The following is a 258,326-nucleotide window of genomic DNA, read 5'->3' as shown; positions in this document are numbered from 1 at the left end:
CACAGGATTTTCAGTGCCCATCTTCCTGTGGGATTCCTGCAGGAATCCAGCTATACATGTCTCGAAATTATTGTATCTTCCTTCACAGATTCCTGCACATTGCTTTGAAAAAACCCACAGGAAACTGACACATAAAAATACCTGCTTATAATTCTACAGGATTTCAAATTTCCAAAGGTTTTCTTGAGTAGTTAATGTAAGAAAAAACAAGAATAAATGCTTCAAATATTTTTAACAACAGCACCCTGTTGGTGCTTCTTGACCTAAGCGCAGCCTTCGATACAATAGACCACAATATTCTCCTAAAAAGGTTAGAAAACATGGTTGGAATCACAGGGACAGCCCTATTATGGTTCAAATCTTACTTAACGGAACGTTATCAATTCGTAAAAGTAAACAATCTAAATTCAAATTATTCTAAAGTAAGATTTGGAATTCCACAAGGCTCTATTTTAGGACCATTGTTATTTACTTTATACATGTTACCGCTAGGCACCGTTATAAGAAACCATGACATTAACTTTCACTGTTACGCAGACGACACACAATTGTATATTTCAGCCAAGCCCGATGACAAACACAGATTAAAGAAAATAGAGGACTGTGTAAAAGACATGAAAGGCTGGATGTTGCATAACTTCCTCCTTCTAAACAGCAACAAAACAGAGGTCCTGCTTTTGGGTCCAAAAGTGGCAAGAAATAAATTATCAGACTTAATTTTAAATCTCACTGACTTTCCAGTTAAACCTGGTTCAGCAGCAAAAAATCTTGGTGTCATAATTGACCCGGATTTATCATTTGATCAACACATAGGCAGTAATCACTAGGACAGCTTTTGTACATCTTCGCAATATTGCTAAGATTAGAAATGTCTTATCCCTTCAGGATGCAGAAACATAAGTACATGCCTTTATTACTTCAAGGCTTGACTACTGTAACGCACTACTGTCAGGATGCACCAGCAACAATTTAAAAAAACTTCAACTAGTTCAAAATGCTGCAGCTAGGGTCCTCACTAAAACTAGAAAATTTGAACATATCAGTCCAGTTCTATCATCACTTCATTGGCTGCCTGTTAAATTCCGCATCGACTACAAAATTTTGTTATTAATATATAAAGCTCTACATGGGCTTGCTCCTGAATATCTTCAAGATACAATTTCCTATTATGAGCCTCCATGTTTACTAAGATCACAGAATACTGGATTTTTAATAGTTCCCAGAATTCAGAAGGCCTCACCTTCTTTGAAAGAGTCGGAGAGGGGGGCGAACTCAGAAGGTTTGGGCTGGAGTTCGAGGTGTCTTGGAGCTGTCACTTCAAAATTAGATGGTTGCCAATCATTCGTGGGCTGCAAGCAGATCATAGGCATGGGTACGGATGTATCTGTTGTAGGATTGCGAAGACCAGCGGCCGATGACTTGGATGGTGTGGTCGGGAATTCCTTGATGGGAGGCTGAGGAAGCTGCACCGATCCTAAAGGAGTGAGCAGAGAAGTAAGCATGATTGAAACCACTTCGAGAAAGGATGTTATGAAGTTGGTGGAAACATCTGAAGGTTAGCCAGCTGGTCCAATATGTAGAGAGGGTGTTGGGTGCTACGGCCTGGAGGATGAGTTCTTGCGAGATGATTGAATGATGGTGGAGCCGGGGTGAAATGGGAAGATGACTTCTGAAAATGGAGGCGTCTGCGTGGGATGAAGGTCCGATTGAGGGGCCAATGCTCTGAATCTCTGAAATTGAAAAAACGTGAGTCAGCTATTGGATCGGAATGGCCAGGGATGTGAGTGGCCCTTAACATGAATTGGTGCATGACTGAATGCCAAACAAGACAGCGGAGAAGGAGCATGAGTGGCAGTGACATTGAACGCCCTTTGTTAATCATGTTTACGACTAATGTGTTATCTGAATGAAGGGTAATGGCGCGACGGTCCCATTCGTGCTCACAAATAATGGCAGCAGCCAAAAAGGGGTACAACTCGTGCAATGCAACTGAGTCACCGGGTGAAAAATTGAGAAGGACGAGAGTTCTGAGGGAGCCACTGAGATGCGAACCAGTGACCATCAGAGTAGCCGCCAAAACCTATACAAGAGCAGCATCCATAGGAGCTGATGCTTATTGCAACTAGCTTGAGTAAGAAAGTCAGAGAGGAATTGGACGATGCGGCCTTATTTTTGTGTGGGAGGGATGCTTGGAACAGTACGGAATCCAGGAAGATGCCGAGGAACTCGAGTGAAGTAGTGGGACCAAGGGTTTTCTCTGTCTAGAGGGGAACACCCAGGTGCCGGAAGGCAGAGTTGAGTTGGGTTATGCAGTGTGCTGGCGGGGAGGAAGGGGTGTCGAGCAACAGGAAGTCATCAAGGAGGTGGATGATGTAGGGCAGGTGATAGACATTCAGCAATATCCAAGAAAGGGCCTCAGCAAAGGAGTCAAAAATCTTGGGGCTGCTCTTACAACTGAAGGTCAGCCGGACTGCAAAATAATATGAGCCTCACCAGTGCACGCTGAAAAGGTGCCAGAGATCAGGGTGAAGTGGGAGGATTTTAAAGGCGGAGACAATGTCTGCTTTGGCGGATGGCGAGATCGAAGATGATGGACAGGTAATCGTCAAGTTCCTGCCGACAGATGGGAAAGGCAGAGCAGAGAATGTCGCAGTAAATGGAGAAAGCCAGTGCAAATTCTGAATTCTGAAACCGTCATTGATGGCTGTGGTTCGGCAGCCTTGAGTGTAAAAGAAAGATGCCCTATGTCGATAGTGCGAGGGGCTACAGGGGCTGAAAAAGGGCGCACTAAGGCTGCAAGGTCAATGTCCGCACCTTGCAGGATCCTTTCTCTGAGACTGGGAGGCACGAGCCTTGGATTGAACTGCCAAGCATTGGGAGGAGGCGGAGCCGAGGGAGCTCAAGCTGAGGAGAGAGACATGTCCTGAGATCGATGCACGGGGGGCTGGGATGGGTCAGCAGCAGCACCTGTAGGCAGAGAGAGCGAGAGAAGGTGATGGGCCTGAGAAGGTGCACCCTGAAATTGTAATGGTTGGGATGACGAAATAGGGTTGGGGTGGGATGTATGGGGAGCAGGGGATGGATGAATAGGGACGAGGTGGTATGAAGGGGGAGGGGGTCGAGATGATGAGAAACAGGAAGGATGGAAGAGGAGGGCAACAGAAGAGGAAGAAAAGAGACAGAAGCAGGTAGAGTAGAAGGAGGGAGAAAGAGAGAATTAGAAACGAAGGTAGCAGGGAGGGGAGGAGAAAGTCGAGAAAACACGGAAACCTGGGAAGGGACGGGCCCAGGTAGGAGAGGCAGGGCTTGGGCCTGGGCCGTAGCTGGAGCTGAAGCCGGGAGGGTAGGGGCAGCGGGGGCTGCCGCCCAGCCCGAGGTGAAAGTAGCAGCAGGCAGGCTTGGACCTGAGGCGAAGATTGAAGGGCCTGATAGCATGACGGCATCTGCAGGATCCGAGGCTGGGATTGCTGAATCGGGTATGGTGGAAGCTCCGGGGGGCGGCCGGCGAGGGCGGCTTCTGCGGCGACAAGGCGGGACTGACCTGTCGTGCTCGAGAGCAGTGGGCTGGACTGTAGTCGGCCTGGAGCAGTGAAAATAGTGTTTTCTTGTTGGCTGAGCGGGAAAACGAGATTGCCGCGATCCCGTAAGGCCTTCTGGAGTCTGACCACTATCCAATCCGTGGCAGCGTGAGCAGTGGGAGGAGAAACGCGGGGCCTGCCGTGAGCGACGGAATTGGTGGGAGGAGTAGTCTGGCGACTGGAGTGAAGAGAGCGTCGAGGAGAGGCTGGAGAGGAGTGGCAGGAATGCCTAGCGCTGGAGTGCGGAGTTCGGAGGCGGCTGGATCGGGAGCCAGAGGTGGTTGAAGGAGGAGTGGCTGGAACCTCGACCACAGAGCGTAGCCTAGGGGTAGGTTGCGAACCGGTAGATGAGGGACCAGGGCTTGCAGAAAATAATTTGTCATCGGAGGTGACGAGTGCAATGTCCATGGTGGCAGAAAACGAGTGGGTGGGAGACAAAACGCAATGTGATGTTGTTCGACATGGGGATGGAGTGAGAGTGAAAGGGTATAAATGCAGCTGTGGAGAGGTAATTGGGGTGTGGTCTAGCTCCCAAAACTACGTCACATGGTGACTTCACTTATGCAATAAACATTTGTAAAATGTGTAGCTCTATAGCAATTATATTGACTTTTTAGTATTGAGTGTGTGACCAGTGGAGGAACGGTAATGAAGTATATGTAATTTGTTACTGATTTAATTAGTTTTTCATGTAGTTGTACTTTTCTGGAGTATTTACATTTTGAATGACTTTTTTACTTTAACTGCACTACATTTCAAAGTGAAACATTAGACGGACACAGCTGGAGCTCTAAAACAAGCAAAACTTGATGATTCTTCACCCTAAAACAAAGAACTAACCAAGACAACCTTGTTATACTATTGACTGTTGTGCGTTTTTAATGCTACAAAATAATCACGTGTTTCAGCTCTTAGAAACATTATGAATTATTAAAATGATTTGTATTGTTTAGTATTCAAGTTTATTACATTGAGCATTATTATATTATTTTAAGTGGCCATACTTCCCTCAACAGTCACTTTTATCACTGACTTTTACAAACCGGATTCCAAAAAAGTTGGGACACTAAACAAATTGTGAATAAAAACGGAATGCAATGATGTGCAGGTGCCAACATCTAATATTTCATTAAGAATAGAACACAAATCACAGATCAAAAGTTTAAACTGAGAGAATGTATCATTTTAAGGGAAAAATATGTTTCATGGCGTCAACAAATCCCCAAAAAAGTTGGGACAAGGCCATTTTTTACCACTGTGTGGCATTCTCCCTTCTTCTTACAACACTCAACACCAGTTTTTCAAGTTTAGAAATAGGATTGCTCTCCCATTCATGTCTAATACAGGCCTCTAACTGTTCAATCATCTTGGGCCTTCTTTGTCGCACCTTCCTCTTTATGATGCAGCAAATGTTCTCTACAGGTGAAAGATCTGGACTGCAGGCTGCCATTTCAGTACCCGGATCCTTCTCCTATGTAGCCATGATGTTGTGATTGCTGCAGAATGTGGTCTGGCATTATCTTGTTGAAAAATGCAGGGTCTTCCCTGAAAGAGATGACGTCTAGATTGGAGCATATGTTGTTCTAGAACCTGAACACAAATCGTGACTCATCTGACCACAAAACAGTCTTCCATTTTGCCACACTCCATTTTAAAAGACCCCTCGCCCAGTGCAAACATCTGAGCTTGTGGAGCTTGCTTAGAAATGGCTTCCTCTTTGCACTGTAGAGTTTCAGCTGGCAACGGTTGATGGCACGGTGGACTGTGTTCACTGAAAATGCTTTCTGGAAGTATTCCTGAGCCCATTCTGTTATTTCCTTCACAGTGGCATTCCTGTTTGAGGTGCAGTGACGTTTAAGGGCCCGGAGATCACGAGCATCCAGTGGAGTTTTACGGCCTTGACCCTTATGCACAGCAATTGTTCCAGATTCTCTGAATCTTTTGATGATGTTATGCACGGTCGATGATGATAACTTAAAAGTCTTTGCTATTTTACACTGGGTAACACCATTCTGGTATCGCTGCACTATCTTTCTGCGCAACAATGGTGGAATTGGTGATGCCTCCTACGCGGCCGTTGGCACGCCAGCTCCTCCATCACGGCGGCTCCCCGGGACGGCCATCTTCGCTCCAGCCCCGAGCTGAGAGCGTCAGCGTGGGCATGGGAAGCCGAGGTCTTCTCCCCCTCTACCGCAGCCAGTCTTTACCTCTACTAACCGGTTTGAGGCGCTCAGCTCCTGGCCCTCACCTGCACCGGAACCGGCACCGAGAGCTAAACAGGACGGTGTTCTTATTATCGGCGACTCTATAGTCAGAGATTTAAGAGTCTCAGGCACTAAGAGTAACGCTACTGTGTCCTGTCTTCCAGGTGCTCGTGTCCTGGATGTTGCCAGGCGACTTCGCTCGGCGCTGCGGCAGCGTGAGGACCTCAGCACCATCGTTCTCCACGTGGGGACGAACGACACTTCCGCCCGCCGCAGCGAGGTCCTGAAGGAGCACTACCGTTCGCTTCTAGATACCGCTTGGAAGAAGACGGACGCCAGGATCGTCGTCTGCGGCCCCCTACCCACCTACAGACGAGGATGTGAGGCATACAGCAGGCTGTTCGCATTCCACTCCTGGCTCCGGGTTTGGTGTGGCACTGTCGGCATGGACTACGTCGACCACTGGGAGTGTTTTCGGGAACGTCCTGCCCTCTACCGCCGGGATGGGCTTCACCCTAGTTATCTAGGTTCTGCAGTTCTCTCTGGGAACATCGAGGATGTTCTTCGCCAGGCTTGACTAATCCCTCCCACCATCACAAACCAGGCAAGTAGATTACACAGCAAACAGGTAAGTGATTTTAAGGATACACTTACAGATAATGGCCATTTGTTTGCCCATAGTAAGGGTGTATGTACAAAGCTTGCTCTAAGAAATATAAAAATTTGTTACAGTATCAAGACTGTCTGTCCCCCGAATCAAACTTAAACCCAGAAAATATCAAACAGCGTGCCCCAATAACCTAATCACTATTAAACCATCAGAAACAGAGGGTAGTAGCATCCCCTCAGAGCTAAAGTTTGGCCTACTCAGTATAAGAGCACTTAACTCTAAAGCAGTCATTATACATGAAATAATAATGGATCAGAAATTTGATGTTTTATGCCTTAGTGAAACTTGGGTCAGAAATGATGAATATTTAGCACTAAATCAAGCCACTCCTACAGGCTATAAATATATACACAGCCCCAGACTGACGGGCAAAGGGGGTGGATTATGTATAATTTACAAAAATAATTTAATTATTAACCAAAAACATGGTTACAACTGTACTTCCTTTGAAATTATGTACATTAACATGATTAACCCCGCCACAAATAAGAACACAATCTCCTTATTAAACATTTATAGACCACCAGGGCCCTATTCAGAATTTATAAAAGAATTTGGTGAACTAGCTGCTAATTTAGCAGTGTCCTGTGATAAGTTAATAATTGTAGGAGACTTTAACATTCATTTTGAGAAAAGTGATGATCCCCTAAAAAAGGCGTTCACATCAATCATAGATTCTGTTGGTTTCACACAAAATGTATCAGGTCCTACTCATTATTGTAATCACACACTAGACTTAGTTTTGACCCTGGGCACGAACATAAAAAACCTAAATACACTCCCTCAGTCTTCCACAGTCTCAGACCACTACCTAATTTCATATGAACTGAGTTTAGATACTAAAAAATTTACATGCCCACATTACTATCTAAAGTGCTCACTAACCCCATCTACAGCCCCTAAATTTACTGAAAACATCACTGATTTATTGACCTCAGTCAGTAGTCCAGCAGACCCACTGGAGCTGGACAGACTAACGGACTACTTAGATAACACACTTCGATCAACTTTAGATAGTGTAGCACCGCTTAAGCGTAAAAAGCTACAACAGAAAAAACTCGCTCCCTGGTATAATGAAGAAACACTCACCCTAAAACAAACCGTAAGGAAATTAGAGCGGAATCGGCGGTCGACTAAACTGGAAGTATTTCACTGTGCCTGGAAAGACAGCCTTATCCAATATAGAAGGGCACTCGTCAATGCACGCTCAGCACATCTGTCCTCACTGATTGAAAATAATAAACACAATCCTAGAGCACTCTTTAATGTAATCTCTAAACTTACAAACAATCGGGCAGCTACTGATCCACAGATCCCAGCCATTCACACCAGCAATGCTTTCATGGACTTTTTTAACAATACGATTGAAAATATTAGGCATTTAGCAGTTATTAAACCCCTGATCAAGAAACCGAATCTTGATCCTAGTGTACTATCCAATTACAGACCTATCTCTAACCTTCCCTTCATATCCAAGATATTAGAAAAAGTTGTGGCCCAACAACTTAGGTCATACTTGCATAAAAATAACATATATGAAAAATTTCAATCTGGTTTTAGGCCATACCATAGCACCGAAACGGCTTTAGTTAAGATAACAAACGACTTTCTTCTTGCCTCTGATCGAGGCTGCGAATCCATGCTAGTTCTACTCTACCTCAGTGCAGCTTTCGATACAATTGATCATACTATTCTGCTAGAAAGATTAAAAAACATGGTTGGAATAACAGGAACAGCCCTATCATGGTTTAAGTCTTACCTCACAGATCGCTATCAGTTTGTAAACGTAAATAATGTTTCTTCTATTTGTACAAAAATGAGATTTGGAGTTCCCCAAGGCTCCATTTTAGGACCTTTACTATTCATATTATACATGCTGCCACTGGGCAGAGTTATTAGCAGGCATGGCATTACCTTCCACAGTTACGCAGATGACACACGGCTATACATATCAGCCAAACCAGATGACAAACCTACACTAAAGAAAATGGAGGACTGTGTTAAAGCTCATCAGCTAAAAATCTGGGTGTTATAATTGATTCAGATCTATCATTTGATCAGCATATAGGTAACATTACAAAAACAGGTTTCCTACATCTTCAGAACCTCGCTAAGTTAAGAAACTCCTTATCCCTCCCAGATGCGGAAAAATTAGTTCACGCTTTTATTTAATCAAGATTAGATTATTGCAATGCACTTTTATCAGGATGCTCCAGCAGAAATTGAGTAAACTCAAGTTAAATCAAAATGCTGCAGCCAGAGTCCTCACTAAAACTAGAAAATTTGATCATATCAGCCCAGTCTTATCTGCCCTTCACTGGCTTCCAGTTAAATTCCGTATTGATTATAAAATTCTTCTACTCACGTATACATCCTTAAACGGTCTCGCCCCTGAATACCTGCGAGACCTCATCACACACTATTAACCACCAAGATTACTCAGATCTCAGGGCGCCGGCCTCTTACTAGTACCCAGAATTCATAAGACTTCAGTGGGGGGGGGGGGGGGAGCCTTCTCCTACAAAGCCCCTCAGCTCTGGAACAATCTTCCAACTAGTGTTCGGGACGCAGACACAGTCACTATGTTTAAGTCTAGGCTCAAAACACACTGGTTCAGTTTAGCCTTTGGCAACTAACCTCTGTCTAGTTTAAGGCTGTGGTTTCAGGAACTCATGGACATGGGGAATCATAGTAAACCTGGATGATGTGCTCACAATTTCTCTTGTTTGGAGCGGAAGGATGTCTTTGCCTGAGCTCCTTCTGGTTTCCCTCCTCCCAGTCTGTTACAGTCAGATCCGTCACTACACTAATGAAAATATTCACATGCTCTTTTTCTCTGCTGCACTCAACTAAACTAACTGCTTCCCTTTACTGTTTTACTGTTTTCTGAGAAAATGGAGGCCCACTGATGGAAGATTGTTTGCTGGATTCTCCTGCGGCCCAGACCAGCTGCTCACCTTATTATGTAGCATAATGACACTTCATTGGTGATCATTTAAAATTCAATCTATAGTTTGATCAGAGGAGGATGGGTCCCCTTTGTGAGTCTTGGTTCCTCCCAAGGTTTCTTCCTCCAGCCTCGAGGGAGTTTTTCCTTGCCACTGTCACCTTCGGCTTGCTTGCATTGGGCTTTGATTTAAATGTTCTGTTCTGAAACTGTGAAGCTGCTTTGTGACAACGTCAGTTGTAAAAGGCGCTATACAGATTTGATTTGATTACCATCTTGGCTTCAGACATACACTGACATTCTGAGAAGCTCTTTTTATAATCATGTTGTCAATTGACCTAATTAGTTTTAATTGGTCTTCCAGCTGTTCGTTATATGCTCTATTTCCTTTTTCCAGCCACTTATTGCTACTTTTCCCAACTTTTTTGGGATTTGTTGACACTGAAATTTTGAATGAACATATTTTTCCTTTAAAATGTTACATTTACTCAGATTAAACTTTTGATCTGTCATCTATGTTCTATTACGAATAAAATATTGACATTTGCCATCTCCACATCATTGCATTCAGTTTTTATTCACAATTTGTTTAGTGTCCCAACTTTTTGGGAATCCTGTTTGTATCTATTGGTAAAATATAGTAACAAACCTTTTAGAGCGTTTTTCTGTGTAGTGTCTTTTGCTTGTTCACAAAAATTTCTTTCATAGCCATGGGTGAAAATTATTTCCATTCAGTGTTTTGTGTTTATGATAAAGTTAACAGATATCAGTTTAAGACTAATGTGATATTCTATTGAAGGGTTGGTGAACCAAGAGTGACACTAGTCTTTTCACATGTACATCTCTTAAGAATGAGTCGTGTTATAAAAATGATAATTAAAAGGTAATTTGAGCCATAATAAATCATGGTAATATAGGAAATTACAGTACGGACCCAGAAAATTGACTGATTTACCATGCTACATAGCATTATGTCAAATGGTTCAAAAACAGTTTAAAAAAAGTGTAAAAAAGTAGATATTGAAAGGTAGAAGCCATCACACCTGGGACTGACTTGAATTATGAAGAAAGTTCAGAGTCTCAGGGTCTGGGGCATGTCTGGAACCTGGGGATGAATTTGAGGCTGTGGCTGGCTCAGTGCTGTTTGAGGCTGCTGTTGGCTCAGGTGCTGGAGAAAGGCAGTTTCAGACTGAGCCGAATGTCGTGGCTGGCTCAAAGGCTGGGGCATAGCTATTTGTGCCTGGCATGTGTGCTAAGGCAGCTTCAGGTGCTGGGGCAACTTGTCTAAGAGTTCTTATGGGGGAGAAAAAAAAAAAAAAAAAAAAAAATATATATATATATATATATATATATATATATATATATATATATATATATATATATATATATATATAAATAAAAGACATTTATATTTATACTCCAGGATGTGCTCCCACCTTGCACCCAGAGATTCAGGGTAGGCTCCAAACTCACCGCAAACCTGAACTGGAAAATTGGAAGTAAATAAAGTCAGTTAAAGTAAAATTCCACTTCAAATAAATGATTTGATGTCAAACCACTCAGAATGACTGCTTACATACAGAACTTATTAAATTAATAGATTTTGGAAATTTTGTGGAATTCCCCTTTAAGGATGACTACTTACAGTCGAGCTTCATAATGAGGGCCGGGGAGCTCTCATCTTCGTATTTTACATCAACTTTGTCTCCTTCCACGTATGTCTTTCGTAAAATGTCCTTAGTATTGATGATGTCCAAAGGACAACCCTCTTCACACCACTCAATAAGAGCTCACATGTCATCACCTAGTGTAACTGCAGATTATAAAATTAACTGCTTACTGTAGATAATACCCAAAACACACTGAAATGAAAAATATGTGAAGTGTATCTTTAGTCAGTGTCATGGAAATTATCAACTAATAAGAAATGAGACTGAAAGTGATCTTAGAGTAACCTCTATTGAGAGCAGCTAAAAGCATGCACTAACCCTCTACTCTGCTCTATCAAAAAGAAAAAGCTCGGCTTTATACCTACACACACACAAAAGCACTTCATCATCATACAAGAAGTTGTTTTGTAACTGAGCTACCTATAAGGGAAGAAAGAGATAACAGTTTTGTGCAGAAACTAAGTTCTAAGAATCAGCTACATCTCATGCTCGTTAGAATGAAAAACGTCCTTGATACCTTGGATTCAGGAGTGTAACTCTTTCAAGTTACAATTCCTTTTCTACAAAAGACTCAGTTAGTGAAACAGTCTGAAGACAGAATAATGCAACATACATTTCATAAAACAGCTCATCTTTATAAAAAAACAAAGACCTTTACTAATCATCAGTGATTTCTACTAATTACTACTAAATACTAGTGATTCAATGAGCACATGTTTGTAAAAGAAACATCCACATTTAAAATTTCCCTTCACATCAGTTAACGTAGCCAGTTAATAGTTATCGTTAACCGGTTAGCTATCGATAATGGTAGGCTACAGCTTCAAGGAAGGCAGTCACCTAACTACGGCGTGTGACGATTTTACTTAATTATTTTAACTATGTCAACAAATAAAGGACTAATAAATATATGTCCAAGGTATGACCTCTAAATAGCAAATTTTACCATTTAAATATAAGGTTTGCCAACATCTCAATGTTCTGAAGAGTACACATTTTAAAAAAGAAACTCACAACAGTATCCAGACGTAGATATTCATAGCTGTTTTTGTTTAGTTTGTTCAAAGAGATGGTATACAAAACATACCTACAGAAGAATACGCCTGTACCAGCAGTTACTAGAAGATGGGGTTGGAAACTTGGTGGTAAGCATCTCTGTTATCATTGTTTGCTAAAACCAATATAATGATCAGCTTGCTAGCTATATAAGAAGCTAACTAGTAGCTATATGCTTCTCACAGATCACAAAAAAAAAGGAAACCTTACAAGTTTTGGTTACGGACAGAGGCTCCTCAAGTAAGTCATATACAAATGATTAAAAAGCCTATGACTTTATATATAAAATGTACAAATACATATGCACATATTAATGTTTAAAAAAATAATACTTAATTATATATACATAGACACACACACACAATATATATATATCCATCCATCCATCCATTATCTGTAACCGCTTATCCAATTTAGGGTCGCGGGGGGTCCAGAGCCTACCTGGAATCATTGGGCGCAAGGCAGGAATACACCCTGGAGGGGACGCCAGTCCTTCACAGGGCAACACAGACACACACACATTCACTCACACCTACGGACACTTTCGAGTCGCCAATCCACCTACAACGTGTGTTTTTGGACTGTGGGAGGAAACCGGAGCACCCGGAGGAAACCCACGCGGACACGGGGAGAACACACCAACTCCTCACAGACAGTCACCCGGAGCGGGAATCGAACCCACAACCTCCAGGCCCCTGGAGCTGTGTGACTGCGACACTACCTGCTGCGCCACCGTGCCGCCCAATATATATATATATGTGTGTGTATTTGGCAAATTTTGATTACTTAAATTAGCTCTGTGTGTTTTAAGTGTTCACAAGACAATGAATTTAAAAGTGAGGGTGAGGATGGCAAAAAAAGTAGCCCTGAAACTACTACTCTTTCTGCTATGGTAATGTAGATACACATACATTCTTGTAATTATGAAAACGCACACTGTACTTGCAAAATGCACTTCCGTGTTTGATCTAATTCCAAACATATTGTATCCACTCTCTTGAAGGTAATGAATGTGGGAACCAATGAAGAGAAAGACAGTTGGAAAAAAAACCTCAGATAAAATGTACCCAAATGCCAAACTAAAATAAGATGAGTCCGTGTTGGCAATTCTGTGCTATGCACTGAGACAAACAACAACAAAATTTGCAATTGGTGATCTATTAGAATTGATAAATCTGCATTGTCCAGAAGGAGGTAATGGTGTGCCATCAAACCTTTATCAGTTTATGAAACCTCTGGGTGACAATTCTTTTTTGGAAACTGTATATATATCTATCCAAATTGTAAATACTTCTTTGGAGATAAAATTCCCACTGTCTGTGCTTCCTGTGACACTGCCCCAGGGGATATTAAAACCCTTATCAAATGTGGATCTGTATTTATCAAATTGTCCATCCAAAAACAAGTTGAAGAAAAATCCAGAGACTCTACATTTGTAGAATCATTAAATTACAAGTGGATAAGGCCCAAAAGCAGTGCAGATGCAATAAGTGACATATTATGGTACAATGTACAGAGCAATAGAGGATCTTAATGACCCAAGATCTATGAACCTTTCATTGTCATGGAATGTAGTTGGTGTCCCCGTTTTCAGATCATCCCCATATCACATATGGCCACTGCAGTTTACAATTAACGAATTGTCCCCAGATAGGAGAGGGAAACGTGCTTCTTGAAGGAATCTGATTTGGAGAAAAGAGGCCTGCAATGAATTCATTTAAGCAGCCTTTTGTTGATGAGTGTTCTCATCTTGAGAAAGAAGGCTTCTCTGTCCAATGCAGTGGAAAAGAGGCACATGCACATGTTTATAATTAGCTCTGTACGTGTGATTCTGTGGCTTGGTGTAATGTACAGAACACTACACAGTTCAATGGAGAGTATGGATGCAGCTGGTGTTATGCAAAAGGGGAAGTTGTTGAGAAGGGTAATGGGTTTACTCTTGTGTATACATTAACACAAGAGACAGAAAAACGAGATCATACCAAGCATTTTGAAGGTGAAGCACAAGCAGTATCATCAGGCATGTATGTAAGAGGTGTTAAAGGACCATCACCACTGATGTTTCTAACATTTTTTAACACAATTGCTTCGTTTGGTTATATGCATGCTACTCTACTAGGGGTAACATGACAACTTGTAACACTGTGGTTTGAGTCTAAATACCACCAAGACTTCTGGTGTTTGGGCAAGAGCTTGGAAAAGTTAATAAAAGCCTGCTGTCCATCGAAACTCCAATCAGTATAACAAGACACCCACGTTCCATTAGCATTCGAAAATACTAGAAAGCCTCAGAGTTCAGGCACTTTCTATTGTTTTTATAGTCTTCCATTTTTAAAAGTTATTTATCGCAACCACATCTCAAACATCTACTCCTTTTAGTTCAAGGCACATACTTGCTGCTGAATGCTGACCTTACACTGGACGATATCAACAATGCAGAGATGCTGCTGTTTACATTTGTTGACTGTTTTAAAAGATTATCTGGAAAGTGCAATGTATAATACAATGCCCATATACTGCTTCATGCTGCACCTTCTGTAAGAAAGTGGGGTCCATTTTGGTGCCAAAGTGCTTTTGTGTTTGAAGGTCACAATGGGACACTGCTGTTGTAGATCAGATAATAAATGTGTTCTTGCAAAACATTGTTGCATTAAGGAAAATGTGTTTTTCCTTGGTTACCCTCTAATTAGATTGCCAACACAAAGAGACCTTCCTTATCCAAAGTATGGGATTAACCTTAAAGCAGAAATGTGCATTTTATGCTCGTACAATTATCAGAGGACACAAAGTACACTCCAAAACAAGCAAAACACTGAGTAGAAGACCGTTGTTACAAAACAGGGGTTGGTAGCATTAATTAGATACTTTGTTGATTTAGAACAAGCTTTTAGAGTTGGCTATGTATTCGTTGATCCTGTAACTTGTGGTAGTGGTCACATCTGGTTTGGTTAAATAGATTGCTGTCTCTCACAATGTACAACTCATTAAGTGCTCAGACATCAAAACAACCTGTGTGTATTTGAAAAACATACCAGACATTGATGGCAATTACTTTTGTATTAAACCCAATCAATGGGAAGTTGATTAGAATATGATCAGTCTATTGGGTTTTATTTGACTTGATGTAAGTTTGTTTGTTTGTATTTCTTTAGTGTCTCTTTCTCTCTCTCTCATGGGAAATAATATTCCCAGACAGAAAAAGAATAACCATAATATTTGCATGATCCAAAACTACTGCTATATGTCATACATTCCAATAATGACATGGTTCCTGTTTTGTATCTTCTCATATTTTATGCTTTGTGTATATGTGACAGAACGGACAATACAAGACTACTAGATAAATATTTCTGTTCCCCTCTTATTCCTCATAGCCCTTTCTGTCCCTGTTTTATCTCCCAGTAGCCCACACCTACATTATTCTTTTTCAATTTTACATCCATATTGCTAGCTTGGTAAACAATCTCATTCTTTCAGTTAAAATATACTACTGAGTTGTAAAACAGATATTTCATACTTACATAGGACTTACTGCACATTCCTGTTCAAAAAAAGACCCAAACTGAGTTTTAGGTGTCCTTAAATAGTGCCTGAGCAAATTCAGACCTGCCTGTTGGAGGCAGGTTGGGTTGGTCCATTTGAGTGAGGGGGGGGGGTTGTATGATTGGAAATATTTTTCTTTTATTTTCATTTTAGATTTAACCTTGTTCATGATGTGTGTTTGTAGTTTGATTAGTATCAAGTAGTCACTTTTTGAACAAGGGTTTTGCAGAGTACAATTGCATGTTTGTTTGTTTGTTTTTTCTTTGATTGTAGCTGTCTCCCCCTGTAGAAGAGGAGGAGTGGTACATGCTGAATTAGTTAAGCCACTAGGAGTCTATATAAGGACTCATTTTGAGGACAGAAGGGGGGGAGTGAAGGTTGGAGAGTTGGCTGAATAGATGTGCCAGGAAAGTATTTTTATATTGGAAGAGAAAAGATTGTTCTCCCCTGTATGTAATTGGTAACTAGTTTATTTATTTTTTCTTTTTCACGTTTCACTAAATAAAGCACCCTTGCACTGAAGGCGCTATTGTGGTTTGCCATCATTTAATTAATTTATAGTTATTTATTTTCTTAACCCATAACCTTGTCGAGACACACTACCCTCACCAGTGAGCAATAAAATAAATAACCAAGGACTGGTTTTATCACACAACTGGTTTATTAAATGTAATATCAAATAATTAATGTGGATTATACACTCATATAATGAAATGGATTGCAGTTACATGAGTGAATTTCTCTATGATAATTACCCTAAATTCTAAAAAGCCTATAGTTTATCCCAGGAAAGCATTCAGCACCAATCTCCTGAGCTATGAAAGAATTTAACCAATGACCTTGCGCATCCCTGGAGACGAGTGGAGATGGCTTTCAGGACTTCACAGGCGAACTGGGCTTTCTTCTTGCAGACACTGGCCTTCTCCTTCGTCACAGATCCTGTGGCTCTTATCACAACTTTGAGGGTCTTGATGTTACTTTCATGTTCGGGGCATTGAGCTTTGCTGGATTTAAACTATAGCTTTCTAATATTACTACTAGAAATAAAGATAAATCTTCTGTTGGAATTTCTGGACACTCTTAGCTGAGCTTCCTGACTGGAAGCAGATTAACCCTTTTGTGAATCTAAACTCCTCCTTCATTTCATTCCTCTTCTTTCCTTCTCTGTTCTGGGTTTGTTCTGCCTGGGCTAAAATGTTGAAGAGCTGGAGAGTGAGAGCCAAGCCTAAGAGAGTATGAATTTCCAAAGCACTGGTTTTTAAACTAGGTTTTAGGAATCCCACCCTGAAGGCCTGATTGGTCCTAAGGGATTGAGGATTGGAGCATTTCTTGCCTCTGATTGGAGGTTCTTTTAGACTAGAATATCCCTTAGTAGTGACATCACATACAATTTATGACACTTCACAAGACACAGACTTAAGGAAGGTTCCTGTTGACGGAGTATCCAAGATTTCTGAATTATGCTTTTGCAATATACAAGATTAGATGATAAGACAATGTAATATCATTCAGACAAAACCATGTTTTATATCATTCTTAACCAAATAACACAGAGTATGTGACGACATTGGTTCCTACATAAGTTCATACAAAAATGCAATTGTAAAGCTGTTTTAAACCAATGGGAATTAAGGTTTGAGAAGATCTTGATTAAGTAGTTTTAACAGAGAGGCTAAGTTGAACCTTGCCGTGTCGCTGCCATCACAAAACAATTCCTCTGTCTCAGACCTTGAGACAAACTTCAGGGTCTTCTGGAAAACATAGGAAGCTCAATATCCATAAACAATACAATCTAATACAGTAATTAAATCAATCTTTGAAGATATTCCCTCACTCAGTGCTACCGCTTCTGTTCTGGATGAATGCAGTGATGTTTCTGGACAGACCTCTGACAAGTAAAACTCTTCCCACACTCTGAACAGTGATACGGTTTCTCTCCTGTGTGAATGCGCTGGTGTTTTTGGAGATTAACCTGTTGAGTAAAACTCTTCCCACACTCTGAACAGTGATACGGTTTCTCTCCTGTGTGAATGCGCTGGTGTATTTTGAGAATACCCTGTTGAGTAAAACACTTCCCACAGTTTGAACAGTGATACGGTTTCTCTCCTGTGTGAATGCGCTGGTGTATTTGGAGACTACTCTGGCGAGTAAAACTCTTCCCACACACTAAACAGTGATACGGTTTCTCTCCTGTGTGGATACGCTGGTGTATTTGGAAAGCACCATGTCGAGTAAAACTCTTCCCACACTCTGAACAGTGATACGGTTTCTCTCCTGTGTGAATGCGCTGGTGTATTTGGAGACTACTCTGGCGAGTAAAACCCTTCCCACACTCTAAACAGTGATACGGTTTCTCTCCTGTGTGAATGCGCTGGTGTATTTGGAAAGCACCATGTCGAGTAAAACGCTTCCCACACTCTGGACAGTGATACGGTTTCTCTCCTGTGTGAATGCGCTGGTGTGTTTGGAGATGACCCTGTTGAGTAAAACTCATCCCACACTCTGAACAGTGACACGGTTTCTCTCCTGTGTGAATGCGCTGGTGTACTTGGAGTTTATCCTGTCGAGTAAAACTCTTCCCACACTCTGGACAATCATAAGCTTTCTTTTTGTGTTTCCTTGTCTGAGATTTCCTGTCAGATGTTTGAGTGTGGGGAGTATCCAAGGATGTTTCCTGAAAACTGGAGCTTCTGTCTTCCATATCCTCACATGTAATCCCTCCTGATCTCAACTTCATGTTATATTCCTCTTGGAAAAGTTCCTTGAGGAATGTGTGGAAAATCTGTGGAACTGTCATGGACAACAGGACCCGTAGAAAATATCCAAAGACATGTTCTTCTGTCCAGGAAGACAAAAAAAAGAGATAAATTAGTTAAATTCACTCTCTACTGGTGACCATTATTCTCCCAGGTTGGTATTCAGTTCCACCTTAAATAATGTAACAAACAGCAAAAATAAGTCAGTGTTACCATCTCATGGTGCAGGAACAGAACATGCCTGTCTGTTTTCATATTTTTGAAAGTCTGTGGGTTATGAAGCTGACTTTCCATCATAAAATAAAAGACGTGTGTCACAGAATCACCTTCACACACACGAATAAGAGACTATGATTAGGGATTAAAGCTAGTCCTGGAATATATCCTGTTTCAATGGGAACAAATGACTGTGGGAGTTGTTTCCATCGCTGCAATTCGACAAGTGCCTGGCTGCCTTGCTGCTTTTTGCACTAGGACTGTGGACCAATGAGCCTGCTGCCACCGCCTGTGCTTGGTGTCTTGCTATGGCTTTTGCTGCTGTCACTGACGTGGGCCGAGGGAGTTTCTACTAACATGGGCACCGGCAGCTGTTGGTTCAGCTGAGAAGCTTGTTCCCATGCTTGTTTTCTGGGGCTACTCCTGGTGATGGCTGGGGGAAGCACGTACTCAATGTCCACCAACTGTGACCGGCAGGCTATGCTGTTGGTCCATTCTGCTACCAGCCACTAAAACTGCTATAGCCTACAATGACTGTCAATCTTGGGAACCCAATTTAACCCTGTGGCTCAGTGCTTTCTAGCCTCTATGTATCCTTTTGTTTTGTCTTACTTTTTGTGTGAGTTGTATTGTATTTTTTTGTTCTGTCCTGTGTCTGTTTGTCCTTTGATATTTTTCTCACTGTGTCTTAATACTGTTAGCTCTCTGGATCATTGAAAAGTGCTTTATAAATAAAATATATTATTATTATTTCAACACATTTCTGTCTGAACATCCAGTAAAACACTGTAATGCTGAGCAGAGCTCAGCTAAGTTCAGCATGAACTGTTTTAGAGCTTTAGTTATGGACACAAAGCGATGAGGGGAAGTGTCCCATTTCTACTCTGTCCCCTTCATCACTTAAACACTGCACTCTTTTTGTTTCACTGTCATTAAAGTGCTCACTTGAAAGAAGTAGTTCAGGAAAGAAGTAGGTTTCAGGAAAGCATTTGGGATGATGTGAGACTGCTCTGTGATTGGTGGCCTTGAGAAGAGGGTGCTGTGATTAATGCTAAGATCGATCTGTCAGTGGAAGTTTACTTTTTCCTGAGAAGCACACTGGGTGATCTGAATATTTCACCACCTAAAATTTTAAAGTTTATCAAATGACATAAAAATAATTCAGATGTAATATATTCAGTCAAATATAATTCAAATTTTAAAAGTTCATATATTCAAAATTCAGTAAAACAATTACAATGTTTAAAATTCAGATACAAATTGTCATTGATTAAGCTCCATATTTCTCTCGTTTGTTGCTGGTAAGGTCATGGCCATTAGGTCCAGTATTAAGCCTGTGATGTACATTTCAAATGTTAGTATGAATAAATTTTTCTTATTATATAGGTTGTTTTTTTATTTAAATAATTTAACAGTATGGCTCTTATTTACAGGGTGGGCCATTTATATGGATACACCTTAATAAAATGGGAATGGTTGGTGATATTAACTTCCTGTTTGTGGTACATTAGTATATTTTCAAGATGGGTGGTGACCATGGTGGCCATTTTGAAGTTGGCCATTTTGGATGCAACTTTTGTTTTTTCAATGGGAAGAGGGTCATGTGACACCATCAAACGTATTGGGAATTTCACAAGAAAAACAACTTTATTCAAGAAAAACAATGTAACTTTATTCTTTCATGAGTTATTTACAAGTTTCTCTTTGTTTACAGCCATTGACATGTCGCAGAGGTTAACATGTGAGGAGCAGATAGAAATTGTGTTGATGTCTGGTGAACGCAGTAACTAGGTCATTACAACAGATTGCAATGCAAGACACCCTACGAAACCACACATTTCCCATGCTACAGTTAGCAAACTGCTTGCCAAGTTTCGTAAAACTGGTTCAGTGTTGGATTTGGCAAAATGTGGACGCATGAAAACTGTCACTATTGAAGAAACATCAGTGTCTGTCCTAGCTTCATGCAGCAAGAGCCCACAGCGTAGCACTTGCCGCATGTCACTGGAAAGTGGCATCAGTCAAACATCTCTTTGGTGGATATTAGCTACTCACAAATGGCACCCTTACAAACTCCAGCTGCTGCAGCATCTCAACGAGGATGACCCAGACCAGCGCATTGAATTTGCAGAATGGGCAAAACAAAAATTGGAACAGAACCCCAGTTTACACAGATTTTGTTCAGTGATGAAGCAAACGTTTATGTGAATGGTGAAGTTAACAAACAAAAACACCGCTATTGGTCTGACACTAACCCACATTGGATAGATCCCTCCAAGACTGTTGGAACAAAAAAATTATGGTATGGTGTGGTATATGGGGTACAAATATAGTGGGGCCACTCTTCATCAGTGGAAACCTCAAGGCCACTGGATCTGTGAAATTACTACATGATGATGTGTTTTCCTCTTTATGCACTGAAGCTGGCACGTTCCCTGAGTTTTTCCAGCAAGATGGTGCACCACCACTTTATGGGTGTCAGGTCCGAGCATTCCTAGATGAATAGTTTCTTGGAAAGTGAATTGGTCATCGTGGGCCCCCAAGGTCTCCCGATCTGACCCCCTTAGACTTTAATCTTGGGGTCATCTGAAGACAATTGTCTATGCTGTGAAGATACGAGATGTGCAGCACCTGAAACTACGGATACTGGAAGCCTGTGCTAGCATTTGGTGTTGGTATTAGTGTGTGAAGAGTGGGAGAAGAGGGTTGCATTGACAATCCAACACAATGAGCAGCACTTTGAACACATTTTATAAGTGGTCAGAAACACCATAGTTTTTCTTGTGAAATTCCCAATAAGTTTGATGTGTAACATGACCCTCTTCCCACTGAAAAAATAAAAGTTGGATCCAAAATGGCCACCATGGTCACCAACCATCTTGAAAAGTTCTCCCCTTCCCATATACTAATGTGCCACAAACAGGAAACTAATATCACAAACAATTCCCATTTTATTAAGGTGTATCCATATAAATGGCCTACCCTATACATTATCTCTTGCTCTGAGATTGAGAGATTGAGAGAGAGAGAGAGATGCTTTCTGTCCTCTCAAGAAACAAACTTTCCTTTCTAAGGGACACAGACAAAGACCACATTGTTTTTTCAGACGTTCCAATGTGCTGTACACACTGCATGTATGGACAATACAATACAATTCAGAACAAAGACACAAACACAGACACAGACAATGGAAAGGTAATCAAAGAAATAAAAGAGCCAATGACAGGTTTGTCAACACATAGTGAAAAACACTCCTCTTAGGTTTCCATGAACTCTCTCTCCCAATTAAAATTGCTCTCTGCACATACCATCTCTCTCCATATCTCAACCGCACCTCTCACATTTTCACTTTTTCAGTGTCATGTTTGAAATTGTATTTTGCTGAGCACTGTTTATTGTGCTTTGTTTGGATGTTTCTGCTGTTTAATGTTGTCATCGTTACATTTACATCTTAAAAACAAATGGGATGCATTTCCCCCTTCTTTTGGACTGTATAACCTGCATTTTTTTAAACTGATGTCATCACCAACACATTAGGTCATTACCAGAACACCACTGTGACAGAGGCGATTGCTCTAAGACTGCAAGGGAAGCTCAGCTTCCCCTAAAATGTCAAAAAATAAGTGATCAAATATAGTCTGTTGTGTGTACATGTCATTGAATAAATATGCACTACAACACACTCAACTTTTGTTCAGAATCAGCTTCTTATCACTGGTAAAGACACGGCTTTCCTCTCAATCATTCCCGCAGCTTCACAGTGCTTTAAACAGTGAGGACGCTGAGCGTCCACAGAGTTCAACAGCGAAGCAGCGAAGTGCAGCGAAACGAGACGAGTCATTGGATAAATGCTGGGCTTTGTCCCGCCCATCGGACGCTCAGCGTCTCTGAGGGTCTATGGGGCAGTGGGCGGGCCTCGGCTGGCCCGGACGCTCGGCTTCTGCATGATGATTGGATGATCTGTCTGAGGCTGAATCCCTTTTTGATTGACAGCGAAATGAGCGAATCAGCGATCCTTTGGTGTAAAGATCCGTGGGAGCATTATATTTTCATTCTGTTCTGAGTTGAAGCAGATTTTCTTAAACCTCTTAGCAGCATTTTCTTTGTTAAAACCAACTAGTGACAAATCAAGCTTCTATTTCAGGTGGGTTTTTTGTGGCTGCTTGTGTTTGGAGACTGACTTCTATCACTCTTTCTGACTTCTATCACAGTTTCTGTCCAGCGGGTGCTGCTGAGCCCCTCCACCGTCACAAAGCACTCACAGGCGGACACACTTCACATGGGCCAAGGCCGTTTAAGCAGCCTAGCTCTGCTGGCCATTGAGAGGACACTAGTCAAGTCCCTGGAAAAGACGCCTTGTTGGTACGACAGGGTCACAGAGCATTTTCTTGAAAAGGAACGGAGGGTAGAATTTACGTATAAATAAACCAACACATTTTATGATGTAGGCCGCAAATTAGCTTCCCCTTCTTGAAAGACCAGCATCCGCCACTGATCTGTGATTGCCGTCATGACACTTAATTTATAGAAAAAGTAGTTTTATCTACAATTGTGTTTTTTACATGAAGAACCTAAAGAAAAATTAATTCAACCATCAAAATAAAATAAATGACATATATTATTAAACATTCATACATGAAAATAGTGTGCATAGTTATTTACTTTAAAGCATGAACACGTTGTGACATAAGTAAAACTAATTTATTACTAGTTTCACTTTTTACTAAAGATAAGGTGATAAAAAGAGGCCCCAATCGAAGAATCACCAATAACCTGTGTGTAAATGTCTGATGTTTATCTTCAGTAAAACACGGTACAAACGGGGTGTAACTACCTCAAACGCGTTTATCTTCAGTAAAACACGGTATAAACGGGGTGTAAATGTCTTAAATACATATTTACCTTCAGTAAAAACGGGTCTTCATTCCTCTCAGACACAGTTCTTCTGCTTCTCTCTCTCACACACTCCGCTCCACAACACCCGCCACCTCACACACGATTGGCTGTAAAATCATAACAGCTGGTCTCCTATTGGACAGTCCCCACAACCCCGCCATCTCATTACGTCAGACGCCACACACGGGTTCAGTCCTGTGTCTGGAACTGTGCCCTATTCCCTACATAGTGCACTATTTTTAAGGTAGTGTCCCAGAATCGTTCACTACACTCCAAACACCCCATGAGACGAGGACCTCAAGGGGAAGCAGAGGTTAACAGAAGAAGTACATCACCCCTTATGTGGGTGACTAAAAATAATGAGATTTTAAATCTCTATAATCAGAAACCCTTCGTTACACTGTCGTAGATATGTCCTACGTTAGAAACGCAGCTCAAAGTGCTTTACAGTTCAGGCTACGCCATCTACGCTGCGTGCAGGCTGAGTGGGACCGCTGAGGCCCTACACTAACTACGTTGAGTCCGAGCTGCACTGTGCTGCGTTGCATTGTGTTGCTAGCCAACTACGCTGGCTTTGTCAAGTTGCTAGGACGCTACGCCTTCTACGCCGCTGTCGGGCTGAGATGGTTTGCTGACCTGCTACACAAACTACGCTGCTGCCGGACTTCGTCACGGTGCTAGGACGCTACGCCATCTACGCTGCATGCAGGCTGAGTGGGACCGCTGAGGCCCTACGCTAACTACGTTGAGTACGAGCTGCATTGTGCTGCTAGGCCCCTACGCTGTTCTAATTATCATTATCACAGGAAAAAAAGCAACTGGTCAACATGCCACCAAAGAAAGTTAATGTATCAGAGGAGGAGATGGAGGAGATCAGAAAATCTCTAAGCTTCATATCAGAAGAATTAAGCAAAGTGGTAAAGCAGCAGAGTAAGCTGCTTGATTTAATTGAGGAAGATAAACAACTTAAGATCCTTGTGAAAGAAAAGAATAGAATAATTGATGGACTTGAAAAAAGAATTGGTGACCTTGAACAGTACAGTAGGACGTAATTAATTAATTAATTAAGACGTAATTATAAGTGGATTAGAGACTACACATAGAACATACGCCAGTACAGCGGAGCGCAAAGAAGGTGAGAATGTCTCAACAGAGAAACTAAAAACACTCGAATGGCAAGTCATAACATGTTTTGAAAACAAAAACATAAATATTAAAAGTAGCAACATCTCAGCTTGCCATTCCCTACCCCGAAAAGACAGCAAAACCAAGCCTGCCATCATAGTTCATTTTATGAATAGGAAACACAAACCTGAGCTACTCAGGCAGACGAAGAAGCTGAAGGGGACAGGAGTATACCTAAATGAGCATCTTACCCCAAAAAAATGCAGAAAAAGTACAGGCAACATGGACCAGGAACTGTAAAGTAATGATTAGACTGAATGGAACACCAGAAGAAGCCAAAGTAATTATGAGAAGAGAACTGAAAAACTTAAACCCATATAAATAAGTCATTATAAAACCCTGAATGCGTGTCATTATGCTGCAATATTTTTGGAGATGTTGATGATTGTAGAGTTGAGTAACACGGGTTGTATGTGTATTTTTCAGGAACTAGACTCAATCACATGGTAGATTCTAACGAGGATTATTCATTCCCGTTCAGTGACTTTGATGATGATGATTTCATAGATAATAATGAGATGTGTGTGTGTGTGTGTGATGAGTTATGTAGTACACAATATAGCAAGTATGAACATATGAAACTTAAAACATTTGACCAAACAGAATATAATAAATATGAGTTCAGAAAAGATATTGATCCTGAAACCCACTTCTACAATAACATCAACTATAACTGTGAGTATTACACAAAAGAACAGTTTAATAACAATGTGAATATGGGAGGTGCGTTATCAATAATACATTTTAATAGTAGAAGCCTCAATAGAAACTTCCCTAAAATCAAAGAGTATTTGAGTAAATTCAAAAAGTTTAATGTCATTGCGGTGTCTGAGACTTGGCTCGATCATGAGAAAGTCTCTCATGTAGAACTGGATGTATATGAGCTATTTAATATTAATAGGAACAATAAAATAAGTGGAGGAGTTGCTCTGTATGTTGATACATATTTAAGGTGCAGTACGGTTAAAAGTATGTCAAATGCTATAGAAGACCGTAGGTGTGAATGTGTCTGTGCCCTGTGAAGGACTGGCGCCCCCTCCAGGGTGTATTCCCGCCTTGCGCCCAATGATTCCAGGTAGACTCTGGATGTTCTTAATGTACAAAATGAATATAGGACATATATTTTTAAAGTGATAAGACACAGAACACCAGAGGCTATTGCTGCTACAATCTACGTCGTCTTAAGGTTGAAAATGAAAGTCGAAAAGACGTCCAAACATAGACGTTGAAAAGACGACTAACAGAGTCACAGAAAAGACGTCCTTTTAAAGCTGTTATTTCAACGTTGAAATCACCTAAAAGTCTTCAAACTTCCAAATACAGACTTTTAAAAGAGGACTAACAGTCACATTAAAAACATACTTTTAAAGGCATTTTAAGGCAGTTGATTCAACGGAATGCCATTTGATCAACAGTTAAGGTTGAAATTTAGACAACAGTCACACCAAAGACGTACATTTTAAGGCATTTTAAAGGAATGACATACATGTGCACTATTAAATTCAGACATTTGCATGGATGAAAATGAACGCTGATAACCACAAAAAATGTGTTTTCATGCAGTCAACATTAAAATCTCATACACAACTTTCATTGTTTAAGATAAAATGTAAACATATGTAGTATTAATTAAATGTTTTAAAAATGCACTGAAAATACAGTGTACTATGTTTATCACATGCTGTATTAACTGTCAATCATAGTAAATGGTTGCAGTATTACAGTAAAATAACGTTCAGAAATTTATATGAAAAAATTTCCAGATTTGCATAGTATAATTTATTATTATTTATATTTATTTATATTTAATTTATTTATTTAATATTTATAATATTATTATGTATCCTGAGCAGTGAAAATCACATTTTGTTTGTCAAGGATTATGTATTTATCATAACTACCATAAAAGGTATCATAAAAACTCATGGAACATTTTATCATTTTTTTTTAAAGAAGCTTAGAATTGTCAGTATTGCAAACAAATGTTCCAAAATTACTAGGAATATAATGGCTTTACATCGGTGTCTACACAAAGTTTTTTTTGACCTTTTCTTGAAAAGTTGGAATTTTGGATACAGGTTTTTTCATGACAGCAGCCACATGTGCATACTTGTAAAGTGTTACACATCAATTTCATTATTAACGCGAAGAAACAAATAAATAAGAACAATAAAATCCTTCCCATTTAAAAAAAATGTCAGTCCTTCTTTTTGTAACCACCCCTGCCCGCTCTCCCAGGGGCATGCTTCAGGTGATCAGCCATGGCAGCATCCATCTCATGAGTGGTAGCCTTGCTGTTCCACTTCTGCACTGCAGCTAAGAAAAAACACAGACAGAACTATGTCAATGAAAGCACATGAAATGCATTAATATCTCTTGACAACCTAATTGGAATCTAATTAATCACAATCCCACTAGTTCTTTGATGGTCTTCAGTTTACATTATAATTAAATGTTTCAAATCTGAGTTGTGTACCTGTGATGAGAAATATTCAATATTATTTTCCTGCCTAAAATGTATCCAATAGAGAGTAAAATTATACATTTTATAATTAATTTGTAATGTTTTTTTTCTGTGGGCACTTTTGTAAAGTGCTTTACATTTGTAAAAATAGTGCTGCGATGACAAAGTTGGACCTGGTTTGCAACTGACATTTAGAAGAATGAAAGACACATCTCACTAGGGTGCTATTAAATCAGAATAATCAGCTCTTATTCAACTAAGTATCAAAACTGACAAAATATTAATATATTAATCTGAAACAATAATGGTTTGTATTATTATTTTTTTTACTTTAAAACAACAATCTGTAAAGTATTTACTGTACCAAATCATAAGTTTACCAATATGTGTCATCAGAAATTAAGCAAACAAGGTAGAAGTTTTAAGTCAAATATGAAGTTGGCAAATACAGGGAAAAACAGAGGCGATTCGTTCACCTTTTTATCTTTTGATAGTGCAGGTATATGTTTTAGTGAAATGATGTATACTCTGTGTAAATAGGTTGTTTATGGCACATTCTTTTTAGCTAAGGTCCGAAGTGCTTGAACTAGTCTTGTAGGTTGTTTTTCTCAGGAGGACAGGGAGGGGGCAGAAAACTCTTCCCACTGTTTTGAATTTGAAGTGTAATGATCATTTCATATGCTGTCAGTATTACAGATTGGTCATTTAAATTATAAGCTCCAACCAATAAAAGGAGATTAAAACAACAGACCAGGGCTGAATTAAATTTTTATATTTAACATGTCTGAATTGTGTGACATGGAAGCTATTTACTTTGTGGGTCCACACTATAGTCATGCACTATTAAAGAGTTATAAGAAACTGGCAAGATGCATGCAGAGGTTTCCATCACACTGCAGTAGATGTGTATCCAGTGATACTATGCAATGTGTGTTACAAGATTCAGTTCAGCACCACCTTAAGGTAAAAAGGCAGAATCTTATAAAACTCACTGTAGGGTATCACTGGATACACATCCTCTGCAGTGTGATGGAAAACTCTGCATGCATCTTGTCAGTTTCACATGTCTTTAATAAATTTGTGCATGGTTCCAGCGCTGTCATGTTGTTATACTGATCAAGTACAACACACAACGTACTTCCAGGTCTCACAAATCTGAAAAGTTAAACATCAAAATTAAGTTTGTTATGTTCATAAAAAAATAAAGTTTGTAATTATAAAGGAATGAAAATTTGTTTTTTCATTTTCCAATACACTGGCGCTTCAGGTAGTGCAGGTAGACACAGCTACTGGGTCCTGGTGTTCTGGCTTCGAGTCTTAATCTAGGTGATTGTCTGTGACGAGTGTGGTGTGTTCTCACTGTGTCCATGTGGGTTTCCTACAGGTGCTCTGGTTTCCTCCCACAGTCAAAAAAAAAAAAAAGGGTGGGGGGTGGGGGAGATTGTGAATTTGAGAGTGTCTGGTGGCCTGTGATAGATTGGCACCCCATCCAGGGTGTGTTCCTGCCTTGTGCCCAGTGATTCCAGGTAGGCTGCAGACACACCGCGACACCGAACTGGATAAAGTGATTACAGAAAATTAATGTAAGAACGACCTTTTTTTAAGGGTTGTATTTCCCATCAGTGTTGTGGCATCTTTAATTTGTGAAACAAACTTGAACCATGATCCATCAAGTAATACACCCAATTTCTACCTTTTTAATGTGAAGGAAGTCACATATTTACAACAAAACCTATTAATGATTTTTAAATGTTTAAAATACCTTGCACAACAGAGTATAGGCTGGTGCTTTCAAATGCCCTTTTTGAGACACTCCCTCTTCCTTTCATGTTAAACTTGGTCATTAGACCATTTGTGAAGAGTCTGAGAATACAGAACATCAAAGTATTATATGTATCTACACAATAGCATGTATGGTCATCATGATAAACCAACAACGATCACAGCAGGAGCTGATTTTAAAAAAATAAATAAATAAAATTAAAAAATGTATCTGTCGAGGATTCTGTTGGTGCAATCTTTCGTGTTTTTACCACCAACTTTTGATAACCGAGCAATCTGAGGACTCAGAAAACCCTAATTAGGATAAACTAGCATCTTCTAAAAGCAAATTATGAGATTTGTTTTACTAGTGGAAAAGTAGTAATGCAATTACTGGAGTAAATTTAGTCCCATGCAAATAGACCATTCCTGTCTTTTTCCCAGACAGAGTATGAGCACCTGTTTCAGGAAAGATTATTAAAATTCTCAAGAATAGGGGTGCTAGAGGAGGCGTTTAGTAATGTAACTATGGCACAAATCAGATTATTATTTTTTTTAACTATGAGGTGAACCTCAGGATGCATCACTGGAAAGGGATTTTCTAAATACCTTCAACCTGGATAATTTTCAAAAAGGTCAGTTTAGAGTGACATAAAACATTGTATAGGCAAAATCTCCAACGCATGGAAAATAATAAAATTACTGAAAGTGTAAACAAACCCACCACACATAACTGCTGATCTTACCATAAGCTGGCGTGTCTCTAGAGTTTTAAGCTCTCTATCCAGGACATCAGACTCCTCTTCTGTCTCCATTCTCTGTATATGAAAAACAGAGTCCTCAGGTTCGTATGTCTTGCCCACACGCCTCACCTCCTCTAGTATCTCCACCAGTTTTCCAAGTACACATTTTTGGAATCCTTCAAAACAAAATAGACACTTGGGCTCTGCTCTCACATGGCCAGGTTTGATCTTGTAACAAGAGCATCTTGTCGTTATCATAATAAATGTTGGGCTAAATGTGGATGGGAAAGTACACTCATCAGGGAATAAACAAAATGTCAAATTTCGAAACCAAACATAGAGCGTAAAGTTGGATTATAAAGTTGATAAGCGCTGTCAGCTGTCTTGTCATTAGCATGACTGAAATGTGTCAGGTCAGTGAAAATGGATTAATCAACATACTTGCTGTAGACATTGGAAATGGCCCAGGGTTTGACGTCTCATCTGTCACAGTTCCTACAACATGTGTAGAATGGAAGTTAAGGTTGTGTACTTAATGCTATTAGTCAGAGGAAAAAAAACATGCGAATCAACTACACCTCACACCATGAACTGAAGACTGACTGGAGGCACATGTAATGTTTGAGGCTGATAATCTGCTCAGAATTCCCTCTGATCATGAAGAAAGGTGGTATTCTCTTTAGGAAACATGACAGTTGAAAAAAATAAAAAATAAAAACACATCACCACCAACCACAATTCAGGGCACATCATTCTCAGTTGTAATGTGCTTTTACTGTAAATATACCTGTATTCAAATGAGCAGATTCCCTTCTGTCTTGCTGCAGATAATCCTTAACACGTTTGTCTGGAGTCCTTTCTGAAATATAAGAAGTCATTTCATTATTATTCTCATGTTACAGGATATAAGACCAGCGTGACGATTGAATACTTACTCATGGCTGCTCTTGCCTTGCTGTAACTTGGTGCTAATTTCTCAGGTGGGACAGGAAGAACATGCGTTTTTAGGCCAGGGCCTACAAAAAGGTACAATTTAAGTCACAGGGCCACAATACATTATAAATACACAATATAGAATTGGGCAATATATCAGTTCATCACCCAGTTCACGGTTGTCATAACCGTTATAATGACATGCCACAAATAAGTGCAGATGATGCAAAGTACAGTGTAACTTCTTTAATCTTAATGAGTTATTGTGATGAGGTGAAGGCCAGCCTCATCACTAAATCTGTAACGCGTAGTAGACCATGTGTTAAAAATGTATATGTTTTAAAAGTGTGTAGCTGTTTCTGCTTGTCCCTCAGGTAGCGTGGTTAGAGGAGGAGAGGAGAGGTCCATACAACTTCCTTTTTCTTTAGAAGCCGAAGGGCCCTCGGTTGACTAGAAAAAGGGGGGTGGGTGATCTAATATGGTACCTGTAGAGGAAAGAAGGGAACGGTTGGAATGAGATTGAGTATACTTACCGGTAAGATGAAATATATGTCGTACGTATGTTTATTTTTAGGGATTAGATCTTAGGTATGAGGATAATGGAAATTAGTTTTAAAGAGGTAGTTTTCACTACCTGAATGTGGAGAAAGGGTTGGCTCAAGTTAATTAGGAGGCGGGGCCGAAACCTATAAAGGGGAGAGAAGGAGAGTCATTAACGAGAGTTGGAAAGAGCTGTCCTAGAGGCCTAGGCAAACCTTAATTTACTGATTGCTGTGAAGTCAGTGTGTGGTTCTCTAAGAAAATAGGCCTATTGTTTTCTTTTTGTACTATTTTTCTCTTGTTATTTATGTGTTTGGAGTAAATAAAATAAAGTTAAGTGCTTGGGGTGAAAATAATTTTGGAGTTTGGAGTGATCCTTGATTGGCGGACCCAGTTTCCTGTCCTTCCACTCAGTCCCGTGGGAACGGTTCTTTCACTACCTAACAGTTATGGATTTGTCATTCTATGTTTCAAATAAAACAAAGACTTAAAACACATTAATAAAGCAGCAGTTTGGATTACCACAAATATACATACGTATCTTAGTCACAACTGGATGAGGCTCATCATCTGAGAAAATGGGTTCTAAAATAGAGTAACCTGCTCTTACTAGGTGAAACTTCTGCATAGCTTGGAAAAACTAACGTGAGCTAGTGTTAGTGAGCTGTACCTTGAATAAAATCCACAAACATTTTTGCTTTCTTTTTTCTCTTTCTTAGAGGCTCCTCAGTTTCACTGTCTGACTGGCCAGTGGTGTAGTCATAATCATGGCATTCCTGCTCTACATCTACAAATCAATATCTTAAAACAAGTAACATCACAAATTCATAATGCATAGAAGATCATTAATATGTAATCAATATTTACCTGATGTCATCTTCCGTTTGACAAGTTCAAAGGTGAACCAATCTTTTTCTGGTTCTAACCTTTGATTATACGCAGACAACTGTCCCCTTCTAGGCCATTTAACTTCCTTCTTTTCACAGTCAATCCATCTATTAGGAAGAACGCCCTCCATATGTACACCATTTTCTATCCACACTGCCCTTGCGAAAGCCATTATCTGAAAAGTCCGTTTAACATTTCACTCATCACTGCCAAACACATACATCCGCTCAAAATATGCATGTATCATTAAAAAACTGACTACACAATTAGATTGCAATTGAAAAGAATTTGAAGCAAGATTGTAAAGGAAATCTTTCATTAATTTAAACGTATTTATTAGTGCCCCTTGTGCTATTCTGAGCCATGCAGGAGAGGGAAAATGGCATAGCCCTCACCACACTGGAGACAATCTGTAGATATCCTTGTGCTGGAGTAACAGCCTCTTTGCTCGTTCCATTGGTCTTCTTACAAAGACAATGTTCAATAGCTTAGAAGAACATGGCTTGGTGAAGAGGTCAACTCTCCTGTGATATGACTTCACAAATCAACTGTCCTTCGGGCCTTTCTTCTTTGATGAATGCATATCTGTCGTCTCTGAGCAAAAAGCAGCAGTCCTTCTCCTTAGTTGATATGTAATATGAACTTATTTTGGATTTTTTCTCAGAACCTCTGTTGAATTTTTCCGTTTCATGCATTCTCTTGGTTACTTGAGCAACGGGATTCTTTACAAGTTTGATGGTGTGGAGATGGTTTTCAAATGGAAAGCACGAGATTTCATTCAATGAGCTGTTAAAATTAGAAACATCTTCTGGTAAATTAATGAGACCATGCACATTATACACTGCAAATGTTTTACCATAAATCTTTGAGCTATTCTCAACAACGTGACGCAAGAGGTCTTTTGCATATTCAAGGTAAGCAGTGCGTCTTTTAGCATCAGACTCAAGCAGGATAGACAGTGAAACGGTTAGACAAAGAAAGTGAGTGTAAACATCCTGGGACACTGTATTTCTTAATACTGTGGGTCCTGTGTAAAGCATAAACTGTCTGAATTCGGTGGCTTTCCACCGATCAACTTCATGTAATGAACGAGGCTGTCTGGCAAAGTCAGTGGGCATAGCTCCACTCAACCTCACAAGATTCTCAGAAATTTCATTTCTCTGTCTAACAGACAAACGACAGTTATTGGGTCCTCTGCACAAAAAAACAAGCACACGTTTCACAACACCTAAACACACCAAATGCATGTAGTCTAATACAAAACTACTGACACAAGGTATTCCAGCTTTAATAAGTGGGCTTTTGTCAAACTGGTGGTTTTCATGTATTGCAAACTGACTGAACTCTTCATCTGTTCTTTGCTTAAAAGTCTGCTTTGCGTTTTAGTTATAAACAGGTGGGTCATGAGGTGGAAAAGATTGAGAACCCCCGTAATATAAGAAAATACTAACCCAAATCCACTTTTTCCATAAATTACAACACATTAATTAATGATGTGTTTGCAATACCACTTACTTTCTCAATGTGTCTATTATGTGAGTAGTGCCAGTAAGTTGTGGCACAGCAGTCTGTGACCAATCCAATCAGCTGCTGAAACAAATATTTATTAAAACATATAGTTAAGTACAGTTTATTCAGTACCTCCACTAGCACATTTCATTGTCTTTCATAAACCAACATTTTTATCCAATTGAGTTGAAGATGTTATACGCCAATTATTAATAAGACTGCCAAAATGTTCATCCTGCCTTCCAACATCTAAACAAACAGCTGTATAAAACTAGCTGAATAACTACCAAGTTAAACATGAGTGCTGTTTCCCCAAACAAGGATTCAGTATTTCCTATTAGAACCTGTCTGCCACCGCCTGATAGCATATGGCGTTATTTTTGTGCCACAATTCTGCACGCACGCGCATGGATATTTCGAGCGAGCAAGGTTTCTGTGCGCTCGATGTCTCTGACCTGCGCGCTTGCTCCACACTTACAGCCATTACAAAATGCCTCAGTTTCAGCCAATCAGAAACGTCAAATGACGAAGGTAATTTCTGATTGGATGGCTTGACCGCCAAGTGGGAAGGACATACAGGCCGGAGACCAGTAAATAGGTGGATACCGGTGAGGGGGAGGTTATGGTTAGGGGGAAATCTGACAATGTCCTCTGAATGGCAATAGACCAGTGCACCACAGCCAGTCATTTTATTTTATATTCATTGAATTGGCAACATAGTTTTTATCTGTTGTTTTTGGCCTTGTATTTACTTGATTAACTGAGTCAGCAACTAGCTGATATGTATATGGTGTAAATTAATGCTAGCAACGACGGTAAATGGTACTGCAACTACTGTAGAAACTACTTTATTAGTAACAGAAAGTACTGTAAATGCTATCTAGATCGGTAGTTATCAACACACAGGGCTAACTGATTGTGTAATGCTTAAATCTATATAACTTCCTAAAGGAAGCCTAATACTGCAATAAAGTTAGCTTGCGGTTAGCTATTTAGAACTCTGTAGGCTATAACTCTCTAATGTAGTAAGGTACACCTGAATATATTAGTGTGTATTTGATTTAAATATGCTTCACAATTTATGTATAGCACAAAAGTATTTCAGTTTTTTGCTGTAAATATTGGGAATGTATGTAGCCTTAATAACATGAAAGGAGGGTGAACTGAACCCACCTGCTCTGTGAAATCTTTCTGTAATTTAATATTTTTTTTGGTCTTTTTCTGATGAACTCAATAGAGCTTTCCAGAGTTAAAACCTATTTGTTCAGTGTTGTTGTTGTTTGTGTGTGTGTGTGTGTGTGTGTAAAACTCAGGAGGGTTGATTTAAACCTGCCTTCCTCTCTCTTCATGAAAAGTTTTTGAACTGCTGTATTAAGCTTCATTTAGAAAGTTGTACATTTTAGCACTTTTCAATTCACAGTCCAATGTACATTATTTTCCTTCTTTAGGTTCTTTTTGTTATTCTTTATAAATAAGATTAGTAAATAATTTTAATCAGCACAGTGTCAACATTTTTATCATTTAATCATTTTATATCAGTCTTATACTCATTATTATATCTCTCAGAGTTGTTGGTAATATTTATATTAGTGTGTTTTCCAGAGTAAAAGTCTCTGTGAATGTAGAATCTGTTTGAGGAGATTATAAATGAGTTATATCCTGTACAGGACAGTAATCTGAGTGGTCTGATGGTGCACCAGCAGTGGTCTACAGTCAGTGGTGTGCCAGCCTTTTTATACCAGTGGACCGATATATCTAGCGATATGTTCGTTGTCTGGGCCTTTCTGCTGCACATTTCACGAGACTTTGAAATGGCGGGTAAAATGTAAGTCTCAATTGCACTCATATTAAACCCACAGATACTTATAAAATGTTAAAGAAAATGCATATTAATAACAACAAAAAATTCAGAACCGAGTTGGCATCCATTATTCAACCCATTTACGATTGTAGTGGCTATAAAGGCTAGTAATCGAGCTTAAGGTAAGTTTACTAAGCGAATTAAAGTAGGATTCTCCAAAGAAAACACAAATGAAGTACTTAAACTCGTTTCACACATACAAGTACAGCGGAACCTCTACCTACGAACTTGACCCGGTTCGTAAGTGGAAAAGTTAGTTTCTCGAGTCAATTTTCCCCATTTAAAATAATGGAAAAACAATTAATGTGTTCCAGCCACCACCCCGAAAGTACCACGGTAAAGTTAGTTTTCTTTTCGATATTCGGTTTTCCGGCGTCAATAACTTTTCAAAATAAGGTTATATCTGACACAGGGTTACATATTCTGAATGGTACGGACACAGAGAACAATGCACACTGTTTTTATGGACGCTCCGGTGCATTTGATATATGCTCCTTTTCCTTTCAATAGCTAAAAAAACAGACCGTTTTTGACATCGCAACAAAGTGCATTCGTTTCTAGACTCTGTCTACAGCAATGCACACCATCGTCTTTCAGTCTAATTTGCTTAAATTCGATTAAATACGTACTTTCCTGTCGCCGCTAACAACAGGTGACAATCTTCAATAGCTTCGTTTTCACTGTGTTTATAAACATCAGATTGGCCGTGTTGGATACTTGGAGTGATGGGGAAGAATGCACACCAAATGTGTTTTCATACTGACCTCTCATTAACAGTTAAATTCAGAATTTAGGTCTCTCTCTCTCCCTCTCTCTCTCTCTCTCTCTCTCTCTCTCTCTGTCTCTCACTCACACACACACACACTCTAACTCACTCACTCAGTCTCTCACTCTCAGTCTGTCTCTCACTCTGTTTGTCTGTCTGATCTGATTCACCCAGGAGGGGTCAGGTAGTGAGGACTGTGGACACAGTGAAGAATACCAGAGACTGTAAGAAGTAGTGAAGCAGAAAGCTTTATTTAAAGAGAATGTTAAAGTTCTAACTGTAATTCTGTTTGAGGAATCTGTTCTTTTAAATGTTAAGCCTTTATTTTTTAATATAAAGTGTACGTTGTGTTTGAAATCATGCACATGATTTATTTTATCAATAAAATGATTGATGGATGGAAAAATCTTTTTTTAATGAATTTTTAAATTTATTTTTTAATAACTTTTCAACCAAGCTACATAAGACTTTAAATACAGCTGTGCATTGTAGACATTAATCACACTAACCATGCACACCCTTTGGTTTGTCTGTAAAATTAAATTCTTGATTTTTATTGAATTCTTTAAAATTGAATTTTCAATAACTTTTCCACCAAGTTATATAAAACTTTAAATTCAACTGTGCATTGTAGACATTAATCACACTAACCATGCACACCCTTTAGTTTGTCTATAAAGTTAAATTCTTGGTTTTTATTGAATTTTTTAAAATTAAATGTTCAATAACTTTTCAACCAAGTTACATAAGACTTTAAATTCAACTGTGCATTGTAGACATTAATCACACTAACCATGCACACCCTTTGGTTTGTCTATAAAATTAAATTCTTGGTTTTTATTGAATTTTTTAAAATTAAATTTTCAATAACTTTTCAACCAAGTTACTTACAAGTTTAAAATCAACTGTGCATTGTAGACATTAATCACACTAATCACGCACACCCTTTGGTTTGTCTGTAAAATTAAATTCTTGGTTTTTATTGAATTTTTTTAAATTGAATTTTCAATAACTTTTCCACCAAGTTATATAAGACTTTAAATTCAACTGTGCATTGTAGACATTAATCACACTAACCATGCACACCCTTTGGTTTGTCTATAAAATTAAATTCTTGATTTTTATTGAATTTTTTAAAATTGAATTTTCAATAACTTTTCAACCAAGTTACATAAGACTATAAATTCAACTGTGCATTGTAGGCATTAATCACACTAACCATGCACACTCTTTGGTTTGTCTGTAAAATTAAATTCTTGATTTTTACTGAATTTTTTAAAATTGAATTTTCAATAACTTTTCAACCAAGTTACATAAGACTATAAATTCAACTGTGCATTGTAGGCATTAATTTGCAAAAATTGTTATCATTCGAGAACATTAGTCTCAGAGTAGTAATTTTCACATTCTCTGCTTCATAACTTTATTTTTTTAAGATATTTGCATGAGTATTTCAATTATGTAAACATAAAGACAAATAATGAGAAATCTGCCTCAAGCAAATCATGTGCAATCCTTATTTAAAAATTATATATATCTTAAAGCACATATTTTAAGAAAATTAAAGAGTTATGAAGCAGAGAATGTGAAAATTACTAGTCTGAGACTAATGTTCTCGAATGATAACAATTTTTGTACATTTTTTTCATTTTTTAAGCGAATTGTTATAGCTCTATTGATTTTAAATTTTTAAAAAATGTAACAAAAATCAAAAATTTAATTTTATAGACAAACCAAAGGGTGTGCATGATTAGTGTGATTAATGTCTACACTGCACAGCTGATTTTAAACTTGTAAGTAACTTGGTTAAAAATTTATTGAAAATTCAATTTTAAAAAATTCAATAAAAACCAAAAATTTAATTTTACAGACAAACCAAAGTGTGTGCATGGTTAGTGTGATTAATGTCTACAATGCACAGTTGATTTTAAACTTGTATGTAACTTGGTTAAAAATTTATTGAAAATTCAATTTTAAAAAATTCAATAAAAACCAAAAATTTAATTTTATAGACAAACCAAAGGGTGTGCACGGTTAGTGTGATTAATGTCTACAATGCACAGTTGAATTTAAAGTTTTATATAACTTGGTGGAAAAGTTATTGAAAATTCAATTTTAAAAAATTCAATAAAAATCAAGAATTTAATTTTACAGACAAACCAAAGAGTGTGCATGGTTAGTGTGATTAATGTCTACAATGCACAGTTGATTTTATAGTCTTATGTAACTTGGTTGAAAAGTTATTGAAAATTCAATTTTAAAAAATTCAATAAAAACCAAGAATTTAATTTTACAGAAAAAGCAAAGGGTGTGCATGGTTAGTGTGATTAATGTCTACAATGCACAGTTGAATTTAAAGTCTTATATAACTTGGTTGAAAAGTTATTGAAAATTAAAAAATAAAAAATTCAATAAAAACCAAGAATTTAACTTTACAGACAAACCAAAGAGTGTGCATGATTAGTGTGATTAATGTCTACAATGCACAGTTGAATTTAAAGTCTTATATAACTTTGTTGAAAAGTTATTGAACATTTAATTTTAAAAAATTCAATAAAAACCAAGAATTTAATTTTACAGACAAACCAAAGAGTGTGCATGGTTAGTGTGATGAATGTCTACAATGCACAGTTGAATTTAAAGTCTTATATAACTTGGTTGAAAAGTTATTGAAAATTATAAAATAAAAAATTCAATAAAAACCAAGAATTTAACTTTACAGACAAACCAAAGAGTGTGCATGATTAGTGTGATTAATGTCTACAATGCACAGTTGAATTTAAAGTCTTATGTAACTTGGTTGAAAAGTTATTGAACATTTAATTTTAAAAAATTCAATAAAAACCAAGAATTTAACTTTATAGACAAACTAAAGGGTGTGCATGGTTAGTGTGATTAATGTCTACAATGCACAGTTGAATTTAAAGTCTTATGTAACTTGGTTGAAAAGTTATTAAAAAATAAATTTAAAAATTCATTAAAAAAAGATTTTTCCATCCATCAATCATTTTATTGATAAAATAAATCATGTGCATGATTTCAAACACAACGTACACTTTATATTAAAAAATAAAGGCTTAACATTTAAAAGAACAGATTCCTCAAACAGAATTACAGTTAGAACTTTAACATTCTCTTTAAATAAAGCTTTCTGCTTCACTACTTCTCACAGTCTCTGGTTTTCTTCACTGTGTCCACAGTCCTCACTACCTGACCCCTCCTGGGGGAATCAGATCAGACAGACAAACAGAGTGAGAGACAGACTGAGAGTGAGAGACTGAGTGAGTGAGTGAGTGAGTGATAGAGAGTGTGTGTGTGTGTGTGAGTGAGAGAGAGAGAGAGAGAGAGACCTAAACTCTGAATGTAACTGTTAATGAGAGGTCAGGATGAAAACACATTGCTGTGCATTCTTCCCCCTCACTCCTAGTGTCTAACACGGCCAATCTGATGTTTATAAACACAGTGAAAACGAAGCTATTGAAGATTGTCACCTGTTGTTAGCGGCGACAGGAAAGTACGTATTTAAGCAAATTAGACTGAAAGACGATGGTGTGCGGTGCTGTAGACAGAGTCTAGAAACGAATGCACTTTGCTGCGATGTCAAAAACGGTCTGTGTTTTCAGCTGTTGAAAGGAAAAGGAGCATTTATCAAATGCACCGGAGCGTCCATAAAAACAGTGTGCATTGTTCTCCGTGTCCGTACCATTCAGAATCTGTGACACTGTGGCAGATATGACCTTAGTTTGAAAAGTTATTGACGCCGGAAAACCGAACATCGAAAAGAAAACTAACTTTACCGTGGTCCCGAAAGTCACCCTTTTTGCACTGATATATGTTTACAACACTCTCAAATTAGTAAAAAAAATACATGTAGCGTTACTAAAAATAAAAAAGAAATACAGTGGAAACAGTAATAAAAAAGAAATAATAAAGTTGTAAGTGGTTACACATCGCTACCTTGAAGACGTGACGACTGGCTGGAGGAGTAACACAGGCACTGGCTGTATGACGGGGGGTGGGGGGTGGGGGGAATAACGGAGAGTAGGCGGTGAATGTGGGGAGACGAAGCGTAGATACAAAGCCCGCAATTGCCCTCTAGTGATTTAGTCGAGAATAGCTATTCAAAATAAATATCAAAACCTTAAGGTTAAATACGGATAAACTATTAAACTGTATTTTTATATTTTTATAAACTTGTTTAATCTAGATTTCCAAACTACTCACAGTTGATTTTAATTTTTTTCTGCGTGAAAGAGTGAAAATCTAAAAAAAAAAAAAAAAAAAAAACATATGCAAATTCAACTGTTGCCCATATATATATATATATATATATATATAAAGTATTAAATGTGAAGATACAGAATGAATTATAACTATAAATACACAATATAGTGTTTGTCAAAATCTAATTTTATATGGGACAACAAGAACTCATTTAGAAACTATTTCAACTCCTCTAAGCACATCCAATGTTTCCAGCAGCAGTGCTTAAAATAAGTTGTTTTAAATATTTGTTGTATCTCAATCATCATCAAATGTCAGTGGTGCTGTTAAGTGAAATGGATTTGACGTTCATTTGAAGTGACTTTTGTAAGACATTGGACAGCTACTGTTATATCATACTGGATAAGATGTAAAATATCCATGCCAATCCCTCTCTACCTGCAGCCACAAAAAAATCCTGTTATCATATCACAACATTATGGTTGCTGTGGCCGTTTATGATCCAATCAACAACCAGATATCTAGTATCCTACTAGGATGTTACCAAGTAACTGACTTATTTAAAACAGATTTTGGACATCTGCTGACACTATTATAGATCATTAAAAATTATTATTATTAGGTTACCAGTTAACTGACTTGTTTTCAATGCGTTTTGGACGTCCATTGACGTTTAAAATATGTCCTTGACTGACCGACTACTTTTAGACCTTTTTTGAGCGTCCAGGGACATTCCTTGTTTACTGGGTATTGTTTCAAATAATATAAATACTTTATTAAGAGGAATGATAATAAGTTGATAAACATAGCATACTCATCAAAATCAACGGAATCAACGCAGGTGAGACCGACTTTAATAACTGACTAGGCTATATAACTTGTGAATAATATGTGTTGATTTAATTAATATGTAAATTTATCAAGAAACTTCATTAGACATCAGTTTCTGAAAATGAGGAATTTAGGCTTGCTTACTCTTATCACATATCAACCAACCGATGGGTACAGTAGCATGTTGAGGTGACAGTAGAGAGGCCAGCCTGGCTGCTGCAGTTCTCTTCGTAGGAGCGTTGAGGCTGGGTTAGCTCAGGAGTCGTCACTTACGAGGCAGGCTGCTTCAGGCACCCTCAGAGCGGTGTGATGTCAGTTGAAGAATTTCCTCTGGCTCGCCGTCCTAATTGGAATTCACTTGCAGAAGGAAGAAGCGTCAAAATAAAAGCTCTCTGTTTCCTTAATTCACAGAAGCGATGTCCTCCGAAGTAAATGACTAATACTAATTTCAAATTTCCAACTAAATTCAGCGGTGGCTCTTATTCTGGCCAAAATAAGTTGCAATGATGTGGAGGTGCCAACATCTAATATTATATTCAGAATAGAACACAAATCACAGATCAAAAGTTTAAACTGAGAGAATGTATCATTTTAAGGGAAAAATATGTTGTTTCAAAATTTCATGGCGTCAACAAATCCCAAAAAGGTTGGGACATGGCCATTTTTTACCACTGTGTGGCATCTTCTTCACCCCCTTCTTCTTACAACACTCAGACGTCTGGGGACAGAGGAGACCAGTTTCTCAAGTTTAGAAATAGGAATGCTCTCCCATTCATGTCTAATACAGGCCTCTAACTGTTCAATCGTCTTGGGCCTTCTTTGTCACACCTTCCTCTTTATGATGCGCCAAATGTTCTCTACAGGTGAAAGATCTGGACTGCAGGCTGCCATTTCAGTCCCTGGATCCTCCTCCTATGTAGTCATGATGTTGTGATTGCTGCAGAATGTGGTCTGGCATTATCTTGTTGAAAAATGCAGGGTCTTCCCTGAAAGAGATGACGTCTAGATGGGAGCATATGTTGTTCTAGAACCTGAACATAGTTCTCTGCACTAATGGTGCCTTTCCAGACATGCAAGCTGCCCATGCCACAAGCACTCATGCAACCCCATACCATCAGTGATGCAGGCTTCTGAACGGAGCGTTGATAACAACTTGGGTTATCCTTGTCCTCTCTGGTCCGGATGACATGGCGTCCCAGTGTTCCATAAAGGACTTCAAATCGTGACTCATCTGACCACAGAACAGTCTTCCATTTTGCCACACTCCATTTTAAAAGACCCCTGGCCCAGTGCAAATGTCTGAGCTTGTGGAGCTTGTTCAGAAATGACTTCCTCTTTGCGCTGTACAGTTTCAGCTGGCAACGGCGGATGGCACGGTGGATTGTGTTCACTGACAATGCTTTCTGGAAAGTGACGTTTAAGGGCCCGGAGATCACGAGCATCCAGTAGAGTTTTACGGCCTTGACCCTTACGCACAGCAATTGTTCCAGATTCTCTGAATCTTTTGATGATGTTATGCACGGTTGATGATGATAACTTAAAAGTCTTTGCTATTTTACGCTGGGTAACACCATTCTGGTATCGCTGCACTATCTTTCTGTGCAACAATGGTGGAATTGGTGATCCTCTTACCATCTTGGCTTCAGAGAGACACTGACACTCTGAGAAGCTCTTTTTATACCCAATCATGTTGTCAATTGACCTAATTAGTGTTAATTGGTCTTCCAGCTGTTCGTTATATGCTCAATTTCCTTTTTACAGCCACTTATTACTACTTGTCCCAACTTTTTTGGGATTGGTTGACACTGAAATTTTGTTACATTTACTCAGATTAAACTTTTGATCTGTCATCTATGTTCTATTACGAATAAAATATTGACATTTGCCATCTCCACATCATTGCATTCAGTTTTTATTCACAATTTGTTTAGTGTCCCAACTTTTTTGGAATCTTCTTTTCTTTCCGTGGTAGTTTTGTATCATCTAAATACTGAAGTAAAAGGAATTTTAAGTACAAAGGGTAGGCACAATAAGCTAATGCTTCAGCCTATACCTTTTTGGTTTGAAATTGTTTTGTTTTGACTGTCATGTTTATTATTTTAATATTTGTTACCATTATTGTTGTTGTCTTCTTTTTAGGTAATTATTATTATTATTATATATATTTATTTGTATAAGGAGTTGGTGTGTTCTCCCTGTGTCTGCGTGGGTTTCCTCCGGGTGCTCCGGTTTCCTCCCACAGTCCAAAAACACACGTTGGTAGGTGGATTGGCGACTCAAAAGTGTCCGTAGGTGTGAGTGTGTGAGTGAATGTGTGTGTGTCTGTGTTGCCCTGTGAAGGACTGGCGCCCCCTCCAGGATGTGTTCCCACCTTACGCCCAATGATTCCAGGTAGGCTCTGGACCCACCGCGACCCTGAACTGGATAAGGGTTACAGACAATGAATGAATGATTTTTTTTGTATATACTCTATTCATTTTGAAAACCGAAATAAACATTAACTAAAAAATAAAAACAAAAAGAGAGTGGATGTGTAAAACCCAGCACTAAATACAACTCATTTAAAAATATGAAGAATTTAAAAGTACAGGATCAAAACATAATGAAAGACAAAGCAGATCACTACTGTGCCTGTGTTTCCTTGTCTTCTTGCACTATTTTATTTGTTTCAGGAGTCTAATGAGTGAAGTTCAGTCCTGTCTTGGAGTATTTGAAGGTAAACAGAGTCTGCTGTTCCCCTACAATCAGAGGGCTCTAGAACAGGATCGATTTTACACAGCAGGAAAACTGGTAGCTTGGTCCATTACACACAGAGACCCAGGCCTTAAAGCCCTTCATCCCACATTATACGTGATGACGTATGGACAGGACCTGGAACTGTGAGACTGTGCCGCCCTCACTGAAGATTAGAGCAGGGAAGTTGCCAAAATGTTCTTAGGTAAGCATTTACTTGTAATGTTCTGTATTTGGCTTTGTGCATAGATAAAATATATTCTACACAGTTACGTAGTTTAGTGATACGTGTTGTGAACGAACATCTGGATATAAAAATGCATGAACCATTAGTGCACATAGCATTATGCCCTGTTTTGTTTGTTTGTTTAATCCCAGTTCAAAGCTGGGATAAATTCTTGTTGGGAGAAACCACTCTCAAGAAGTGTGTTTAAAGATCTTATCATCATCAGCTGGAGTGAAGGAGGTACCCATAACAGAGAGTATGAAGAGGAAACCATCTTATTTCTATGGTCAGGAACCCCACAGCACCACCCCATTGCAAGTGCTATTTGGGTGATCAATCCAGAGGCACTGCTGTGTCTGATCCACTTGTACTGCAGCACTGAGAATCATCCACCGCCAGCACCATAAATGGACTACTGTCTGTAGTTGCGTATCTGTATAGCGCACCTATATGGAAAGTGGAGCTAATAAAATTGACAGTGAGTGCAGAAGCAACAAGGTGTTATTCAGGATATATGTATATACATGTATATAATACACCTTGCTTTGTTCCTTTTTAATACAGCTGCAGCTATTTTATATTCATTCATTCATTGTCTGTAAACCCTCGTCCAGTTCAGTTAAGTGCTGAACGAATCTTACACACAGCTGCACTGATGTATCAAAGTTATTTAGATGTGTATCTAGATGGCAAGTAGTCTACAACATACAAAAAATGCAGTAGTAAAGTGCTTGCTGGGTCTACAAAATGGAGTCTCTCCCTGATACGGTGTCTTTACACTCTGAAACTATTCCTGTGATGTTACTGTCACGTCCACTGCTCCTATCAATATGGCCTTGTCTAATGCTGCTCTTACAAGAAGGACTTGGTGCAGCAAATAAAGGTGTAAAGGACCTAAAAGCACACATAGGTTCAGCTAAGAACACAACGGCAGCGAGGGGCGAGAGCTCATCACCCCCGTGTGTGTGTGTGTGTGTGTGTGTGTGTTATAGAATATTATCCAGCAGATGGACTTGTGGAGTTGGTGTAATGACACGTATTGTCCAGGAGATGGAGAGCTAGATCTGGAGGAGTGTTTCCTAAAACAGGAATTCTTAATTTGGACAGATGTCTTAAACCCCAAACCCTTCTGCTGTAGCGATGGCCGAGGGGAACGGTGTAACAGTGTAATGGTGGTGTAGATAACGATGGGGTTTCTTCATTTTAACCGACTGTTGTAAAAGCAGTCTTCAGTGTTCAACAGCTAGCACCAGGGCCGAAAATAAACGGGTCTAGAGACGGGATTAAACATAACTTGCTTTAATTATCGTACAGTTTTAACATAGTTTACCACATTTTAGAGGTGTTACAGGTCGTGGTGAGGTATTATAACAAATTAAAATGTGTGGTGTCAGAGGAACTGAAGCACATTGGGTTTAAATGTGGATTGAGTCGAGGAAGATGCTAAATGTTACTTGACAACCGAACACTACATAGATGATTACTACTAATATTATTAATAACAACAATAATATTAGCGCACATTTACTATTATTATTCCTAGGGCCTGTGTCTTTATTTAACGCTTTACTTACATATTATGAAATATAAACGAGGCTTTATGTTAATGAAAATGTAATTTGCGAAAAAGACTTTTATTTTGCCAAATGAGGGTGGAGGGGGCTTTTACGCTGCTACTGTTTGTTGGAGCAGGAAGGTGCAGTGGAGGAGAGTGAAGGAGCGCAGGGATATAAACAGAGAGAGGAAAAGAAGGAGAGAAAGAGAGAGGGAGGAGGAGAAGGACAGGGAGAAAGAGGGAGGGAGACAAAAACAGATAGAGAGGAGGAGAGAGAAGAGAGAGTCATGTCAGCGGCGGAGGAGCAGCAGCCCGGGGAGAGAGACACTGACAGAGAACGGGAGAGAGACGGAGAGAGAGACAGGGCCGCCTTCGAGTGCAACATTTGTCTGGACACAGCCAGGGACGCGGTCATCAGCCTCTGTGGACATCTCTTCTGGTATTTACTCCGATACTCTACTGTTATAGCACACAACACACCCCTCTTCTGGTGTTTACTCCGATATTCTACTGTTATAGCACACAACACACCCCTCTTCTGGTGTTTACTCCGATATTCTACTGTTATAGCACACAACACACCCCTCTTCTGGTGTTTACTCCGATATTCTACTGTTATAGCACACAACACACACCTCTTCTGGTGTTTACTCCGATATTCTACTGTTATAGCACACAACACACCCCTCTTCTGGTGTTTACTCTGATATTCTACTGTTATAGCACACAACACACCCCTCTTCTGGTGTTTACTCCGATATTCTACTGTTATAGCACACAACACACCCCTCTTCTGGTGTTTACTCCGATATTCTACTGTTATAGCACACAACACACCCCTCTTCTGGTGTTTACTCCGATATTCTACTCTTATAGCACACAACACACCCCTCTTCTGGTGTTTACTCCGATACTCTACTGTTATAGCACACAACACACCCCTCTTCTGGTGTTTACTCCGATACTCTACTGTTATAGCACACAACACACCCCTCTTCTGGTGTTTACTCCGATACTCTACTGTTATAGCACACAACACACCCCTCTTCTGGTGTTTACGTCGATATACTACTGTTATAGTACACAACACACCCCTCTTCTGGTATTTACGACGATGTACTACGGTTATAGTACACAACACACACCTCTTCTGGTGTTTACATTGATATACTACTGTTATAGTACACAACACACACCTCTTCTGGTGTTTACATTGATATACTACTGTTATAGTACACAACACACACCTCTTCTGGTGTTTACATTGATATACTACTGTTATAGTACACAACACACCCCTCTTCTGGTGTTTACGACGATGTACTACGGTTATAGTACACAACACACACATTTTCTGGTGTTTACGTCGATATACTACTGTTATAGTACACAACACACCCCTCTTCTGGTGTTTACGCCGATGTACTACGGTTATAGTACACAACACACACCTTTTCTGGTGTTTACGCCGATGTACTACGGTTATAGTACACAACACACACCTTTTCTGGTGTTTACGTCGATATACTACGGTTATAGTACACAACACACACCTTTTCTGGTGTTTACGTCGATATACTACGGTTATAGTACACAACACACACCTCTTCTGGTGTTTACGATGATATACTACGGTTATAGTACACAACACACACCTCTTCTGGTGTTTATGTCGATATACTACTCTTATAGTACACAACACACACCTCTTCTGGTGTTTATGTCGATATACTACTCTTATAGTACACAACACACCCCTCTTCTGGTGTTTATGTCGATATACTACTCTTATAGTACACAGGGTGTAGTACAAAATACACACTAACACATAGTACACAGGACAAACTAATATAACGCCGCTGTATTACACAGTACACACAAATTTAACACATGTACTGCAGAGTATGCACCAATGTAGTGCCCCATAGTGTACAGTACACACTCATGTAATTTTCTGCTGTTTATGTAGCTTGTTTTAATATAAAAATACATGTTAGAATATTAGAATAGAATATGCATTGCTTTCTTCAAAAATGTAACAGGATTGGGTGTTAAATTAAAATTCCATTTTTGTGAAATACTACACATTTTAAATTTTGTAACATCATATACTCACAAATAAAGATCTGATTTGCAGGATAATTACTCACTGTTAAGTCTTTCTGTATAGTGATCTTTACAGCGGTTCACCTGTGAGTGTGGAGGATAAATAAAATACTGAATGTGTTGTAGACATGGGGATGCCTGCTTCCTTTTGTTGCTGCAACCATTTCACATGACAAAACAGCTCTGAATTACTTTGTTTACTTAATTATGCAGAAATATTGGAATGATGGAAAACTGGTGGAGGTCCCCTTTAAGTCTTGTAGTGTTGTGAAAGTTGTGTGGAAGTTAAGTTGAAGGCCAGGCTTTCTCAATTCTCTCAGTGGGACTCGTCTCTCTGGAGGCTCCGTGAACTCTGGCTGGGGTTAATGAGAGATTAGGAGCTGTAGTAGGATTAAGGTCATTGTAGTGGAAGAGTAAAAATAACACACATGTGTAACACTCTCTACCTCTTGCTCAAACTCGCACACTGTCCCTTACATAATTGCTTTCATCACATCTTATTTCAGACGGTTATAGTAGGCTCCTCATCTTTTAAGGTGGAGCGGGGTGTTTGAAGAGAAAGGTGACTGTTGTTTGTACGCGGCTGAAGTGTAACGTCTAAGTTTTTAATCACTGTTTAAAACAGAAGCTCATTTGTAACTCAAGCTGTTTAGTTTTGTAGCACATTCACTCTTTTTATGTCAATACACTTAGCCCTCCCACAAATTTAGAGTCAGTTCCATCTACAGCAAAAATAAGTCAGTGTTACCCCCCTATGGAGGATCCTCATCTCGGTTGGAGCTTTTTTTTAGCGTTTTTTAGCGTCTCTCCGTTGTCTAAAAACCTCCAGATGGCGTTTCTCTGCCGTGAGCAGAGAGAGAGAAAGCCTAGCACCGGACCCAGACACTTTGTTTTTTTACCCATTTACAGACACTGGGGCTTCGTAAACACATTAGAGCGGTTTCCAGAGCAGCACATGGAGAGGAGACATACACAGGGTTTTTAAATTAAAATCTAGGAGTGTGTGAGATTTTTCCATTATATTCTTTGTGCAAAAATATTTTTTTCTCTTCTTCACAGACGTTATCCATGTACAGTACAGTAAACTATAAACAAGTCTAAAGTACAATAACTAAGGACTCGGTCATTAAGTACTGTGATAAAGACTGTTTATTCTCTGAGAGTTAATGATAGATTTATAGTTAGTTAGTTGTAATAGGTTTATTCATGTAGGACCTTTTTTTTTTCCTGAAACCAAGTTATTCTGGCTGCTAAAGTGGTTATGTGTATCTCCTCAGACATGACAGTATTGGCTTGCACAACCTCTTCTATATTTGAGATCTCTGACTGAGAGTGTGAGGGTGCATTCAGTGACACCCTTTCTCACCTTTAATGAAAGCATTAATTATTATGATTATAAAATGAAGTCTAATTATTCCTGTTATTGCATAAAAGCTTAGGTAAGTTCAAGTTTAGTTATGACTAGTTTGTAAATGACATAAAATCCATTTTAATTTTAGAAACCGAAACATATAACTCCCCTAAACTTAATGTAAGTGTTCTCCCCGTGTTCAAAAACACACGTTGGCAGGTGGATTGGAGACTCAAATTTGTCCATAGGTGTGAGTGTGAGTGTGTGTCACCCTGTGAAGGACTGGCACCCCCTCCAGGGTGTGTTCACAGTTTTAGAGAGTTTAGAGCACCTACGTTTCAGTTAAAATATCGGTACTGAACGCCATGCATCAATAAGGTATTGCAAATGAAAAAGCTATATTGTATGTCACAGTATCGTTACTCTCCACAGAGCAGGTATGATGTGGGTGGTGGATCATTCTCAGTGCTGACGTGGTGGTTGTGTGTGGATCAGACACAGCAGTGCTGCTGGAGGTTTTAATTCCCTCAGTGTCACTGCTAGACTGAGAATAGTCCACCGACCAAAACCATTCAACCAATGGTGTCCTGTGGATAGTCAGCGTCCTGTGGGCAGTGTCCTAGGGCAGTGTCCTTTGGGCGGTGTCCTGTATCCACTAGAAGGCGACCGACACACACTGTGCAGCAGCAGACTCTGAATTTAAATCTACAAGGTGGACCAACGAGGGAGGAGTGTCTCACAGAGTGGACAGAGAGTGGACACAGGGTTTAAAAACTCCAGCAGCACTGCTGTGTCTGATCCACGTCCGTGTCACTGTAGCACTGAGAGTGATCTCTCATTGCTCCCGAACCCACACAGCGACTCCAGATTTTCATCCACGACTGTGTGACATTGAGTGGGAGACGCTGATGTGAACACAGACTCTTTCAGCTCTGGACAGGCTGTAGTTTTAGTAAACACTGTGCCGTGTTTTGCCTTGTTTGGCTCCTATAGCGTTGTGTGTCAGTTTCTCCTGTTTATACAGAAACAGGAGAGATATTTATAGTCTTTGTGTTGAAGAAGTGTGGACACTTAGTCTTGGGGACTATTCTGAAGATCCTGATCGGTCTAAGACTGTGTGTTTTGGCACCACATTCCAGCTCACCTCCGTCTGTGAACTACAGCTCATTTTAAAATAAAATCCAGTCTTTCCTCTTTATATAAGAAATTTAATAAGCAGAAGCACACGTTCTGTAATGTTCTACTGTGCTCCAAAGTGTTTGGACCATATGTAATCCATTATTTATTTGAAATAATATTTATAAATATACTGGAGGACCTTTAAATATAGTATTTGTATATTTATGGCGTTAGAGGTGAGAGAGTAGAGGTTCTAGGTGTAACATTTCATTTTTTTATTCTTAGCCTAGAACTAGAGCATTGTGTTTACTGTGTAACCTAACTCTCTCTCTCTCTCTCTCTCTCTCTCTCTCTCTCTCTCTCTCTCTCTCTCTCTCTCTCAGTTGGCCATGCCTCCATCAGGTAAGACGTAAACATTATAATACTGTGTTTTACTGCGTGATAATTTATGTCAAGTTATATTAGATACTGTAAGTCCTTAATTACACTGACCATGATGATATTAATCTGTGAGAGCTGTATTCACACTCTCAGAATGAAAGGTACAGTGCAGGTACATTACTGTCAGTACAGTGTAGTGTATCTTTAAAGGTACAGCAGTGGTGTTAAAGTCCAGTTGTGTTCCTTAAAGGTTCATTACATTCTCTTCTTCAGAAGGAGAGGGGGATCTCTGTAATCTTTCATTTACAACTGTGGAGAATAAAAGAACACAATAAAAGTCACTGTTAAGTCTAGATCTTAACAGTGCAGTATATATTTCTAACACACATCATTTCTATTTATTCATCTGTGTGAATCTGAACTCTAGTGCAGTCTGTGTGTGTACAGTGTAGATTAAGACTGATGTAGTTCACTGTAGAGGGAGAGAGGAGCTGTGTGTGTACAGTGTAGTTGGTGACTGATGTAGTTCACTGTAGAGGGAGTGAGGAGCTGTGTGTGTACAGTGAAGTTTGTGACTGATGTAGTTCACTGTAGAGGGAGTGAGGAGCTGTGTGTGTACAGTGTAGTTGGTGACTGATGTAGTTCACTGTAGAGGGAGTGAGGAGCTGTGTGTGTACAGTGTAGTTTGTGACTGACGTAGTTCGCTGTAAAGGGAGAGAGGAGCTGTGTGTGTACAGTGTAGTTTATGACTGATGTAGTTCACTGTAGAGGGAGAGAGGAGCTGTGTATGTACAGTGTAGTTGGTGACTGATGGAGTTCACTGTAGAGGGAGTGAGGAGCTGTGTGTGTACAGTGTAGTTTGTGACTGATGGAGTTCACTGTAGAGGGAGTGAGGAGCTGTGTGTGTACAGTGTAGTTTATGACTGATGTAGTTCACTGTAGAGGGAGCGAAGAGCTGTGTGTGTACAGTGTAGTTTGTGACTGATGTAGTACACTGTAGAGGGAGCGAGGAGCTGTGTGTGTACAGTGTAGTTTGTGACTGATGTAGTTCACTGTAGAGGGAGTGAGGAGCTGTGTGTGTACAGTGTAGTTTGTGACTGATGTAGTTCACTGTAGAGGGAGTGAGGAGCTGTGTGTGTACAGTGTAGTTTGTGACTGATGTAGTTCACTGTAGAGGGAGTGAGGAGCTGTGTGTGTACAGTGTAGTTTATGACTGATGTAGTTCACTGTAGAGGGAGTGAGTAGCTGTGTGTGTACAGTGTAGTTTGTGACTGATGTAGTTCACTGTAGAGGGAGTGAGGAGCTGTGTGTGTACAGTGTAGTTTGTGACTGATGTAGTACACTGTAGAGGGAGCGAGGAGCTGTGTGTGTACAGTGTAGTTTGTGACTGATGTAGTTCACTGTAGAGGGAGTGAGGAGCTGTGTGTGTACAGTGTAGTTTGTGACTGATGTAGTTCACTGTAGAGGGAGTGAGGAGCTGTGTGTGTACAGTGTAGTTTGTGACTGATGTAGTTCACTGTAGAGGGAGTGAGGAGCTGTGTGTGTACAGTGTAGTTTATGACTGATGTAGTTCACTGTAGAGGGAGTGAGTAGCTGTGTGTGTACAGTGTAGTTTGTGACTGATGTAGTTCACTGTAGAGGGAGTGAGGAGCTGTGTGTGTACAGTGTAGTTTATGACTGATGTAGTTCACTGTAGAGGGAGGGAGGAGCTGTGTGTGTACAGTGTAGTTTATGACTGATGTAGTTCACTGTAGAGGGAGCGAGGAGCTGTGTGTGTACAGTGTAGTTTGTGACTGATGTAGTTCACTGTAGAGGGAGCGAGGAGCTGTGTGTGTACAGTGTAGTTTATGTCTGATGTAGTTCACTGTAGAGGGAGCGAGGAGCTGTGTGTGTACAGTGTAGTTTATGTCTGATGTAGTTCACTGTAGAGGGAGCGAGGAGCTGTGTGTGTACAGTGTAGTTTATGTCTGATGTAGTTCACTGTAGAGGGAGCGAGGAGCTGTGTGTGTACAGTGTAGTTTATGACTGATGTAGTTCACTGTAGAGGGAGCGAGGAGCTGTGTGTGTACAGTGTAGTTTATGACTGATGTAGTTCACTGTAGAGGGAGCGAGGAGCTGTGTGTGTACAGTGTAGTTTATGTCTGATGTAGTTCACTGTAGAGGGAGCGAGGAGCTGTGTGTGTACAGTGTAGTTTATGACTGATGTAGTTCACTGTAGAGGGAATGATGTGCTGTGTGTGTACAGTGTAGTTTATGACTGATGTAGTTCACTGTAGAGGGAGTGAGGAGCTGTGTGTGTACAGTGTAGTTTATGACTGATGTAGTTCACTGTAGAGGGAGCGAGGAGCTGTGTGTGTACAGTGTAGTTTATGTCTGATGTAGTTCACTGTAGAGGGAGCGAGGAGCTGTGTGTGTACAGTGTAGTTTATGACTGATGTAGTTCACTGTAGAGGGAGCGAGGAGCTGTGTGTGTACAGTGTAGTTTGTGACTGATGTAGTTCACTGTAGAGGGAGAGAGGAGCTGTGTGTGTACAGTGTAGTTTATGACTGATGTAGTTCACTGTAGAGGGAGAGAGGAGCTGTGTGTGTACAGTGTAGTTTATGACTGATTTAGTTCACTGTAGAGGGAGCGAGGAGCTGTGTGTGTACAGTGTAGTTTATGACTGATGTAGTTCACTGTAGAGGGAGCGAGGAGCTGTGTGTGTACAGTGTAGTTTGTGACTGATGTAGTTCACTGTAGAGGGAGAGAGGAGCTGTGTGTGTACAGTGTAGTTTATGACTGATGTAGTTCACTGTAGAGGGAGAGAGGAGCTGTGTGTGTACAGTGTAGTTTATGACTGATTTAGTTCACTGTAGAGGGAGCGAGGAGCTGTGTGTGTACAGTGTAGTTTGTGACTGATGTAGTTCACTGTAGAGGGAGTGAGGAGCTGCGTGTGTACAGTGTAGTTGGTGACTGATGTAGTTCACTGTAGAGGGAGTGAGGAGCTGTGTGTGTACAGTGTAGTTTGTGACTGACGTAGTTCGCTGTAAAGGGAGAGAGGAGCTGTGTGTGTACAGTGTAGTTTATGACTGATGTAGTTCACTGTAGAGGGAGAGAGGAGCTGTGTATGTACAGTGTAGTTGGTGACTGATGGAGTTCACTGTAGAGGGAGTGAGGAGCTGTGTGTGTACAGTGTAGTTTGTGACTGATGGAGTTCACTGTAGAGGGAGTGAGGAGCTGTGTGTGTACAGTGTAGTTTATGACTGATGTAGTTCATTGTAGAGGGAGCGAAGAGCTGTGTGTGTACAGTGTAGTTTGTGACTGATGTAGTACACTGTAGAGGGAGCAAGGAGCTGTGTGTGTACAGTGTAGTTTGTGACTGATGGAGTTCACTGTAGAGGGAGCGAGGAGCTGTGTGTACAGTGTAGTTTGTGACTGATGGAGTTCACTGTAGAGGGAGCGCGGAGCTGTGTGTGTACAGTGTAGTTTGTGACTGATGGAGTTCACTGTAGAGGGAGTGAGGAGCTGTGTGTGTACAGTGTAGTTTATGACTGATGTAGTTCACTGTAGAGGGAGTGAGTAGCTGTGTGTGTACAGTGTAGTTTGTGACTGATGTAGTTCACTGTAGAGGGAGTGAGGAGCTGTGTGTGTACAGTGTAGTTTGTGACTGATGTAGTTCACTGTAGAGGGAGTGAGGAGCTGTGTGTGTACAGTGTAGTTCGTGACTGATGTAGTTCACTGTAGAGGGAGTGAGGAGCTGTGTGTGTACAGTGTAGTTCATGACTGATGTAGTTCACTGTAGAGGGAGCGAGGAGCTGTGTGTGTACAGTGTAGTTCATGACTGATGTAGTTCACTGTAGAGGGAGCGAGGAGCTGTGTGTGTACAGTGTAGTTTATGTCTGATGTAGTTCACTGTAGAGGGAGCGAGGAGCTGTGTGTGTACAGTGTAGTTTATGACTGATGTAGTTCACTGTAGAGGGAGCGAGGAGCTGTGTGTGTACAGTGTAGTTTATGACTGATGTAGTTCACTGTAGAGGGAGTGAGGAGCTGTGTGTGTACAGTGTAGTTTATGACTGATGTAGTTCACTGTAGAGGGAGCGAGGAGCTGTGTGTGTACAGTGTAGTTTATGTCTGATGTAGTTCACTGTAGAGGGAGCGAGGAGCTGTGTGTGTACAGTGTAGTTTATGACTGATGTAGTTCACTGTAGAGGGAGTGAGGAGCTGTGTGTGTACAGTGTAGTTTATGACTGATGTAGTTCACTGTAGAGGGAGCGAGGAGCTGTGTGTGTACAGTGTAGTTTATGACTGATGTAGTTCACTGTAGAGGGAGCGAGGAGCTGTGTGTGTACAGTGTAGTTTGTGACTGATGTAGTTCACTGTAGAGGGAGTGAGGAGCTGTGTGTGTACAGTGTAGTTTATGTCTGATGTAGTTCACTGTAGAGGGAGCGAGGAGCTGTGTGTGTACAGTGTAGTTTATGACTGATGTAGTTCACTGTAGAGGGAGCGAGGAGCTGTGTGTGTACAGTGTAGTTTATGACTGATGTAGTTCACTGTAGAGGGAGCGAGAAGCTGTGTGTGTACAGTGTAGTTTATGACTGATGTAGTTCACTGTAGAGGGAGTGAGGAGCTGTGTGTGTACAGTGTAGTTTATGTCTGATGTAGTTCACTGTAGAGGGAGCGAGGAGCTGTGTGTGTACAGTGTAGTTTATGACTGATGTAGTTCACTGTAGAGGGAGTGAGGAGCTGTGTGTGTACAGTGTAGTTTATGACTGATGTAGTTCACTGTAGAGGGAGTGAGGAGCTGTGTGTGTACAGTGTAGTTTATGTCTGATGTAGTTCACTGTAGAGGGAGCGAGGAGCTGTGTGTGTACAGTGTAGTTTATGACTGATGTAGTTCACTGTAGAGGGAGCGAGGAGCTGTGTGTGTACAGTGTAGTTTATGACTGATGTAGTTCACTGTAGAGGGAGCGAGAAGCTGTGTGTGTACAGTGTAGTTTATGTCTGATGTAGTTCACTGTAGAGGGAGCGAGGAGCTGTGTGTGTACAGTGTAGTTTATGACTGATGTAGTTCACTGTAGAGGGAGCGAGGAGCTGTGTGTGTACAGTGTAGTTTATGACTGATGTAGTTCACTGTAGAGGGAGTGAGGAGCTGTGTGTGTACAGTGTAGTTTGTGACTGATGTAGTTCACTGTAGAGGGAGCGAGGAGCTGTGTGTGTACAGTGTAGTTTATGTCTGATGTAGTTCACTGTAGAGGGAGCGAGGAGCTGTGTGTGTACAGTGTAGTTTATGACTGATGTAGTTCACTGTAGAGGGAGTGAGGAGCTGTGTGTGTACAGTGTAGTTTATGACTGATGTAGTTCACTGTAGAGGGAGTGAGGAGCTGTGTGTGTACAGTATAGTTTATGACTGATGTAGTTCACTGTAGAGGGAGCGAGGAGCTGTGTGTGTACAGTGTAGTTTATGACTGATGTAGTTCACTGTAGAGGGAGCGAGGAGCTGTGTGTGTACAGTGTAGTTTATGTCTGATGTAGTTCACTGTAGAGGGAGCGAGGAGCTGTGTGTGTACAGTGTAGTTTATGACTGATGTAGTTCACTGTAGAGGGAGCGAGGAGCTGTGTGTGTACAGTGTAGTTTATGTCTGATGTAGTTCACTGTAGAGGGAGTGAGGAGCTGTGTGTGTACAGTGTAGTTTATGACTGATGTAGTTCACTGTAGAGGGAGCGAGGAGCTGTGTGTGTACAGTGTAGTTTGTGACTGATGTAGTTCACTGTAGAGGGAGTGAGGAGCTGTGTGTGTACAGTGTAGTTTATGACTGATGTAGTTCACTGTAGAGGGAGAGAGGAGCTGTGTGTGTACAGTGTAGTTTATGACTGATGTAGTTCACTGTAGAGGGAGAGAGGAGCTGTGTGTGTACAGTGTAGTTTATGACTGATTTAGTTCACTGTAGAGGGAGCGAGGAGCTGTGTGTGTACAGTGTAGTTTGTGACTGATGTAGTTCACTGTAGAGGGAGAGAGGAGCTGTGTGTGTACAGTGTAGTTTGTGACTGATGTAGTTCACTGTAGAGGGAGAGAGGAGCTGTGTGTGTACAGTGTAGTTTATGTCTGATGTAGTTCACTGTAGAGGGAGAGAGGAGCTGTGTGTGTACAGTGTAGTTTATGTCTGATGTAGTTCACTGTAGAGGGAGTGGGGAGCTGTGTGTGTACAGTGTAGTTTGTGACTGATGTAGTTCACTGTAGAGGGAGAGAGGAGCTGTGTGTGTACAGTGTAGTTTATGTCTGATGTAGTTCACTGTAGAGGGAGTGGGGAGCTGTGTGTGTACAGTGTAGTTTGTGACTGATGTAGTTCACTGTAGAGGGAGCGAGGAGCTGTGTGTGTACAGTGTAGTTTATGTCTGATGTAGTTCACTGTAGAGGGAGAGAGGAGCTGTGTGTGTACAGTGTAGTTTGTGACTGATGTAGTTCACTGTAGAGGGAGCGAGGAGCTGTGTGTGTACAGTGTAGTTTATGTCTGATGTAGTTCACTGTAGAGGGAGAGAGGAGCTGTGTGTGTACAGTGTAGTTTATGTCTGATGTAGTTCACTGTAGAGGGAGTGGGGAGCTGTGTGTGTACAGTGTAGCGTTTAGATAAACCTCCTCTTTCAATGACCTACAACACTGTTTGTGTGGACTGCAGGAATAAACACAGACAAAGGCCTTCGGATCCGTGCGGACAAGGCCTTGCACTTTAGTGCTGTATTGTTTTCTCCTTTTTCTCTCTCTCTCTCTCCTTTTCTCTCTCTCTCTCTCTCTCTCTCTCTCTCTCTCTCTCTCTCTCTCTCTGTGTCTTAGTGGTTGGAGACAAGGCCGAGCAGACAGCAGTGTCCTGTGTGTAAAGCTGGAATCAGTCGAGACAAAGTTATTCCTCTATACGGACGAGGGAGCACGAGCCAGGAGGACCCCAGGTCTATCTCTCTCTCTCTCTGTGTCTCTCTCTCTGTCTGTCTGTCTGTCTGTCTCTCTCTCTCTCTCTCTCTCTCTCTCTCTCTCTCTCTCTCTCTCTCTCAAATGAACAAAAATGAACCTTGAATAGAAATGAGGGGGTGGGTCACAATTATTAATTCATTCATTCATTTATTCATTCATTCATCTGTAACACCATTATTGTAGTTTTCTGGTGGTTTATTTTCAAAGCCCATGTCTCACAGAGTTTCTAGACTGTGCTCTCGTAGGCGACAGTGAGCCCAGGTCGTCAGCATAGAGCAGACAATTAATTATTTAATTTGGGTGTCATCTAAAGTGAGACCGGGTGTGTGACTGGACTGGTTCAGTTTTCCAGCCAATTCATTAATATAGAAATGAAAGAGAGCGGGACTCACTCCTCATGACTGTGGAGAGTAATCAGTTCTGCGTGATCTGATTTTCACTGCGTATTTACTGTGGGAACACACTGATTTAATGACATCATACATGCCCTCCCCAAACCGAGTCAACAGCTGTGTGGAAACCCATGAAGCATGTGAAGATGGTTTTTATTTTGGTTTAAATATTTATCTATTAGTGTGTGGAGGGTGAAAATGTGGCCTGACGTTCTGTATTTTGGTAAAATTTCGACCTGAGAACCTGAGAACGTTGTGATGTATGAGGAAGTGTGTGAGCCTGGAGTTCAGGACGCTGCAGAACCCCTTGCCCAGGTCACTGCTCAAACACACTCCAGATTTATCTCCAGATTTAAATATGGCCGTTATGGGTCCTTCATCCCAGACTCTGGGGAGGTGGCCTACATTTAAAATGAAATTAAATCATATTAGAATAGACAGTCTGAACTTCTGATGTGTGTGTTTTAACATTTGGTCTAACTCCCCGGCAGTGCCACGGGTCTCTGAGTTTATTCTCGAGTTCTTTGGGACGTCCAGTGGGTTTTTGGTCATTTTTAATAGCTGATGTTTGTAGTTTTTTTTTTAGATGTTTCTGATTGTTGTATTCATCTCGATTGATGACAGTTAAATCATCCTGGTGTGTTCTGTTTAGTGATTTCTAATTGGTCCAGAATGAGTTGGAGTTAATAGACTTCTCAGAGTCCTCTATTTGACCTTGTACATGTTTGTACTCTTTAGTTTCCAGTGTGTGTTTATATTCTTTAAGTTTTATAGAGTGCCTGATTATGTGGGTCTCTCTGTTTCTGATTGGATACATTCAGAAGCCCCCCTCTCTCGTGTCTACAGTCCTGATCAAACCATTGGTTTTCTCGAGTCCTCTTTGGTTTTCTTTCACTGAGGCTCAGCTCTGATGATGTCTCGATGGTGTGGTCAAAGACACGGTTTAGACTTTCCACAGCCACGTCGACTCCCTCTGAGTTCTGAGGATATGAGAGCGTCAGGAAGAAGTCGAGGAGTGTCTGGATTCGTTGGCTGTTAATAGCCTGGAGGTATATTTCAGGACTGTCCTGAGTCCTCCTGGGAGTGTTTTTAAGTGAGTAGAGTCTGCAGGGTCCTGTTATGAATCAGTCGGTGTGTTGAAGTAAACCCCTGTGCTCAGAGAGGGGTGTGTGTGGTTTGACTGTGAAGGCTCTTAGGAAGGTCCAGGTCCAGGTCTGTTATGATGTGGTCCGCTGTGCTGCTGCCAAGAGCTGAGCTGTGTGTGAACTGACTGGAGGAGTCCCCTCTCATCCGTCCGTTCACGATGGACAGACCCAGGCTTCCACAGAGCTGCAGTACGTTTCTTCCATGTGAATTTACTCTGGGGGAGTACGTGGGGGAATGAACAACCCCTGTTATGAAGTGGTCTCTCTCTCTCTCTCTCTCTCTCTCTGGTCTCTCTGTCTCTCTCTGGTTTCTCTGTCTCTCTCTCTCTCTCTCTCTCTCTCTCTCTCTCTCTGTGGTATTGAAGATGTTTTGTTGTACTCTGTTTCAGATTGAAAACTCCACCCCGACCTCAAGGACAAAGAACAGAACCTGAGAGTAGAGGGGTGAGTCTTCACTCACGCACACATTCACTCACTTATTCACTCATTCATTCATTCACTCACTCATACGTTCCCTCACTTATTCACTCATTCATACATTCTCTTATTCACGCACACATTAACTCACTCATACATTCTCTCACTTATTCACTCATTCGTTCCCTCACATTCACTCACTCACACATTCTCTCACTTATTATATTATTCTCTCACTCATACGTTCCCTCACTTATTCACTCATTCATACATTCTCTCTTATTCACTCACTCACACATTCTCTCTTATTCACTCACACATTCACTCATTCATACATTCTCTCACTTATTCACTCATTCACTCACTTACATTCAGTCACTCACACATTCTCTTATTCACTGATTCACTCACTCATACATTCTCTCTTATTCACTCATTCTCTCCTTTACATTCACTCACTCACACATTCCCTCACTTATACACTCACTCACACATTCTCTCTTATTCACTCACACATTCACTCACTCATACATTCTCTCACTTATTCACTCATTCACTCACTTACATTCACACACTCATACATTCTCTCACTTATTCACTCACTCACACATTCACTCACTCATACATTCTCTCTTATTCACTCATTCACTCACTTACATTCACTCACTCACACATTCTCTCACTTATTCACTCACACATACGTTCCCTCACTTATACACTCACTCACACATTCTCTCTTATTCACTCACACATTCACTCATTCATACATTCTCTCACTTATTCACTCATTCACTCACTTACATTCACACACTCATACATTCTCTCTTATTCACTCACTCACACATTCTCTCTTATTCACTCACTCACACATTCTCTCTTATTCACTCACTCATTCACTTACTCACACATTCTCACTTATTCACTCACACATTCACTCACTCATTCGTTCCCTCACTTATTCACTCATTCACTCACTCATACATTCTTATTCACTCATTCACTCACTCATACGTTCCCTCACTTATTCACTCACTCATACGTTCCCTCACTTATTCACTCACTCACACATTCTCTCTTATTCACTCACTCATTCACTTACTCACACATTCTCACTTATTCACTCACACATTCACTCACTCATTCGTTCCCTCACTTATTCACTCATTCACTCACTCATACATTCTTATTCACTCATTCACTCACTCATACGTTCCCTCACTTATTCCCTCACTCATACGTTCCCTCACTTATTCACTCACTCACACATTCTCTTATTCACTCACACATTCACTCATTCACTCACTTACATTCACTCACTCACACATTCTTTCACTTATTCACTCATTTGTTCCCTCACTTATTCACTCATTCACACATTCTCTCACTTATTTACTCACTCACACATTCACTCACACATTCTCTCTTATTCACTCACTCACACATTCACTCACTCATACATTCTCTCACTTATTCCCTCATTCACTCACTCACATTCACTCATAAATTCTCTCACTTATTCACTCATTTACATTCACTCACTCATACATTCTCTCACTTATCACTCACACATTCACTCACTCATACATTCTCTCACTTATTCACTCATTCACTCACTTACATTCACTCATACATTCTCTCACTTATTTTTTCATTCACTCACTCACACATTCTCTCACTTATTCACTCACTCACACATTTCCATTCAAATGGCCACCCACAGAAAACCAGACCTTCACTCTTTCTCTCTGTAGTGTGTGACCTGTGTGTACGAGTGTGTGATTGTAGTTGTATGATAAAATGTAAACAGGCTCAGTCTGCTGTTGTGTTTGTTGATGAGGAGTGTCCCTCTCGTTCTCTGTGATGTTCTAGATACCAGCAGGTTCTCTGTCTTGTTCTAGATACTGATGTGTTCTCTCTGTCTGTGTCTTTAGCCGTTTCAGGGTTTTGGAGACACAGGTTTCCACATGTCGTTTGGAATCGGAGCTTTTCCGTTCGGTTTCTTCACCACAGTCTTCAACACCAACAACCCCTTCCACAGAGCAGGTCAGAGCCGGCCCCGTCGCTCACTAATGTAAACACAGACCGCTGGGGACCGGGGCACTGCCTTGCTTCTCATCGCTTACCCACTTTACACTGCACTTTCTCCAAAAACTACACCTTACACATCAAGACAATCATTGAAGTCCTCACACTTCCCTCTGTCCACTCAGTGCTCATATTGTTACTGACCCCCGGGGGCTATTTACACTCAGCAAACACCCAGCGCTGCAGTGACGCTGACCTGGTGGTGGTGGTGGTGTGTTAGAATGTGTGTTGTGCTGGTACGAGTGGATCAGACACAGCAGTTGCTGCTGGAGTGTGGGCTTCCTGACCAGAAAAAACAGGGTGTGGTCCACCTTTTATGATCTGTGTGTTTTAGTTTCTCAGAGAGCCTGCTGTAAGATTGCTATAACGTGACACCTCTGGTGAGTTTAATCTCCGTGGGAACGGTCTCACTGTAATTTTACCGTGTTATTTCATTATTTTTGGCCATTTTTATCCTTTTTTTACACAATGTTCATGTGAAAATTATGGAGCCCCTAAAGCAAGGGTCGGCAACCTTTACCACTCAAAGAGCCATTTGGACCCATTTCACACAGTAAAGAAAACACTGGGAGCCACAAAACCCTTTTGAAATTTTAAATGAAATAACACTAAAATAACAGGGTTATAACAGGTGTTACATTTGTGAAATTAATGAACGACTGCTGAGAAAATGAAATAACATTTCTGCATGCAACAAAACATTTTTAACTCCGAAAAAAAAGACGTCAGGCTGAAAGTAAAATACTCAATGTCTATTTGAGTCCTTGTAGTAATGAAAAAAAAGCCGAACTTAAATTATCCACTGGCAGTAAACAAAAATGCTGTCCTCTCTCTGCGTGCCATCATTATTTCACTGGCGCTGTGCAGTCAGCGGTCAAAAAGTTCAAGAAACCGCACACTGACGGGTGTCGCACACTGGAAGTTGTGACGTGTATCAAGAGCGACAAAAATATTTTAAATATTAATGTTACAAGATCGCCATAATCTTCATAGAATTACGTTTTGAAAATGAACGAACTGAAATAATATACATTTTAATTAAATATTCATTAGTTATTTTCAAAAGCTGAGCCGCATCAGAGGGATGAAAGAGCTGCATGCGGCTCTGGAGCCGCGGGTTGTCGACCCCTGCCCTAAAGTGACATGGTGGGTTTATTTAGCAAATCATGACCACGAAATAATATATTGAGGCCACAAAATAAAATTTTGAAACTTGAACCAAGGGACCTGCACACAGCAGCTGAACAACCACACAATTAACCTTTGAGATTAAGTCTAACACCGGACTGCAGTGGGTTAACGTTAATGCACACTGCCCTGAGGTTCATGGACGAGGAAAAGCAGCGCGGATTAGAGAACGTTCTCCAGGAGGGAGATGTGGAGGAGAATCAAACAGCAAAGATGGTGGAAGACAATGTAGGTTTGTACAAGTTTTGTCAGAGTGCGCAGTCATTTCATGGCCTCAATATATTATTCGTGGCCTCAAAATGCTCTATAGTGGCCACGCCACGACTATAAACCCACTCTGTCACCTTAGAAAATAGAGGATAATCGTTTAGAGAACTTTAACACAAGTAAAACCTCTCAGTCCTGCGAAATATTTTAAAATAACATGAACACACACGTGTAGAAATGGACTCCACAATGGGTTAATATCGTTATTTAGATTGTTGTATTGGGATTAATTTAGTTTTTCCTTGTCTCTGCAGACCCTCAGTACGCAGGAGACCATCAGGACAACGGCAACCAGAACAACGGCAACAACTGGCAGGACTCGCTCTTCCTCTTCCTCGCCATCTTCTTCTTCTTCTGGATGCTGAGTGTGTGAGAGAGAGAGAGAGAGAGAGAGAGACTGAATGAGAGAGAGACTGTGAATGAAAGGGAGACTGTGAATGAGAGAGAGAAAGGAGGGAAAGTAAACACACACACACACACACACACACACACACACATATATATATATATTACGGTACTGTTATTAGATCTGTGTTATGTCTTGGGATGTTTTTCTATTTTTGGTTTTTGGGAAAAAACAGATTCACACCCACTACACTCCTCTTTCTTTCCTCTATTACCATCTGTCTATCTCGTCAAGTGGGTACACACACACACACACACAGCCGTTACACAGTGTAAGCTGTTGATCCGGACGTTATTAAATTTACTCATTAATGATGATATCCTGAACAGACATGAACTCACTCCTCCAATCACTGTTGTCTCTGGTGTTGCCGCGGCAACAGCAAGGTTGACTGATTTGTCTGCGGGACGCTTGCCCTCCGCCTCCTCCTCTCGGACGGGGTTAGTTTTTTCGAACTGCGCGACCGAACCCCTCACTTTGGGAAGCAGCCCATTAGCACAGTTTATCTTTTTGCACTTGAACACTTTCTGCTCTCTGGGGTGTGTGTGTGTGTGTGTGTGTGTGTGTGTGATATATATACCACTATATTAAGACCTTCACCTACAGCGTATTAGGCGGGGTGTCCTTTTGCTCACTCCTAGATAGGTTTAAGATATAAACACGGTTTCCTGTTGTTTATCTGTGTTTGATTGTGATGGCCTTTACACAGAGATACAGTGTCCGGTGAAGAGGAGCAAACCACACGGTTTAGAGAGAGAGAAGGAGAGAGAGAAGAAAAAACAGAGCTAAACCCAGAATGGCTCCCCACTCTCTGTGTGTTCTGCTTCTACACGTGTTACCGTTGTTCCCTCCAGTTAAAATGGCCGTGGTTTGTTGATGTTGTAGAGTGACAGTAAGTGAACACAGACGGCACAGAGAACAGCATTTTTTAATGAAGCACAATGTTGCTATTTATTGCTGAATTTTAATATATTTAGAGAGAAAAATACAAACAGAATTGTGTTGTGCAATAGTTCTGCCGCAAACATTTAATAATAAAATCAGCAAATAAATTCTAATTATGCACTACATATTTATAAAACGTTTTCATATTTAAATGTATTCACTTATTTCCTCTTAGAAAATCAACAAAGCCATGTACGTTTGATCTGGGGTGTGCCTGAACTTTTGCAGTCGTTTATTATGAGACCTGTGTTGTGCACTATGTAGGGAACAGGGTGCGGTTTGAGACACAGCCGAAGAGTTTAACAGTGTTTAACGTGTTAAAATAAAAACATTATTAATGTGTAAAAGAAAGATTAGTATACAAACACACACTCACACTGACAGACACACACACACACACACATCTCTGCCACTCTGGAGGACGTCCCCTTCAGGGCGATTATAAACTGAAGCTCTTTTCTAACCTTTAACTGATCTAACCGTCATCTTTTTCTCAACTTCAGCAGTGGATTTCATACCAAAGAAAATATATAGTTATTCACTGAGCGTAAGTTTAGTGACAAACTGAGGGAAATCGCTTAAAATAAACGTCTAAATAAATAAAAGAATTAATAATGTCGCTGTAGGCACGAAATCCTCGTCTCTCCTGAAGAGGACTTCAGTAATTTAGAGGCCCTGCCGTACCGGTCGAGTCATTATGAAGATTCGACTCTGAGGTTGTGCACCTCTCTGTAATCAGGGTCCTGTCCATGTGAGGATTTCTGGGTCAAATCCCTGCTATCATATCCTGTGATTTTAAGAAGGAAAAAAAAAACAGTCCCAAACCAGATTAGTGTTGTTCTCTGTCATTGCTCTGAACCGTGAGGTCTTTAAGGAGCTGAGTATAAATTCTTACCCTCCTCCAGAATTTACAAATAGTGTTATTCCACCAATGAGGAACCGGAAATTTCTGTGAGTGAGTGGAGATAAAGAAGCTCCAGAAAGATCTCAGAGCCTCAAATAAGGTGTTATGTGTTAAGTGGAGCTGGGCGGGGCATTTACAGAGTGTTATAGATATTAATAAAAGGAAATAAAACAGGAAGCTGTTCCGTCTGGGAGTACAGCTCCAGGAGAACTCCAGGAGTGTTATAAACCCACAGCACCTCCTCAAATCTGAGACAAACCCGGACCAATCCTCTCAACTCCACACTGGAGTGAGTTTGATGTCGTCATATAATCAAACTAACAGTCTGGTTCCTGACTGGCCTCGCGATTCAGAGGAAAAAGAACTGCATCAAAACTGTATCTGATTTAGATCTGAGTCTCGTTTTTCTCACAGAGAAATCCAGCTGAGACCAGGAACTCCTTATATGGGCATGAGGCCTATCTCCAGGTGTCTACAGGGGGAGATATCTAGAGTTTTCTGTGTACGTGACTAAGAAAGAGACGTTAACGAGGGAGAGACGAGGGTTTTGAGCGACAGCAGGACGGAACCGTAGATGAATATGTGAAGTGTTAATGTCACTATAAAGTGGTTACAGCGGGGGGGCGGTCTGTGTTGTTATGGTCCCCGCCCCTGTCCCTGTCTCCAGTGTTTCGTCCCTGAGCCGGAGTCAGTGTTCAGAAAAGCTTAAATAAATCAGCTCTGTAAAAGTACTTAGAGGCCCAGGATCTTCAGGATCTGAACTGGAGAATCAGTTGATTACGCCATGACTCCAGTGGATCGTTTTACTCGAAAATAATTTTGCTACTAGATATAATTTCACTGAGATGTAGACTATAAAAATGATTGATGTTTATTGGGGGGTTATTTTCATTATTCCAGTGTATTTCTCCTACTCCATTGAAATCCAGACAGTATGATTATAATATTTAATAAATAAAACTCTGTGAACATGGAAATGAAATAAGTGTGGTGTACTGATTTGTTATTGTTTCACAGCTGTAGGATTAATTCACTTTGTAGAAATATTAATAATATATTAACAGTATGTTTAATATACAGCTTTCCCGTCACAGTTTCCCGTCATATTAAATCATTTTTAAAGGATCATAACGATGATGAGGTGCTCAGAGTTTCACACGCCTGCTGTTCTTGTGCAGAAATGTGGAATGAGTGCATTATATTAAAACTATTATTATTTTACACACTTTTTCTATAAAGGAGATGAAGAATCATGGTTCTCTCTCTCTCTCTATGTCTCTCTCTCTCTCTCTCTCTGCTACATCCAGGCCACTAGGTGTCAGTATAAAGACTAATAATATAAAGAAGACTCGATGGAGTAGATGACCGACTACTCCTTTAAGTCACTGTTTCCAGTTTCGATTTCAGAGTTAACGTGACAAATGTGTAAAGTTCGTAACGTCCTGTTTGTGTTAATAATTTATAATTAATTCCACCTACCAACTCGTGTTTTTGGAGCATGGGAGGAAACCCACGCAGACGCAGGGAGAACACACCACACTCCTCACAGACAGTCACCCGGAGGAAACCCACGCAGACACAGGGAGAACACACCACACTCCTCACAGACAGTCACCCGGAGGAAACCCACGCAGACGCAGGGAGAACACACCACACTCCTCACAGACAGTCACCCGGAGGAAACCCACGCAGACGCAGGGAGAACACACCACACTCCTCACAGACAGTCACCCGGAGGAAACCCACGCAGACGCAGGGAGAACACACCACACTCCTCACAGACAGTCACCCGGAGGAAACCCACGCAGACGCAGGGAGAACACACCACACTCCTCACAGACAGTCACCCGGAGGAAACCCACGCAGACACAGGGAGAACACACCACACTCCTCATAGACAGTCACCCGGAGGAAACCCACGCAGACACAGGGAGAACACACCACACTACTCACAGACAGTCACCCAGAGGAAACCCACGCAGACGCAGGAAGAACACACCACACTCCTCACAGACAGTCACCTGGAGGAAACCCACGCAGACACAGAGAGAACACACCACACTCCTCACAGACAGTCACCCGGAGGAAACCCACACAGACACGGAGAGAACACACCACACTCCTCACAGACAGTCACCCAGAGTGGGACTCGAACCCACAACCTCAAGGACCCCACCTACCTGCTGCACCACGTGCCGCCCCTAATTAAAAACATGTATCTCCAAAAATAATAATGTCACAGGAGAAGGAAAAAACCCTCCACTTCTAGCGATTAATTCAGAGAAATTTTGGAGTGTTTGTATCGGTCATTCATCGTTAGTTGTTCACACGGTGTGACGGACAGCTGCTGTGTTCAAATGATGTAGTTATTAACCTCCACAAACATGGAGATACATGTTTTTAATTGGATAGTGATGATATATAAAAAGTGGGCAAACATTTTTGTACCTTGGTCAGAAATGTTCTGATTGAAAATAATAATGAATGAGAAATAATAACAAAGTGGAACTAATCTACAGAGAACACTCTTCTGAACTCTTTAAAGCACCGCTACACGGACTGTGCTGAATTTAACACGTTAGAGAAAACACAGCATTGACAGTCAGTTTATAATTTGTTCACTAAAATATTCACAAATTATTATTTTCAAAGCTGAAGGCCTGAATATTGAACATATTTGACAACATTCTTTTGCAAACTTTCGTAAAATAAATGTTTTAATTGGAATAAGATTCTACAATTTATTTATTTAATGCCTGCAATTAAATGTGGCATGAATAAAAAATACAGTATATTATTTTTAATTAGAATTAGCATTATTTAACTAGTATATATACACACACACACACTTTTGTTTAAAGCTCTGGCACTTCTGATTGGCTGTAGATGTTGCCATGGCAATGAGCCAATAAGAAATGAGAAGACAGGCATGTGTTTTGGGGTCATCCCTGGTCAAATGACATGTTTTTCTAGGTTTAAAAAAAAGCCCATTTTAAAACAGAGTTGATTTTTAAAACCCGGGGGAGGATGTGGCCTTGATGTTTCAGTTTTTCTGATGCTACATTTTGCAGGAAAACTCCACTTCTCAGTTCTGCAGACGTGTCCAGGTGTGTGTGTGTGTTTCAGAGTGATTTATTTCTGTTCGGTCCATTTTACAAAGCTCAGTTTATTTTATTAATTAATTAATGGATAGATTCCTGAATCCTGGATTAAACTCCAGATCATTTTCTTTGAAACTGAAATATTCACAGCCTTTCACTGTATTATTATTATTATTATTATTAATGTACATACCGCCGTGTTTAGTGATGATAACTGATGGATCTATAGAGGAGCAGGTGTTTTTGTTTGTCAGTTTATCTGTTTAATTGATGGTGGTGTGACCTTCATTACACTGACACTTTAAAATCAACAGGGAAAAAAGCTTCGAACGTCTTTGATATAAACACTGAGGTATTGATTATTGCTTCACTCACAGCAGGGGTCTCAGGTGTGGTGGGTGTTATCAATATTTACAAATGATTGATATCCTTCATGGTTTTCTTTTCAGTGTAACTTCACTGACCCGGTTTATGACAGAACCTCTGACACATCCAGGCCACTAGGGGTCAGTGTAACAGCTCTCAGAAATGAAGAGACATATCAGTAGAGGAAATGACTGCCATTTTACATTTAGCTTGTTCTGTTTGTCTTTGGTCACAGTGAATGGAGAGATGAGAGAAGACTGCTGGGGACGGAAATAGAAAAGGCAAAAATGAGTGAAAGATGGAGAGAAAATATCCCTAAGAAAGAGATGGGAAGGGAACGAGATACCAGTGAGAATAATGAGAATGAAAGAGGAGAGGGAGAGGAGATAGAGAAACAGTAATATTTCATATAAAACTCCAGAGAAAAGAGTCATAAACAGTGGTTAATATTCAGCGTTTTTATTAAATAGACTTTACATCATTATTCTAAAGGCGGCTTAGACACAGAAATCACACACAGCGGCCCACTCCATCTGATCCCACTCATCCAACATAGTTCTCTTTACTTCAAAAATAAAACTTTGTTCTGGCACAAAAACAGTCTTAAAATCTGGTAAAAACATGGCTTTATTGAATCCTAGTAGTTTAGTTTTCTCTTGGAAAGGCACAGTAATCAACTCCACCTAAAAAACTAAAGATCTCATGTGTTCATCTAAATCATTTTAACACACGAAACAATCATCATCATCATCCAGCTCAAGCTCCTGAGGCTTTCACAGAAACTCTGTTCCAACCTGGAGTTTTTGGCCCAGCGCCGGAGACGAAGGAGGCGCTGGTGAGTCACATTCGAGGAAAATAAAACGGCACAAGATCTAAATGTTTGGTGATAGAAGACAACACCTTATTCAGGAGTAAATAAATAAGGAGCGCAGACTGAGATGAAGAGGTTTGGCCGATACCTCACAGAGATTCTGAACAGAACACGAACAAATAACACGAACAAATAGCTATATTTCTTCAAAAAAAAAATCCCAATAAAGAGTTACTCAAAGATAATGAATGTGATGCTTCGGAAATCATCGTTTTAACGTTAAGTTATTTACAGTGGTGAAGGACGGTGTGTAATGGATCCTGAGTAAACATGAGTTTAAGAGCTTCTAAAAGTCAACGAGTGTAAAATCCCTGATTCCTTTAAGTGTGAGCGTCTGTGTTAAGCTCTAACTGCAGTGACGTTTATAATAATAATAATATAATAAAACACCAGCGCACTGAGGTCTGGTGAAGAGAGACTGAGAGATTGTTTCTGTGGAAGAAAGTGACGGTGCTCTGTGGGAGTTTGTTGGGGGAGGTTTATCCTCCTCCTCCTCCTCCTCCTCATCGTCATTTCTTTGGCTGTTTGTTCTTCTTGTTGAGGATCTTCATCAGGTTTTTGGACATGTAGTAGGGCTTCTCCGCGCTGCCGTCGTTCCTCTCCAGATCCTCCACTGAGGACACAACACATTCATTAATGTTTACGGCCTTCCTTCTGATCCAGACTGATCTAGGACTGAATCCCCTCACTGACGCCACTGCTACACACGAGTCTCCTGCCCACAGACTCTTATTGTGAAGTGTGGTGTTCCTGCCCGAGCTGGGAACTGAACCCAGGTCTGTAAAGGTTTTATAAGGACAGGGTTTGCCTGGTACACAGCAGTTCAGATTAAAGATTTATGAATATATTAATAACATCGATTATAACATCATTCAGCGAAACATAATCACCACAGGTTTCAGTAATATTTCTGCATTGTGTTGGAAAGTTCAGTCCTGTCCCATTCTTCCACTGGATTGATGGATGGATGGATGATATAACTAATTAATTAATTAACAGAGGACATCTAATTAAGCACGTGATTAAATAAACATGTTGAAATATCTTTTAACATTTATAACATGGGAAATGAAGAACCGTATTACTGAGGTTAGGTTTAGCTTAGGGCTGGACGATGCGGCCTAAATTTATATCACGATATATTAATATCGGTCGATACGATATAGTTCCGATATCGATATAAACAATGTAAAAACTACAGAGAGACTGCCTCGAACAAACAAAAAAAAAACATGATATCACCCTCAAACAACCTACCGGCTTTGTCAAAGTTACTGTTTTTAAACAGATTTATAAATTGAGTGCTGAACTGACAACAGCACCCTTAAATGACCGTCAGTCAGTGACAGATGCTGTAAATAATGAAGATATGTTTAAAATCATATCATTTTTATCAAAACATTTACATTGTGATAAATATTGATATTGAATTATTGTCCAGCCCTAGTTTAGATAAAGTAATCATTTCTATGGAGGTCCTCAAATGTATAGCAGAACCAACATGTGAGTGTGTGTGTGTGTGTGTGTGCGCGTTACTCACAGAAGCAAAGGAAGAGTGTATCCACACACATATTGTACACGCTGAAGAATCCATGAGCGATCAGATATGATCCTACCACCACAGTCTGCAACAACACACCACACTCAGTTACATTAACACACACGCATACAAGGGTGAAAGCCAAGATTACTCAGGGTACAGGTGTGTATTTGTGCCTAGAGCTTGGTTGAAATGCACAGCCGTGAAGTCTTTAATGCTGAGGTGTTCACAAACATTTTGGGGAAAAATGTGCTGCCTTCTAGGTGACGTCTTTTTCAAGGATGACACTACTTGTTTCAGTCAGAGATAAGATCAGAAACACATGCCACACTGTGCATGTTACAGCAGCATGGCTTCATGGTCATAGTGCACAGGATCTAGACCAGCCTTCTCGCCGTCCAGATCTGTCTCCTACTGAACATGTGTGGCACGTCATGAAGGGCAATACACAACAGTGGAAACGCCGGCCTGACGTTGAAGAAGGAACACTTCAACATTCACAAATAAAACACTGTGTCCTCTGTTCTCAAACTGTTACTGAGCACCGTTAAAAAGGACAATCAAACAAATTTGAAATGTGCCTAAAGTAAGAATCATTCGCAGAAGGATTCAACTGAAAACAGGTCAAAACTTCAGCTGTCAGCTTTCCTTTACATTTTTTTAACTTAATTTTACTGAGTTTTTTTGAGCTGCAGTTTAAAAACCAAAGTAACATAAGAATAAACAATAATTAAGATTGACTCACAATGATGGGCATCCAGTAATAATTCAGAGCTGACGCCTTGAAGGTATTTCCTGGAATCTGTATCTTACCAGAGAAGAAGAAAAACGCCAACACACCTGAGAGACAGACAGACAGAGAGAGAGAGAGAGAGAGGGATTAGATTTAATAAAGTTATAGAGATGGAAAAATTACTTCTGCAAATGTAAAGTTTTTGTTGCTGAGGTAAATACTGCTCCCTAATGTGTGTGTGTGTGTGTGTGTGTGTGTGTGTGTGTGTTTCTTACCGACTCCTCCCACCACCAGCAGCTTCCCGAAGAACAGCAGCAGATCTGTTACTTTATCTAGAACCACCACCCTGAACACAGAACATTACGTAACTGTTAGAGTCAACTGATTAAAGCATTTAATCACATTAACCTCAATGACGTTCTGTGATTGATCATCATTAATCACAGGTTAAAAAGCCTGTATTTACTTTATTCATTCATTTATTTATTTATTTATTTTTTGGGGGAAGTACAAAGTAAATGTGTAGAGTGCGATGTACGACAAACTGGTTGATGTCCTTTTTATTTTATTACAGTTTTTCAGAGAAGACTTTATGGTATTTGAATTATTGATGTCAATGTTTGTGTGTAGTGTGTTAAATATTAAATATTTCAGAACTGATGTCCAGTCTGCTATTTTTGATTTGGTCTGTGTGCACAGGGAGGGCAATGCACCGTAACACTTACGATTACGATGGAATACAACCCAATATCTAAATAAAAGACTGTATCAGGAATCTACCACCTGGTGGCCACTGGTAGAACAGCCAGAGAACTGATTGATCCCGTTTCCTGGCCCTGAGGGAACCCCATGATCTGTGAAATACCTCAAAGGGCCAGTGTGCAGGATCTTAACTGTCTACTAGACACTAATAAATAATAATCTATCATTTTGGGGGTGTTGGGGAACTAGAGTCTTAGTTTGGTGTTAAGCTGAGATCTGAGTACTGTATAAAACACCTGCACTACACTGTAGTACTGTGTAATATCGTAATAGGAGGTCGCGTATCCACTGTACACAAGTCCATCCATCCATTATCTGTAACTGCTTATCCAATTCAGGGTCACGGGGGTCCAGAGCCTACCTGGAATCATCGGGCGCAAGGCGGGAATACACCCTGGAGGGGGCGCCAGTCCTTCACAGGGCAAGACACACACACATTCACTCACACACTCACACCTACGGACACTTTCGAGTCGCCAATTTTTTTTGGACTGTGGGAGGAAACCGGAGCACCCGGAGGAAACCCATGCGGACACGGGGAGAACACACCCACTCCTCACAGACAGTCACCCGGAGCGGGAACCGAACCCACAACCTCCAGGCCCCTGGAGCTGTGTGACTGTGACACTCCCTGCTGCGCCACCGTGCCGCCCACACTGTACACAAGTCCTGTCTTTTATATTGGAAGTGTTTCAAACCACAGCCCCTGGAGACCCCTAGTGGTGCCCAGGTAGTGGTTTTCCCGGGGTAATTACTGGGGTTTGTTCAGAAATATACACACACCTCCTCAACATTTTACCACTACTGTTATCATTATCATCAAGCACTAATCACAGCTCCGTCACCTCAGGATGTTCCTCATCAGCAGGAGGAAGGCGTTCTTGGCCGAGACGCAGAAGTTTTTCCCATAAATTGCGATCTACAGAAGACACAGGAATGAACAGCTTTAAAAAGACAGTAGTTGATTTTACACATTCCAATGTTTAAAGGTGCAGTAGGTGATTTTATTTAATTTCCTAATGAGCACAAATGAACTGTAAAAATATGAAGAACATATTTCTGAATACATTTTGAATAAAAATACGATCTTTCCACAACACAGCATCGGTACAAGTGAACTCTGCACCTGAGAAAACCTGTTTATAAACCTGCCCTCTGCATTAGAGCACTTGTCTGTGTTTACACTGGCCTCCCATCAGTCAGTTAGTGTAACGGACCCTCACCAGCGCTCCCTACTGGGCCCTGTCTCCCTGGACTCAGCTTAGAGAACATGGCACCAGCAGAATCTAGTGCAGTGGTTTAAACACACTCTGATCTACGGTGGCCAGCTGTGATCAATTAAAGGCTGTGTATTGTGTGCATGTACAGGTTGGAGAGTGGGAGGGAAATATCTCTGGTGTTTTTGTAGTTCACCTGTTTATCCACTAGAGGTCATGTATCTAACTCAAACAGGTGTCTCCAACAATAGTAACTTTACAGGAGAAGGACAACACTTTAACTCTTAGTGGAATTCAATGTAAAGATTTAATTCAGAGTAATTTTGGTCATTGGTCATTAGATTTACACACAGCGTGAAGGACCATCCACAAACACAGAGATACGTGTTTTTAATTGGGTAGTGATGATATGACACATTTCTAAAAATATATAAACAAAATAATAAAAGTAACTAACAGAATATTACACAGATACATTAATAACTGAGTTGATTACATTATTTTAGTCTTTACAGGTTCTTTAGGGATTCTCACTCAACTTATCCTCAGCCATGCCTCCAGAGTTCAGTCTCAGATGTACACACACACACACACACACACACACACATCTCACCATGATGTACGCATTTCTGTTGAGGAACTTGATGAACTTCTCCAGACACCAGAAACAGCATTTCAGACAGCACATCAGGAAACGAGCACAGCAGTTCTGAGCAGCTGAAAAACACACACACACACACACATATTAATAGATACACACATCAAATACACAGAAAGGAACATGCAGGAAGACAAAATATACATATACATACACAAACAAATGTGTAACATCCCTCCCAGACTTTACGTGGACGTTATCCCACTCATGCCCGGACACACAGTCCTGGTAAAGTCAGAGGTAGCACACATGTGAACAGAGCCGCTAATGTTCCAGAGTATCACACTGTTTCTCCTCCACAGGCTCTGCCCTACACCTACAGCATTAGCAGCACTTCCAGCTGCGAGATTTCATCTCTGCACTGTGTGTGTATATGTGTGTGTCCTGTGTAAGTAGTCACTGAGGTTTACCCCGACACTTGTGATCGATGTACTCCAGGAGGATCCGGATCACCTGGATCACAGTCAAGATCAGAGCTCCGAACGCTAGAGAACCCACATGATACCTGAGAAGAGAGAGGAGATTACAACTCATTATAACACACACAGATACACACACACACACACACACACACAAAAACAGTGAGGTTTTCCAATAAAGTTGCCAGTGAGCATCAGTAGAGGGGGGTGTTTCTGATAAAGTGGCCAGTGAGTGTCAGTAGAGGGGGGGTGTTTCTGATAAAGTGGCCAGTGAGTGTCAGTAGAAGGGGGGTGTTTCTGATAAAGTGGCCAGTGAGTGTCAGTAGAGGGGGGGTGTTTCTGATAAAGTGGCCAGGGAGTGTCAGTAGAAGGGGGGTGTTTCTGATAAAGTGGCCAGTGAGTGTCAGTAGAAGGGTGGGTGTTTCTGATAAAGTGGCCAGTGAGTGTCAGTAGAGGGGGGTGTTTCTGATAAAGTGGCCAGTGAGTGTCAGTAGAGGGGGGTGTTTCTGATAAAGTGGCCAGTGTGTGTCAGTAGAGGGGGGGATGTTTCTGATAAAGTGGCCAGTGAGTGTCAGTAGAAGGGGGGTGTTTCTGATAAAGTGGCCAGTGAGTGTCAGTAGAAGGGGGATGTTTCTGATAAAGTGGCCAGTGAGTGTCAGTAGAGGGGGGTGTTTCTGATAAAGTGGCCAGTGAGTGTCAGTAGAAGGGGGGTGTTTCTGATAAAGTGGCCAGTGAGTGTCAGTAGAAGGGTGGGTGTTTCTGATAAAGTGGCCAGTGAGTGTCAGTAGAGGGGGGAGTGTTTCTGATAAAGTGGCCAGTGTCGGTAGAGGGGGGGTGTGATGGCAGTGAAGAGGCACACACTCCTGATTGAGGTGGGACGTGGAGGGGTCTAAGGACTCACCGCAGTGCCCTCATGAAGGAGGACACCAGAGGGCATGCTGGGATGTCAGAGGGCTTGTGGAAGGCCCAGTAGTAGGAGGAGAATGCCCCGGCGAGGGTGCAGTGACCCAGGGCGATGACGAAGTTCACACACCACAGAAAGGCCACCACGTTGTAGATCTGCAGGTTAAAGATGTTCTTCTGGAACAGACCCTCGCTGTTATACTTTATAAACACACAGCGTGCAGATGGACAGGAGGGCGTGAGACTACTGTTAAAGGTCTGAGAGAGAGAGAGAGAGAGAGGTTAAACTCATACTTAGTTAATTTGTACAGAACAGAAGTGACCGAGGAGCTGAACCACTCTAGAGAGGCCTGGAGCAAACAGACGTCTCCGAGCAGAGTGTGGTCCCCTTTGTGTGGAGTGGGTCCATACGAGGAAAACGTGGAGCAGAACCTGAAGTGGTATGAAATCACACGAGCAAAGCACAGCCTCCAGACAGTCTGCAATGGGGAACGGACCCAGGTCCTGGTGTGGAGAGTTCTGGACTGGGATTAGCATCAAAGAGGTTTGGGTCTCCACAATGTAGACTGGTCATCTCATTGAGAGAGTGTAAACAGGTTTGGGTCCCCACAATGCAGACTGGTCATCTCATTGAGAGAGTGTAAACAGGTTTGGGTCCCCACAATGCAGACTGGTCATCTCATTGAGAGCATGTAAACAGGTTTGGGTCCCCACAATGTAGACTGGTCATCTCATTGAGTAAGTGTAAACAGGTTTGGGTCCCCACAATGCAGACTGGTCATCTCAGTGAGAGCATGTAAACAGGTTTGGGTCCCCACAATGTAGACTGGTCATCTCAGTGAGAGCATGTAAACAGGTTTGGGTCCCCACAATGTAGACTGGTCATCTCATTGAGTAAGTGTAAACAGGTTTGGGTCCCCACAATGTAGACTGGTCATCTCAGTGAGAGCATGTAAACAGGTTTGGGTCTCCACAATGTAGACTGGTCATCTCATTGAGAGAGTGTAAACAGGTTTGGGTCCCCACAATGCAGACTGGTCATCTCATTGAGAGAGTGTAAACAGGTTTGGGTCCCCACAATGCAGACTGGTCATCTCATTGAGAGCATGTAAACAGGTTTGGGTCCCCACAATGTAGACTGGTCATCTCATTGAGTAAGTGTAAACAGGTTTGGGTCCCCACAATGCAGACTGGTCATCTCAGTGAGAGCATGTAAACAGGTTTGGGTCCCCACAATGTAGACTGGTCATCTCAGTGAGAGCATGTAAACAGGTTTGGGTCCCCACAATGTAGACTGGTCATCTCATTGAGTAAGTGTAAACAGGTTTGGGTCCCCACAATGTAGACTGGTCATCTCAGTGAGAGCATGTAAACAGGTTTGGGTCCCCACAATGTAGACTGGTCATCTCAGTGAGAGCATGTAAACAGGTTTGGGTCTCCACATTGTAGACTGGTCATCTCAGTGAGAGCATGTAAACAGGTTTGGGTCCCCACAATGCAGACTGGTCATCTCAGTGAGAGCATGTAAACAGGTTTGGGTCCCCACAATGTAGACTGGTCATCTCAGTGAGAGCATGTAAACAGGTTTGGGTCCCCACAATGTAGACTGTTCATCTCAGTGAGAGTGTGTACACAGGTTTGGATCCCCACAATGTAGACTGTTCATCTCAGTGAGAGAGTGTACACAGGTTTGGGTCCCCAGAAAATAAAGTGTAAAGAAAAGGCTCAGGTTTTTACTAGTGCTCATAAGTCTGCCATCAAATCCTTACAGACAATGTTCTGCTCCCTGGAGTAAGGCCTTTTCCAGAAGAGTAGAACACACTACAGCAGAGGAACACACTCTTAACTCTCACCCTTCACTCCAGGAGAAACAGTGTGTGTGTGTGTGTGTGTGTGTGTGTGTGTGTGTGTGTGTGTATTCATCACTCACCAGGGGGTCGCAGGTCTCGTTGCCGGTGATGCTGCTGCAGCCGGGCAGAGATGAGTTCAGAGCCACTATGTTGAACACAGGAGCTCCAGATGTGGCCAGGTATCTACACACAAAGCGCTAAGGAGAGAAGATACGAAAGACAGGAGAAACACATGTCTACTCGACCCAACAAGGTCAGGGACTGGGCTCAGGTTTTTAGCAGAACCAGTCAGGCCCAACTGGGTCAGGTCCAAGTACCTCATCAGTCAGGTCCCAGTCGAGCACAGGATTGAGTTTCAAAGTCCCAAGGTGACTATTCAGACTCAGAACCAGTCAGACCTGCTCTGGTCAGGTCTCAGTCACTAATCGGGTTCAGGTTTCATATTCAGCAGCGCTGGCTGGTTCTGATTGGCTCAGCTGTCAAAATCAGATCATGTATCTGGTGTCGTCTCAAATCCCCGTCTCTAAGGAGAACAGCTGGTTTTAGACGCCACAACAACGGCGGCGGTAACGTTAAGCGGTGTTTACTCATGGTGTATTGGCGTGTTGTTGTTGTTTGGGACTGAACACAGCTCCGTCATCAGTTCAGACAGATCAGTAGAGTTTGTTCCTTCCTTGTTGCAGCGTCCAGCTCTCGCTGGATTCTTTCATCAGCCACCGATCCAAGGAGCGTTTGAACCTCTTCAAAAGACCACGGCGTCATTTTACGAGCTGCCGTTGTGAGTCGGATAAAAACAAACGTGATCTCTGCTGCAGCTGGAGATTTTACAGATGGAGAGTTGGTGCTGGTCGTCTGCGTTGCGTGGCGTAGAGTGACGACTCTCTCTGGACGATCAGCGCTCTGCAAGGTTTACACGCCACGGTTTAGTCCCTACTCGACTCGCTCTGAACCACGAGAGAACAGCCACTAAACAAGAACCCGCTTCCAGAACCAGGACCTGATTCACCTGGTGAAGGAGGGGAAAAGACGAGGCGAGTCCAGTAGAGTAGGGACCTGGAGAGCCAGGGTTCAATTCCCAGCTCAGATAAAAACACATTAGCCTTTACCAGTAAGAGTCCTAGGGCAAGACTCTCAATAGGGATCCAGATACGGATTTGGAACTTCAGAAATCTCAGTCAGCGCCCCGAGACAGAGAGAGAGCTCCGACACACACCCAGACCTTTCTCTGTTCACTGATCCACAGCAGGGAGGCTCTACCAGTCACTTATAGATCAGACACACACACACACACACACACACACACACAAATAGAAAGGATACAGAGCAGTGATTCCCCAGTAGGACACACACACCAGGAGCATCACGAAGGTGACCAGAGGGTAAATCAGCGTTGACATCATGTATCCCACTGCCCTAAACACACACACACACACACCATCATCATCATCAGTACATTTACCTAACCTTTACAATAACACAGTGTTTACCAAAGTCCCCCCCCAAGATAGTCACATTTCCCTGTTCCTCGGTCCCAGCTCGGGGCAGACACAGGGGGCGTCAGGACGGAGAGAGGGCACTGGCGCTAAAACTAATGTGAGGAGGCTGCGAGACTGTTTACAGGAAACACCCTGAGCTCCACTAGAACAGGTTCATTTTCACACACAGCAGTGGCTCTCAGAGCTACAGAGACTGGAACAGATAGAGAGGTGTGTTTACACAGACGTATAAAATCATCTGCCTTCGCCCCGAGTCCTTACAGTACAGGAGGGGAACCACGGGGTCCACGGGACTGGAAGGAAGAGGGTCAGACTCCAGGAAAAGAGATTAAACTGTACTTGATCAGATAACAGACCACAGCTTAGAAAGTAGACGACACCCTGAAACTAATAACAATGAGGAGTAAGGGTCTGCTGTGGTTGTGTAAAGGACAGTGTGATGATGAAAGGCACGGGAGAAGAGGAGCGTCCTGAGGTGTGATTTCAGTTTCTCTGAGATGATCCCCGTCTGTTTCCCCTCACTACTGGGGTGTGTTTCAGACAGAGGCCTGTGACAGTGTTGTGTAAAAGACGTGAAAGGCTGGATGTTGCGTAACTTCCTCCTTCTAAACAGCAACAAAACAGAGGTCCTGCTTTTGGGTCCAAAAGTGACAAGAAATAAATGATCAGATTTAATTTTAAATCTCGCTGACTTTCCAGTTAAACCTGGTTCAGCAGCAAAAAATCTTGGTGTCATAATTGACCCGGATTTATCATTTGATCAACACATAGGCAGTATCACTAGGACAGCTTTTTTACATCTTCGCAATATTGCTAAGATTAGAAATGCCTTGTCCCTGCAGGACGCAGAAACATTAGTACATGCCTTTATTACTTCAAGGCTTGACTACTGTAACGCACTACTGTCAGGATGCACCAGCAGCAATTTAAGAAAACTTCAACTAGTTCAAAATGCTGCAGCTAGGGTCCTCACTAAAACTAGAAAATTTGAACATATCAGCCCAGTTTTATCATCACTTCATTGGCTGCCTGTTAAATTCCGCATTGACTACAAAATTTTGTTATTAACATATAAAGCTCTACATGGGCTTGCTCCTGAATATCTTCAAGATACAATTTCCTATTATGAGCCTCCACGTTCACTCAGATCACAGAATACTGGATTTTTAATTGTTCCCAGAATTCAGAAGGCCTCAGCTGGGGGAAGAGCCTTTTCTTATAAAGCCCCCAGACTCTGGAATGATCTTCCAAAAAATGTTCGGGACTCAGACACAGTCGCAATCTTCAAATCTAGGCTAAAAACACATTTGTTTAGTTTATCTTTTGGTAGCTAATGCTCCCCCATAGATAAAGGCGGCAGATCCGGGGGGTCCATGGACACAGGGAATTATAGTAAACTGAGACGCTGGTGCTGTCGTCCCGCCGCTTCTCGCGATCACTCAGGTTTGTTGACGGTGGAGCGGAGGGATGCCAGTGTTTCAGGATGCTCCCGTGTCTGTATGTCCTCCTGGTTCTCTCCTTTTAGTTAAAGCTGTCATAGTCAGATCTGCCGGAGTCATTAGCCACACTCTGGAAATTTTCATATTTTCTACTTTACAAACACCAAACAGTTCAAAACTAATTCCATCCCTTTACATCTTTCCGAGTAAACAACTGCCCACCTGTCCGTCTGGACACTGATGGATGACTGTCGAGATCCTCCTCCACGCTTCAGACCAGCTGCCCACGCTCCAGCAACCACCAAGTGCCTTGAAGCTGCCCCTACACTGAAGTTCTCATGGACTACTAACTATCATCACCAGTAGATTGACCAGAGGAGGATGGGTCACCCCTTGTGAGCCTTGGTTCCTCCCAAGGTTTCTTCCTCAGCTGGGGGAGTTTTTCCTTGCCACTGTCGCCCCTGGCTTGCTCACTTGAGGGTTTTACATTTGTTTTTTACATTTCATGTCAAATCTTGTCTTACTGGAATTCTGTGAAGCTGCTTTTGTGACAACATCAGTTGTGAAACGCGCTATATAAATACATTTGATTTGATTTGATTTCAGAGTGCAGCCCTAAAGACACCCTCACACTCTGCGGGGGAGGGCCAGGCCCCGCGCTGTTTCCTCAAAAATAACCTTCTTCTGAAGAGACCTCTCAAATATAAACACTTTAAAATTACTACATGATGATCACCTGTTTTCACTTATGAACTTTGTGTGTGTGAGAGTGTGTGTGTGAGTGAGAGAGTGTGTGTGAGCGAGTGTGTGTGTGTGTGAGTGCACGTGTGAGTGTATGTGTGAGTGCACGTAAGTGTGTGAGAGTGTGTGTGTGCGCACGTGACTGTGTGTGAGAGTGTGTGTGCGCACGTGACTGTGTGTGAGAGTGTGTGTGTGTTCATGCATGTGTGTGTGTGAGTGAGAGAGTGTGTGTGAGTGAGAGTGTGTGTGTGAGTGAGAGTGTGTGTGTGTGTGTGTGTGAGTGCACGTGTGTGAGTGTGTGTGAGTATGAGTGTGTGTGTGTGTGTGTGTGTGTGTGTGTGTGTGTGTGTGTGTGTACATACTTGCTGGACTCCTTAATGAGGGCGATGGCTATGAGGATCCTGGTCCTCAGGAAAATCAGAGTCAACAGCAGAACGGCTTCAACCACACACAGAATAATCACTGAGAGAGAGAGAGAGAGAGAGAGAGAGAGAGAGAACAGAGAGAGAGAGAGAGAGAGTGAACAGAGAGAGAGAGAGAACAGAGTTATTAAAATGTAAAAATCAAGAGCAGTGTGTGATTGTTTAATAATAATTTTTTTTATAACACACTTTATATTTGAAACAAATCTCAAAGTACTACAAGGTAAAACACTTCATTTTTTATGAGAGGAAGAAAAGAAAAGAAAAGAAGTGTGTGATGGTGAAGAGCTCTGGAGTAGATGTGTATAAATGTTTATTAAAGCTTTATTCATTAATATTCAGGGCTGTGTGAAGGACACGGAGTCTCACAGAAGGCCAGCCAGGTGTCTCTGATCTGCAGGTACACGTCCACGTTGGTGGTGAAGCCCACGTTTTTGTAGGTCAGCGTGGAGTCGGCCAGTAGGGTGTACTCGTTATAACAGTACCAGATCCCTGAGGGAGACACGGGGAGACAGAGGGAGAACAAAGAGAGTGGGTCAACAGTGAAGTCACATCATTCACAGGGTTTACCCCCCATTACCCTAGCTCTAATCCAGGGAGGTCTACAAAGATGATTCAGCTGTCCCTTAAAAGAAGCCTATATATATATGTATATATTAGCATGGTGCTAACTGCATGTTCACACACACACACTCTGAATGGTGTGGTCTGTGATACTGAAATGAACAACAGAGGAAATCTCCTTAATGTCTCAGTAATTTCTCCATGACCACAGTAAGATCAGATGGAAACACAAATGAGGCTTTAGCACACGTCTCCTGAGACCTCACGTGTGTCTCCTCTGGAGTTTTATTGGAAAGTCTCAAACCATGCTCAGATAAATCTACATGTTCTCTCTTATATCTCCTTCGTGTCTCATGGTTTTCTAGGTCTCTACTGTTTCTCTTAAGGAGATTTATGAGAATCACCATCGTGTCTCCTGAGCCATTACTGAGAAACCTAGGAGCAATAAAACTCAACTCAGTGACACTGACACCTAGTGGCCTGGATGTGTCAGGGACCCTGTACTAAGCCTCCCCCAGCACACACCACCCACTCACCGAAGGCCCCCACCGCCAGCACCCCCAGAATCAGGACCCACACCAAGATGCCCGCCAGGAACCGCAACAGCAGGAGGAAGAGTAAACTGACGATCATCGCGATCACCAGCCCTCTGAGAGGAAGAGATAAAGATACAGACACGTCACAATACAACACACAACCACACAATACAGCACTGTACACTACAACGTCAGTATTACACACAACGACCAGCTTAACACAGAGTGACCCGACTCACCAACACACAGGAAAAGATACAGTACACTACAGAGTACTGCAGTATGTTTAAGAGTAGGACAGAGTACACTACACTGCTATGTAACATACTGTATTATGGTGCGGTATAGTGCACTACAATATACACACTGCTAGGACCTCCCACAATCCCACGGCCATGTTGAATCATCTACTATCTATAGTTTTATAGGAGGGTAATACGGCTGTTCAGTGTTCAGCAGAAATACATGAGCACATTCGCCACACGTCTGCACTCAACAGAAGATGACACCTCAGACAAGTTGTAATTAATTATTTTTAAATCCTTTTCTATCAAATATTAAAGGCTAAGCATCACTTAATGGACCTCCATGAATATTTACATTATTGTAGTTACTGCCCAGTAAACAATTAGCCGTTGATTCAACGTTGAAATAACGTAATAACTGCCGTCTAATCAACGTTCTCTCAAGGTTGAAAATGAAAGTTGAAAAGACGTCCAAACACAGACATTGAAAAGACGTATTTTGGACGTCCACTGACGTTATCGATTGGTCACCATTTAACTAACTTATTAAGATGGAATTTGGACGTCCATTGACGTTTAAAATATGTCCTTGACGGACAGACTACTTTTAGACCTATTTTGAACGTCCAGGGACGTTCCTTGTTTACTGGGTGACAGATATAAGTATGAATTAAAATGAAAATAGCAGCTTAATTTGCTTTAAAACTGACAATTTTATTAAATTGACGGAAAAACCCGAGCTCGCTACGGAAATTCTCGAACGCGACCGTGACGTCACTGGTGGACAACAGCTGAACAACGCCGCGGTAAAACACCGTTATGACTGACTGTTATGACAGTATCTAGCTAAATAACCAACATTATTCATGACAATAGCCTAGCAATAAGCTAAACTCAAATGTAGAGGTACCGTTATTCTTGTAAATGTGATCGAAGTCGAACTCGAATTCATCCGACACTATAAACCTCCGTAATGCAGCTACGTAGCCGAGTATAATCTGAGACACCGAGTTTAGCGAGTCAAGCTAACGTTAACTAACACCAACTAAAACAGGCGAAGTGAGTGTCCTTACCCTGTTTACCTCCATGTTACAGAGGCTCTTGAACACCTTTCGTTGGTGTCCTTACATGCCCATATTGTTGGAAAAGCGCCAGTGAAATGAGCTACAGATAACGGAGTGAGCGGAGGGTCCTTTCCAAAGTGTCCGTTTAAAGTGGACAAATTTAGTCCATTTTCTGGATATTTTGGGATCTTTGGGCCATTTGTTCACAGATGTCCCACTGTACATTGAATGATTGCAGCCAAAAACAACACTCCTTTTCCTCATTTTGCATTAAATTAAGTGCAGCTTCTAGAGTGTTGTCCACCATCTACGTCACAGGCAAGACGCCTATTAGAGTTTCCCAACACCGTTCTTTTAAACCTTATTCCTTCAATTAGTAAGAAATAACATGTTTTCTGACGATCAATAAACACAAGTTAGGAACTCAAACTCCACTGTGTTTATTTGTTTGACACTTTCATAGAGCTGGTGCTTGGCCTTTAAGAATTGTAATATTGAGGTGCACAGTGCCCTAGAAGAACCACCTTTGGTTCCATAAAGAACCATTTTGTCTGATAACCTTTAAAGAGGTAAAGGATATTACGATCGAGTGATGGGTTTTTAAAGGGTTAACTGCACTTACACAGCTCTAAAAAAACTAAACTGGCTCTTTATGGAACAAAAAGTGGCTCGTTGTCGTCGCTTGGAGAACCCTCTGCAGCTCCTTTGTATTTAAAAGTGTACACTGCCACAAGGGGGCGCTGTGTGCTGTACATTCATTCACAGAGACTCACAGAACAATCCACTGCCACGAGGAGGCGAAATCCGAAAAGATCCTCACTCCAACATCTCTGGCATTGAAGCCGTTCAACAGATCCCTGAGAGAGAGAGAGAGAGAGAGAGAGAGAGAGAGAGAGAGAGAGAGAGAGAGAGAGAGTTACAGATACAGATAGAGAGAGAGAGAGAGAGAGAGAGAGAGAGAGAGAGAGAGACAGAGAGAGAGAGAGTTACAGATAGAGAGAGAGAGACAGAGAGAGAGAGAGTTACAGATAGAGAGAGAGACAGAGAGAGAGAGAGTTACAGATAGAGAGAAAGAGACAGAGAGAGAGAGAGTTACAGATAGAGAGAGAGAGACAGAGAGAGAGAGAGTTACAGATAGAGAGAGAGAGACAGAGAGAGAGAGAGAGAGAGGGGAGAGAGAGGAGAGAGAGAGAGAGGGAGGGTGGGGGGAGAGAGAGAGAGGGAGGGTGGGGGGGAGAGAGAGAGGGAGGGTGGGGGAGAGAGAGAGAGGGAGGGTGGGGGAGAGAGAGAGAGAGGGTGGGGGGGGAGAGAGAGAGAGAGGGTGGGGGGGGAGAGAGAGAGAGAGAGAGAGAGGGTGGGGGGGGAGAGAGAGAGAGGGTGGGGGGGAGAGAGAGAGAGGGTGGGGGGGGGGGAGAGAGAGATATATCCCTCTTTACACCAGTGAGCACCAGAGAAAAAACTTTTTTCGCTACTAAGCAACTGTTGAAACACTAGCCCAGCTCAGGGCACTAGGGCTTAACACACACACACACACACACACACACACAGCATTGTTGTCTGAATCTACTGAAGCTAAAGCAGAGGCGTCAAACTTGAGGCTGAGTTTAGAAATCTGAAATTACTTTCATCACAGTAAAACCAGTCGATCACGATTTAGCAATCTGATATTAATCGCTCCATCACAGCTTAGTAACTGTTGCTAAGCAATACTCTTAGTTACCAATAATCCACAGCAAGCTACAGTCTTAAACAAGCTGTAGACACAGAGACTAATGCAGAGTTTAGAGTCTTGTCCAGGGACTTTTATTTGTGTGGGGCGTTTTTCCTACCGGAGCAGGGAATAGAACCCCATTCCCAACGTAGCTCTGCCTTAGCTGTGTCCTGACGTGGGCGTAAACCCTCGATCAGATCTGAGCCCCGCCCTCTGAATGTTTGAGGGGGTGGAGCAAAAGCACGTGGGGGCGGGGCTGTAAGAGCGATACAGGGGAGCGAAGGAGGGAGAAGGTTAATGTTCTCCATCAGAAGCTGTGACAACATGAGACCAGGGAGGTGTGGACCCCGCGTTCTGCTCCTCTCCCTCCAGTGGGAGGCGCTAGCGGTCTTCTCCATCACAGAGAGTCACCATGAGCCAATGCTGCAGGCCCAGAACGAGAGAGAGGGGTGTGGGCACGTCTGCTACAAAAACGGGTGTGAGGCTAACCACAACTTCTTTTCGAACTGCCGCTGGTGTTAGCTCAACACGCTTGGAGGAGAACACTAGATGCTGACATTGGCTGGAAATGTGATGACAGAGAGAGAGAGAGAGAGAGAGGGAGGGTCTTCCTCAACTCATCTACAAGTTTGACACCCCTCACCTGAAGAGCCTTGCTCAGAGAGAGAGAGAGAGTCTAAACAGCACGTCCTAAACACAAACACACTGGTCACTCACGCTGAGAACAGTCCTCCACTGCCAACAGAAGAGAAACAGGTGGTTACAGCACAGCAGGGAGCTTCACACACCACAACACAGCATCACACTACGCTTTAAAGGTGCACTCAGTGGTGTTCACCAGCACACACACAGCAAACCAAGCTGAGTGAGTATTTACGTAAAGACACGGTGAGCAGATTCCTGATGCAGGGAACCAGACGCCGGTCCGGTGCTGGCTCGTGTTCCTCACACAAAGATAATTCCTCAGGAGTTCGTTCAGTCGAAGCTGGTTGTTAAAAACACGAGCTCATTTATCAATGTCAGGGAACACTCTCTGAACCCGTTCATGTCAGTGTAGTGGGTCAGAGGTCCTCAGCCTTGTCTGCCTCACACCGTTTATAACTAGAGAAGATAACGGAGCGCGGTGTCGTATCTAAAATATATTTACAGACTCTGAAAACTGGAGAATGAGTGCGTGCAGTACCCGGTGGAGTTTTGGAGGACGTTCACGGTCTCATTGGGGCTGTATCCCGGCAGAGAGAAGGTAGGAGGGATGTTGTTGTAAGACGAGCCTCCCAAACTGGGCAAACACCTCCCCAACACTAGAGGGAGAGAGAGAGAGGGGGGCAAAGAGGATGAGTCCCAGGGAGGTGCTGTTCCCTTCATCAGGAAACACACCAGCGTTCACAGACTCTGAAGAGCAGCCTGCGCCCCTCGCTGAACTCCTCGGGGCTGAAGCCGTGGTCAGGTTTAAGAGTCCTGGCCTTTATCTGGGGGCGTGTCCACCCTCACCCTGATTACTGTGGTTACTGTAAACTGCTGTCCTCAAAAATACAAAATACAAAACTGTTTCATCAATAACTAAATAAATAAAAGTACCTGAGGTGGTGGGGGTGTAGAAATACGCACACAACTCTTTATTAATGATCTGAGTCGCCGTCTGTGAGAGAGAGAGAGAGAGAGAGAGAAAATAGTAAGATCAACAGAGAGACAGATACAGAGAGAGCAAGAAGTGTGTGTGTGTGTGTGTGTGTGTGTTCTTACGAGTGTGGTGGTGCTGAGGTCGAAGGAGGAAACACACAGCTCCTGTTTGAAGAACTGACTCAGGTTAGCTTTGGGAAAGTAGGCTGCAGGAGGTAAAGACCAGAAATCCGTAGGACAGGACTTCACACAGATCTGCAGAAGACACACACACAACTGGAGCAATGAAGCTGATATAATCAAATCCTCACAGCAATGTTCCAGCAAGAGAGAAGAGTCTGTTACTGATGAACACGTTCCAATCGGTACAGAAACTATAGCCTGGCTGTAGTTACAATATAGCCCCCCCCCCATGTAAAATACTTTACTCAGTCTTGATGGCAGCCAATCAGCACGCTGCACACTCACTGACCAATCAGGACGCTGCCCACTGAAGAGCCAATCAGGGAGCAAAAGATTCTAGCGCCTTCCATTTCTCTGAGCAAAAATGAGCCGTGGGTTCAGCACTGAATTTTTTATTTATAATGTTTTATATCAGGTTTGTTTACATTCAGAAGCTCCTCGTCTTTTAAGGTGGAGCGGTGTGTTTGAGAAAGAAGTGACTGTATCTTTTAAGGTGGAGCGGTGTGTTTGAGAAAGAAGTGACTGTATCTTTTAAGGTGGAGCGGTGTGTTTGAGAAAGAAGTGACTGTATCTTTTAAGGTGGAGCGGTGTGTTTGAGAAAGAAGTGACTGTATCTTTTAAGGTGGAGCGGTGTGTTTGAGAAAGAAGTGACTGTATCTTTTAAGGTGGAGCGGTGTGTTTGAGAAAGAAGTGACTGTATCTTTTAAGGTGGAGCGGTGTGTTTGAGAAAGAAGTGACTGTATCTTTTAAGGTGGAGCGGTGTGTTTGAGAAAGAAGTGACTGTATCTTTTAAGGTGGAGGGGTGTGTTTGAGAAAGAAGTGACTGTATCTTTTAAGGTGGAGCGGTGTGTTTGAGAAAGAAGTGACTGTATCTTTTAAGGTGGAGCGGTGTGTTTGAGAAAGAAGTGACTGTATCGTGTCGGTGTCTGAAGTGTAACTTGTCTGTAAGTTTTTATTCACTGTTTGAATTCCCACAGAAACTCGAGCTGTTTAGATTTGTAGCACTTTGGGTCTTTGTTTACTTTCACACAGTTAGCGCTGTCCTGAATTTAGAGTGGGTTCCTATGTAAATGATCTGAAAACGCAAAAATAGGTCAATATTACCCAGCATCCTCATCCCTTTTCATGCTTTTCAGGTCTCTTTGTTGTCTAAATACATCCAGATGTCCGTGAGTAAATGTCCTCATCATGTGATACATTGTGGTGCAGTTAAAATCATGAATATCACCTTTAAAGGAGACCTTCCTTTCCCTGAGGCGTTATGTCGGGAAACACCTCTGCTCTAGATTTCTGAATATTACTGAGCTGCTCCAATTCCTGTGCTTTTTTCCCCTAATTTTCCATTCCACCTTTAAAAAAAGTTAAACAGATACATTCCAGAGCCTGAACAATTTAAGGTGGACTGGACAATTTGAATAAAACCTCTCCTTTAGATCTCCCTTTATTTACATGAGACTTTTCTATTGATTCCCAGCTTCATGCTCAGATTTTCCCACTCCACCTCAAAGAGCGCAGAGATTATGTTCTGGCACACGCCCGGCCATGACCTGAAGTATAGAGTACATAAGTGTTTGTGCATTTTGTGTGTGTGTGTGTGTGTATTACCTGAGTTGTGGGACACTGAAGACCCTGCAGAGCTGCAGCCATCACATTAGTTGCCGTGGCACATTTCACAATATTAAAATAAAACACATTTGGCTTATCCCTGAGAGAGAGAGAGAGAGAGAGAGTGGATAATGGCAGACACATGCAAATAACAACAGCAATAATAACCATAGAGTATAGGCAAATACATAGACTAATGTGTGTGTGTGTGTGTGTGTTTGTACTCACTGGTTGGGTGCAATTCCACAGAAACTGCCCGTGGAGTTTCGAGGGTATAACACCTGGCGAGGGTCTCCATACACCCACGCTGAAACACACACACACACACACGTCACTTTCATTGTTCCCAAAGTCACAGGTGAGTTGTGTGTACAGAGACGTCTGTGGTAGGTTTGGTTCAGCTGTGTGTTGTTGTGTTGAATTGCGACACTCTCTGGGAGGAGGAGGAGGAGGAGGAGGAGGAGGAGAGCAGTAACGGTATTCTCTTTGTTATTCTAGGAGTTTAACTTTAATCCCTGAAGCAGCGAATCCCCCCGTCTGCAGCTGACTCTGTGGTTACGGTCTGGAGGAGGGAGTCCTCTGTGTCTCCAGTCGGACTCTCTGAATGAGACCATCACGTCTATCTACACCTCTGTCCCCCCCCTCATCTCCTTCATCACAGCGTCCAGCGGCCAGGACCCTTACATTCGCTCAGCTGTGTTTACACACACTCACTGTCGTTGAGGCACTCCACACTGTTTGCTCTGTGTGTGTGTGTGTGTGAGTGTGTGTGTGTGAGTGTGTGCTTTAGTCATGTTGTAAGAACCAACACCTGTTTACACACTCACTCATGTTGACAAACCTTGTGGGGACCTAGATCGACTCCACACAGCTGGGGTAAATGCGTCAGTAATTTGTCTTAAACCACTCTTTCAATCCTGATAGATTCCTCTTCTACACAGACCACAGTTCACTCGGACCGAACTGGACGATTGGACGGTTTGTCTGACCTCTCCTGCATCAGTCTACCCCTGTATTGCGCATGTGCTGCAGTGAGGTGTGGAGATTTGCACCTGGAGGCAGTGCGAGAGTGAGAATGGCTAGGAGAATGACGGCGGGCGAAGCAGAGTGAACGTGGCTGTAGCTGCTGGCCGTGTTCCTACTTGTGAGTGAGACACGAGGCAGGAGGATGGTGTTTGGAGGTGAGGTGTCGTTCTCCTCAGTTCTAGTTTAATCCAATAACAAACACAAGGAAGTCTCTATGGGTTTCTGGTTCCTGCTGGAACTTCTCACTTTGTCGTTTGGGTTTTTTCAAAGAAGACACTTTTTCACAAAACACTTATTTATAGTCTGATGTTTTTGGGATGAAGCCTAGCCCTGGACTACACAGTGAGGAAGGTCTTTCTCGAGAACTATACCGAGTCCAGGGCTGTGGAGAGTACATTCTTTTTCTTTTAGGGGAATTTATTTAGTGGATTTTAACTGTACTGTGTTTGTAGTCTCGCTACAAACTGTTAAACTTCCTTCTGGATCAATAAATAAAGCTGTCTAAGCTGAGGTTTAGTCCTAGGCTTGTAGAGGGTGAGGGGTTAGGGCTAAGTCACAACAAAACTAGCAGTCAACCTATGTCCCCACAAGTCACGAATACACGTGTGTGTGTGTGTTTGTGTGTGTGTGTGTGAGTGAGTGAAAGAGAGAGAGAGAGAGAGATTGTGTGAGTTAGTGTTTCTCCAAAATAATGAATTTATAGAAGAAGCAAACACTAAAAATGAAATCATTTATAGAAAGCATTATTTACAGAAGTATTCTGTTATTTCTGATCAGTTCACTGAGAAACACCTGACACAATGTAAATAAAGTAATGTGGGTCGTTATTTATATGAGGTTTGAAAAATAAAGTGTGTCAAGTTAACTTTTAATAAAAGATAAAAATGTGGGTTCAGGATTTTTTTTCCGACAACAACAACAACAACATATTAGACACCGTTCAGGGGAGTTGACCATTGGCCGAATCTGTAACGCACTCATTGGACCGTGACAGCTCTGGGTGTGTGTGTGTGTGTGTGTTGACCCTGTGATAAAGTAATAAGGAAGCATTTTTAAACCCTGAGTGTTCGACTGTAACAGGATACTCCTGCAGTTTTGTGTGAATTTGCCGTAAATGAAGTGTCTCACAGACTCTGGCCTCGTCAGCTTTAACTAAATCAGGTTCTCCATCCTCACACACACACACACACACACACACCCCTGAGAACTGGTTAAAGGCACATCGTGCTAAACATTTACCCAGCTTTCCACCCTTTTACTGCTAACACAACCGACCAGCTGAGACACGAATGGAGCCTGGAGTTTGGTCCTTTAGACTCACACTGGAGCTACGGCGCTAATGTAGCTAATGAGTAATGGAGCTTAATGGTATGGTGCTAACACAACAACAGTGCTGAGTCTTACTTTAAAAAAATATAATGCATCGAATTTTTACCAGAAATATATATTTTTTTGGTACAGAATAATTTTAGTCATCATTTGATTTAGTCATTAGCTCTGTTTCCAAAATTAACTTAGCTGTGGGACTGAAGTTCATCAGACTCAACACGCTCGGAGGAGAACACTAACCTCTGTTCATCAGACTCAACACGCTCAGAGGAGAACACTAACCTCTGTTCATCAGACTCAACACGCTCAGAGGAGAACACTAACCTCTGTTCATCAGACTCAACACGCTCAGAGGAGAACACTAACCTCTGTTCATCAGACTCAACACGCTCAGAGGAGAACACTAACCTCTGTTCATCAGACTCAACACGCTCAGAGGAGAACACTAACTTCTGTTCATCAGACTCAACACGCTCAGAGGAGAACACTAACATCTGTTCGTCAGACTCAACACGCTCAGAGGAGAACACTAACCTCTGTTCATCAGACTCAACACGCTCGGAGGAGAACACTAACCTCTGTTCATCAGACTCATCATGCTCAGAGGAGAACACTAACCTCTGTTCATCAGACTCAACACGCTCAGAGGAGAACACTAACCTCTGTTCATCAGACTCAACACGCTCAGAGGAGAACACTAACCTCTGTTCATCAGACTCAACACGCTCAGAGGAGAACACTAACCTCTGTTCATCAGACTCAACACGCTCGGAGGAGAACACTAACCTCTGTTCATCAGACTCAACACGCTCAGAGGAGAACACTAACCTCTGTTCATCAGACTCAACACGCTCAGAGGAGAACACTAACCTCTGTTCATCAGACTCAACACGCTCAGAGGAGAACACTAACCTCTGTTCATCAGACTCAACACGCTCGGAGGAGAACACTAACCTCTGTTCATCAGACTCAACACGCTCAGAGGAGAACACTAACCTCTGTTCATCAGACTCAACACGCTCAGAGGAGAACACTAACCTCTGTTCATCAGACTCAACACGCTCAGAGGAGAACACTAACCTCTGTTCATCAGACTCAACACGCTCAGAGGAGAACACTAACCTCTGTTCATCAGACTCAACACGCTCAGAGGAGAACACTAACCTCTGTTCATCAGACTCAACACGCTCAGAGGAGAACACTAACCTCTGTTCATCAGACTCAACACGCTCAGAGGAGAACACTAACCTCTGTTCATCAGACTCAACACGCTCGGAGGAGAACACTAACCTCTGTTCATCAGACTCAACACGCTCGGAGGAGAACACTAACCTCTGTTCATCAGACTCAACACGCTCGGAGGAGAACACTAACCTCTGTTCATCAGACTCAACACGCTCGGAGGAGAACACTAACCTCTGTTCATCAGACTCAACACGCTCGGAGGAGAACACTAACCTCTGTTCATCAGACTCAACACGCTCGGAGGAGAACACTAACCTCTGTTCATCAGACTCAACACGCTCGGAGGAGAACACTAACCTCTGTTCATCAGACTCAACACGCTCGGAGGAGAACACTAACCTCTGTTCATCAGACTCAACACGCTCGGAGGAGAACACTAACCTCTGTTCATCAGACTCAACACGCTCGGAGGAGAACACTAACCTCTGTTCATCAGACTCAACACGCTCGGAGGAGAACACTAACCTCTGTTCATCAGACTCAACACGCTCGGAGGAGAACACTAACCTCTGTTCATCAGACTCAACACGCTCAGAGGAGAACACTAACCTCTGTTCATCAGACTCAACACGCTCGGAGGAGAACACTAACCTCTGTTCATCAGACTCAACACGCTCGGAGGAGAACACTAACCTCTGTTCATCAGACTCAACACGCTCGGAGGAGAACACTAACCTCTGTTCATCAGACTCAACACGCTCAGAGGAGAACACTAACCTCTGTTCATCAGACTCAACACGCTCAGAGGAGAACACTAACCTCTGTTCATCAGACTCAACACGCTCAGAGGAGAACACTAACCTCTGTTCATCAGACTCAACACGCTCAGAGGAGAACACTAACCTCTGTTCATCAGACTCAACACGCTCAGAGGAGAACACTAACCTCTGTTCATCAGACTCAACACGCTCGGAGGAGAACACTAACCTCTGTTCATCAGACTCAACACGCTCAGAGGAGAACACTAACCTCTTTTCATCAGACTTAACACGCTCAGAGGAGAACACTAACCTCTTTTCATCAGACTTAACACGCTCAGAGGAGAACACTAACCTCTGTTCATCAGACTCATCACGCTCAGAGGAGAACACTAACCTCTGTTCATCAGACTCAACACGCTCAGAGGAGAACACTAACCTCTGTTCATCAGACTCAACACGCTCGGAGGAGAACACTAACCTCTGTTCATCAGACTTAACACGCTCAGAGGAGAACACTAACCTCTGTTCATCAGACTTAACACGCTCAGAGGAGAACACTAACCTCTGTTCATCAGACTCATCACGCTCAGAGGAGAACACTAACCTCTGTTCATCAGACTCAACACGCTCAGAGGAGAACACTAACCTCTGTTCATCAGACTCATCACGCTCAGAGGAGAACACTAACCTCTGTTCATCAGACTTAACACGCTCAGAGGAGAACACTAACCTCTGTTCATCAGACTTAACACGCTCAGAGGAGAACACTAACCTCTTTTCATCAGACTTAACACGCTCAGAGGAGAACACTAACCTCTGTTCATCAGACTCATCACGCTCAGAGGAGAACACTAACCTCTGTTCATCAGACTCAACACGCTCAGAGGAGAACACTAACCTCTGTTCATCAGACTCAACACGCTCGGAGGAGAACACTAACCTCTGTTCATCAGACTTAACACGCTCAGAGGAGAACACTAACCTCTGTTCATCAGACTTAACACGCTCAGAGGAGAACACTAACCTCTGTTCATCAGACTCAACACGCTCAGAGGAGAACACTAACCTCTGTTCATCAGACTCGTCACGCTCAGAGGAGAACACTAACCTCTGTTCATCAGACTCAACACGCTCAGAGGAGAACACTAACCTCTGTTCATCAGACTCAACACGCTCAGAGGAGAACACTAACCTCTGTTCATCAGACTCAACACGCTCAGAGGAGAACACTAACCTCTGTTCATCAGACTCAACACGCTCAGAGGAGAACACTAACCTCTGTTCATCAGACTCAACACGCTCGGAGAAGAACACTGACCTCTGTTCTGGCATTCTGACTCTGCTCTGCTTCTGACATTAAGTGCAGAGAATTTCTAATGGCCCCGCCCCCTTGTCAGAGTCTGTCCAATCACAACGTTGGACCCGTGTTTATGTGAGAGCACAAAGACAAGTTTAAATGCAGCAAAACAGACAGCGTGCACGGAGCACTGAGTAAAAATGAAGAAAACGAGAACGGAGAAGAAAGAGAACAGAGTGAAAACGGCTAAAAACCAGAGCTTCTGCTCCTCGCTCCTCACTGCTGTGCGCTCGGGGTCGGGGTGAACAGCGAGCGGCTCGTTATCATTTAAAGGAACAGGTGCTGAAAGCAGGCGTTCTGAACAGGGGCTGTTTACACAGGGGGAGAACACTGCTGTGGGGGTTTTCACAGATGTTTTATTGAGAGGATAAAGTACCAGAGGAAAGTCGCTGAGTACTTTTATCAATGAGTTTAAATGGTGTGTGTGTGTGTGTGTGTGTGTGTGTGTGTGTGTGCAGATATAGAACACCACATCGACCAAGCTGGGAGAGAGATAAACACTAACAGAGAGACAGACCCTGTGTCTGAAATGGCTCGCTATTCATTATTCACTATACAGTGCACTATTATAGAGAACTGAAGTCAGGAGGGTAGCTACCTCATGTTGTTTTTTTACCAAACAACGCCATGGATTATGGGTAATCAGATATCTGTAGATGTACACTACTCTTTGCAGTGCATTGTGGGATTGTTTGACTGCACTGAAAATGGTCCACTATGTTTTTGCACACCACTAGCACATGGTGGAACCCTACAATAGAGCACTATACAGGGGAAGAGTTTCGGACACAGCTAGAGAGAGAGAGACTGGAGGTCCTTACCCAGAATGCCCACCACCATGTAGCCGGCGATGACCAGCATGAAGAGCACACAGCAGATGATGTCAGTGCAGCTCCTGGACAACAACAACAACAACAACATCAGACCAATTTAAACACAGACCAAGACCCTCTCAGTGTGTCGTCACCTCGGTGCGCACCACTGTTAGCCTGCTTCATATTTAACCCCTTAACGGCCTCATAACTCAGAGCCTGGTCTGCTGTGGAACTGAGCCGTTCACTGACAGAACTAATGTCAAAGATCACACAAACATTCAAGTTCAGCCTGGTACCAACCTGTTGTGGATGGGTCCAGTAAAGGTGGGGTCATGCTGGGCTGGGTCCCCTGTAAACACAAAAACATTTATTATAATCTGAGCTATAATCACACACAGATCTGTTATCACACGGATCAGACGTGTGGGGTTTAATAGCTTAGACAAATATTACAATCTATTTCTCTCTCTCTCTCACTCACACACACACACACACACACACACAGAGGTGTAAGTTCGTACTGAAAATAAAACCAGTTAAAGAACTCAACACACACTTTTTTGTCCTGACATTTGACCACAACTGGACATCATCCTGGGAACGGAGTGGGCTTTCTGAAAACCCAGGTCCTGACGTGCCACGTAAACCAACACACACACACACACACAGTTGATACTACACACAGCATGAAATTGTAATTGTTCTTTATTATTATTATTAAATGTCACAGTTTATAAGTTTAATGACAGACAGCTCAGTGGTGTTCTGAAACCCAGTGAAATACTCTGACACACAGTGGACTGTATGATTAGCAAAGTGTGTGTGAGAGAGAGAGAGAGTCCTGAATCCTGCAGTGTGTAAATATCCTGCAGAGCTCCTCCCTTGGGAGAGTGTGCTGTGTGTGTGTGTGTGTGTTTACTCTTTCCTCAGTTAAACCAGTCGAGCAGGAGCTGGACCCCGTCAGAGCGGAGGTAATCAGGAGGAGGAACAGCCCCTCGCTGATTTCACTGAACCTGTCAGACAGGCCTAGATTACACACACACACACACACACCACAGCACCGCCGCTGGGAAGTGGGGTGGGGGGGCACCATCAGGATCATCACCCTCAACCCTTCACCGTCACTAATCACTCAGTGTTAGTGTTCACTGTGATTGAGTTCTGCTCTGTTTTTAACAGAAGCACACAGTTCCTCGCTGTGTGAAGGGGTCAGACACCACACTCTCATTCATCCTTCACTCACTCACTGTTCACTCGCTCATCCTTCATGACCTTTTGGGAAGGAGCACATAGCGAGAGAGAGAGAGGGTTCTTATCCCACCTCGGGGCAGCTGACGGTGGTCTCTCTGGAGTGTGTTCACACTCTTCAGGGCAAGGCCTCCCTGTTCCTCAAGGCTCCTCACCAGGGGCTCTCCCTTTTATAGTGACAGAGTTATAGGAGTTCCTGGGGGTCCAGGGGGGACGGGGGAGGGGTCTGTGGGAGTGTGAGCAGACCACGGTGGCCCCCCACGACACAGCTGGACTCCAGTGAACGGTTTGATTCACTGATAAATGCTGTAGACTCAGGGCTTTTATTTTGAATTTGGGGAAACACTCAGAGCGAGCCCCTGATCGTTTACTGTGGTCTCGGGACTGTTTCCTGTGTGTGTTTATGTAAACAACGGTGACCACAGTGGGCCGCGCTGAGACTATTTCATCACTCCCAGACCCCAGGAGCCCGTCTCCTAGCAACAACCAGGATGCTCTTAGTGGTGACACACAGAGCTAAAAAGAGAGAGAGCTTAAAAAAAGAGAGAGAGAGAGAGACTGAAAAGAGAGAAAAACCGAAAAGAGACTGAAAAAATGATAGAGAAAAAAAAATGAAAAAAGAGAGACAGACTGAAAGAGAGAGAGAGAGAGAGAAACTGAAGAGAGAGAGAGAGAGAGAGAGAGAGAGCGACAGAGAGGATGAATGTAATTATTTGAATGTAGTTTGCATTCAGAGCCTGTACAAACTAAAGACCGAGTTAAACACAAACACTTGACTCTAAACATTGCTGTGAAGGTCTGGTGTATCAATGAGGTCAGAGTGTGAAGATGAAGTGGGAGATAGTATCAGCTCTCCACAGAAATCCCCCACCAAATGTGGACCCTCAGCACTGCACACGGTGACCTCACAGACAGGTGCTGATCAGAACCAGAGAGAGAGAGAGAGAGAGACAGAGAGAGACAGAGAGACAGACAGACAGAGAGAGAGACAGAGAGAGAGAGACAGACAGAGAAGATGTGTGTAGATCTGGTGTATCAGTGAGGTCAGAGTGTGAAGATGAAGTGGGAGATAGTATCAGCTCTCCACAGAAATCCCCCACCAAATGTGGACCCTCAGCACTGCACACAGTGACCTCACAGACAGGTACTGATCAGAACCAGAGAGAGAGAGAGAGAGAGACTCTCCTCTCAGAACCAGTTCCTCTGCTTATTACAGTCACAGACACAGATCACATTACACTGAGTACACCCTGCATTCAGCTCCATCACCACAGCACATCACCAGTAAAACACACACACACACACACACACTTTGTCCAAAAGTCTGTAAACACTGTTACGGTGAGTTACACCCACTGTTACAGCTCCTTTAAGTCTCCCACGTCACAGACCCACGCTGCGTCCCAAACCGTGCCCTATTCACTCCACACTGCAGTATTTTGGGGTTCCACTATGTTGTAGTGGTGTCTGTAAACACAGGAGGCCATTTTCAGTTCATACAAAAAATCCCATAGTGCACTGCAAAAAGTAGTGTACAACTGTTCTGATAAACACCCCCCAATAGGCCTTCACCACCATCCTGAACACCGTTCCCTATAATAGTGCACTATGTAGTGAGTGATGTAGGGAATAGGGAACACACAGCTCTCCACACACACACACACACTGGGTATTTGCTCTCCTCCGGCGTCTCCTGTCCATCCTGCTCCGAATGAGGTGTGTGTGTGACCTCTGACCTGGGTGGAGGTGTATTTATAGATGACATTTTACACACACACACAATGAAAGAGAGAGAGAGAGAGAGAGAGAGAGAGAGAGAGAACCAGCAGAGAGACTGGAGAAAGGGCAGAGAGAGAGAGCAGAAGGAACAGAGAAAGACAGAAAAGGGGAGACACAGAACAGAAAGGAGAGAGAGAGAGAGAGAGAGAGAGAACTAATCCCCGCCATCTGCACCTGACCTCACGGACACCATCAAATCCTCACAGCAGTGTTCAGACATGTGGTGTAAAGGGGCACTTTCCAGGGTGTGATTAATATGTGAATGATTATCTGATAAGCTGTGTATTATTAGCACCTTTAATACCAAAGATAATATTAATGAATATTAATGATAACAGTAGTCCAGCTGTTGCTTTGCATACTTTATTGCCCACTTTCACCCTGTTCTTCAATGGTCAGGACCCTCACAGAGCAGGTGTGATGTGGGTGGTGGGTCATTCTCAGCGCTGCAGTGACACTGTGGTGGATCAGAGTTTCTAAACCACTTTCCACTTCCTCTCTTCCATCACTCAGCACAATATTATACAGCTATTAATCAGGCATTTCTGTTACATATGACAGAACTAGGCAGTTAGTGTATTCTGAGCATGTTGAGCTGGATTTCACATCATTAGCAGTTAGCGGTGAAGCTGCAGTGACACTGTAAGAGATAATAGCTGTAAAATGCTGAATGCTAATTTGTTTTGAAAACGTGCTATATTCTTAACAGAGTAAGTTATACTAGTATGGGTTAAAAAAATAAATAAATGGAAAAAACAGGTTCTCTAAAAGCACTGGGAACCCTTCACCTAGGAGCTTTTATGATAATCCCACTCTAAATCCACAGGCATTAATGTGGAGATGGTTCCCTCTTTACAGCTCTAAAAGCAGGTTTTTAACTCTGCACTTCTTGAGTGAGCACATCGTCTGTGAATACACACACAGCTTTGTTTCCACCGTAACACCTCCTTTGTGGGAAGCTATTCGGAGGCTCCTCCAACTGGGAAGGAAGTTTTCAGGTTCACGAAACAACATTTGTTGGTAGAACTGTGCTGAACAATTCCAAATAAGGTTCCTAATTGGTGGGAAAAGCACTTTCTATGGGCCTCAGCACTAGGTCACCCCCATTGCTCTGTAAGTGTACATGGTCTGCCATTTTGTAGCCGAGTTGCTGCGGTTCCTAAAAGCTTCCACTCCTCAATAGCACCACTCACAATTGATTGGGGAATATCTAATGGGAAGAAATTTCATGAACAGATTTGTTACAATGGTGGCATCCAAGTTACAATATCACACTCAAATCCAGTGAGCACTTTAGAACGACCCATTCATTCAGAAATGATTGTTAAGGCAGACTGCATGAATAGGTGCTTGATTTTATTCACCTGTGGCAATGGGATTGAATGAAACACATGAAATCAGTGATGAGGTGGTCTGACCCAATACTTTTGCCCCTATAGTGTATATCTCAGAATAATTTAATCAGAATAAGAACTGGTGTTGTTAGAGTTTTCTATAAGGAAGAACAGTATGGTTGGTGTCTTAAACTTTGGACAGAGGACTGGCTGTCTGGGTTGAACTCTCGAACATAAAAAAGGTCAAAGACTACTCAGTCATTTATAGAATGGAACATTGTTTACTGTGGTTACCACCAATCAAACCCCACCCTTAACTACGTCAGGTTATAGCCCTGATTCAGCAGCTCATAAACACAAACCATGCACTAACACTGGCTCCAAGCTAACTCCACAATGGCTCAACGTGATCTCAGCATTGCTTCAACACGGTCTCAAAATTAGACCAACATTAGCTCAATGCTAGCTCTGACTAAACACAGGCTCAACATTCACACCAGGTTTAGCTCAACATTAACCTTACATCAAGTCAAATTTAGGTTATGCCGGTCACAATAGCCTTTTTTTAGTGGGTGATATATTGTCCTAGAAATAACTGCAATAAACTATATTATTTTTTAAAGAAATTTTAAGTCACTGGTATTATGTGATTATATTATCAGGATAATGCATTTACACCACTGTTAAAGAGCAAGGTACTTTTAGCAAAAACATAGGTATTAAGAATATTCAGACAGTAGAACTGGAATATTAAAATGTTTAAATAAATAAATGCACTGTTTTCAAACAAATCAACATAACAGTTCCAAAACATAGGTAAAAGCAGAGAATAGAACAGAGCCCATGGTTAAAATACTGGAGACATTCTTGCATAATCAGACATTCAGGTAAACACAACGTGTGATACTCAGGTCACCAGAACCAACGTAATACATTTCCATACACTGTATGATAGGTCGATAATGTAATTATTGTGATAGGTCTACTTTAGGTCAACATTAACACAACACTGGCACAACACTAGCTCAACGTTAACAAAAAGCTAGATCCGAACTGATGAAACATTCAACTTTTGCATCAGAGGGCTAGTTAAATTAAGCCAAAATTCCAAATGAACAGCCCTTATTTCAAAGCTAATATTAACTAGCTAACTGAGATATTCCTGCTGTGCAAAATACCACCCATGATTAGCTCAACATTATCTTTATATCAATACAACACTAGCTCAACACTAGCTGAAGCCTGACTCAAAAGTTAGCTCAACATTAACTCAACACTGAGCTCAGCACAAAGACATGAGCTCAACTGTGGCACAAAAGTAGCATTACGCTAGGTCAGCACTGACTTAACACTTGCATGACGTTAGCTCAAAACTAGCTCAACATTTATTCAATGTTAGCTCAAAATGAGCTCAACTCAAAAGGTACATTAGTTCAACAAAACTCAGCTCAGGTTTATTCATTCTTATTAATATTAATTCAAAATAAGCTCAATGTTCAGCTCAACATCTGCTCAAACCAAGCTCAACGTATAAAGACTGGCTCAACAGTTTGATCAACATTAACTCAAATATAACTCACGTTAGCTCAAAGTTAGCTCAGTATTATCTCAACATCAGTCCATCCATTCTCACGCTACACAGTGTGGCCTTGTTATTGCTTTTGATAAGTCATAAAACAAACACACACACGGAAAGGAAAGTTGAATGCCGATCCTTTCACTAAACTTCCCCCAGGAACATTTAACCCATTAAAATTCCACTTGGGAGAGTTTTAGCTCAAATTTGCCTACAGTCTCCACTGGGTCCAAAACACATCAGATAAGACTGGTCTACAGGGAAGTAAACAGCTGATACAGAGGCACTTCAATGGGTTTTATCCATGAAGAATATCAAAAACTGCATTTTTATTTTAAATAAATAAATGCAATTCTTAAAACTCATGTGGTTTAAAACATAGTGAAACAAATGTGGCTTGTGATTGTGTCACTTAAGTAATTATGTGTTTACAGGATGATAATTATGAACTGTTACTTTTCAGGACAAGCTCCAGCATGAAGACCCAACACAGACGACAGGCACATTTCTGGATCACGCCTTGCTTTTTATTATTTAAACCTCATCACAACTAGGGACCCTACATTCTCTGTTTATGTAAGATCTAGAATCTGTGTCTGGAGCCTCTATAGATCTCAGACACAGGGATCTAGAGCCTCCATAAACACCAGACACATGGATCTAGAGCCTCCATAAATGCCAGACACAGGGATCTAGAGCCTCCATAAATCCCAGACACATGGATCTGGAGCCTCCATAAATCCCAGACACATGGATATAGAGCCTCCATAAACACCAGACACATGGACCTGGAGCCTCCATAAATCCCAGACACAAGGATATAGAGCCTCCATAAATCCCAGACACAGGGATCTAGAGTCTCCATAAATCCCAGACACAGGGATCTAGAGCCTCCATAAATCCCAGACACAAGGATATAGAGCCTCCATAAACACCAGACACAGGGATCTAGAGCCTCCATAAATCCCAGACACAGGGATCTAGAGCCTCCATAAATCCCAGACACAGGGATCTAGAGCCTCCATAAATCCCAGACACAGGGATCTAGAGCCTCCATAAATCCCAGACACAAGGATATAGAGCCTCCATAAACACCAGACACAGGGATCTAGAGCCTCCATAAATCCCAGACACAGGGATCTAGAGCCTCCATAAACACCAGACACAGGGATCTAGAGCCTCCATAAACACCAGACACAGGGATCTAGAGCCTCCATAAACACCAGACACAGGGATCTAGAGCCTACATAAACACCAGACACAGGGATCTAGAGCCTACATAAACACCAGACACAGGGATCTAGAGCCTCCATAAACACCAGACACAGGGATCTAGAGCCCCCATATATCTAGAATCTCTAAACACAGGGTCCAGAGCCTCTTTAGATTCCAAACACATAGTCCAGAGCCAGTATAAATCCTTAAACACAGGGTTCAGAGCCTCTATAAATCCATAAACACAGGTCCCAGATCCTCTGTAAACCCCAAACACAGGGTACAGAGCCTCTAAACCTCCCAAATAGGGAGTCAAGAGCCTCTACACATAATAAAATGTGTTATAGAAGAAATCCTAGCCTCCAGCAGTATCTCAGACTCAACACGTCAAGTGACAGAAACATAGCAGTAAATAAATAACAGTCAACAATTTAAATGAAAGAATAATAAACCAGGACCATATTAAAATCAATCAAGGGGGAAGTGAGACCAACTACAGATCACTTCCTGTATCAGCTGGACACTTCTGAACTGTCTCTGTCTGAAAGAGTGTTTATAAGAGGGTATCCTTGTAATGCCTATATGCCTTTTTCCACAGAAACCAGTGAACATTTATGGGACATAGATCAGGAAATATCACTGCTCTCCACTCTCAGACTGACCGTGTACACTAGAACAGACTCTACAGCCGGTAGAACATCCCAACAACACAGTTCAGAACCTCTAAACACCCAAACTACAGAGTCTGGAGTCTGTGTTAATAAAATTAGAGGGGGCATTTCAGTGTATTTCCACTGTATGTAGCACAGGCTCCAGACTGGGAGAACGAGTGGAACCGAGACAGATTGGACTGACATTATAAACTAGAACTCTACATTCTCTAAAGGCCAGAGCTTCAGGAAGTAGGTGTACCTTTCTCTGTTATACCAGAGAAGAATGAGTCAGAGGAAACAATTCATTTATCATTAATCCCTCACACCCTCCCACAATGTGTAGTGTTCTAAATATAGATTATGTTCACATTAATCTGTGGACCTGGAGTCCACCAACCCACACACTGTGAAACAAGACCCCCCCCAGGCAGTGTTCTGTGATAAATAAAGTCACAGTGGATAAAAGGATAAAACGAGTCGTTCTGATTCTGCTTCTGACGTCAAGTGCTGAGACTTTATAATGGCCCCACCCCCTCGTCTGAGTCTGTCCAATCACAGCGCTGGATCCCTGTTTATGTGAGAGCGCAAAGACAAGGTTAAACTCAGCAAGACAGACACAACGAGCGCGGAGAAATAAGAGCACTGAGTAAAAACGGAGAAGAAAGAGAACAGAGTGAAAACGGCTAAAAACCAGAGCTTCTGCTCCTCGCTCCTCACTGCTGTGCGCTCGGGGTCGGGGTGAACAGCGAGCGGCTCATTATCATTTAAAGGAACAGGTGCTGAAAGCGGGCGTTCTGAACAGGGGCTGTTTACACAGGGGGAGAACACTGCTGTGGGGCTCGGACCTACGCAGGTCACTGATGTTTCTTTGAGAGGATAAAGTACCAGAGGAAAGTGCTGAGTAAATTAAAGACGCATCAGCACTGCCCTCGAGTCACAGGGCACACAGTGACTTTTTCAGACTCAGAGGTTATTAAAGCTTTGGAGCTGTTGATTTGTTTGTAAACAGTAAACAGCCTTGTGTGGCCTTTTCTTAATAAAAGACCTAGTAAAAATATAACACAAATATTAAGAGAAAAGGACAAACTAACAAATAAACTCAGAGCCATGGGCTTTTAAAGGCCCTGACCTACATTCCTCCCTCTGCCCCGTCAGCGCAGGACCCCAGCACACCGTATCTCCATTTTCTGACAGTTTTTTATTGTTTGATTGTGTGTTTTTGAAGCATTTGATGCATTTCAAACCTCTGCCTGCGTTTCAGAAAAAAACGAACCAACAGAAACGCTCCTAAAACGTGTAAAATAAACGTATTCAGCCAGGTTTAATTACAATGAAAGTTTAGAGTGTGTTTCTCCCCACTTCTCTTTTACTCTGTAGGTTTTTGGTCAGATGTTCTCACTCAGGTCCTCTTCCTCAGGGTTAATCCTAGCCCTAGTGAGGTTTCAGCTGAAGTAAAGAGACGTTTTCCTGAGGAACAGGTTTATGAAGCGCCACACGCTGCGGACGACCAGGAGGGAAACATGAGACTGATCCTGAGTCACCGCCTGAGGCTGGAGTTTCCTGATTGTTCACAGTCCACAACTACAGTTCAAACTACAGGGAACTGGTCTTACAGTAAACTACAGGAGAATAACACCACAGGGCCTTAACGTTAATGAGGAGTTTGACAAAGGGTTAACTCTAGTGTGGAGCAGATACTCTGCAGCAGACCCACTGTGGTTCAGTGAAGAGACGGTGGCAGTGACTCTCTACTCGTCTTTTAGTGACTGAACAGAACGTTTATAATAATACAGTTCAGTAAAGACACTGAAATGACTCATTATTAAGTTTAGAGTTAAACAAATCTGTGTTTCACTAAAGTCCTCTGGTGATTGGAGAGTACATTTGCCATAACACAGTCACATTTCTGTTGTAATTTTACTGAAGTGATGTGTTAATTCAGCAGTAAACAGTAACAATAAAAATTATTAATAACAATAATAATAAGTTACACTCAGATAACGCCTTTCACATACTTAATGATGCTTTATAATTGGGAAAATAAATCAATTCAAACATTCATTCACACATTCATTCATTATCTGTAACCCTTATCCACACTCCTCACAGACAGTCACCCGGAGGAAACCCACGCAGACACAGGTAGAACACACCACACTCCTCACAGACAGTCACCCAGAGGAAACCCACGCAGACACAGGGAGAACACACCACACTCCTCACAGACAGTCACCCGGAGGAAACCCACGCAGACACAGAGAGAACACACCACACTCCTCACAGACAGTCACCCGGAGGAAACCCACGCAGACACAGGGAGAACACACCACACTCCTCACAGACAGTCACCCGGAGGAAACCCACGCAGACACGGGGAGAACACACCACACTCCTCACAGACAGTCACCCGGAGGAAACCCACGCAGACACAGGGAGAACACACCACACTCCTCACAGACAGTCACCCGGAGGAAACCCACGCAGACACAGGGAGAACACACCACACTCCTCACAGACAGTCACCCGGAGCGGGAAATGAACCCACAACCTCCAGGCCCCTGGAGCTGTGTGACTGCGACACTAACCTGCTGCGCCACCGTGCCGCCTCTTTTCAGAGTTTCTTTTTGAAATTTTAAATTTGAGTTGCATTGGGGTGATTATTTTGTGTGTGTGTGTGTGTGTGTGTCTCTACATATTGTGATGAGGTGTGTGTTGGTCAGGAAGTTCACCATCAGCCTGTGCTCTGAGTGGTGGAGTGTGGTGCCCAGATACCACACAATCCTTTAATCCTTTCAGCAGTATCTCCTTTTAAGGGTTAAATGTGGTTATAGGGTGTAGGATGTGGTTTGGCTTAAATACGGCTGTATTTCCATTCTCTCATTCATCACACACTTCACATGTTCATTTTATGGCAAAACAATGTTTCTTTGATGTTTTTGTGTAAATACTATGGCTTTTTCCATGATGTATATCTGTTTTTTTAACAGAAAAGTACTGTAAACAAATCAGTTCTTAAATGTCAAATGTTTGATTGTTAAAAAACTCCTGACCGTATATTTTTAGGGTGAAACACAGATACCAGTTTTTATCAGACATTTTACTGATATTTTTATTTTTATTTTTACTGTGTGGCTGAGTCAGTTAGTCGTCTAGAAACCTGTCAATACACACACACACACACACACACGATACTCATGACACTGTTCTATACCTTTCATATGGGGTGTGTGTTCACAGGTAGTTGATAGACTTCTGTACAGTTTCATGTGACTCAGACTCCAGAGCATTAGGAGGCTGTACCTTCACTGGAAATCTTAAAGAGCACAATTCAAACTGCCCCTGTTTATACTGTTTGTGTTTGAGTAAACAACCCCTGTGAACACAACCAGGTGAGAGAGAGAGAGAGAGAGAACCTGTCCACCTCAACACTCACCGTACTCAGAGCTCTGCTCCTCCTTCTTCTTTCCCCCCATCTTCAGCTGAGTCCCCGCTCTGGAGCTCCTCACTGAACACAGTCGGAGGAGTATGAGAAACCACTCTCTCTCTCTCAGTTCCTCCTCAAATCTCTCCCTCCCTAGCGGATCACAGGGCCGTGACGTCACGTGCACCTGCCCCGAGATGCTGCTCACCTTGCGTTCAGGAGCCACGCCCACTGTCTCGCCTGCGCCCTCTGGTGTTACATTTTATTATTACATTTAACACTATATCAGAAACACTGGCCACTTTATCAGAAACACTGGCCACTTTATCAGAAACATCACCTCTTCTCAATATTCACTGGCCACTTTATCAGAAACATCACCTCTTCTCAATATTCACTGGCCACTTTATCAGAAGCAGTATTAAAGAGTGGTTGACTGGGTGAGTGTGTGAATTTTCCCATGGCTGTCAGTGTAAGTGACTTGATGAAAGTGTCCACAGCTGTGTAAGTGACTCCTGTGTGGGTGAGTGAGTGAGTGACAGGGTGAGGGTGCTGGATGTGTGCTGTCAATATAGAGACGTCTGGGTCCATTCCACCGCGACCCTGAAATGGAAAAGCGTAAAAGAAGATGTACGTATGGGTCCATTCCCCACCACTGGAAAGATGTAAGTCCACATGTCTCTACATTTAAACCGTGTCCGTCGCTGTGTTCATACCTCCAACAGTGGACGAGGGAGATGATCTGAAACAGGTGGTTTCCTACCCTCCTCCAGAAGTTACATAGTGCAGTTTCTGCAGTGCTGAGCAGGGAGCAGCTATGACAGAAGCTCGACTCTCCCTCTTACTGCCCAGTGGAGCTTTTCAGATGAATTTGAAGCTGTGATTTTTACGGTTAAAATACTACCTAGTGTTACTTTAAAGTTACTGATTAGCCATCAGATGGACACTGTCCTCTCCCTGTCCCTCACCTCTCTCCAGATGTGGTTCTGGGGGCTTACAGTGTCTCCTCTGGTGTTAGAGGTCACGTAAGTCCGTTAGAGTATACAAACACAAACACAGGAACAACATGCTCTCAGTTTAAAGGTGCAGTCCATGATTTTCACCAACAGAAAATATTCAACACTATTTAAGAAAATCAAGATTTATTATTTCTACCTTGTTTTCTGTAAAGTGTGAGTCCACAAATCTAACTACTTCGTCGTCCCTGAAGGAGCCAGTTCCTGCTCCACAGAGAGGGTCCCCCCCCAGGGTTAGTACAAAATCCCTGCCACAACTCGACAAGACCACTAGGGGGCAGTTTAATGTCTAACTGAGAAAATAACTCACGGCTCCTTTAAAACTCAGGAGTCGTATACAGTTTGTAAACACTCCCCGGTCCGTTTACAGATACTACACACTGATACAGAGTCAGGGTTTGTGATGTCACAGAAATCAGATGTTCTCCAGTTAAGAGATATTTAGCCCCGCCCATTCATTCTGAGGTCATAAAGAGGGTCAAAGGAGCACTGTAGACTGTAGATGGGGTCGTTACTGCTGCATACACTGACTACAGAAGTGACGACAGGGTAGTTATTGCAACAATGATGGAGTGTAGACTCAGTGTTAATGTGTGTAGCGTTTAACTGTAATTCAAAATTCAAACACTCTCCGCTCTTTTAGCGTTCTGTCGTAACTCGTGTCGTATTAAAAATGATCATTTGGTTTACAGGTCCAACGTGCTGCAGCAGGTAGTGTCTCTGTCACAGCTCCCAGTCTGGCGCCCCCTCCAGGGGGTGCTCATGCCTTGCGCCCAGCGACTCCGGGTAGGCTCTGGACCCAAGATGAGAATCGTGCTCTTTAAAGCTACAAGACAGTCACCATCACACCACAACAGAGCGGGAGCATGTCTGAACTTTGAATTACAATTATACACTACATAAAAACACTTTAAAACTTCGGTGTACACCGAACACACCCAAAGACTGCAGATGGGGCAGTTAGGGGTTTGTCCAATCACAGACAGGGGCTAATATGATGCAGAGAAACAGCTACACCGCGGTCTGGCGTTGTAGAAATACAGAGTGCTCCTGTGTGGTCAGTCTTTACTGGTCAGTCTCGGGTCTTCAGTGTAGCAGCCAATGACTGACCCCCGACCTGTCTCCACCTCTCTGAAGTGGACGTGTGAGAGCGTAAACAAGAACTCAAATCTCCAAAATAAGGACTTTACACGGGGAGGAACATAAAACACAGCTTCTGAACTTTAACTGAAGTCAATGTAAGAAAGTGTTGAGTCGTTTGGGAGTATTTCTAGCGGTCCGTTCTTCAGTGAAGCCCACGCCGGACCCCCGCCCGCGGGTTCAGGAGCTTCCCATCATGCCGAGCGGCGTCTCCCCAGACTCGGGGCAGGTGTCGAGGCGAGAGAGGCGACTCTGCTCCAGAGCGATGGCTTCGGCCGAGTGTTTACACTTCTCCGATCCGCACTGACAGGTGAAGTACTTACTCTTAATGTCCCAGAACCGGTCTCCGTAATCAAACCTGCAACACACAGGACACAGAGACATGACCAACAGGGACAGGGGACCCATCCGTCCTCTCTGTGTGTGTGTATTACCCCAGCTCCTGTCCTGTGAGGATGTCTCTGGAGCTGAAGGCGGCGGTGGGTGGGTGAGTGAGTGAATGAGTGAGAGTGTGTGTGTGTGTTTGTGTGAGTGAGTGAGTGAGTGTGTGTGTGTCTGTTACCCCAGCTCCTGTCCCGTGAGGATGTCTCTGGAGCTGAAGAAGGTGGTGTGTGTGTGTGTGTGTGTGTGTGTGTGTGTGAGTGTGTGTCTGTGAGTGTCTGTTACCCCAGCTCCTGTCCCGTGAGGATGTCTCTGGAGCTGAAGAAGGCGGGGGGTGGGTGAGTGAGTGACTGAGTGACTGAGTGAGATCGTGTGTGTGTGTGTGTGTGAGTGTGTGTCTGTTACCCCAGCTCCTGTCCCGTGAGGATGTCTCTGGAGCTGAAGAAGGCGGGTGGGTGGGTGAGTGAGTGACTGAGTGAGATCGTGTGTGTGTGTGTGTGTGTGTGTCTGTTACCCCAGCTCCTGTCCCGTGAGGATGTCTCTGGAGCTGAAGGCGGCGGTGGGTGGGTGAGTGAGTGAATGAGTGAGAGTGTGTGAGTGAGTGAGTGTGTGTATGTGTGTGTGAGTGAGTGAGTGAGTGTGTGTGTGTCTGTTACCCCAGCTCCTGTCCCGTGAGGATGTCTCTGGAGCTGAAGAAGGTGGTGTGTGTGTGTGTGTGTGTGTGTGTGTGTGTGTGTGTCTGTGAGTGTGTGTTACCCCAGCTCCTGTCCCGTGAGGATGTCTCTGGAGCTGAAGAAGGCGGGGGGGTGGGTGAGTGAGTGACTGAGTGACTGAGTGAGATCGTGCGCGTGTGTGTGTGTATATGTGTGTGTGTGTGTGTGTGTGTGTGTGTCTGTGAGTGTGTGTTACCCCAGCTCCTGTCCCGTGAGGATGTCTCTGGAGCTGAAGGCGGCGGTGGGTGGGTGAGTGAGTGAATGAGTGAGAGTGTGTGTGTGTGTGTGTGTGTCTGTTACCCCAGCTCCTGTCCCGTGAGGATGTCTCTGGAGCTGAAGAAGGCGGGGGGGTGGGTGAGTGAGTGACTGAGTGAGATCGTGTGTGTGTGTGTGTGTGTGTGTCTGTTACCCCAGCTCCTGTCCCGTGAGGATGTCTCTGGAGCTGAAGGCGGCGGTGGGTGGGTGAGTGAGTGAATGAGTGAGAGTGTGTGTGTGTGTTTGTGTGAGTGAGTGAGTGTGTGTATGTGTGTGTGAGTGAGTGAGTGAGTGTGTGTGTGTCTGTTACCCCAGCTCCTGTCCCGTGAGGATGTCTCTGGAGCTGAAGAAGGTGGTGTGTGTGTGTGTGTGTGTGTGTGTGTGTGTGTGTGTGTCTGTGAGTGTGTGTTACCCCAGCTCCTGTCCCGTGAGGATGTCTCTGGAGCTGAAGAAGGCGGGGGGGTGGGTGAGTGAGTGACTGAGTGAGATCGTGCGCGTGTGTGTGTGTATATGTGTGTGTGTGTGTGTGTGTGTGTGTGTGTGTGTGTGTGTGTCTGTGAGTGTGTGTTACCCCAGCTCCTGTCCCGTGAGGATGTCTCTGGAGCTGAAGAAGGCGGGGGGTGGGTGAGTGAGTGAGTGAGTGAGTGACTGAGTGAGATCGTGCGCGTGTGTGTGTGTATGTGTGTGTGTGTGTGTGTGTGTGTGTGTGTGTGAGTGTGTGTGTGTTACCCCAGCTCCTGTCCCGTGAGGATGTCTCTGGAGCTGAAGAAGGCGGGGGGGTGGGTGAGTGAGTGACTGAGTGACTGAGTGAGATCGTGTGTGTGTGTGTGTGTGTGTGTGTGTGTGTGTGTGTGTGTATTACCCCAGCTCCTGTCCCGTGAGGATGTCTCTGGAGCTGAAGAAGGCGGGGGGTGGGTGAGTGAGTGAGTGACTGAGTGAGATCGTGTGTGTGTGTGTGTGTGTGTGTGTGTGTCTGTTACCCCAGCTCCTGTCCCGTGAGGATGTCTCTGGAGCTGAAGAAGGCGGGTGGGTGGGTGAGTGAGTGACTGAGTGACTGAGTGAGATCGTGTGTGTGTGTGTGTGTCTGTTACCCCAGCTCCTGTCCCGTGAGGATGTCTCTGGAGCTGAAGAAGGCGGGGGGGTGGGTGAGTGAGTGACTGAGTGAGATCGTGCGCGTGTGTGTGTGTATATGTGTGTGTGTGTGTGTGTGTGTGTGTGTGTGTGTGTGTGTGTCTGTGAGTGTGTGTTACCCCAGCTCCTGTCCCGTGAGGATGTCTCTGGAGCTGAAGAAGGCGGGGGGTGGGTGAGTGAGTGAGTGAGTGAGTGACTGAGTGAGATCGTGCGCGTGTGTGTGTGTATGTGTGTGTGTGTGTGTGTGTGTGTGTGTGTGTGAGTGTGTGTGTGTTACCCCAGCTCCTGTCCCGTGAGGATGTCTCTGGAGCTGAAGAAGGCGGGGGGGTGGGTGAGTGAGTGACTGAGTGACTGAGTGAGATCGTGTGTGTGTGTGTGTGTGTGTGTGTGTGTGTGTGTGTGTGTATTACCCCAGCTCCTGTCCCGTGAGGATGTCTCTGGAGCTGAAGAAGGCGGGGGGTGGGTGAGTGAGTGAGTGACTGAGTGAGATCGTGTGTGTGTGTGTGTGTGTGTGTGTGTGTCTGTTACCCCAGCTCCTGTCCCGTGAGGATGTCTCTGGAGCTGAAGAAGGCGGGTGGGTGGGTGAGTGAGTGACTGAGTGACTGAGTGAGATCGTGTGTGTGTGTGTGTGTCTGTTACCCCAGCTCCTGTCCCGTGAGGATGTCTCTGGAGCTGAAGAAGGCGGGGGGGTGGGTGAGTGAGTGACTGAGTGACTGAGTGAGATCGTGTGTGTGTGTGTGTGTGTGTGTGTGTGTGTGTGTGTGTATTACCCCAGCTCCTGTCCCGTGAGGATGTCTCTGGAGCTGAAGAAGGCGGGGGGTGGGTGAGTGAGTGAGTGACTGAGTGAGATCGTGTGTGTGTGTGTGTGTGTGTGTGTGTGTGTGTGTGTGTGTGTGTCTGTTACCCCAGCTCCTGTCCCGTGAGGATGTCTCTGGAGCTGAAGAAGGCGGGGGGTGGGTGAGTGAGTGACTGAGTGACTGAGTGAGATCGTGCGCGTGTGTGTGTGTATGTGTGTGTGTCTCTGTTACCCCAGCTCCTGTCCCGTGAGGATGTCTCTGGAGCTGAAGAAGGCGGGGGGTGGGTGAGTGAGTGACTGAGTGACTGAGTGAGATCGTGCGCGTGTGTGTGTGTATGTGTGTGTGTGTCTCTGTTACCCCAGCTCCTGTCCCGTGAGGATGTCTCTGGAGCTGAAGAAGGCGGGGGGGTGGGTGAGTGAGTGACTGAGTGAGATCGTGTGTGTGTGTGTGTGTGTGTGTGTGTGTGTGTGTGTGTCTGTTACCCCAGCTCCTGTCCCGTGAGGATGTCTCTGGAGCTGAAGAAGGCGGGGGGGTGGGTGAGTGAGTGACTGAGTGAGATCGTGTGTGTGTGTGTGTGTGTATGTGTGTGTGTGTCTCTGTTACCCCAGCTCCTGTCCCGTGAGGATGTCTCTGGAGCTGAAGAAGGCGGGGGGGTGGGTGAGTGAGTGACTGAGTGAGATCGTGTGTGTGTGTGTGTGTGTGTGTGTGTCTGTTACCCCAGCTCCTGTCCCGTGAGGATGTCTCTGGAGCTGAAGAAGGCGGGGGGTGGGTGAGTGAGTGAGTGACTGAGTGAGATCGTGTGTGTGTGTGTGTGTGTGTGTGTGTGTGTCTCTGTTACCCCAGCTCCTGTCCCGTGAGGATGTCTCTGGAGCTGAAGAAGGCGATGCGGGGGAAGCGCAGGTCCTGATGGAGCATGAATACTCGGACAGGGATGATGTTGGGGTCACACAGGTGATTAATGAAGCGACTGATGTTGCCATAGTAACGAGCATCAATACAGTACACCTCCCCGTCCTGTACGAGAGAGAGAGAGAGAGAGAGAGAGAGTTACATGATGCAGGTTTTTGGTGTGTGAACGTCTCTCAGAAGACAGTTTCAGAACAGATCAGTTTTCCTCGTCCACACGAGAACAGAGACACCAGCGTTTTCACACACCTCCGCCCTGGAGAGGAGGAACAAACACAGACAAGAACTCTATCCGGATCTGTGTGTCGGGTCTGATATTACTGGCTGTGTTAGACCACACACACACACACACACACCACTTCTCAAAAAAAAAAAAAAAAAACACACAAACACACAGCAGGTTTTATGACCTCATTGGGTCTTAAAGGGTTAAAGTGTGTAAACAGTTTTATTAGGATTAATCAGTGTTTACCTTATTGTCCAAATCAAACAGATACGAATCATCTTCCCTCACATCAGCCTCTGCATCTGAGATCAGCTCTCCAACATACCTGCACACACACACACACACACACACACACACACACACACACACAGAGTGAGTAAAACACAAACAGTGAACTGAAAAGTAGAAATAAAAACAAGTGGAACAGAATGAGAGAGAGAGAGAGAAAGAAGAAATGAAAAGAGAAGGGAATGTTTATGATGTGAGAAAGAGGGAAAAACAGAGCGACAGAGAGAGCGACACATGAGGAGATGGAGAGAATTCCTCACTCGCAGATGAAGCTGCCCTGAGGAATGTCCTGAAGAGCTCGGACGCCCCAGCCCATCTTCTCAGTGCGGTAGAGCTGCAGACGCACCCTGAAACACACACACACACAATGTGTAGAAGAGGATTAAAGCCCTGCTCTGGGTGTGATTTCACTGCAGGTTTCCCTATGAATATAAACAGTCCTCAAAAACAACAACAAAAAAAAAGTCAGGACCCCCACAGAGCAGGTGTGATGTGGTGGTGGGTCATTCTCAGCGCTGCAGTGACACTGACGTGGTGGTGGTGTGTTAGTGTGTGTCGCTCGTCCTCTAGTCCTTCATCAGTGACACAGGACGCTGTCGACTGGATGTTTTTGGTCGGTGGACTGTTCTCAGGGGTTTAAAAACTCCAGCAGCACTGCTGTGTCTGATCCACTCTACACCAGCACAACACACACTAACACACCACCACCACGTCAGTGTCACTGCAGCGCTGAGAATGACCCACCACCACGTCACACCTGCTCTGTGGGGGTCCTGAGCGCTGAAGAACAGGGGGAGAGGGGGGTATTAAAGTATGCAGAGTAACAGCTGGAGTACAGGCTGTAAGTGTAGAGCTACACAGTGCTCCTGTGTGGACAGTGGAGCTGAGAGAGTGGACAGTGGGTGGAGATACGAGAGGGTGTTTGTAATGTAACGGCTGGTTGGTGACTCACTTAATTCCCGCCTGCACCACTCGGTTCTTACAGGTTTTATAACAGGAGCAGGCCAGGTTACACTCGAATATCAGCGGCGGCTCGATCTTATTAAACTCCTGCAGGAGGCGCTGGTCCTACACACACACAGAGAGAGAGAGAGAGAGAGAGAGAGAGAGAGAGAGAGAGAGAGAGAGAGAGAGAGAGAGATTAATGGACTCTTCACTCTCTAACAGAACAACACTACCGTCCTCCAAAGTTACATAGTGCAGTTTCTACTAATGCACAGTTCTTTAATGCAGGGGGTGTTTGTGGGGCATTCACACAGCTCTGTCACAGGACACAGGACATCTTCTCCATATCCAACAACTAGGTGATTAACCTTCTCCAGCACACACACACACACACACACACACACACACAGGTGCTTACCTTGTCGTACCAACAGCGGATGCTGAGTTGTCCACACAGACAGTTACTGGACGAGCAGTCATCAGTACAGCTACAGTGCTTAAAACACACACACACACACACACACACACTGCTACTTAGATTATTCAATATCACGTTTACATACATTTTCTGTATTAAACATAAATGTGTGTGTGTGTGTGTGTGTACCTGTAGAGGTGTGGTGTGTGTGTGTGTGTGTACCTGTAGAGGTGTGTGTGTGTGTGTGTACCTGTAGAGGTGTGTGTATGTGTGTGTGTACCTGTAGAGGTGTGTGTGTGTGTGTGTACCTGTAGGTGCGTGATGTTGCGGTCTATGTTCATGGCAGAGGTCTCACAGTTCTCGGCGATTGTATTTATAATCTGAAGGACAGCCTTCGTCGTCAACTCCGTTCACACACGGGATGGGAACGTTCTCATAACCCTGCGCTACATCGCTGCACACACACACACACACACACACACACACACACACAATAAAAATACACAGAGCTAAGAGACTGAACCACAACTGACTTGAATTTAAAGTGCGTTGCCAAATCCAGGAAAAATCTCCAGCCCAAACTACATTTCAAACATAGACACTGTTGCTCTAACTAACGGAGCAGCTGCACAAGAGCCTGAGGTCTTCATGCCCAATGTCAAGAGTGGGCCAGGCTTTATGTGAAGGCTGAATGCCATCAAATCCTCACTGCTGTGCAGAGAGGACCCCACTCGGGATGAAAGCCCTTCCCTCCAGTGACTGAGACTGACCTGCAGATGATCCTCTCCGTGCGGACGATCCGATTGGCCACTCCTCGTCGTAACTTCCGGTTGATCTGCAGCGCCACCCACACCGGCGAATCAGAGCGCGGCCAGAGAGAGGGGCGTGTCCCCCTCCCGGTTCACCACGTCAATATCCGCTCCTCGAGAGAGGAACAATCTGTGGATGACAGCGCGCACACACACACACACACACACACTTAACACGTCGGACTGTTTCTACGGATCCACTCGCCCAGATCAGCTCAGACCACGGGAAACCAGTCATCAGCCTCTTTATTAATAACAATTAACATCATTAAAGGCTCTGTCCATGTCTGTCCAATTAGAAACATGCACCTCCCAAAACAGTAACTTTACAGGGGAACACCTCCTCCTTAATTTCAGTGAAGGTCAGTGTAGAGATACGTAATTCAGAGTAATTTTGGAGCGTTTCTATTGGTCAGTTCACTCTGAACCGTTCACAATGCGAAGGACAGCTGCTGTGTTCAGATGCTGTAGTAAAATAATCATCCAAACACACAGAGGTACAGGTTTATAATCGGACAGCGACGAGTCCGTGTTAAACACCGATGTCACAGTCAACATTAATATGTCATTTTGCGGTGACCGTTGTGTCGTACTACAACCACAATTCACATTCGTTCAACTAAAAATGTGTTAATGCACCATGTTCCCGACTCTGACACTGACCCCCCGTCAGTAACTGGTCTAAACACACACTCACACTGAGTTCTGGACACAGCATCATCCCCAAGAACAGAACAAACCCATCACTCTTCTGCAGCTTGTTCCTGATGGAGCTCAGAAACAATGCAGCGCCCAATAAACTCCTCACCTTTCACACGGCTTCATTGTTCGGTTCTTCTCTGGTGAACTAAATGAGAATGTGATTCGACAGTCACGGTAAAATGACTAAAGAGCGGGAGAGTGTTTGAATTACTATTTTACGTCCCCCCAAAAACCCTACACCTGACGTCCCAACAGTGAAGCAGATGAACAGGGTTTAATCTCCAGAACACCGCTCTCTGCTGCTGACGCAGGGAGCAGAAAGAGAAGGAGGAGGAGGTAAAGGTGGAGTTTACTGACGTGACGCAGTCGTGATACGACTCTCGGGCCGCGATGTGGAGCGGCGTGTCTCCGTGAAGATTCACACTGGACAGAGGACAACCAGCGTTTAACACCAGCTCCGCTATCTCCGCAACTCCCAGAGTAAGACGCCCAGTGTAGACACACATTCATCTCCTACAGAGAGAGAGAGAGAGAGAGAGGAGAAGAGAGAGAGAGAGAGGAGAGAGAGAGAGAGAGAGAGAGAGAGAGAGAGAGAGAGAGAAAGAGAGAGAGAGAGAAAGAAAGAAAGAAAGAGAGAGGAGAAAAGAAAGAAAGAGAGAGAGAAAGAAAGAAAAGAGAGAGAGAGAGAGAGAAAGAGAGAGAGAAGGAGAGAAAGAGAGAAAGAAAGAGAGAGAAGAGAGGAAGAGAAAGAAAGAGAGAGAAAGAGAGAGAAAGAAAGAGAGAGAGAGAAAGAAAAGAAAGAGAGAGAAAGAAAGAAATTGAGAAAGAGAGAGAGAGAAAGAAAGAAAGAGGAGAGAAAGAAAGAAAGAGAGAAAGAGAGAGAGAGAGAGAGAGAGAGAGAGAGAGAGAGAAATAATAATGGAAACACTGATACAGACTGTAGGGGCAGGGTTATATATTCTGGTGGAGGCTGCCCCCTAGTGGACACACTCATGATAATGATCTATATTGATGAATCTATATTGACTCAGCACCTGATCTCACCCTCTGGCTTGACCTTACGTACGCCCCAAGCTCAGAGCGAACAGGAGACCACATCGTACATCGAGAGAGAAATAGAGAGAGAAACAGAGAGAAAAATACAGAGAGAACACAGAGAGAGAGAGAGAGAGAGAGAGAGAGAGAGAGAGAGAGAGAGAGAGAGAGAGAGAGAGAGACCTTGTCTTTGAGTGTGACGTCAGCTCCTCTGTTCAGTAAAGCTCTGATGATCTCTGTGTGTCGGTGTTCAGCCGCCCAGATGATAGGAGTCCACCCTCCATTGTCCTACCACACACACACACACACACACACACACACACACAGTGAGAGAGAGAAATGTCAATATATGATTATTTAATAGACTCAGTTGTACTACATGAGGAAGTCTCAAGGCTGATTTATGCTTCTGCATTAACTCAAGGCAGGGTTTAACGGCCCTACGCCGTTGTGAGCGTTTATTCGTCTGCGCTGAGGTCTGTGTCGCTCTGCAGTTACACCCCCACACCACCAGGGGCTGAATCTAACATCCTCCTCTACACTGTGTAGTAGTGTTAAAGCCCAGTTTATACGTCTGTGTCAAACCCTACACCGTAGGCAATGCGTTGCCGTGACGCGCACCTCTCCGGAAACATAACCATGTGCCACGTCGACACGGACTGCAGACTGTGATTGGTCAGTAGTGGCAGGGACATTGTTGAAGTTGAACCCAAATGAGTACAGAAACTCCTCTCCTCCGCACACAGCAGCACATTTCACAGACAGAGACTTTCCTCAGACACGAGGTGGAATAACAACTGAAAAATTACAGACCTCTGGGGTGAAAAAACAAACAAAAAAAACTCACAGCGAGAAGTGACACCACGTGGGAAAGTTGTGCCGACTTTGTTTTAGTTTCGTTCCTGGAACCTCATGCAAACTCTGCTCTGCCCCCAATCAACGACCTACTCCCTAAATAGAGCACTTTAACGACTGATAAACGTAACCCTACTGCACCCCTAGTGGTGTGGGGGTGTAACTGCAGTGTAGTGCCCTATGCAGGGAGTATGGGGTTCTAATCAGAACAGAGTGTAGTTCACAGGAGGTGCCAGGAAAGGAACAAACACAAAGTACTACGTTTTTTCCTGTGTGTTTTTGAGCACTGAGCACCAACGGATGTGAGAGGGGAAAATCTCCGGTGGTGAAACGTGCTGCGGCCGTGTGGAGAAGAGTGGAGGTGTGTGTCAGCCTGCGGCGTCGGGCTTCACTTCTGTGTGGGACCTTGGTGTCGCAGAAAACTGTCCTGTAGTCTTTAAATAAAAGAGAGACATAAACCCAGCTGGTACCTGAGCGTTGATGTCCACCTGCCCAGTGTTCAGTAACAGTGTGACGATCTCCAGATTCCCCAGTTTAGCAGCGTGATGAAGACCAGTGGAGCCATCCTCCTCCTGAGAGAGAGAGAGAGAGAGAGACAGTGTAAATGTGCCTGTGTGTGTGTGAATGTATTGTGTGTGTATATTATGTTTGTGTGTGTACTGTGTGAGTTTTCTCTCACCACGTGATACACACAGGCTCCGTGCTGCATGAGGAAGCGGGCCACCTCCACCTGGTTATTGATGATGGCCTCCAGCAGCGGGGTCCTCAGACTTTTATCCTGAGCGTCTACTTTGGCGCCCGCCTAAAAATCACCAACAAACAACGGCTTATAGTCCAGTGAAGCGCAGTGTGGGCAGTGTGTGTAAATCCAGATCAGGGCTGTGATTTTCAGGAGGGTACCTGTATGAGCAGGTAGCAGACGTCCAGAAACCCACGCTGAGCAGCGGCGTGAAGAGCAGAGCGACGATTCTGAGAATCAGGCTGATAACAGGGGTCTATCCCCTCCACTGAGAGAGAGAATGAGAGACCAGAGAGAGAGAGACCAGAGAGAGAATGAGAGACCAGAGAGAGAGAGAGAGAGAGAGAAATCAGAGAGCGAATCAGAGAGAGAATGAGAGAGAGAAAGAGACCAGAGAGAGAATGAGAGACCAGAGAGAGAGAGAGAGAGAGAATGAGAGAAAAGAGAGAGAGAAAGAAAGAGAGACCAAAGCGAGAGAGAGAGAGGAAATAAGAGACCAGAGAGAGAAAGAGAGAATGAGAGACCAAAGCAAGAGAGAAAGAGAGACCAGAGAGAAAGAGAGACCAGAGAGAGAGCGAGGAAATAAGAGACCAGAGAGAGAGAGAGAGAAAGAGACCAGAGAGAGAGAGAGAGAAAGAGACCAGAGAGAAAGAGAGAATGAGAGACCAGAGAGAGAGCGAGAGAAAGAGAAAATGGGGGACCAGAGAGAGAGAGAAAGAGAGAATGAGAGACCAAAGCGAGAGAGAGAGAGAGAGAGAGAGAGAGAGAGAGAGAGAGAGAGAGAGACCAGAGAGAAAGAGAGAATGAGAGACCAGAGACCAGAGAGAAAGAGAGAATGAGAGACCAGAGACCAGAGAGAGAGAGAGAAAGAGAGAGAGGGGGTTTAACCTGGGTTTAACACACACACACACACACACTCGGGCGGCGCTGACTTGGGTAAATCGTGTACGTACTGAGCATGAGCAGAATCTTCTGGATCTCCCCTTGCTTGGCTGCTGGGTAAAGCTGGCGGGGGTGGAACCTCAGCTTCTTCCTCCTGACCAATCAGAGCGCAAGGAAAAAGGCCTCATTACGACTGTAAAACGTACCCAAGCCAATCAGAAGACAAATGAGGGAGTGTCTAAGGTGTGTCAGCAAATACACAACGTGTCCAAAAGTTTGTAGGCACCTTTTAAAATGCCCTTAGTGTGGATTCACAAAGCTTGTCCCTCCACAGAGAAGCGCTCAAATGGAATGGGACAGTGGATGAGTAGCATCTACAAACATCTGGACAAACAGTGTGTACTGGTGTGTGTGTGTGTGTGTGTGTGCGTGTTACCGCTCTGTGTCCTGGGTGAGGATTGCCCGCTGTAGCGCCACCCTCCTGTCCCCTGCAGGGAGTGCACTGGGGCAGACTGGTTTGCCATTGGGGAGGACAAGGGAGGGGCCAACGCTGTCCACGCCCCCATCGCCCTGGGCAACCACATCCTCGGCCACACCCACTCCCACCGCAGCAACGGCAGAAGAGCTGGGAGGCGGTACCTGAAGCTCCGCCCCCTTTCTCGACTCACCTCGCCAGTGCATTCTGGCACTGAATAAAAAAGAATCAATAAACAAATGATCAAATATCTTTAACTTTACCAGCACATCAAAGGAATACCATGGTATTAATCACACACTATAATCAGAAGGTTATGACGGCTTGTGAATCTCCAGCACGAGCAGCAGCTGATGTCTCTGGAGTTCCACATCATAAATGTTCAGTTCCACCTTATAGGGTCAGTCATTTACATTCCAGCAGCTGAGGCTATGGCAGCATTTACAGTGGAAGGTACGAACAAGAGTGAGGAGAGGGGGGTGATCTCTGATTGTGGAACTCTTCTGAAGGAGAACGAGGCCCTAAATGTAACTAAAGTCCAGCAGCTCCTCTGATATCACTGCAGACTGGTGCAGAGCTGCTACAGAGCAACCGTGAAGTTGAAAGGAGCGTCTACAATCAATGAAGCACCACCCAGGAGCAGCCCGCTAAAAGGAAGTTCCCCATGTTCCCCATCTGTGGTGTTTTCCCCTCACCTGATTGGCTCGCCGGTCCTCTTCTCGTTGCTAGGCGCCATGGACGCAGCTGCGAGAGTGGACGGTAGTAAAGAGGGTGTGGCCGTGGTGGAGGAGGCAGTTGCCGTCACCACGGTTGCCCCCGGCGATGGTGTTGCTGGAGGGATGGTGACCTCCTGAGCCTCGGAGGCGTCTTCTCCGCAGTGAGGACAGAACAACAGGCCGCCGCCCCCTCCGCCTCGGCTCCGTCCCCCAACCAGAACGGACACACAGCCGCCGTGGAATCGGTGGGTTATACGTACGTCGGGACAGCACTCCAGAAACGTCCCCTAAATGTAACACACACACATCTCTACAACAACACTCCACAAGAAACGTCCCTTTAAAATCTTTCCCCATTAAAACACTGATGAGTAAATACGGCCTCCTTCCCGTTTGTGGTGGTGAAGCCTTTAGACGGCTGCAGTAGTCTTTGTTTCCTTCACTGAAATGACCTGAGCAGAGACTCTGAAACTGCCCTGCAGTGCCCTCTGCTGGAGCACAGCGTCCAGAAATCTCACCAGAGCATTTACAGAGGAGAAAATTAGGGCACGGAGGAGTACGAATTTCCATTTCTTTTTATCAAAATTAATTTAAACTTTTTAAATATTGACATTTTAAATGTCAGCGAGTGGGAAACAATGAACATTACACACATCACATTTAGAATGAATTCTTATAAAATCAATGGCTGTAAGCGAAGGTTGTGAGCGCTTAGCAGGACTTTTATTGTGGCGTAACTGTACCGAGAGGCAGAAGTAACCACAGCCGGGGCAGCAGTGGTGTTTGACCATGTGCGAGCGATGAGTTTCACACAGGACCATCAGAGACACTCGACTGGAGGGACGCATCGTCTCCCCCTTCATAATCTGATTAGTGCAGGCCACCAGCTGAGAGAGAGAGAGAGAGAGAGAGAGAGAGAGAGAGAGAGAGAGAGAGAGAGAGAGAGAGAGAATTTACTCATTCACAGTGAAGTATTTAACTGCCATGTTCTACAGTGTAGAGAAGCCGCCATATTTGTGTATGACCTGTGTGTGACTAACTCACTCAGACTCGTGCTAACAGTTTTTCCATTAGATCCTATGATGAAAATGCTAATGTGGCTAACAGAGGATAACTTTCTTTTCCTTCTCATTAACCTCCACAGTGGGATCCTGTACCCCTGACACAAAGAGGTGGTGGGTGTCTGTGCTTCTGAGTGCTGTGAGACTCTCTCCGGCGCAGGGAGAGGAGCTGTGTACGAGATACATTTTTCTGTCTTTCCCATTTGTTTACATTAGTGCTGCGCTCTGAAACCAGACAATCAGCCACTGCAACCCATGAGTAGTCCTTGAATAACATGGTACCACACACACCCCCACACTACTGACCTGTCCGTTGATGCTCTCGATGGCCATGCAGGTGCGCTGTGTCTGTGAGGCGAGTCTCTCCACACGAGGAGCCTCCATCCTACAGCTACACAGCGGCAACTCCTCCATCCTCTCCATCTCTCTGTCACTGCCATCTACAATAGTGCACATGCATCACAACCTCAGACACCACACGCCACTGAGCATAACCACGTTAAGTGCCTGCTATGGTATTCTGGGTGGTTGTTTGGTTTCCCAAACTGTTGCTATGTGGTTGCTATGGTATTTCAAGTTTCTAAAATATCTAGAGTTGTTGCTAAGTGGCTGCTATGGTATTACAGGTAGTTGCCAAGGTGTCCCAAGCTGTTGCTAATTGGAGGCTATATTGTAGATAAGGTGGTTGCTATGGTTCCCAAGCTGTTTCTGCAGTCTGTCACATATTTTTATAGAACCTGAAAGGCCAGTGGCCTGTTACGCGGCGTGGTAATGTGATTAATAAAGTCCTGTTATCTTTAGGTGAAGTGTTTGTGTTTTTCAAAAGCACTGCTTCAATAATCAGAGAAAATCATCAATAAGGTTTGGCCAAACCCCCGAATCCTGTTGGAAAGTGTCAAACACACACCTGCGTGAGGCGAGAGCGTGAGGCTGTCAGGAGCGGAGATGTCCAGAGACCCCAGAGGAACCTCAGTGTAATCAGTAGAGCCCCCTGCTGGAGCACCTGCTGTTTCAACAGTTAGAACACACACACACACACACACACACACACACACACACACACACACACACACACACACACACACACACACACACACACACACACACACACACACACACACACACACACACTGTAACAACCAGAATCTCACCTTAAAGAGGATTACACTGAATAACACACAGGTGAAATGTGGCCGCGGTGACGAAGAGTGGGCTCAGGGTGAAATGCTCAGTTCCCAGTAACAGGGTCAGAAACATTCACAGTGGGGAGTGAACGGAACCAGACGTCCATCTCTAATGCTCCTCAGAGAAAGTATTCCAGTTGACAGTGGAGGGATACACACACAGGATGCTGTGTGGCAACATAGTGCCAAAGGAATTTGTATGTTTTCAAATTTACCAATGTTTTACCATCTTCTAGATTCCAACTGAATCGGGAAAAACTCTACCGAACGTTGATGGCACCCCCTTGTGGAGAAGTCTGAGCTGCTAAACATGAGAATGTACATTTTATTTAGTGGAACATAACTGTAATTTAAAACTCATTCTTCTACTTTTTGTTGTCTTATGGTAACTGTTGGATAGTAGAAAAACAACAACTTAAAAATGAAGTATAATACGCTATGTTCCCCACCTCTAACACTGAAACATCTGTAAATCATCTGAACACAGTCTTCTGCAGCTATTTCCTGATGGAGCTCAGAACGAATGCAGCGCCCAATAAACTCTTCACTCGCCGTTTGCACGCTGCCTCACCTTTAGGTTATTTTGAACTAATTTGTACAAGTTGAACTAATTAGTAAGGATTATTCAGCAAAGTGCTAGGTGTGTGTAGTACACCAGGAGACGTCTGGTTCCATTCACCACTGGAAAGAAATCTAAGTGCACAGGTTTCTCTGCCTCAAACTTCTCCCCATCACTGTCTACACACACTGGATCACAGGGGATTGGGTAAAAGCACCTGATTCTGCTGAGGCTCGCGTGTCCCGGCCTTTCCCCGACGATTTCTTCTTCAGACCTGCTCTCGGCGGCCGAGGCGGAGACGCCTGAGTCAATAAAACAATTATACACACTCAAGATTAATGACGTAACGCCCTGCAGAAATCTCAGCCTCGTGTCTCATTTAAGGGCCGAGATGAAGGAGCTAGAGAGAGCTTGTGATTGGCTGACGGTGCTCACCTGATCAGACAGGTGAGTCATGTCTCTGCCCATCCGGACGTCCATCGGACCCTCCATCATCCCATCATCAGACTGCAGAAACACAGACAATTCATTAGTCACATGGTAAAGGAAAACACACACACACACACTCCTCGCAGTCAGTACCTTACTGTCCGAATAGATGACGTCGTCTCCTGAGTAGCTATTGTACATCAGGTGGAAGTCCTCCTCGTCCGCTTCATCATCCAAGTCCTCCAGCCAAACGCCGCATGGCTCTTTGGTCGCTTTGGCAACCGGCTCTGCCTTCGCTGCCTTCCCCGCCTCAGGGGATACAGTCTGAGACGTCACCGGCGCTTTCAGCTATAAAATATATATATAACATAAAATCATAACCCTCTTTATCACAAACACAACCTGCTACTACTGACACTCACTGGCCACTTTATCAGAAACACCCCCCTCTACTGACACTCACTGGCCACTTTATCAGAAACACCCCCCTCTACTGACACATACTGGCCACTTTATCAGAAACACCCCCCTCTACTGACACTCACTGGCCACTTTATCAGAAACACCCCCCTCTACTGACACTCACTGGCCACTTTATCAGAAACACCCCCCTCTACTGACCCTCACTGGCCACTTTATCAGAAACACCCCCCTCTACTGACACTCACTGGCCACTTTATCAGAAACACCCCCCTCTACTGACACATACTGGCCACTTTATCAGAAACACCCCCCTCTACTGACACTCACTGGCCACTTTATCAGAAACACCCCCCTCTACTGACACTCACTGGCCACTTTATCAGAAACACCCCCTTCTACTGACACTCACTGGCCACTTTATCAGAAACACCCCCCTCTACTGACACTCACTGGCCACTTTATCAGAAACACCCCCCTCTACTGACACTCACTGGCCACTTTATCAGAAACACCCCCTTCTACTGACACTCACTGGCCACTTTATCAGAAACACCCCCCCTCTACTGACACTCACTGGCCACTTTATCAGAAACACCCCCCTCTACTGACACTCACTGGCCACTTTATCAGAAACACCCCCCTCTACTGACACTCACTGGCCACTTTATCAGAAACACCCCCCTCTACTGACACTCACTGGCCACTTTATCAGAAACACCCCCCTCTACTGACACTCACTGGCCACTTTATCAGAAACACCCCCTTCTACTGACACTCACTGGCCACTTTATCAGAAACACCCCCTTCTACTGACACTCACTGGCCACTTTATCAGAAACACCCCCCTCTACTGACACTCACTGGCCACTTTATCAGAAACACCCCCTTCTACTGACACTCACTGGCCACTTTATCAGAAACACCCCCCTCTACTGACACTCACTGGCCACTTTATCAGAAACACCCCCTTCTACTGACACTCACTGGCCACTTTATCAGAAACACCCCCCTCTACTGACACTCACTGGCCACTTTATCAGAAACACCCCCTTCTACTGACACTCACTGGCCACTTTATCAGAAACACCCCCCTCTACTGACACTCACTGGCCACTTTATCAGAAACACCCCCCTCTACTGACACTCACTGGCCACTTTATTCTGGCCCTCTCTAGATCTCTCACCTCTGGTTGTGTGACAGACACTTTAACTGGACTTTTGTCTGTAGCGGGCGCAATGGAGTCAATCCCCATCTTCCGTTTCTTCACTACTGCACACACACAGGGACAAAATTACACAGTAAGAATCACAACCAAGAGCTCAATACTGAGAGAGAGAGAGAGAGAGAGAGAGAGACATAAACCTGTGTCAGAGTCTGAAGTGCTGTTTGTGGCTGGTCTTACAGGAGTTACTGCAGATGCTTCGACAGAGCGCACCTGAAAACAAACAAACACACACACACACACACACAGAATATCCATTAACAGGACAAATAAACACACACCTGGATTAAACTCTACTGGACTGGACCAGACACGACTCTACTGACTCGACTGGACCAGACACGACTCTACTGACTCGACTGGACCAGACACGACTCTACTGACTCGACTGGACCAGACACGACTCTACTGACTCGACTGGACTAGACACGACTCTACTGACTCGACTGGACTAGACACGACTCTACTGACTCGACTGGACTAGACACGACTCTACTGACTCGACTGGACTAGACACGACTCTACTGGACTAGACTGGACTAGACACGACTCTACTGGACTAGACTGGACTAGACACGACTCTACTGGACTGGACTAGACACGACTCTACTGACTCGACTGGAATAGACACGACTCTACTGACTCGACTGGAATAGACACGACTCTACTGGACTAGACACGACTCTACTGACTCGACTGGAATAGACATGACTCTACTGGACTGGAATAGACATGACTCTACTGACTCGACTGGACTAGACTAGACACGACTCTACTGACTCGACTGGACACGACTCTACTGACTCGACTGGACACGACTCTACTGACTCGACTGGACTAGACACGACTCTACTGACTCGACTGGACTAGACACGACTCTACTGACTCGACTGGACTGAAGTCTACTCAACTCCACTGGACCGGATTTAACTTGATTTATCTGAGCTTGACTCGACTCTATTGAACATGACTCTACTGCACTAGACTGGACTGAACTCAGCTGAGACGGGCCTGAACTCAACTGGACCGGACCCGAATCTACTGGACTGGACTGGACTCAATTCTTCATGACTGTTTTCAACTTGATTCTTCTGACTCAACTCTTATGGACTGCACCTCACTCTACTCAACTCGACTCTTCTGGACTGAACTAGACTGGAATCTTCTGGACTGAACTACACTTGGTCTGACTCAGCTCAGCTCTTCGAGACTTGACTTTACAGACTCAACTCTTTGGACTGGGCTCGGGTCTTCTGGATTCTACTCGACTCAACTTGATTTACTAGACTCAACTGTACTTCTGCTGCACTCGGCTCCACTGTATTGGACTGTTCTGGACTTAAATACACTCGGTCTGACTCAGCTCAGCTTTTCTGGACTCCACTCGACTAGAGTCAGCCCCACGAGACCCAGCTCAACCCCCAGGAAATGACTCCCCTGAGACCCAGTAGTTTCTGTCTCACCTGAGTGAGCGGTGGTCTGTTCATGGTCTTACGGGCGCGGTGGACTTTAGGTGGCGTAGCAGCAGAAGACGGGGATGATAATGAAAGGGAGGAAGAGGAGGATGAAGAGGAGGAGGGGGCAGAGCTTTTACTGCCTGGACCACACACACTCATCTTCGCTCGACCCGAAATGGAGGAGGACGGGGAGGAGGGAGGAAGACTTTTAGCAGCATGACCTGATCACACAGAGAGAGAGAGAGAGAGAGAGAGATACAGAGAGAGAGAGAGACAGAGAGAGAGAGAGACAGAGAGAGAGAGAGAGAGACACAGACAGAGAAAGAGATACAGATTAATTGTATAAGAAATAATACAAAAGAATCTCAACAATATTACACTGGCCAATTTATTAGAAAAATCCCCTGTGTGTGTGGGTGTGTGTGTATGTGTGTGTGTGTGTTTACCTGTGAAGGGTTTGGTGGAGCTGGACATTGCTGGTTTCTGAGCGTCTTTCTCGTCCCTCTCTTTTCCCTTCATCAACATGCTGCCTGTAATCCCCAGGACATTAAAAAAAGTAAACCAACAGTGTTTCTCCACTCACTGTCCACTCTCTCAGCTCCACTGTCCACTTTAATACCCCCCTCTCCCCCTGTTCCTCAGCACTCAGGACACCCACAGAGCAGGTGTGATGTGGTGGTGGATCATTCTCAGCGCTGCAGTGACACTGACGTGGTGGTGGTGTGTTAGTGTGTGTTGTGCTGGTGTAGAGTGGATCAGACACAGCAGTGCTGCTGGAGTTTTTAAACCCCTCAGCGTCTGGACCGAGAACAGTCCACCGACCAAAAACATCCAGCCGACAGCGTCCTGTGTCACTGATGAAGGACTAGAGGACGGGCGACACACACTGTGCAGCGACAGATGAGCTACTGTCTCTGACTCTACATCTACAAGGTGGACCAACGAGGGAGGAGTGTCTCACAGAGTGGACAGAGAGTGGACACAGGGTTTAAAAACTCCAGCAGCACTGCTGTGTCTGATCCACTCTACACCAGCACAACACACACTAACACACCACCACCACGTCAGTGTCACTGCAGTAACTGTCTCTGCTCTTGTGCAAAAGCTTTGGACTAGACGCTGGAACATTGCTGTGAGGATCTGATTGCATTCAGCCACATGAAACTGAGGTCACGTGATGAATCAGAGAACACACTGTCACCCCTCAATGTGGTAAAAGTAAGTACAGACACTCACCCATGGGTTTAGAGGAGTGTGCAGGGCTTTTATCAGACGAAGCCTAAAAAAATAATAACGACAAAAAGAATCATTTAAATAAAGACAGATTAAACATTAAAGCTGCAGTCAGTAGCTTTCTCCAATTATTCTTTGTGTTATCAATAAGTTGTTACACTGACTCTGTGTGTGTGTGTGTGTGTGTGTATGTGTGTCCACCGGGACGTGTCTGATATTCTGTACTGAACCTATTTAAACATAGTCACGGCCATGGGGTAGGACCCACTCCATGGAGAATAAACTGGTTCACATGAAGGGGCATTTAGTTCTTCATCTCCTGTGCGGCATGTTACAAGGAAAAGGCTATTATATCTTCTTCATAAATACTGTTGGCTATATTTTGGTGATAAAAAATGAGTGACGATTTAACCCTTTAATACAAGACTGCACCTTTAAACTGCTTTAAAATGATTGATTCCACCTTTAAAGTAAAATGTACTGCAATTGGAACAAATGAATGACTGAACCTTTAAAAAATTGACTTCACCTTTCAGAAGTGACGTAAATAACTTTTTTTAAATGACTGTGTGCTCTTCAGAGTTACTGACTGTGCCTTTAAAAATAGAGGGACCGTTTGCACCATTATAAATAACTGACTGCAGTTTTAATACCCGAATACAATTAAATAACTCCAGAAAAATCACCACTTTTTCAACAACACTGCACCGACTCTACACACCCACACCGACCCGCGGCTCTGATAAACGCCTACAGCACCTTTAACGCGGCTCGGCGAGTTTGTTTCAGCTCTTTTTATAAACACGATGAGAAAAGAGCCGTGAGTTTCCAGCCCCTCTCTCTCTCTCTGTGTTTAACTCTCTCTCCTGCGGGTTTCACACCTGCTCTTCCTTCTCTCTCACCTCCTGCACCCCTCCTTCAGTCGACATACTGCTCCCGGCCCGGAGACAGAGAGAGAATAACAAAGAAAAACAAGGAAAAAAGATAGAGAAGGATTGAAAGGGAGAGGAGGAGAAAAACTGACACAAGAGCGCAGCGCTGCTGAAAATGGCTCCGAACACCGGGCGGATTTCAAAATAAAAGTCTCCCCTGACTCCAGCGCCTCGGAGTTTCTAACAGCTCCGAATTGCCGTTTCGTCGTCACGAGAAAGTAAAACCATAGCAACCACCTGATTTACAATAACAACCGCCTGGCGACGCTTATCAACCACACCAACTAACCTAGCAATCACCCGGGTTAGCACTTAGCAACCACCTAGCAAACAGGTTAGTAGCGTCTTAGCACTTTGGATACCATGTCATTTTAGCAACCACCTGTGGCACTGCAAAAATGGCCTAGCAACACCCTAGCAACCACTTTGTATACCATAGCAACCACCTGAAAAGCCATTACAATGGCCATAGCAGACACCTAAAATGTCATAGCCATACAGAGGGCATATCGGCTCACTGGCTTAAAAACGTTGGTAGATACCCCGCTGACTATAAACAGGCCACTGCTGGTCCACCTTGGGACCACTAAAGTTACTGTCCTGTGTACAAGATCTAACTAGCTTTTAATCCCCTCCTACCTGATATAAAGCGATTATACTGAAAGTGCTTACACTGTGGTGGATTAAAATGATTTAAAAAATAATAATAATAATAACAAGAGAATATATTGAGTAAATTGGACTGAATGGAAATGTGATATTTTGTCTAAAATTGTGTTTAAATGACCGGTGGTCCAATCAGGTAGCGTCACAGTCACACAGCTCCAGGGACCTGAAGGTTGTGGGTTCGATTCCCGCTCCGGGTGACTGTCTGTGAGGAGTGTGGTGTGTTCTCCCTGTGTCTGCGTGGGTTTCCTCCGGGTGACTGTCTGTGAGGAGTTGGTGTGTTCTCCCTGTGTCTGCGTGGGTTTCCTCCGGGTGACTGTCTGTGAGGAGTGTAGTGTGTTCTCCCTGTGTCTGCGTGGGTTTCCTCCGGGTGACTGTCTGTGAGGAGTGTAGTGTGTTCTCCCTGTGTCTGCGTGGGTTTCCTCCAGGTGACTGTCTGTGAGGAGTGTGGTGTGTTCTCCCTGTGTCTGCGTGGGTTTCCTCCGGGTGCTCCAGTTTCCTCCCACAGTCCAAAAACACACGTTGGTAGGTTGATTGGCGACTCAAAAGTGTCCGTAGGTGTGAATGAATGTGTGTGAGTGTTGCTCTGTGAAGGACTGGCGCCCCCTCCAGGGTGTATTCCTGCCTTGCGCCCAGTGATTCCAGGTAGGCTCTGGACCCACCGCGACCCTGAACTGGATAAGGGTTACAGACCCTGGATGGATGGATGGATGGATGGACCGGTGGTCCAAAATGGCAATAGACCTCTAAATTGGTCCTCTGTCTTCTTGCTCTCTTCCGGCTCCCTTTTATATCTTCATCACTAATATTTACCTATAACCCATTATCTCCAGCAGTTATTTTTACTGCTGTTCCGTTATTTGTTGTGATCTCCAGCGTCGACCAAAGGAGGACTGGTTTCTACTGATGAGTCTTGGTTCTCTCAGTGTTTCTTCTTCATGCAGCTCAGAGTAGACTTGGTCCTGGATCTTTGTAAAACTGCTTTGTGATGGATTTAAATTGTGAAAAGCACTATATTCATACTATTTTATTGACTGATTGGGTTTACTATGCGTCACCACTGCTACATCCTCAGGAGGTGTGTTTCTCCAGTCTGCAGTATTAAAGACAGAGGCCCTGTTCTCCTCATTACAGCTCAGCATCACAATGACTGTGAAGCTGTTATTTTAAGGTAAAAATACAACCTAGTGTTGCTTTAAGGACAGAGGCGGTTCAAATGTACCGGGAGAGACTTTTATTTTGAAAGTGGAGTGGGACGCTCAGTGGATGTAGAGCGGAGAGAGTGAGCGGGTACAGTCTGGAGAGTGAAGTGGATAAAGTGGAGGGATTTTGCGGTTTTGAAGCAGTTCCTCTGATTAAATCTCGCCTTTCTCCGCCTCGGTGTCCGGGTGGTCCTCGGTGGGCGCTGCTCCTGGGCGGGTCGGGGCGGTCACACCGGGTTAAAGCTCTGTTCTTGACTGAGGGCTGAAAGAGGAAAGGGAGGTAAGAGTCCTTACGTTTCACTGTTTACAGAAACTCTCTCCATATCAGACACACACTGTTTAAACTCATGGTTTTACAGCGAGATCAGGACTAAACCCCTCTCCCGTCTACACCGCAGCAAACAGGGAGAGCTCTAAAACTCAGAGGCGGTGCTTTATCAGGGATTTATTTCCACGTTCCTACTTTATTCCCACATTTAAACACAAAGTACACAATAAACCTGCTCCTCCACACGACAGAATACAGGCTGCTTTCGGGGACATCTGTTAGTTTATGTCTATTAAGCGTTATTAATGAACTCAAATTGTGTTTTACTACTTCATTAGTATTTTATTTTAATATTTCTGGTCTTGTACTGTTCTAAACCAGCAAATCCACTGGAACTTTTATTCTGTAAAATTAAACCACTGCTACTAAATACCATGACTGTCTAAATGTAGTACAAAATGTATTTATAATATGAATAAATTAATAAATAGACATTTGTTTGCTCCTGAAAAAAGCATGTACTCTGTTTAAAAAACCGTTGGGACACGTTTCTGCTCAAATTAAAGGTGCGGTGTGTAAGGTTTAGCAGCACCTAGCCCTGAGGTCACAGATTGTAACTGGTCACTGCTCCCTCACCCCTCTTTTTCCTTCTCTCTAAGTATACACTAGAATCTACAGCAGCAGTCAGTGAAAACAGGAAGCGACCCCACTCTAGCAACAGCACTTGGTTTGTCCGTTCTGGGCCACTGTAGAAACACGGCGCCATCTGTTGGACGTCGACCTGGTCTCTGTGTAGATATTGAGGTCTTGTTCTAAGCTGATGAAAACGCACCGACTCGTGGTGAGGGATGATGATAGTACACTGTTCTCCATTTCCTCTCGTAGACCCCTCCCCAAATCTTACACACTGCACCTTTAATCGTCATGTCGTTAATGAAGCCAGAGGCTCGTGTTCACATGTAAATGACACGGCTTTTGAAACTGGACTGTGTTGATGATGTCATAATGGACCACTGGGCGGAGACTAATAAGATGAACCAGTAATAACATGTTCCCTACCTAATGCCTAGAGGCTTTAAAGTAGTTTCTCAGTAGCTCTGCAGTAGCCGGGTTACACCCTTGTTTACCCTGGAGTTAAAGGGCTCCGCTTGTTTTCACTGTGTAGAAACACAGGGCAGGTGATCCCCAACCTTTAGGACATATGACTTCAGATGTGTTAAAGTAACACTAGGTAGTATTTTTACAATAGGACTGCAGCTTCAAAATCATTGCGATGCTCAAGAGAGCTGTAGGAGGAAGAATAGGGCCTCTGTTGTTGCTACTCTGGGCTCAGCACTGCAGAAACTGCACTCTGTAGCATATGAAGGGGGTAGGAAATAAACACACCCTCACTGCCCCCTCTCTCCCACCTCCTCCTTGATTTCAGGACAGTGCTGTAAAAGTGATTTACACCCTGTAACTATAGAGGAAGCCCGGGAGAGAAAAGACCAAATCTTACATAGTGTTCCTTTAATAAAAGTCCTTTGTCAACTGCAGAAACTTTAGAATCTGCCCCCTCTTATGAGTCTGTCCAATCACAGCGCTGGACCCGCTCGAGAAAACGAGAACAGAGAAGAAAGAGAACAGAGCGAAAACAGCTAAAAACCAGAGCTTCTGCTCCTCGCTCTTCACTGCTGTGCGCTCGGGGTCGGGGTGAACAGAGAGGGGCTCGTTATCATTTAAAGGAACAGGTGCTGAAATGCTCACTTCAGTGTTCCAGTAGTGTAAATCTTTCCCAGGAGAGGACACGTGCCGTCCCCCTGAGAGACGGAGAGGACGTGTCTCAGCCTGTGTGTGGAGCTGATAAGGAGCAGTGTTGACCTTGTGTACAAGAAAAGACATGGAGCATACACACAGGAGCACTTTGTAGCTCTACAGTTACAGCCTGTAGTAGTCCTGTTGCTCTGCATACTTTGTTACCCCTCCCTCCCCCTGTTCCTCAGCGCTCAGGACCCCCACAGAGCAGGTGTGATGTGGTGGTGGATCATTCTCAGCGCTGCAGTGACACTGACGTGGTGGTGGTGTGTTAGTGTGTGTGGTGCTGGTGTAGAGTGGATCAGACACAGCAGTGCTGCTGGAGTTTTTAAACCCCTTAAAGACACTCCTCCCTCGTTGGTCCACCTTGTAGATGTGAAGTCAGAGACAGTGTGATTAAATTACCCACGATTCCTCTTATCCAGCCGTGACTCACAGTCATACACACACAGGAGTGTGTGTGTTTAAGGCTCTGTGTATTTACACAGTAAGAGTTCCCCTGCTGTTCTGCTCATCAGAAAATTATAATGACATAGAGTTGATTTCTCTCTCCTCTTTTTTTTCCTCTACCTCTTTTCTCTTCTCTTCTCTTTCTTGTTCCTCTGTTCTCTCTCTCTCTCTCTCTCTCTCTCCCTCTCCCAGGATGCTGTGTCTCTCTCAGTGATCTGACACCGAGGATGGCGATGATGATGAAGTCGTCGTTCAGGGATATAGAGAGGAAAGCTGGTTACCTGGGCCCCGAGCACTGTAACCCCCCACCTCCGGCGGCCCCCACCTCTGGCCAGCTGTGGTTTATCCGGGACGGCTGTGGGATGGTGTGTGGGGTCATCACCTGGGTCCTGGTGTTCTACGCCGAGTTCGTGGTTCTGTTTGTCATGCTGCTCCCCGCCCGGAGTCTGATCTATAGTCTGATCAACGGAGCGGTGTTCAACAGTCTGGCCTTCCTCGCCCTGGCCTCACACTTCAGAGCCATGTGTACAGACCCGGTAACACACTACACACACACACACAGACACACACACACACACTCTCTCTCTCACACACAAACACACTATTCGCAATGACTACATTAGTGAGTATATGGCTTTTAATTTGTAAAAAAATAAATAATTTACAGCAGATATTGAAAGAATGATTAGTAGAACTGAATGAATGAATGAATGTTCCTGTCTGTCTGTAGGGGGCAGTGGATTGAATGAATGAATGAGTGTTCCCCCGTCTGCCTGTAGGGGGCACTGAATTGAATGAATGAATGAATGTTCCCCTGTCTGCCTGTAGGGGGCACTGAATTGAATGAATGAATGAATGTTCCCCTGTCTGCCTGGTAGGGGGCACTGAATGAATGAATGAATGTTCCCCTGTCTGCCTGGTAGGGGGCACTGAATTTAATGAATGAATGAATGTTCTCCTGTCTGCCTGTAGGGGGCACTGGATTGAATGAATGAATGAATGTTCCCCTGTCTGCCTGGTAGGGGGCACTAAATTGAATGAATGAATGTTCCCCCGTCTGCCTCGTAGGGGGCACTGAATTTAATGAATGAATGAATGTTCCCCTGTCTGCCTGTAGGGGGCACTGAATTGAATGAATGAATGAATGAATGTTCCCGTCTGCCTTGTAGGGGGCACTGAATTTAATGAACGAATGAATGTTCCCCTGTCTGCCTGTAGGGGGCACTGAATTGAATGAATGAATGAATGAATGTTCCCCTGCCTGCCTGGTAGGGGGCACTGGATTGAATGAATGAATGAATGTTCCCCTATCTGCCTGGTAGGGGGCACTGAATTGAATGAATGAATGTTCCCCCGTCTGCCTCGTAGGGGGCACTGAATTTAATGAATGAATGAATGTTCCCCTGTCTGCCTGTAGGGGGCACTGAATTGAATGAATGAATGAATGTTCCCGTCTGCCTTGTAGGGGGCACTGAATTTAATGAACGAATGAATGTTCCCCTGTCTGCCTGTAGGGGGCACTGAATTTAATGAATGAATGAATGTTCCCCTGTCTGCCTGTAGGGGGCACTGGATTGAATGAATGAATGAATGTTCCCCTGTCTGCCTGTAGGGGGCACTGAATTGAATGAATGAATGAATGTTCCCATCTGCCTTGTAGGGGGCACTGACTTTAATGAATGAATGTTCCCCTGTCTGCCTGTAGGGGGCACTGGATTGAATGAATGAATGAATGTTCCCCTGTCTGCCTGGTAGGGGGCACTGAATTTAATGAATGAATGTTCCCCTGTCTGCCTGGTAGGGGGCACTGAATTTAATGAATGAATGTTCCCCTGTCTGCCTGTAGGGGGCACTGAATTGAATGAATGAATGAATGTTCCCATCTGCCTTGTAGGGGGCACTGACTTTAATGAATGAATGTTCCCATCTGCCTTGTAGGGGGCACTGACTTTAATGAATGAATGTTCCCCTGTCTGCCTGGTAGGGGGCATTGAATGAATGAATGAATGTTCCCCTGTCTGCCTGTAGGGGGCACTGATTTTAATGAATGAATGAATGAATGTTCCCCTGTCTGCCTGGTAGGGGGCATTGAATGAATGAATGAATGTTCCCCTGTCTGCCTGGTAGGGGGCACTGAATTGAATGAATGAATGAATGTTCCCATCTGCCTTGTAGGGGGCACTGACTTTAATGAATGAATGTTCCCCTGTCTGCCTGTAGGGGGCACTGAATTTAATGAATGAATGAATGTTCCCCTGTCTGCCTGGTAGGGGGCATTGAATGAATGAATGAATGTTCCCCTGTCTGCCTGTAGGGGGCACTGATTTTAATGAATGAATGTTCCCCTGTCTGCCTGGTAGGGGGCATTGAATGAATGAATGAATTTTCCCCTGTCTGCCTGTAGGGGGCACTGATTAGAATGAATGAATGAATGAATGTTCCCCTGTCTGCCTGGTAGGGGGCATTGAATGAATGAATGAATGTTCCCCTGTCTGCCTGGTAGGGGTCATTGAATGAATGAATGTTCCCCTGTCTGCCTGTAGGGGGCACAGATTTTAATGAATGAATGAATGAATGTTCCCCTGTCTGCCTGTAGGGGGCACTGAATTTAATGAATGAATGAATGTTCCCCTGTCTGCCTGGTAGGGGGCACTGATTTTAATGAATGAATGTTCCCCTGTCTGCCTGGTAGGGGGCACTGATTTTAATGAATGAATGAATGAATGTTCCCCTGTCTGCCTGGTAGGGGGTATTGAATGAATGAATGAATGTTCCCCTGTCTGCCTGTAGGGGGCACTGATTTTAATGAATGAATGAATGAATGTTCCCCTGTCTGCCTGGTAGGGGGCATTGAATGAATGAATGAATGTTCCCCTGTCTGCCTGTAGGGGGCACTGATTTTAATGAATGAATGAATGAATGTTCCCCTGTCTGCCTGGTAGGGGGCATTGAATGAATGAATGAATGAATGAATGTTCCCCTGTCTGCCTGTAGGGGGCACTGAATTTAATGAATGAATGAATGTTCCCCTGTCTGCCTGGTAGGGGGCATTGAATGAATGAATGAATGTTCCCCTGTCTGCCTGTAGGGGGCACTGAATTTAATGAATGAATGAATGTTCCCCTGTCTGCCTGGTAGGGGGCATTGAATGAATGAATGAATGTTCCCCTGTCTGCCTGGTAGGGGGCACTGATTTTAATGAATGAATGAATGAATGTTCCCCTGTCTGCCTGGTAGGGGGCATTGAATGAATGAATGAATGTTCCCCTGTCTGCCTGGTAGGGGGCACTGAATTGATTGAATGAATGAATGAATGAATGAATATATATTCCACTGTTTGCCTGTAGGGGGCAGTGCCAAAGGGAAACGCCACTAAGGAGTTCATCGAGAGCCTGCAGCTGAAGCCGGGGCAGGTGGTCTACAAGTGTCCCAAATGCTGCAGCATCAAACCCGAACGAGCCCACCACTGCAGGTACATACACACACATATGACCCGAGGATCATGTGCAGCTGCTCCAGAGTGCCCCAGTTCATGTCCTGAGTTACAGTGTCCACTGTGTGTGATGAGTACAGAGCTCAGACAGTGTGTGTGGGGGGTGAGGGGCGGTGTCTTCAGGACGAGTGTGTAGCTGAGAGACAGACCAGGAGATACACCATGACTTACACTCATTAAACACTCCCTCCCCGTCTCTCTCTCTCTCTCTCTCTCTGTCTGTGTCTCTCTGCAGTGTGTGTAAGCGCTGTATCAGGAAGATGGATCATCACTGTCCGTGGGTGAACAACTGCGTGGGTGAAAACAACCAGAAATACTTTGTGCTTTTCACGGTGAGTTGAGACCTGATTTAAGGGGTTACTCCTCAGGTTCCTCGTGAGTCCTGTTCAGATATTATTTACCCAGGGGACAGGGGAGGAGTTAAAATCTGTGAAAATTATACTGGATTTTTTTTATCAGATGTTACGTCTCACAGTGCCTGGTGCCAAATTGGTCCAACTGGCAGCTGGCAGCATCCAAAACACACTCTGTTCTTCTCAGTTAATTTTATTCCACAGTTGTAGGACTGCTGGATCTTCACCAAAGAAAGGAACAGGCAGGAACTCAGAGTGTCTCCAAACGTCTAAGGTGTCTCTGACATCTGTATCTATAGCAGATTTAGGCCATGAAACTTCTTAGGTTCCTGTCTCTCATTTATGAGAAAATAGATCTTAAGGAAATGTAAATGTTTTGTAAAACAAGCACGAGAAGAACAGTTCTGTATCAGATTCATATCGTTCGTGTCGGTATTAAGCTGTGCTCATTTCCTTCATTTTGGAGGTGATTGTAAGAGGCCTGGCCACACCCCCATGTTTTAATGTTCTTTGAAGTCTGTAATTATACCCTGGTGTTCGCGCCCGTTTGGATGAAAGAGAAGTGTGGTGGTGTGATACAGAGCTGCACTAAAACACCAGTCACAGTGCTTTTGAAAACGAAAGTGCTTTGTATGAGATCAGACGGATATGTTCTTCTGGTCAGAGCCTGAAGCCCTGTCCTTTTGGATCAGTTTAGGAGCCTGATGTGTTCAGATTGAGGTCAGATATAAGTCACATTTTATATAGAGAGTGTGAACAGCAGAACAAAATCAGATTTATGACCATTTTACCTGCTTTTCCACTGCATGGAACCTACACGACTCAACTCGTTTTCAGTCCCAGCTCACTGCGGGTTCTAACCGAGCCGCGTAAGTGGTACATGATGAGGTGAAAACCCTGCAGAGCTTTGATTGGCCAGAGCCATGTCAATCACAACGAAATGCAAAGCTCATTCAAACCCAGCACAAACCGCCGCTTGTAACTTACTCACATGTGCCGTGTTTATAACGGCAGCCCCGTAACTTTACCTCGAGGCGTTTTGAAGAGGTTTAAACGATCCTTGGGCCGATGGGTGGTGAAATTTCCGACAACAAGTAAAATTGATCTGAACTGAGGAGCCGGGTTTAGTCCAAACAACAACAACAACACGTGAATACACAGTGAGTAAACAGCCCCTAACTTTACCACTGGCATTGTTGTAGTTTTCAAAGCTGGCAATTCCTGTTAGAGACAGGGCTTTGTGACATCATCAGCTCAATTTCTCGGGGGAGCCCTGCCACTGGAAAAGCAACAAGCTTTAAGCGAGTCGAGCAGTGTCGAGTCAAGTCATGTAGAGCCGGACCCATGCGGTGGAAAAGCACCGTTAGAAACTGTGTGTGTGTGTGTTGCAGATGTACATTGCTCTGATATCTCTCCATGCTCTCATCATGGTGGCCTTCCACTTCATCCTTTGCTTCGAAGAGGACTGGTCAAGTAAGAACAGCATCTTATCTCTCTCTCTCTCTCTCTCTCTCTCTCTCTCTCTCTCTCTCTCTCTCTCTCTCTGAGTCTCTCTCGTCCTGATGTTCAGGTTTTTGTCCTCATTTGTATCAGTGCAGCAAAGACTCTGAGTTGAGAAATTCAGTAGTTGGTCAGACACTGAGGTCCAGGCCACAAAAACATGGCAGAACCTCGGAGAACGATTTTTATCTTCTGTAAAGAACGTACAGAGACGTCCCTCTGCCTCAGAGCCGCACTCGGTGATATATCGATAACGATCAACATTGCAGTACTTCATTGTCACTGTAGAGTGTATCTCTGCAGGGTATTGACCAGCTGGACCCATGGTTAGTCCTGTTCACTGACGTTCAGAGCTGGGCGAGTAGAAGCTAATTATCCCAGTTATTAATTGATTTGTTTCTAAAATATGGCATATATTGATAATTAATTATTTTCTGCAGATAAATATTAGATATTATTATAGTTCCATTGTGTCTGTTAGTGAGAGTAAGGGGATGTTCATGGAGATTTACTGAGAGATGAGTGAAAGAAGGAGAAACAGAAGCCAAATACCAAACAAAGCTCTGAAAACTAAGGAAGGAAAGAATCTTAACACAAGAGAAACATAAGCAGGGCCAGAGGTCACCACAGCATGGAAACCAATGACAACGCCCCACAAACAGAGGGGTTTATGAGCTTAATCTCAGACCAGAAACCCCTGGGAGAGATGAGGAGGGGGCGGAGCTACAAGCTCTACACAGGGGCGGGGCTAAAGGCTTCAGCAAACCTCTTGCGTAGGTGTGTTCAGCTTGGCACAGCCCTCACAAATGTGTCTGTAAGAACTCGAGGGAGGACACAAGAATCAGAACAACAAGAGCAGCTGGGACAGGAGAACAGATTGGGACAGGAACATAAAATGGCAGAGTCCAACTCTGATATGTCCCTCCCTCTGCTTTTCATGTTTTCCCAGAATGCAGTTCTTTCTCTCCCCCGGCGACAGTTATCCTCCTGATCCTGCTGTGCTTCGAGGGGCTGCTGTTCTTACTCTTCACTGCTGTGATGTTTGGGACTCAGGTGCACTCCATCTGCACCGACGAGACCGTGAGTCCCACCTCTCATTCTTTTTCCTTTCTCTCTCTTCTCTTCCCTCCTCCCTCCCCGCTTTTCCCTTTCCCTCTCAAATTAGGCCAGCAGGAGTAGACAGTAATTATAGCAGGTTTCTGAATATGGGCGACGGAAAGCTCTTTATTATTATATTTATTAGCTGTGTGTAACACCCCTCTTTAATGTGGCCCCTCAATCCCTTGTAATTATTTGTACAAGCTCATTATTATGCGTTATGAGCTGTAACGCCCCTCTTTGCTGTGGCCCCACCCTCGTTATTATTCGTCATGAGCTGTAACGCCCCTCTTTGCTGTGGCCCCACCCTCGTTATTATTCGTCATGAGCTGTAACGCCCCTCTTTGCTGTGGCCCCACCCTCGTTATTATTCGTCATGAGCTGTAACGCCCCTCTTTGCTGTGGCCCCACCCTCGTTATTATTCGTCATGAGCTGTAACGCCCCTCTTTGCTGTGGCCCCACCCTCGTTATTATTCGTCATGAGCTGTAACGCCCCTCTTTGCTGTGGCCCCACCCTCGTTATTATTCGTCATGAGCTGTAACGCCCCTCTTTGCTGTGGCCCCACCCTCGTTATTATTCGTCATGAGCTGTAACGCCCCTCTTTGCTGTGGCCCCACCCTCGTTATTATTCGTCATGAGCTGTAACGCCCCTCTTTGCTGTGGCCCCACCCTCGTTATTATTCGTCATGAGCTGTAACGCCCCTCTTTGCTGTGGCCCCACCCTCGTTATTATTCGTCATGAGCTGTAACGCCCCTCTTTGCTGTGGCCCCACCCTCGTTATTATTCGTCATGAGCTGTAACGCCCCTCTTTGCTGTGGCCCCACCCTCGTTATTATCCGTTATGAGCTGTAACGCCCCTCTTTGCTGTGGCCCCACCCTCGTTATTATTCGTTATGAGCTGTAACGCCCCTCTTTGCTGTGGCCCCACCCTCGTTATTATTCGTCATGAGCTGTAACGCCCCTCTTTGCTGTGGCCCCACCCTCGTTATTATTCGTCATGAGCTGTAACGCCCCTCTTTGCTGTGGCCCCACCCTCGTTATTATTCGTCATGAGCTGTAACGCCCCTCTTTGCTGTGGCCCCACCCTCGTTATTATTCGTCATGAGCTGTAACGCCCCTCTTTGCTGTGGCCCCACCCTCGTTATTATTCGTCATGAGCTGTAACGCCCCTCTTTGCTGTGGCCCCTTCCTCGTTATTATTCGTCATGAGCTGTAACGCCCCTCTTTGCTGTGGCCCCACCCTCGTTATTATTCGTCATGAGCTGTAACGCCCCTCTTTGCTGTGGCCCCACCCTCGTTATTATCCGTTATGAGCTGTAACGCCCCTCTTTGCTGTGGCCCCACCCTCGTTATTATTCGTCATGAGCTGTAACGCCCCTCTTTGCTGTGGCCCCACCCTCGTTATTATCCGTTATGAGCTGTAACGCCCCTCTTTGCTGTGGCCCCACCCTCGTTATTATTCGTCATGAGCTGTAACGCCCCTCTTTGCTGTGGCCCCACCCTCGTTATTATCCGTTATGAGCTGTAACGCCCCTCTTTGCTGTGGCCCCACCCTCGTTATTATCCGTTATGAGCTGTAACGCCCCTCTTTGCTGTGGCCCCACCCTCGTTATTATCCGTTATGAGCTGTAACGCCCCTCTTTGCTGTGGCCCCACCCTCGTTATTATTCGCTATGAGCTGTAACGCCCCTCTTTGCTGTGGCCCCACCCTCGTTATTATTCGTTATGAGCTGTAACGCCCCTCTTTGCTGTCTCCTATTGCAGGGAATTGAGCAGCTGAAGAAGGAGGAGCGGAGATGGGCTAAAAAGTCTCGGTGGATGAACATGAAGGTGGTGTTTGGTCATCCGTTTTCTTTGTCCTGGCTCAGTCCCTTCTCCTCCCCTGAACATGGGAAGGCAGAGGCCTACCAGTATGTCGTGTAACGGGAATGCTGCGTTTCTATTGGACGTTGGCAGAGGATGCGTAGAGTAAACGTGCTATCAATCACAGAAACTCTTCATCTCCTCTTTCGATGTCTGCTCTTACTCTTTATTGTGATTTTCGATCCTGGTCCGCCAGGTCTCCGGGGCTGTGTGGCTTATTTTGAATTTCCTGTCTGTGCCGGAGCTTGTTGCTCCTTACATTATTTTTGTTGATGTCTTCTATCTGTTTTCGGTTCACACCAAAGCCCTGCACTGCAAAACAATGAGGTCTTATTAAGTGAATTCCTTTTACACCTGGAGAAGATCTAATATCTCTCACTGTGAGATTTCTAGAAGAGGTTTATAAGATTTTGTGGAGGTTTTTATAAATATTATTGACAGTTTTTAACTGAATTTCTTAGGTAAAATGATCTCTAAAGGGTCTGAAGCCCACCAGCTCACACACTGTGAAAGAAGACCCCCAGTCAGTTTTCTGTGTACTCGAAGTCAGACAACACGGGATAAAACGAGTCGTTCTGATTCTGCTCTGCTTCTGTTGTCAAGTGCAGAGACTTTACAATTGCCCCGCCCCCTCGTCTGAGTCTATCCAATCACATCGCTAGATCGCGTTTATGTGAGAGCGCAAAGACGAGGTTAAACGCAGCAAAATAGAACCAAGCAAAAACGGCTAAAAACCAGAGCTTCCTCGCTCCTCACTGCTGTGCGCTCAGGGTCGGGGTGAACAGCGAGCGGCTCATTATCATTTAAAGGAACAGGTGCTGAAAGCGGGCGTTCTGAACAGGGCTGTTTACACAGGGGGAGAACACTGCTGTGGGGTTTAAACCAAAGCAGGTCAGACATTTCACAAGAACCAGAACTGTGTTCTACTGTGGAGATGAGGGGGAGATTTCTACTTGAAAAATAGGAAAATTATCCAGTGCTGTTTTTTATTTAACTTATAAATAAAATGTCGGTAATGTTAATAATAATGTAATAATGTCACGAAATGGGTTCAGTTTCCAAACAATTATCTCACAACGAGAAATGTTTGATATTTTGATGGAACGTACAATTATTTCACATAAAATATCTATGTAAGTTATCTACAAACTTTAAATAATGTGATACTATTTTTATAAAAAAGCTCAGAATGAGAAATATTTGAGATATCCACGAGATTTAAACTGGTTTCTTGAAATAAGGCCTTATTTTTTTTTCAGTGTTTTTATAGTTTGTCGCCTTGTTTATTGCTTTTAGGGGTTTCTTCGTTTTCCTTTTGGCCTAAAACAGGCTAAAGACTGAAAGAGACCTGGAAATGCTGGAAAAACTCAAGCCATGTTTAGCCTTTTAAAATCACTCCATTGGTTCCTGGGAGAACCACAGTAAAATTAAGCTTTCTTTTTCTAGGTTTGACCCTTTTTAGCTTTGGCCTTAAATCTCCTTTTGGCTTGTGGGAGAAGAGGAAAGATCTTTAGTGAGGTCTGTTATAAAAGCTGTCACCTCTTTCACTGAACTATATCTAATCTTCTCTGAAGTCTGACTCTTTATTTCGTAATAATGCTGGCCTTAGTTTCTGAAAATGAGATATTTTCTCAGTACTTTGACTTGGTTTCTCTAAGTTTGATTATTTTACCACAAACAAATATGTATTTATCTAATATCTAATCTTCTCTAAACTGTGATTTTTAAATGGCAGTATGGTTTAAGTAAACCATTACTTGTCAAGCCAAATTAGCATAACTTTGAGAGAACAAGTCACTCCTTTGACAGTTGTTTAAGTCAAAAACCTTGAGAGATTTGAGAAATTTTCTCCAAACATGTTCAAACCCTTTTTTTTTTTTTTTTTTGACATCCTCATTTTGACACAATGCTGCCAGAAACCCAGAATCCATTGCTGTTCCCCTTCTGCTGCTTAACCTCTCCTCTATATATGCTCCTAAAAATGGAGCAGAATATGTGAATTTCTGGGAGGAACTTGGAGCATGTTCTAGAGGACTTGAGAAATTAAATGAATTTAGAACCAGCTGTAGATCAGTAGCGCATTACTGCCTTTGCTGTATAGTAAATTGACCCTGTTGCGTTAAAAGAACCACTGTTTCACACAAAACCGAAGGAGATTACAGTGGTTCTACTGTTGTTCTCATAACAGTACTCTCTTCTGCTAATGGTATTGAGCAGGGGTGGGGGGAAAAAATCCAATCTAATGCTGCATTTACAAGTTGACCCTGAGAAAACTTCATTCTGAGCCACATGGCAGAAACAATGACAGTGCTTGCCAAACTGCAGCATGCAGCCCTGTAAGCATTGCCATTGACAACAGTGGCCATTCTTCAGTTTTCTGTGCAGAGTGATGGCGTTAATCAATGTTATATCCCAAAGTTGTTTGGAATACACACTGCACTTGGTAGTGGTGTGTTTTCATTGATGTTAAGTGCTTGTACTGTGATTGTGTGTGGGGTCTGGTGCCTATGTTGTCTGGTGCTTTGGCTTACAGCAGAATCTGAGAGCATTAAAGTCTTGATTCTAAAGACAGTGGTTCACAGTGGCTGGATTGTCATGAACCGTCTTTCTGCAACATGTAAATGCACCATTGGATGCAAAGACAATTTTCTCTTAAATCAGTTCTTAAATTGTAATAGTCAGATTTGTACTGGCTTAGTGTTTCCCAGATTTTAAAGTCCTTTCCCCCCGTCCCTTTTTCTGTTACACTGACATCTAGTGGTCTGGGTTTATCAGGGATTATGTACAAGACTGTAAATATAGCAGTGCCCATGTTAGGGTCAAGCTGGTTAATTCAAGGACTACAAAGCCATTTGATTCTTCTCACATTAGTTGCACTTGGTAGAAAAGTGATAAAAATCACTTTTATAAATGCTGTTGGCTGCTTTTGAGGTCTCCCAACTGGGTCACAAACATCTGAAACATTGTAACCCTACGCTACACCAGCGCTTTGTCTAACCACCATCTCGGGACCACCACTGAGCAGCTGCTTTATATTATATACAGTGTGATTTTCTGTAAACTGGACTACATTTAAATTCAATTAATCTAACAATAGGAGACCAGATATATGTAGAGGGTCATCCTCTTTAAGCTCCTCGTCACTCACTGAGTGAAGGAACTGTGGTCAGTATGAACTCCTAAGTTCGTCCAGTGTCTCTCTGCATAGGATTGAAGTGTGTACCTCTGGATTCTTGTCTGAGATAGAGACTAGAGTCAGTGTTTTGACCCAGACGCAAAGGAGCACAGCAATAACACACCATTACAACCTCACACTACACAGAGAGATGAGGATTAGAGACTGAATATTAACAGAGAGCTGAGATGAAAGCAAGCCTTTTACTCTGTAAAGTTGTGAAAGTATTTGAAAATATGAAAGTCCTCAGGAAAGTACAGATCTTTATTTCAGTATATTAATATTCCCTCAGGCAGTGTTGTATACAGGAGAATCGTGTTTCAAACCGTGGGAATGAAAAATGGAGTGGCATTGAGAATCTCAGCAGTTACACCATGAACGTGATTAGAGATATTTATAAGTACATGTCACAGTTGGAACAAAACCTTGGATCTTTTCCTTTGTTCGTTGTCTTACATAATTTAACAACACCAGCTGCCGTTGGTACTCTGTCCAAATTTAATACCAACTCGACCAGTAGAAATGGTCTAAAGTGACTTAGAACACATTCTGTTTCCATTTACATCAGTTTAAAGTTGTGATGATTTATATTTTTGGGGATGGGGCCTTCAGCTTGATCAGATGGAGCTTATTGTTAGGAGATGCTTCTGTGGGGTGAATGTTGTTCTTTTTATAAACTGTGTTTTTTTTTTCTCCAGCACAGAATGGGTTAAACCAATATGGCTGAAGCAGGGATGGCATTATAGTCCAATGTTTATGCGCATTTTGCCTTTATTCTATCGCTTTCGTACTTGCTTTCTTGCTTTTTATATATTCTGAAATATTTCTAGGTTGTGTTTTTATGAGTTTTTTTTTATTATCAGAATGGACACCATGCCAACATCCACAGTGTGTTCATCTTCAAATGTTGGACAAACAGAATTTTTATAAATCCTTGGACTCTGGAAACTTCCACAACAGCCTCCGTTTGTTCCCAGAGGACATTAACCCTGTCATGTACACCAGGATGGACATTTTTTTTCTTTGCTACTCCACCAAATCATCATAAATAACGCTGTTGGGAAAATAACAGCGTCATCAACAAAAGTGTCAGGCAGAGTTTTCTGGAGCCACAGAGGGTTAGAAAAACAATCAGCCCAAACATGTCTGCTGTCAAAGTCCTAACCATCTTTACCCTGTGTTCACACTGAGAGATGGTGAAGCGACATGTCACCACCCCTTTCCTCTGAGAGCAGGAGTTAATTGCGTTTGAGGTAAAATTGTCCTAACCTTGTGGAAACGAATTGTGAAGCAGTGAAGTACCAAGAGGAAATGAGTGGGTTTTCACAGACATGGTTCCCCTGAGACACACAGTCTCTGTTCTAGCAACTTTTTGTTCTGTTCTGCACTTGTGTCTGTTGTCAGCAAGGGGGTGCTGTTAGTGAAAACACAGATAATCACTACGAATTTAACAGCCAAGCTAGCACTTTTAAACCAATGAGGAACTTGTTCTGTTCCTGTTTGTGAACCTAAAGATAAAGAAGCTTCAGAAAGAGCTCAGAGTCTGAAATAAAGTGTTATGGTGCAGTGGAGCTGGGAGGGGCGTTTACAGAGTGTTATAGATATAAATAAAAAGAAATGGAAAACATGAAGCAAAATCTGATGATGTAAAGTCAACATAGATCATTTGTTGTACACAATCAACCTTATACGGTGTGAGTATCTTGACCTCTGTGCGTGTGAATGTAGGGTGGGTTCAACCCTGGGGTTTGGGTGTTAGCACTGCTAGACTTTAAATCCACTGTCAAGTTAAAGAAGCAAAATAGGACACACAATTTCTTTCAGTCATTCAGTCATTATCTGTAACCCTTATCCAGTTCAGGGTCGCGGTGGGTCCAGAGCCTACCTGGAATCATTGGGCGCAAAGTAGGAACACACCCTGGAGGGGGCGCCAGTCCTTCACAGGGCAGACACACAATTTGTCTTGGCTAATTTATCTCACCTGATCTGGGCTGAATTAATACTGACCTCAGAGGTTTTTTAAGGAACCAAACAGTTCCTCTGTATATAAATGGAGCTGTAGAACCATGAAGGAGACTGTGTTCCTGATTCCACAAGGGACAACCAAGCACTCTTTTCAGACACTATTTTTCTAAATCAGAACCTGTTTTGCTGTTTATATGAAATTGTTATGCAATCTAGAACCAGCTGTGTGGTACAATCACATGCAATAGTTCAAGGACCCCAGGTCAGATGCACAGGTTTTTGTTAATTATTCAAGTCAAAAATGATTTTGTCAAATGATTCTGCACATTTAATTAAACAGACTTCACTGACTCTTCTGGTGTGTTCTACTTCTGTGGTTTTTCTCCAGGGGCTTTGGTTTTCTTCCACAGTCCAAACACACACATGTTGGTAGGTAGAGCGAGTGTGTGAGACTGTCCACAGGTGTGAGTGTGTGTGTGAGAATGACTGGGTGAGTTTGTGAGACTGTCCACAGGTGTGAGTGTGTGAAAGTGTCCACAGGTGTGTGTGTGTGTGTGAGAGAGAGTGACTGGGTGAGTGTGAGAGACTGTCCACAGGTGTGTGTGTGAGAGAGAGAGTGACTGGGTGAGTGTGAGAGACTGTCCACAGGTGTGAGTGTGTGAAAGTGTCCACAGGTGTGAGTGTGTGAAAGTGTCCACAGGTGTGTGTGTGTGTGTGTGTGAGAGAGAGTGACTGGGTGAGTGTGAGAGACTGTCCACAGGTGTGTGTGTGTGAGAGAGAGTGACTGGGTGAGTGTGAGAGACTGTCCACAGGTGTGAGTGTGTGAAAGTGTCCACAGGTGTGTGTGTGTGTGTGAGAATGACTGGGTGAGTGTGAGAGACTGTCCACAGGTGTGAGTGTGTGACTGTGTGAAACTGGACACAGGTGTGTGTGTGAGAGAGAGTGATTAGGAGTGGGAGTGGTTGAGAGTGTGTGTGTGTGTGACTGGGTGAGTTTGTGTGAGTGGTTGAGTGTGTGTGTGTGATTGGTTGAGAGTGTGTGAGTGACTGGGTGAGTGTGTGTGTGTGTGTGATTGGCTGAGAGTGTGAAGGAAGGACTCAGTAGGGAACACAGTTCTCAGCGCAGGTTTATTCAGGCATTGATATGTTGCAGTTCTTATTGAGTACATTATGAATTTATTCATCACTGTCTGTACAGGAACGTGTGTGTGAACAGATTTACACATGAACAGAACAATACAGAGAAACAACTCACTCCATCCTAGGCCTCGAGACCTCCTACACCTCTGTTCAGTCTTTCTCCCTCTCTCTCTTTTACAGTTCATGTTTCAGATTTAGTGTTTAATAACGGCACAGAAACAGTTCTCCTGGATCTTAGGAGTCATTGTTGAACATTAATAACAATAGACGTCTAGTGTCAGTCCTCTCTAAAGAGAGAGAGAGAGAGAGACCTTCCTCCTGACCTGAGAATGACCTCACTCCGTCCCTGCTGTTTCAGACGAAGCCCACTGCTCCCTCTGCTCTCTCCTCACCTCTTCGTCTCACACAGAACAGAACCACCACACCGCTTACTCTTACAGTTCCACAGGTTCTAGATATGAACCAGGAGAATGTGAGGTATCTCCAAAGTGCTGGATATCTCTCTGGGTAACATGACATTACACTGACTGGACAAACAGGTTCTAGGTAATTACAGGTATATCATAAGTTCTGAAAGGCCCAGTGTGTTCTAGATAACTAAATTATCGAGTGTAGCTACCAAAGTACTAAAGAATAATTTTAGTAATGATACTCTACTTATACTCTCTTTAAATTACACTGAGTTAACTAACAGGTTCTAGATATGGACTATACTACACACTTCCTTTCAGTAACACAAGAAGTTCTGGGAAAGAGGGGCAATAAGTACCTGACAGGTTCTAGATTTTTTAAAGTGTAAGCTGTCCTAAAAATCCTAAAGTACTAGATACCTGTCTGGACTAATATGTAAGTTCTGATACAGTTTAACTAAATTATATGAGTAAACGAACATCAGGTTCTAGATATTACTAGAATTTATGGTGACAAAATGATAACTTTTTATCCAGAGGTTCTAGATAATGGCCGTGTATGTGTAAATCCAACACAATGTACCACACGTTTAATCAATACATATCTAGCTTTCAGATATTTAAGTGAAATTAAAGGTACCCAGAACATTACCTTAAAGTGTTGGATCTGTACCCCACACTTAACCTGGCTGACGTCTAGAACTGAGGGAACCGTAAAAGAAAGAGTCAGTGTTGTAATCAGTTTGGGGTCTCTGTAGAGTCCTAGCACAGTTCTCATGTCCTTAGACAGGAATGTCCAGACAGTCGATATGATGCAACATTACACTGATGACTGTTGAGTTTCACAAGAGAGATGGAGAACCATATTCTGCAAGGTTCCCCAATCTAGATCACACTGAGGCTCACACTGTCAGAGACAAACATCAGATAAAAAAAAACAAACAAACAATAAACAAGTAAATAATCTACAGTTTGCATTTGAATTGGGTGAGAAAGTGTCCTATGTGTATTGTTTTTGCCGAGAGTCCATTGTGTACTGAAGAATGTGCGGCGTGTAGTGCGGTATGTATTGTTTCTGACTGGTGTTTGTTTTCCGGTGTGTATTGTCTCGGACCAGTGTTTATTGTTTCTGACCGGTGTCTATTGTTTTCTGTGTGTATTGTTTCTGACCAGTGTCTACTGCTTCTGGTATGGATTGACTCTGACCGGTGTCTGTTTCCAGTGTGTATTGTTCTTACCGGTGTGTATTGTTTCTAACTGGTGTCTACTGTTTCTGGTGTGTATTGTTTCTGACCGGTGTCTATTGTTTCCTGTGTCTACTGCTTCCTGTGTGGACTGACTCTGACTGGTGTCTGTTTCCGGTGTGGATTGACTCTGACTGGTGTCTGTTTCCGGTGTGTATTGTCTCTGACCAGTGTGTATTGTTTCCGGTGTGTGTATTGTTCTGACCGGTGTTTATTGTTTCCTGTGTGTATTGTTTCTGATGGGTGTCTATTGTTTTCTGTGTGTATTGTTTCTGACTAGTGTCTACTGCTTCCGGTATGGATTGACTCTGACCGGTGTCTGTTTCCGGTGTGTATTGTTTGTAACCGGTATCTACTGTTTCCGGTGTGTATTGTTTCTGATCGGTGTCTGTTTCCAGTACGTATGGTTTCTGACCGGTGCCTACTGTTTCCGGTGTGTTTTGTTTCTGACCGGTGTCTACTGTTTCCGGTGTGTTTTGTTTCTGACCGGTGTCTACTGTTTCCGGTGTGTATTGTTTCTGACCGGTGTCTACTGTTTCCGGTGTGTATTGTTTCTGACCGGTGTCTACTGTTTCCGGTGTGTTTTGTTTCTGACCGGTGTCTACTGTTTCCGGTGTGTATTGTTTCTGACCGGTGTCTACTGTTTCCGGTGTGTATTGTTTCTGACCGGTGTCTGGTTCCGGTATGTATTGTTTCTGACCGGTGTCTACTGTTTCCGGTGTGTATTGTTTCTGACCGGTGTCTGGTTCCGGTATGTATTGTTTCTGACCGGTGTCTACTGTTTCCGGTGTGTTTTGTTTCTGACCAGTGTCTATTGACCTTTGTGTGCTTTACAGCATGTATCCAGTCAGACCGTGAGTTCTCGTTATGTACAGAGAGGCTCCGCTCTGGATTCAGGAAGCTCTGGAGATTCACAGCAGTGTTTACTACTAAAGGAACAAATTAAACTGATTTACACTCATCCACCATCATCCCACATAGCTCCTCGCAATTTGTTTCAAAGTCATGATATGATTATTATTCATTTCATGAAAACAACATGTTAAATAGTAAAGTACCACACTAAGTACCACAGTTTTAATCTGTTTCATAACTAGGTTTGAAAGCTGCGACTGTAGAAACGTGCATTCATCAGCTCCTGTCGGTGTGGGTTCACAGCTGTTTCTTCACTTCAAATGACACACATAAATGCATCTTGTGCGCTAACAGTGCCCCCTGCTGGAGGCAAACATTGGACTGGAACACTTGCCCTTCTACATCAGCCATTTACAGTTCTTGTGCTCATAGATACAGTCTTTGGAAGAACCTACTGACCCTAGATAAACATCTGATTTCCTTGTGAAAAGTGAACTGTCAGTAAATCGCTCAAGAGTGAGTCTTGGTGTTTGTTATTGGTTATTTCTCCTACACAGGTTCTACTAACAGCTGTTTTAACACTAAATGAGCGCTGTGAAGACTAAACTTCTAAATCTGTTTTGCTACAGAACATGCATTCATTTTGTTCCTATCTCAGAGGACATTTATTTTTATAAACAATGTGCTGCTTGTATTAAAGAATGCCTCACTTGCCAAAAGCGTGTCTGATGTCTTTATCATCATCGTTGTGTTTATTGCATAATGCCGTATCCTGAGCCCACAGTTGCTCACAGTGACGTGGACCAGGTCAGGGAAGAGATGACATCTAGAGGCGGGCGATATGATGATATCTCACCTTGTAGAATGATGCAGGATACTTTTTGTTATCTGTACTGTTGTCTGAGCACAGTGTAGATAGGGTCAGTGCTTCAAGAACAACACCTCCCCCATGTTTCACAGCAAAGACAGCAGAATTAGTCCTGGTTAACTGGTCTATGGTTGTCTGAAATGCTAGCTACTTTAGCTGTTAGCTAGGACTCCCACGATCACATGGTGCTGAGGCTGAGAAAGTAAGTAAAGGTGGCGCTCAGCATGCTTGGAGGAGACTTTGAACAGCTAACTCTGTTGCAACACCTCAACATAGTTTGAGTATAACTATCGTTTGGTTAAATGAGTTCAACAGGCTTGGAGAAGAACACTAATGCCCGGTCCTGTTATATCAGCTAACACACACACAGTATAGTTAGCAATGGACTGAATGGAAACTGAAGGCCTTTCTAGTCACCTAAGGAGAATGATGCTCTAAGTTACACATGGCTGTGACATCACTGGTCTCAAATTTGCAATCTGTTGTGATACATTTCACAAAAACTTTGTTACGTATAGCGATTTTTAATGTTTTCACCATATCACCGCCCTCTGTTGATGAGCAATCATGTGCTACTGATACTTTTGACTATTGGACACATATCTGTCTATATCTCAACTGGAGAATGTCGTTTAACAGAGTAGTTTACTTCATTCATTCACTTTAAAGTTAGTGGTGAGGTTATAGATGGCAACAAACTGGGTGCCCCTCCCTCACCCCTCCCTCCCGTTACAAGCTGCTTCTTCAACATTAAAAACGGAGAGGACCTCTATAGAGCCAGTGTTCTTTTGTCTATACTGAGCTACTGCAGAATCATGGTGTTGTTTACTATACTCCACTTCTGCTAATAACCTCCCAAAATCTTACATGCCACACCTTTAATCTTAATCAGAGCCACAGCCCAATGTTCTATATCTGAAGGCATGGACTATTCATGTACTGCTGGTTTGGGTTCATTCTCTCTTTCTGTACCGAGTTGATTATTACTGAAGTTAATGTGAAATTATAGAAACACCAGCAAACACTAAAATTATTTGGTAAAACAGGACATGCCGTCTGGTTTTCATATATGCATAATCTGAATGTTTAGAGTAAACAAAGCAACTGAAAATGTTTTGATTGTAGAGAAACTTGGAGTTTTCTTCCAGCGGTGGTGAATGGAACCAGGCGTCTGTCTCCACGTCTACAACACAAACCCAACACTGACTTCCTCTGCATCAACACCGGACCCCTCCACCCCTCTATTGAGATTTATGTGGAAGAAAGAGGATGAGAAAACCTTGCAATCTGAATAAACATTTTGCTTCACGAACTTGATCGGAAATGTATTTCTTGGACAAAATCTTCTCAAAACTGTGGCAATAAATCAGGAGCATTTAACATTTCACTGTACCATGTAATAATGTTCCCTGGGCATTTTAAAAGGACATCCCCATGACGCTTCACCCCCTACTGTTCACACTCAGTTGTTTATGACCCTCCAGATTTGTCTCTTGTGGGTGTGTTTGAGGAGCTTGTATTGTCGCCTGTTCCAGGTCCAAGCTTCAAAGTTCAACAGAGACAGAGAGAAAAAAATCTTCTACTTTATTCTATTGTTGGAGCCAATCTTGAAAATGTCGCTTCACTGCATCTTAACTCATTATATAAATTTGATTTGTCGCTCTGTCACTGAATAACTGTCGCCTCCCAGTGTGAACGATTGTTCCGTCTGAAGGAACACCCAACACGGCCAACTGGGAAAGCCTCAGGTAGACCCGGGACCTGCTGGAGGGACTCTATCACCTGGCTGCCCTGGGAATGTCAGAGAATCCCTCAGGAAAAGCTAAGAAAAGCTGTGAAAAACAGAACACATGGGCTTCTTTGCCAAGAGAAGGCGTTAAGAGATGGACGTCTGGTTCCATTCATCTGAACTGCTTCTCTGGAATGGAACATTTTCAATGCCTTTTCATCTCAAACATCAATCTCAGCCTCAATAAACCAAGACCGATCCTAATGTCACTCCCCTGACGGGTGTGCAGTTGCAGTGTCTATTGAAATCTGAAAGTGTTAAGACTTATTCAGTGGGCTTAGAGTTGAGGTTTAGCAATGCAGGGCTTGTTGCACAATCCTGCACCCTCCCTGTTTTTATAAATGTAAGTGTCACTGCACTAATATTAAACGGATCACTGAACAAACACCAGAAAATGCTGCATTGGATTTCACTGATTCTAATGCGAGCGTGTGTGAAGTTAAATGACACTTGTGATTTGTGGAAGCTCTGTTCAGACGGGATTAGCTGTTGGAGGAGATGTTGATCTGGTAACTATACACAGAGTACCTCAGTGATTTTAGTCCCGTATGGAGGCACACAGTCAGGATGGTGTTGGCTACATCTTCTGCATGTGTGTTTTGGTGTGAGGGCAGTGTGTGAATCAAAATGATACCTCCTTCTCTGTCGTTTACCTCAAGATTTCTTGCCGAGTGTGAATCGGCTGTGAATATAATGGACGTCTTGTGGTAAATCCTTGTACCGATCAGCTTATAGAGTATATAACCCCTTCACAGAGGGCACACTAATGAGTGAGTTAATTAGCCAGATAATTAATCCCAAAGTTAGGGATGTCCCTGAACTCTTTTCCTATTGGACAGACTTGACATTGGGCTTCAGTTATCTGGCTAAACTGAGCCATCTTGCTTGTTAAACTAAGCCCTGCACATTCACTAGCACACTATTATTGATTATAGGAATACAAATCATGAGCTGAAATATTGCTTCAAATATGCCACATTTAAGAGTTCTCCGCTGACGACCTGTGCCTGTATTTTCACTCAGATAAGCATGAAATGGACTTACAAGAAATAACATACGTATGTTTGGGTGGAGGACCACACCCCAAACTCCAACTCCTACACTTTCCACACCCTGTAAACCCTCCTTTCCCCTTCAGTGTCCTGTGATGAGTAACCTCACACTCCACCACTGCTCTGTTCGTCCCTTTCCTCAACTCCCTCTCGTCCACGACCGCTGCATCCTGCTGAGACACGGAGGGGTATGTCATCCACGCTCACACCGTAGCCCCCCAAGCCTCCTCAGACACTCACTTTTGGGTGTGGTCTGTGCGTGCAAGATACTATTAACCAGATCTTAAAGCTGCCGTCACATTAGACTGGTCATATTAGACTGAGCCACAGTCTTCCTGGGAAATATAAATAAATATAATACATTTTCGTGTGGAGTTTGGTGACCTCTGACATGTGAATTCCCAACTGTGACCAATAGTGAAATAAGGGGCGGGGCTTTGTACAACTGCTGTACATTGTCACTGTCCAGTCAAAAACATGCCAATGTAAAAAAGATTAAATTCAGTCATTTTGGAGCATTTCTATTGGCTCATTCAACATTAAATTTACACACAGTGTGAAGGACAGCTGCTGTGTTCAGATGAACATCAACACACAGTGAGATATGTGTTTTTCTCTGGACAGTGACGAGATCTAAAATGGAGATGTTAATTGTAGCCGTGTGTAAAGAGAACATTTTCTACAACACGGTCAGATCTAAACACAAGGCTGTCTGGAGCGCGGTCAGACTGGAGGCGGGGCTAAGGGGTTTATATGACTGTTTGTGTTGCCTTGGCCCCGCCTACTTCACAGAGCAGTTAATGTAAAGGTCTAATGACAGCGGCTAAATGCTAATGTAAGATGGGTGCTCAGTACTGGGCGGTACCCTATCACTTTTGTTTCGTAGTTAATTTCTGTTACCTGGTGTAACGTTGAGTCCTTGTAAAGTCATTAGAGCAGGGGTGTTCAGATTATTTAAATATAAATAAGACGTGTAAATGAAGCGCAGGCTCTGCTCCTCTTCTCCTCCCAGGAGCTGCGGGTCATCACGCTGTAGTCTCCTCCCTCTCCTGTCCTCTCACTGTCCCGCTCGTCCTCTTCATGGAACCGTCCGCCGGCGTGGCGCTGGGGGATGCTCGGTGTAGCACCAGGAGACCTGACAGGGTCAGAGAGATGCCCACCCACCACAGGGCAACGTGACTGTCCCCAAAAATCAGCTGCCCCAGGAATGCCTGCTCAAACAGCACACAGGACAACAAGGGGGTGTTTCTGATAAAGTGGCCACTGTTTCTGATGTGTCAGTAGAAGGGGGGTGTTTCTGATAAAGTGGCCAGTGCGTGTCAGTAGAGGGGGGGTGTTTCTGATAAAGTGGCCAGTGCGTGTCAGTAGAGGGGGGGTGTTTCTGATAAAGTGGCCAGTGAGTGTCAGTAGAAGGGGGGTGTTTCTGATAAAGTGTCCAGTGAGTGTCAGTAGAAGGGGGGTGTTTCTGATAAAGTGTCCAGTGAGTGTCAGTAGAAGGGGGGTGTTTCTGATAAAGTGTCCAGTGAGTGTCAGTAGAAGGGGGGTGTTTCTGATAAAGTGTCCAGTGAGTGTCAGTAGAAGGGGGGTGTTTCTGATAAAGTGTCCAGTGAGTGTCAGTAGAAGGGGGGTGTTTCTGATAAAGTGGCCAGTGAGTGTCAGTACAGGAGGATGTTTCTGATAAAGTGGCCAGTGAGTGTCAGTACAGGAGGGTGTTTCTGATAAAGTGGCCAGTGAGTGTCAGTAGAGGGGTGGTGTTTCTGATAAAGTGGCCAGTGAGTGTCAGTACAGGAGGGTGTTTCTGATAAAGTGGCCAGTGAGTGTCAGTAGAGGGGGGTGTTTCTGATAAAGTGGCCAGTGAGTGTCAGTAGAGGGGTGGTGTTTCTGATAAAGTGGCCAGTGAGTGTCAGTAGAGGGGGGGTGTTTCTGATAAAGTGGCCAGTGAGTGTCAGTAGAGGGGGCGGTGTTTCTGATAAAGTGGCCAGTGAGTGTCAGTAGAGGGGGGGTGTTTCTGATAAAGTGGCCAGTGAGTGTCAGTAGAGGGGGCGGTGTTTCTGATAAAGTGGCCAGTGTGTGTCAGTAGAAGTGGGGTGTTTCTGATAAAGTGGCCAGTGAGTGTCAGTAGAGGGGGGGGTGTTTCTGATAAAGTGGCCAGTGAGTGTCAGTAGAGGGGGCGGTGTTTCTGATAAAGTGGCCAGTGAGTGTCAGTAGAGGGGGGTGTTTCTGATAAAGTGGCCAGTGAGTGTCAGTAGAGGGGGCGGTGTTTCTGATAAAGTGGCCAGTGAGTGTCAGTAGAGGGGGGGTGTTTCTGATAAAGTGGCCAGTGAGTGTCAGTAGAGGGGGCGGTGTTTCTGATAAAGTGGCCAGTGTGTGTCAGTAGAAGTGGGGTGTTTCTGATAAAGTGGCCAGTGAGTGTCAGTAGAGGGGGGGGTGTTTCTGATAAAGTGGCCAGTGAGTGTCAGTAGAGGGGGCGGTGTTTCTGATAAAGTGGCCAGTGAGTGTCAGTAGAAGGGGGTGTTTCTGATAAAGTGGCCAGTGAGTGTCAGTAGAGGGGGGGGTGTTTCTGATAAAGTGGCCAGTGAGTGTCAGTAGAAGGGGGTGTTTCTGATAAAGTGGCCAGTGAGTGTCAGTAGACGGCGGTGTTTCTGATAAAGTGGCCAGTGAGTGTCAGTAGACGGCGGTGTTTCTGATAAAGTGGCCAGTGAGTGTGAATGCTGAGTGTGTGTTACTCACGGATGATATGAAGTTGGAGGCGGTGGTGGTCACAGTGGTTCGGGTGGAAGAAGATGAGTACCTGAGGGCCTTCGAGAGGAATGTCCACATCACAGCATTACAGGTGAACAACAGCCCACCACACAGCAGCCTTAAGGGGATGTGCAACTGTTTACAAACAAACAAACAAATCTAACATCAAGACAAACAAACAACATCTCAGTTTCAGAATCTAGCATCTTCAAAAAGGTTTGTAAACTGTGCTCATATTTGCCACATTAACAGCTTCTCTTCAGAGAAAGGTTCCTAATAGATGTATAGGAACATTTTTGTAAGGATTTGATGGCACTCAACCATTTACACATTTGTGAGGTCAGATCCTGACACTGTGTGGTTAGTTCTGTCACTCCAACCCATCCCAAATGTGCTGTATAAACCTTTATGAGAGCTCCACTGCTCCACAGCCCGATGCTGGGGGGCTTTTTACCCCTCTGGAAGACTCTTGGCATTAAGCATGGCATTGGTCAATGCTTTTAAGGAGATTATTGTATTAACTCATCTAGAAGGGCACCTTAAAGGAATTGAGTTCACTCAGTACCTCAGTTCGAGTCCCACTCCAGGTGACTGTCTGTGAGGAGTGTGGTGTGTTCTCCCTGTGTCTGCGTGGGTTTCCTCCGGGTGACTGTCTGTGAGGAGTGTGGTGTGTTCTCCCTGTGTCTGCGTGGGTTTCCTCCGGGTGACTGTCTGTGAGGAGTGTGGTGTGTTCTCCCTGTGTCTGCGTAGGTTTCCTCCGGGTGACTGTCTGTGAGGAGTGTGGTGTGTTCTCCCTGTGTCTGCGTGGGTTTCCTCCGGGTGACTGTGAGGAGTGTGGTGTGTTCTCCCTGTGTCTGTGTGGGTTTCCTCCAGGTGACTGTCTGTGAGAAGTGTGGTGTGTTCTCTCTGTGTCTGTGTGGGTTTCCTCCGGGTGACTGTCTGTGAGGAGTGTGGTGTGTTCTCCCTGTGTCTCTGTGGGTTTCCTCCGGGTGACTGTCTGTGAGAAGTGTGGTGTGTTCTCTCTGTGTCTGCGTGGGTTTCCTCCAGGTGACTGTCTGTGAGAAGTGTGGTGTGTTCTCCCTGTGTCTGCGTGGGTTTCCTCCGGGTGACTGTGAGGGGTGTGGTGTGTTCTCCCTGTGTCTGCGTGGGTTTCCTCCAGGTGACTGTCTGTGAGAAGTGTGGTGTGTTCTCCCTGTGTCTGCGTGGGTTTCCTCCAGGTGACTGTCTGTGAGAAGTGTGGTGTGTTCTCCCTGTGTCTGCGTGGGTTTCCTCCGGGTGACTGTGAGGAGTGTGGTGTGTTCTCCCTGTGTCTGCGTGGGTTTCCTCCAGGTGACTGTCTGTGAGAAGTGTGGTGTGTTCTCCCTGTGTCTGCGTGGGTTTCCTCCGGGTGACTGTGAGGAGTGTGGTGTGTTCTCCCTGTGTCTGCGTGGGTTTCCTCCGGGTGACTGTCTGTGAGGAGTGTGGTGTGTTCTCCCTGTGTCTGCGTGGGTTTCCTCCGGGTGACTGTCTGTGAGGAGTGTGGTGTGTTCTCCCTGTGTCTGCGTAGGTTTCCTCCGGGTGACTGTCTGTGAGGAGTGTGGTGTGTTCTCCCTGTGTCTGCGTGGGTTTCCTCCGGGTGACTGTGAGGAGTGTGGTGTGTTCTCCCTGTGTCTGTGTGGGTTTCCTCCAGGTGACTGTCTGTGAGAAGTGTGGTGTGTTCTCTCTGTGTCTGTGTGGGTTTCCTCCGGGTGACTGTCTGTGAGGAGTGTGGTGTGTTCTCCCTGTGTCTCTGTGGGTTTCCTCCGGGTGACTGTCTGTGAGAAGTGTGGTGTGTTCTCTCTGTGTCTGCGTGGGTTTCCTCCAGGTGACTGTCTGTGAGAAGTGTGGTGTGTTCTCCCTGTGTCTGCGTGGGTTTCCTCCGGGTGACTGTGAGGGGTGTGGTGTGTTCTCCCTGTGTCTGCGTGGGTTTCCTCCAGGTGACTGTCTGTGAGAAGTGTGGTGTGTTCTCCCTGTGTCTGCGTGGGTTTCCTCCAGGTGACTGTCTGTGAGAAGTGTGGTGTGTTCTCCCTGTGTCTGCGTGGGTTTCCTCCGGGTGACTGTGAGGAGTGTGGTGTGTTCTCCCTGTGTCTGCGTGGGTTTCCTCCAGGTGACTGTCTGTGAGAAGTGTGGTGTGTTCTCCCTGTGTCTGCGTGGGTTTCCTCCGGGTGACTGTGAGGAGTGTGGTGTGTTCTCCCTGTGTCTGCGTGGGTTTCCTCCGGGTGACTGTCTGTGAGGAGTGTGGTGTGTTCTCTCTGTGTCTGCGTGGGTTTCCTCCGGGTGACTGTGAGGAGTGTGGTGTGTTCTCCCTGTGTCTGCGTGGGTTTCCTCCAGGTGACTGTCTGTGAGAAGTGTGGTGTGTTCTCCCTGTGTCTGCGCGGGTTTCCTCCGGGTGACTGTCTGTGAGGAGTGTGGTGTGTTCTCCCTGTCTCAGCGTGGGTTTCCTCCGGGTGACTGTCTGTGAGGAGTGTGGTGTGTTCTCTCTGTGTCTGCGTGGGTTTCCTCCGGGTGACTGTCTGTGAGGAGTGTGGTGTGTTCTCTCTGTGTCTGTGTGGGTTTCCTCCGGGTGACTGTCTGTGAGGAGTGTGGTGTGTTCTCTCTGTGTCTGCGTGGGTTTCCTCCTGGTGACTGTCTGTGAGGAGTGTGGTGTGTTCTCTCTGTGTCTGCGTGGGTTTCCTCCGGGTGACTGTCTGTGAGGAGTGTGGTGTGTTCTCCCTGTGTCTGCGTAGGTTTCCTCCGGGTGACTGTCTGTGAGGAGTGTGGTGTGTTCTCCCTGTGTCTGCGTGGGTTTCCTCCGGGTGACTGTGAGGAGTGTGGTGTGTTCTCCCTGTGTCTGCGTGGGTTTCCTCCAGGTGACTGTCTGTGAGAAGTGTGGTGTGTTCTCTCTGTGTCTGTGTGGGTTTCCTCCGGGTGACTGTCTGTGAGGAGTGTGGTGTGTTCTCCCTGTGTCTGTGTGGGTTTCCTCCGGGTGACTGTCTGTGAGAAGTGTGGTGTGTTCTCTCTGTGTCTGCGTGGGTTTCCTCCGGGTGACTGTCTGTGAGGAGTGTGGTGTGTTCTCTCTGTGTCTGCGTGGGTTTCCTCCGGGTGACTGTCTGTGAGGAGTGTGGTGTGTTCTCTCTGTGTCTGCGTGGGTTTCCTCCGGGTGACTGTCTGTGAGGAGTGTGGTGTGTTCTCTCTGTGTCTGCGTGGGTTTCCTCCGGGTGACTGTCTATGAGGAGTGTGGTGTGTTCTCTCTGTGTCTGTGTGGGTTTCCTCCGGGTGACTGTCTTTGAGGAGTGTGGTGTGTTCTCCCTGTCTCAGCGTGGGTTTCCTCCGGGTGACTGTCTGTGAGGAGTGTGGTGTGTTCTCTCTGTGTCTGCGTGGGTTTCCTCCGGGTGACTGTCTGTGAGGAGTGTGGTGTGTTCTCCCTGTGTCTGCGTAGGTTTCCTCCGGGTGACTGTCTGTGAGGAGTGTGGTGTGTTCTCCCTGTGTCTGCGTGGGTTTCCTCCGGGTGACTGTGAGGAGTGTGGTGTGTTCTCCCTGTGTCTGCGTGGGTTTCCTCCAGGTGACTGTCTGTGAGAAGTGTGGTGTGTTCTCTCTGTGTCTGTGTGGGTTTCCTCCGGGTGACTGTCTGTGAGAAGTGTGGTGTGTTCTCTCTGTGTCTGCGTGGGTTTCCTCCGGGTGACTGTCTGTGAGGAGTGTGGTGTGTTCTCTCTGTGTCTGCGTGGGTTTCCTCCGGGTGACTGTCTGTGAGGAGTGTGGTGTGTTCTCTCTGTGTCTGCGTGGGTTTCCTCCGGGTGACTGTCTGTGAGGAGTGTGGTGTGTTCTCTCTGTGTCTGCGTGGGTTTCCTCCAGGTGACTGTCTATGAGGAGTGTGGTGTGTTCTCTCTGTGTCTGTGTGGGTTTCCTCCGGGTGACTGTCTGTGAGGAGTGTGGTGTGTTCTCCCTGTGTCTGCGTGGGTTTCCTCCGGGTGACTGTCTGTGAGGAGTGTGGTGTGTTCTCTCTGTGTCTGCGTGGGTTTCCTCCGGGTGACTGTCTGTGAGGAGTGTGGTGTGTTCTCTCTGTGTCTGCGTGGGTTTCCTCCGGGTGACTGTCTGTGAGGAGTGTGGTGTGTTCTCTCTGAGTCTGCGTGGGTTTCCTCCGGGTGACTGTCTATGAGGAGTGTGGTGTGTTCTCTCTGTGTCTGTGTGGGTTTCCTCCGGGTGACTGTCTGTGAGGAGTGTGGTGTGTTCTCCCTGTCTCAGCGTGGGTTTCCTCCGGGTGACTGTCTGTGAGGAGTGTGGTGTGTTCTCCCTGTGTCTGCATGGGTTTCCTCCGGGTGACTGTCACACAGGGAGACACTGGGAGAACACACCACACTCCTCACAGACAGTCGCCCGGAGGAAACCCACTCAGACACAGGGAGAACACACCAAACTCCTCACAGACAGTCACCCGGAGCGGGACTCGAACCCACAACCTCCAGGACCCTGGAGCTGTGTGACTGTGACACTAGTGTGAAAAATAGTTATGATATTGAACACACATTTCAACATAAATAAAGTGTAATCTTCTGACCTCAAGCATAGTGATGCAGTACCTCTCTAAATAAAACTATTAATATGTAGACTTTATAAAAAGAGTGAATTATGTGAGGAATTTTTGGTCAAATATTGTAGGTTAATACGTTTTAAAAAGAATTCATGAGCACATTAATGCTTTAATATTGACTGCAGTAATATGATCATTCATTAAAACTAGAGTGAAGGTCATGTTGGTCCATCAGTGTAAAGAGCTAATTCCCAGCTCTGTAAATGGGTTAAAGTATTTTAAAACCAAGAGTGGACTGAATAACCCTTAAATTAGTTTCTATTATTAGCGTTAATATTTTTACAGCACTACATCTTATCCTTATTAGTATTTATATTAGTATTATTACCATTTTTATTAATAACACGGACTATGTTTTTATTGCACTATTATAAGCAAAAATATTAAAGGAGACAAATTTTATATATATACACACACACACACACTTCTGGTGCATGTTCATTGTGTGAATCTGGAGCCCACCAACCCACACACAGTGAAACAAAACCACCTTTTCTGAGCGCTGCCTAAGTCAGAAAATGTGGGATGAAACGAGCTGTTCTGACGTCATGGGCAGAGACTTTAGAATGGCCCCGCCCCCTGGTCTGAGTCTGTCCAATCACAGCGCTGAACTCACATTTATGTGAGAGCGCAAGGACACGCAATAAAACAGAAACAAGAAGAAAGAACTGAGCGGAAAAATAAATAAATAAATAAAATAATAATAAACATAAAAAACATAAATTCTGCTAATCACTGCTGTGCGCTCGGGGTCGGGGTGAACAGCGAGCGGCTCATTATCATTTAAAGGAACAGGCGCTGTTTACACAGGGGGAGAACACTTAATGATTCACTAAGACCCAGAAATATTCACTCGTGGAGAAGGAATACATCGTCTTTAAATAGACAGACTGACAGACATATATAAATACTGACAAATAAACAGATAAGGTTAGTTAGAATTGTAGAAGATAGAAAGAGCTGCTTTAATATCCCTGACAGCCAGGAGACGGCGGACCACTTCTGTCCCACTGAGGGGGGGGGGACCAGCGGTGGTCTACAGTCAGTGGGGGGCCGGCCTTTTTATGCCAGTGGACCGATATACGCTCGCTGTCTGGGAATACGGACAGATAAACAGATAGACAGATAGAACTGTAGAAGACAGAAGCAGATAGACATAGGGTATTTACAGAGAAATAAATAAATAGACAGAATATGTAAGTCGTGTCAGCAGCACGCGCTCAGAGCTGCTTTAATGTGTTGCTAAGCAGCGCTAACCGTTATTTTAAAAAAAAGTCGTTGAAAAATAACGGTTCTAACGGACAAACGGTCCGAGCGTTTTTAGAGTGGTATCCAGTTCAGTTGTGAGAAAATGGTTTATAGCGGTGTTCACCGGGTTTACGGACAGTAACCGGGTTTTTAAACGGGGTACGCGGGCTTTAACCGGGGCAGCCAGGCTGCGTGTCATTACCGAGTCGCAGGCGGTGGTGTGGTTGCTGTGGGGGAACCTCCGCGGCTCGCTCCAGCTCCGGAGGCCGGTCTCACACACGCCCTTCAGGTAGTCCGCCCCCAGTGACAACTTAGCCGAGGACGAGGCCACGGCGCCCAGGAAGCCCGCCAACAGCGCATACACGGCCCCGGGGAACATGATGCTCCGCACCAGCTACATACTCCAGCTCCAGCCGTCCTCGCCTCTCTGCAGCGCGGTCATCGGCTTCTGCTGCTGATTCGGTTCCTCCACCCGTCTTCCGGAACATTCCACCCATATTCCCGTATTCAAACACAACACACCCGTATTCCGGCACGAAACGCCCCTCAGCGCTGGAGAGACGGTTGCAAGGTTCGTTCTATTCAGTTTGACCATGTGCCCTCGTTCACTAGCCCTTATCCTCTGATGCTGTAAGATCTCATGCCTGTGGTTTCCCCTGGTTTCTCAAGGGCACTTGTCTCACAAGCTCGCCTTCCATTTCTTCTGACACGAGGGGCATTACTCGGGCTTTCTTTCCAGTCTTTGGGAAACCTTTATTCTAGATGTAGAAACATCGCTGTGAAGATTTGATGGCAGCTACTTGAATATAAGTGAGGCCAGACACTGACTCTATAAACACCTCAACACCAGTATACACCTAGATGAAATCACTCATTAGAAGGTGAGTTTACAAATGTACCTGACCAGGGGCGTGCTTGCGTATGTGAGAATGGTATCTAGAGCGTCTCAAACGGGTCTAAACAAATCTAATCAATGAGGGGAAGTGAACGAGGGAATAACAGAATGAAGCGGTCCTAAAGAGGCTTGTTGCAAACAGCTAATCAAAGCAGGGGGGTCAGTGCTACGTCAGAGTACAGATGGGGATAAAAACATTGACGCGTTTCATTGCACCACGTCACTGTGCGGGAGAACCTTATTGACGCGATGTATTCTGGGAACTGCAGTTTCCAACCTATCAGTCTCACTCACTACATGTCCAAATGTTTGTGGACGCTCCTAACACTGAACGAATTCAAGGTTTGACCTTGGTGAGTGACTAGGGGACGCTTCGGAGCAGCTAAAGATGAGGCCTCTTGTCACCATGCTCAATGTCAAGTGTGGGCTAGAGGGGTGTAATGCACCCTGGAGTGGGCATTATGTTAATAAGACTCTTAAACGAACCAATTTAAGGTGGAACTAAATGCTTGAATATAGAAAATGTGAATAAGAAGGTATTATCTACCTCCTAACATTATATTTATGGTTAAAGGAAATAACAGCCTCGACTAGTTTAAAAACTGGAGGTGGATTTACACAGTAAAGGTTTGTAAATACGAGAAAAACTATGGCGGCTCTTACAGTTAAGTAAGTTGATGTTATAGTGAAACAATGTAAGATAGCTAGCGCTAGCTATTAAGGTGGAACAGAGAATTCAAGAAGTTGGTGAATAACACCAAATAAGACTTGCGAACGGACCAATTTAAGGTGGAACTAAATAGTTGAATATGAAAACTGTGAATCAGAAGCAAGGATCTGCCTTCTAAAACAACACTTATGGTATAGAAAATGAAGACCAGCCTTGTCTAGTGTAAACATTTAACGAGGGTTTGGACAGTAACTGCAGGGGTAACCGTGGCTGTTCGTTCCCTTGTTTGCCCTTCTTTAGCGTAGTTAGATATTTTAGTGAAATGATGAATACTTTTCTGTGTAAATGTTGATTATGGCACATTCCTTTTAGCTGTTATTGCCCAAAATTCTTAAACTCTAGGAACAGTTTTCCTCAAACTGGCAACCTTCACGTCTGGGGAGGAGGCAGACCGCTCTCTCCACTGTTTTGAAACTGAATTGTAGTTCCCATTTTAAACGCTAGGTGTATTACAGATTGCTCCTTTAAAGATGATCTTTTTGATGTTAGCCATTGTGAACATTGCGTATTAATACTTCATTTTTAGGCTGTTTTTTTTTTGTTCAATAATACAACTATCAACAACTATAAAGCTTAATGTGTACGTATGTGTTTAGTGCTTTTTAAACTTTGAGTTTGAGGTGAACTCACCTGATGATCCCTCTCTCTCTGGGCCGTGTTGGCTCTGAGATCCTGTTGTCTATCGCAGCGACTCTGGGAAACTATAACACTTCATTGATGTTATTAATTATCCTCATTCATTTAGCACAAACTGGTCACTGACCCGGACAAACCCATCACTCAATCCAGGCCCAGACTGTGGTCGGATATTGGTGATGGACGATCTAAATGAACATTCACTCCCACTGAGAGAGTTTATAAATTAACTGCACAGAGAGAGAGAGAGAGAGAGAGAGAGAGAGAGAGAGAGATGAAGAGGTTGTGGGTTTGATCTAATTTCTCTAATTTCCCTCTGCTCTAAGGAGCAGATCAATTCTAACCAAATGCCCACAGCTCAGTAAATCATGGGCTCAGTCTGAGGGTGGGATGGAGGGATGGGACACACAGGCCAGGAAAGAAAACAAGGAAGCAGCGAGGAGAGAGAGAGAGAGAGAGAACACATTTCTTTAATATTTCTTCTGATCTGAAGGACGTTAATCAGGAGTGTGTTCCTCTAGTCACCACAGTAACGGCCTCTACTGTCCTGATAAGGCTGTGTACTTGAGGATGGAACATTGCTATGAGGGTTTGATGGCACTTGGCTGCTGGTGGATGATTAGTTCTGGACCTGCTGCAAATTGGCTCAAAAAAATTGGACGAAACTCCATCAAGAGTTTGCACACGCACAAGAGTTTTCTACAAACGTTTGGACACATAATTCCACATGAACATATTAACAGACACCAGCAGGGGGCGCGGTTGTGCCTAATGCTGATCTGAAACTAACTCCCTCAGAGCTAGAACATTGGCACTGTAGAACCACAGAGAGATATCTAGAACCATTTTAAGAGCAAAAACACCATTAAAAACTCTATAAAATGAAGGTCAGATTATATAAAAAACAATCTAGAACTACTGTAAGAACCAGAAATGTAAAGCCTCATTGAAAAATCTAGAATCACCCTGATCTCTAAAAAACGAGATACTCTAAAGTTCTCATCTATCCACAGTGAAATCTCTAGAACCCAACTACAGACACAGTGAGATCTAGAACCAACATGAGAACTCTAGAGTGCACTGAGGGAACAGCTCCAGAAGGACGGTCATTCTGATGCCTGTGGTTCTTCTTAAAGTTTCAGAAACAGAATGGACAGAGAACGTTGGTTTGGTTGTGCACTGTGCCCTTAGAACTACATTGACGGATCTAGAACCTCAGAGTGAGATTTCTAGAAACGCACACCTGAGAAGGACACTGAGATTGTTAAAGCCACAGTGAGAGCTCTAGAGCCCCGGGTTCTAAAACCTGGTTCCTTTAAAGACTCATGAAAGTCATCCAGCCATCATTAATCCATTTATCTATTCTTTCATCTATATATTCATTTATCTGTCCATCCATTCATTCATTCATCTATTCAGATTTGTTCATTTGTTCATCTTTTCTCACATCCGTCTATATATCACTCATTCATCCATTATTGTTCATTTGCTCCATCCATTTATTTATCATTCCATCCTTCCACCTATTCAGCTTTTTATTTACATTCATGCCGCCACCTCCCTGACCCTCATTCATTAATCCATTCTTTAAGAAAGAGGTGCAGTCTGATGGGACTCTCTCTGCTGGTCCATCCATCCATTCTTATATCACCCCAATCATCCATCCTTCCATCCACCCATCCACCTGTCCATCCTTCCAACCATCCATTCTTTCATCCTTCCATCACTCCATTCATCCCTCCATCATCCATCTCTCAGACCGTCCGTCCATCCATCACTCCATCCATCTCTGTCTTCCTCTGTGCTGTTTGTCAGTAGTTCCTCCTCTCAGTGTCTCTCAGGTTTGGGCAGGTTCACCCAACCAATGCGTGTGTGTGTGTTTTGCTGTTGTGCTGAGTGTTGTCATGGTAACAGTGGGGTGTGTATTTGGGTCAGAAGAGCAGCCCAACTGCTGCAGTTAAAGTGACCAGCATTTGCTTAAAGACAAGAGTCCTGTCAGAACACATCAGAAAAACAGAGAGAGACAGGGGAAGGGGGTGGGGGGTGGGAAGGGGGATACAGTGTGTAAGTGTGTGTGTGTGTGTGTGAGAGAGAGAGAGAGAGAGAGAGAGAGACGGGGAGAAAGAGAGATATAGAGACAGGGAGAGAGAGAAAGAGAGAGATCACAAACACTGCTCCAGTTCCTCCCAGAGCTCCAGAGAACACAGTTCCAGTGTTCCACACTGCAGTGCTGGATGGCCTTTTACCCTGTGATCAGGAAGTACTGTTGATGAAGGACTAGAGGACAGCTAACACAAGTGTCAGATCGTGGACAGATTCCGGCTCCTGCTGAGTGTGGCTTTATGTTAATGAGGGAATATGATAAATAAGTAACAGACATCAATAAATATCTTTAACCAGGCTCCATTAACAGCTCAGCATCAGGGCCATTTCAGTGATATATGCCTCTGCTTTGCACTTGCACCACCTTCAAAACCACCACAGTCCATTGCGCTGCTATAGGGAGGTATTGATCATGCATTACCAGCTCTTTACCCTCTGTTCCAGACTATTCTATGGCGTCCACACTAATCTCGAACATACTGCATCCACAGCAGGCAATTATACTTCACCAACACACAACCTCCCGAGTGCCACAGCGGTCAAAGCGTCGGCCCTATAATCAGGAGGCGGTGGGTTCAAGCTTCATCCACATCTGACAGTCCTAGAGAGCACAACTGCCGTCGATTAGCTAGCTAACACAGGCATCTCTCAGTCGATGTGACAGGCGGTGGGTCTGGAGCCTACCCGGAATCACTGTGCTCAAATATTCTCCAGTGACGGTGATAACTAACGCCATACTGACTTCAGTCTGGGGCTCCATCTGGGCAAGACTCTCCAGTTGATGAAATACAGCTTAATTATACGTTCCTCCAGGTGTCCCTGGACGTTCTGAAAGACCAGGTTTTTAAAGAACATCTTAAACATAATTATAAACAAACACAAAAACACCTGGGACCTCGATCTTTGACCCTGCCTTGTGCTTACGTTCTCGTTTTAGTCCATGCCTGCGAGCTTCAGCCACACGATGCTTATGACACTCTATGCTTATAAGCTCTGTTTGTCTACACATCCCTCGCACCAGTCCTCAGACAAGGTCCACCACACACACACACACACACACACACACACACCAGGCTGTGTCTGGTCAGTGCTGTAAAGCAGTGAATTTGAGGGTTAGATTTAAGGTCGCTGTTGACCTCAGCACTGGGCAGTGCTCAATCAGAACAGACAGGAGCTGAGGAGGGAGTGGAGGGCTCAGAGAAAGAGCTCCACCATCCTATTTACCAAGAACTACCACCCTATCTGTGCTCACTGCACAATCTGATGATGAATAATCAACTTCCACAGTGCAGTTGTAGTTCAGTCATACACACTGTACACACACACATCCTCGCTCTCTCTCTACAGTGAACTACATCAGTCACAAACTACACTGTACACACACAGACTGCACTAGAGTTCAGATTCACACAGATGAATAAATAGAAATGGTGTGTGTTAGAAATATACACTGCACTGTTAACATCTAGATTCAGTCGTTTCAGGACGTGTGTAGTGCCCTACAGAGGGAGGATGGAGTGATTTGGGATTGAACCTTTGTTTCTCTCTCTCATGGTGTTTTGATGTCTCTCTTTAAGTCCCCCTACTGGACTGGGGTGATACTGCAGCCTTTTTAGTATTCGTCTGGATGGGTTTTATCTATTAAAATATCTCCATATTTTTAAAATGAATTAAATATTTTTAAAAATATTGGGATCCATGTGGACAGGGCCTTCGGCAGACGTCAGGGTCACACCCCGACTTTGTTCCAGGAAATACCCATGGTCTTTAATGACCTCAGGACCTCGGCCCCATCTAAAAGCTGTGTATTCAGTACACTGTCCCTGTCACTGCAGCCATGCGTTGGGATCCACACAGAGCACAGGTACAGCGCCCCCTGCTGGACCTAACACCACCACCTGCGGCAGGCACCCAGGCTTTCCTGGGAGGAGTTCTCCATCCAAGTCCTGACCCAGACCCGCTGACTGCAGCTGCCTTTACTACTCCCTCTGACAGCTCTGGGGCCTCCATTCCACCTTAAACTCTACTTCCTCATTTCCACCTCCAATGAACAGTCAGCTCTAAGTGGGAAATCCACTCCTGCATTCATCCCCCACATCATATTTCAGCCCTTTCTCTCTCTCTCTCTCTCTTTATATATATATATTCCCTTTTTAATTCTGTTGCTGTCCTCCACTCGATTCTATCTCTTTTTCTCATTTTCTTCTCTTTATTTCTCATAAGTACCTCACTGTAATCTATCGCTCTTTATGTCTTTCACTCTTTATTTCTTTTGCCATCTCTCTCTCTCTCTCTCTCTCTCTCCCCCCAGCCCCCTTTGTTTGTGTCTCATTGATTTTGATGGAGTTCAGCTGGTGGAAATCTCTGTTTCTGTTATTGATTCATGGTGAGTTTTGCTGGTGATCAGCTCTCGGAGTAAGTAGATCACTGTGTGTGTGTGTGTGATACATCGATCTAAAGCAGAGTATTATAGCTTTAATGGATGAGTCGGTGTGTGTGTGTGTGTGTTTGTGTGTGTTTGACGTCACAGTGGAGGATAATCTTTTGCTTGGGCAACAATCTGCGGATGAAGGCAGCAGCCTTGAGAAGAAAGAACACTCCTCTCCTCGGCTGTAGAGCAGGGTCAACTCTGGGCCAATGGAGTAAACACAGGGACGGGCTCCAGACAGGGACTAAGCCTAGAGCTGGACGACACAGCCCTTACAGCTGTGGGTTTCCTTTGAAAGGAGGACATAGTCCAGGACTAAGCTTAATCCCCATCTGGGAAACCAGTCCTAAAATGTCAAATGGAAGTTGACACCTATTATTATTTTAATCTTGTGACTGAAAAGATACACAGGTAAAGGACAGGAAAAGCATGAACATTATTATTATTATTATGATTATTATTATTATTATTATGTAGCAATCTCAAAATATTCCTCTTCAACATTGTGATATTGATATGTTTCCCCTTCACACAACATTCCCAGTTTAAAGAAATATACACTGACACCTACAGATAATAAACAATAATTAAATTCAGGAAGAAAACCACAGCTGTAGGAAAAAGAAGAGTTAGAACAGAGAGAGATGGACAGAGAGGGAGAGGGATCGCTGAATAGAGAATACAGGTCTTAAATCAGCCATCAGGAGACAGTAGGTGGTGTAATATTAATTCTGAAATAGGACAGATATTGGCAGGAGGAGTAATGGACAGCTATAGTCAGACAGTGATGTCGTGGTCACGGTAGGACATCCCTCAATGTACAGTAGCGCATTCCCCTTTCTCTTTGAGCTGTTCCATCATAGGAAGGAGTTAGTGCCTAGTTCTTGTATTTCTTTTGGAAAGTAATCAGTCTACCTTGTTTATTGTCTTTAGCTCTGAGACAACTCGGTGGAATGTGAAATTCATTCATTCATTTTCTGTAACCCTTATCCAGTTCAGGGTCGCGGTGGGTCACACACTCACACATACGGACACTGTTGAGTCTCTGATCCACCTACCAACGTGTGTTTTTGGAGCGTGGGAGGAAACCAAAGCACCCGGAGGAAACCCACGTAGACACAGGGAGAACACACCACACTCCTCACAGACAGTCACCTGGAGGAAACCCACACAGACACAGAGAGAACACACCACACTCCTCACAGACAGTCACCCGGAGGAAACCCACACAGACACAGGGAGAACACACCACACTCCTCACAGACAGTCACCCGGAGGAAACCCACGCAGACACAGGGAGAACACACCACACTCCTCACAGACAGTCACCCGGAGGAAACCCACACAGACACAGAGAGAACACACCACACTCCTCACAGACAGTCACCCGGAGGAAACCCACACAGACACAGGGAGAACACACCACACTCCTCACAGACAGTCACCCGGAGGAAACCCACGCAGACACAGGGAGAACACACCACACTCCTCACAGACAGTCACCTGGAGGAAACCCACACAGACACAGGGAGAACACACCACACTCCTCACAGACAGTCACCCGGAGGAAACCCACGCAGACACAGGGAGAACACACCACACTCCTCACAGACAGTCACCCGGAGGAAACCCACACAGACACAGGGAGAACACACCACACTCCTCACAGACAGTCACCCGGAGGAAACCCACACAGACACAGGAAGAACACACCACACTCCTCACAGACAGTCACCCGGAGGAAACCTACACAGACACAGGGAGAACACACCACACTCCTCACAGACAGTCACCCGGAGGAAACCCACACAGACACAGGGAGAACACACCACACTCCTCACAGACAGTCACCCGGAGGAAACCCACACAGACACAGGGAGAACACACCACACTCCTCACAGACAGTCACCCGGAGGAAACCCACGCAGACACAGGGAGAACACACCACACTCCTCACAGACAGTCACCCGGAGGAAACCCACACAGACACAGGAAGAACACACCACACTCCTCACAGACAGTCACCCGGAGGAAACCCACACAGACACAGGGAAAACACACCACACTCCTCACAGACAGTCACCCGGAGGAAACCCACACAGACACAGGAAGAACACACCACACTCCTCACAGACAGTCACCCGGAGGAAACCCACACAGACACAGGGAGAACACACCACACTCCTCACAGACAGTCACCCGGAGGAAACCCACACAGACACAGGAAGAACACACCACACTCCTCACAGACAGTTACCCGGAGGAAACCCACACAGACACAGGAAGAACACACCACACTCCTCACAGATAGTCACCCGGAGGAAACCCACACAGACACAGGGAAAACACACCACACTCCTCACAGACAGTCACCCGGAGGAAACCCACACAGACACAGGGAGAACACACCACACTCCTCACAGACAGTCACCCGGAGGAAACCCACACAGACACAGGGAGAACACACTACACTCTTCACAGACAGTCACCCGGAGGAAACCCACCCAGACACAGGGAGAACACACGACACTCCTCACAGACAGTCACCTGGAGGAAACCCACGCAGACACAGGGAGAACACACCACACTCCTCACAGACAGTCACCCTGAGGAAACCCACACAAACACAGGGAGAACACACCACACTCCTCACAGACAGAGAATGTCTCAGAGAACTGAGAATGATTTCCATACGTTTTGATTTTACGAGCTGCCGTCGTGAGTCGGATAAAAACAAACGTGATCTCTGCTGCAGCTGGAGATTTTACAGATGGAGAGTTGGTGCTGGTCGTCTGCATTGCGTGGCGTAGAGTGACGACTCTCTCTGGACAATTAGCGCTCTACAAGGTTTACACACCACGGTTTAGTCCCTACTCGACTCACTCTGAACCACGAGAGAACAGCCACTAAACAAGAACCCGCTTCCAGAATCAGGACCTGATTTACCTGCTGGAGAAAAAGAGAATCAGAGTCGAGTAGAGACCCTGCAGTGGAAAAGAGTTGTGGTGGTGGTTCTGTCAGTGTTAGGGAAACACAGCTGGAACACATCCTGGAGGCACAGGGTTCCAGACCAACTACGGACAATCTGTGTTAAATTTTATCTTCATTTATTTTATTGTGGAACTAGATCACTTTCATCTTTTCTGATAATGGATCAGGGTCTGAACTCCTGAGGCAGATGGTTGGGACCCCTTCACCCCATTCCCGGGAAAAATAGATTTGCCCATTTCCAGCAATAATCAATGTAAATATAACTATATTTTTAAGTAATAAATACTAATAAGCATTGTAAAACTTGCTAAAAATAAATGCATTATGTTTTAAAGGATTGTGTACCCCCTTCATCTTTCTCAGAATGGTTTGCGCCACTGCCTCTCCGACCATCACTCAGGTTGCCAGGTCTGCATAATTTAAGTGACATTGGGCTTTTTTTTCTTTGAAGTTCATAACAAATGTTGGTGGTCGCAGGCTGTGATTTTTCTTTCTAAAGAGCTGTTAACTGACCCAATTTCTCTCCAATAAACCTGTTTAATAAAGATGAACTGACAGTGTGTCCTGCTGTTCACCTTCATGATGTTTTTCCTGTAAGACTTGGTTAGATTAGATCACGCCGCTATGCCCATGTATAGTGCCCCATCTACAGATCACTCTTGGTATCACTGGTTGAACATATTACCTGTAGTCTTAAAACAACATTATTTTGGTGCTCCTCTGAGGAATTTCTCTCCAAGAGTGAACAGAAATGTAATGGTGAGACTTAAACAATGATCTTTATTGATTATGGAATATAATAACTCTAAAAGCTAATATTTATTGCTAACTAAAAGAAGAATCACATAATGGAATCAGATAATTTGTGTTTATTAACAACTGGCCAGGGTCTGTCTGAGCTTTATTGATGTTGGGACTAAATCAATCATCTTTATTGATTATGGAAATGGATCACGCTCAATAACTGGTTCATTATCTTTATCGGTGTAGCAGTGTAGACTTCACGTCCTAGACCACCATCATCTTTACCAGACATAGAACTGGATCTGTTTATTCTTTATTGATGACGGACCTGAATCACTTGTCTGAAGCGTCTGATTCATCCCGTTTGCCTTGATGACTGGCTGAATTTGGGCACTACTTCCATGTATGAAAATGAGCCACATTTTCTAAATATGCTAAATTTAGGATTATCTGATAACGTCAATCAGACAATGAATGAATGAATGATAAACCCATCATGAATATCAGAACTGAAATAGAGTTCAGACGTCAAACCAGAGCATGCCAGCACAGTTTAATGAAGCTCTGAAGATGCCACATACCATTAGTATTTATTGTTTTATTTTGTCTTTGCTCCTGTACTGATGTAGTGCTTTTATTTCCTTGTGCTTTTCAGACTCTGGACAGAAGTATAATCCCTCCTTAGAATAATAACCAGGACAATCATTTCCTGCTTGTTGTAATAGTTTTAAAAATGAGATCTTGCTTGCCTGGAGCTGGTCGATTGCTGGTCAATTCTTCATCCTGCCAAGATTGTTCCAGGGTTCGACTGGTGAAATGATTCAGAATGTAATCTTCCTCTGATTGATCTCCTGACCAGAGCGCTGCATCCCCAGCCAACGCTTAAATATATTAAGGAAAGTGAAGTTTATAATGTTTGATCAGAGAAGGTGTGTTTATTTCTAAAGCATATTTCATATATAAATGTACTTCATTGTGTTTTACATTAATCCAGATTTAGGAACAATGATAATCAAATATTATTAAGGCACATTTAGCATATATAGACACCATATCTTTGGCTACTGTGGTGAACATGAGATATCAGTTAAACTTGATCATGTTAATCAGACCAGGACAAACGCTACAATGTTTTTGATGACAGTCTACAAATAAACATGTGGGAACCACAATAAACAGGGACCTAAAGTGGGACACCAACACCAACACAATCGCAAAGGAAAGCCAGCAGAAAGTGTACATCCTTCTACATTCATTAGAGAGGCCACCTATACCATGGTAGTGGAAAACCAACCAATCACATAGAGTGGAATACAGATGAGTAGAGTCCAGTACAATCATGTAGAGTGGAGTAGAGTCCAGTACAGTCCTGTAGAGTCCAGTACAATCCTGTAGAGTGGAGTAGAGTTCAGTACAGTCCTGTAGAGTGGAGTAGAGTCCAGTACAGTCCTGTAGAGTCCAGTACAATCCTGTAGAGTGGAGTAGAGTTCAGTACAATCCTGTAGAGTGGAGTAGAGTTCAGTACAGTCCTGTAGAGTGGAGTAGAGTCCAGTACAGTCCTGTAGAATGGAGCAGAGTCTAGTACAATCCTGTAGACTCCAGTACAATCCTGTAAAGTGCAGTAGAGTGCAGTAGAGTCCTGTAGAGTTCTGTAAAGTCTTGTACAGTGAAGTAGAGTCCAGTACATTCCTGTCGAGTGGAATAGAGTAGTCTTGTACAGTGAAGCAGAGTCCTGTAGAGTGGAGTAGAGTAGTGTTTTGTATTGTGAAGGAGAGTCCTGTACAGTTCTGTAGAGTGGAGTTTAGTCCAGTACAGTCCTGTAGAGTACATTCTTGTACAGTGAAGTAGAGTCCTGTAGAGTGGAGCAGAGTCCTGTAGAGTGGAGTAGAGTAGTGTTTTGTATTGTGAAGGAGAGTCCTGTACAGTCCTGTAGAGTGGAGTTTAGTCCAGTACAGTCCTGTAGAGTACAGTCTTGTACAGTGAAGTAGAGTCCTGTAGAGTGGAGTAGAGTCCAGTACAGTCCAGTCTTGTACAGTGAAGTAGAGTCATGTAGAGTGGAGTCCATCAGAGTTCAGTAGAGTCCTGTAGAATGGAGCAGAGTCCTGTAGAATCCAGTATACATGAGTAGAGTCCAGCTGAGTCCAGCAAAGATGCGTAGAGTCCTATAGAGTGGAGTAGAGTCCAGCAGAGTCCACTAGAGTCTAGTAGAATTTAGCAGTGTACAGTTGAGTCCACTAGATTGAAGTAGAGTCCACTACAGTTCTGTAGAGATGAGTAGTGTCCAGCAGAGATAAGTAGAGCCCAGTAGAATGGAATAGAGTCCAGTAGAATCCTATAGAGTCCAGTAGAGTCCAGTAGAGTGGAATAGAGTCCAGTAGAATCCTATAGAGTCCAGTAGAGTGGAGTAGAGTCCAATAGAGTCCATAGAGTCCACAAGAATGGAGTAGAGTCCAGTAGAGTCCAGAAGAGCGGAGTAGAGTCCAGTAGAGTGGAGTAGAGTCCAGAAGAGCGGAGTAGAGTCCAGAAGAGTGGAGTAGAGTCCAGAAGAGTGGAGTAGAGTCCAGAAGAGTGGAATAGAGTCCAGTAGAGTGGAGTAGAGTCCAGAAGAGTGGAGTAGAGTCCAGTAGAGTTTAGTAGAGTCCAGAAGAGTGGAATAGAGTCCAGTAGAGTCCAGAAGAGTGGAGTAGAGCCCAGTATAGTGGAATAGTATAGTAGTAGAGTCAGTACCATGCGGTGAGAATGCTCAGTATGAGACCAAGCACAGACCCTGAGGTCTGGATGTTTTATGGGAGGTCATTTTAGAAACTGGACCACACTGAATTTTAAGAGAATAACCCTGCAGTAAATCTGCTGGAGCCATTTGTTCGAAGCGCTCCCAGTTCAGGGCCCTGTAATGGATCCGTGGATGGATTTCTGCCTCAATTCAATTCCGTTCGGAAGAGTGAGCTGAATCCAGCCACAGCTCCAGTGAAAACGGCCTCCGAGCAGATCATTAGAGAAATGTAATACTCCCTCTTTCTCAGAAAGACGGAGGGACAGGGAGTGGTGGACAGTTAGGTAAAAGGACGAGGAGTGTCCAGGCCTTGGGCAGCTTTCTGAGTCACGTCTGTACTGTGGGAACAGAGGGGGAACAGAGGAGGAACGTCGGGGCTGTGTCTGTGTCTTCACTCCCAAAACAGGCCATGGCCACAGTTTCCCACTTTATAGTCAGTGGTGGCTATGCGTTCATTCTCTCATTCACATAACTTAATACATTCACCACGGACCATTAATTAATTAATTAATTAATTAATTCATTCTCTGTAAGTGTTTCATCATGTTCAAGGTTGTGGAGGGGCCAGAGCCTACCTCAAATTACTGATTACACATTAGAAATACACCCAGCAAAGGTACACTCACCCAGTCACTCACACCTGTGGACACTTTCACACATTCACTCAAACACGCACCCAGTCTCACACACACACTCACCCAGTCACTCACACCTGTGGACAGTGTCATACACTCACCCAGTCACTCACACCTGTGGACACTTTCACACATTCACTCACACACACGCACCCAGTCACACACACACGCGCACCCAGTCACTCACTCACTCACACACTCACCCAGTCACTCACACCTGTGGACAGTGTCATACACTCACCCAGTCACTCACACCTGTGGACAGTGTCATACACTCACCCAGTCACTCACACCTGTGAACAGTTTCACACACACACACACACTCACTCACACCTGTGGACACTTTCACACACTCACCCAGTCACTCACACCTGTGGACACTTTCACACACTCACCCAGTCACTCACTCCTGTGGACAGTTTCACACACTCACCTAGTCAATCACACACACTCACCCAGTCACTCACACCTGTGGAGAGTTTCACACACTCACCTAGTCAATCACACACACTCACCCAGTCACTCACACCTGTGGACACTTTCACACACTCACCCAGTCACTCACACCTGTGGACACTTTCACACACTCACCCAGTCACTCACTCCTGTGGACAGTTTCACACACTCACCTAGTCAATCACACACACTCACCCAGTCACTCACACCTGTGGACAGTTTCACACACTCACCTAGTCAATCACACACACTCACTCAGACCTGTGGACACTTTTACACACTCACCCAGTCACTCACACCTGTGGACACTTTCACACACTCACCCAGTCACTCACACACACACACCCAGTAACTCACACCTGTGGACACTTTCACACACTCACCCAGTCAATCACACACACTCACCAAGTCACTTACACCTGTGGACAGTTTCACACACTCACCCAGTCACTCACACCTGTGGATAGTTACACACGCACACACACACTTATGAGAGACCACACTGACCCCTCCAAAATCACTCACTAACATGTCACTCATACCACCCCCACCCCCAACCCCTACAATGGGTGGGTGTAACCAGTGCTGTTCACTTCACATGACAGTGGTTTTAATCTTGTGGCTGGGGTATACAAAGAGAGAGAGAGAGAGAGAGAGAGAGAGAGAGAGAGAGAGAGAGAGAGAAACAGAGAGAGAGAGAAAGTGAGAGAGATTGCAGAGAGAGAGAGAAGGACAGAGAGGGAGAGAGAAAAAGTGAGAGTTGTTGATGCGGAGCACAGAAATGGAAAGCGATAGAGAAAGGGAGGGACAGAGTGAAAAGGGAGAGAGGGAGGAGAGAGGAAGGGACAGGGGACGAGAGAAAGGAAGGAAAGAGGAGGAGTGAGAGAAACACACACACATTGACTGGCCGATACACAGTCTCTCTCTCTCTCTCTCTCTCAGCTGCAGTGTAAACACAGCTCGTGCCGATGAGAGAGGGAGTCTCGCGGACGGAGCTCGAGCGCGACAGCGGTGCGTTTTAAGGCCACGAGGAGAAAGAGTAAAAGAACAGGAGGAGGAGAAGGAGAGATGAAGAATGGAGGAGAGAGATAAAAGAGATCAGAGAGGGAGATCAAAGGGACCGACGCCGTTGTTGTTGCTGTGATCTGGAGATAATGGGGATGAAGCGCGCGAGCAGCTAATCGCCTGCTTCACTCTGTGCGCGGGACATGGAGAAGACGCTGCACGCGGGCCTGGAGAAAGGCAGCTGGGCGCGCAGGACGGCACGAGCGGCTCCGGGCTCTGGGTCTGGATCCGGTTCAGGTTCTGGAGCTGGTTCTGCATCTGGTTCTGCGGCTGGTTCTCCAAGGAGAAATAAAGCCCAGCTGGAGGGAGTTCTCAGCAAATACACCAATCTCCTGCAAGGCTGGCAGAACAGGTACACACACACACACTCACTCACTCACTCACTCACGGGGGTGTCTGCAGTGTGGACATGTGCTAGAGTGTGAACGGTTACTCCAGAGTTGATTGATTGTATCGGTTCAGTATCGGTATCAGCTCAGTATCGGTTAAATATCGTATCAGGATCGGATCCACCCCATTTCACCACTGACTGCAGCTAATTTAAGGTGGATTTTCATAGAGTAAGTGTGAGGCCACCAAGCTCAATGCCACATGTGGTCTAGAGGGGCGTAAAGCACCTCAGCACTGGGCTAAGGAACGGTGGAACAGTGTTCTCTGAGATGAGTCAAAGACCCATCATCCAACACAAGCATCAACCCCTCACAGCAGTGTTCCAGCATCTGTCCGAAGGCTTTCCACAGGAGTTATTTATTAATTACTGGCTCATTTTCTAATACGTTAGAACTGTACTCTGCAGAAGGCTTTGCTATTGTGTGTGTGTGTGTGTGTGTGTGTGTGTGAGAGAGAGAGAGGTGAACTCTTCAAGAGTTCACAAAGGGTTAATTTTCATGTCCACTGTCTCACTTCCTGTCTCCAACTCCAACAGGGCAGGGGACTCCGAACTATACCAGAATCTTTACAAGGCCAGACTCATTCACTCATTCATTCACTCACACTGTTAATACACACCTTCTCCACAGGGCCAGAGTCACTCACTCATTCACCAAACACACCCTCTCCACAGGGCCAGAGTCACTCACTCACTCACCAAACACACCCTCTCCACAGGGACAGAATCACTCACTCACTCACTCATTCATTCACCAAAACACCCTCTCCACAGGGCCAGAGTCACTCACTCACTCATTCACTCACCAAACACACCCTCTCCACAGGGCTAGAATCACTCATTCACCAAACAAACCCTCTCCACAGGGCCAGAGTCACTCAATCACTCCCTCACTAACTCACTAACTCACCAAACACACCCTCTCCACAGGGCCAGAGTCACTCACTCACTCACCAAACACACCCTCTCCACAGGGACAGAATCACTCACTCACTCACTCATTCATTCACCAAAACACCCTCTCCACAGGGCCAGAGTCACTCACTCACTCATTCACTCACCAAACACACCCTCTCCACAGGGCTAGAATCACTCATTCACCAAACAAACCCTCTCCACAGGGCCAGAGTCACTCAATCACTCCCTCACTAACTCACTAACTCACCAAACACACCCTCTCCACAGGGCTAGAATCACTCATTCACCAAACAAACCCTCTCCACAGGGCCAGAGTCACTCAATCACTCCCTCACTAACTCACTCGCTCACCAAACACACCCTCTCCACAGGGCCAGAGTCACTCACTCACCAAACAAACCCTCTCCACAGGACCAGAATCATTCACTCACCAAACACACCCTCTCCACAGGACCAGAATCACTCATTCACCAAACAAACCCTCTCCACAGGGCCAGAGTCACTCACTCACTCACTCATTCATTCATTCATTCACCAAACACACCCTCTCCACAGGGCCAGAGTCACTCACTCACTCATTCATTCATTCACCAAACACACCCTCTCCACAGGGCCAGAGTCACTCACTCACTCACTCATTCACTCACCAAACACACCCTCTCCACAGGGCCAGAGTCACTCACTCACTCACTCATTCACTCACCAAACACACCCTCTTCACAGGGCTAGAGTCACTCACTCACTCACTCACCAAACACACTCTCTCCACAGGGCTAGAGTCACTCACTCACTCACTCACTCATTCACTCACCAAACACACCCTCTCCACAGGGCCAGAGTCACTCACTCACTCACTCATTCACTCACCAAACACACCCTCTCCACAGGGCTAGAGTCACTCACTCACTCACTCATTCACTCACCAAACACACCCTCTCCACAGGGCTAGAGTCACTCACTCACTCACTCATTCACTCACCAAACACACCCTCTCCACAGGGCTAGAGTCACTCACTCACTCACTCACTTGCAGGACTCTGTTGGCTGGATGTTTCTGAAGGTGGACTATCCTCTGTCCTGCACAGACACTGAGAGTTTGAAATCTTGCACTAATTAAATAACTTAGAAGGCTTTAAAGTCAACGTTGACAATTCTGTAGAACCACTCCCCCTCCCATTGGTGTTTATTCAGAAGCTCGACGTCTTTAAGGTAGAACGGTGTGTTACAGGGGAAAAACAACTGTTGGTGCGCGGCTGAAGTGTGCCTTGTCTGTGAATCTTTACTCAGTGTTTGAATTCCCACAGAAACTCAAGTTCTGCTGAACTTAGAGTCACTTCCACCTTAAATAATGTAACAGTTAACATTAGTCAGTGTTACCCCCTAAAGAGCAGGAATAGAGCAACATCCTCATCTCTTTTCGACATGGTTTTTAACATTCAGGGTCTCTCCCCCGTCCAGACGCCTCCAGATGCAGTGTGTTGGAGACTGAGAGTGAGACAGGGACTGAGAGAGAGAGAGACAGACCTGAGCCAGTTCGGACTGAGATGCTTATGCTGAGGAAAAATTCTCTTGAATAAAAACCATGAGCACTGCCTTTAACCCAGATTTGGGAGCATTTCTGTGAGGATTTGATGGTAATCCTCCACGTAAACATCAGTGAGGTGAGGTGCAGAGATTCCAGACAGAGGTCCATCCCTTCTGAGAACACAGTTCCACTGTTCCACCACCCTGTGTGCGTGAGTGTGTGTCTTTCTTTAAACCCCTCTGTCCTACACAGGGCATTGAGCATTGTGGTACCTGAAGGGTAAGTAATGCCTGTAAATGTAAATGGCTGCCACCTGTCTGAGGCTTGTAGGAGTGTGTTTGTAGGGCAGTGTGTGTGTGTGTGTGTGTGTGTGTGTGTGTGTGTGTGTGTGTGTGTGTGTGTGTGTGCGTGAGAGAGAGCTGGGCTCATGCCAGTGCTGGAGGCAGTGAAGAGAGGGATCTTTTCTTTTCCCTGAATATACTGGACTCTCATATTTCTCTGTCTTTTATTCTTCTCACTCAGCTGAAGGAAGGCCAGCCCACTGACCCCTTAACTCTGCGAGTGTGTGTGTGTCCTTGGGCTAGCTCTGTTATTAGCGTGTTGTGGCCCTGTTCTCCCTGCTCCACTGTCTCCGTTCTGTCTCCTGGGAGCAGGTCTGATCCGCTGCAGCGGTGAAGGCCGTCTCCAACTGGACCCAGAGAGGCAGGTCTCACACCGCTGTCCTCTTGTCCCACGTGTCTTTGATCAGCGGGGACACGCTGTTGTGTTGAAGCTAAAAGACTAAGGAAAGCAGCTGTGAGCTGAAGTTTAGTGAAGCAGGCTTGGGACCGGAAATTTACACAGTCTCCTCCTTCAACATCCACAGCTGAGGGGACCTTGAGCTAGACTCCTAACCCCCAACTGTTCCCTGGGCCCTGGGATATGTGCCCACTGATCTGGGTGTGTGTTCACTGCCCCAGTGTGTCTGTGTGTTCACTGCCCCAGTGTGTGTGTGTGTGTGTGTGTGTGTGTGTGTTCACTGTTACAGATGGAGGTAGAAGTGTGGAGTCACAGTTTCGGTGCATGTTGTGCATTAATAGTAAATAGAATGTTCACGTTGTATTATACTCGTATTTAGATCTGAAGGGTGTCCTGGCTGCTCGGTGACACCCAGGGCCTGTGCCACATGGTGTAAATGTCATAGACACAGCAGTGGAGTCTGTCCTTTCAGACCCAGCGCTGCCAAGGTCGAGACGGTAGAGCCACAGAGTGGAGGAGAGGAGAGTGAGATGGAGATGGATTCTGACGTGACCGAACCTGTTTGTGGATGGCTTCAGTGAAACGGAGTATTGTTGAGATTGGAACTGACTGCTGAGTGTGTTTGCCAATGTTTGTGTGTGTAACGTGAGAACATGAAGGAAGTCCTTGCTTAAAGGAAACGGTTGCAGAAAACTCAATTTCACTGGACGCTGAGATGTGTTTGGTGCCTGAACTTTGTCTCATATCTCATAGATTTATGACTTTAACTAAGACCTCCCCGCCCCCCCATCCCTGAGTCATGTGACTCTACCACACTGTGAGGGTTAGAGCTAGCATAGCACCCACCAAACGCTGTGTTGTATACGTCATGCTAATATAAATATAACAAGTGTCTCTGATGTGGAGGAGGTTGCTCCAAAAAGGGAAGTGCCTTCAGTCGTGCGGTGGTGGTTTAGTTAGGAAAATATCAGACGTGTCAATGCAACACACCAGTGCTATTGGAGATACACAACACAGCGGGGGGTCAATCTTTTTCACCACCGCACACACAGCAGAGCTCAACAGCCAATGAGCTCTAACCTGAGCACAGACCACACCCGCTCAGAACAGCGTCTATTCTGGACTTGTTTGGTTATTTACTGTGAAGCTTTCAGTGTGTGTGTGTGTGTGTGTGTGTGTGTGTGTGTGTGTGTGGTTGTGTGGGTTTGCTGTTTAACTGCATGCGCTACATTTTCTTTGGTAGATGTATTTATGTTTGTTTCTACTGAACGTCTGAAACTGTTAGATTTATACTGCGTACTTTTGTATTGAAACGAATAAAATGTTTCAGTGTGTTGTCATGCTGCCAGAAATCAAAACACCATGTTTCCCACCTCAGTTAGTAACTACAATAACGAACACAACGTTACATTACAGGAGCTCAACACGCTTGGAGGAGAACACTAAAAGCCCAGTTATGACTACTAACAGACGTCAGTGGAACCCAACACAAACACCTTGGGTGGCCTCTCACTGAGAGATGGGGAGAGGGAGGGCAGGCCTCGATCTCTGTGTGTGTGTGTGTGGGGGGGGTGCTTATGGATGGCTGTGGCATCACTGGGAACCCTGCTCATACCTATGTTTACACCTGAACGTTATTTTAAGTCACATGTGTTCACACTGGTTTTCAAATGCAACTCCAGATTTAGATCTGATTCCTATGTGGTGCAATTTTTGATTTTGTTTCATTTCACATTTTTCTGTGGTGGTTTCACAAGCTGTGTGTGTACAAATGGATGTTTGCGTAGCTGGAATAAGCAGTGTGTTTTCCCTTCATCACTGACCGACCGACCCAAAGCTCACAGGTGTCCCTTGCCTCTGCGTGTCTTGTCTTGTTGTTCTTGTGTTGTTTTAATGCTGGAGCTGTGTCCGTGTTTTTCACACTCATCTCCGCTCTCCTCTCCTTGTCCACGTTAGGTCCAGGGGTGTGCACACTTCTACACAAGACTGTACCTAGAAAGTAGAGAATAGTAATGGATGCATTTGTTGTATTTGTGATTGTGTGTGTGCCCTACGTGCATTAGACCTGATGGCGAGAATGTGTCTCTGGTGTGAGAGGGTTATGATTGCTCTGAATATTACACCCATCATTAAACTCAGCTCGGAGGCTGTTTCTGCTGCTTTCACTGTGATCTTCACATAGCTTTCACACAACAGAGCTGCTTTCTATATTCAGCTCTAATAACACATCCAGATGTCTCGGTGAGGTCTGTGCGCTGGCTTTGTTTGAGTGTACCAGACCTTGTTTTGTTAACTCTGTTGCACTGGTTGTTTGCAAGAGATAAGGCATGTCTAGTCTCGCATTGCCAGATTTTCTTAACGTGACCAAGAACTGCCTACTGCTGCAGGAAAAGGACTTTGGCTGACATACACAATGACCAATCACAAGTCTACCATTTTGGTGTGATGTGTGGAGGCAGTCTTTCACGTTGGACCAATAGCAGAGCAGATACATGACTTCAATTGGACAGTCACACAGCTCCAGGGTCCAGGAGGGTGTGGGTTCGTGTCCCGCTCCGGGTGACTGTCTGTGAGGAGTGTGGTGTGTTCTCCCTGTGTCTGCGTGGGTTTCCTCCGGGTGACTGTCTGTGAGGAGTGTGGTGTGTTCTCTCTGTGTCTGCGTGGGTTTCCTCCGGGTGACTGTCTGTGAGGAGTGTGGTGTGTTCTCCCTGTGTCTGCGTGGGTTTCCTCCAGGTGACTGTCTGTGAGGAGTGTGGTGTGTTCTCTCTGTGTCTGCGTGGGTTTCCTCCGGGTGACTGTCTGTGAGGAGTGTGGTGTGTTCTCTCTGTGTCTGCGTGGGTTTCCTCTGGGTGCTCCAGTTTCTTCCCACGCTCCATAAACACACGTTGGTAGGTGGATTGGAGACTCAAATGTATCAGTAGGTGTGAGTGAATTTGTAAGTGTGTGTCGCCTTGTTAAGGACTGGCGCCCCCTCCAGGGTGTGTTCCTTCCTTGCGCCCAGTGATTCCAGGTAGGCTCCGGACCCACAGTGACCCTGAAATGGATAAGCACTTTCAGGCAATGATTGAATGAATGTTTTTAATTGGACAGCGAGGATATGCTTGTTGATTTTTGAGTGAACATCTTCACTTAGACTTCACTCACCTGGGAAGGCTTTCTACAAGATTTTGGAGAGTATCTGTAGGACTTTGTGGGACTCCATCAGTGAACACAGCAGTTTTGAATTCAGACACAGATCAGGTTATGTATATATGAAACTTGCCTTGTGCACAGGGGCACAGTCCTGCTCCAACAAGACAGGGCAGTCCCCAAATGGATGGGGATAAGACTGGGCTGATTTGAAGTGGTGTTTGTGATTCAGAACTAACTGTCCAACCTCAGCACCTGTCCAAACATATACATTTGTAGCTGAATGCAGTCAAATCTTTAAAGCAGTATTTACAGCCTCATGGCCCACTGCTACAAAGAAGTTTCTGAAGGTGCATCTACAGATGTTAATTTGGACAGAGTCCCAGAGCTACTGGTTGCTATGGAAGCACTGCAAGTTGTTATGGGGACTCAGATGTGGATCGTATGACATCGACAGGTTGCTGTGACACCCTACCACAGTTACCATGGTGATAGGAGAGGTTTCAGCCACAGGAACATGGGTGGTTTGGGCCATGTTTGCGCTCAGAGGAACGTCCTACTGCTCAGATGCTGCTCAGCGATATCTCAGAAGGCTTAATGAAGCTTCTTCTAAAATGTCTCATAAGAAACAACGTCAGACAAAAATGAGACGTGAGATACTTTTGACTTTACGTCCAGTATCTTCATACCAGAAATTTTCTGAGTGCTGCTTAAAAAATGGTGGTGATATTTTTAGTTCTGTTCCTGATAAAGATGATTGTTATTAGCTTGAGTTTGAGTTTGAGACCCTGCTCAAAATCAGGAGGAGACACAGGGGACAACCCTGGACTCTTTTTCTCTCAGGAGCCACATACCACAGTGTCCACCCACTCGTCTTCTGATCTATATCTGAGACACATGACATATACACATTAACTTTTGCTAACACCGTTTCATCAGGACTCAACACGCTTGCAGGTGAAACTTACTTCCTAGTTTGGTTATATGTTACTATACTTGCTAATGCTAATAAATGCTAGTTTGGTTATATGTTACTATACTTGCTAATGCTACTATGCTAATACACGCTTGTGTGATGGAGGGCAGGGTTATCCCACATCCAGAGCGAGAGATAGAGACAGGAGGATTATCAGGAGTATTAGACTTAATAGACACAGATTATGGATGGTGGTCCTGCTGAAATAACCATGGACTTTTTCTCCATGGACTTGCAGAAAAAGTCGTCACCTTGATGTCACCTCTAAAATCTGAGTATAAACCTCCACATTATTAATCTTAACACATCGATAGGCCATATATGCCACTATCTATGCAACCTAACCCCCCCCCCCCCACCTCCCAAAGACAATGAGAGTTGTTGACTTTTGAACCTAACTGTTGATAACAATTAGATTGGCCCCTTTCGTTATAGGCACAGATAACTTGACGTCTGAAACGTGAACTCATCTGACAACAGCACTTGTTTTTCTGACCTTCTGAGATGAGCTGGGCCCCGAAAACTGGGTCCAGGCCTGTGCTGCAAAAACAGAAATCCAGTGCCTCCCTCATTATGTGACTCCTCCCAATGGGAGGTACAACCTAAAACTAAACCTATCCCTTAACCATAACCTCCCATGTGGGCGGAGTAGGATGTGGTTTTCTGAAGTCCTCCCATGCTAATGTGGCTAAGTATATCACAGTTAAATGATGGCTTCTTCTGCAGTGCAGTCTGAGGGCTTGAAGGTTACGCTCCTTTATAGGTCTTTTCCCATTTCTCCAGATTGCCAGAGAGGAGAAATCTTTCATTATTTAGTCCTGCTTTTACGGGGCTCATTTTCATTTTACTGCATGAAGTTCGAGAATACACAAACAGACAGCACCAAAAATAGAACCAGAGGCAAACTCAGCAGCATCCTCCTCCACATTGCTGTGCCTTTCACTCTGTAGCTCTGAGAGATGTCTCTGCCCTCAGGGGCTGTTTGTGTTTGTAACAGAGACTCAGACTGGAGCAGTCTGATACGAATCTGATCAATCAAACTTGACCGTTTCCTGCAGCTCTCTCCTGTCTTATACTCTACACCGTGTCCTGAAAGACTTTAGTGTTGTCCTGTTTATGGCTGGGGTCACTGGGTCTGAACTTGGCTGCATGAGTTTCATGTTGGGCCCTGACTGATATAACACTTCTCATTGATACTGGTTTTAAGGAACCACAGGTTATGATGAAAAAAAGAAAATGACTTAGTTATTACTGAACATCCAGGTCTGCAGCGCACACTGGGAAATCCAGCGTCCTTGACAACAGGGACTGGTCAAATGGTCATCCAGGACAATTAACTCCATTTTAAGGTGTCGTAAGATTCTTATTCAGATCTTCCATTCCACCTTAAATTGTGCAGTAGGTACCATCTAGTGCTTTCAGTTCAGGTCTTAATTCATGCGTGGACACTTTGGTTGCTGTAGTGTCTCTGGTGGTTGTTTATTTTGTTGCTAGGTAGGTGTTAAGAGGTTTCTAGCATGTTTTTATTGTAACCCAGGTAGTTGCTAGAATGTTACGTGTCTTTGGTATTCCAGTTGTTTACAAATGTGTTATGTCATTGTTATTGCTAGGGGGTTGCTAGGAGGTTTCTAGTATGTTGCTATGGTATGAAAGTTGTTTTGCCAGTATGTTACTAGATAGGTTTAAGGCATCTCTGTTATTTGTTAGTTGTGGTTGTTAGGAGATTTCTGGCATGTTGCTATTCCTGGAGATTGCAAGACATCTCTAGATGTTTCCAGTGGTATTCCAGGTTGCTATTAAAGGCTTTGCAAACTTGTTGCTATGGCGTCACCTGTTTTTGCTAGTTTCTTGCTAGATAATCAGTAGGAGGTTGTTAGCATATTGTTATAAAATCCCAGGTGGTTGTTAATATGGTATAAGTTTATCTATATGTCTATATACTATAAAGACTATATGTCTATAGTTTTCCAGGTTGTTACTTAGGAGTTGTTTATTGTCTGTTTATGGTGTATTTGGTGGTTGCCAGTTTGTTGCTAAGTGATTGCTAGGAGCTTAGCAACCGCTTGTTAACCTATTTTCCCCCAGAGGAATGAATGGGATGCAAAATTTGGGAATGATTATTATGTCAGGACACAATGATACAAACAAATTTGTAATGCCCAGCCGATGACTAGATGAATGGATTAGCATAACAACCACCTAACAGCACCCTAGCAACCATCTTGGACACCTTATCAACTACATGATATATCATAGCAACCTCTCTAACAACATCCTGGAACACCTTAGCAACCATCTGGGATACCACATCATCCACCAAACATCTTCGCACCGACAAGCACTGACCCTAGCAGCCATCGACCAACACCATTGCACCGACTTTGCTACACCTTAGCTACCACTGCAGTGAAGATCCATGTGCCATAGCAACCACCTAGAATACTATGGTGACCTCATTAGCAACATTCAGTATGTCTTCCTAGTTAACTACAGTCCCAGTGCTTGCATGATCCAGTGTTTCTACAGCTGGCCTAGCGTAGAGCTGGATTATGGATCAGGGTGTGTTTTTATTAGCTGTGTGTGTGTGTTTATCAGTGAAGAACACTGTGTGAATCCACTCTTATCAGAGTCATGTGCAGCTCCTCCACATTCCTGTCCAGCTGACAGTTTCTGCGTTGAGCGTCTGGGAGTAAAGTTCAAGTATTTGCCTGTGGAAGTTAAATATTTACCTCTCTGTGGTTTGTTGGGATTCACACCTAGACCTGTGTCTGTGTCTGTGTGTGTAAAATACAGAAGGCACTACTGGGCTGTGTTCCAACCCCCTCCTTCATTCCCTTTCTTCACTCCCTACCCTAGTGCTGGGTGATAATCCTGATGCTGCCCTCATTGAATCTGCTAACGCAGTGTGTATCCCTTACAGTAATTACCACACCGCACAAACACTACCTGGTCAAACGGGAGTATTGATTCTCAGTGTGAGCTGTATTGATCACAGGGGTATGAGATTGGGTATTGATGAACTGAACATATCACAGATGCTGTGAGGGTAGTTCTGGGCTCATCGTGACCAGTGGCTTTATTTCTGGACTTACAGACTAAACGCATTTATACACGCTTGGAAGAGAACACCAACACTGACTAACAGACGCCCATTAAATTGTCTTTCTATTCTCTCTCTCTCTCTCTCTCTCTCTCTCTCTCTCTCTCTCTCACACACACACACACAGAGAGAGAATAGTGACTGAATGTTGAACTGAGGAGAGTATTTTCTGTTCTGCTTGTTGGTGCTCACACCCACGTTTCACAGTTTCTGCCTAAAATACTTCTCTCTCATTCTCTCTACGTTTATTCCTCCATCTCCCCACAATATAGCTCTCTATTTATCCTCATCCTTCTCTTTCCTTCTCCCTTCATCTCTTATTTATCTCTATCTAAATCTAAGTCTGAACCTCTATTCGTCTATCCTCCCTCCATCTTCACCTCAGGCTTTAATTTCTTTCGGTCTCTCCCTCTATCTTCATCTCTCCCTTTATCTCCATCTCTCCCTCTGTATCAGTGTCTCCTTCCATCTGCATCTTTGCCTTCCCATAAATTTCTTCCTCTTGTCATCTTTTTGTCTTTCTTCTGTTTTTTTACTACACCTCTCCATTCATCCCTTCATCTGTATCTCCATCTATCCACCTCTCCATCTTCTCCCTCTCTCCTCCTCCTCGGCCACCTCTTGAGTAAGGGGAAGGATAGTTGTGAACACTTGAACGTCTGCTTACAGAGGGCTGGGGCATCACTGTGAAATGTAACTTGTGATCAAGGGCTCAGTCCTGATTTGTTCTGAAGCTCTGTCCTGATTGGTTAGGATCTCTTTTACTGTTTGGCCCAGAAGTGATCTCTGATGGGTCCTATGATGGTTTATGATTTGGTATTTTCGCTCCTGTGCTCCCCCTAGTGTGGCAGAGTGTAATTCACGTTTACAGCACTGTCCTAAAATCAAGGGGGAGGTGAGGGAGTGGGTGGTTTCCTACCCTCTAAACTACACAGTGCAGTTTCTGAAGTGCTGTGGTCTGGATGTTGCAGAGAGTCTGTACTAAACCTGTTATAAACATGGCTGCCCTGTGTGTGTGTGGGGTGGGGAGGACCCGCTCTATGGAGAGTAAACTGGTTCAGTCAGAGATTCTTGTGTGAGCTGTGCTTTACAGAGACAATGTGATCATAATAATAGCCACTTTAATAAACACTGTGTGCTACGTTTTAGTGGTGGAAAATGACTGATTGCAAATTCAGCGAAGGAAGTCCTAACATCTGTAGTATATTAAAAAAAACATGTCCTTCAATGAGATGGGCCAACAGTTTCACACAGTTTCTGTACACAGCCGACCACCCCTCACTGACCATTGTTGTGTAAGCACTGCTTGTTCTTGTTGTTCAATACAGTTTTCCCTGTGGTCACGATAAAGCCTCATTGACTCACTGTGTGTGTGTGAGAGAGAGAGATACGGAGGGAGAGTGGTGGAGGATGGGCTCTCAGTGAGAAAGCAGAGTGTCCTGCTAATGCTAATGCTAATTTCCAGTCCATTTCTTTACTTCTGTTATAACAAATGTTCTAGATAACGTGTTTTATAAAGAGCACCTAAAAAAACTAAACAAATATTTTCCACATTATGGTGGAGATGATTGAGAAAAATCACAGACGTTAAAATGATCTAAATTGTTTTTTTTGTGCAAACAAGCTTCTGTTTAACATTATACGGTTCCATATTTAAGAACCATGACAAGTCTGGACTCTCTCCTCCAGTAGAGGGCCGTATAGAAAAAGATAGAAGCATGAAAATAGTATTACAGCAGCTACAGCACACTGGTATTGGAAAGAAAATGTAGTGGACTGCTCTAGAGCAGCTGCACATGAGTCTAAGGTCAACCATATGCTTCTTCCAGAACCTCTGAGACGAGTTGGGATTCTTATCTTTCGATATCAGTAACTGATCATAAAAATCCATCAGATGCTCACAGCAATATTCTGACTTATGGTCTAAAGTCTTCTCAGAAGAGTAGAGGCTATAAAGAGGAACAAACTCCTCTTTAATGAACTAGGGTCCACAAACTGTAAGTTAGCGTCCAGCTAGCTAGCACATATCTTACAGTCCATGCTCCACGGTACGTGGACGTGTTCAAACACGGAGGGGCTTCATTAATCTCGGCTGATTGGATTTCCTCAACTGTGAGTGTGAATGTGAATTACTCCCACTGAGACTGGCTGCTAGCGATTAGCCCCTGAGCTGCGTTTGTGTCAGAGGAGAATGGATTTGAATGTAGTTGTGTTTGTTATAGAGATGTCTCTCTGAATTTGGATTTAGCCAAACAACAGTTTAGCATTTTTCCACTTCAGGTTCCTCACGGATAACCCATGATCCCTGTGGAGAGGGTGGACATGAACAGTGCTACTCCATCCTCAGGGATTTTTAGAGGGACACGCTAAGGTGTCAGTTAGCATGGGTGTCTATCAGCTGATGTGGCAGGTCTGGGCAATGGCGCCCCCCTCCCGTGGTTAAAAGAAATGTTCTAAAGAAGTGATGGGTTTGCCTCACTGTAGCTAGCATAGCAGCCGGCTAATGTGATAGATCTGTGCAGTGTGTGTTCTCTGGAGGAACGTTAATCTGCTCAGGGGTGTTGTGTTTGTGGCATTTGCAAAAGTAACATAGGGCTGGCCTTGTGCTTCCTCCAAGACACATGTTCACCCCACCCTTCAGAGCCTGGAGGGAACTGGAGATGACTGATACTGGGAGAGTTTTACTGTATTTTTCTCTGTACGTTTACTGTAGTCTCACTCCTGTTGTTGGTTTACTGTGGGTTTCTGTAGCCTTATGGCAGTCTTTCAGTTTTCTTATTGTATTCTTTCTGCATTACTTACTGTTTTACTGTATTTTTTTCTGTAGTCTTACTGTAGTTGTACTGCAGTTTTTTGTAGTTTTTCTGTAATTTTTGCACTGACTCCATCAGTGAAGACCATCACTGACACATCACACATCAACTAGTGCTAACAAAACCCATGCCTGCTAACACTACAGCTCTTGTTCACACTTACTAATTTATCTAGAACCCCTAGATAGGCTCTAGAGTCATGTCTCATCCTCATAAAGTCTGTCCCAATGTAAATTAATACATGGTTGGTTCCTCTGTCTGAAGTTGGTATTTCATCTGACACTAAGGCCTTCAGTTCAGCTTGCTGTACTTGCCTAGAAATAACAGTCCTGATTGGATAATATTCTTATGGGTGTTCCAAGAATTTAACCCCTTTGTTTCCAAAGAAAACTCAATAATCAGTTCAGAGAAATAGTGTTTATATGTAACTCTCTCCCTCCTTTCTCCTTCCTCTCTCTCTCTCTCTCTCTCTCTCTCTAGGTATTTTGTTTTGGACCCAGAGCTCAGTCAGCTGCAGTATTTTGTGAATGAACAGGGGCGGAGCCAGAAGCCCCGGGGGACCCTCCCTCTAATTGGTGCATCAGTTGCCCCTAGCGATGAAGCTCCTCACATGTTCATTGTCAGCTCGGCCAATGGGGAGGTCTTCAAACTCAGAGGTGAGTGAGTCTGTACACTTTGGATTGACATGAAAGGGTTTGATTCCCATATCAGGTAACACTCACTATCACAGCGCTGTGAAGAGACTCAGGGGTGTCTTTCTTTCTTTTTCCCCTCCCACATTAGTTCCTCTTTCTCTCTGATCAGCACCTCACCTCACTTTATGTTTATGCGGCTGATAGCCATCACATCCTCACAGCAATCTCCCAGCACCTAGTGTAAAGTCTTCTCAGGGGCGTAGAGGCAGTCACTGCAGCACGGAGAAGAACACACTCCTCATTAACGTCCTTCAGAGCATAACAGACCCCAGAGAACATTGTTTTTAAGGTTATTAAATTACCCGTGTTGTCATAGTAACCACTTTTATCTCCTCCCTTCTTTCTTTTCTTCAAACTCTCTCTCTCTCTCTCTGTAGCGGTGGATGGTAAAGAGCAGCAGATGTGGATCTCTCAGCTCCAGGCCTGTGCCAGACGCCTGTCAGACTCTAGTGCCAAGGTGTGTGGGGCATATGATCATATGTGACATTGTGGGGACCTGTCTTCCTCGTGTGGAACCTTTACATTTTAGTGTGAAGATTGGGTCAGGTTTTGATAAAGTTAAGTTTAGGGTTATAGCCAGGGTCAGGTTTTAGGACCGGGGTGAGGGGTTAGGTTTAGGATTAGGGTTAAGTGTTGAGGTTTAAGATTAGGGTTAGGGTGTTAGGGGGTAGACAGAAATCTATGTAATGTTCCCACAAGTTACAGATATAAGAGTGTGTGTGTGTGTATACACTCACTGGCCACGATATCAGAAACCCCTCTCATACTGGTGGACAGTAGGAGACACTGAGAGACGTCCTGTGTCCTCTGTCCCCTGGCTTGTCTTCAGGGGTTAGTTATTCCTGCTCTTTTTAGTTTGCTGCTCATTGATCCTTTAGCTCATAGCTCATTCTCAGAGAATGTTCTCAGAGAACATGGCCCAGGGCCGCAGGGCCTTGTACACCCCACCAGTTCACTGACCGTGTGTGTGTGTGTGTGTGTGTGTGTGTGTGTGTGTGTGATCTTTTTTACAGGTGAAAAAACTGAAGGATTCTGATGAACATCTGTGTGTGGAGCGGACCACCGGTAACCTGGACACACAAGTATGTAACACACACACACACACACACACACACACACACAGGCTAATGAATGTTTCTATGAAGTCAGCCTTTAATGGTCAATAAGTGTGTGTGTGTGTGTGTGTGTGCGCGGCCGTTTCAAAAGGGAGAGTGGGTGTGTGGTGTGTTTGTTTTTATTTGTTTTGTCTTGAGGGTAACAGGCTTTTATTGTGGCTTTGCTCTAATAGCCATTTGTCCCAGTAATCACATCCTGACTGTAATATCACACTGTGTGTGTGTGTGTGTGTGTGTGTGTGTGTGTGTTTATATGTGAGGTCCTCAGAAGGATCTTTATTTCTATGGGTGGTCCTCACAGGTATACCAAAACCTGTGTGTGTGTGTTGACTCATTCTCCTGAAGCTTGGTTCTGGTGGAGTATCACACAAATGGCCTGTCAGAAGTTTGGGGACACCATGTTTCTCTGAGGTGTTAAATCAGTTGACGCTGTGAGGGTGGATGGTGTAATTAGTCTGATATTAACGAAGGAGCAAGTTATTTCTGTCAGGGACACGTTATTAAGTGTGTGTCTTTAAGGAAGTGCAGCTGTGAGACAGAGTATTTATATGTGAAGCCCCGTTAGCATTAGCATAGAGGAGCATAAGTGTTGTGAAGGCCACAGTGTAGACTCTGTTGGTACATATACAGCAGCATGGGCAGTATACGGTAGTACTGTATACCATGGTATTCAAAATGTGAACAGTGTCTCAAAAAGAGGGTGGTATTTCAAAATGTTCACATATCTGGTGTGTCACATCTCAGCTCTGGCAAAATCATTGGCATTCCTGTGCATTTAAGAGAGCCACAGGGCGCTGTGGGAGCTCACTGACTGCTCCTGTCACGCTGTGTAATCAGGTAGGGGATAAAACACAAGCCCAGTAGTCCACAAGTTTGGCTATTATCCAGTATGTTGTGGTCAGTAGTTTGTGTTGCCTATTGACCTTGTTGTTTGTGTTACCTAGAGCCCGTTGTAGTTTGTGTCGCCTAGCAACATTGACGTCAATTGTTTGTGTTGCCTAGCACCCTTAAGGTCGGTTATTTGTGTTGCCTAGAGTGTTGCCCTTGTTTTATGTGTAGCCCAGCGAGCCCCCTTGTAGTTTGTGTTGCCTAGTGACTTTGAAGTTGGTTGTGTTGCCTAGCGAATTTGTTTATTTGTGTTGCCTAGTGACCTTGAAGTTGTTTGGGTTGCCTAGTGACTTTGAAGCTGGTTGTTTGTGTTGCCTAGTGACCTTGTTTTTTTGTGTTTCCTAGCACCTTTATGGTTAGTTGTTTAGGTTGCCTAGTGCATTTGTTGTTTTTTTTGTGTTACCTAGAGCCCTTTAAGTCACTTGTATGTACTACCTCATGCTCTTATTGTTTGTGTTGCCTAGCAACCACGGGTTCAGGTGTTTGGGTTGCCGAGTGCCTTGTTGTTTATTTGTGTTGCCTAGCGTAGCACACTTGCAGTCTGTTGTCTCTGTTGCCTAGCGCCCACGCTCTCTGCAGGACCCTTGTGCTGACCAAGCAGGCGGAGGAGGACATTGGAGGAAAACTTCTCAGGAACCGGATGCTTGTTCTGGCCGAGGGCCTGTGGATCTTTAAAGGCGTCTCTAACATTATCCTGTTCAGTCAGCAGCACAGACATTAGGGAGGTTATGTCCATTATCTCGAAGGTTTCAGATGGAGCTCCATCCCTCCGGGGAACACTGTTTCACTGCTCCACTTTTTCACAGCCCAGTGCAGGGGCACTGACTAACCCCAGTGGAAGAGCTCTCAGGGTTAGAGCACGGTCAAGTCTGGGTTCAGAGCCATTACCGCAAGAATGCAGTCCTGATTACTGTGTGGGTGTGTGGGGGTCTGCTCTGTCTTACAGGACTAGCTCTGCACTGATTACAGCAGTCACTCAAATCTTCAACACAGTCCCTTCGTTTATTTTCTCTTTTATACTTTTTCTTTTCTTTCCTTTTCTTTTCTCTCTTATACTTTCTCTTCCTTCTCTATAATTTTCTCTCCTGTTGTTGCCTGTTTTTTGTCTTTTGTGCTTTATCTCCTGTACTGTGTACTGACAGTGCTTGTTTAACTACAATGACTTGATAACTCTCTCTCTCTCTCTCTCTCTCTCTCTCTCAGGGTCGTGTTTGTAGCTTTTCTCTCCTCCCCTCCTCGTCTTCCTCATCCTCCTCTCCTGGAGCTCAGAGACATCATTCGTCAGCTCCGAGCAACATCATCACCATCACACACACTCACCACAAGTCACCTGCAGCTGCACGGCGTATCTGCAACCCCTATCCACACACACTTCTGGAGGTCAAAGAGGTCAGCGCACACACACACACACACACACACACACCAAACCCTCACATAAAGACTTACATTCATTCAGTTTTGTGAAGATCATAACAAAAACTACTAGTACCCTAGCCTTAAACTTAACCTTAAACCTAGCCTTAAACTTAACCTTAAACCTAGCCTTAAACCTAAACTTAACCTTAAACCTAGTCTTAACCTTAACCTTAAACCTAGCCTTAAACTTAAACTTAACCTTAAACCTAGCCTTAAACTTAACCTTAAACCTAGCCTTAAACTTAACCTTAAACTTAACCTTAAACCTAGTCTTAAACTTAACCTTAAACCTAGCCTTAAACTTAACCTTAAACTTAACCTTAAACCTAGCCTTAAACCTAAACTTAACCTTAAACCTAGTCTTAACCTTAACCTTAAACCTAGCCTTAAACTTAACCTTAACCTTAAACTTAACCTTAAACCTAGCCTTAAACTTAACCTTAACCTTAACCTTAAACCTAGCCTTAAACTTAACCTTAACCTTAAACTTAAACCTAGCCTTAAACTTAACCTTAACCTTAAACTTAACCTTAAACCTAGCTCTAAACTTAACCTTAAACCTAGCCTTAAACCTAACCTTAACCTTAAACCTAGTCTTAACCTTAACTTTAAACCTAGCCTTAACCTTAAACTTAATCCTAACTGTAGTCATTGCTCTAAATGTAACCCCAACCCTAATCTCTATCTTACCTTAAAAGCAACACTGGGTAGTCATTTTTTAAATTACAGCTTCTGATTTATTGTGACGCCCCAATGATCTGCAATAGGGAGAATAGAGCCTCTGTTGTTAATACTCCAGGCTCAGCACTGCAGAAACTGCACTGTGTAATGTTTAGAGACAGTCAGGAATCCTTACATTACCCTAAATCTACCTTTAATCCTCACAAATGCTGTACTTCTCATTTGTACTGTTATGGAGCAAAGAGCAGCAGATCTGATCTGATCAATGGTCTGATCTGATCCACAGCTGGAGGAAGAAAAATCGATGCAGACATCACACTACACTCGTAGTGGAATGTCCAAAGCATGAAATCTGAGACATTCATATGGGAGAATATTTCAGCAGTCTCAGGTCCTGTGCTATTTTTGCGCTCTCTCTCTCTCATTCTCTCTCCCCCACCTCTTCCCCCCCCCCCCCCCACCTCTCTCCTGTCACAGCTTGTTCAGCATCAGAGCGCCTGAACATGTTCAGCTCAGCTGGGTTTGCACACACTAAAACTTTAAAGCTTGGTCGGATTCAGGGCTTAGGATTTATTTTAGCTTAATTTTAATTCAAGATGGTCATACTTTGCCTACTTTCAATGCCAAGGAAAGGGCACAGGAAAGTGAAGGCCCCCAGCACTGGGCTGTGGGGCAGTGGTCCTGTGTTCTCTGGAGTGATGGAGCTCCATCCAAAATCTCAGAGATAATGGAGATGTGTGTTTTTGAGTCAGAACCTATCACCCAGCACCACACCTGAGCTGCAGGAGGATCGACAGGCAAGATAAGAAATAAAGAATGTTCCTTACAACCCATGGACTTCATGCTCACCATGGGTCTCAGTAGTTTTGGAGGGCAGTGAGTGTGTGTGGCCCGAATATAAAACAAATCCTCACAGCAAAGCTACATCATCTATTTTATCATCTTTCCGGAAGAGTAGCAAAGAGGGAACCAAACCCTGACTGACCCTGACTCAACGTCTCTAGTGAAGTCAAAGGCAGAAACCTATGATCATGGGGTGTAGTTGTGTTTTTGCTTGTGCAGAGATGGTATATCTACACTCCAATCCTGAATCCTTATTGATCAGCTTTGGTCAGGTTCTGGAATGAAGTGGTTCTGATATCTAGTACCATACAGTGTCCTGACCCTTTTATTTCAGGCTGAAAAGTTAGTCCCCTTTAAAAATGACAGAAGCAAAATCTGGCACATGTCTCCAAACCACACACCCTCACACTGATGACTCATACTACTGTGGTGCGTGTGTATGTGTTGGAGGAGGGTGATACTCTCAATAATGAAAGACCAGTGTGTGTGTGTGTGTGTGTGTGTATCATACAGGATCTAAACATACTGCAGAAGTGTTGAAGCCAATTAAAAGTTAAGTTTAGGCATTTTTAAAGTCACGACTAACACTGCATTCAGACAGCAGATGGTGGGGGTGTGTGTGTATGTGTGTATATCTGTGTGTGTGTGTGTGTGTGTGTGTGTGTGTGTGTGCACTTTCAGAGTGGATTGTGATGCTCAAATTAACTTTACTTTTCATTGACTTTATCAGCTCCTACTTGAGGCCGTGGGGAAGGCGTAGCTGGAATGTCTTCTTTGGATTAAGGGCATGAATGAGTGCTGCTCTCTGTAAAGGAAAGAGGGCTCTTGGTAATATCTGCTGTAGAAAGGGCTTCGAGAGCAGCACTGAGCTGAATGGAGTTCATAAGGGAATTGGAGCAGTTCAAGAATAACAACCTGCTGTCAGTCAGTCACGACAAGTTTGGTGTCTGACGTTAGCTGCTTTAGTTTAGAGCAAGGCAGGGGTCCCTAAAAAGTAACAGACACTTTTACTTTTAAGTTTTCATGACTGAAGTGCCCTCGAGCAAGCCACATAACCCCCAGTTGTTCCCCAGGGGCTGTGGCTAGGGCTGCCCACCACTCCAGGCACTGCTTACTGCCCCCTAGTGTTCACTCGTGTGTGTGAAATTGTGTTTCACTGCCCGAATTGGGTTAACTGTGAAGAACAAATTCCATTGTGTGCAGCACAGTGGCCAATAAAGAGATTCTGATTCTAATTCTACTGCACACTGAAATTATCACACACTTGTCGCAGAACATATTATTTCTAATTTACTTGCTCATGTGGTGTCTGACACCAGAGATCTTCTTGAAAGTCTTTGACAGTTGTGAGTCTCTGAGGAGTTAAGGTTCAAGTCATGTCTCTGAGTTGTAGGTCATCTTATAGAATAGTTTCTCAGTATGTGTTCTTGCTTGACGTCATCTTCCACTGCCGAAGATACTCGATACTCAAGAACACAAACGGCATGGATGGTTAAAGTACCCAGATATTGTTCTCACTCCACCCAAAATAATGCAGACCCCTATGTTCATGACCGACCTGAAAATCCCATCATTCACTGCAGCATCACGAATTTGCTCTTGCGAGGTGACTTCTCAAAAACATTCTTCTAGAGAACACAAGTCCATTCCTTTTTTTTTCCATTACTGACAAACAGCCCATGCCTTCAGTCTTAGGTCTGAGTCTGAGTTGAATCTTGGTGAATCTTTGAGGTTTGTGGTTGAGTTGAGTCTAAAGTCTCTGGGTTGTGAGTCTAAATCAAATCAGATTCAAATCATGTCTGACACCAGGTACTGTATGTTCACAAACGACAGTCCTGAATCTCTGGAGTATGAGTACAAGTTGAATCGTGAGGTCCAGGTCTAGCCTCCAGACTCTAAGGTTTAAGTCTGAGTTGAACTGTGATGGTGTGCCAGGGCAGGTCAGTTCTGAAATCTCTGAAGGTTTTTTCTTAGTTGAATTTTGACTGGTTGTTGTCACTTTTGTCAGGTGTCAAGTCTCTGAGTTGTAGGTTCACGTCATGTCACGTTTCTGAGTTGGATATGAAGTAGACCTGCTTTGCTTGGCTGGCTGGGGATTGTGATCCCCAAGATGTTCACTAAAATCTATGCAAATCGAGAACCTTTTGGTGTTCAAGCGAAAAATTGACCTTGGCAAGTCTTATGTCTGTGTATTTAAGATTAAATCGATTCTCCATTCTTTGAATAGTCAAAAAGAACAGAAATGAAAGTTTTGACATGTTCACGAGTCACGTTATGTAAGTCCGAGTTGAGTGTCAAGTTTTTGACGTATTATCGTAGTAGACTCTTCTCTAAGGTACAAGGTACCTCCTAAAGTACAAGTCCAAGTCGACTAGGTTCTGATGTGAGAATCCAAGTCAAGTCTCTAGTCTCTGAGGTGCAAGTATGAGTCAAATCAGAGAAAGATATTACATAGACTTGCTTTGACTTTCTGTGGTTTCTGATACCAAAGATATTCACAAAGGATTTGTGCAAATCCAAAACCCCTCAGCCGGAGTCAGATTTTGAGGTATTGTCCTGATTCTTTGAGTTGGAAGTTGAAGTTTTCAGTTCCTGAGATACAACCCAGAGTCAGACTGTGTCTCTGAGGTTAGAGCCCAAGACAAGTCTCAGAATTTCTGAGGTGCAAGTCTGAGACCCTGATCTGCATTTTGAGTCTCTAGAGTCCAAGTCCTAGTCATATTTTGAGGACCTAAGGTAAGGTCAACCAACTTGAGTCTCTAAATTGATTTTCTTAGTTTTGTTGACTGTACATGGTCCATTTACTAATTAGTTACACTGACCTTGAAGGGATCATTTTTGGATACCCAACTACAAGTTTAACCTTCCCTCTTTCTCTCTCTAAATCAGGTTATGTCCCAGGCCGAGGCCAGGCAGAAGACTCTGGTCCAGTCCATAGAGGGTTTACCGCGAAGAGGTTCAGTATCATGTCTGGATCAGGACCTCCTGCTCCTCAAAGCCACGTCAGCTGCCACCCTCAGCTGCCTGGGGGAGTGCCTGAGCATTCTGCAGCACAGCCATGCTCACAGCCACACCCACAACCAAGCCCCACTCTCCGGTGAGTCCAACATGGGCACGGTAAAGACTCCAGGCCCGCAGGGGCTCCCGGTCAGCCCTGATTGCGAGGCTGAGAAGGGCTCAAGTGAGGTAGACTGTGGCCCCTGCCCGTACATCACCGGCCCCATGCAACTCAACATGTGCAACAAGTGTTGCTGAAGGGTTGTCGTTGGTTCTGATGTTTGGTGCATGTTTATAGGGGTGTAAATCTCCTCCACGATTCAATTTGATTAGGATTCTTCAGGAAGAATTCAGCGCATCATAGAATGGTGCATCTTGACTGTTTTGGTACAACCCTAAAAGGTTTCAGAACCCTACCCAGTGAAAAATGCTTTGGGTTGTGTCTTATATTTACAGATATTTAAGAGTGATATCAAATCTCAAATTTCACAAGCACCCAGATTTCTTAGATTATTTTGGTGCTACCCTCAATATAAAAATATGACAAAAACCCAAGCTTGCATGAAAATGTCAGTCAATGACTGGTAAAATGTTTATTTAAATTATTTTTACATTTAGAAATTGCTCAAGAACTTTATTTTGGTAAGATAAAAAGAAAACAAAGACACATTTTGTTGCTGTCCAACGAAAAACATTCTCCAAGATTGCAGTCTTAGAGGAGAAGGAAAAATCGTTCTTAACTCTTAGTGGATGCCAGTGTGAAAAGATTTAATTCAGAGTAATTTTGGAGCGTTCCTATTGGTCATTTATACCACGCTGATTTAAACGCTGTGTGAAGGACAGCTGCTGTGTTCAGATGATGTAGTAAACCAAACATCCGCAAACGTGGAGATACATGTTATTAATTGGACAGCGACGATTTACTCACTTAAGTGTAATTCCAAAGTGGATGCAGTTGAATCGCCTCTCCAGGATTGATGCACTGAGATGCATCAATGCTTCTTTACACCTCTACATCTTTGTTTCTTTGTTGTGAAGTTGCTGTCATTGTTGTTGGTATTTTATCCATCTGTATGTTCGTTTTCTGTATTGTTATTGTTTTTGTTTAATTGTTTGTGTGGTTTGCCATATTGTACAGTTTTGAGTCGATACAATGTGCTGTTGGACAGAAAGGGCTAAATCCCTCACAGCCTCTCGGTGCATGTGAGCTCTGTGTTTGTACATTAAAGTGCTGCATTTCGGTTCCTACTGTGGAATTACCACATGCCAAAGAACCACACGGTCGTGCCTGCTCATTCTTGTCATCAACACCACCAAACTGATCCAATAAAACATTTCAAAGCAAACCTGACATGGCCTTAGCTGCTTCTCTATGTGGGTTTGGCTTTCCTTAAGATGGGTTCAGTGACTTTTAGATGTGGAGCACTTCCTACACCTGCCTTGTAACTCACCCACTCACTCAATCACCCACCCACTAACTCTCACTCACTCATGTTTAACAGACTAAACTGTCTCCACAAAGGGGGCAGTCTCTTAGCATTTCATGATTTGATAGCTCATGCTTGGCATTAATTATACCCCACCTATGTACTCACTACCACAGCACGTTTGGAGCAGGTAGCAGGATGGAGTTGAGATGTTAGATTCGTTCATCACCTTTGTGAGGAGATCTTGTAGAATGGCTTTAGACCTTCTAAAGGAAAAAAACCTCTAAGATCAAGTGTTCCTCTCTAAGTTCAGGCCACCGGAGGTAAAACCGCTTGGAGGAGAAGCTAAAGAAGCTAAAACATGCCCGCCTAGATTGAGCAAGGCTAATCACAGCATGTTATGGCCTAGCTCTCATGGATTTGACATTGCTCAACTGATTTTCTGATTATACTTCCACAATGAGAAAGCCCCCAGATTGCTGTCAGTCCACTCCACCACAGTGGACATGTTCTAGGTGTCGTCTATGCTACTTTGGCAAAAGGTCTCCAGGTCATGGTGCAGTCAGACCCCACATCTGCAGAGAGGACATCTTCTAGTTAGACTCTCCTTCTACAGTGAAAATTTCTTCAGTACACCACCAGACATTCCCCAGTTTGTGGTCCAGACAAACCCCACCACCTCTGTGAGGGTGCACAGCCTAGGCCAATTTAGTACTGCAGTGAGAAGGTCATTAGATTATGCCCTACACATATTCTGCTGCTGCAGCAAATAGAAAGTCCTCAGCTTGCCCATCACTACTGCGGTAAGACAGCGTCCAGTATGTGACCCACTTGAACTCCACTGCTGCAGAGAGAAAGTTCAACTCTACTTTGATAGTGAGAATCTCCTCACCTCACCAACACTACAGCTGTAAGACGTTTCCCTGTCTGTGGCCCTGTCCAACTCCGATGTGAGAACACGAATACGACATTGTCCAGCTTCAGAACGGCAGTGAGAAAGTCCACAGCTTTTGGCCCAGTCAACTCTGCCACCACTGGGGGGGAAAAAAGTTCTCAGCTTGCCTGCACTGCTACAATGAAACAGTCCCCCATTTGAGAAATGGTCAAACTCCACCACCTCTCAGTGAACCCAAATAACTGTTCGTATCTCCTTTATCTTTATATGGGGGTATGTTGTTAACCCCCTGCCCCTGTAGGTAACCCCCTACACCACAGTGTCACTCTAACCCACAGTTGTGAACTCTACTACTGCAATGTGAAAGTTTGTGGCACAGTAATTCTCTGGAGTGGAAGGCCTCTCAGCTGGTTCTCCATCAGCCATGACCTCCTAAACTCGCAAGGGACGTTTACAGCACAGCAAATCAGCCCTAAAACAAGATGTAAAGCTGTAACACGTCCACCCACCCACACACACACATAAACACAAACATCCATCTTCAGTGGCCCTTACAACCTCAGGGTTATAGCCGTCTCCTCCCTGTGGACCCCACTTGCTTGTCTCCTCTCAAAGCCACTTTAACCTGCTTCTCTGGTACTTTATCCTCCCTGCACTTTGGCAGATGCTGGAAGCATTTCAAACACCAATCAAAAAGATATCATCATCTTAAAAAAAGACCCAGTGCTTAGGCCTTTCAGTCGGCCAAAATTGCTGAGGCATCATTCATTCCTCAGCCCTTTTCCTGAAAGGCACAAGGTCAGCTGAGCTCCCACACACCTCAGAGGCTTATCTGAGATCAGAGCAAACTTCGGCTCAAACACTTCCCACGAGAGTTCTGCTAGTTTAGCTCGTTTTACACAGGAGTGGGTCAAGTTTAAAGAGTCTCAGAAGTTTTCTCCTGATTGTGTGTATCCAAACAGTCACACCCCTCACACAGTAAGTGGTCCTAGAAGTTAGTAGCTTGACCTTTAAAGTCAACACTTTTCCTTCATTAATGTGATGCAATTCTGAGTATGATTCTGAGAGTAGGACATACTGCAAAAGTGTTTAACTCATTTACTTGAACCAACACTTTTCAATTCAGTCTGATTATTGGAACTCCAATAACTTCCAAGGCATTTGTTTCAGCATCATTCCCACTGTCTCTTAGTCCAGTCGAGGGTGCACTGAGGGATGACCCTAACACTCATATACAGGGTTCGGGGTGAGATTCTTGAATCGGACTGTTATCCCACCCTCTGCAGAGCGTCAGTGTTTGACCTCCAGGCTCATAGATGTTTTTAGCAAATCAAGGAGTCGACTCTAAAGTTGTTTGTCATTGTACTGGAACACATTACGTAATATGATTGGTTAATACAAGTTGTCCACATGCACAGACTTTCACTGACAAGTCTCAGGAAGAGGTCACACTGTGATTTTAAAAAAGAGGAAGAAGCAGGACTGCTGTGTTGTAACAGATTGAGCAGAGTGACCTGTACCAACCAGCCCCAGGACCACACTCCACTCTCATTTCATCTGGACTTTAAAAGGACAAACCTGGCTGAGTAGCACGTCTTGTAGGGACAAATGTGAAGGAATGTGCTGGTGAACTCTCAGATGAATCAGGTGTAAGACCTGGGCTTGAGGAAAGGGGTGGAGGGCTTTTAACACCAAACCAATGAACAAGAAATTAAAGCAGGAAACTAAAGCAGGTAATGGCAAATTCCTTTTCTGCATGGTTCATGGGATTTTGTGGATTGCACATCAACACTGAACTGCACCCATGTGTCTTATGCATGTTTTCACTGCATGGCCAGCTGAATGTTTCTATTTGCCTGATGTCTTGATGATGTCTGCTGAATGATTGCTGTAGGAGAAAGCCTGTCCCGTCTACAGCAAGGATGTCATCGGTTTTGTTTCCCCTGAAGGAGACTGTCTCCTCCTCCACTTTTTTTTTCTCTCCTCAAAGCCGTTCTAATGAGTAGATTCAACTTCTTTAGGGATGAGTTGGAGTGCCGCAACTAAGCGTAGGCAATCAGCACCTGTCTTTGCTAAAGTCCTCATGCTTGTCTGCAGTCAAATTCCCACTGCAGTTTTCCAGTAGTTAGTAGAATGTGTAGAGGCTGTTTCTGCAGAAAGTGTTGGACGAATAAGCCGTTAAGAATATATTAATTTCTTAATTTGTCCAGAAATATCAGAGACATAAAAACAGAGCTCAGACAGCAGTATGAGTTTGCAACATGGCGTTTGCTCAGCTGTGAACCTACTCTAAAGGGACATATTATGAAAACAATATCAATTTTGGGTGCATTATTGCATTTCTGTGGCGATATGGGACTCTTACCCACCCACACATTGTGGAATAAAACAAACCCAATCAGTTTTTTTTATGATCTAAATCTGAATGAGTAAACCTTACATAGACTGCAGAGACAGAGGCTAAAAACCAGAGCTTCTGCTCCTCGTTTCCTTGTGGTGGGTGTGGAACAAATGGTGGGACATCTGGCCCAAACAACACTCTCCAGTGCCATAACTGAGTGCCAAGAGCCAAAACAGAGAGATGTGGCCCAAATTTGTCAAATATGTGGGATGTCAGATCCTGATTAGTCCTTGATCTTTTTTTTTCTAGGAATGAATCCCATTGTTATTTGTAAACAACCAGCTTTTGAACATGGTGAATATTCAGTAACCACGATTTGATCTCTAGTTTCGTCTAATGCCAATTCACTGGTCTGGAATCTAAAAACATTTAACATTTTGTCTGAATTAGTGCTTGGAGTGAAGTCTTTATGATGATGATGATGATGATGATACCACCTTGATCCTCATGGCTAGCCTATCCCTTGTCTGCTTCCCTTGAAATCTCGCCCAATCTGTCAGTAATCTTCTTCTAGATCGCTGATCACTAACCCTTCCCCTGTAGCACATCTGTTTTTACAGTTATCAGTGCTTTCTGAAAGAGAATGATTGAGCAGATTGGAGCTAAACTCTGAAGGCCTGTAGATTTCCAGATGCTTATTTACCACCCTCCAGTTTATTTTTAATCTAGAGACAATCTACGGGCGGTTCTGTTTTGGTTCTACCACTTCTTTAAGGTCAAAGTTTAGCTAATCTGTGCTTGCAGTGGGCAAACTGTAGCATTGATAGCTGACAGTCTCCAGTGTGGTGGAACCTTTCTTTTGAAGGGATAGTGTAAAGCAGGGCCATGGTCTGTGGTTGCTAGTAGGCGCTGTCCATTTAAGACAAACACCTTTTTGACTTTCTGTAAAAGCACCCTGCAGCTGAGAAGTGCTAATGTGACTGATGCATTATGGAGGATGTTAACTCTGTCCCAGCTGCTGAAACGTCTGAAATGGCACTGAGGAACATGCCAGCCCTTTAAAATAAAACCTGTTCAGAGTTAGCCCTTAACCCCAACGTAGCAGCTCAGCCAAGATGGGTTTAGTGAATGAAAACAGATGGGCGTATGGACAAAGGTCAGGCTGTAGGTCATGAAATATTGATAGTGATGTGGCACACAGTGTCAGAAAGCACAAAATAAAGTCTACCATAGCGTATGTTACAATTTAACACAGTGTAAGGCTGGTGTGTTTTGATTAGCATCACATCGATTAGCATGACGCTAATTCCATTTGTTAGTTTGGCACCAAAATCTAGAAGTGAAAAGTTTTTTTCACACTAAAATGTCTTGGCTGATCAACTACTGGGTAAACCTTTTTCTCTCTGATTTTAAAGTTTGTTGTCACTGTCCAGAAGTTATTAAGAATTCAGTTACACTTTTTGTCAAACGTATTTATAAGCGTTTATAAATGAAATTATAACTTTGGTAATAATGCTTTGTAAACATACTTTAAACTCCAATAATGCTTCATAAGTTTATAATGAGATATAATCATTATTTTAACTTATTTTACTTATAGACATACAGTAACGTATGTTACAGTCACTATACTTTATAAAGACTTTTAAATAGATAATGATCTGTGTATTATTATAAAACATAATATTAATTTTAAAATGAAATAAATAATATAAATGTTTAAATGACATTCAAAGTAAAGTTAATCCTCTTGTTTTATAATAAATAATAATGTAAACCATGAATCAATGTACTTGACACCCTGAGTGATGGCATTTTAAGCATTTATAACCTGTTTATATTTGTTAATACATAGTATAGATGTTTTATAATTATGCACAGGTCATTATCCACGCGACAGCAGTTTATAAGTTAAAATAATATTTAATTTTAGCTCATTATAAGAGCATTATGATACATTAATAGAGTTTATAAGTATTCTTACAAAGCATTTATTACCAAGTTACAAACAGTTATAACCACATTTATAAAGACTTATAAATACGGACTTCGTAGAAAGTGTTACCAGAATTTCTATTGGTCCATTAAAACAACACTAAGTAAGATTAGGCATTTTTGCTCCTGGGCTCCCTCTGCAGTTGCAGAGTGTAATTGGCTTTTACAGCACTGTGCTGAAATCAAGAGAGAAGAGCAGGCAGTGTGTGGTGGTTTCTAAAAGTTCCATAGTACAGTTTCTGCACTTCTGAGTCCAGAATAGCAAAGGCAGAGACTCTGTTCTCCCTGTTATAGCTCAGCAGAGCATTACAAGGATTCTGAAGCCGTGATTTTAAGGTAAAAATATACGTAGTGTTGCTTTAAGACAAAGACAGAGGCATGTTTTTGGACAGTGACGATACTGTACCATGTGAAGACAGAGAGTCTGATCAGTTCTAGACTGGGATGGTTCCTCACTGCTGCCCCATTCAGGATCGGGATTGGCTGAGCTCAGTGGTTCTTGATGGTCTCTGATGGTCTCTGCTCTGATCTCTGTAGATACTGCTCATGTGTGGAGTGTCCCAAAGTCTTCGTCAGTGGAGTGCGTGAGGAACAGCGGAGAGGCCACGATCAACTCCACAGAGCCATCACCCTCACCTTCACTCAGGAATAAAGGCTCCGCCCACAATGCTGAGGTAACTCAGGCCTCAATCCATTTTAACAAAGGCATTGGACGAATATAAGAGCAACAGCAGTGACATTTAAAACAAATGTAACAAAAAAATGATCTGGAATCTAAATTTGTATTCTTTTACTTGTTTATAACTGTTTATGTGAAAAGCTCTTTTAAAGAAGTCAAATCTGTTAGAAGTCTCCATATTAGAATCAGAATCACTCTATTGGTCTGTGCTGCACACAGAAGAATTTGTTCTCTGTATTTAACCCAACTTGTGCAACGCACACACTAATGAACACTAGGGGGCAGTGAGCACTTTTGCCTGGAACGGAGGGCAGCCTTAGCCATGGCACCCAGGGAGCAGCTGGGGGTTAGGTGCCTTGCTCAAAGTCACTTCATTTATGAAAACTTTAAAGTAAACGTGTCTGTTACGTTTTAGGAACCCCTGACATGTAGAGGTTTTTAGACAATGGAGAGACTCCAAACGAACCGAGATGAGGATGTTGCTCTATTCTTGCTCCATAGGGGTGTAACTCTGAGTTAGTTCTGCTTTAGATGGAACTGACTCTAAATTCAGGAGAGCGCTAACTGAAGGTAAACACAGAGCGAAAGTGCTACAAAACTAAACTCGAGTTACAGATGAGTTTCTGTGGGAATTCAAACAGTGAACGGTATTTTTTTCCTCAATCACACTGTTCACCTTAAAAGATGTGGAGTTTCTGAACATAAACAAACAAGAGAGAACAGCACTTCCCCACAGTTGTTGATGTTGCCTTGAAGGCTTATGTTTAAGGACAAAAATGAGTGTAATTGTATGGGTTTGAATAAAGACAGCCGCACGTTGGGCGCCTTGTGAAGCCATTGTTATAATCAGACATACACTTCAAAGTGGACAATGAACAACCACAAGCGGCATCACTCAGAGACTCAGTATTGATCACCTCCTCAGAACGTCACAGTATAATTCACCTTTACTGCATTACATTACCACCACACTGAGACACAGAGACTCAATGCAAATGACAAAGCCCTGGCTTTTAAAGTCAGTTTGAAAGTGAACAGGAGTTTGGTGTTGGAGGTTTATTGGCGTTCTCACATAGACACTGGGTTCTGCGTCCAGTGTGAATATGTCTTAAGGATACGACCAGAGGTAAACTTTATGTATGGTATGGTTTCGGTGAAGTTTGTTTTAAGGTTATGGATTAGGGGTTAGGGGTAGAGTTTAGGTTTAAGATTTGGGGTTGGGAGTAAGGTGTTTTCAGTGTCTCCTCTGTCCATGTCCACCATTCTGCAGGTATAAAGATCTAGATCTGACTGTTCCTTTAGACTGAGGTGGAGTACACCGCGCACTGCTGTTTTAATGCATCATTAACAGAGATTTACGTCTCTCTCTCTCTCTCTCTCTCTCTCTCTGAGAGAGAGTTTTTATTAAGGACACAGTTGAGGTCTTGTGAGGTTTAAGTGGTGCATGTGTGCCTCCTGGTGGCAGAGAACTGGGAGTGTTCTTCCAGAGTAAGATTAGAGAGTAAGAGTATTAGTTTGGGTTTATTTACAGATCCTGATCAGCATCTTTACATTTTTTTTATTATTATAATATGAGAAGGTTTATGGTGTTTGAATTGGATAATTTTTCACACAGAGAGCATCTTTAGCCCCTGCAGCCCTTGTCATGTCCACCTCACATCAGCACTCTTGCTGAATCTCATTCTTCTGTGTGTGTGTGTGTATCAGGCAGGGCTTGAGGTTGTCTGTCCAAGTGAAGAAGTGATGGACACAGAGGACAATGTGGAGGAGGAACTGGGCGTCCTGGAGGACCAGAGGAGCATCATCCTACACCTGCTCTCTCAGCTCAAACTGGGCATGGACCTCACACGGGTATGAATACAAACACAACTATGCACACACAGCGCTTTTCCAACAGAATAACTTGTTGTTTTGAACCACTTCCATTCAGGATTCCTGGAACCTTGGTTCCTTTTCACCAATTTTGATGGGAACCAAGGATACATCCAGCTCCACTGCACTACACTTTATTTGAGGTTCTGAGCTCTTTCTGGAACTTCTTTATCTCCACTCACCCACGGTTCACACTGAAGAACCCACTCTTTGGTTCCAGCTGGTGACCAAATTTTCTAGTTCAGGAACTGATTAATGTTGGTGGAAACGTGCCGAATGGCTCCATATTAGGTTTAGTAGGAACGGTAACTGAATTGGTTCTGCTTTGGTTGAAGAGAGCTAAAAGACACACACTCTCTTTCTCTCTCTCAAACACACACATAAACCACACAGATAATTAACAACGTTTTATGTTCTGCCTGTGTCAGTAAAAAGGTTCACTAATGCCTTAGAAGTTCCTTTGATGCAACTCTACACTCTTATTAAATGGGATACTTCAGGGGCTATATTCAGAACCTTGACCGTTTATATGCTTCAGTAGTTTTTAGTGAAATATAGAAACAAGAACGTGAATCAAATGTTCTGGCTGATCTGTGTATCTGCAACGTGTACAATCATTTCTCAGCCCTTAAGGTTTCTGTTCCTCCTCTATCTGCTCAGGTGGTCTTGCCCACGTTCATCCTGGAGAAGCGGTCTCTGCTGGAGATGTACGCAAACTTCATGGCCCACCCGGACATGTTCCTGGCCATTTCCATGGCAAAGAGTGCAGAGGAGCGGATGGTGCGCTTCGTGGAGTACTATCTCACCGCCTTCCACGAGGGGCGCAAAGGAGCCGTGGCCAAGAAGCCCTATAACCCCATCCTCGGGGAGGTCTTCCACTGTTCCTGGGAGGTGCCCCGGGACAAAGTGAGACCCCTCAGGACTCAGCCCCACCCCAGCGGCCCCGCATCCAATCAGGAAGCAGCAGGGGTTGAGTCAGGGAGCTACAGGGTCCAGTTTGTGGCTGAGCAAGTTTCCCATCATCCCCCAGTGTCAGCGTTTTACTGCGAGTGCCGTGAGAGGGAGATGTGTGTGAACGTCCACGTCTGGACCAAGAGCAAGTTCATGGGCATGTCGGTGGGAGTGTCCATGGTGGGGGAAGGTGAGAGGGGGTCTTCTGTAGATATGCTCCATAGAGTGGGTCCTCCACATGTTTACAATCGACTTAATACAGAACCTCTGACATATATGGAGCACTAGGGGTCAGTGTAATTGTTGGTTAATGTATACATAACATGAACCATTGTGTACATCTTTGGGTGAGAGAGGAATTTAGGTACAATTAAGTCATTTAGCTGGGTCATTTTTCTGGGTAAGAAGAGTCAAAATGAACTAAAGTTGCTAAAGATGCAGTTTTTTAAACCTATAGTTGGTCCTATTGTTAATCCTGTAATTGTTCTTATAGTTGGTCCCATAGTTTGTCTGCCAGATGGTCCTACAGTTGTTCTTATAGTTGGTCTTTGTCCTCCAGATGGTCCTCCAGTGGTTCTTATAGTTGGTCTTTGTCCTCCAGATGGCCCTACAGTGGTTCTTATAGTTGGTCTTTGTCCTCCAGATGGTCCTAGTGTGATTCTTATAGTTGGTCTTTGTCCTCCAGATGGTCCTACAGTGGTTCTTATAGTTGGTCTTTGTCCTCCAGATGGTCCTAGTGTGATTCTTATAGTTGGTCTTTGTCCTCCAGATGTTCCTCCAGTGGTTCTTATAGTTGGTCTTTGTCCTCCAGATGGTCCTACTGTGGTTCTTATAGTTGGCCTTTGTCCTCCAGATGGTCCTACAGTGGTTCTTATAGTTGGTCTTTGTCCTCCAGATGGTCCTACAGTGGTTCTTATAGTTGGTCTTTGTCCTCCAGATGGTCCTACAGTGGTTCTTATAGTTGGTCTTTGTCCTCCAGATGGTCCTACTGTGGTTCTTATAGTTGGTCTTTGTCCTCCAGATAGTCCTACAGTGGTTCTTATAGTTGGTCTTTGTCCTCCAGATGGTCCTACTGTGGTTCTTATAGTTGGTCCCATAGTTTGTTCTGTAGTATCTCCTATAGTTTGTCCTGAATTTGGTTGATAGTTGCTCCTACAGTTTGTCTCACATGTGTCCCAGATTTACCACTGTTTGGTTTCTTATATGTTGTTAAAGATTTCCTCTAGAATGTTCCATACTTTGTCTGATAGATTCTTTCATAGTTTGTCCTGTGGTTGGTCCCTTTGGTTATGCTAAAGGTGCAGTGTCAGATTAGACCCACAGTTAGTGTTCTAGTGTCCTATTATTAGTACTATACTGTTGATCCTAGAGACCATTATTTAGTTTGTCCTACATTTGGTCACCTGGTTGAACCTACAGCTGCTTCTTCAGTGTATCACATAGATGCTCCTGCAGTTGGTCTTATATTTGATCGCAGAGTTTGTCCTCTAATAGGCCCTCAAGTCTGTTTTACAGTTGGCCCTTCTCATGGTCCTTCAGTTTGTCATGTAGTTGACTCCTACAGTTTGTTCTTTTTTAGATTCTTTTTTTTGTTCTGATAAAATTTGTCCTGATGTTCTGTATGGGCTGCTTTAACACACCAGGTGTGTGAAGGATTGTATAAAACTGAAGAGAAGAGCAGGGATTTTTTTGTCAGTTAAATGGCCTCAGTACATTTCCCTTCTCTTTTTCCTCCTCCCTGCAGGAGTCCTGAGTCTGCTGGAGCATGGAGAGGAGTATGTGTTCACTCTGCCCTCTGCCTACGCCCGCTCTATCCTCACTGTGCCGTGGGTAGAGCTTGGGGGCAAAGTGTCCATCAACTGCGTCAAAAGTGGATACTCAGCTACCGTCACCTTCCACACCAAACCTTTCTATGGAGGGAAGGTGCACAGGTGAGTCACACTCAGCATGGTTTACATTCTACACTCAAATAAGAATCAGGACCGGGCTAAAGTGGTCTGTAGCTGAAGGTAGAGTGGGGTGTTTCTGATAAAGTGGCCAGTGAGCATCAGTAGAAGGGTCATGTTTCTGATAAAGTGGCCAGTGAGTGTCAGTAGAAGGGGGGGGGGTGTTTCTGATAAAGTGGCCAGTGAGTGTCAGTAGAAGGGTGGGTGTTTCTGATAAAGTGGCCAGTGAGTGTCAGTAGAAGGGGGGGGGGGTGTTTCTGATAAAGTGGCCAGTGAGCGTCAGTAGAAGGGGGGTGTTTCTGATAAAGTGGCCAGTGAGTGTCAGTAGAGGGGGGTGTTTCTGATAAAGTGGCCAGTGAGCGTCAGTAGAGGGGGGGTGTTTCTGATAAAGTGGCCAGTGAGTGTCAGTAGAGGGGGGTGTTTCTGATAAAGTGGCCAGTGAGTGTCAGTAGAGGGGGGGTGTTTCTGATAAAGTGGCCAGTGAGTGTCAATAGAGGGGGGTGTTTCTGATAAAGTGGCCAGTGAGTGTCAGTAGAAGGGGGGTGTTTCTGATAAAGTGGCCAGTGAGTGTCAGTAGAGGGGGGGTGTTTCTGATAAAGTGGCCAGTGAGTGTCAGTAGAGGGGGGGTGTTTCTGATAAAGTGGCCAGTGAGTGTCAGTAGAGGGGGGGTGTTTCTGATAAAGTGGCCAGTGTTTATTTGAGTGTGTGTGTGTGTGTGTGTGTTTTAGGGTAACAGCAGAAGTGAAACAGAACTCTTCAGGCACCATCGTGTGTAAAGCTCAGGGGGAATGGAACGGTGTTCTGGAGTTCAGCTACAGTAGCGCAGACACCAAAGTCATTGACACCAACAAACTTCCTGTTATAAAGAAGCTGATTCGCCCAGTGGAGAAGCAGGGCAGGACTGAGTCCAGGTAATTTACACTATATCTCCGCCCCAAAACCCAGTTCACTGTCTTCAAAGAGAGCATTTTGCATGCTCCCGAGATGTTGGCTGTCCCAGTTCTTAGACACATTAAATACGCTGCCTACTGAGATACCTTAATCTAGCTGAAGGTTAAGGCAGCAGCATTTAACCATTCCTCAGCTGTGAAGGCAAGCCCATGTTGCAGCACAAACACAAGTCCCGTCTATTTCACTCTTCTCACAGAGAAAAAAATAATTAAAATCACTATAAATACAGGAAGAGCAGAGTCCACGGCACTGAAACGCTGAGGAGATGCTAGCCGCTGACTGAAGTAAACACCGGTCATGTGCAATTGGTGGGAACAGGCCTCTGCTAACACTGCCGTCTTAAACAGCCACCTACGAAGTCACTGCCTACTGAGGCAGCTCACTAGGTTTATGCCCAATATCTGCAGTAGAGCTGTGCAGCTGTAGAAAGGTGTATGTGGTCCAAAATTGATCCTGCAACATCAGCCCCTGACATTTTATATGCCTGAATGGCATCAATTTTTACAGCAATGTTCCAGTACCTAGAATGGGACTTCCCAGAAGAGCAGAGGCTGTTTCTGCAGTGAAAACAATGAAACTTGGCAGGGAACTTGGATAATTCACATTCTGGTATTGTCTTGCCTAAATAACCATGAAATTCCTGGGAAAAGATGTCATCTGCATGGAAGCAGGTGGCTCTTGAAAGATGAAAGTGGATGGATGTGTTTTACCACATTTACTCTGAGAATGCTCTGAGTCTGGAAGAGAAATATTAAGAATTCAAGAAAATTAAAGGGGACATTTTTGAGTGCTTTTGTATTTCCACTTTGGAAACCCATGTGTTTTCTGTGAGTCAGCTGAAAGAGTTCAGTGTTAGGAATCATTCGCTTCTACGAGCTGTCTGGACGGCTCCCTTATTGTGACGTCACACTAGGACAATTTGCATAGAACCACCCTGTCATTCGTAAAGGTGTTTACACAGGTAGAGCTGGACCAACTTATACACTCACTGTGCACATTGTTGAACATACACTGATGTTTTTATACTGTCTAGTACTCATTTAAACTTCCCCAAACACACCGTCTAGAAGTTGCTTACTATTTCATACCACATTAAAAAAAATGACAGTTATTTCCAAGTTAAATTTTTTAAAATTTCAGTTCCACCTTAAATTCTGTTGCTGTATTCAAACAATCACACTAACACAAGCACACTAATTTAAAGTTTTCGTTAAACACCTTAAACAGTAAAGCAGTAACAGGCGCCTGGACACAACTAGTGCATCGTTTAAGGTGACACAAGGCTGCGAGCTGGAGGATAAAAAGCTACGTTTGCTTCTTTTTCTTCTATTGCACCTTAAGGACTGCAGCTGTTACTGAATCAGACAAATGCAGGGGCTGGGTGGGGCGTGGCCAGCAACAACTTATTTGCATAAAAGTGACAGAGCCCTTAAATAGCTTGTTCAGAACTGAAACTGCCAAGAACAGAGCTGGTCAGGTCTCTTATTGAGAGAGTGATTTTGTGCAAACAACTTCATGAACATGTTTTGTATCAAGAATAAATCTATTCTAACTTTTTAAAAAGAGGTATAATATGTCCCCTTTAAGTTACCTGACTAACTGAAAACAACTCATTTAATAAATTTAATATTTGGTGTGTGTGTGTGTGTGTGTGTGTGTGTAGGAGGTTATGGCAGCATGTGACCAAAGCTTTGAAAGAGGGAAACATTGACGCAGCCACAGAACATAAGCATCAGCTGGAGGAGGGACAACGGACAGAAGAGCGCGAGAGAGAGGACAGCGGGTTGCCATGGAAACCCAAATACTTCACCAAACAGGCAATGACAACACATTCTACAGCTTATACTGGTTTACTAAATTGGTTTAGTACAGTACCTGTGCATCGAGGCCACTGGGGGTCAGAGTATATCTGAGAAATGGCTATGAGCTTAAAGGAAGGGCCAATTGTTTAATTCGCTGGTCCTTCTTAAAAAAAGCTTGTGCACTGACCCCTAGTGGCCTGAATGTATCAGAGGTACAACTAATCACGTATAACTAATAACTTTCCTAAGCATTGTTAGTTTTCCCATAATGCTGTTGGTAATCTCACTCTCGGGTCTCCTTTGCAGGGCGAGGGTTGGGTCTACAATTACCCTTTATGGAATACACACTGAGGAATGCCTGGACCCTGACTCTGACAGCTGGCCCCTCTTTAAACCTGGCAGCCTCAGGTCCAGGCCAAATGATGGAGGGATGAGCAGTGAGCTGGACGGAGAGGAAAAGAGTGGAAACACAGGACCAAACAGAAGAAAGCCTTCTGAATCTTGACTTTAACAGATGAATAACTGTAGGTGCTGTCCTCTGGACATGGATTAAGCCTAATCCTGGTCACTGTAAATTGAGTTGCTATGGGAAATTCAGACTAGTCTAAGTTTAGACTTAATCTGGGCTGTTTTAGTGAGTGGAACGATCCAAATTCTAGCCTGCATTTCTTATATTTCTCATTGTGGGATTGTTGTGAGTACAGTCTATGACACGTCCAGACTCTTCCTATGTAATACTCTTGTTTACCTGGATCGTTTTGCTTGAGAATAACTGGAAACAATCTTTGGAAAAGGCAGAACATGCAGGTCACATCGGCGAAGGTTGATGCCAGGGGCCACTCTGTCAAGTCAATTCAAGTCAAATTTATTTGTGTAGCACTTTTCATAACCTGACTGAGTCATAAGGAATACTTACAGACATCCCAATATAAAAATGTGAACAACAGTCGATGGAGGAAGAAACCTTGAGAGAAAGTCCCACAAAGTGGGCACCCATCCTCCTCTGGTCAGAACAAACTGTCCAGGTCTGGTACACATCTGGCCCCAGTCAGAATGTATTTTGGATGATCTGACAGTGACTGAAACATTGGTGTCAGGCGGATTCTGAAGGGTCTTGAGTGGCTTATGATTAGAGCTAAAGGCCTATTTACACAGAGTATAATTTCTTCCTATGAAAAAAAAAAAAATCACAGATGCAATTTTCAACACAGTGGAACCTTTACACCAAGTCCGATGCATGTTTTTGTCTCAGCTCTGAAATCAGGGGAAGACACTGGAAGAGGAAGAAGAACTTGATTCATTAAGTCAGAGCAATGACACACACTGAATCCCCTCAGTCTCCAGAATAACATACAAGTTCAGCAGTGTTTCTGAAGGTCACTGGGGGAGTCTGAGGCTCTGCTTCTGCGTGTTGTTCCTCTCATTAAAAGAGATTATATTTTCTTTAACCGCCACAGTTTAGTTCTCAGTGTGTTGGATGTTCTTTAAACTTCTGTGTTATGAAAAGCTGCTATGAGCTGATCAGCCACCCCCTTCCTGCTCATTTGTTTGTTCTGTAACCATGGCAACGGCGCTTTGATTTTTATCGGACGCACCGTCGCAGTCCATCAGTTTCTGACTCGTAGTGAAGGACACTGTTAATACACATGTCTTTGTGTTTAAAACTTGACATGCCTTGACCTTTTTCGTCTGTAAGAATCGTACTCATGAAAAGGTCGTAAGATTCAAAACCGTCCAGCTCCTTGGTCCTGAAGGAAGTTGGAGTGTTTTCCCTGGGGGAGATAAGATTATACCCATGCCAGAGAAGCCAGTGAAGAACCTGGGGAAAAGGAACAGACGGGTGACTATTCTGGGTCACTCCTGGAAATTTAAGGTGAGAATGAGTCAGTACCGAGTCCTCTGGACACTGTGGATATATGGGGCCAACCTCTACTGTGGAAGTCCTCAAGAGGAGGTAGACCTGTGTCGTGGCTGTCGATGTGAGCCACTAGGTGTTGGCATAGGGATTTCAGTTAGTCCTGCGGATATAATAACAGCTGATTAAGGAGAGATGGAAGTGCTTCCTGCTCAAAAACCATGGCTTGGTCAATCTGAATAGAGTCCAATGGTTGAGGATTTATAAAGACTAAAGGCCCGTAACCTGTGTGGACCCTAGGTTCTTCATTGATTAAGAGTCAGAAGAATAAGACTCTTCCAATTCCACATTCAGTTTGTCCAGGTATAGGTTGAACAATCCCGGCATATCCTCACAGCAGTCTCACAATGACAACTATGAGATACAGCCGCTAGATTTAAGATGGTTTCACTAAATAGGAAATCGGGTTTTGCCGCGTGGGTCTGGGAACAACAGCCCTTGTGGACTAATGTGAGTCAAGGATGGATCCAGTACTTTACCATATCTAAATAACTCTGCGTGTACAGAACTTAGATACACTGTAGGCTACTTTTATATAAGATCTAATATACTCTATGTAGATCTAAACAATATGTAGAATTATATCTATTTTTCACCCGAGCCTTTGTTTTGCATTCACAACTACCTGTGCACACAGTGGTGCTGCCCCGGTCTCTCTTCACACCCAGATGTTCCACCATCAACTCTGAGGCTTTCAGGTTCTGTCGAGTTGTTGCAACACGTGGATCTCACTGATGTGAATGTTTCATTTGAGTTTCATACATTTCTTTCCAAGGAGATTAAAAATGTGTTCATACTCATAGTTCTGTTTTCTTGGTCCAGACCAAAGCAGATGATGATGCAGTAGCTGCATTCAAACATTAGATGCTGGGGTAATTTCTTCATGTATTGAAGATCCACTGTCATTTTATTTCTGTCCAGATTGGCCATGTCTATTTTTAATACTGTTTTAATCAGAGGCTACATTGCCTGCTGCTTTTTACCAAAATCAGTTCTAATCTGGTGATTTTAGTCTCGTCTGGAAACACACCTCTGTGTTTACCACCAAAATCAGCTCTAATCTGGTGATTTTAGTCTCGTCTGGATACACACCTCTGTGTTTACCACCAAATTCAGCTCTAATCTGGTGATTTTAGTCTCGTCTGGATACACACCTCTGTGTTTACCACCAAAATCAGCTCTAATCTGGTGATTTTAGTCTCGTCTGGATACACACCTCTGTGTTTACCACCAAAATCAGCTCTTATCTGATGATTTTAGTCTTGTTCTGATACACATCTGTTTTTTCACCAAAAACTACCTTGTGTCCCTGAGGAGACACAAACAATTAAGAACTGAATTTAATGCTTTTAAATGTAATGCTTTTGTGTGAAGATAAACAAAGTTTAAAAATGGAACATTGTCCCCAAAATGTGAATTTATAAAATATGAAGTGTATAATTTTGTGATTTGGTCTGGACCAAAGGGAACCAATACAGAGTCAGAGTTTTGTATGCATTGAGCCAAACCTGCCAAGTGTGAACCCCCGTAAAGCTCAAGGCCTGATATTCTTCTTGGAAAAAGCAAGCACTTTTCTGTCCCTGCTCCAAAGCATCTGAAAGAGCCTTCAGAGATGAATGTATGGCCAGACCCCAGTGGCTAATTGTAGCATCGCTAAAGATCCTGATTCAGCAAGATATCAGACACAACCTATCATGCTTCCCCATTGGCTGGACTCTAATGGCTGTATGTGGGGGTCAGAGCTGAGGACTTACTCTTTAATGGACCTCAGCTGAATGCTGTTGTCTGGAGAAACTGAGGACTAAAAATGAGACATGACTCTGCTTTTTGTTCATCTGTGGGGAGCCAGAGGGAACAGGTCAGTTTTATACCTCACAGTTTAATCTCAGAGATACTGTATTCAGCAGGTTTTGGACTTGGAGCTTTGAGGGCCGTCTAAAATATCACTTTTATTAACACATTGCACTTTTCCTTCACACTGAAGCCTCAATTTTAGCTTTAATTTAATCATACTGGATGCTAAATTGACATTTTGATGGACACTTGACTTTGAGAATTCACTTTGTTGGTTTCTATCACAATCCAAGAGTAACTTAAGAAGCAGGTCTCAAAATGCTAGCAAGGCTAATATGTGAAAGCCCACAGTGTCCAGTTAGCATTATGCTAATTAGGACCTTGTAGTTTACAGCTTGTTGTTTTAGCTGTGCTAGCATTTTGGTGGAGCTAATGTAGCTGGTGAGAATGGCACATTACTTTTCACATTCGGGAGTTAAAAGATCTCTCTTTGGTTTTGTTGTTCTGAAAAAACATCTTCTGTCCAGATACACACCACAGTGTAGTGTTTTGACTGTTATTTGCTACTTGCTCATTAATCCACAGCTAATAAAATAACTAAATTTATGTATTGTCTGAAGTCTGAGCTTTTAAATTCGATTTTCAGAATGAATTTTAAAAAATGAGAGCACAGGATTTTAAAATTTAGTTTTATTTAATATGAAACAAAAAGGGAGAAAAAACTGCAGTCCTTGGAACTGGTTGACATTCGTAACCGTGGAGACACACTGCCCTCTTCTGGTCAACATGAAGCGGTGCACCTAGAAGTGTGTTGGGTATAGGTGCAGAGTAATAAAGCCTGGATCGCTTCCTGACAGATATGGAAGTAAAGTAATTTCAGCTTTTACAGATTGTGGGTGTTTCCTTTGTTTTTGTCCATGTGGCGCTATAGCTGACCCTCAGGATTTAACCAGCTGACCTGTGGAAGAGGAGGAGGATGGAGGGTCTGTGGCAGGAGGACAGAGAGGATGAGAAATAATAAGGCATATACCTTCTGGATAAAAAGCAAAATGAAAACAGCATGACGCACTTGTTACACATCAATCAGAGAAGAACAGAGAGACATTTCTCATTAAGGCTCATCTCCGTCCTGAGCTTCCAAAAGAGTCAAACCTGAACCCCGCCAACGGCTGACAGCTGATATTTCAGTAATAAATCATAAAACCGCCTTCCTATTTTTCTCCTCCTCCTGTTTATCAACAAGACGAGAGAGAACAGCGGCACAGCAGAACAAAGACCCTTCTCCAAACAAACACGGAAGAGTAAACACTCAGGGATGAGCTACAGTGAACAATAACACATATCCTTCTACATATTCAGCAGGACGTCAGCCAGGAAACAGCTCTATTTCACACGCTCTTCCCTCATTGAATTTCTGTCGCACCCACACATACCGAACGAGCTGAAAGTCTGAAATCTATGGGCCCCAATACGGAGCCTTGAGGCACGCCACAGACGCAGCCTTGAGAAGTGCGCAGGTCTCTGCATTCAGACCAGCATTTACTGCTTAAAGGGGAATAGCTAGAGAAATCCCACAGTCTGAGGAGCCCTCACCCTCAAAAATACATGTGTTCGGTGAATAAATAGGTTGACGCAAGCTTGCGTGTATATTACAACATTTCTTCCCAACGTATTCCTCCAATCCTCATTACAATTGCATGAGTGTGGAAGAGCTCATGGTGGGTTTGCCTCATCGTTTTTACATTATACATGGTTTTCTTATAAAAGTTTGCCCTACACTGTTAGAAACTGGTACAGAATTGCTGTTCGCTAAAGGTACAGACAGCGTAAATGTCCCTTCAAAGGTACAGCAGGGGGCTTAAAGTTTAGTTATGTACCTAGAATACTACATTATATTCCCTTAAAAAAAAAGAAGATATATATATATATCAAATGCCTGGAATTGAAATGGGAACAAATCAACATTTAAAATAAGGTACCTCCACAGTGACAGTTGGTTTTGAGAGTATAAAGGCATCGTTCTGTGGCAGAACCCCAGCTTTGAGCAGTAATGCTAAATTCAGATCCAGAAATCCAGTGGTTTTGATCAATAACAAATGTTTATCATAACTTTATCTCATTGTCTCTCATTAGCTGAAGGTTCAGTCCCAGGTCTGGTCCCAAGCCCCCATTTTCATAGTCCACTTGCTACACATAAGTTCTCAGAGCGATGCCATAGAAGAACCACTTTCCATTCCATAAAGAACCATATCTGTTAATCTTTTTTAAAGAGTCATAAGATCAAATGTTTTTTTTTTTAACCCTGAAGAACCAGAAGTGCTTCTTCGATGGCAACAAACCCTTTATGTTTAAAGGTGGGCCTGGGATGACGTGTCCACATGTCTCCAAAGGTCACCGTTTGGGCCACTTTTGCCTTATGTCGGGTTTGCCATGGGCAGTGCGGACATGTCCAGTCCAGACGTTCCCCTGCTCTGTTCTGGGAATGGAGGGTTTATAAAGCTTTTGGGTAAAATGCTTACGTGGAAATGACTAATATACTTTATACCGAAACTCTGCTGATACTAGCACCCTGCTGCCCAGTGTTTGTTCGCCGTAAAAGACAGAATCACACGGATAGGTTTCCTTTAATGTTTATATTGTAACACCCCACATCCCAGATACAAACAGCAAGTCCTTAAAGCACTCTTTAAAGTCACAAGGATGTTTTGTTTAGGGTTCTGGAAAGAGAACGTGTTTTCTTACAGCGTCCTGTTCTATCCAACACAGGACGAGGTGTGTTATGTGCTTTGTCTCTTTAACGTCTTGCCCGTACCTTCACTCGGACCCCAACAAAACGTGTGTGAACTTTGAGGGGACGTCTCTCGTTATCTGGGATCCTTCTCGGTTCCAAACGCTGAAGGACATTCTTTCATGAGGCACCGAAATCTTTTTCATCAGATTTAGCCATCTACCTCCCTTCACTCCCATTCCAAGGGGACTTACTCAAGCACGCTACTGGACAGGCCCCAGAAGGAAATACCTTCAGTGTACGTGTCCACATGTCCCACAGTGTCCCCACCCTATGCTTTATACCTTTCTAGCCAACACTTGGCATTGGGCATGATGATCTTAGGCACATGTGCAGCTGCTCCAGTGGAAGCATATCTTAGTCTAATTAACCTATCTGCTGGTACGCGCATCATGAAACATTCTGGATTATATTTGACTGGCTGAGGATTATTGCACTCATTAGCATACACCCTGTCAACACAAACATGTAAACAAATCCACCTTAAATTAAGCTACACAGAGACCACCATTACCATAGAACTCTGCCCCCAGGACGCTGTCGGCTGGACGCTTTTAGTCGGTGGACTATTCTCAGTTCAGCAGTGACACTGAGTGGTTTAAAAACTCCAGCAGCACTGCTGTGTCTGATCCTCTTCCAGTCAGAGCATTGTCAGTATGAATTTCAGCAGAGATAACAGGGCATACTAATACACTCCTTTAAACCTGCTTGGAAGCAGACTGTCGCTCTAACTGTGGGAGACCAGCCTCTGTCATAATATTACTTTGAACTGGGAGCCCCACTGTTGACATTTTGATTTTCTTAATTATGGCACAAAGTGATTTCCGTAGAAACGCCACTGACACACCATTTCTCAACCTGTGTCCACCAGTCTTCAGATCAGAAGATCAAAGACAAACCATCAAAAGAATCAACACACATTCAAGTATTGGAATTAAAAAAAAAAGAGTGGACTGAAAAAAAAAAAAAAGAATAGAAGATGACAAAGCCAGAGATGACTTTCCATCTCCTGTCACATGGGGGCGCTGTCCAACCAGGACCTCACTGTGTTCCAGTGCTGCTCTCCATCCGATCTCCTCTGGGTGTTTCTCAAGTCTTTGCGAACCCCATGTCCTTCGGTCCCAGTCCAGTCCGGTTCTGATTGGGTCATTTTCTGTGGGGTCTCTTTCCCTTCTTCAGCAGCAGCTTGTTCTTGACATAGCCGCGCTTTCGTTTAGCGCCCTGTGGACATCCACACATAAGGCAAACGTGGTCATTACACGGTTACAACAGGCTAATAACATGACTCCTACCTTGACCTGTCATTACAACTGACCTGAACATATAGCCACATCTGGAAAGACAGATTCCAGATGTGGACTTACGTTCAGAGTTTCATATGAAGCATTGACAGATGAATAAACTTCTTATTACACAGTTAAATGTTAATAAAGGATGTTATTATGTACTATATACATATTATGATGTAAAAAATCAAACAAACATCTTCAAACAAATGCTACATATCTGTTCATAATACGCTGAATATCAGGAACCTTAAGAACCCAGAACATGTTACTGAAGGTCATTGTTCATGAGGTGTTACAACACCATTATAAGCCACTCATGACACTGTTATAAACCTGCATCAACGTCTATAAAGTTGTTGTAACTTGTTATAGAGTGATGCTCATTCTACTGTATTGTGATGTGTAATTTCTTCCATTGTCTATGTACAGGTTTAGAACAAAGACAAGGACATAACAACAACTAAATTAACAATGCATTTATTACAAAGAAATAAAGAAAAGTGGGTACCAGGGTGCAGGGTTCTTGCTAAACCTTAGAGTCGAAGCGGATGTTAGAAGAACTGCTGTTGTCAGAATAATCCTATACAGATGTTTATGCAGGTTTACAGCACTTCCCACAATTATAAAATGGTTTTGGCTCTGGTTCGGCCCACGTTCTCCGTTTATAAGAACCACGTGCCTCGTGGACTGAAGGGACTTGAGTGGACCACTGCAGCTGACCACAGGAGGGCCACACAAACACCAAACCAAGGCCTAAAATCACCAGGGGTCACTGTTTCTGCTACCACTGTCGTACAGACGTGGGCCAGATGTGTTTTGAGAGGTGTGGCTGAGTGTGTGTTGTTAATATGTGGACTGCTTTTGGTTCACATGCAGTTTTCAGGACAGACTGCATCTGTCCCAGGAGTGTCCCACATCTGCACACAGCTGGATTGTCATGAGAGGCTTATGTAGGTGTTATGAATCCTTATGACCAATGGTCCTCAGCACATCATATTACTATCACATGTCTGTAGACACCCCTTACACCTCTCACTGTGTGTTCCTGAAGCACCTTTTTGGAGGTGTGTTTGTGTTTGGGGACGGTGTTGGTGACTCGGAGCTTGTGGTCCAGACGTTCTCGGTTCTCCAGTTGTTTCACTTTGTAGATCCTGACCAGCCAGTGCTCCGTAGTGAAGGCCTCCTCCAGGTGGTCAAACTTGATGTCTTTATTCCCAATCTCGGCGTTTCTGGTGCGGTCAAAACCCGGAGGGGTTCGGAAGTCCAGCTGGTGGGGGATAAGCAAAGTGCTCCTTATAAAGGTGCAATTATCACTAGGAATGTATTCACTGTAAGTGATGAAGAACATTTCGAATGCAATGCATGTGCTGTTTGTGTTATTACTCAATTATTACTCACACAGTATAGTTCGTACTTTCCATACTCCTACAACAGCACAGCTACTGTCACTACAAACCCACATCACATAAGGGATTATACCTATCATTACTGGCAGTGCAAAACCTTCCGTCTCCAAAGACAGATCATAAATGATCCCATTATTAATTAATAGGAATGCAACGTTCACACCAGTGGTGACAAATCACTAACGCCGCCCCATGTTTATCCACTTGGGATGTTGCTACTGATCGTGTAAAACCCAGACCTGTTTTCTTCAGCCGTTTCTCCTCTTCACACACATCTTAAAGTCATTAAATGGCAGTAATGACAGAAATGAACAAACCTGCATCTCTCCAAAGCGGTAGTAGGACATCTTATACATGAGGCAGTTGAGCAGAGTGGGCGAGCCGGCCTTGTCCACTCTGAACTCTCCCTGCGGAGTGAAGAAGTCGCTCTCCTGAGGGAAGAGGTAAGGGAACGTCAGAGTCATGAGGAAACCCCGTGAACCCAAGTGTGTTACACAACGTCGGGAGTTTTTAAAATGGTTTGGACAATTGGCTTCACTCCCCACCCCTCCCCTCCCCTGATCTCATATATCCACTGATGTGACAGACCTGGGCACTCTGCACAGACATCAGTGTAATATTGCTACACAACAGAGTTTGGACACAGCTCTGAACTCTCAGAGCAGCAGGAGCTGGAGTGAACACACTGTAAAAATGTGTTAAGCAATAAGTCGTGACAAAATATTGTTGTCTTTTACCCGAACTTATCAAATTTATTTACAGTTTTGTGATTTCTACTGGGTTTTATGAGTTTTCAGCCTCTCAGCTCAAGTTTTTAAATTACTCCAATGAAGAGGACATTTGAAGAAGTGAAATTAACTTGAAACTGTGAGTTATGGCTGTGGGCGGGGCTTTGTTTCGCTCAGGGAGAGCTCCCAGCATGCACTGCGGACCCAGCCTTTTCACTATTTTGAGGGTTTATTTTCATTGTTTTGTTCTGTGAGGGTGGGAGTAACATGTAGGATGCTTTTAGGTTGTTAATTGGTGTTTGGACCTAGTAGGTCTTCCTTTGTAGCGAGAACTGTGTTTTGTCAAAGCCCTCACTCTCAGAGTGAAACACTGCAGCTTTGGGGAGGTTCCGGCTGAGTCTCTTTAAAAGCCACGCCCACATGCTGCCTGTGGCTTGTTCTTATTCTCTGATGTTCTTTTCAGACAGTAAAAAAGAGAGTTAAAGGCAGCGATGACGCAGGACGTTCTTCTTGACGTCTACGTCTTTTCACCTACGTAGGAATGAGTCATGTGGACTTTCAGCGTGTGTAGTTAAGTTCAAACAACAAGCAGTTTAAAGTCAAATCAACCTGCAGAAAAGAATTCAAAGCCAAACTTGACATAAAGTCCTGAGTTAATATAAATAGTAATTCTAAATCATTCATTCATTCATTGTCTGTAACCCTTATCCAGTTCAAGGCAGGAACACACCCTGGAGGGGGCACCAGTCCTTCACAGGGTGACACACACTCACAACTATGGACACTTTTGAGTCACCAATCCACCTGCCAACGTGTGTTTTTGGACTGTGGGAGGAAACCGGAGCACCCGGTGTAAACCCACGCAGACACAGGGAGAACACACCACACTCCTCACAGACAGTCACCCGGAGGAAACCCACGCAGACACAGGGAGAACACACCACACTCCTCACAGACAGTCACCCGGAGGAAACCCACGCAGACACAGGGAGAACACACCACACTCCTCACAGACAGTCACCCGGAGGAAACCCACGCAGACACAGGGAGAACACACCACACTCCTCACAGACAATCACCCGGAGGAAACCCACACAGACACAGAGAGAACACACCACACTCATCACAGACAGTCACCCGGAGGAAACCCATGCAGACACAGGGAGAACACACCACACTCCTCACAGACAATCACCCGGAGGAAACCCACACAGACACAGAGAGAACACATAATTCTAAAAGGATTTAACTTAATTTTAAGGCAGCTTTGGAACTCCCGTTTTTGAGTTGACGCTGGTGAAATTCTTTACAGTTCCCGTGCAGAAATGCAGCTTTGTCCTGATGAAGACGCATGAATTCACAAAGAGAGATATACATGTGACCAGAGCAATTAAAAACAGCCGCCCCCACAGCTTTATAAAGCATGCAGATTTTATCGAAGAGCTTGGACAAAGAGCGTCTGATTTATTTTAATGAGCGTGAACAGACTCATTAAAACTGGACTGCAGCTCATAAAGCCGACCCGTTAACTGGGTGAGCATCGGGGACTGCGGAAGGAACGTTCCTTTTACAAAAACTCACACCGGCGCACCCCCTCTTGTCCCTCCTTAATGACTTTTTAATGGGCCTTCTGCTTTGAGAACATCTCCAGACGTTAAGTGCAGCTGAGAGGAATATTACTCAGAAAATCTGGCTCTAACTCTACAGTCGACAAATCCCTGCCCTGAGATTTGGGCGCTGCAGCGTCTCTGCAGCACTTCAGTCTCGCTGACCTCTGAGTTTCTGAGGCCTCTTTGTCTCAGGACACTCTGCATAGCCTCATGTCCTTGCTCCTGAAAACAAGGGTAATGTTCAGCTTTGCTGCAGTAACAGCCTCTGTTTTCTCAGAAGGCTTTGCAGTAGATGGTGCTGTGAGGATGTGATGGCAGCATCCAGAGCGTTAGGAAGGTCAGGTACCCCTCTTAAACACTTAAACACTTCCTCTGCTTCCAAACTCAACCCTGCAGGTCTTTTAACCCTGTAGCACGCTCGTCTGGCGACTGTAAGCTCATGTGCAGCTGCTCCAGAGTGTCCCCTTCTATCGGTCAGAATGTAAATACACTGGACGTACCCGTATGTCTTTGGGGTGCTCTCCTTCTGCAATCCTCACCATCCACAGAAACTTGTTGATGTCGTCCCCGGAGTAACCTATCACCCCTCCGAAGATAATCAGGACGTAGTCTACATCCAGCATCCTCATGATGTCATAGGCCACACTCTCATTGGACGACATGGCCTTCCCCACCTGAGAGAGAGAGAGAGAAGGATGGAGAGATTAACCCCTGAACGGTTTATTCATTCTTTTTTCCTGAGAAACACGAGAGAAGCAGCCCTGTTCAGAACGCCCACTTTAATGAGCCACTCGCTGTTCACCCCGACCCCGAGCGCACAGCAGTGAGGAGCGAGGAGCAGAAGCTCTGGTTTTTAGCCGTTTTCACTCTGTTCTCTTTCTTCTCCGTTTTTACTCAGTGCTCTTATTTCTCCGCGCTCGTTGTGTCTGTCTTGCTGTGTTTAACCTCGTCTTTGCGCTCTCACATAAACACAGGTCCAGGGCTGTGATTGGACAGACTCAGATGAGTGGGCGGGGCCATTAGAAATTCTCTGCACTTGATGTCAGAAGCAGAGCAGAGTCAGAACGGCTCATTTTAACCCATGTTTTCTGAAAACTGGGGGAGGGAGGTCTTGTTTCACAGTGTGTGAGTTGGTGGCCTCCAGATTCACACAGTAATGTGTACATGCACCAAACATGGGATTCCTTGATAATATATCCCCTTTAACACAGAAATCTAATCTGATAACGTCTCTCAGATTAACATCCTGCAGTAGTCATGAGCTGACGTCTTCACACACACAGCATTAATGATCTACTTTAATGAAATACCCACAGACCCTGAGATCCAGTGCAGGCCTTTGATGTATTATTGTGGTGGTCTCGCACAGCTGGGTGAACAGCTACATCTCTGGCTCGACACAGAAGAGCATTTTTAAGGAAAAACACTAATGAATTTTCTGTGGAAAGTTGGGAATAATTAATGCCTCTGTTTTTCAATGCATTTTCCGAGTTGGACATCTCCAGTCATTCAGAGCAGAGCATGCTGAAGTCCCATCTGTTGCTCTGCCTAATTTGTTAGCCACTTTTCACAATATGCTTTAATGGGCAGGACCCTCTCGGGACCACCACAGAGCAGGTATATTTTGGGTTCTCAGACACTGACTGGTGCTGGTGGGTGTGCAGATATGAGTGGATCAGACACAGCAGCTGCTGCTGGAGATTAAGCCTCTCTGAATAGTCCACCACCCACATCATATCTGCTCTATGGTGGTCTTATAGGGGTCCAGATGACTGGAGAACAGGGTAAAACAGGGTACAACACTGAGGTTTCCAGAGTCAGTGTGGTGTGTACAGTGCTGTTCTGACCAGAGCAATGTGGCTGTTGTTCCAGGTGTTGTTGTCCACCAACGTGGTCCTGTTGGCCATCCCAGCGATCTGATACCCATAGTCCCACCAGGACATCACCCTGGCGTGTTCATCTGTGTTCTGTCGCAGCCAGTAGTACGCCTCTCTGAAGTCATCCAGGATGTTTCTAGACCTGACGGGGCACACAAACAGAAATGTGTTGTTTGTTTTTGCTGGAAACACATGGTAAACCCCAGGCATGCTCAGAAGGTGGTGTTATTACAGTAACTTCTCCCGCGGACAAAACTTAAAATCTATACTGAATAGATAAACCTGTATTACGGGCACTCTGAAGCTGCTGCACATGAGCCACTACTACACTGTGGCTGGAGTAAGTGTTACTGAACGGTGTAGGTTCTTACCCATCGTTGTTATATGAAGCCAGTAGTACATTGTGGCTGGAGTAAGTGTTGTGGAGGGTGTGGGTTCTTACCCATCATTGTTATATGAAGCCAGTACTGCACTGGGGCTGGAGTAAGTGTTGTGGAGGGTGTGGGTTCTTACCCATTATTGTTATATGAAGCCAGTACTGCACTGTGGCTGGAGTAAGTGTTACTGGAGGGTGTGGGTTCTTACCCACTGTTGTCATATGAAGCTGGTACTGCACTGGGGCTGGAGTAAGTGTTATTGGAGGGTGTTGGTTCTTACCCACTGTTGTCATATGAAGCCAGTACTGCACTGGGGCTGGAGTAGGTGTTACTGAAGGGTGTAGGTTCTTACCCACTGTTGTCATATGAAGCCAGTACTGCACTGGGGCTGGAGTAAGTGTTACTGAAGGGTGTAGGTTCTTACCCACTGTTGTCATATGAAGCCAGTACTACACTGGGGCTGGAGTAAGTGTTGTGAAGGGTGTGGGTTCTTACCCATCATTGTTATATGAAGCCAGTACTGCACTGGGGCTGGAGTAAGTGTTACTGGAGGGTGTGGGTTCTTACCCACTGTTGTCATATGAAGCCAGTACTGCACTGGGGCTGGAGTAGGTGTTACTGAAGGGTGTAGGTTCTTACCCACTGTTGTCATATGAAGCCAGTACTGCACTGGGGCTGGAGTAAGTGTTACTGAAGGGTGTAGGTTCTTACCCACTGTTGTCATATGAAGCCAGTACTACACTGGGGCTGGAGTAAGTGTTGTGAAGGGTGTGGGTTCTTACCCATCATTGTTATATGAAGCCAGTACTGCACTGGGGCTGGAGTAAGTGTTACTGGAGGGTGTGGGTTCTTACCCACTGTTGTCATATGAAGCCAGTACTGCACTGTGGCTGGAGTAAGTGTTACTGGAGGTTGTGGGTTCTTACCCACTGTTGTCATATGAAGCCAGTACTGCACTGTGGCTGGAGTAAGTGTTGTGGAGGGTGTGGGTTCTTACCCATCATTGTTATATGAAGCCAGTAGTACACTGGGGCTGGAGTAAGTGTTGTGGAGGGTGTGGGTTCTTACCCATCATTGTTACATGAAGCCAGTACTGCACTGTGGCTGGAGAAAGTGTTGTGGAGGGTGTGGGTTCTTACCCATCGTTGTTATATGAAGCCAGTACTGCACTGTGGCTGGAGAAAGTGTTGTGGAGGGTGTGGGTTCTTACCCATCGTTGTTATATGAAGCCAGTACTACACTGGGGCTGGAGTAAGCGTTGCTGGTGACCCAGGTGCAGTGCACAGCAAACATCAGCAGCAGCATCAGCATCAACATAGTGACGATGCTTTTAATGTTGGGCCCCAATCCTTCCTCTGCTTTCTCTTGATCTGACACGTGTTTCCGTACCTTTCCTGCCTGCAACATACATTAGTACAACAAGATATAAGACATTTTAGACCACTTTTAATATTTCAGGTAATTTTCCTGGAATTAAATAAAAAGGTCTTTGGAGTTTGGGATCACTGTCTCAGAACATTGGTCTCATGGGATCACACACCCACACCCACACCACCACTTTTTTCTTGACCAGAAAGGAGGTATTAAAGTATGCAGAGTAACAGGTGGACTTCAGTTTGTAACTTTAGAACTACAAAGTGCTCCTGTGTTTAGTGGAGCTTAGGGAGTGGACAGAAGTGAAGGGAGTGGGGAAACAAGATTGTTTTAATGCTCTGGATCTCTCCTGTTTTTCTGCTCCCAACTTTATAAAGGGCCATCTGCTACAAAATTAATGTGGAGTAATTGGGTAGAAAACTTACAAAAGTAGTTAAAAATATTCAGAGCCCACTTAAATGGAGCCTCGATCCTCTTGCTGTGGGCAATCTGCTCCACAGTGGGGGTCTGTGTCATAATACACCGAGGAAGGGAGGTAACAAACCGTACTGAATACTGGCCTTTAAACAGCACTGAGCCCTGGGGATGGAAGAGTTTAAGGAACAGAGAACTAGGACGATAGGACCCTGGGAATACAGTTCCTTAGAGACACGGAAACATAGGATTTAGGAACATAGGATCCTGGGACTATCGTTCACTGGAAAAACAGACTTGAGAACACAGGACTCTGAGAACATAGGATTTTTGGGAACAGGGAATATCAAATTCTGGAAAGTTTTGAACTTCGGAACACTACTAGCATAGAACCCCAGGAACATGGGACTCTGGGATTATAGGACAATGGGAACAAGAGAACAAGGAAACACAGAAGACTGGGAACATGGGGTACACACTTGATGGTTCTTCAAGGGTTCTTTAATAATAGAATGGATCTATATTGAACCCTGACCACTTTCTTTACTAAAGAACACTTGTAGAGCCATAGTTTTAAGTGTGTTTATTAAAAAGGCTCAGGACCTTGGAAACTTGGGGACCTGGGCACATAGCCCCTTGTGAGAACCCTGGTAACATAAAAGCTCTGGGAACTAAAGACCCTGGACCTTAGCACCCTGGGAACACAGAACCTTGGGGAAAAAGGGCACCTCAAACATAGAACATAGGACCTTAAGAACGTCGGATCCTTGTAGCGCAGGACCGTGGGAACACAGCATCCTCGTTTCTGTCTTTAATGGAGAGGGACCTGTAAATGTGTGAGAGGTAGCAGTGGCCAGTCACACTCCCCTGACCTTATCGTAGAGATTTCCTGAGTTCCTGCGGTCATCCTCGTCACTGCTCTCTTCTGTCGGGGGGTTTTCCCGCCTGCTGTCGTCGCCGAGGTAACGCTCGAAGATGCTGGAGAAGGCGATGGCCGACAGCACACACACCACAGGCGTCAAGGTCAGCATCAGTCGCACCATCACACCGGCAAAATACACAGCACTGATCGCATACAGGGCCACTGGGGGGCAGTGCACACACACACACACACACACACACACACACAGGAGTTAGGGTCACATCATCACAGCAGTAAAAAATACAGACAGCTGATCCTAAAATGAGCCTCTGGGGGGCAGTAGAGCGAAACAAACAGTTCAGTTCAGGCCTCTAAGCGGTGGCACCACTGGTGGCGCTCTTTCACTCAATCCACACAATCTCAGACTGATGGAGTTATGTGCACAAACTATGAGCTATATTTAGTGCACACTGTATACATCCTGACTTCAAAGGAACACTAGGTAAGATGTGTGTTTTTTTTGCCTCTAGTGTAATTCATATACACACCACTGTACTGAAATCAGTGAATGGTATCCTGCCCTCCTTCCAAAGTTACATAGTGCAGTTTCTGCAGTGCTGAACCCAGAGTACTACACGCTCTATTCTCCTTATTAAAGCTCACAGCAGCATTGCAACAATGTCAAAGATTTGAAGGTAAACATATTACACAATGTTCCTTTAATCCAGAGCGGACTGGTCCAGTTCAGTTCCAGGGAAGTACACATCACACATACGCTGTGCATTAGTTTGGGCTTTGTCCAGTAAACAGCAGCAGCCCTGTGGGCTGGCCACATTACACAGACACACACAGCAGAAGGAGACCCTCCCTCTCTCCGCACAAACGCTGCCCTGCAGCAGCAGCCGGAGCCTGTACAGAATGATTTTAAAGAAGATGACCCTGTTTCCAGATCGTTCCTCAACCCACTCCAAACACTCAGTCGATCAGGAGCGGGGCTCCAGGGGGTAAGGGTTAATCACTACCTAACTCTTATCAATTATTCAGTCATCACTATAAATCATTCATTCATTCATTAATTGTCTGTAGCACTTATCCAGCTCAGGGAGGCGGTGGGTCTGGAGCCTACCCGGAATCACTGGGCGCAAGGCGGGAACACACCCTGGAGGGGGCGCCAGTCCCTCACAGGGAGTCCATTAATCACTATATAACTATCATTAATTATTCAGTAATCACTGTAACTCGGTACGTAACTATATTAATTAGTTATTAATTCCACTACATCACGATTCTGGGGAACTGCAGTTCTCTCATTCAGAGGCTCTGTGTCTTTAAGGTGGAACAGTGTGTTAGAGGAAAAATAACGGCTGTTGTTGGTACGTGGCTGTAGTGTAACTTCTCTCTCTACGTTTTTATTCACTGTTTGAATCACCATAGGAACTCATGTGTAACCCGATCTGTTTAGTTTTGTAGCACTTTCGCTCTGTGTTTACTTTCATGCAGTTAGCGCTCTACTGAATTTAGAGTCAGTTCCAAACTAAATCATCTGAGACAGCAAAAATAAGTCAATATCACACACCTACGGAGCAGGAATAGAGCTCATTTCTGTTCATGACTGTCAACGTTTGGAGTCTCTCTCTGCTTTTTTCTGCCGTGAGTTCAGAGAGAGCCTAACTTGTCTGACCAAGCCACTTTTTTTTTTTTTTTTTTTCATTTACAGACACCTGGGCTTCGTAAACACATTACAGCGGCAAACCAGCACATGGTGTTTTTTATTATTTATTTTTACATTTAATTGTGAACGTCGCCTTTAAGAACCGAGCGGGAATTAATCAGTGAATATTAAGAATAATTAGGCACTGATGGCTAATTATTTAAATCTGCAGTAATTGCCACAGTAAGGCGGTGGTGAAGTCTTAAACTGTAATAATTATTAATGATGAATGATTCATTAATGTCTGCAGATTATTCTTCCCTCCACTATCTCTCACCGAACACTCTCTCGTCGTTGATGTTCTTGATGCAGAACCAGAGACCGGCCGGAAAACTGCACACCAGGATGTGGAGGTCGAAGAAGAAGGAGACCCAGGTGGTGGGCTGGTGCTCAGACACCGAGGCGATGATGGGAATGTGGATCTTAGCATAACTACGGGAGAGAGAGAGAGAGAGAGAGCAGGTGTCAGAGTGTCTCAGAGGACTGTCATGACAGAGTATGTCAGTAGACGAATGGTGTTGGACACAGTGGACAGGACATAAAGCAGGACACAGTGGGTAGGGAGGTCAGAGTCCAGAGAGAGACAAGGGGTCCGTGTGGAGGTCCGAGGCTGGGCTTGTGTCCTCTTTACTGGACATTAACAGAGGGGACAATGGACAGTTGTCTCCAGGGAAACAGAAAGACATCAGGGAAACCAGGAAATGACTCACCCAGTGTCCCAGAGAGAGTAGAACCGGCCACTCCACGGAGCAATACAACCTACACACACACACACACACACACACACACACACACACACGTGTGGTTAGGACAGTCATAACTATTTATTAATTCATCTTCTGTAACTGCTTCATCTTGATCAGAGTCTGATTGAACCAGATTCTACCTTTTGGGACTTTGACAGTTTGGGACATGATTCTGACTCCATTACTGACTCCTAACATGACGTAGACTCTGCAAAGTCAGAATCTGAACCAGACACGGACTGGACTGAACTTAGACACCACAAGTGACTCAGGGACTTAGAACTCTACTTGGTTACTTTGGCTCAGGACCTGGTGGTAGAGAGGTGTAACGTGGATTTGACATCGCCACACTGATCCTAGACGCTGGAGATGAATCAGACGCTATGACTCCCGCTCAACAGCAAGAGACGTCTCGGCTAGGGATCGGGATTGTGAACGTCAGGAATTGTGGGTAAGAACTCAGGACTGATGGCTAAAGACTCTGGACTTTGTCTCTAGGGGTAGCCTTTACAACATCAGACTCTGGAACTGATTCAGACTCAAACACTAAAGGCAAAGATATGCTCCGATGTCAAACCTACACCGTAAGAAATGTGTAGGTCCCACATTGACATGAAGCCTATGTCGTAGCCTCAGAAATGTAACAACACATCGCCTCAACACAGACCACAGCCACTGTGATTGGTCGCCGTTCAGAAATACAAACTCCTCTTCCCCACACTCCATAGAGACTGCACACAGCACTCAGATATCCGTTTGGACGTCACAGAGCGAGTAAAAAGGTAAAACAACAACAACAAAAAAACAATCCCATGGAAAAAATAACATTACGAGGAGCGAGAACACACAGGAAAATAGTGCCGGCTTTGAATTAGTCTCAGCTCTGTTCTCTCACTCCCTAAAGTGTGCACTTCATAGATTTATAAATCTGATTCTACTCCACCACTACACTGTGTAGAGGAAGATGTTTGAGATGCAGACACAGTTTAAACAAGTTTAAATTCGGAAGGGCACTTGCTCAGGTTTGAGTTGTCGAGGTGTTGGGTTTGACGCTGAAGCATAAATCAGCCTTAAGGCTGGGGCCTGTGGATTTCACTCATATTCTGTGACTCAGGTTTCAGTTCATAATCTACATCTAGGGCCTCTGAACACGACCGGGACTGGGGAGTGGAGACTGAACTTGATTTTGGACTTTGGCTGTGAACCTCTACCTCACTTAACCCTGGGGTTTTCTGACGACTCAATACTTCAGACTCGAGAGATCTGAGACTCTGGACTTGACCTAAACCCTAACCTAAGCCTAACGTTAGAGACATTAGAACTCAGCATGTCTGACCATAAGTATGTATGGTATGCCTGAGAACTCTGGACTCTGGATTCAGGCACTTGACTTCAGAAATCTCAGCCAGGAGCAGGTCTGGCACATACGGATTTAGATGGAACTTCTTAAGCACTTTAGACAAGGCCAGACAAATGTATTATCCTGTTAGGATCAGGGCTAGGTTTAGTGTTGACCATGCCCCGTGGGGAGTCAGGGATTCAGGAAACCCTCCTGTGTGTGGCCGTGTACACACTCACCGATACAGCTGAGGTATACCACAGAGAGGAAGACCAGAACAGCGGCTACAGAGACCCCGAGGTAGAACAGAGTCTGTCTCTCCTGACGGGTCAGCTTCTCCTTCACATACTGCAGAAAGGCATAAGCCTGCAAGAGGGCAAACACACCTGCACACACACAGACACACACAAACACACACACACTATCAATGACAGATGACAAGCAGCAGATAATTGAATTGCTGTCCTGTGAGTAACGCAGCACTTCTGTTGAAGAGACACTTGAATCTTTGGTCCATCCTGTGGAGCAGATGTTCTCCCAGAAACACTGCGGCTGCAGCAGATGGACACTGCAGATGGTCTTCACAAACACGGGGGCTTTCTTCTGACGTTTCTACTCTGGTTTCCTCTACAACTCTCTGCGAGTGTGTGATGGGAGATAGCTTCAGTTCTGAGAAGGACAGGAACACTGTTGGACAGTGGAGGGTTGTTTTATTTGAGCTCTCTGTCATTCACACGTCAAAAGTTTATGCTCAGGTTGTTCACAGAACTTTCAAAACTTGTTGTACTTAAGTTTCATCTCTAGATTTCCTCTTTTCCACTGCATGGTCCCTACTCTACACTACTGCATTTGACCTGGTTCTGGAAGGGGGTTCTTGTTTAGTGGCTGTTCTCTCGTGGTTCAGAGCGAGTCGAGTAGGGACTAAACCGTGGCGTGTAAACCTTGCAGAGCGCTGACTGTCCAGAGAGAGTCGTCACTCTACGCCACGCAACGCAGACGACCAGCACCAACTCTCCATCTGTAAAATCTCCAGCTGCAGCAGAGATCACGTTTGTTTTTATCCGACTCACACATTCAAAATGCAGTGTAGTCCAGGACTAGGCTTAATCCCTGTTTGGGAACCACCCCTGGTCTCAGTCTGGATCCAAACCTGATTCTGAATTTTCATTCAGGTTCTCTGTCCCTGTCTTGACCTAAACTTGTGTGTGTCCCGGGCTCTGTCTTAAACCATACTTGACATGTCTTGGTCTTAGACTCTTGGTCTTGGTCTTAGACTCAGACTCAGTGAGTCCTTGTCTTTTTCGCTAAGAAGGTTCTCAGTGAGTGAAGACCCCAGAGCCAGTAGATGATGTTCAGAATAAATCATGGACACGTTACTTGTGCAAACGCATAAAAACTCTACGCCTAGGGATTGTGACAGAAACTCAGTTGTCAGGTTTGAGTAGGACTTTTACCAGTGATTAGAAATGCTTGTCCCACTTGGCAACAGTCGCTATGGAAGATCCAACTGAGCCAACCAGGAACTGACAAATCTGACCCTTCAAATTCAAAAATAAAACCTAGAAATTGGTTTAATATAGGTTCTAGTCAAATATTAAAGTCAATGGTGGTCAGTAACGGCTTTGCTTCTCGAACCTGTTCCTCTACGATTTGAAATGTTTGGACCCTGTCTCGGAGAAAGGTCTCACAACCCCCCGACCTTGGTGCAGCTCTGTGATTAATGCATTATGTACAGGAGGCCTGGAAAAGTGTGTGTGCTCTAACGGCATGTCAAACATTTCCCCTCCAAGCAAGCCTTCTCAGCCCGAGGGGGGCCCTCAGGGTCTTGTAGGCCTTCAGAAAAGCTCTGGAAGATTCAGAGACCTCAGTAACACACGTCTGAGTTTATTTAGGGTTTATAAGAATGTCAGCCTGTTGTACACAGATAGTTTAGTCCAGAAACCATCACTGGAGAATCATCCAATCAGGATTGGTATTTCTTTGTGGTATCTAGGCAGATACAGCCAAGCTCTTCCCTCATTGGTCAGGACTTCAGGAGCTGAACTGAAGTCCTTTTAGAGTCAGATGAGCGACCAAGTGAAGGGTACACTCTACTCTTTGCAGAATCAGATGAATCAGAACATGGCTGTGAGGATTTGATGGGGGGCCCTAGGAACACTAGTGAGGTCAGTTGTTGATTTTGGATGATTATCGTTAGCATCTTTCTCCAGAGAACACAGTTCCACTGTTCCCCAGCCCAGTGCTGGAGGGGTAGTAGACAGTTTGCACTGAGCATGGTGACACTGGCTCATGTGCAGCTTCCCCAGGTCATTGCCCATTGATTTATGTGTTTTTCCGCAGGGATTACACACTTTAGCTGAAGCACAGGGTCCACCATGTGTCTAAATAAAAACAGTGGGACAGTTATGAGTTCTAGACTGGACTCTGCTGACCGTGCCGGGGGTCAGTGCCTCAGCTTCTCACGGCCGAGACCAACTACATATGCCTTGGGTCAGTGTTTCATCAGGGACAGGGCAGGTGATGTAATCATCTGGAAGTTATAGAAATCACTCCATCACTCGCACTCTCTCTCTCTCCCATTCATTCTCTTTCTCCATCAATCTCTCTCTCTCTCTCTTATTCCCCTTCTCACCGCTTTCTCTCTCTCTCTCTCTCTCTCTCTCTCTTTGTGGAGTATTAGAGCTGAGTGTTAGCCTGAACTCTCCAACACTTCACAGAGGTCAGAAATAACACACCACTGGCCACAGCTGGACCTGTGTATGGAAGGAGCCTTGGCTCAGGTTTACAGGAGGAGGATCAACACTGAAGAGGTGTGCTCCTCAATCAGCGCCGGAGACGTTCCTGACACTATCCTGTGGAGCAGGATGTGGAAACAACAACAGAAGACAGCTCCTCACTGAACAGGAAACACACAGCTGCTGCCTTCCCCTCTGTTTCATCTCAAAAAACGTCCAGTATGTCTGGATAAACCTCACCTTATTCTTATGTGTTCTGAAGAAGACACACTGTAATAACTCCATAACAGAACACCAGCTCAACACACACTAACCTCTGTTCATCAGACTCAACACGCTCGGAGGAGAACACTAAATCATTATAATCAGCTGATTGTGGGGGGTGGAGCTTACCTGCTGCAGCCATGTGTTCGCTTGTCCTAATTGGCTGGAACCCGACGAATGGAATCTGCATTGACAAAATCAGGCCCACTATATAGAACGTACTGTAGGCTGAGAGACAGAGAGAGAGAGTGAATGAAGACCCAGATCCAACACGGATCAGTTTCTCTGTCTGTAAAAATCTTAAACAATACATACTTATGGTCACCACACCAGAACAAGGTCTCAGCTGTGTGTGTGTGTGTGTGTGTGTGTGTGTACTCACCAATATAGACTCTCTTACTGAAGCGTTGCATCAGGAGCAGCACAAACACATGGAGAGGAATCAGGTTAATGATAAAGACATAACCTCCCCACGCTGAGACCTACACACACACACACACACACACACACACACAGAGAACATATTAGCACAATCAAATGGCCCTGAAGTGCAAATTCAGCACTCAGTGTTCTCTTCTGAGCATGTTGGTCAGTACTGACCAGTATCTAATTTCACCTATGTTCATGCAGCTGAATTTCCATCATCAAGTCTAAAGTCCTCCCAGAAGAGCAGAGACTGTTCGTGCGCTTAAATGAAACACAGTCCTAATGAACGCCCTTCGTTCTGGACTGAGAGGAGAACAGGGGTCCCGTTGACACCGTTGTGTGAGGGGGACTGTGGTCAGATTCCTGAAGCTGGTTTGGTTGTATCTGAGTTTGGGCTGCAGTGGTTTCTTTAAACATCTGAACAGCTGTGATTGTTTTTCTTTACAGAAGCTTTGATCCTATTGTTATCAACAGAAACATAAACAACAGTCCAACAAAGGGCCTTTTCTCCACAGCCGTGACATAAACACACAGCAATACTTTACAAGCGAACACAAGCAAATGACACACTCAGGAGCACACACATACACACACACAGGCACGCACACTGCAGCGGGGAGCCACAATCAATCAAACGCACACAGACTCCTCACACAGAGTCGATATTCTGCAATTACCTCCAGCACAGCATCGGAACAAAAAGAAAACCCTCAGAAAACTCCACCAGGGCCAGAAACTGCTGCTGTAAACCACACCACAGACACCTTTATAACGTGTCTGAATTACTGTGTAATTACATGTTAATAACTTATACTCCTGTAAAGGTGAATAGGTTACCATAACGAGGTAAATGTGATTAGATTACCATAACGAGGAACAAGCAATTAGATTACCATAACGAGGTAAAGGTCATTAGATTACTGAAACAAGATAAAGGTGATTTGATAACTGCAATGAGAGAAAGATGATTAGGTTACTGCAAGGTAAAGTTGATTAGATTACTGTACTAAAGAAAAGGAGATTAGATTACCGTAATTAGGTAAAGGTAAACAGATTACCATAATGAGGTAAAGGTGATTAATTACTGTAACAAGTTAACAGAGATTACATTACAGTAACATAATAAAGCTGATTAGATTATTGTAACAAGGTAAATGTAATTAGATTACAGTAATTAGGTAAAGGTGAATATATTACCGTAATGGGGTAAAGGTGATCAGATTACTGTAACAAATTAACAGAGATTAGATTACTGTAATGAAGTAAAGTTGATTCGATTAAAGAGGTGTGGTACAAGTAATCTGACTAATGTAATGAGGTAAAAGTGATTAGATTACTGTGTTAACATTGATTAGATTACCGTAATGTGGTAGGTAATGTGAGGTGATTAATTAACTGTAACAAGGTAAATGTCATTTGATTACCGAAATGTTATAAAGCTGATTAGATAACAACATTGAGTTAAAGTTGATTAGACTACTGTAACAAGTTGATTGAATTACTGTAACACAGTAAATGTAATTAGATTAATGTAACAAAGTTAAAAGTAATTAGTTTACCATAATGAGATTAAAATGGTCAGATTACCATAATGAGTTAAATGTGATTAGAATGCTATAATAAGGCAACAGTTATTCAGATTACCATAATGAGATTAAAGTGGGGACCAAAATGTGGTAAGGGTGGTTAAATTACCATACTGAGGTAAGTGTGATAAGATTACCATAATAAGGCTAAGTAGATTACTTTAATGAAGCACCAGTAATTAATTACCCTAATGTGGTAAAAATTATTAGACTACTGTAATGAGGTTAAGGTGATTAGACTACCATAATGAGGTTAAAATAAACAACTGTAATGGGGTAAAATAATTAGATTACCATAATGAGGTAAATGTGATTAAATTAATGTGGTAATGGTAATTAGACAAATGAGGTCAAAGTGAACATATTTCTGTAATGGGCTAAAAGTAATTAGATTAATGAGATTAAGTTGATTAGGTTACCATAACCAGGTAAAACTAATTTTATTACCATAGTGAGGTCAAGGTAATTAGATTAAAACGGTAAAGTTGATTAGATTAATGTAATGAAATGAGGTAAAGGTGACTATATGAATGTAATGTAATTAGATAATAAGTAAATATGATTAGATTACTGTAATAAGGTTAAATTATTCATTCATTCGTTCATTATCTGTAACCCTTATCCAGTTCAGGGTCGCGGTGTGTCCAGAGCCTACCTGGAATCATTGGGCGCAAGGTGGGAATACACCCTGGAGGGGGCGCCAGTCCTTCACAGGGCAACACAGACACAGACACACACACACACACACACACACACACATTCACTCACACCTACGGACACTCTTGAGTCGCCAATCCACCTACCAATGTGTGTTTTTGGACTGTGAGAAGAAACCGGAGCACCCGGAGGAAACCCACGCACACACAGGGAGAACACACCAACTCCTCACAGACAGTCACCCGGAGCGGGAATCGAACCCACAACCTCCAGGTCCCTGGAGCTGTGACTGCGACACTACCTGCTGCACCACCGTGCCGCCCAAGGTTAAATTAATTAGATTATTAAAATTAATAAAGTAATGCTTAATTAGATTACTGTAATGAGAGCAAGATAATTAGATTAAAGTTGTAAAGGTGATTAGATTACTGCAATGAAGTAAAGTTGGTTAGATTAATGTAATGGGGTAAATGTGACTAGATTATTGTAATGATGTACAGGTTATTCGATTACTGTAATAAGGTAAAGGTGATTAGATTAATGAGGTAAAGGTGACTAGATTACTGTAATAAGGTAAAGGCGATTAGATTAATGAGGTAAATGTGACTAGATTAATGAGGTAAAGGTGACTAGATTACTGTAATAATGTACAGGTGATTTGGTTACTGTAAAAAGGTAAAGGTGATTAGATTAATGAGGTAAAGGTAACTAGATTAATGAGGTAAAGGTGACTAGATTAATGAGGTAAAGGTGACCAGATTACTGTAATGATGCAAAGGTGATTAGATTAATGAGGTAAAGGTGACTAGATTACTATAATAAGGTAAATGTGATTAGATTAATGAGGTAAAGGTAACTAGATTAATGAGGTAAAAGTGACTAGATTACTATAATAAGGTAAAGGTGATTAGATTAATGAGGTAAAGGTAACTAGATTACTATAATAAAGTAAAGGTGATTAGATTAATGAGGTATAGGTAACTAGATTAATGAGGTAAAGGTGACTAGATCACTATAATAAGGTAAAGGTGATTAGATTAATGAGGTAAATGTGACTAGATTACTATAATAAGGTAAAGGTGATTAGATTAATGAGGTAAAGGTAACTAGATTAATGAGGTAAAGGTGACTAGATTACTATAATAAGGTAAAGGTGATTAGATTAATGAAGTAAAGGTAACTAGATTAATGAGGTAAAGGTGACTAGATTACTATAATAAGGTAAAGGTGATTAGATTAATGAGGTAAAGGTAACTAGATTAATGAGGTAAAGGTGACAAGATTACTATAATAAGGTAAAGGTGATTCGATTAATGAGGTAAAGGTAACTAGATTAATGAGGTAAAGGTGACTAGATTACTGTAATGATGTACAGGGGATTTGATTACTGCAATAAGGTATAGGTGATTAGATTAATGAGGTAAAGGTGACTAGATTACTGTAATGATGTACAGGGGATTCGATTACTGCAATAAGGTAAAGGTGATTAGATTAATGAGGTAAAGGTAACTAGATTAATGAGGTAAATGTGACTAGATTACTGTAATAAGGTAAAGGCTATTAGATTAATGAGGTAAAGGCGATTAGATTAATGAGATAAAGGTGACTAGATTAATGAGGTAAATGTGACTAGATTACTGTAATAAGGTAAAGGCGATTAGATTAATGAGATAAAGGTGACTAGATTAATGAGGTAAAGGTGACTGGATTAATGAGGTAAAGGGTGACCAGATTACTGTATTAAGGTAAAGGCGATTAGATTAATGAGGTAAAGGCGATTAGATTAATGAGGTAAAGGTGACTAGATTAATGAGGTAAATGTGACTAGATTACTGTAATAAGGTAAAGGTGACTAGATTAATGAGATAAAGGTGACTAGATTAATGAGGTAAAGGTGACTAGATTAATGAGGTAAAGGGTGACCAGATTACTGTATTAAGGTAAAGGCGATTAGATTAATGAGGTAAAGGCGATTAGATTAATGAGGTAAAGGTGACTAGATTAATGAGGTAAATGTGACTAGATTACTGTAATAAGGTAAAGGTGATTAGATTAATGAGGTAAAGGTGACCAGATTACTGTAATAAGGTAAAGGTGATTAGATTAATGAGGTAAAGGTGACCAGATTACTGTAATAAGGTAAAGGTGATTAGATTAATGAGGTAAAGGCGATTAGATTAATGAGGTAAAGGTGACTAGATTAATGAGGTAAAAGTGACTAGATTACTGTAATAAGGTAAAGGCGATTAGATTAATGAGGTAAAGGTGATTAGATTAATGAGGTAAATGTGACTAGATTACTGTAATAAGGTAAAGGTGATTAGATTAATGAGGTAAAGGTGACCAGATTACTGTAATAAGGTAAAGGTGATTAGATTAATGAGGTAAAGGCGATTAGATTAATGAGGTAAAGGTGACTAGATTAATGAGGTAAAGGTGACTAAATTACTGTAATAAGGTAAAGGCGATTAGATTAATGAGGTAAAGGCGATTAAATTAATGAGTTAAAGGTGACTAGATTAATGAGGTAAAAGTGACTAAATTACTGTAATAAGGTAAAGGCGATTAGATTAATGAGGTAAAGGTGACTAGATTAATGAGGTAAAAGTGACTAGATTACTGTAATAATGTACAGGTGATTCAATTACTGTAATAAGGTAAACATGATTAGATTAATGAGGTAAAGGTGATTAATGAGGTAAAGGTGACTAGATTACTGTAATAAGGTAAAGGTGATAAGATGATTAGATTAATGAGGTAAAGGTGATTAGATCACTGTATGAGTTATAGATGATAAGTTTAATGAGTTAAGTGTAATTTGATCACTGTAAAATGGTACCCAGATTTTTACGGTAGTAAGTAGCCACCTCTATGAGTGTTAATATCCACCCACAGTGGACCACTACTCACACACAGTCCTCCACAGGAGATTAAACACAGACCACTTTCAGAGTGATCCGGGGGGGGGGGGGGGGGGGGCACTAACTGATCCCGACTGTGGTCTTCTGATAAAAATGATACACACACACACACACACACACAGAAAGAGGGAGGCTAGGAAGATTTTATTGGAGCAGATGTGACGTAAATGAGTTCCTAAAGCCAATATTGTGAGAGGAGGGAGTGAAGGACCAGTGTGTGCATGAGTGTGTGTGTCCACTGCCTCAGATTAAATGGGTTAAATGCAGATGAATATATTTCACTGTATGTAGCACAAAGACAATTAAAGTAAGAATAAAAGTCGTCATGTTTGAAGCCTGGTGAACCTCAGTGAGGTGAGGTGCTGATGATTCAGATCAGTTCTGCAACTTCAATTTGTGCCAAAATTATTACACAGGGCTCTATCTCGGCAGAGAACACAGCTCCACAGCTCATTAATGAAGGAATCACTTCGCAGAGGAGCTGCAGGGTTCCTGGGGCTCCTCATTCTTTCTGGTGTAAAATACTGAGACCCCCTGTCGCAGGCTGCTGTGGTGTACGTTAAGGTGATGAAAAGCGTGTCTTCAGACGGGGGTTTGCAGATGTTTCACTGCCACAGGGTGTGTTGTGGAGAGGACTGAGATGTACAGAATGGTGTGTGTGTGTGTGTGTGTGTGTAGTTTCAGTAGCGTGTGATGTGTTAACACTGGGCTCTTGTCTCCTCCTGCTGGGAGCTATGGCTTTGTTAATCCGTAAAATCCCGCTCCCGCCACTTCCCGCTGTGTACAGTAGGGAGCTACGGCACTAGAGCTGCTCTCCTGACTCTGTTCACGGATAAAGGACGCCGGCTTCATGAAAATGGGAATGATGTAATTTACTGCAAGGGTGGAGGTTAGTGTTAGCAGCTGAAACGCCACTTGGTTCCAAATGGAGTTTTCAGTTCTGTTCCTAAATCACACATTTAACCACTTCAACACGTCTAACTCCGCCCAGTCCTTCACCATGCTCAGAGGAGAACTCTAACCTCTGACTCTGTTCCTCAGAGGAGAACACTAACCTCTGACTCTGTTCCTCAGAGGAGAACTCTAACCTCTGACTCTGTTCCTCAGAGGAGAACTCTAAGCTCTGACTCTGTTCCTCAGAGGAGAACACTAACCTCTGATCCTGTTCCTCATCTCAACACGCTCAGAGAAGAACACTAATGGCTGATTGAAGGCTAATAAATGAGCTAAGGTCAAAGCTAAGATCACTGCACCACTTGAGACCCAACATGCTGGACAACAGAGACACAGCTGTCCAAATATACACGAATGGCACTGTCCATGTAGTGATGGACATGTTTGAACAGTGTCCAGTGCCCTTCACTTCATGAGGGGACGAAAACAAGGAACAACAAAACCTTTAAGGGTCCAAGGACTTACCCTAGTGGCACTCCCATAGCGTAGAGAACAGTCACAGTTCTGGAGATGAATTAATTGAAAGAAACCACACTCTAGACACCCCCCCACAACCCCAAACACACACACACACACCATGTAGAAGTAGCTGAGGCAGCAGCAGATGGTCCAGAAGACTGAGCCGGTTTTGATGGACTTCACCTGAACAAAACAAAGTGAAACTCCATTAATATCCATTACACTCCAACAAAACAATACAGACACATAGAGAAACACTTCATCTACACACACACACACACACACACAGAGAGAGAGAGAGAGAGAGAGAGAGAGAGAGAGAGAGAGAGAGAGAGAGACAGAGAAACACCAGAGGCCAATTTCAGCTCTCTAATTAAATGTGAGTCGAGGGATTGCGAGGCATTAGTGCTGAAACTGCGTAGTAACAACACTAGAGTCTGAGTGAGGGTCCTTCAGAGTGGGGGCTTACAAAAGGGCAAGTCTTCAGAGAGAGAGAGAGAGAGTTGCAGGATTAAACAGCTTCAGTTGAATAGGTTATTAGCAGATAAAGACTGAAAAGTGGAATTAAGCAGACTGGGAGAGAGAGAGAGAGAGAGAGAGAGTCCATCCCTGTTCTGTTGGAAACTGACCAGTTGTCACCTGGGAGATCAGTGCGGATGTTAATCATTCGGAGAGAGGTGTAGAATGGCATGGTGAAGAGTTTACAGCTGCAGTGGTTTTGTAAAACAGTAAGGAACATAGAGCTCCAGGGGCTGATTCTTTACGGGGGGTCCTGTTCTACCCAAGTCCATTTTAAAGCCAGTTAAAGAAGATGGAGATCATTCCCTCAGACCCTGGAGTGTTAAAGTCTATAAGCCCATTAGAAGAAAGTGTGTCAGAGCTCAGGTTCCTCCTCCTCCTGGATTCACTGCCCCAGGTGTCAGGCCCGGGCTGAAGATGCTGTAATGAAGGCAGTGGGTTTAACTGCAGGATTTAAGGAGGGAAAAAAAGAGGGCTGTGCTGAATACAGCACCCTTGCCATGAGAAGCATGCCCCTTCTCCATGTATGTGGATGGAGAGCTGAGAGATTTGTTCTAAAACCCCAGGTCTATGCAGAAACGTCACCAAGTGGACACGCATGCTGTGGTCAGATGAGTCCATGGTTCTGTTTTTGGGGTTGTGCGGGTGGGAGTGTGGGTGGTGTGTGGGCCAGAATGACCACAGCACGAGTGAACTGTGTGTATGTCAAGGTGCCAAGTGGAGCTGTATATTGAAATCTTAGAGACACATGCTGCCATCAGGGTGACGTCTTTTTCGGGGAGTCCATGGTTATTTCAGCAGGACAATGCCAGGCCTCATTTTGTGCCTGCTACAACAGTGTGGCTTCATAGACCAGAATAGTCCACCGACCAAAAACATCCAGCCGACAGCGTCCTGTGTCACTGATGAAGGACTAGAGGACGAGCGACACACACTGTGCAGCGACAGATGAGCTACTGTCTCTGACTCTACATCTACAAGGTGGACCAACGAGGGAGGAGTGTCTCACAGAGTGGACAGAGAGTGGACACAGGGTTTAGAAACAGCAATAACTCACTTTACTTTACTTCTCACTCGATTTGGTGCTAAAAGTGGGTTTCACACACACACACACACACACACACACACACACACACACACACGGCCCGGTGTGTTTGAAGGTGGTTTGAGGGTCTTGTCTGTGAAATGCTGATAAAGAAAGAGAAGCCCACTTCAGCAGGTTTCTCACTCTGTTCCTGCAACTGCTCTCCGTCATTAGCTGCTGACGCTTGTTAGAGACGAGTGACAGGGTCTCATTAAGAACAAGGGATGGGGGCTTGTTAGGGAAGAGAGACAGGGAGAGGTGTCAAAATCTTCTCCAGGGCGTAAGGGGAACCCAAGGCAGGGCAGAGACATGTGTCAGTCACATTCTGTCTTACTGTCCTTGCAGGTTCGTTACCGTAATGTCTGCAGTCTCTGTACCGTAATGTCTGTAGCATCAGTACCGTAATGTCTGTAGTGTCTTTACTGTAATGTCTGTAGTGTCTTTACCGTAATATCTGTAGTGTCTGTACCGTAATGTCTGCAGTCTTTGTACCGTAATGTCTGTAGCATCAGTACCGTAATGTCTGTAGTGTCTGCACCGTAATGTCTGTAGTGTCTTTACTGTAATGTCTGTAGTGTCTTTACCATAATATCTGTAGTGTCTGTACTGTAATGTCTGCAGTCTCTGTACCGTAATGTCTGTAGCATCAGTACCGTAATGTCTGTAGTGTCTGTACCGTAATGTCTGTAGTGTCTTTACTGTAATGTCTGTAGTGTCTTTACCATAATATCTGTAGTGTCTGTACCGTAATGTCTGTAGTGTCTTTACTGTAATGTCTGTAGTGTCTTTACCATAATATCTGTAGTGTCTGTACCGTAATGTCTGCAGTCTTTGTACCGTAATGTCTGTAGCATCAGTACCGTAATGTCTGTAGTGTCTGCACCGTAATGTCTGTAGTGTCTGCACCGTAATGTCTGTAGTGTCTTTACCATAATATCTGTAGTGTCTGTACTGTAATGTCTGCAGTCTCTGTACCGTAATGTCTGTAGCATCAGTACCGTAATGTCTGTAGTGTCTGTACCGTAATGTCTGTAGTGTCTTTACTGTAATGTCTGTAGTGCCTTTACCATACTATCTCTAGTGTCTGTACCGTAATGTCTGCAGTCTCTGTACTTTAGTCTGTAGCATCAGTACCGTAATGTCTGTAGTGTCTGTACCATAATGTCTGTACCGTAATGTCTGTAGCATCAGTACTGTAATGTCTGTAGCATCAGTACCGTAATGTCTGTAGTCTATGTACCGTAATGTCTGTAGCATCAGTACCGTAATGTCTGTAGTGTCTGTACCGTAATGTCTGTAGTCTCTGTACCGTAATGTCTGTAGTGTCTTTACTGTAATGTCTGTAGTGTCTGTACCGTAATGTCTGCAGTCTCTGTACTGTAATGTCTGTAGTGTCTGTACCGTAATGTCTGTAGTCTTTGTACCGTAATGTCTGTAGTGTCAGTACCGTAGTGTCTGTATTGTAATGTCGGCAGTCTCTTTACTGTAATGTCTGTAGTGTCTTTACCATAATATCTTTAGTGTCTGTACCGTAATGTGTGCAGTCTCTGTACCGCAATGTCTGCAGTGTCAGTACCGTAATGTCTGCAGTCTCTGTACCATAATGTCTGTAGTCTCTGTACCGTAATGTCTGCAGTCTCTGTACAGTAATGTCTGTAGTGTCAGTACCGTAATGTCTGCAGTCTCTTTACCATAATGTCAGTAGTGTCTGTACCGTAGTGTCTGTATTGTAAGGTCTGCACTGTAATGTTTTACTGTTTACTGTTTATGTCTGTTTACTGTAATGTCTGAAGTTTCTGTACTGTAATGTCTGTAGTGTCAGTACCGTAATGTCTGCAGTCTCTTTACTGTAATGTCTGTAGTGTCTATACCGTAGTGTCTGTAGTGTCTGTACCGTAATGTCTGTAGTGTCAGTACCGTAATGTCTGCAGTCTCTTTACTGTAATGTCTGAAGTTTCTGTACTGTAATGTCTGTAGTGTCTGTACTGTAATGTCTGTAGTGTCTGTACCGTAATGTCTGTAGTGTCAGTACCGTAATGTCTTTAGCATCAGTACCGTAATGTCTGTAGTCTCTTTACCATAACGTCAGTAGTGTCTGTACCGTTGTGTCTGTATTGTAATGTCTGCAGTCTCTTTACTGTAATGTCTGTAGTGTCTTTACCATAATATCTGTAGTGTCTGTACCGTAATGTGTGCAGTCTCTTTACCATAATGTCTGTAGTGTCTGTATCGTAATGTCTGTAGCATATTTACTGTGTAGTCTGTGCTCACTTTATCATAATGTCTGCTCTCTGGAGGTGATGCTGAACACATTTCCCAGCTGAACTGTTTTGTTTACCTCTTTTGGAGGTTGCTATTCTTCAGAAGGGTCAGCTGAACATCCCCCCAAGCCCCAATTACCCTGTAATTTGCATGATACACGGTGTTTATAAGGTGTAATGACCATATAATGATGAGGACGATCATGTCGAGTTCTTCATCACTTCCAGACCTTCAAAAACCCTTGACTAAATGAAACAATCATTGAGTGATGACAGAACAAGTCTCCAATAATACCATCTCTCTCTCTCTCTCTCACACACACACACACACACACACACACACACACACACAAACACAAACAGACACCTGAAGCCTGCTAATCAGAGACTCGCCAGAAAGAGAGGGCAAAAAAAAGAGAGAGAGAAAGAGAGAGAGAGAGAATCACAGATCCTAACTTGAAGCTTATTTTAACCCCTGCTCTAAACTGGGGACATAAACCCAACTTATATTAGCACTTCACACCTCAACCCAGCCCTTAAAGTCCATGAGGAGCTGAAACTAGGACTCCCCTGAAGAGGGCAAATCCAGCCATGGGGAATAGGTGGGCCTTGCCTGACTCGGGAGCTGTGGGACCTGAGTGCTCAGTCCTGAGAAACCACCATCAACACACTAGAGGTGGGGTACGAACCAGTATGGCTCAGTTGGTAGAGCATTAATTCACAATGCTGAGCTATCTCACCTCTGGCCAGCTGATGGTGGTCTCTCAGGACAGCGTGGTCAGGTTCAGCATGGTGCGAATCAACCTAGCGTTTCAACTCTGGAAGGAAAGTCTCAGTTTTCCATGTTTTGGAGCTCCTCTCTGCAGATATTAATCTCAGGTTATATCCTGGCTCACAGTGTAAGCCTGTGATTAATTAATCCAGTGGTATTTGTTCTGCTCAATTTTAGCAGGGGATTAATTCCTCAGGGTTTCTAGTCATTTTTTTTACCCAACCTCCCTGAGGAACTATATCCCCACCCCAGGAGGACTACAGTGCAGTCTGGACTGAAGGACAGGGCCAGTACAGGGTTAATATCAGACTCACCCACAGGAAGTAAGTGAACTGCAGGGCAAATATGGCGATTCCCTCGTTGTCAAAGGAGCCTGCCACCGAGCGGGAGATGTAGCCGGGCACGATGGCGATGAAGCAGGCAGCCAGCAGGGCAGCGCCTTGGCTCCACAGCTCTCTGGTCAGGAGGAAGGTGGAGATGGCAGTGAGTCCACTGAACACCGGGGCCAGAAACACACACACGTCGCGGATGTGCACCGTAATGTGGAGCAGGCTCAGGGTGTAGTGGATCAGACCTGCAGTGACCATCAGGCCTGGATACACCTGGAACACACACACACACACACACACCGAGAATTAGACCCTCACTGACTCCCACTCTCATGGACATAGAGATACATGTTCTGTCTTTATTGCCACCAGTGTAAAGATTTATGATCAGGGTTTGTTATGGGGTGTAGGGGTGGGGGTTGAGTGTCGAAACATGGGTCCTAACCTATCAAAGTAGGCATAGTTGAATTTGAAGATATAAACACAGAATGCAGAAACAAAGAAACAAAGGCTGCCGTCTAGTTGACGTCTTCTTCAAGGTGATGACTAGTTATATTCTGAACGTTACAGCCAAGCTAAGGCGTGACTGGTCCCTGTTGAGCATATGAACAGATGAATTTTGAAGAGAGAGCCCCATGTTAAATGTTATAACTTAAATATGAGAAATGACCTTGTAATGATGTGACATAAAAGACAAAATACCTGTGAAACCATAGAATTATTAAACCTAACACATTTAACAAGTGGTTCCTTCACTTCAACAGTATGTTCCTTTGATCACTGTGCTTTATTAACGAGAGCATGTCCAGTGTGTGGTGGATGTAACCTACTTCCTGGTAATAACACCAGATTGTTTTCTTAATTCCAGAATGGTTTTCATGATACAAAAATAAAATCTCATTATAACAACAAGCTGTGGGGTGTTTTTGTAATTTGTTTATCATTTTGGCATTAGCATTAGAGAAAAGTACTTTAACTCACCGTCCCTCCGACGATCCGCCCGAGTGGATACCACGCCCGCTCATCAAACCAGTTCAAAAACTCATAAAAACCATTAGTGGTCAGATGGTGCGTTGATCTGTAGTTAAACCTAGAGAGAGAGAGAGAGAGAAAGAGAGAGAGAGCGTGAGAGAGAGAGAGAAAGAGAGAGAGAGTGAGAGAGAGAGAGAAAGAGAGAGAGAGAGAGACAGAGAGAGAGAGAGAGAACGAGAGAGAGAAAGAAAAAGAGAGAAAGAAAAAGAGAGAGTGAGAGAGAAAGAGAAAGAGAAAGAAAAAGAGAGAGAGAGAAAGAGAAAGAAAAAGAGAGAGAAAGAGAGAGAGAGATAAAAGGAGAGAGCGAGAAATAAATAGAGAAAATGACAGTCAGCTTTAGTTGAAGACTCTTCTCTCAGCGTCTGTCTCCAGTTAAGTCATCATTTCTCCAGCTGCTGAATATGCAAATGAAACAAGCCCTCCGGCGCAATCATTGTCTCGTTCAACATCCTCGTTAAACCTCCACGTAGCGCTGAGGTTTAAACGCCCCACTTTAAAAAGACCCCAGACACACTCGCACTTACCATCAGAGACAGTAAATCACCCCTCACACACTGCCCACCTAACAGCCCTGATGAAGGCCAGCCGTCCGGAGTAAGCTCCTCTTACTGCAGCTCTTACTCAGACTCTACTCCTCCGGTAGACTTCACACATGAAGCTGGATCCTTGGTGTGAGGATCTGATGGTATTCAGACACATAAATGTCAGAGAGGTCAGGTGCAGGTTGTGGATGATTGGCTCTGGATCAAAGGTACTGGAGGGCGCTCCATCTCTCCAGAAAATACAATTCAGTGCTGGGATGGTTTACATCCCTCTAGCCCACGTGGCCTTGGATATGGTGTGCAGTCACGCTGCATGTTTAACTGTAGATAAGCAGCGTAAATAAGATCTATATGGTACAACCTCTAAAAGTAAGAGACATAGGAGACAGATCCGGACTGCGGTCAGGTCAAGCACACACAGCCATGCTGAATGAGGCCTGGCACTGTCCAGCTCAGTAGCTTGATCATTTCTCATGCAGTGCAGTCTGAGGGCTGGAAGGCCGTGCTCATTCAGCAGCAGTGCATCAAGTATTGCTTTTAAAATGTTATATTTTATACCAGAGTTAGTTCCAACCCTGCAATTTGATTGGCTGAGAGTTCTTAAAGTGCCAGTAGCGCACTTAAATAAAATCTCTTCATGTATTATTTTGCCACATACACTAGTACTAATGCCAGTGCTTACAAGACAAAAACATCAGCCAGAACTAAGCAGGAACATTATATTAATACATATTATAGATGGCCAAATGAGTTAACATTCATGCATAAAATCTTTTGCCTTTGAAAACAATGGTTTACTAATTGTACTAACCACTGCTTGTGAGCAGCAGTTATTCAGAGCCTTTCTGAAGCATAAAGATGAACCAGAGAGATCATAACTGTGAGTGGAAACAAAACCAGAAGAGTCTCTTAAGAGTTCCTGGGGACCTTCTCTGTCAAGTAGATAAAAATATGTATTGTCCTTGTCCTTGCTTGTAAACCTATGGATGATTTGGAAAAACCCACAGAACTCCCCACTGACTTCATGTTTCATAATAAGGAGAAAAAGACTGTTATCCACTGTTAGCCATATTAGCATTTCCTCATAGGATCCAATGGAAAACTGTGAACATATTAGACTCAGGTGCCTGTCTATGCTCTTCTGTCCAAATCCGAGTGAGTTTTTCATACACATCCTTCATTCATGAAGTCATTTATTCATCCAGTCCAGGGTCGCAGTGGGTCTGGAGCCTACACACGCTTCAGTAATCATCTGATTCGCTTCAAGTGTGTGAGAGACTGCAGACACAAGCCCCATATTCCTTTACGGTTTCCTTTACAGGTAGATAATCAGATCCTGCTGTCCCTGTGCTATGAGAGTGGAACAGATTCTTGGAGGAATGTACCAAGGCTGCTGTGAAACTGAGGATGAATCTCAAATGTCTCCCTCCATCCTATGTAGTGCATAGTGTAGGTCACAAAACACTCATGTAGGACATCGTATGTTGGATTACAATACTATGTACATTCAGCTATAAACATCACATCTTCCTGTCGAACTGTTGCCCTGTCTGGGTGTAGTATCACATACTATCTGTGAACTGTGTATGGAGTAAGTTTTTGAGTGTTTACAGGTAATAAATCAAAAAAATGGCAGGCACAACACGCGGTGACATGATGTGAAATGCATGGATAATCCATGACTACTGGGAAATTGTTTCTTGATCTACTGATGATGGACGTGACACCAGTGCCAATATCTCACACGTTACAGCACTCCCTCGTAAATTAATCCTTAAACATCTTCATCACTCTTCTGCTTCAGTGCCCGTAACTCAGCAAATGGAACTAGTAACTTTCCTCTTATGAATCCAGCCCCTGCTGTGATTCCTGACCTCGGGTTAAATTTCTGCAGAACAGACGTCCCTCAGAAGGCAGAGACTAATAAAGCAGCTTCCTCCAGGACGGAGCGCGCTGACAGCGTATGGACAGAAACACAGAGGGACAGGCAGATGAAAAGAGACTCCAGTGTCTGTCAGACACAAGCAGGAGGACAGAGTCTGCTGGTGTGTGTCCACTGGGAAATTAACGCTGAACATCTGCAGTGTTTCTGAAGTGATTTCAAAGTCCAGGGGACAAGGACAGAATCAGCACTCTGTCTCAGACAACGTCTGTCTCTTCTTAACCGTTGCTTTAATAGGCTTCTCCATCTGGGTTTGTTTATTTATCTAACCTAGATTTGTTTGTTTACACTATACATTACGACATTGGATTAACACTTTTATCAAGATGGACCTACAGGTAATACTCTCTGTGTGTGTGAGAGAACGGGGGAGTGTGTGATACTGTCCACAGGTGTGAGTGTGTGAGTGACTGGGTGAGTGTGTGATACTGTCCACAGGTGTGAGTGACTGGGTGAGTGTGTGAAACTGTCCACGGGTGTGATTGTGTGAGTGACTGGGTGAGTGTGTGAAACTGTCCACAGGTGTGAGTGACAGGGTGAGTGTGTGAAACTCTCCAAAGCTGTGAGTGTGTTAGTGACTGGATGAATGTGTGAAACTGTCCACAGGTGTGAGTGTGTGAGTGACTGGGTGAGTGTGTGAAACTGTCCACAGGTGTGAGTGACAGGGTGAGTGTGTGAAACTGTCCATAGGTGTGAGTGATAGGGTGAGTGTGTGAAACTCTCCAAAGCTGCGAGTGTGTTAGTGACTGTATGAATGTGTGAAACTGTCCACAGGTGTGAGTGACTGTATGAATGTGTGAAACTGTCCACAGGTGTGAGTGTGTGAGTGACTGGGTGAGTGTGTGAAACTGTCCACAGGTGTGAGTGTGTGAGTGACTGGGTGAGTGTGTGAAACTCTCCAAAGCTGCGAGTGTGTTAGTGACTGGATGAATGTGTGAAACTGTCCACGGGTGTGAGTGTGTGAGTGACTGGGTGAGTGTGTGAAACTCTCCAAAGCTGCGAGTGTGTTAGTGACTGGATGAATGTGTGAAACTGTCCACAGGTGTGAGTGTGTGAGTGACTGGGTAAGTGTGTGAAACTGTCCACAGGTGTGAGTGTGTGAGTGACTGGATGAATGTGTGAAACTGTCCACAGGTGTGAGTGTGTGAGTGACTGGATGAATGTGTGAAACTGTCCACAGGTGTGAGTGTGTGAGTGACTGGATGAATGTGTGAAACTGTCCACAGGTGTGAGTGTGTGAGTGACTGGGTGAGTGTGTGAAACTGTCCACAGGTGTGAGTGTATGAGTGACAGGGTGAGTGTGTGAGTGAGTGTGTGAAACTGTCCACAGGTGTGAGTGTGTGAGTGACAGGGTGAGTGTGTGAAACTCTCCAAAGCTGCGAGTGTGTTAGTGACTGGATGAATGTGTGAAACTGTCCACAGGTGTGAGTGTGTGAGTGACTGGGTGAGTGTGTGAAACTGTCCACAGGTGTGAGTGTGTGAGTGACTGGGTGAGTGTGTGAAACTGTCCACAGGTGTGAGTGATAGGGTGAGTGTGTGAAACTCTCCAAAGCTGCGAGTGTGTTAGTGACTGTATGAATGTGTGAAACTGTCCACAGGTGTGAGTGACTGGATGAATGTGTGAAACTGTCCACAGGTGTGAGTGTGTGAGTGACTGGGTGAGTGTGTGAAACTCTCCAAAGCTGCGAGTGTGTTAGTGACTGGATGAATGTGTGAAACTGTCCACGGGTGTGAGTGTGTGAGTGACTGGGTGAGTGTGTGAAACTGTCCACAGGTGTGAGTGACAGGGTGAGTGTGTGAAACTGTCCACAGGTGTGAGTGACAGGGTGAGTGTGTGAAACTCTCCAAAGCTGCGAGTGTGTTAGTGACTGGATGAATGTGTGAAACTGTCCACGGGTGTGAGTGACTGGGTGAGTGTGTGAAACTGTCCACAGGTGTGAGTGATAGGGTGAGTGTGTGAAACTCTCCAAAGCTGCGAGTGTGTTAGTGACTGTATGAATGTGTGAAACTGTCCACAGGTGTGAGTGTGTGAGTGACTGGATGAATGTGTGAAACTGTCCACAGGTGTGAGTGTATGAGTGACTGGGTGAGTGTGTGAGTGAGTGTGTGAAACTGTCCACAGGTGTGAGTGTGTGAAACTCTCCAAAGCTGCGAGTGTGTTAGTGACTGGATGAATGTGTGAAACTGTCCACAGGTGTGAGTGTGTGAAACTGTCCACAGGTGTGAGTGTGTGAGTGACTGGGTGAGTGTGTGAAACTCTCCAAAGCTGCGAGTGTGTTAGTGACTGGATGAATGTGTGAAACTGTCCATGGGTGTGAGTGTGTGAGTGACTGGGTGAGTGTGTGAAACTGTCCACAGGTGTGATTGATAGGGTGAGTGTGTGAAACTCTCCAAAGCTGCGAGTGTGTTAGTGACTGTATGAATGTGTGAAACTGTCCACAGGTGTGAGTGTGTGAGTGACTGGGTGAGTGTGTGAAACTCTCCAAAGCTGCGAGTGTGTTAGTGACTGGATGAATGTGTGAAACTGTCCACGGGTGTGATTGTGTGGGTGAGTGTGTGAAACTCTCCAAAGCTGCGAGTGTGTTAGTGACTGTATAAATGTGTGAAACTGTCCACAGGTGTGAGTGTGTGAGTGACTGGGTGAGTGTGTGAAACTCGCCAAAGCTGCGAGTGTGTTAGTGACTGGATGAATGTGTGAAACTGTCCATGGGTGTGAGTGTGTGAGTGACTGGGTGAGTGTGTGAAACTGTCCACAGGTGTGATTGATAGGGTGAGTGTGTGAAACTCTCCAAAGCTGCGAGTGTGTTAGTGACTGTATGAATGTGTGAAACTGTCCACAGGTGTGAGTGTGTGAGTGACTGGGTGAGTGTGTGAAACTCTCCAAAGCTGCGAGTGTGTTAGTGACTGGATGAATGTGTGAAACTGTCCACGGGTGTGATTGTGTGGGTGAGTGTGTGAAACTGTCCACAGGTGTGAGTGATAGGGTGAGTGTGTGAAACTCTCCAAAGCTGCGAGTGTGTAAGTGACTGTATAAATGTGTGAAACTGTCCACAGGTGTGAGTGTGTGAGTGACTGGGTGAGTGTGTGAAACTGTACACAGGTGTGAGTGTATGAGTGACAGGGTGAGTGTGTGAGTGAGTGGGTGAGTGTGTGAAACTGTCCACAGGTGTGTGTGAGTGACTGGGTGAGTGTGTGAAACTCTCCAAAGCTGCGAGTGTGTTAGTGACTGGATGA

At 44.0% G+C, this 258,326-nt stretch overlaps 8 protein-coding genes and 2 long non-coding RNA genes across 14 annotated transcripts in view; 3 read left to right on the top strand and 7 right to left on the bottom strand.

Annotated features, from left to right (window-relative positions):
• Positions 1-1,270: 1,270 nt before the first annotated feature.
• LOC136693793 (uncharacterized) lies at positions 1,271-15,669 on the bottom strand. 2 transcript variants are annotated; one of them, XR_010802110.1, is made up of 5 exons: positions 15,647-15,669; positions 11,045-11,212; positions 10,836-10,884; positions 10,443-10,692; positions 1,271-1,474 (listed from the first exon to the last, which is right to left on the bottom strand). It is a non-coding gene; the product is annotated as an uncharacterized lncRNA (long non-coding RNA). The 2 variants fall into 2 exon arrangements; XR_010802109.1 differs by lacking the exon at positions 1,271-1,474 and having other exon boundaries at positions 10,193-10,692.
• Positions 15,670-16,394: 725 nt separating this feature from the next.
• Positions 16,395-23,648, bottom strand: LOC136693787 (zinc finger protein 300-like). Its single transcript, XM_066666946.1, has 2 exons — positions 23,543-23,648; positions 16,395-18,506 (listed from the first exon to the last, which is right to left on the bottom strand). The coding sequence occupies exon 2, from the start codon at positions 18,463-18,465 to the stop codon at positions 17,509-17,511; it is 957 nt and encodes a 318-aa protein (XP_066523043.1). The 5' UTR covers positions 18,466-18,506; positions 23,543-23,648; the 3' UTR covers positions 16,395-17,508.
• A 2,923-nt stretch (positions 23,649-26,571) lies between these two features.
• Positions 26,572-31,420, bottom strand: LOC136693794 (uncharacterized). Its single transcript, XR_010802111.1, has 8 exons — positions 31,257-31,420; positions 30,625-31,107; positions 30,477-30,548; positions 30,275-30,366; positions 30,131-30,184; positions 29,693-29,865; positions 28,948-29,048; positions 26,572-27,037 (listed from the first exon to the last, which is right to left on the bottom strand). It is a non-coding gene; the product is annotated as an uncharacterized lncRNA (long non-coding RNA).
• A 13,944-nt stretch (positions 31,421-45,364) lies between these two features.
• Positions 45,365-66,374, top strand: rnf5 (ring finger protein 5). The gene is made up of 6 exons (XM_066666953.1): positions 45,365-46,194; positions 50,715-50,733; positions 57,522-57,634; positions 59,583-59,637; positions 61,542-61,653; positions 63,405-66,374. Exons 1-6 carry the CDS (start codon positions 46,043-46,045, stop codon positions 63,521-63,523), a joined length of 570 nt encoding a protein of 189 aa, XP_066523050.1. The 5' UTR covers positions 45,365-46,042; the 3' UTR covers positions 63,524-66,374.
• Positions 66,375-69,331: 2,957 nt separating this feature from the next.
• slc44a4 (solute carrier family 44 member 4) lies at positions 69,332-107,292 on the bottom strand. The gene is made up of 22 exons (XM_066666939.1): positions 107,163-107,292; positions 96,225-96,273; positions 95,931-96,004; positions 89,680-89,758; positions 89,452-89,551; positions 87,787-87,918; positions 87,622-87,682; positions 87,227-87,344; positions 85,106-85,189; positions 83,024-83,136; positions 82,293-82,415; positions 81,864-81,963; positions 79,146-79,238; positions 77,906-78,008; positions 75,974-76,233; positions 75,064-75,158; positions 74,609-74,712; positions 73,624-73,697; positions 72,292-72,362; positions 72,029-72,123; positions 71,284-71,368; positions 69,332-70,356 (listed from the first exon to the last, which is right to left on the bottom strand). The coding sequence occupies exons 1-22, from the start codon at positions 107,200-107,202 to the stop codon at positions 70,253-70,255; spliced, it is 2,157 nt and encodes a 718-aa protein (XP_066523036.1). The 5' UTR covers positions 107,203-107,292; the 3' UTR covers positions 69,332-70,252.
• A 1,015-nt stretch (positions 107,293-108,307) lies between these two features.
• On the bottom strand, positions 108,308-130,212 carry ehmt2 (euchromatic histone-lysine N-methyltransferase 2). The gene is given in 31 exon segments (XM_066666934.1): positions 108,308-109,664; positions 113,422-113,597; positions 113,962-114,040; positions 114,264-114,350; positions 114,956-115,071; positions 115,367-115,444; positions 115,675-115,734; positions 115,736-115,820; positions 116,137-116,235; positions 116,237-116,305; positions 117,235-117,347; positions 117,349-117,390; positions 118,096-118,200; positions 119,238-119,339; positions 119,447-119,569; positions 119,668-119,774; positions 120,460-120,542; positions 120,825-121,076; positions 121,559-121,866; positions 122,323-122,466; positions 122,947-123,080; positions 123,548-123,646; positions 124,601-124,685; positions 124,819-124,890; positions 124,966-125,160; positions 126,420-126,505; positions 126,599-126,671; positions 127,922-128,136; positions 128,362-128,445; positions 129,152-129,194; positions 130,051-130,212. Coding segments are annotated over 31 exon segments (3,519 nt in total). The 5' UTR covers positions 130,078-130,212; the 3' UTR covers positions 108,308-109,486.
• A 51-nt stretch (positions 130,213-130,263) lies between these two features.
• Positions 130,264-148,265, top strand: zdhhc3b (zinc finger DHHC-type palmitoyltransferase 3b). Of its 3 annotated transcripts, none has more exons than XM_066666948.1 (7): positions 130,264-130,414; positions 134,653-134,996; positions 137,808-137,932; positions 138,189-138,285; positions 139,698-139,779; positions 140,756-140,886; positions 142,672-148,265. In XM_066666948.1, exons 2-7 carry the CDS (start codon positions 134,688-134,690, stop codon positions 142,828-142,830), a joined length of 903 nt encoding a protein of 300 aa, XP_066523045.1. In that variant the 5' UTR covers positions 130,264-130,414; positions 134,653-134,687; the 3' UTR covers positions 142,831-148,265. The 3 variants fall into 3 exon arrangements, with proteins under 3 accessions (XP_066523045.1, XP_066523044.1, XP_066523046.1); XM_066666947.1 differs by lacking the exon at positions 130,264-130,414 and adding an exon at positions 132,025-132,228; XM_066666949.1 differs by lacking the exon at positions 130,264-130,414 and adding an exon at positions 133,009-133,057.
• Positions 148,266-153,157: 4,892 nt separating this feature from the next.
• LOC136693792 (transmembrane protein 42) lies at positions 153,158-164,565 on the bottom strand. Its single transcript, XM_066666954.1, has 3 exons — positions 164,045-164,565; positions 157,998-158,144; positions 153,158-156,478 (listed from the first exon to the last, which is right to left on the bottom strand). Exons 1-3 carry the CDS (start codon positions 164,219-164,221, stop codon positions 156,293-156,295), a joined length of 510 nt encoding a protein of 169 aa, XP_066523051.1. The 5' UTR covers positions 164,222-164,565; the 3' UTR covers positions 153,158-156,292.
• A 14,474-nt stretch (positions 164,566-179,039) lies between these two features.
• Positions 179,040-220,668, top strand: LOC136693781 (oxysterol-binding protein-related protein 10). Of its 2 annotated transcripts, none has more exons than XM_066666937.1 (13): positions 179,040-179,650; positions 193,366-193,541; positions 193,958-194,037; positions 194,594-194,662; positions 196,787-196,972; positions 201,413-201,620; positions 208,716-208,852; positions 210,565-210,708; positions 211,390-211,870; positions 213,425-213,611; positions 214,355-214,537; positions 216,241-216,394; positions 216,686-220,668. In XM_066666937.1, the coding sequence occupies exons 1-13, from the start codon at positions 179,442-179,444 to the stop codon at positions 216,728-216,730; spliced, it is 2,259 nt and encodes a 752-aa protein (XP_066523034.1). In that variant the 5' UTR covers positions 179,040-179,441; the 3' UTR covers positions 216,731-220,668. The 2 variants fall into 2 exon arrangements, with proteins under 2 accessions (XP_066523034.1, XP_066523035.1); XM_066666938.1 differs by lacking the exon at positions 179,040-179,650 and adding an exon at positions 192,718-192,770.
• An 869-nt stretch (positions 220,669-221,537) lies between these two features.
• Positions 221,538-258,326, bottom strand: part of LOC136693780 (dolichyl-diphosphooligosaccharide--protein glycosyltransferase subunit STT3B-like) — a 78,382-nt gene continuing 41,593 nt past the window's right edge. Inside the window, exons 2-16 of the mRNA XM_066666935.1 lie at positions 252,558-252,666; positions 251,562-251,849; positions 246,729-246,794; positions 239,991-240,090; positions 239,738-239,836; positions 236,849-236,995; positions 235,235-235,283; positions 234,802-234,956; positions 232,824-233,035; positions 231,374-231,561; positions 229,757-229,928; positions 228,410-228,583; positions 225,889-226,002; positions 225,220-225,432; positions 221,538-224,097 (exon numbers count right to left, since the gene is read on the bottom strand). Of these exons, the coding sequence (XP_066523032.1) occupies positions 224,023-224,097; positions 225,220-225,432; positions 225,889-226,002; positions 228,410-228,583; positions 229,757-229,928; positions 231,374-231,561; positions 232,824-233,035; positions 234,802-234,956; positions 235,235-235,283; positions 236,849-236,995; positions 239,738-239,836; positions 239,991-240,090; positions 246,729-246,794; positions 251,562-251,849; positions 252,558-252,666 (2,161 nt within the window). The 3' untranslated portion in view covers positions 221,538-224,022. The remainder of the gene's footprint in view (positions 224,098-225,219; positions 225,433-225,888; positions 226,003-228,409; positions 228,584-229,756; positions 229,929-231,373; positions 231,562-232,823; positions 233,036-234,801; positions 234,957-235,234; positions 235,284-236,848; positions 236,996-239,737; positions 239,837-239,990; positions 240,091-246,728; positions 246,795-251,561; positions 251,850-252,557; positions 252,667-258,326) is intronic.

The sequence above is a fragment of the Hoplias malabaricus genome, chromosome 4 (assembly GCF_029633855.1).
Source record: "Hoplias malabaricus isolate fHopMal1 chromosome 4, fHopMal1.hap1, whole genome shotgun sequence".
NCBI lineage: Eukaryota > Metazoa > Chordata > Actinopteri > Characiformes > Erythrinidae > Hoplias > Hoplias malabaricus.
The sequence above is the reverse complement of the archived record's forward strand: the minus strand, read 5'-3'. Positions and strand labels throughout refer to the sequence as shown.

Excerpts from the sequence above, each read along its gene's own strand:
- LOC136693787 (XM_066666946.1), bottom strand. The coding sequence starts at position 18,465 with ATGACAGTTCCACAGATTTTCCACACATTCCTCAAGGAACTTTTCCAA.
- rnf5 (XM_066666953.1), top strand. The coding sequence starts at position 46,043 with ATGTCAGCGGCGGAGGAGCAGCAGCCCGGGGAGAGAGACACTGACAGA. Across the intron at positions 57,635-59,582 it reads ACGAGCCAGGAGGACCCCAG|ATTGAAAACTCCACCCCGAC; the intron begins GTCTATCTCTCT and ends ACTCTGTTTCAG. Across the intron at positions 59,638-61,541 it reads CAGAACCTGAGAGTAGAGGG|CCGTTTCAGGGTTTTGGAGA; the intron begins GTGAGTCTTCAC and ends CTGTGTCTTTAG.
- slc44a4 (XM_066666939.1), bottom strand. The coding sequence starts at position 107,202 with ATGGGGGGAAAGAAGAAGGAGGAGCAGAGCTCTGAGTACG. Across the intron at positions 81,964-82,292 it reads AGACACCTGGCTGGCCTTCT|TGATTATTCTGTGTGTGGTT; the intron begins GTGAGACTCCGT and ends TCTCTCTCTCAG. Across the intron at positions 78,009-79,145 it reads TACTGGGGAATCACTGCTCT|ATACCTGGCCACATCTGGAG; the intron begins GTATCCTTTCTA and ends CTTTGTGTGTAG.
- zdhhc3b (XM_066666948.1), top strand. The coding sequence starts at position 134,688 with ATGGCGATGATGATGAAGTCGTCGTTCAGGGATATAGAGAGGAAAGCT. Across the intron at positions 137,933-138,188 it reads GAACGAGCCCACCACTGCAG|TGTGTGTAAGCGCTGTATCA; the intron begins GTACATACACAC and ends GTCTCTCTGCAG. Across the intron at positions 139,780-140,755 it reads CTTCGAAGAGGACTGGTCAA|AATGCAGTTCTTTCTCTCCC; the intron begins GTAAGAACAGCA and ends ATGTTTTCCCAG.
- LOC136693792 (XM_066666954.1), bottom strand. The coding sequence starts at position 164,221 with ATGTTCCCCGGGGCCGTGTATGCGCTGTTGGCGGGCTTCCTGGGCGCC. Across the intron at positions 158,145-164,044 it reads ACACCACCGCCTGCGACTCG|TTGCACATCCCCTTAAGGCT; the intron begins GTAATGACACGC and ends GTTTGTAAACAG. Across the intron at positions 156,479-157,997 it reads CCTCCAACTTCATATCATCC|GCATTCCTGGGGCAGCTGAT; the intron begins GTGAGTAACACA and ends CTGTTTGAGCAG.
- LOC136693781 (XM_066666937.1), top strand. The coding sequence starts at position 179,442 with ATGGAGAAGACGCTGCACGCGGGCCTGGAGAAAGGCAGCTGGGCGCGC. Across the intron at positions 179,651-193,365 it reads CTGCAAGGCTGGCAGAACAG|GTATTTTGTTTTGGACCCAG; the intron begins GTACACACACAC and ends CTCTCTCTCTAG. Across the intron at positions 216,395-216,685 it reads CCAAATACTTCACCAAACAG|GGCGAGGGTTGGGTCTACAA; the intron begins GCAATGACAACA and ends TCTCCTTTGCAG.